The sequence below is a fragment of the Eschscholzia californica genome, unplaced genomic scaffold, assembly GCF_041429995.1.
Source record: "Eschscholzia californica isolate CP2 unplaced genomic scaffold, dmEscCali1.0.p SCAF_3, whole genome shotgun sequence".
In the NCBI taxonomy this organism is placed as follows: Eukaryota; Viridiplantae; Streptophyta; class Magnoliopsida; order Ranunculales; family Papaveraceae; genus Eschscholzia; species Eschscholzia californica.
In genome coordinates, this window is record NW_028238420.1 from 54,660,712 (window position 1) to 54,892,809 (window position 232,098).

General features: G+C 36.6%; 23 protein-coding genes, 3 long non-coding RNA genes and 1 pseudogene across 66 annotated transcripts; 11 read left to right on the plus strand and 16 right to left on the minus strand.

Annotated features, from left to right (window-relative positions):
• The first annotated feature begins 482 nt into the window (after positions 1-482).
• LOC147551968 (Transducin/WD40 repeat-like superfamily protein) lies at positions 483-17,472 on the plus strand. 2 transcript variants are annotated; one of them, XM_086667546.1, is made up of 21 exons: positions 483-1,127; positions 1,226-1,310; positions 2,285-2,324; positions 2,440-2,688; positions 3,221-3,320; positions 3,413-3,487; positions 6,453-6,551; positions 7,009-7,125; positions 7,233-7,348; positions 7,468-7,567; positions 8,265-8,623; positions 8,906-9,236; positions 9,361-9,578; positions 11,130-11,348; positions 12,287-12,473; positions 12,795-13,045; positions 14,499-14,591; positions 14,667-14,768; positions 14,983-15,340; positions 16,272-16,409; positions 16,535-17,472. In XM_086667546.1, the coding sequence occupies exons 1-21, from the start codon at positions 996-998 to the stop codon at positions 17,219-17,221; spliced, it is 4,056 nt and encodes a 1,351-aa protein (XP_086523672.1). In that variant the 5' UTR covers positions 483-995; the 3' UTR covers positions 17,222-17,472. The 2 variants fall into 2 exon arrangements, with proteins under 2 accessions (XP_086523672.1, XP_086523673.1); XM_086667547.1 differs by having other exon boundaries at positions 661-1,127; positions 3,413-3,987; positions 5,660-6,551.
• Positions 17,473-23,585: 6,113 nt separating this feature from the next.
• Positions 23,586-26,153, plus strand: APL (Homeodomain-like superfamily protein). The gene is made up of 6 exons (XM_086671665.1): positions 23,586-23,906; positions 24,035-24,111; positions 24,402-24,459; positions 24,625-24,694; positions 24,862-24,934; positions 25,273-26,153. Exons 1-6 carry the CDS (start codon positions 23,723-23,725, stop codon positions 26,002-26,004), a joined length of 1,194 nt encoding a protein of 397 aa, XP_086527791.1. The 5' UTR covers positions 23,586-23,722; the 3' UTR covers positions 26,005-26,153.
• Positions 26,154-38,225: 12,072 nt separating this feature from the next.
• On the minus strand, positions 38,226-40,185 carry LOC147551970 (uncharacterized). Its single transcript, XM_086667755.1, has 2 exons — positions 39,890-40,185; positions 38,226-38,538 (listed from the first exon to the last, which is right to left on the minus strand). Exons 1-2 carry the CDS (start codon positions 40,101-40,103, stop codon positions 38,381-38,383), a joined length of 372 nt encoding a protein of 123 aa, XP_086523881.1. The 5' UTR covers positions 40,104-40,185; the 3' UTR covers positions 38,226-38,380.
• A 1,091-nt stretch (positions 40,186-41,276) lies between these two features.
• LOC147551971 (mitogen-activated protein kinase homolog MMK1) lies at positions 41,277-49,752 on the minus strand. The gene is made up of 6 exons (XM_086667754.1): positions 49,118-49,752; positions 48,890-49,019; positions 45,691-45,828; positions 43,054-43,386; positions 41,902-42,082; positions 41,277-41,772 (listed from the first exon to the last, which is right to left on the minus strand). Exons 1-6 carry the CDS (start codon positions 49,369-49,371, stop codon positions 41,600-41,602), a joined length of 1,209 nt encoding a protein of 402 aa, XP_086523880.1. The 5' UTR covers positions 49,372-49,752; the 3' UTR covers positions 41,277-41,599.
• Positions 49,753-55,035: 5,283 nt separating this feature from the next.
• On the plus strand, positions 55,036-61,727 carry LOC147551972 (ribonucleoside-diphosphate reductase large subunit). Its single transcript, XM_086672035.1, has 17 exons — positions 55,036-55,907; positions 56,006-56,067; positions 56,146-56,233; positions 57,215-57,478; positions 57,585-57,825; positions 57,928-58,004; positions 58,189-58,359; positions 58,445-58,537; positions 58,622-58,771; positions 58,870-58,956; positions 59,096-59,260; positions 59,363-59,482; positions 60,366-60,568; positions 60,643-60,792; positions 60,874-61,021; positions 61,170-61,253; positions 61,366-61,727. The coding sequence occupies exons 1-17, from the start codon at positions 55,680-55,682 to the stop codon at positions 61,465-61,467; spliced, it is 2,433 nt and encodes an 810-aa protein (XP_086528161.1). The 5' UTR covers positions 55,036-55,679; the 3' UTR covers positions 61,468-61,727.
• Positions 61,728-63,217: 1,490 nt separating this feature from the next.
• Positions 63,218-69,439, plus strand: LOC147551973 (pentatricopeptide repeat-containing protein At5g66520-like). Of its 8 annotated transcripts, none has more exons than XM_086667690.1 (7): positions 63,218-63,489; positions 64,543-64,626; positions 66,019-68,219; positions 68,469-68,617; positions 68,724-68,774; positions 68,915-68,999; positions 69,112-69,439. In XM_086667690.1, exons 2-3 carry the CDS (start codon positions 64,558-64,560, stop codon positions 68,047-68,049), a joined length of 2,100 nt encoding a protein of 699 aa, XP_086523816.1. In that variant the 5' UTR covers positions 63,218-63,489; positions 64,543-64,557; the 3' UTR covers positions 68,050-68,219; positions 68,469-68,617; positions 68,724-68,774; positions 68,915-68,999; positions 69,112-69,439. The 8 variants fall into 8 exon arrangements, with proteins under 8 accessions (XP_086523816.1, XP_086523817.1, XP_086523813.1 ...); XM_086667691.1 differs by having other exon boundaries at positions 69,117-69,439; XM_086667687.1 differs by having other exon boundaries at positions 68,469-68,774.
• A 263-nt stretch (positions 69,440-69,702) lies between these two features.
• LOC147551974 (polypyrimidine tract-binding protein homolog 3-like) lies at positions 69,703-76,275 on the minus strand. Its single transcript, XM_086667692.1, has 15 exons — positions 76,075-76,275; positions 75,658-75,729; positions 75,498-75,569; positions 74,931-75,007; positions 74,683-74,770; positions 73,514-73,646; positions 73,059-73,123; positions 72,913-72,962; positions 72,787-72,828; positions 71,636-71,687; positions 71,377-71,434; positions 71,281-71,294; positions 70,647-70,754; positions 70,428-70,571; positions 69,703-70,255 (listed from the first exon to the last, which is right to left on the minus strand). Exons 2-15 carry the CDS (start codon positions 75,715-75,717, stop codon positions 69,866-69,868), a joined length of 1,353 nt encoding a protein of 450 aa, XP_086523818.1. The 5' UTR covers positions 75,718-75,729; positions 76,075-76,275; the 3' UTR covers positions 69,703-69,865.
• A 5,701-nt stretch (positions 76,276-81,976) lies between these two features.
• LOC147551975 (protein SOMBRERO-like) lies at positions 81,977-84,667 on the plus strand. Its single transcript, XM_086670416.1, has 3 exons — positions 81,977-82,422; positions 82,709-83,037; positions 83,824-84,667. Exons 1-3 carry the CDS (start codon positions 82,203-82,205, stop codon positions 84,442-84,444), a joined length of 1,170 nt encoding a protein of 389 aa, XP_086526542.1. The 5' UTR covers positions 81,977-82,202; the 3' UTR covers positions 84,445-84,667.
• A 2,764-nt stretch (positions 84,668-87,431) lies between these two features.
• On the minus strand, positions 87,432-89,078 carry LOC147551976 (pentatricopeptide repeat-containing protein At2g13600-like). Its single transcript, XM_086668600.1, has one exon. The coding sequence runs from the start codon at positions 89,076-89,078 to the stop codon at positions 87,432-87,434; it is 1,647 nt and encodes a 548-aa protein (XP_086524726.1).
• A 3,212-nt stretch (positions 89,079-92,290) lies between these two features.
• LOC147551977 (systemin receptor SR160-like) lies at positions 92,291-96,310 on the minus strand. The gene has a single exon (XM_086671037.1). It carries the CDS (start codon positions 96,122-96,124, stop codon positions 92,555-92,557), a length of 3,570 nt encoding a protein of 1,189 aa, XP_086527163.1. The 5' UTR covers positions 96,125-96,310; the 3' UTR covers positions 92,291-92,554.
• Positions 96,311-101,608: 5,298 nt separating this feature from the next.
• LOC147551978 (Tetratricopeptide repeat (TPR)-like superfamily protein) lies at positions 101,609-107,679 on the minus strand. Of its 18 annotated transcripts, none has more exons than XR_015236898.1 (7): positions 107,234-107,679; positions 106,965-107,054; positions 106,709-106,851; positions 105,663-105,851; positions 103,398-105,033; positions 103,191-103,280; positions 101,609-102,047 (listed from the first exon to the last, which is right to left on the minus strand). XR_015236898.1 is itself a non-coding variant. In XM_086665897.1 (5 exons), exons 2-5 carry the CDS (start codon positions 106,968-106,970, stop codon positions 103,482-103,484), a joined length of 1,890 nt encoding a protein of 629 aa, XP_086522023.1. In that variant the 5' UTR covers positions 106,971-107,054; positions 107,234-107,679; the 3' UTR covers positions 102,083-103,481. The 18 variants fall into 18 exon arrangements, 5 of the variants coding, with proteins under 5 accessions (XP_086522023.1, XP_086522025.1, XP_086522024.1 ...); XR_015236897.1 differs by lacking the exon at positions 101,609-102,047 and adding an exon at positions 102,083-103,001; XR_015236894.1 differs by having other exon boundaries at positions 103,191-105,033.
• Positions 107,680-109,322: 1,643 nt separating this feature from the next.
• LOC147551979 (uncharacterized) lies at positions 109,323-112,779 on the minus strand. Its single transcript, XM_086665903.1, has 3 exons — positions 112,529-112,779; positions 110,269-110,961; positions 109,323-109,687 (listed from the first exon to the last, which is right to left on the minus strand). The coding sequence occupies exons 2-3, from the start codon at positions 110,820-110,822 to the stop codon at positions 109,624-109,626; spliced, it is 618 nt and encodes a 205-aa protein (XP_086522029.1). The 5' UTR covers positions 110,823-110,961; positions 112,529-112,779; the 3' UTR covers positions 109,323-109,623.
• A 724-nt stretch (positions 112,780-113,503) lies between these two features.
• On the minus strand, positions 113,504-117,616 carry LOC147551980 (uncharacterized). Its single transcript, XM_086665905.1, has 3 exons — positions 117,213-117,616; positions 115,282-115,362; positions 113,504-114,299 (listed from the first exon to the last, which is right to left on the minus strand). Exons 1-3 carry the CDS (start codon positions 117,369-117,371, stop codon positions 113,889-113,891), a joined length of 651 nt encoding a protein of 216 aa, XP_086522031.1. The 5' UTR covers positions 117,372-117,616; the 3' UTR covers positions 113,504-113,888.
• A 1,327-nt stretch (positions 117,617-118,943) lies between these two features.
• On the minus strand, positions 118,944-123,022 carry LOC147551981 (uncharacterized). Its single transcript, XM_086665904.1, has 3 exons — positions 122,616-123,022; positions 120,764-120,844; positions 118,944-119,552 (listed from the first exon to the last, which is right to left on the minus strand). The coding sequence occupies exons 1-3, from the start codon at positions 122,772-122,774 to the stop codon at positions 119,160-119,162; spliced, it is 633 nt and encodes a 210-aa protein (XP_086522030.1). The 5' UTR covers positions 122,775-123,022; the 3' UTR covers positions 118,944-119,159.
• Positions 123,023-131,557: 8,535 nt separating this feature from the next.
• On the plus strand, positions 131,558-133,823 carry LOC147551982 (glucan endo-1,3-beta-glucosidase 8-like). Its single transcript, XM_086666087.1, has 2 exons — positions 131,558-132,183; positions 132,685-133,823. Exons 1-2 carry the CDS (start codon positions 131,813-131,815, stop codon positions 133,784-133,786), a joined length of 1,473 nt encoding a protein of 490 aa, XP_086522213.1. The 5' UTR covers positions 131,558-131,812; the 3' UTR covers positions 133,787-133,823.
• A 4,583-nt stretch (positions 133,824-138,406) lies between these two features.
• LOC147551983 (NAD(P)-binding Rossmann-fold superfamily protein) lies at positions 138,407-144,899 on the minus strand. The gene is made up of 11 exons (XM_086666090.1): positions 144,591-144,899; positions 144,452-144,513; positions 144,237-144,356; positions 143,387-143,486; positions 143,087-143,167; positions 142,076-142,125; positions 141,779-141,929; positions 141,600-141,656; positions 139,381-139,502; positions 139,080-139,301; positions 138,407-138,616 (listed from the first exon to the last, which is right to left on the minus strand). The coding sequence occupies exons 1-10, from the start codon at positions 144,603-144,605 to the stop codon at positions 139,094-139,096; spliced, it is 966 nt and encodes a 321-aa protein (XP_086522216.1). The 5' UTR covers positions 144,606-144,899; the 3' UTR covers positions 138,407-138,616; positions 139,080-139,093.
• A 2,506-nt stretch (positions 144,900-147,405) lies between these two features.
• Positions 147,406-148,190, minus strand: LOC147551984 (uncharacterized). Its single transcript, XR_015238050.1, has 2 exons — positions 147,983-148,190; positions 147,406-147,818 (listed from the first exon to the last, which is right to left on the minus strand). It is a non-coding gene; the product is annotated as an uncharacterized LOC147551984 (long non-coding RNA).
• Positions 148,191-148,407: 217 nt separating this feature from the next.
• Positions 148,408-154,614, plus strand: LOC147551985 (UDP-Glycosyltransferase superfamily protein). 2 transcript variants are annotated; one of them, XM_086666086.1, is made up of 16 exons: positions 148,436-148,556; positions 148,617-148,729; positions 148,903-148,974; positions 149,055-149,148; positions 149,759-149,901; positions 150,015-150,085; positions 150,177-150,258; positions 150,566-150,664; positions 150,796-150,851; positions 151,992-152,026; positions 152,315-152,531; positions 152,683-152,877; positions 153,339-153,398; positions 153,511-153,550; positions 153,706-153,927; positions 154,245-154,614. In XM_086666086.1, the coding sequence occupies exons 2-16, from the start codon at positions 148,655-148,657 to the stop codon at positions 154,320-154,322; spliced, it is 1,539 nt and encodes a 512-aa protein (XP_086522212.1). In that variant the 5' UTR covers positions 148,436-148,556; positions 148,617-148,654; the 3' UTR covers positions 154,323-154,614. The 2 variants fall into 2 exon arrangements, with proteins under 2 accessions (XP_086522211.1, XP_086522212.1); XM_086666085.1 differs by having other exon boundaries at positions 148,408-148,729.
• On the minus strand, positions 154,009-160,412 carry LOC147551986 (Tetratricopeptide repeat (TPR)-like superfamily protein). 2 transcript variants are annotated; one of them, XR_015236954.1, is made up of 5 exons: positions 159,654-160,403; positions 156,697-156,843; positions 156,434-156,514; positions 155,641-155,903; positions 154,009-154,463 (listed from the first exon to the last, which is right to left on the minus strand). XR_015236954.1 is itself a non-coding variant. In XM_086666089.1 (4 exons), the coding sequence occupies exons 1-4, from the start codon at positions 160,338-160,340 to the stop codon at positions 155,718-155,720; spliced, it is 1,101 nt and encodes a 366-aa protein (XP_086522215.1). In that variant the 5' UTR covers positions 160,341-160,412; the 3' UTR covers positions 155,559-155,717. The 2 variants fall into 2 exon arrangements, 1 of the variants encoding a protein (XP_086522215.1); XM_086666089.1 differs by lacking the exon at positions 154,009-154,463 and having other exon boundaries at positions 155,559-155,903; positions 159,654-160,412.
• Positions 160,413-162,110: 1,698 nt separating this feature from the next.
• Positions 162,111-170,188, minus strand: LOC147551987 (uncharacterized). 9 transcript variants are annotated; one of them, XR_015238449.1, is made up of 6 exons: positions 169,645-170,188; positions 165,452-166,581; positions 164,472-164,897; positions 163,725-163,813; positions 163,438-163,524; positions 162,111-162,992 (listed from the first exon to the last, which is right to left on the minus strand). It is a non-coding gene; the product is annotated as an uncharacterized LOC147551987 (long non-coding RNA). The 9 variants fall into 9 exon arrangements; XR_015238446.1 differs by having other exon boundaries at positions 165,452-170,145; XR_015238448.1 differs by having other exon boundaries at positions 162,111-163,813; positions 165,452-169,758; positions 170,013-170,145.
• A 1,961-nt stretch (positions 170,189-172,149) lies between these two features.
• Positions 172,150-178,280, plus strand: LOC147551988 (Ras-related small GTP-binding family protein). Of its 2 annotated transcripts, XM_086669160.1 has the most exons (8): positions 172,150-172,449; positions 172,700-172,814; positions 174,207-174,298; positions 174,395-174,536; positions 175,459-175,763; positions 176,788-176,841; positions 176,912-177,042; positions 177,835-178,280. In XM_086669160.1, exons 2-8 carry the CDS (start codon positions 172,724-172,726, stop codon positions 178,025-178,027), a joined length of 1,008 nt encoding a protein of 335 aa, XP_086525286.1. In that variant the 5' UTR covers positions 172,150-172,449; positions 172,700-172,723; the 3' UTR covers positions 178,028-178,280. The 2 variants fall into 2 exon arrangements, with proteins under 2 accessions (XP_086525286.1, XP_086525285.1); XM_086669159.1 differs by having other exon boundaries at positions 172,290-172,814.
• A 1,452-nt stretch (positions 178,281-179,732) lies between these two features.
• On the minus strand, positions 179,733-182,496 carry LOC147551989 (uncharacterized). 4 transcript variants are annotated; one of them, XM_086671833.1, is made up of 5 exons: positions 182,276-182,496; positions 180,765-181,323; positions 180,610-180,684; positions 180,330-180,485; positions 179,733-180,191 (listed from the first exon to the last, which is right to left on the minus strand). In XM_086671833.1, the coding sequence occupies exons 2-5, from the start codon at positions 181,287-181,289 to the stop codon at positions 179,889-179,891; spliced, it is 1,059 nt and encodes a 352-aa protein (XP_086527959.1). In that variant the 5' UTR covers positions 181,290-181,323; positions 182,276-182,496; the 3' UTR covers positions 179,733-179,888. The 4 variants fall into 4 exon arrangements, with proteins under 4 accessions (XP_086527959.1, XP_086527958.1, XP_086527961.1 ...); XM_086671832.1 differs by having other exon boundaries at positions 180,610-180,690; positions 182,276-182,447; XM_086671835.1 differs by having other exon boundaries at positions 180,330-180,479; positions 182,276-182,436.
• A 7,519-nt stretch (positions 182,497-190,015) lies between these two features.
• LOC147551990 (uncharacterized) lies at positions 190,016-203,577 on the plus strand. The gene is made up of 24 exons (XM_086668865.1): positions 190,016-190,282; positions 190,580-191,203; positions 191,293-191,417; positions 191,522-191,616; positions 191,730-191,975; positions 193,070-193,151; positions 194,030-194,081; positions 195,978-196,117; positions 196,747-196,817; positions 196,993-197,187; positions 198,107-198,145; positions 199,175-199,282; positions 199,419-199,508; positions 199,593-199,668; positions 199,993-200,089; positions 200,176-200,245; positions 200,322-200,498; positions 200,619-200,741; positions 201,298-201,381; positions 201,798-201,982; positions 202,157-202,295; positions 202,374-202,433; positions 202,960-203,031; positions 203,212-203,577. Exons 2-24 carry the CDS (start codon positions 190,671-190,673, stop codon positions 203,326-203,328), a joined length of 2,976 nt encoding a protein of 991 aa, XP_086524991.1. The 5' UTR covers positions 190,016-190,282; positions 190,580-190,670; the 3' UTR covers positions 203,329-203,577.
• Positions 203,578-205,761: 2,184 nt separating this feature from the next.
• LOC147551991 (protein MIZU-KUSSEI 1 pseudogene) lies at positions 205,762-207,018 on the minus strand (annotated as a pseudogene). The gene has a single exon (XR_015238934.1). The product of XR_015238934.1 is annotated as a protein MIZU-KUSSEI 1 pseudogene (transcript).
• A 9,768-nt stretch (positions 207,019-216,786) lies between these two features.
• Positions 216,787-222,240, plus strand: LOC147551992 (uncharacterized). Its single transcript, XM_086668601.1, has one exon. It carries the CDS (start codon positions 216,787-216,789, stop codon positions 222,238-222,240), a length of 5,454 nt encoding a protein of 1,817 aa, XP_086524727.1.
• A 97-nt stretch (positions 222,241-222,337) lies between these two features.
• LOC147551993 (uncharacterized) lies at positions 222,338-223,547 on the plus strand. The gene is made up of 2 exons (XR_015238743.1): positions 222,338-222,712; positions 223,138-223,547. It is a non-coding gene; the product is annotated as an uncharacterized LOC147551993 (long non-coding RNA).
• A 648-nt stretch (positions 223,548-224,195) lies between these two features.
• On the minus strand, positions 224,196-230,417 carry LOC147551994 (LRR receptor kinase BAK1). Its single transcript, XM_086672110.1, has 11 exons — positions 229,606-230,417; positions 229,190-229,322; positions 228,997-229,068; positions 228,389-228,532; positions 227,564-227,635; positions 227,420-227,491; positions 227,218-227,330; positions 226,883-227,017; positions 226,454-226,795; positions 225,538-225,932; positions 224,196-224,932 (listed from the first exon to the last, which is right to left on the minus strand). The coding sequence occupies exons 1-11, from the start codon at positions 229,697-229,699 to the stop codon at positions 224,618-224,620; spliced, it is 1,887 nt and encodes a 628-aa protein (XP_086528236.1). The 5' UTR covers positions 229,700-230,417; the 3' UTR covers positions 224,196-224,617.
• Between the last annotated feature and the right edge of the window lie 1,681 nt (positions 230,418-232,098).

Below are 232,098 nucleotides of genomic sequence, written 5' to 3' on the forward strand. Positions count from 1 at the left end.
CACTTCTAAAGAGAATGTTCTGGTTGATTACAAAAGGCATGTTAAAAATTTTGACTTTTTCTTGGTAGTCATATCTTGTTTTTGTCCTTAGTTGTCGAGGTGCCAGTCAACACTGGGATGGGGTGACGTTTTATTTGTTTCAAATCTGAGAATCATTTATCCGTTTCTTTTTCCAGTCAAGGAAGTTACTTGTGTCCAACTCTTTCTGAAAAATTGAACGAAGGTTAGAACCAATTTCCTATGGCCTTTAAAACTACATTAAAGAAAAATGAAGTTTAAAACTTGTTATCAACCCAAAATTGTTTTCAATGCTGTGATCCCGAAAACCAAGCCCATCATTGAATAGTTGGATTTAAGCGAGCAAATGATTTTCCACTTTTTAGTATGTAACTATTTTGAGTTTCGGCCAACAACCCTTGGCTCAAGTGGTAAGAGGCAAGTCTTCCAACTTAGAGGTCAAGGGTTTGAGGCACACGCTTACCGATTCAAAAAAAAAAAAACTATTTTGAGTTTCCTCACCAAAAGGACCGTTGGATGGTCTCGAGATTCCTCTTGGAATAGCAAAATATTGCATCTGATATCTAACGACCACATCAATTGTCGAAATGACAACCGAGCGACTTCCTCGATACATAAATTTATTTTGCCATGCCGAGAGTTGGTTGTCTATGGATTCAATCAATTGCAAGAAAACCGAAATTTTGAGTTTGCCTTACAGAGTGTAGTTGGTGCATAAACCAGTTCCAAACTTTCTCTTCCATTCTCGTCTCCCTTATTTCCTCTGTCTGCTAAAACTCCCTCAACGAGTTATTTTCAAAAGTCACAAACTATTCTATTCTCTCTCTCTCTCTAAAACACACGCATTTAGGTTTAGATGCCATTTTCTCACCCTCCAACTATAATTCTTCATATGTAAAAGAAGAAACAGAAAAATGAGATCAAACTGATCTGAAATTTTATAATCAAATTACATATTTATCCCAAATCGAAGAACAATGTTGAAATTGAGAGCTTTCCGTCCAACCAACGACAAGATCGTGAAGATTCAACTTCATCCAACGCATCCATGGCTTGTCACAGCTGATGCATCAGATCACGTCTCTGTTTGGAATTGGGAGCATCGCCAGGTTCATTCATTATTTTCTCTTTATCTCTCTCTCTCTCTCTAGATCTATGAACATCACAACACTTCTTTTTTAGGTTTAATCATCGATTTGTATTTTAGGTTATCTATGAGCTAAAAGCAGGTGGAGTTGATGAGAGGCGTTTGGTTGGAGCCAAATTGGAGAAGCTTGCAGAAGGAGAATCAGGTTTGATTTCCTCAAATTAATGTTTTCCTTCTTTTTGTTTATCTGAAACCCTAAATGGCTTGATTTGTTCGTATTAAAGTTTAGTTTCTTAAATTCTGTACAAATAGTGGTCGAATTTGTCGTTCTGATAGTGATTGAGCCATTGAGGAGGAAGCACAATTCTAGTAGATAAATTGATGAATGAAGGCAATAATGCCCTCAATGGAGATTATGACCTAGTTTACTTGTAGTATTAGATGGGGTTACGATTTCTTATTCTTGTTTTAATACAAACTCATTAAATCTTGCTCTGTGTAAGGCTGGTTTCTGGCCTCAAAAGAAGACCCTTTTCATCTGCAGGCGAGAGTCTTTAATGCTTCTGCCTCGGCTTCTCCTCCACACTTCCAGTTTAATGTGCATGCTTTCACATATTTCTCTTCATATATTACCAAACACTTAGAAATCATTCTTAATTGATTTAATAGTATGTATTGAAACAGGTAACCTCTAGTTTGCATGTCACTGTAGACCGCATTTTCCATAAGCATACTCCTATATATAAGGATGTCAAACGAACACTGCTTCTCCTTTATGGCACAGACCTGTTTATAGTTTTGGTGCTTTCTTCTCTTTGCTGTAGTAATATTATCAGAGATGTTTTGCTTTTCTTTTCCCTCGAGACTATAGTTTAGTTTCTACAAAAAAAAGTCAATAGTTTTAATCTAGACATTTAACTGTAACAACTAATGCAACATATCATGATAATATGGTGCTCCCGGCTGGGAACCCAGAATTAAATTTTTGACATATTTGGAGTATATATGTTCTAAGGGTTAGAACTTTCTGATATTCTCTAAGTACTGGGCTCTGATTAGCTTCACCTTCTCCCCGTGTTATATCACACGTTTTAGTAATATATATGTGCTGAACTTACGGAAAAGATGCTCTGAGGTTACATCTTTCTTATCTATTTTTATCCTTTTTGTGGTTGTTAGAGCCGAGAGGAAAGCCAACGGAGGCCATACGTGGAGGAAGGTAATTTCTCTAGCTAACTCAACTCCTATGTATATATTTTTTTTCTTGTGTAATTTGTAGTTGGTGGCAATGGCATCTGTTACTGATACCTGAATCTACTATTTATTACTTAAAGTGTTAAGCAGGTTACCTTTTATGATGACGATGTGCGATTTTGGCAACTTTGGCGTAACCGTTCTGCAGCTGCTGAGGCTCCATCTGCTGTCAATCAACAGTCATCTACTTTTAATTCCCCCGCATCGTCCACAAGAGGAAGACATTTTCTTGTTATTTGCTGTGAGAATAAAGCCATATTTTTGGATTTAGTGACGATGCGTGGCCGTGATGTACCAAAGCAGGATCTTGATAACAAGTCACTTCTATGGCAAGTTCTAGCCTCTTCTACTCTAGACATTTTACATTTCTCACATTTCTGTTTGCGATAAAATAGGCTAACCGCTCATAAAATGCTGAAAGTGTTAGAAGACAATTTCTCTGAATCTAGAAGACATTTTCTCTGAATCTAGAAGACAATTCCTTTGAATCAAATTATTCAGCAAATAAAATAAAAATAAGAAGGCAATTCCTTGAAATTGGGTATATAAAGTATTTTAATAAATTAACACGAAGGCTTGGCAGAGTGACTCCCGAGTCATTGGGCTGGCTCGGAAGTCCGTGGTCTGAGGCAGGTCCTAGTCTGAAGCCTAATCACACAGTCTTATGTTGTATCCATCACAGCAAATTTATTAGTAAGCAAACACAGAAAAATCTGATTCATTCTAGGTAGGTTCACTATTATCCATTGTACTCCTGTGGTAAATTCGCTTCAATTCTGATTGGTTACATATACAATTCCTAATTTATGTGAAATAGAAACAACTATTTTATTTGATTCAATTTCATTTTGGTTTTGGCAGCATGGAATTTCTTTCAAGATCTGCTACTGGTGATGGACCTCTTGTTGCCTTTGGTGGATCAGATGGTGTTATTAGAGTTCTTTCAATGATAACATGGAAGGTGTGAGGCCATTCCGTTATTGATTGGAGCTTCTGTTTTGATGTTGTAATTTTTTCTAAGTGCAGATTGTCATGAGATTTGTCTTGTTGCAGCTAGTAAGGAGGTACACTGGTGGTCACAAAGGTTCAATATCTTGCTTGATGACATTCATGACTCCATCTGGCGAGGTAAGTGTTTTTAATTTCATTAAGTTGCCCAAGATAAATGAAATAGTCATTATTGCTAGGTCATGATTTTACAAGTTGACTATTTTAGCGAGACATCCTTAAAAATAACCTTTGTCTCTGTCTCTCTGACCTTATATGCTTAGAAGGTTCACACGGCAAAGAATTGTGATATACAAGATGAGTACAATAAAATTCATGTTCTTTAGAAAGTAGAGAAGATATGTTTGTTACAACAAAGTTCATTTGGTAAAAAGTAATTAGAATTGATAAGTGTTGCTGATTACCAATTACCATAGACTACTATAAAAGGATTATCACCTTGACTTACACGCAGGTATAGATAAGTGGCTCATGGGAAATGTTGTTATCTGAATAGTTCAATGAATATACTGTATTCTGATTCCTGAAACTGATTCTGAGCCACATATTTACTGGTGGCAGCATTGCCAGAAGCCAGGTACCGTGGGTTGAACATTATAACCTTATGGAAGAGTATTAGAGCAAGTCCAACCCCAGCCTGTCTTAGGCCGAAAAAACCACTTTTTCACCTAAAATTATTGGCCTCAGCTCAGCCTCTAAAATTCAGCTCCAACCCCAGCCTCTCTTGAGGCCGAAAATTTGAATTTGGAATTTCCCAATTTACTAATAAAATTCAATTAAACAAACATCGATTACAACTAATAATTGATTAAAAATTTAAAACTACTTAAATACGACTAAACAACACTAGAAAAATTAATTAAAAATAACTAGAAGGGGTTTCTTGGGTCTCTTGGTGCACCGTTCAAAGCCTCTCGCGCCGCTAAAAGCATTTGTTGAGCATGTTCGTCGAGAGACCTAATATCAATCTTCATTAATTCCACCGCATATTGTCGGTTCGCCACCTCCGTTTGCACCCGTAGAAAATCTTGTTGCACCTTTAGGGTCTCTTGTTGAACCCGTACTGCTTCACTCAAAGTTAATGTTCTTTGTTGGGAATCTTCTTCTCTTTTTTCCCAATATCCCTCCATGGGAGTTTTTGAAGCGGTAGAATGTGTGGATGGTTCGCCAACTCTTGCATTTGCTTTGGCTTGTTTACGGCCAATTGGTCTTTCTTCCGATGGATTGGTATTAGAATCTCTTTTACCGGATGTTGACTCTCCTGGCATGTCTGCCATCCACTTGTTGTGTGTCATCAAAATTTTGTAAACATGTAGGAACCTAAACCCTTTACCTTGATGATTTTTTTTATACATTTCGATAGCTCTTTGTAACTAAAATAAACAAAATATATATATAAGTATATATTATGAATGAAGTGAAAAGATAGAAAAAAGAAATTAAAAAGTTAGAAACAATTACCCGGTCATAATCGTTTTCTCCGCTTTTTGGAACTTTATTTATTATCCTCAAAGTCGATATAAAACTTTGACATTCCGAGCTTATCTCACTGAAACGAGATTTACAACTTCTAAGTGTGCGTTGAAACTTTGCACTCGCATTATATTCATCCGATATTTTTTGCCAAAATACTTTATATTTTTGGCTATTTCCGACAACCGCATCAAATGTTATTTTCAAATAACAATTAGTAAGTAAAATATCTTCATCCGCCTTATACGGTTCCCGTTTAGCCTTTGTCGAAGACGTCCCTCCTTGCACACAAGAATCCTCACATACTTCATAATCATCAACTCCTAATTGAGCCGACGGGTAAGTAGAATTAGGGGACAACATTTCCATATAACTTTGGTTATCGAATTCGTTGATGTCTAATGGATCCATGGGTGAACAAATGAAAAGATAAAAAAAAAATTGAAAGAAAGAGAGATAGAAATGGAGAGGAAGTTGCAAGAGATGGAGAGAAAGAAAGAGAGATAGAAATGGAGAGGGTGAGAAATGAAATTGATCCAACCCCTATTTATAGGGGTTGGATCAATTTCTGGCCGTTGGATTTGCTCCAACGGCTAGATCTAGCCGTTGGAGCAAATCCAACGGCTAGGGGAGATGCCCCAAGTGACCGTTGGAAGCCCCAACGGTCACTTGGGGCTTCATTCAGTCGCCCCTTAATTAAGGGGCGACTGATGGTCCGGCCCCAGCCTCCGCTCCAAGGGGCTGGGCTTGGAGCGGGGGGCTGAGGCCAATAATTTGAATTATTGGCCTCAGCCCGGCTGGGGTTGGACTTGCTCTTAGCTTAGCTATTTATCAAACAAACCACTTGTAGTTTTGTTACATCTTATCATGTCAAAGTCCAACCTTTTCTCATCGGTCACTTGGCTTGTCTGTAAAATAAAAATATATCACAAAGCCCTAATCAACGCTAAACCCTTAATCACATCAAGGAGTATCTTATCATCGTTACAGGAGTGGTACTCGTCACACTGCACATTTACTTGGTCCAGTGGAATAATCTGGAACTGGGGATTGTATTTTTGGACTTCAGATCAGAAGTCTAAATAGACTCTAGTCTTCAAAATCCAGATGGAGTGCGACACCACAACTTTATTCTTCGGACAATAACTCAAAGCTCTGAATTTGAGAAAAGGCAAACAATCTGAAGTCCTAATTTGAAATTTCAGATTTCATTTCAGTGTTGAAGCCATAACCAATTATTTCTAGTATAAATCTAGTTTTGTTTATACTCAAGAACTCATTCCAGTTCTATTCTAGCATTCTGCAGTTGTAGATTTATATAGAGCAGAATGTACACTGTAAGTTTTATAAATCTTATGGAGAGTTAAGTAAATCATTTTTATGGAAAAGTTTAGGTGTTGATCTGATATTAAAATCTTGGTCAATGTTTTTTTGTCAATTAATTACTCGTCTTGCTGAAAAATACATCCTTCTATCAATGTGATTTATTCAAAGTTTTCAGAAAAAATAATGTGTCTAAGACTTTTAGTCAGTTTATTTGAGAAGTTGGAAGACCTTATTCGGTTATTTACATTAATGACCTTCTGCTGCTATTTTCATGTTGAGATTTCAGTCTCTCCTAGTTTCCGGCGCTAGTGATGGCTTACTTGTGCTATGGAGTGCTGACCATATACAAGACTCACGTGAACTTGTACCCAAACTTAGTTTGAAGGTAGCCTTCTCTTTCATCTCTTGCTTTTATTTACCATACATTCAGTATACATGGTATCATAGTTCCAAAATTCCCAATGATTCGATAATTTGGCTATATGGCTATCTATTTTTTTTCTGTGTACCCTGGGACCGAAGTGAAGTAGTTTTGATTGTGTCCTTACTATTCGTGTATCATTTGGGATTGGAAATGTTTGTTCTGAATTTCTTTGTTAGTTTTGTTAAATACCAAATCAGCCAAGTTACTATATCGAATTCTAGTTACATAATAATCCTCAAATATGGTTGGACAAAACTAGTTTGGGTTACTAATTGTATTATTTATTTTACAATTCAGTTGTTCCTAGTGAGTAGTAACATTTTTATTTTTCACTTCTTAAAGTTATTATATGAAAAAACTAAAGTTTTAAAATGAGACTGAAAAGAAAACCTACTAACCTTTCCTTTTGACACTTAAGGCGCATGATGGCGGGGTTGTGGCTGTTGAACTTTCTAGGGTGATGGGAGCTTCGCCACAACTGATCACAATTGGTGCAGATAAGACATTAGCAATCTGGGATACCATCTCTTTCAAGGTGCTTCATTAACCCTACAAATAATTAAGCATACAAGAGTCAAGACAAACTTATGAATCAAGATATGTATAAAAGATGCTTGACATATGTTCTGTTATCTTCTTAAGGAACTGAGGCGCATTAAACCTGTCCCAAAACTGGCTTGCCACAGTGTGGCATCTTGGTGCCACCCTCGAGCTCCAAACCTCGATATATTAACTTGTGTCAAGGATTCCCATATTTGGTAAGCATTTCTTTTTCACGAGGATGAACTACTTTACCATTTTAATGAAGTTAGATACCATTCATTTATTTTCCTAAATTGCATTACATTTGTTGTTGAAGAATATATTAATTACGCAGGGCTATTGAGCATCCTACTTATTCTGCTCTGACGAGGCCATTATGTGAGCTTTCTTCCCTCGTTCCACCTCAAGTACTTTCACCTAGCAAGAAACTTAGGGTATGCTGCTAATCATATTTGTGTTTTCTTTAAAACTTTGAATTAATATAGTATATATAATATGATATAATGTTATATATATATATATATATATATATAGGTGTTTATTAATACGTCAGATGGTTCCCAATACCAGATGCTACATCTATATCTGAACCACCGGACTGTAAGAAGACAGGGGCTACCGAGTTAATCGGCACCTAGCGACTAGCCCAACTCAGTCTAGTCGGTCTCCTAGTCGCCGATTAACTCAGCTAGAAACCGATTCAACATCTCTTCACTATGCGAATCGGTCAGGTAGCGCCTGATTAGCAACCAGTCTGGCTTAGGCGCTGATTTTTACATCATAGCTATTAGTAAAATTAAGATAACCCTTGTATTGGATTTGCGGATAAAACAAATAACAAGGATGAATAAGAAGATAAGGAAATAGAACAAAAGATGATTCAAGAAAGAAGGGATAGAGAACTGAAAAGGTGCACTCCATCCGAATTCCGAAACTTAAGATAGTAGACATTTGGAAGAAGAATAAAAGAAAACAAAAGTACAAAACTTGAGGATTTTTTTTAAGCTAAGCAGAAGGTGTTTGATGGAGGGCAATCAATCTCACCTTTTAAAAAATTGTCTCCATGCTATGATAATGTTTTTTTTTTGCAGTATAGGAACTACTTTGCATTTAACTCGTCTTTTATTATAGGTTTACTGCATGGCCACACATCCTTTGCAGCCACACCTAGTTGCCACTGGCACCAACATTGGTGTTATTCTGAGTGAGTTTGATGCAAGGTCTCTTCCAGCTGTGGCTCCTTTACCAACACCATTGGGCAGCAGAGAGCATTCAGCTGTATATGTAGTTGGAAGGGAATTAAAGTTACTGAACTTTCAGTTATCAAACACAGCAAATCCGTCTCTTGGAAGTACTAGTTCCTTGTCTGAATCAGGACGAACCAGAGGAGATTCATCAGAACAGTTACATGTGAAGCAGATAAAGAAGCATATTAGTACACCTGTTCCTCATGATTCATATTCAGTTCTTTCAGTTAGCAGTACAGGAAAGTAAGTTGCAAACTCTAAATTTGCTTTTTGGCTTTATTTGTTATGGGATTCAGCTTACGAAGACTTGAAATTGGTAACTGTCATATCCAAGTAGTGTCTTTCTGGTTTTCTTTTTCTCACTGGATGATGTTAGGATCACTGCACCCTCACTTTGTTGCAGGTATTTGAGGATGCGATATATTAAATAAGACCACTTGAGTACTTGACAAGGTTGCTAACATTGTTACCTGCACCTGGTCGTGGTCTTTTCCGTAGTTCCTGATAATGCTTACTTTGTTGCAGGTATCTTGCGATTGTGTGGCCTGATATCCCTTATTTTGCGGTTTACAAGGTTGATGATTGGTCTATTGTCGATTCTGGGACTGGAAGACTTTTTGCTTGGGATAAATGTACTGATAGATTTGCTTTGCTGGAGTCTGCATTGCCCTCAAGATTACCAGTTATTCCAAAGCCAGGTTCATCAAGAAAGGCAAAAGAAGCTGCTGCAGCTGCAGCACAAGCAGCAGCAGCCGCTGCTTCTGCAGCTTCTTCAGCCACTGTGCAAGTCCGAATATTACTTGATGATGGAACATCAAATGTTTTAACAAGGTCTATTGAGGGCCGTAGTGAACCGGTATATTCTACGTCTATGTTGTTTCAAAAGGACATGCTACTATAATGGATGATAACATGGCTGTTGGAAATAATTTTTCTTGTCATATCTCTTGTTGGTTTCCTAACATATTTTTTTTTCGTAGGTTATTGGTTTGCATGGTGGTGCATTACTTGGTGTTGCATACCGCACATCAAGGAGAATAAATGCTGCAACTGCAACAGCTATTTCAACAATACAATCAATGCCGTTGTCAGGATTCAGTAACAGTGGACATTCTTCCTTCACTGCATCTGATGATGCATTTTCTTCAAACAAGTCCTCCGTGTCTGAAGCAGCACCTCAGAACTTCCAGCTTTATAGGTATAATGATTAGTATGTGGTTTTTTTCTATTTGCTTTACATGATTAAGAGTGCAGAGTTCTTGAATACTCAGTGCCTGTTAATGAGCATGGTCACTACGTCTATGTGTAGGAAATAGCAGCCCTAAAGCTCATTTACTGAAGTAGTCAACTTTCAATGGTCGCTCTAACCAATGATACGAAATCTGCTATAATATACCATGTTTACGTAATATGCATACAGTTTTCCAGAATGTTCTTAAAGATGTCAACTGTTGTGAGTTAAACATTTAGAAAGTAACGGAGTGAGTATGAAGAGCAGCAAAAAACTTCTTTGTCTTTGATGTTGTCACGTGTACACTCCAGCTGACTCTTAGGAAGAGCCTTGGTAAAAATCCACAAGCTGATTAGTTGAACCAAATGGGGTGCATGTCTTTAGTTTGGAGTTTGGACCGGATAAAATAAAAATCAATTTCAATGTGCTTGGTATGCTCGTCAAAAACAGGATTGCTTGCAATGTGAAGCAGCTTGATTATCACAATAAAGTGGAATCGCATTTGGAGAGGGGTAACAAAGTCCTTTTAGGAAAAATTTAAGCCATATAAGCTCAAATGCGGTATGTGGCATGGTACTTCGCTTCGGCAGCAGACCAAGCAATGATTAATTGCTTTTTACTCTTCCAGGCAATTAGGTTACCCCCAACGTAAGTACAATACCCTGTAGTGGGGCGTTTATCAGATGAAGATCCTGCCCAATCTGCATCGGTGTACCCTTCAATGTTCAAATAACCATTGGGGCTATATAAACCACGACCAGGTGCCCCTTTAAGATATTTGAGGATGCGAATCGCCGCATCAAGATGAGGAGCAGCCATAAACGGGCTAACTACGCTAACAATATAGGAGATATCCAGACATGTAATATTTACATAGATAAGCTTGCCAAGACATCGCCCATATATTTCAGGGTCTTCTGAGTATCCCTTCAGCTTCAGGACAAAGATTAGAATTCGGATCCATAGGAGAGTTAATGGTTTCCAATCCAAGTAACCTGTTTCCTCCAAGAGGTCCAAAACATGTTTCCTTTGTGACAAGTTGATGGCAAGGTTCGAGCAAGTAACTTAGATAGGTTACCCAAGTCCTTGGAACAAAAGTTGAGTGCCAAGATGATGTTTTAGAGTCCGAATTTCTCCCTCATCACTCCCTGTGACCACAATATCGTCAACATACACGTCTAAGATTACAATACCTTGAAATGTCTTCTTATAAAGAGAGTGATCAACATGGCTTTTGGTCACTCCATGAGAAGTAACCCCACGCTTTTAGTCTCTTGTCTGAACTAAAGCCAGTCTAAATGGGTGCAATAACGGCCTAAACATGCTTTGCCAGGTTGAGTTGAAATGCTGTTCCGACTATCCTCCTTTTATGCAACTCTATAACTATTTTTAGCATGCAACGATTTATATCAGTAAAACTTTATATGCATGCTGTCCTATCCTTTATGGGATTAAGTAATTAACTATAGGGAAGTTTGTAATTCAGTTTTATATCTAATAAGGTTACAAACTTTGCAGCTGGGAAACTTTTCAACCTGTCAGTGGTCTTCTTTCCCAGCCAGAATGGAGTGCATGGGACCAAACTGTTGAATATTGTGCTTTTGCTTACCAGCATTACATTGTTATATCTTCCTTGCGGCCTCAATATCGATATCTTGGGGATGTTGCAATTCCCTGTGCCACTGGTGCAGTTTGGCATCGAAGACAGCTGTTTGTGGCTACACCAACTACAATTGAGTAAGATATGACGAGCTTTTTTTGCATAATTTATCTGGTTAAAATTATTTCTTTTTAGGTAATGTGACACTTCTTATTTTGATTAGTAATGATGCATGGGTAACTTCCTAAGGGCTCCCAGCTGTTAGTATTCTACTTGAAATTAAACTTTAAAGACTCCATACTGATCTTTAACTCCTAAGACCTGAAGATGATCAATGTGCTAACAATCTTGTAAGTTTGTTAAGCAGATTTAATCTCATATGTTACTGTCACTGGGATTATCCATTCCAATAAGATTAATATTTAATATTATCACAAAAGGAGCAAACAAAGGAAAGAAAAAGAAAAGGAGAGTTCGTCTTGGTAACAAAAAACTCACTTCGTAACTGAACTCTTTGAACTGATTGTGTGTCAATGTGCCCAATGATTTAGTTCAGAGGTACCACAGAAGACACTTAAAGTTACTAATAAACCCAAAATTAAGTTTAACACGTTACCAACGTTTTCACTACTATGTTGAAGAATGCATTATTTCATTTTTCTTCCTTTGATGCTTCTCAGTTTTCTTTTTCCTCTTTATTACCCAAGCCTTTTATATGCATTGGAGTTTTGACTTGTGTTAATAGAAAAACTGTAGAACTCGTAACTGCGCGACTGGTAGTCAAGCTGTCTGAAGCATGTATTGTAGATTTCTGCTTGTAATGCTTATTAGTGTGTTATTAGTTCTTTCGATTTAAATGTATAGTATCTGGTTCACAGATAAAGCTTTTTTTTTTTTTTTTTTTGTTGAAAGGGTTCACAGATAAAGCTTAGTTTTTAATATGATAAAAGTCAAACTACTGTTAGGAAGGTAAAGATTTAGGACTAAGTAGGTTGGTAGAGTATTTATCCATGACGTTCGTTTGCTGTGAAGGTGGTTACAATATTGCTAGCTCTTAATTCAACTGTTGTTTCAGGTGTGTTTTTGTAGATGCCGGAGTTGCACCTATCGATATAGAAACAAAAAGGAGAAAAGAAGAGATGAAAATGCGAGAAGCACAAGCGAGAGCTGTTTCTGTTCATGGAGAATTGGCGCTAATCACTGTTGATGGTCCAAAAGCTGTTACACATGAAAGAATCTCATTAAGACCTCCCATGTTGCAGGTATTAAGAAATTTAAGGACATACAATTTTTTTTCTTTAGAAGGAAATTGGAAAATGATTAAAAAACAAAAGTCAGTTTGGGCTGCCTGGTTTTTCTCAATTCTGGAGTACAATATTATGAATGAAGCTTGATATGATAGATTTAATATTTGAAGCTTCAGTGGTGTGGGACCCCAGATGCTCCTACATGAAGATGACATTTGGGAAATGCATTTAAAGCAATATGTTTTCTAATACGTCTAATTAATGGATCTTAGATGTTTTCCTTAGATATTACCATTGGATCATTTGTAAGGTTGAAGAAACAATTTTTAATTTCAGGTAGTGCGATTAGCATCCTTTCAGCACGCTCCTTCTGTACCACCATTTCTATCATTGCCAAAGCAGTCTAAAGTAGAAGGAGATGATTCAGGTGTGCCAAAAGAGATGGAAGAAAGGAAGGTGAACGAGATAGCTGTTGGTGGTGGAGGGGTCTCTGTAGCTGTGACTCGCTTTCCTGTAGAACAGAAACGTCCAGTGGGACCACTTGTCGTGGTTGGGGTTAGGGATGGAGTGCTCTGGCTAGTTGACAGGTAACTACTCCGTTTCTGAATTTACAGAATGAAATGGTTGATATCAATGCCTGTTTTCTGTTCTCGTCTAATCTAAACCTTTCGTGCATGCCTTTGACTGTTGACCATAGATTGTGAGAAAGTAAAGATAGTTTGTACTTGTGCAGGAATTTTTTACCTGTGAAAACCCAAGAATAGTCCTAACCCAGCTCTTGCTCAGCTCATTAGTTAAATGGGTATTGACTAGGGTTGGTTGACGGTTTCTTCTAACTTGCCTAAATTTGTTAGTTGTAACTGTCGCATTGGCTTGCTAACCTGCTTGCAATGTTGGTACATGTACACATAGGAGTTGATGCAAGGGTTATCGTTTATGTTTTATTTGGATTGCCAATCTAAAAACATTAACACATGTACAGGAAAGCAACTTGGCATTTTAAGTCAAATAACCATCCAAGTGATCATGACCACATGGTCTGTACCGTAACCTCTGAGTACCCTAACCTAAAGAACAAAAAGTAACACTGATATCAGCTCCTATGCCTCTTACTTTAAACCCTTGAAGTGATCTACACGATCTCCATCAGAATACTTTGCCTGAAAGTCTAGCTAACACACCCCTGAGCAAAAAGTAGGAGTCCAAGAAGTGCCTGGAAGTTATTGAATGGCGAGATGGAGGTATTAAATTTCATCGTAGAAATAACTACAATTACAAACATACAGAAATGATGAAAATGTTAAACAAATGATGAGTGTATGAGTTAATTCTTTGAGGTGAGATTAATAAACAATAGTGAAGCACAGAACATATGTTGCTTTACTCTAACCACGGCTCCACAACTGGTGAAGGGTTATAAGGAAAACTAGTAGCATTTTGTTACGATGTTGCGGTAAAATGGTAGAAGCTGATATAGTAAGTTTCGTTTATCATGTATATATATATATCTACACGTGTATTACTCAAGGTACTATATTTTCGGAAATTTCCCCCAAGATCACTAAATATTCCAACCTAACCGAAACGAAATCTTACAGTTTTTTTCTTGTTCTTTTGCATTATTCTACAGAAATAACAAAATCTTATATGTTAACATTTTCTTACTCATTTTCTCCTAATTTTGGGTGAAACATTTAGAATTATTTCAGTAATTTCGGTGGAAATAATGCAAAGAAAACATGTAAGTAAGACTGTAAGATTTCATTTTGGTTAGTTCGGAAATGGAAATATTTTGGTAATTTCCGATATTAACACCTTTGGCCTGTTCAGGGATTCACAACAGTCAGATATGATAAACACTGAGAAACACTAAATATCTATCAAAATTTGTTTGTTGACCAAATGCTACTTCATATCTATTAAGACTAGTATCCAGTAGAATGACTCGACACGTGAAACCACAATAAGACGAACATTTAATGTAATTCATTTTACATATGATTGTTGTCTGGTATTTTTACCTTGATTTGTCTGTTTCAGGTACATGCGTGCCCATGCCTTGACCCTGAGCCATCCTGGTATCCGTTGTCGATGCCTTGCTGCATATGGAGATGCTGTTAGTGCAGTGAAATGGTACACTTTTTATGTTTCCTCTGCATTTAATTATCGTTTACCTGTCTAGGTACTGAGAAGTACTTTATTATGCAGGGCAAGTAGGCTAGGTAGAGAACACCATGATGATCTGGCCCAGTTCATGCTTGGGATGGGTTATGCAACTGAAGCACTTCACTTGCCTGGAATTTCTAAGAGGTAAAATTGAACGATATTGAGTGATAAAAGTAGTTAGAAGTTTTATAAGTTGTGCAGCAGAAGCTGCACTCTTACTGGTGCAATATGTGCCAGATAGATATTAGCAATTCTGACTCTAATGAGCATTCTTGCAACTCTTTGTGAATGAGAATTTGAGATGGTAAATAACTTCGTTTTTTCTTTCTAAAATCTATATTATTTTGCTTCATCTCAGGTTGGAATTTCATCTGGCCATGCAGAGTAATGATTTGAAAAGGGCTCTTCAATGCCTTCTGACAATGAGCAATAGTAGGGAGATTGGACAAGAAAATATAGGCCTAGATGTAACTACTATTCTCAATTTTACAGTGAAGCAGGAAATTCTTATGGATGCCGTACAAGGAATAGTGAAATTTGCAAAGGAATTCTTGGATCTGATTGATGCAGCAGATGCGACCGCACAAGCTGATATTGCTCGTGATGCTCTGAAGAGGTTAGCTGCTGCAGGTTCCGTGAAGGGAGCTCTACATGGTCCTGAGTTAAGAGGCTTAGCTCTTCGACTTGCGAATCATGGGGAGCTGACACGACTAAGTGTATGTTTCCATTGTTCATTTTTGTTCCGAACTTCCTATGCTTGCATGGATTATCTATTTTCTTGTACATTAAGCAGCTCTCTGTCGGATGTATTTTTCCATTTTAAGTAATCTGGGTTATACTTCTGGTCTTATTCTCTAACGCAACATAGTAATACTGTATATAATCATAGTACATTGATAATGCAGCATTGTAATATAATAATCTGCATATCTTCTTGAATGGCGATAATAAGCTTTGGTGTTTGGTCATTCAAATAAGTGTATATTTATATATATATATATATATATATATATATATATAACTATGTATGTATAGTATATATAATTTGGTTGCACCGTCCCACCTTACTAACTTTTCCTCTTCCCTGCCTGACCCAGTTTTCGCCCCTAACAACCTGGCCAAAGACATCTATGATGGGATCTTTGAACCACTCTTTCGATTTCTAGATACTTATTGAGTTAGTGTCAGTAGTATGTCATGCTAGATCCGTGGCCTCAGTGAGCTCGATCGGTCTTTCATGGCGCGGTATATACGATCTGTTGGATATGTTATGTTTGAAACAAACCAAACACATAGTTGAGTGCCCAAATGTGCACATCCTGATGGTTTACTTTATCTCCTTGTTTCCTTTTTGGAACTTATCTATTCTCCCGTAACAGACTTTCAGTTTTCGGTCTCGTGTAATTGTGTCTGTTGGTTATAGATCATCGATCTGCAGGACTTGCAAATGTACTGTGAGAGTGTGATTGTTTTAAATGTTTATTTTTCACTGTTCATCTTACTCCATTGCCACACCAATAAACCATGCATGAGAAGTCAACCCATTTCGGATTTAATAAGATAGTTATAGAACCCATAAGTTACTCTGGTGCATTTGTTTACTCTTTTATTCTTTTTGAATTTTACAAATACTTGTTTGTATTACAGGGATTGGTGAATAATCTGATCACAACAGGTCAAGGTCGTGAAGCGGCATTTTCTGCTGCAGTCCTAGGTGACAATGCCCTTATGGAGAAAGCATGGCAGGACACGGGGATGCTTGCGGAGGCTGTTCTCCATGCCCATGTATGTACTGTTAATTTAAAAATAGGAGCTTCTGTTAATTGAATTTACTCTTTAATTACTTCAATCTCAATTTGGAAGAAGTAACATTATTGGATTCTACTCACGACTCCGAATAATCTGTACAGGCACATGGACGACCAACAATGAGGAACTTGGTTCAGGATTGGAACAAGATGTTACAGAAGGAAATGGAGCACACACCCTCGACAAAAACGGATGCGGCGGCTGCTTTTCTGGCTTCCTTGGAGGAACCAAAACTTACCAGTTTGGCTGAAGCAGGGAAGAAACCCCCAATTGAAATTCTTCCTCCAGGGATGGCTTCTCTGTCTGCTCCTCCAATTACTATTCCAAAAAAGCAGACCCCTAATACTCAGGGATCATCCCAGCAGCAGCAGCAGCCGACCAAGCAGCTTCTGTTAGAAGGTGCTCCTCCACCTCCTCCAGATGGTGCTGCTCCACCTTCTACTGATGGTGCTCCTCCACCTCCTACTGATGGTGCTCCTCTACCTCCTAACGATGGTGCTCCTCCACCTCCCACCGATGGTGCTCCTTCACCTCCTACCGATGGTGCTCCTTCATTGCTGCCTGCTAGTGATTCTTCAGGTGCATCAAATTCAACTGTTTCCGTAGCTAAGCCTGAGGATAGTGAGCATGACCTAACTGCTACTCCAGAAAATAGTAGTAATGCTGCTGGTGCAGAGCCAGCTGCAAGCATTACCAGTAGCACAAACGTAAATCATCCAGTGAGTACTGCCACTTATCCCCAGATCGTAGACGATGACATGTGGTCCGTTCTAGGTTCTTCAACATGAGGCCCCTACATAACCTCCCTTTTCTTGAAAAGAAAAAAAGAAACAACCAGTGTCAACACTGAATTATTGTTTTCGAGGTAAAACATAGTGTGTTTTGTCTCTGTATATTTTCATTCTTGGTTGTTTTCGGCTTTTTGTTGCGTTAGGCATTAATTGCGAGTTTAGCCATGTCAATTGTAACTCATTCATTTATGTCCCCCTTATAGATATCAGTGTGCCTTGCAAGTAAATTTCGAGTGTTTGGAGTTAAACCTCTTTGTTGTACATTTCATTTTTCAGCTAGTTGTGGGTACGTATTGAAAATTGAGACACTTAACTATATTTTGATATGCTACTGTGAAATTATATAGCAAACAATAATGGTTTGATATGCTACTGTGAAATTATCAAGCAACCAAAAATGGAAGCGATAGTAGAATAATCGACTTCCCTCACAAGTAATGGGTGGCATAGCCCATTAAGAGGTGCTATATTGATTGTGAAGAACTCGTATTTATAACGTTCAAATTAGGATTACAAAAGATAAATATAAATAGAAAGAAAGAACACAAAAATTGAAATTACTAAAACTAAATTAGTCGAGACCTTTTTCCCAGTTCTTTCTCGTGATTGCTCGACTCATATGGGCAGACACAATGAGTTTCAAACTACTGAAACCACAAGGCCCTATCCAAATAAACCATATAGTATTGGTTCCAAGATTTCGGATTGGGATGCACAAAGACAGAGAACGAAAGTGAGAAGAATAAAAACTAGAGAGATAGAAGGAAAAAAATAGGGAGAGAGAGAGAGTTGCTACGGTGAGTGCTGAAATCCACGTTTTTAATTTTTTTTGTTGTGATATTATACTAAAGACAATTTTAATATTAACCATTATAATATTTTATTAAGGATAATTTTGTTCATAAATATTAAAATAAATAATTCTGGATATTTCTCTCTTTGGAGAGAATCTTATTCTCGAAGAATAGGATTCCCTTGAATTACTGTGAGCCAAACAATGGCCTTAAGGAGGAATCTTATATTCTTATTCCTTCGAGATTTTTTTCTTTACATTTGATCTTTATCAAACTTCCAATAAAAAAAGGATGGACAAACTTATCCTCTCTCATAACTGACCGTGCTATTTTATTACATTACTCTAAAAAATGGCAATTCCGTTAACTCGAATCCTTTTCCGCGTTTGATTCTTGCTCTATGTTCAATTTTTTATTTAGTAAGGAGATACCGTATGGCCAAGGTAGAAGAGTAGGTGTGACTTCCGAACTGAAGAGGCGCACGAAGGTCCTTAGCCCCTGGTTTGGAGGTCAATCTTGTGGCTCCTTTATTTAGAGTAGAGGTCTGCTAAACCGAGAGTGGAACCATTAGCTAACCTTGTGAGTCGTGGTACCTATAGACATATTCCATTTGAGGTATTGGAAGCTTTATAAACCCAAGTCATTCTAATAATTCCATCAAGACATGTTATCTTTGGTATAGGCAAAAACTCCTTAGTAAACCGAGTACATTCTTATAGGGAGAGTTGTATTATTTATTTTTGTACGAATTAACATAATAATTTTAAGAAAAAAATTAAGAAAGAAATTCAGAACTCTAGTTGATAATTGGTCATATAATTTTTGTCAGTGTCAAAACTAGAGGTATATGTATAATTTTAGATAATACAATTGGTCGATGAAGTAGAGATCACTTTTTTGTATATTGTTTTCCTTGTACTAATTCAATATAGGGTAACAAGTGTAAACATTGACAACTTGGACTTCTACTATCTGTCAATGCTCTCCCTATACCAAAGACCAAATATTTGTGTTGGGAGGCGTATGAGCGCAAAGGCTTGTTCTTTTGAAAAATGTGGACAAAAGGAGAGCCCCATTAACCTTGTGTGGCCAACCTAGAAATGAAGATGGGACCCAACTCCATATCTAAAACTTGATCAATTTTACTTTTAAAGGGAAGAAGGAATATATCAATCGTTTTAGAATTTATTCGCAAAAGCAATAAAGAGATGCTTAAAATTTAAGCTAGCATTGCATTTTCTAACATCTATTCTTTAATTATATAATTAGTAATCTTGTGATTTGGTTTTGAAATCATAACTAATTTATGAGCAAAAGTTAAATACTAACTTTGCTAATTCAATTTCTTTATTCTAATTTATAGTGATGGATATCTACCACTGCACGTGTATTCCTATGAAAAAGAAATATCCACTACTATTAAACAATTGCAAATGTACAAACTTTTTCTTTTAGTCTGTGATTATATAATCTATACGTAATGTGTTTAATTTGTACAAAATCTATATTTAGTGTATTTTCATAAAAAATAAAAAAATAAAGAACAAATTTGTTTAGATCTAACTCATGCAATTATGGTGGGCTACTCCAAAATTAAACCACCATTTTCCAATTTAACCAAGTATAAAGGTGAATAAAAAAAACAGGAAATTGGGCTGGAGACCCAATTTTTTGTTTTTTTTTGTCAAAAAGACAAGTTATCTTTTTTTCCTTCTAGGCACCATGAAAAGTTTGGAAATAGGCTTGAAGGACAATTCTAAAAATCCCTTAATTTTGTATACCTGAATTGACCTTTGTATAAAGGAAAATTTTAGAAACACCCTCAGATTTTCCAAAAACCCTCACATTTTATATAATCTTACTTCTTAGTTACTTATTTTGTTAGGGTTTGATTTTGCGAAGCTTTGCAAACTAGTTTGCAAACTGATTTGCAAACTGGTTTGCACTACTTTGCAAATTGGTTTGCAATCTGGTTTGCCTTGTAGAGCTTTGCAAACTGATTTGCAAACTGATTTGCAAACTGGTTTGCAATCTGGCTTGCCTTGCAAAGCTTTGCAAACTGATTTGCAATCTGGTTTGCCTTGCAAACTGGTTTGCAATCTGGTTTGCCTTGCAAACTAGTTTGCACTGCTTTGCAAATTGGTTTGCAAACTGGTTTGCAAACTAGTTTGCAATAAGGTCAGTTTTGTCTTTTCCCTATATTAGATAATTTACAAAAATGCCACAGGGAGCTGAAGCCCATAAAAAATTGTCCAATCCTTTTTAACCAAAGGCCAAAGTTTTTAGGGAGTTTTGGCCAAATTTCCCTAAAAAAAAACACATGTACCAAACAAGAAGATGAATCCTCGTTTCATCTCTTAAGATTTTTATGAGGGGTGAGAAGCGGTCGGTTGTCGACTATTTAGAGTTGGACCTACAGAACCATTTCAGAAAGAGTGACGAGGGAGACTCCTTATAAGGTGGTGTAGGACATAGAGTTTGTGCTACCCGTGGAAATCGACGTGCCTAGCTATTGATCGCGAGATAAATGAGGAGATGATCAAAGAACACGTAGACCTAATAGAGGAACTCAGAGATCAAGAAGAGCTATAAAATTTCGCATACCAAGGCATCGTAACCAGACGACAAAAAACAACAAAAATGAACGAATGCTCGAAGTGGGAGTCATCGTATGGAGAAAGTCAAGGGTGTTACAAAGGCACTCCACAACCAAACAATCCCCCAAACAGGAAAGACCATACAAAAGAGTAGAGATTATGTTCCTCACAACTTAAACCTTAGAAGATGAAAGTGGACCCAGAGAGGCTCGAAGGTACACATGACTTTAAAATTGGACAATCGAATTTGGATAAAGAAATCTCGATTGCATGTCTTTTCGAATAAATTAAAGGCGCGTTTATGCATAAAATACTTGATGTCTTTTTAGTTATCAAGATTAAAACCCCTGTTCTGCTATGCATAAATTAAGCCCTACTTCAGTAGGCCAATGATTAAGTCCTGCTTCGATAGGCCACAGATAAAGTCCTCTTCCATCTGTCACAAATTAAGCCCTGCTCGATCAGGCATAGACTGAGTCCTGATGTGGCAAGCACCAAGAAAAGTTTTACTTTAGCATGGATTTGTTATCAATTATCCAAGAATGAGGCTCTAAAAGCCTCGCTAGTTTGACCACGGAACAATCAGACCACACCACTAGAAGCCCTGCTAGTCTGACGATGTAAGAGCAGACCATAACTACGTCACGAAAAGCCCTGCTAATTTGACGATGGAACAATTGGACCATAGTAGAGGTGATTACTGGTTTGGCCGAAGAGAAATGAGACATTCGGGTTTCCGAACAAAGCAGAATAAATATAGCTCGACCAAGATAACTTACCAAAAGAAGGCCAGTCGTAGCGTACAACTGTGAAGCAGATCTCATAAGATAAACCTGATCAACACGTAGTACTTTTGTAGAAGGCCGAGTAAGCGGACTACAAATGCTTTGTCTTATAGACGACTCTCATAGAATCAGAGATTGACCTATAGAGCAACGCTTCTTGCTCTGTCAAAAGTATGAATTACCTTCTCTAAAGAAACTAGTGTCTTGTTAATAGTATGAAATTTCTTATGACTAATCCTGCCATACTAAGAAGTATCGATTTCTTTTACTCCTTAACATCTATTCTTCATTTTGTTAAGGAGTGGGGGATTTCGTGTTGAGCTAAATATTGGTCAATTGACCGGTCAAAAAATCTAGAGATTGATCTGGACGACATTCTTAAGGGTATTTGGAAAGTCACTTTCGGACATCATCAAACCTGCTACGTTTAATTTACCAGAAAATATTTTAGATACGATTGTATTGCCCTTACTCCTTAGGGGTAGACATGCGGAATCCAAGTAGAAGATATCTAATTAGAATAATGTGTTCAATACTAGAAGATTGATATTAATTACTTGCTTAATTACTTGACTAATTAAATTGATTAATTATGAATAACATATTAGAAAAGAACTATTTTGAAGTTTTCAGTTGGGAGAAGAATCTTTTCTTGATTGTCCAAAAAGAAAAGCATCTATTCCCTTCATTAAGAATTGGGTTGGTATTAATTTTTTTCTTCTTTTCTTTCTTGATCTTTACAAAATTTGACATCCTAGCAAGGGAAGAGAAATTTTAGCTAGGGCCAGGAGAGAGAGAGAGAGAGAGAGAGAGAGAGAGAGAGAGAGAGAGAGAGAGAGAGAGAGAGAGAGAGAGAGAGCTTTACATTGTTCTTAGTAATCCTCAATCAACTTTTTTTTTTTTTCTTATGTTATTTTATGCATGGGGCCATTGGTGAAATATTGACTATATTTTTACAAATTTGTTGCATTAGATTTGGATAGTGAGGTTGCTTTGATGACATATGCATGGGAGAGACAATCTTCTATTCCACAAAAGTACTTCATCTAGGGTTTTTCTCTCTTACAAAACAACTTTAGAAGAAGAAAGGTACCCCCACCTGCAATCAAAGTAAATGCTCTTCCCCACATACAAACCTTTATTTCTTTGAATATTTATCATCAATCCCATCACTCACTCTCAAAATAACAACAACAAGGTTCTAAAGTTAGTATCTACTCATAATTAACCACGAAATGCAACACGTACCATCACCTTTTTTTTATTATTTGAGATATGATACACAAAATATTGACCAAAAATTCAAAAATTACAACTCTAACATCGAAGTAAGAAATAAAGGGGGAAACAAACCCAAAACTCGACCGGAAAAGTGAGGCTCTTGGATGGGATAGATCGTCATTTTGTATCCATGGATAATCATCATTTTGTTAAGTGCAACCCTAGAACCTGACCATTCTAAGCGAATGAAAAGTTGCTTACTATGGTGGAGGGGAAGTCCCATGCTTTTAAATAAGAGAAACACTATTTGGCCGGAAAATAAGGTATGACCACTGGGCGAATACTGATGCGGCCGACTCTCATTTGTCAAAGTATATCTCTCTCCACATGGCTCGATCAATGGGAGCCGGTTACATCAACTTCCGGCCTATAGCAGGACCCTCATTTTCGGCCAAATAACATTTCTGAGTAAATAACTAAGATGTTAGAGATATATACTTTATTACGGAGGAAACGAAAATTTATGCATTAGCTTCTCTTCTTTGTCAAAAAAATCCAAAATATTGAACATCATGAAAAATCATCCCTTTGATAATTTCATCTGAGCAATGTTGTAGATCCACCTTCTCAATAACACGCAAGCATGATTTTAATATCTCTAAAAACAAAATGTTCGCCTAACATAATATACTTACAAACCTAATCATCTAGACATGTACGTTTTTATAGATTGAAGATTGAGAAAAATTTCGTTGAGTGCTTTATAAAGATCGGTCAAATTACTCTCTTAACAACTGTGCGAAAAGAAGGTATTAATGTGTACTAATTGTCATCAAAAGAAAAAAAAAACTCACTAATTAAGCTCTCTCCTTATAGTGGGTGGGTATCTTTTTGGCAAAGATGGGCCTGCAATTGGAGACTAGCGGTCGGTGAGAAGACCCTCCTTATATATAATTAAAATTTTGTTAACAAGGTAGCTAGCTAGCTTGTGACCACCACTCTTTCTCTTTTCTTCAAAAACGCACCCTATTCTTCTTTATATGCTCAACCCCTTGAATCTCTTCCCAGAGAGAGAGAGAGAGAGAGAGAGATAATTAAAGAATGTTCCATTCCAAAAAACCTTCTAATATGAATTCATCATCACTACATGAGAGATCATCTTCTATGTGTGTTCAAGGTGATTCTGGTCTTGTTCTCACCACTGACCCTAAACCTCGTCTCCGTTGGACTATCGAACTTCATGAACGATTCGTCGATGCTGTTTCACAGTTGGGAGGACCAGATAGTATGACATGCTTCATCATTTTGATCCATATATATAATAATAACCCTAGCTAACTAGCTAGCTTATATTCATAATTAATTGATCTCTAAAGTATGTTCTCTAATTATATTTTGTTTCATTTTTGACAGAGGCAACTCCAAAAACAATTATGAGGGTTATGGGTGTTAAGGGATTAACTCTATACCATCTCAAGAGCCACCTCCAGGTAATTAATTAATTAGTGGTGCTAAAAAAACAAGAAAAACTAGGCAGATCGACTCTGAACAGAAATTCTATGTGGCTTGCTGTGTCGACGTTGTTTAGTATAATCGCATAGGATTCCTGTCTCGAGTCTGCCTGGTTTTTTTTTTTTGTTCCCTGACAATTTTCTTAATTTATACTTCATTTTGGTTCACTCAATAATACTGTTTCTTTTTTATCTTTGTCTAACTACGTAGTAAATCATTAAACCCTTAATTATGGTGTTCTTGTTATATTCTCTTTGTTGATGTACAGAAATTCAGGCTTGGGAAACAACCACATAAGGAATTCAATGATCATTCTACTAAGGATGGTAAGAAAGGTTTAATATTATTTGTTTATTCTTTATGATTGATTAATTGTTTAATTTATTAATTCTCACGTTAACTATGAACTAGTTCATAATTTAATTTAATCATTTTTTTTTTTCGATTTCATGATCTATATATAATATTGAAAAAAAATACTTTCGTGGCAGCTTCAGGAATAGATCATCTGCAAAGAAACGCTGGTTCATCATCGGGAATAATGTGCCGAGGCATGAACGAGTATGTCTGATTATACCTTGATACTTATTGCACCCATTAATTACTAGCTAGATTCATTCAGGTTAATAAAAGGTTTGTGGTTTTAAATACCATAATCCATGCATAGATAGTTTTTATATTATGACTTGGATATTTATAGAATTTCTTTCGAAATGGTTTCTTGGCAGTAATAATGTTCATCTCACTGAGGCCCTTAGGATGCAAATGGAGGTACAAAGAAGATTTCATGAACAACTAGAGGTAAAACCTGCAAAAGCTTTAATCTTAAGGAAAACCCTTTGTATTTTCCTCTTTTATATTTATATTTATTCTACACATTGTTGGATTGTCCTTTTCCGCATGTGGGACTATTCTCCCACGCCTCCTCATGTGTGGGGTTCTTTCAGATTAACAAGTGTTTTTTTTAGTGACATGGAACACGTGTGACTTTTAAGCCTATCACCATGTTAAGTTGTAGTCAACCAACTCAAACGTATTTAGCAATAAGTAAAGAAGACTTATATTATATTCTTAGTTGCTAGATTTTCATTCTCGCATGTGGGACTATTCTTATAAATTTGTAAATGATGAATTGGTAGGTTCAAAGGCATCTTCAAATGAGGATTGAAGCACAAGGAAAGTACATGCAGACTATACTAGAAAAAGCATGTCAAACACTTTCTGGTGAAAGCAGCAGCAACAGCTTGGCAGCTGCAGGTAACAGTTGTTACAAAGGTCTTCAAGGTGTTGTAGTTTCGAATATGCAGCAGGTTGGAAGTACCATGAAAGATTTTTCTGCTTCTCCTGTCAACTTCCCTTCTCTTCAAGATCTTCATTTGTATGGGACTGGAGGAGATCATCATCATCATCAACTTCCTGATATACAGCAACAGATTGAGAAATCGTCTATCGATACATTCTTCCCATCATCGTCAAATTTAAATGACAATATATCATGTCTTGGAAAAAAAAGACCTACTACTTCATCAATATCGAATTACGGTACTACTAGTCATTCCCCTAACAAGAATCATCAAATGGTTTGGACTGAAGATGATATCAGATTACAAGAACTAGGATCTGTAGTTACTTGTTTCGAGCCTCAACAACATCAAGATAGTGTAGGAGAGATGGATTGTCTTGGAGATGTTTATGAAGCTAAACCTGTTATTCTATCTGGTCATCATAATCTTCAAGATAGTGTAGGAGATAGGAAGTATGATTCTTCTACAACTTCCAAACTTGAAAGACCGTCTCCACGAAGGGCGCAACCTATTGATAGGATTAACCCAATGATCAAGACGCAAGAGAAAATTGTTCCTTATAGTTGATATTAATTATTCATGAACTTTACTCGAACAATTTTATTAATTGCTAGATTTTGTAACTGTCTAGTAAACTTGAAGTATATAACCTTCAAAACCAAGTATCTTTATGGGTATACAATAACAATAAATCAGGACTTTCCATTCCTCTATCATATATGGTTAAAACTTGTCAATAGATCCATGCATTGGTGGTGAAATGAACTTATTCATTACAGGGTTAATTCCTACAATAATGATAAAGAACCCGATTCTCCTGAGGGTCTGGCTGGATTGCCGACGTAGTAAGCCAAGTAATTGAGCTGGATCGTGGAGAATCAAGTTCTCTTACATTATCGAAGGAAGATATTTGATTTCTTATCGATGATGTCTGAAAATGGTGTTTAGGTTATACTCAGGATAGGAAGATTCAGCTAATCGAACAATGAATTAGTGATTCTGAATTTGCAAAAAACTCAGAAACCTCTCTGACATTCAAGTGAGTAGGTTACTTTTGCAGCTAAATAACTGGATTCAAAGTCTGAGTTTAGAAATTGAACCTTGCATGCATGGTTGATTAAGGCGAACTTGTTGTCTTATATAGGCTTGGTTGGCCGACTGCGACGAGCGACCCAGATGATGCGGTAGAAACCACCGACTTGGATGAGACCATGCCTTTGTATGAAGTTTAAGAGAACCAGAGAGATAAGAGAGAAAACCGAGATAGAGAAGAGGGAGATCGAGTGAGATAGAGGAGATAGAGATAGAATGAAATATTCTCTGTGTATTCAAATGAAGTATTGTTACATGTATATATAGGTATGTATGAGATAATAACAATAAAGATTACAAGGAAATCAAATCTAGTTAGTTGTTGACTAAGTCTATTATCATATGGGCATGGGATGCATGGATGTGGACCGGTGGTGGAGATGCACGATGGGTCTTGGGCTGGATCCATGAGTGATCCGTAATACTCCCCCTCAAGTTGGAGCGGATGGAGAGAGGACGCCCAACTTGCTAATAATGCTTCGGAATGCTTCAGCGCCTAATGGTTTGGTGAAGATGTCAGCTAGTTGTTCCGTTGTTGGTGTGAAGCGAATGGAAATGAGTTTGGATTTGATTTTCTCACGGACAAGATGACAGTCAATCTCTATATGTTTGGTGCGCTCATGGAATACCGGATTTTCAGCTATGTGTAAGGCAGCTCGATTATCACAATAGACAGACATAGGATCAGAATGATCAATGCCGAGATCGTGAAGAAGATACTTCAACCATTGAAGCTCACATGTAAGTGAAGCTAAAGCTCGATATTCAGCTTCAGCCGAAGAACGAGCGATGGTAGATTGTTTCTTTGATTTCCAAGAAAGTGGACTAGATCCTAGCATGGTAATGTAACCGGTGGTGGATCGACGTGAAGTGGGACAACCCGCCCAATCCGAGTCGCTAAAACCCGAAATGTGAAGTGGGCTAGAAGAGGAAAGGAAAATACCGTGGCCAAGAGAACCTTTGAGATATCGAAGTACTCTATGGGCGGCATCAAGATGAGTTGACCGTGGAGATTGCATAAATTGGCTTAAGTTATTGACGGCATAAGTAATGTCAGGTCTTGTAACGGTAAGGTAAATGAGTCGACCGATAAGACGTCTGAAAACGGATGGGTCGTCAAGAGGAGTACCGTCCTCATGATTGAGTCGGGACTTCTGTTCCATAGGAAAGGATGAAGGACGAGAAGCCGTGAGGCCGGAATCCTCGAGGATGTCTAAAGTATAACGACGTTGGCATAAAAAAATCCCTTTGGAAGAACGGGAGACCTCTATTCCGAGAAAATACTGTAATCGTCCAAGGTCTTTCAAGGAGAAAGTTTGATCAAGAAATTTCTTTAATTTAGAGATTGCAATGTCGTCTGAACCAGTGATAATAATATCGTCAACGTAGACGAGTACATAAAGAGAAGTTGAATCTTTAGTGTAAGTAAAAAGAGAGTAATCAGCGAAAGATTGAACGAAACCTCGAGAAAGCAAGACAGAGGAGAATTTCGAGAACCATTGACGTGAAGCTTGTTTGAGACCGTACAATGATTTGTGAAGTTTACAGACACGCGTCTCCCCCTTAGGGGAAAAACCAGGTGGAGGTTTCATGAAAACTTCCTCATCAAGATCACCTTGAAGGAAAGCATTATTGACATCGAGTTGATGTAAAGTCCACCCTTTAATTGCGGCAATATACAGAAGCATTCGAACTGTAACAAGTTTTGCAACAGGAGCGAAGGTGTCGGTGTAGTCCAAACCTTCAATTTGAGTGTAGCCCTTGGCCACGAGTCGAGCTTTATATCGCTCAATGGAGCCATCTGATCGATGTTTGATCTTATAAACCCATTTACAACCAATGGGCCGTTTACCTGGAGGTAGGTCTACAAGTGACCAGGTTTGATTGGATTCCAAGGCAGCAATTTCTTTAGCCATGGCGTCTTTCCAATAAGAAGAAGTCATAGCTTCCGTGAAATTGCGTGGTTCGGTGTTAGCTAAAACGGATGTAAGGAAGACTCGATGTGAAGGTGAAAAGGAGTCAAATGAAATGAAATTGGTGAGAGGAAAGGATATTTCGTTGTCGGAAGATGAAGAAGATTTTTGTAAAGCCGAACAAACGTAGTCACCCAAATGCGAGGGTAGTCGACGGGGTCGTTGAGAACGACGAGTAGGAGTAATAGGATCGTGGTCCTGTGATGACATGGATGTGTCACAAACATCAGCCAGGGAAGTATCGAGGTCTGTGTGGGGTGCCTGCAGAGATACAGGAGCAGGCCGAGAAAAATTCAAGGGAGTGTCGCCTGGAGTGCCCATATCAGTGGGTAGCGGGTGGACGTCCAGTTGATTGGGAGTGGAATTGATAGGGGGGTGCCTGTAGACGGCGGACCAGAACTTAGAGATGACGAACCGGAACCCGAAGACAGTAAGGTTGGTCGAGTCATGGTAAATGTACCATCGTCCGGGATTGAAACGAAAGGACGAGAATGAATAGGTGAAGGCAACGAATTATTTATGTGTTGCATTGGAAATGTTGTCTCATGAAATACAACATCTCGGGAAATGATAATTTTCTTAGTCGCAAGATAAAGAACTTTGTAGCCTTTTTGGCCATGAGGATATCCGAGAAAAACACCCGGAATAGCTCGAGGATCTAATTTTGTTTTAGGGTGAGGATTCCGAGCAAAACATAAGCACCCAAAAACGCGAAAGTGAGAAAAAGAAGGAGGGGAACCGAGTAGTTTCTCATGTGGAGACTTACCATTTAAAATAGGGGTTGGTAGTTTATTAATGATATATACGGCGGTTAAGACACATTCTCCCCAAAATGAAAGTGGGAGATTGGCTTGAAGGCGAAGAGATCTTGCTACTTCCAATATATGGCGATGTTTACGTTCGACAACCACGTTTTGTTGTGGGGTGTAAGGGCAAGAACGTTGGTGAATAATTCCATTATCATTGAACCATTTTTGAACATCTTGGTTCAAAAATTCAGAGCCGTTGTCTGAGCGGAAGGTTTGTATTTGAGGAAAAATAATGTTTCCCTTACCGGAACTTAAATTTGATAATTTAGTGTTAAATTGTGTGTTAACATAGTTGGAGAAGGTTGATAAGAAGGATTTAGTATCCGATTTACGACCTAGTAAAAACACCCAAGTACATCAAGAGAAATCATCGACAAGGGTAAGAAAGTAACGACAACCTGTAGATGAGGGTATTGAGAATGGACCCCATAGATCCGCATGTAGTAATTCGAAGGGGCGAGAGGTACAAGAAGTACTAATCGGAAATTGTAAACGTGTTTGTTTAGATAAAGGACAAACTTCGCACGGTGTTTTATTAATTGAATCAACGGAAATACATGAAAATTTTCTAGATAAATACTTTAAACGAGATAGACTAGGGTGACCTAAACGGAAATGCCATAAATTGGAAATAGAACTACAATTAGAAATTGCCGAAAAAATTCTAGGTTCCGTGCGAAGGAAATAAAGGCCCTCGTTGAGATCACCATGTCCAATCTTCTTTCCCGTCGTTGGGTCCTGAAAGACACACGAATGAGAATTAAAAGTAATTTCACAATTAAGCGATTTAGAACTTTGAGAAACGGAAATTAAATGGAATTTGAATGAAGGAATATGAAGGACTTCATGTAAAGTGAAAGAATTAGAAAATGTTACAGAACCAATATGCAAAACACGAACCCTTGTGTCGTCAGGTAGACGTACATAATAATTCGGGGGTGCTGGTAGATAGTTCGTGAAAAGAGAAAGTGAACAGCAAATGTTCTTGGAGGCGCCTGAATCAATAATCCAGGGGGTGTGTTTAGAAAACATACCTGTGAAGTTCACTGTTGGGTCGGAAGCAATGGGCTGTGGAGAAGCCACGGTGGTGCCTGTAGAAACCGAAGAAGGAGCTGGACGTTGCTGGGCTAAGTAATTGCATAAGTTAGCATACTGTTCAGCACTCATTGAAGTTGCTAGGGGCGCCACAGGACCATTCGGTTGGACAGAAGCAGCTACCGGTGCATTTTGTCGACGAGCAGGGTAACCATGGAGTTTGTAACAACTCGATTGGAGATGTCCATGGGTACGACAGTAGTCACAAAATGGCCGAGGTCGCTTGGGGCGCGGGTTGTCCGTTTTGTCAAACCTATCCAACCTATCCGACCGAGAGGAGTTATTGAAATTCGAACGAGACACGGCGAGGGCAGCAGCCTCTGGAACAATAGGTGAATCATTCATGAGGTGTTGTTGAACCTCTTCCTATTTTACCAAGCTATGGATACGTAGGATCGATGGGAATGGGTCCATAAGCAAGATTTGGCTACGTATGGCCGAAAACCTATCGTGTAAACCTTGGAGGAACTCCATTGCCCGATCTTGGTTACATCGCTCTAAAACAGATTTGCCGTGACCACAGATGCACGGTTCAATGGCAGTAAGCGATTGGAGTTCGTCTTAAATGGATTTGAGACGCGTAAAATAAGCCGACACATCCAATCCATCTTGTTTCAATGACGAGATAGCTCGTTTCAATTGGAAAACCTTTGGAGCGTTTGTTTGATGAAAACGCTCGTGAAGATTCTTCCAAATGTCGGCAGCACTCTCGTCATATAAAATAGACTGACGGATGTCTGGATCAACAGAGTTTAGTATCCAACTCGTGACAAGGTCATTACAACGATTCCAAGAATGTAACTCATTGGGATCAGTTGGTCGAGGAATCGAACCATCGACAAAAGCAAACTTGTCCTTTGCTCGAAGGGCCATTTTCATGGCACGAGACCAAGCAGGATAATTGTCACCCGATAAGAGGGGTGTTATCAAAATCGTGGTGGGAGAGTCGGAATGGTGCACATCAAATGATTGAGTTCCGAAAGAGGGATTGGTACCTGAGATTTCAGTTGAGGAAGCCATGATAATCAAGAAAAAAACTAGAATTGCTCTAATACCATATGAAGTTTAAGAGAACCAGAGAGATAAGAGAGAAAACCGAGATAGAGAAGAGGGAGATCGAGTGAGATAGAGGTGATAGAGATAGAATGAAATATTCTCTGTGTATTCAAATGAAGTATTGTTACATGTATATATAGGTATGTATGAGATAATAACAATAAAGATTACAAGGAAATCAAATCTAGTTAGTTGTTGACTAAGTCTATTATCATATGTGCATGGGATGCATGGATGTGGACCGGTGGTGGAGATGCACGATGGGTCTTGGGCTGGATCCATGAGTGATCCGTAATACTTTGCAGCCGTAAGAAGGATAAATTCCCTTATTTACATATACTTCGTATTTGATAGATCTTCTTGCCAAATTTTGTAAATTGTTTGTGGAAAGTTGTTATCCGGCGTATTCTTGCCTCGCACCTTAGAGGGAAGATTGATCGCGGTATTTCTTCATTCCTGTGATTAATGAGCCCTTCCTCACTTGGTTTGCTTGATTTTTCTCTATTAAAGGGGCGCCTATAATTACCATTATATTTCGGGGCCCTTGTTAAATGGGATCCAAAGTTACTCTTTTGGCTGCTTTGAGTCTGGGTCGCCCTTAGGGGGAAGGAGAACCTAAGACTGGGTTTGGGGAACTGGACTAAGGGTTGTGGTGAAGTGGAATAGGGGATCCCATACAATCTCTTAGGAATGTAAAACTTCAAAGGCATGAACCTAAACCATATCCCGAAAGCTATGTCAGGAATATAGGAAAAAAACTGCACAGTAGTAAAACCCGCTCTGCCCCAACGCCTCTTCTAATAATAGTTCAACAGGTTAACTGAAAAGTAAATCCTGAATTGGCCTCAAGGCAAAGCGAAGGGGCCAATTCGAAAAAGTCCTACCGATGAGCTCTACTTTAGTCTCGAAGTAATGGAGAGAGATATGCAGAGTCAACTCGACACTATAAGTCATGTTTCGCCAGACACCAAAAATAAGTTCTGATAAGTCAGGCAACATAATCCCTGCTTCGCTAGGCAACATCAAAAATCCCGAAGGAGTTGTGCAACTAAGCCTCGACTTGGTTTGACAATTAAAGTGGAGAGCTCAACAGAACTCTGTTTGACACCTTGAGTTTTATTTCGCCTAAGACAAGATCCATATTAGATAAATACTATTTATCAATATTGTATCAATGTATAGTTGTATACAACTAACAGCTACAGGTGGATGAAAGAAACAATAACCAGGCTTCACGTACATCCCTAGCTCAGGTATATTCTAAGCCTCAAAGGATTATTTACTTAAATTCAGTATGCATCATCTTAATTACATGTGAATTACTTGCACAATAATATCCACGAAAATCAAAGAAAAGACTTTTAAGTTCTTCTACTCTTTAGTTTCTGTTTTTTCAAAAAAGGAGTGACGGGACTCGTGATGATCCAAAATATGATCATCAGTCCACTATGGTCAATAAGTCAAGAAAGGAGCAAAAACTGACGGATTAACCTGTGTCAAGTCATCAAAGAGGTTTAATCCGGAGGATGTATGCGGCTCGAGCCCAGAACTAGGGGGATCAGTACGTTTGTAATAGGCGCCTAATCTGGCTCAAATACAACCAGGTGTGTCGTAGGATTTACAAGAATATAGAGGGGGCTGCGTAATTGGGGTCGATACCTCAACTACGAAATATGGGAGGTAGAAGCTTGTCTGATGTTTTACTCAAATTACTCCCGAATCATATCAAATATCCCAAACGGTGGGGATCTTTAGTATTTAATAAACTTGGGATACAAGCATCCCGAAAGAAGGAATTAAACTTCCCCCACATATTCTACATGATGGAAACGATATATATTAAATATTGAGTATCCTTCAATAAGAAAACTCGCCTATATCAAATTTACGGGATAATCCAAAAGAGGAATCCTAATATCTCACAACTACGAATAGTACTTTGATACAAAACAGTGGATCTTAGCCGCCTCATCAACCCCGCCTATCAACAACCGGTCAAACAAGCCTATAAAAGGTAATGAACTCGCCTCGAAAAAGGGGAGGGAGCGACTCAGATCTACGAGTAAGTTACAACTGCACAAACTCGGGTCCACTCAATGCTCAATTAAACGCAAGGGCAATCTGATTGTCTTGAGCGTCGGAGAGGTTTTCGTGTTTCTTACAAGTTTCGTCCCCTGTTCGAGAAGAGCATTGCGGGATTCAAGATAGCAGTCTCAACATTGTGAGTGGTAGCAGAAGGACAAATTTCCTTCTTTGTTTGGACATACAGTAAATGGAAAGATGATTTTTTGACGGAAAAATAGAAATCCTTTTTTATTGTAATGCCAAGAGCATTTCGGGATGAAAAAAAAAATAATGTTTTTATGTCCACTCGACTTGCGCCTAATATTTTGGCAGCAGGGACAAGTTATTATTAGGTTCCTATTTATTGGATTGGAATCTAATTTTCTATATAATGTATTGTAACTAGGTTTCTTAGGTTGGGTTAGTAAGGGCTAGTTCATGTATGAAAAGATAAAGAGAAGCTTCCTCGTTAAGATCGAGCATGGGAGTGCGTAGTATTTTCCTGTCCCCCAGTACTACTCTCTTCCCTTTGATCTCTCTTTAGCTCACTCTTTCTTTCTCTACCCCTCTCCTCTCTCTCACTCCTTTTTGCTGAGTAATTGAGAAGAGCTGTCTCCTCCCAACTTGCACCGTCTAAATTCCCCTCTCGAACCAATAAATCCATAAAGGCATACTTGTACAACATTCCCTTTTTCCACAGCAAAAAACACAGGAATGTCTAAAGGCACCTGTCAAAATTTCTATTCGCGTCGGGTGCTTGTTGGCGTCCGGTATGGCGTGGGTCAAGCGCCTGGCGCCCACTTTGACTGTTCCTTTCTTTGTCATTCTTTCGTGTCTTCTTTGGTGTCTTCTTCTATCATCACTATCATCATCACTTAAAAGGAACCACGAGGAGATCCTAAAGCATCAAACCACCATGAAACTCTAAGACATCAAACCAAATATGACACAATTAAATTTAGCCATATATCTTCTCCTTCTTATCATCACCGCCTTCTTATATTTCGTGAATATATGAAGTGGAGAGCCCCAAAACAAGTAATTTCAAACACCAAACCCTAAAACAAAAGTTATATTGAGATTTAACATTCAGCAATCAAATTAGATGTAATATTGAACAATCAAATCAGGTTAAAAGCAAAGTTTGGGTTGAATATGATAGCAACCCCAAAATAAGTAAGGGCTCGGACTGACCAGTCCGAACACCAAAGTAAGAGTTCGGACTGGACTAATCCGAGAGGCCTGAACCTTTACTTAAGTTCTCGGATGGATCGACCCGTGTACTTCATAACCAGGGCCAACAGATGTTTGTGGTCAAAAGAGATTGACCTTGGTCAATCTCCTCTAGTGCTAACAACAACTTTTACGGGTGCTTTTATCCGGACTTAGTCCTTGACTTGAGCGAGCATAGTTATCAAGTCCTTTCAGTTAACTTATTTCATCCTTATGGTTTACTTTGTTTTGGATCTTCTGGGCCATTGTAATGAATTATACTTTTGGATGATATCTATTTGAAAGCTTTATTCAAAAAAAAAAAATTTGATTGCTAACCAGGGGCCACTTCTACATCTCTCACTCCACACAAGAAACGAGATGCTTGTTTAGACAACTTTTTCTTTCAAAATGGCAAGATAAACTTGGGGACTTTCCGGTAGAGAAATGGATATGTGGGTGACTGACTATCTAACAAAATAGGCTTCACATAATATTTGATAGACTTCAACTCGGGGAGTTGGTTGTCCGAAACTTTTGTTACTCGTCCTTTTTTCAAATACACAATTCGACGATAATTACGTCCGACGGATTATATAAACGAATAAGTAAAACTATAAGTAATCATTTATGACTGAGTCGAGTATTGAATACTCTAATCCTTAAGACGTTATTTGTGCAGCTATGGTGCTAAACCGGGTTATATATACGAATCGTCTCCCAAGATAATACAATCTCACCTTCTTGAAACGCACTTCGATGTTCAAGAATCTTCGAACAAAACATACATAGAACTCTCTTAGACACTTAGAACTTCTAATACAAACTCTAAAATCAGAAACATAAGATCATCTAAATGAAAACTACATACGTATTTATAAGTAAATGGTGACTACTTGAAGAGACATATTTCTTAGATATGTGTCTCTTTACCAACCAAAGCAATAGTCTATTAATTTTAATTCACACAAGGCCTTATAATTAATAGCCGTCGCCAACATCGTTAACATTTATAAGTGCAACAATCAACTTCCTGTAGTGTTTTTTTAAATGTTCAGCGTGCCTCGAACCCTTGACCTCTAAGGTGGAAGCCTTCACCTCTAAGCTGGAAGACTATACCTCAACTTCCTTTAGTGTTGTAATGTACCATGTTATACATTAGAGTTTATGTTTTAGAACCTAGATGAGGGGGAGGGAGAATAACAACTTTTAGGAATTGTGGTCCTAAAATTGGAGTAGTGACCTTGTTATACAGTATCTAGTGAAGAAAGGGTACCTCAGAGTCTTTCCTTTAATGCATAAGGAATAATGCATGGTGTAGTGCAAAAAAAAGAAGCCAAAAAAGTATTATAAATAGATGCTTCCTGTCGGTTCTCTCTCTTTCAATAACTCTTCTGATTCATCTGGTTAGAGCATCTCAATAATAATGGATTGGAGAATGTTATTTGTTCAAGTGATAGACTTTGATCAGTAATATATAAACTATCTTACTATCTTTAATTATATCCTCCCTAAGAACCCTATAGGGTGCGTCTTTAGGCCCCTCCGTTTTTCTCATAAACTTTCCTCACTCATAGCGCCTCACAGATCGGGCCAGTCCTAAGACACTCGGACTCAATCCATTCCGAGTGTTTTAGGACAGCACCAATCTGTGGGTCTCGGACTGTTCAATCCGAGGACCACGTAGAGTGCCAAGACATGGGTGGGAAAGGACGTACGGAGCGCCTTGAGGCACCCAACCCTGAAATGTTGTCCTGCAAGAAAGGGTACTTGTATCCCTATTGCTTCTCCCTAATGTTTCTGTCTGTAATCATGGGATGAAACTAACTTTGGACCAACTAACCTAAAAGCATTCAAAGCTACCCTCTGATCCTAGAAAGGTATTATTGAGTAATCATCTTAACTAAGAATAATAAAGTTTGACACCTAAAAAGCATTCAAACCTACCCTCAAGTTTGACAGCTTCTCAAACTTGAGTGAAATATTGTATTACATCATCTGATTTGAGGGACCCTTTTGTTCATGTGAAAAATATTTGATGTTGATGTTTTTTCTATACAAAAAAAAGGCTTTTATTAGTAGGAAAAACAAATGTTAGTGTTTGGGGCGGACCTGTAAAAAAAACACTTCGGTACTTAAGTCAATTAGGTGTTGCAGGTGTAAAACAGTAACTCAGTGAGAGTATAAAGATATCGTCCTTCTTTAGGACAAACCTGATATATTTACATTGGTTGCGGCAAAACACCGGCTGGGAGGATACCTTCTTGATGAGATCCATGTGTATTGACCGTGAAAGGATAATATCTTATTGATTTCTATCTTCTGATACTGACAAATCCTTTGACAATAATGATTCATGTACAAAAGCAAACCTTACGTACTATTTGGCCTTTTGGGCAACTCCCATTCTCTTCGGATATAGCAAAGTTAAAGGTTCCAAGCGAACTTCTACAGACCCCCCCCCCCCCCCGCCCCCGGGGCCCTGTTTTGTCTCTCTTGTCATAGGAGGGTCAGGGCAGAGATGGCTAAGATCCACTTTTCCGCTTGCCTCGAGGCAGAGATTAAGGTGCCTAGCTACTCATGTGAATCTCTATTTCAGAGCTCAAGATCGAAACAATACAAATGGTGACGATTTTTCACCAAAACAGATCAAATAGAAACCAAAATGAAATCAAAATATACAAACCAAATCCATAGCAAAACCTTCCCAAAAATCATTTCAGCTTCAACGTCATACTTGGATCTAACAAAATTGACCAATCAATCACATACAATTTCACCCAATAGAACATATCAAGATTTTTTGACACCATACTTGAGACTACAAACTCAAACCGATCACAAAACGTTCATCAGGAAATGGTTGTTTCGTCAAAAATCATTTTATCCAAAAAACTTCAGTCAAAAAGTCAGCCCATAGCCGTTGACCACCCTACTTTTCGTCAGATATGAGAGAAAAGGGGAGAAGGAAAAGTCGGGGGAAATGAAGAGAAATGGAGTCGGTCGAGCGAGATATATCTACCACTGGTTAGATTGTGATACCACTTCCACGCTTCTTAACCCCCCTGAGGTCCTCGGATCAAGTCTCCCTGGAAGCAATTTATCATCTTAGACATCCACCAGGACCACCACGTTTTGATGTAGTCTCTTCGACCCCCATGAAGTCCTTGGATCACGTCTCGGAGGCAATTTATCATCAAGATATATGTAATGAGGACAATGAATATAATGAAAGTAATGGTCTCCCTATGATATTTAAGGTTCAAAATATGTGATGACTTTCGGATTCCTCGGACAAAATAAAACATATTTTGGACAGTAATAGCAATTACAACAGTTTTTTAGACTTAAGTGGCCATATTTTTTTTTTTTTTTTTTTTTGAATGAGAATCATTTTTTCCATCACGTAAGACAAAATATAACTTAGTACTAGTAAGACAAGAATTAGAACTTCCAACCAAAAAAATTATATAGCAGCCACCCAGACTTGTTTCTAAGAACTCAAATTATCGAAATTTAAATAGTTTTACATTGTGAACTAACTACCCAAAAGTGGATTCATCAGAAATTACTCTCAATATCTTAAACAAGAGATAACAAAATCCGACGGAGAAGGAACTGCACTCAACAACAAAACCTTGTTTAGATGTTGTGCTTCCTCCTGGCCTTACCCTTACCATGATGTTTGCCTCGACCACCTATTTTTAATTTCTTCTTCATCTTCTTTCCAATCCCTCCCACTGCCTTCAACGATCCCAAAATATTACCTTTTGCATTTCCACCATCACCCATCTCCACATCTGTTTACCAAAGGGAACCAGTTAACACAACTTCAAACACGAGATGGATCGAATCTTTGTAGCAAAAGATAATTGTTTGGATAATTCGATTCGTGCAATTACCGTGGTGGTCGGAATTTAACGAGTTCCATAAGACTAAACGAAAAGAATCAACATGAGAAAGAAAAATGAAAACTTACATAACAGAACTCGACTAACAAATTAACTCATGAACGCAATTCCGGCTTGACCAAAACATTGCAAGAAAGTATATTCCTACTCTTACTCAACTAAGACGTCAAAGGTAATCTTAAGGAGAAAACAGTAAAAGTTTTCGTAAACCACATGCAAGATGTAAAAATGCATAAAAACACAAAAGCGTTAAGTTCTACATTAGCTTTCAAATCCCATCCATAAATCAAGACCGAACTCCTCACTTCACAACTATCATTAACTACAATTTTCACAAAAAATAACAGTAGTAATATACTGTTATCTCCCAAGTCCTTTGACCTTTCTATTCTAATTTAAAAACAACTAATCCAGAAAAGCCAAAAATTGTATCTGTCAAATGATCTTCGACCCAAACAGAACAGAATAGATTACCATTGTTGCAGTTCGACATCCTATTCTTACTTATTTTCCACTACTTACATCAAACACAACCTTTCTCTACCATAAATAACTTGTGATGTTAGGGTTTCTATTTTCAAAATCTTTTCATCTTCCAGGGTTTCATTTCACACTTTTTTTTCTACGTTCTTTCTTTTTATCTCCCTCATTATTTCTACCTTTGAAAAGCATCACAAGTTATTCCAATCCAAAAATGTTCAGCTGAGCTCCTGCACATATATCATGCAGGTACTATTTTGTTTCCTTAGTCACCAAAACAGACAAATTACAACCTTTTCGGTCGAAAGCTTTCGACTTCCAATTCCATGTTCATACATACAATTGATTCACATACGAATTGTCTCGTGGGGAATTTTCATGGACCGTCCAGTGTCGTTCAAGCGTATGCTAAATTCCCATTGATTATCACTATGGTACTATCATTTGGACATATTATCACTTGACTTCTAATTGATCGTTCTCTACTTAATGACCGTTCCAAACCATAATCGAGGGACTCCGAAACTCCAAAAAGTGGGTAATTGTTCTTTGCTTTCGCTATTTCATATTAACAACATAGTCATGATTCAACTAGGTGAACAAACCCTAATGATTTAAATCAATACCAAAGATATAAACTAATAGAAGCAAAATAAGTAAATCCCCAAATTAGAACTCAAAAGAACATAACAGTCTACTACATGAACTGAAGAACAAAAATTGAAGAGAAAAGAGAAAGTGGGTTAGGTTAAGGAAGTACCCATGCTGGAGTTGGTGATGGAGTTTTCTGTTGTAACATCCATTGAAACATTGGTATATTTACTATAAGGACGTACGTGGAGTTTAGGAGCGGCAAGAGCGGCTTCTTGAGCAGCAAGTTTCGCTACTTCTTTCTTCTCATGGAAAGGCTGAGCAATTTCTCTCCTTAGGGTTCTTAATCTCTTCTCTCTCTTTGATCTCATTGATTTCGCCATTTTGGATACTGCCTCCACTCAGACCTGAGAATTAGGGTTCTTGAAGAGAGAAGAATGAAACGAAAAGGGTCTTTTTAGGGCTTCAAAAAACATATATATACTTGACAAAGAAGGGATTACCGACTAAAAACTAAGAGGGTAATTTTCGGCTTGGCCCCCTATAAACAATCACCTTTCGACATGGCTCTTCAATTTGCATAACTACCGAGATGGTCGTCAACACTTGTTTGCCTGAGTGGTTGAAAACATTGACATAAACTCCAAATACTAGATCAGTTCAACAAAAAAAAACTCCAAACACAAGAAGACCTAGGTTCAATTTCATTAATAGTTTAACTTGGGGGTTGTTGTGCTCATCACATCTTCATGATGTAACGTATAACGACTAACGTAGATCGTAGTTGATTTCTCAATTAAAAGTCAAATTAAAATAAAAAAAATTGATTTGTATTCTTTTGTTTTTTTTCCTAATTTGAGCTTTTGTCTTTTATATTTCTTATGTTTTAACATTTTATGTTCATCCTCTCTCTCTTTTTCTCAAAATTTGTTGAATCCAAACTAAAATAAATTCTAGATCTTTTCTATCTCAAAAACAAAAACTAAACAATACGTATCCACAAACCAATATTTTGGAAGAAAGGCCTCCAGAAAAATATATTCTAGATCTTCTCTCCTCAAAGCAAAGGCTATAATAAATTAGTGTTCCATTTATATGAAATTAATCAAATTAGCTTATTTTAATGATTCTTGGAGAATTTGCGTGCAAATTCGATTCTTACAATAAACAACACTTCATCACCAAGCATTCGCACTAATTGAAGAAAATATATGAAGAGAGCGAAGACAAAAATACTAAAAGAGAAAGAAGTTCATTTGATTTTCTCCTAACTACCCAAATTTCGAATAAGAAGGCGTAAATAAGAATGCCAGATAAAGTAGGTAGCTAAATGTTTCAACAAAAAAAAAAGTAGGTAACTAAATGGCCAAGTTGCTAAAGTTTAGGGGCTAAACGAGAATTAACACAATAAATATATGGAAGTCTTAGTTAATCCACTTCATTCAAAAAGAAACTTGCAATACAGGCAAATCATACATCAATGAGATCAAATGTTTCCTACTGCTGTTGTGGAGAAGGATGACCTAATAGCAGACCAAAATCACATAATAAAGAAAGAAGCCAAAACATAAATCATCTCAATTACTGTTTTAGTGTCATCAAATTCCTTGAGAATCACAAAACCCAATCCATCCACCCATAAATCATTTAAATCTCAGACATATCTCAAGCTCTGAATGCACATATTTACATCGAAAATGTAAAAGAAATAAATAAAGACCACCCGAAGAGACCACATTTCTTTCTCTTTTTCTCGTGATTGGCTTAGTAGGCTTCAAGAAGCATGAGTGGGAAAGAACAAACATGTCACAGTTGTGACCAATCGGAATGAGGCAACGGTGGTTGGGTCAGTAAGAAAGATGAAGGAAACTTGAGATAGCTAAGGTAGATAGTCGGGATTAAAAGCAAGCCCCTCCCGATATATGAGTTCTTTTATCTGATCTTCTGACAGTGCATGCTGCTCAAAATCAAAACTGAATGGCATCATGCAGACGGGCTCGTCACTTATATCATGCAGAGATGCTAGATAAGGGTGTGCCAGTGCGTCCTCAACTGCATTACCATCATCATCCAAGTGCAGAATATGCAATAAGTACTAAATTATTTCAAGAAACTCTTTAACATAAATGTAGTCGGCCACAAAATTGAAGGGGGCTAAAAATTTAAAGAAGGAAGACTTACCTGTAATCCTCTGCCTAGGATCAAAAGTTAACATCTTTTCAACAAGATCAATAGCGGTGGGGTGAACACGAGGGAATTTCGCGGTAAATGATTGTCGAGTGTGACGAGTAAGTTGCCGAATATATCTCTTTGCATTGTCATTTACAAACCCCAGATCCTCTTCGGACGGGGTGCCAATAAGCTGAGATTCACAACATTTATTACTCAAAGAAAGCATAGACAAGCTAAGCACGAATATTATTTCAGACTTATGGATAGATAGTATAGAAGGTATTGATAATATTCACCAAGGATGTATTTACGTCGAGAAAAGTATGTTTCGGTAAAATATAATTGATGGCTACACGTGTAGCCTTTCAATACTTGGCCAAGGCTTTCACTAAGCTGCAATTACTAGGTATGAGTTGAATTCTTATAAGTGCATAGGGAAAAAAAGGACTCCTATGGATTATTACAATTAATAAACAATCTACTCAAAACACCTGCAGCAACTATCCTGGTTCCCTTTCTTAGTTTGCATTTCCTGCTTCTTTATATATTGAATGACTGGACTTCAACTGGAGGTAACTTTTCTTAAAAGAAGGTAATCATCTATTGCAAACTAGACAAATTACATGTAAAGCTTAAAAGTTCTTTTAACTAAATATCTAATGCCGGTGACTTTACTACTTTTCAGTGATGGTATCTACCCTCCTCCCGGCAAAGATAAGTATAGTCTAAGTGACACTGCATATATTGACGGATGGTGGAGGTTTACACTTGCAAAAATGTAAAGATCTTCAAATAGAAGAGTAATGAAGTATCGTTCGAACTTATAGTTTAACAACTAAACTACTTGTTTTCGTAAACATGAAAAACAACTCAAAACAAAATCGACTCGAGGTTGCCTTGTACCAGTTGCTGGCTTATTAAATTAAAGGGGATGAGGCCCACTTCCTCCGATAAACTTCCTAATTCCAATCCTAATCTAAAAAATGAAACCTAACAGTAACAAATTAATATGAAGTCTAATGACTTATGCAACAAGAAATAAAGAAAAATATTAAAAGTAAAAATGAAAAGACATTGCTGCCGGGATGCTTCTTCAGTTTGCTTCTTATTTGCCTACGAATGCAACAAATTTTGAAGTGAAACAAAAAGTAACCATATTACCTCCAATAGTAGACGTAACTGGTGTACTTGATCTCTTCCAGGAAATAAAGGTTTGCGGTCCATCAATTCCATGAAAATGCAACCCACAGACCACACATCAATTGCAGCAGTATACTCTGACGAATTCAGCAACAGCTCAGGTGCCCGATACCATCTTGTTACAACATACTCTGTCATAAAATCAGTTTCTGAAGTGATACGTGCTAGTCCAAAATCACATATCTTAAGATCACAATTGGCATTCAGGAGGAGATTGCTAGGCTTCAAATCCCTATGTAGAACATTTGCGGAATGTATGTATTTCAATCCACGGAGAATTTGATACAGAAAGTACTGCACATTACATCAAAGAACAAAAACTTTTTAGTGAATTCAAGTCAAGAAGGGGGGGTAACAAATAATTATTATTGGAGAAACTGAACTAAAAGTTCCAAACATCAGAAAATGGGTACATAAGCACACGTATCCTGGAAAAGAAATTAAGGTACAAATTGTTTCGGAAGCTTCAACCTTGCTTTACTTTGTTACGAATAAATAAATTTTAGGGGTATGAGTTTAGGAGCTAATGTTCAAAATGGCAATGGATCTCCAGATGGTTCAGGGCCTAACGTTCAAGGTAATTTGTTGGATATAATGTGGGGGTTCATGAACAAGATGGACCAGGTTTAGCTGGACCTATGGGTGACAAAGGCAAGGGATGCTTTCCTAATTGGGCTAGTTTATTTGCAAAGAAGGAGGTCGAGGGTAGAGAAGCTCTCAGTTTATTCCGCCTTCTCGGATTGATTGTAAGATATGCGCTTCAATTTCTCCTTCTTCTTTAGAACTGCAAATTAAGTTCTGTAACAGATGTTGGTAGTCGTATATCTTTTCATGTGGCGAAGAGTACCTTGTTGAGACTGTGGCAGCCTAGAGGTGATCTGTAAATTACCTTACTTGGTGATTTTGTCTTCGTTGATTGTGTTAGTCTTGATGAGGATAAAATTGCTATTTAGGATCATTAACATATTTATCTAGCAAAACGATTGTTTCTTGGGAGGCCACAGCACCCTTTCATAGAGCAGGTTGCAAATCTTAAGCCTGTTCTAATTTGGGTTAATTACGTAATTCCCAATTCATATGTGAAATAGTTATGGTATAGCTTCTATGGCTAGTGTGTTAGGGTACACCTTTGTTTTTGGATGCACTCAAGGCTTCTTTGAGTCGTACGTCTTTTGCGAGGGTTTGTAGACAGATTGAGCTGGATGAGGAGCTTCCTTGAAACATTACGGTGGAAGTTGGTGGTGTTATCTGTTGTCATGTTGATGTGAAGTACTCTTGGCAGCTGCCTTTCTACTCAACTTGTTAGGTTGTGGGGGGCATACTCTATGTAAGTGTCCCTAGTGCTGAAAAAACCTAAGGTGGAACAAGTTTGGGTACCTAAAAAGGAGGAGGTGCTAGTGAGAAGGTAGCCTCTACGGATTCTGATGGAGTTATGGCTCCTCCTAATCGAAAGGAGGTTCCTAAGGTGAGCACTGAGCAATGTCGCTATTGACCTTATGCTCCCAAGGAGACTGTAGCACAAGTTAAGTTATCAGTCCCGATCTAGATGTGAGTAACTGAGTATTCATCCTAGAGTTGACGGTTGGCAAGATGTCAAGGGCAAGAGTGAGCTAAGAGGTACGGCAAGGGCTAATGGGTCTTCTTCACCGAGTGATAGACACAAGAAGACAAGTTCCTTAATTGATACCTCAAAGTCGTTCATTCTTGCTGATAAGTATGAATCTAGGGTGAAGGCTACTGAAAGTTATAAAGTTGAGCTTCAGATGGGGTGGTGGTTGAGACTCAATTAGATCATACGTCTGAGACACGGACTTTGGATGGTAGGATCTCCAGTTTGATTTTTTCGATGATGGTCCAAGCATTTTTGATAGATATCGTGGTAAGGCTCAATGTAACCTTGATTCTTGCGAGGTGCAAATCTTGGAAAATAAGTCATAGATTGTTTTACGAATACATTTTGTAAACTTTTATGTTTGTTTTGCTGTATTATTCCAATAAGCTCGAATGGACAAAAAAATTTATTTTCTGAATATATATGCATAGAAGGTATGTTAAGCCTGAAATTTATACAACAAAAACAGGATGGGTTTCCTTATAACTGTTTAGATTTATCTAAATCATAAAGATCAATTGGTTAATAAAGATAAGGCGTCATTTTATCATTTTTATATCTTTTTATCGTATACTAAGTAACTAAAATCTTTAAACATGGAAACTCCATAATAATAATTAGTAAAAGATTAAGTTCAGAGTAAATTTTGACTTTGTTAGTTCATACTTCATATTAGAGTAAAACTCCTATTTTCTCTCCAGAAAATTTCAAAATAACCTTCCAAAAAAGATTTTACTAACTTCAAAAAAATCTGATCCTTCTCAAAAAATAACTGATCTTAAATCAGCTTCCTCTCTCATTGTACGGTTAACACCCGAAACTAATTACACTTTTCAAGTTGGATTTCCATTGTGTCGTAGCCACATGCTATACCTATTACCTAGTAGTGCAACAAGAACCAACATATCTTTTTTTACCAAAATAAGAACAAGCAAAATAATTCACTTAGATACATATTGCTCTCTAAATAAAGTTCAAGATATTACCTGACAATGTTCCTCTGATAATGCTTGGTTTGAACGAATAATCTGGTGAAGATCTGTGTCCATCAACTCATATGCAATATAAACATCATTAAATACCCCTCGATCAGGTGGTGGTATGATGTCTCTGATTGCCACAACCTATATTATAAATACAGTTTAGAACAGTAATGGGTCAAGTTGTTTAGAGCAAAATGAATAAAGTATTTCGCTTAAATAACATGTGAGCATAACAATCTTGTAGAATAAGAAAACATTTCTATTAATTGATAATAGATTATTTACTTAGGCCAGAAGCTAAGCAGTACGACCTCGGACTCGGGTCGGCCAAGGTCCGAGTCAGGGCGAGTAAACCGAGTCACTCGGCCGAGTCAATATTTCAGCTTCCTTTTTATGAGTTTGCTGCCCATAGCTTCCCTGCTTTTTTTGTCTAGAGTTTACTACCCATAAGTAATTACTAATTTATGTATATAATATGATTAACATGATAATTCATAATATATAATCAAGTTCAAACTTCAAAAATCAACACTAAATTACCAGTAGTGTTAGGAACAACTAAATAACCACTCTAATAGTAATAACTATTAACTAGAACCAAGAACTCATAGACTAACTAGACTAATTTTCTATTGTAGTAACTAAAGTATAAAACTAAATAACTGGAGTATCAAAAATAGCATTCAAATTTGACAAATAAAGGGAAAAACAATCATAACCGAGTCAGACCCGAGTCATACCCGAGTTACTCGGGCTAACCCTAGACTCGGGAACTCGGTGTATGTCCGAGTCCAAGCCGAGCCTCGAGTCACTCGGCTGACTCGGCCGAGTCGTACTGCTTAGGCCAGTGGTTCTCAGTAGTGCTCCAAATATTGTTGTGAAGCATATAGTTAGATATTTGTAAAATTACATATTAAATCTCGAACAAGAAGTTTGAAGAGAAACGAGAACATTCGTATATCAACTCCAGCGCATGGGCCATTTTTTTTAACTTTGAATGAACATGTATCGAAAAAATGGACATTTACAAGGTCTTTTGACACACTTAGGGTGTTATATCTGGGATTAAGAACCACCCAACCCTCCAAAAAGGACTAAAAGGATACGTGTTAGTAGCCAGTCCCCCAATTAAAAGCAAAATCTATGAAAGTTTTCGTTTTTCCCAAGCTCAAGTTCTAAGTCAGAGATAAAGCATACTTTTTTTTAAAACTTTGAATGAATATATTAGAGAAAATTATATATTTACAAGGTAGAGGGAATGGCTATGGAAACTCTCACGATATCCAAGCCTCCCAATGAACAACTACATCTAGGAAGGTTACATTCTTATATTTATCTAGCTTCCTAATGCAAGAAAATAAAGTTCCTTTAATGTCTTCTATGTCAACATTGCTTGATAAGTTCTTTTCCTTAAAGATTTTAGAGTTTCTATCTTTCCAAATGTTCCAAAATATTGCCGCTGCCCTCTGGTACAAGCTGCCAGACCAGACAATTGCTGCTAGGGTTTCTTTAGGTTTTGCTTGCCTATCTTTTGCAAGTTGGCATGATAAGGGCTTCCCACTGTTCTAGGCATTCAGTCGTCTTTGTCATGTACCAGGTAATTCCACAACTTTTCGAGTAGAGATCTTTGACGTCCATCTGTAGTGAAGAAAGAGGTGGTTTATTGTTTCATTCTCATTTTTACATAGTTTGCCTCTGTCAATCCAAACGTGGCCCCTTCTCCTCAACTCACCTGATGTGAGAAATTTTTTAAGGCATGTGGCCCAAAGGGTTTAGCTAATTGCGGTCGGAATTGGCTTTCTCCAAATCATCTTGTAAATCAAAGGGGGTATCTGAGTTGTTTCGATTTAACATTTGGTAACATACTCGAACAGTTAATTCTCCCTCATTTGATCTCCAGATCCTTTTGTCCTCTTCATGCTCCAAAATCTCAATGATGGTAGTTACCTGAGGAATCTACAAGTCACTGAGTCTTCTTCGTAAGTTCAGATCCCAAGTTGTCCCTTTGTCCAAAACAATGATAAATTGAGAGGATGTTTCCTTTTCTACTAGATATTGCACATAACTCTGCGTAAAAAGACTTAAAAGTTTCAAACTTGTGTATGCGCACCAGACACCCTCCAAAAATATTATAATCCTGCCATTATTAAATGGAATTATTCTATAGGATTGCAGATTCTCCGCATTCCACGGTCTTATGGTTGTTTAGTTTGTATAGGATGTCATTCCCCTTTCTGCTCGACACGTTTTCAACTATAACTTTCACCCAACAAGCTTGTTTCTCTGTGCCAAAGTTTCTTATCCACTTGGAAAGTAAAGCATCACTCGCCGATTTCGGCCTATTAATGCTTGCCATCACTCACCGATTTCAGCCTATTAATGCTTGCTCCTCTCTTGGACTTTACTTGTAGGTCAACTCCCCAAGAGTCACAAGTTAAGTATATTCTCCTCTTCTTGTCATCGCACATGAAGTTACACATCTTGGCTTCAATAATCATATGGATTCTTATTGGAATAGGGAAAACGGATAAATACTTGGTAAGTTGTCAGACCCGCCTTGATAAGCGTTAATTCGCCTCCTTCCGATGGAGATCTTGCTTTCAAAAAGGGAAGCTTCCTGTTAACTCTTTCCACAATTGGATCCCATAGGGCTTTCGATCTGTATTCCTTGCCTAAAGGAAGACCAATATAGGTAGTAGGGATGGTCACATAGGGTTTTCAATCTGTATCCCTCGCCTCAATTAGGTCATATAGGCCTTTCGATCTAATCGCTCCAGTATAGGTAATACGGATAGTCCCTGTGTCGTAACGAAAAGTCTTGCCCAGACGATCGCAGACGACAACAGCGCCAACGACCAAGACACTACTTAAGACCAAAAGCAAGTTTATACCAAATTAGAGTTTTTTTTTTTGCATGACTTATTTACCCAATTTGTGTGGCTTTTAAGACCTTGGAGTCATCCCATTACAGTAAAAAGGAATGATATTTACACTGTTACCACATTGGAACGTCAATTATTGTAAGATATATTATCGGTCACGCAATGGCATTTCAATAGAGGAATTCTCCATCACTCAGGAAAGAGAGAGTAATTGTCAATTAATGTAGACTTGGTTCTGGATCACTAAGTACACTACATAAACTATATAGAACTTTAGAAACAAATGATAAAAATGGTAGTAAATTTCAAAACTCACTAACGTTTTCATGATCCATATGGCGAAGAAGTTTGATCTCACGGAGAGTCCTTTTGGCATCAATTTTGTTATCAAACGCATTAGCAATCTTCTTAATTGCAACTTGCTCGTTTGTCTCCGAATTCAAAGCCGAACTTTTTGAACAAAATGAAAAAGAAACATAAGAATCTCTTCCAACAAGAATGGGGTTGTAAAATGATGAACTATATGATAAAGAACAAGGTAAGATTACCAGACAATTCCATAAGCACCTTTGCCGATGGGCATGATCGGAGGTTTGTATTTGGATGTGACCTCGAATATATTCCCGAATATGTTATACTGTATGAACTTACCACCGTGACTGAGAATCGCCGGAATACTATCAATCCCAGGCTGAGGCATTCCACTACCGGCGGCAGATGAAGGAGCTCCATCAGCCCCAAGAAAACCAGATGCTTCCCCCATCACCGTATCGGAAGGGGGTTGTTGAGGTCCTCCGTCCATTTCTTCTTCTTCTTCCTTCAGATGTATAACCCTAGAAAACAGAATATACCACCAACCAACAATCTCTTCTTCTTCTTTTCTCTCTCTCTCTCAACAAGCGATTAGTAATCAATCAGAAGGAAAAATGAAAAGAACCGAGGGTTCTGCTTCTTCACTTTTTTAGCTTTCCTCAATGGTTTTTTATTTCTAATTAGTAGTACAGCAGAGATAATGAAGCAATGAAAGTCGGAAAGGAGAGAAGTGTTCTTTCTCTCTCACCTTTTTGCTTTTCTTTATGGGTTGTTTCCCACATGAACCCCTAGTTTATCACCTTTTTTCTATTTGGTCTCCTAGTTTATCCAAAATACCCAAATGACTCCATTTTCAGGTCTCATTTGTGATAAGGTTATATTACATAGGTGGGTGATTTGGAGAAATAAAGAAATTATCCGGGGTACAAAATTTTAGATGGAAACAAAACATTTTTGGAATTTGTTATTTCCTGCAAACACTTCAACCTTTCAGCTTCTTCTTCCTATACCAAAATTCCGGCGAGCTCCACCATATTCCAGCGACCTCCACCGATGACGTCGGCGATCTATACCACCAAATTCGTCTCATCTTCTTCTTTATTTCCCTCTTTCTCTTTTCTTCCCTCTTCTTTTTCTTTTTTTTTCTCTCTCTCTCTCCCTCTCTCATTCTTGATCTCCAAGTTCCGGCGAAGGGGTTATCCTTTTCGCCGAAAACTCATTTGATTTTTCAGACGAGATGTCGTCTGGATCTGGTTCTTTCGGATCCAGACGAAAGGTTCAGGTGAAGGGGCTATCCCTTTTGTCGAAACTTAAAGAGGGCAGGGAGATGGATGAAGGGAGAGAGAGAGATGAGAGATAAAGAAAGAGGAAAGAGAAAGTTGTCGTCGGACGTCGACTCTCTGCCAGCAACATGGGGGGGTTATGTTTGACAAAAAAAAATTTATCATTCACAATTTTGCACCCTGAATACTTTATTATTTCTCCAAATCACCCACCTATTATATATTGAAATTTTATCCTTGTATTAATTTGTAGTTATTTTAGATGTCATAGTTAGTTCGTATGGTTAAAACCTTTGTTTCTCTCTTTTCAATTTCATTTTCTTTTTCTTCATTTTTTTTCTTCCTTCTATCATCTTCATCCTTCATTTTCTTTACTTGTCTGAATTTTCCACCGGTTGTTCTTCAAGAAGTCAAGAACAATGGATCTGTGATATGCAAATACAAAACTATGGCTGAAGAATGTATCGAAATAACAAAATGGATAAGATGGGATGAAGATTAATTTTTGGTTTTTTCTTTTCTAGGGTTTCATACTCCATAACTTTGAAGCTAGTCTGAATTAGTCAATAAAGGAAATCAAATAGGAGCAAACCAATTATGAGAAAATAAATTTTTGTACTAAGAGTGAAATCAAACTTGACATTTTGGTCGAGTTGTTCAAAGAGCAAAAATTTCAATCTCTAAATGAAAAATAAAGGTGTTTAATCCTACTAATTAGTATGTGTTGTTTCTTTATGCTTGATGTTAGTGGATTGTGACGATTGTGGTGGTTGTAAATTGTAACAATTGTGATGTTGTGGCAGGGGTGGCCCTGGGCCAAAGCGAACAAAGCGTTGCTTCGGGCCACCGGCTTTTGGGGGCCACCAAAGTCATTAATTTCTTTAAGAAATATACAATAAGCCCAACTCTCTAAGAAAATTATAAGGGCCTCATTTAACAAAGGTTAAGTAAAAAGGGCCACCAAATTTGATGATCTTTAAATGATTGGTGGGCCCAACAGTTTGTTTGGCATGAAAAAAATGTGTTTTTGAAATTTGAATATCCAAATCATGAAATCCCAATATCCTTTTCTTTCATCAAGCCAAAGTGTCAACCCGGACCCGAGAACACCCTCTTCTTCTCCACTACGGGATGGGAGATCCATTGTCATCTACTCATCTCACTTAGTCACCTAGTCACCTTCCCTTCTTGAATTCTTCAAAGTCATTGAGTTATTGCCTTATTTAAGATAGAATAAATCTTATTTTCTACTATTTATTTACTTTTTCTCTCTCTCCTTCTTATTACATATAAATATATGACCTTTAGATGTTGTAGAGTTTATTAAATTCATCTAAATCTAAATTTCTATTTATTTACTCCCTCTCTTTCCTGTTATATATTATAACAAAATTGACAATATATAGATGGTGTAGGGTTTATTAAGTTAGCGAAAAACTATTCATGAAAACCTAATCTTTAATCCTAATTACTAGAAGCTTTAGAAGAATTGGTGGAGACAAGTGATGATTCAAAAACAGTTCATGATGCCGAAAATATATTAGAACAAGACATGTGAAAATTTTGAATTTCTTTTGAGCACGGTTATTTGGCATAATATATTGTTTGGGGTAAACTCTGTTAGCAAAACACTTCAAGCTGAAGAAATAACTATCGATGTTGCATTAGAGAAATTGAACGGACCCATTCGTTATCTTGAAGATATAGAGAAGTGGGGTTTGAAGACATGATTGAAGCTAAAGAGATTGCCATTAAGATGGTAGTTGAAGCAACATTTCGGAAAAAACGTATTATTCGAAGAAAGAAACAGTTTGATGAGAATGTGTGTGAAGATCCACCAATGTCGGCTGCACAAGCATTTAGAGTTAATTATTTCATATACATATTAGGTTATGCTCTTTGTTCATTTAAGAGCAGATTCGAGCACTTTCAGAAGTACAATAAATATTTGGTTTTCTGTTTGAGCTAAAAAAGTTAAACTCCCAAGATGATGGTGATTTGAGAGATTCATGTGTTCGCCTTGAAACCTTTTTCAAGCATAATGAGTCATATGACATAGACGGACTAGACTTATTTTCTGAACCGAAAGTGTTGAAGCGTCTTTTACCAAATGAGATCAAAAGACCATTTGAATTGATAGATTATTTGAAAGATAAGAAAGGTTGTTACCCGAACACATGGGTTTCTTATAAAATTATGTTGACTATACAAGTTACCGTTGCCTCTGCAGGAAGAAGTTTTTCTAAGTTGAAGTTGATTAAGTCTTATATTCGATCTACTATGTCGCAAGAAAGGTTAAACGGGTTAGATATATAATCTATTGAGAAGGATATGTCTAACAATCTTTGATTATTCGACGATTATTAGTGACTTTGCATCGAAAAATTTCAAAAGAACAAAATTTCAGTGATTGTAATCATCAAAAAAACTATTTTGTTTATAGATATGATGAAAATATTTTGCAGTACTTACGGTTTTCATGTAATACATTTTACAATTTGATAGAAAGGGCCACATTTCCAGACCTCGCTTCGGGCCACCGAAAAGTCAGGGCCGGCCAGTTGTGGGTAGATTGTGGAGATTGTGATGTTGTGGTGTGGATTGTGGCTATTGTTCTAAACTATGTTGTTAGAACTTTAAAAGATCCATTTTCAATCCAAGTCCTTTCAATCAATGGTTGAGATTCAAACAAAAGTTATAATAACATAATTTTTCTCTCCCTAAGATTGATTTTATTGAGAAGATAATACTCTTTCTCTCTCCCAAATTACCTCATTTTCTCTCATGTTCGATCTTCATTTCTTCCCTATTTATCTTCGAGAACCTTCATATCTTCGAGAAGAAATGCAAAAATATTACAGTATTTGCTGATGTCGAAATTTGGCCTTCCGTCAAACCAACAAGAAATCGGGACTTGATGCATGACATCATCCGTTATGATAAAACATTTCGTTTAAGATTCCTCCTGCTACTGACTCATTGTTCCTTAGCTCCTAAGTTCCTTGAAAACCTGGGGGGACCTGCAAAGAGTTCGGAAACCGGTCTGACGCTCAAGACAATCAGATTGCTCTTTGCAGTAAAAGAATGAATATTGATCAATCCTTTTGGAGGCGAGTATGAGTTACTCGGAAGGAAGTGTTGTGTGAGAGATTGTGTCTTATGGAAGACGATGGGGGGCCATTTTATAGGCTGAGTTAAGCCGACTATGATAAGTGGCGTAGGTGAGGCGTCGATCGTCAACCGTTAAAGGAGTTACCCGAACTTAGTATTTAAGGGTTCCCTTTAAAGTTTATCTTGTATCTAGGATAACTGGAAGTTCTTATGTTCAAGGATACTTCGTAGATATCCCGGCGAGGTGATAAATATTCGGGGAGATATATCCTATTTTGAGACTCTTGAAGTCCAAACTGACTTGGACACTTAAGATCTTTAACTGACTATGATCTGTTTGGAGATTCTGGAATTGAGTCGGTAAGCCTGCAACGTGTTCCTGCCTCCCCAGTTAGTGTGTGAGACAGTGGCTTCGCTTACGTGGACCTCCCTCATTCCTTTAGAGATTTCAGGGTCGATCTGATCATGTTATAGACGAAACATGGTTGATCCTCTTAGTTGTTCCTGGCCAACCTCCCAGTTTTGAGCGTAGGTAGCAGAGCGTTTGAGGTCCAAATGTCTTGTTGCCTTAAGGCAGGTTGACCTGTTGGACTTCTGGGCTCTTCTTGCTTTCTTGACGTTAGTCGACGTTTGGACATTTTGTGCATCATTAGTATCGAGAATAAACTGTTTTTGAAAAGACAGAGTAAAGTACCGCTTAATAAACCAACACACTTCATTTTAATTTTATACACCCATGAGAACCAATAGTTTGTTTACCATAGGGCAAAGGCACAAAGGTCCCACGTATTAGTCTTAGGCAAAGCGAAGAGTTCTTTAACCGATGTCTTTTGTCAAAGAGGATAAGTAGGAATGTCACAAACATTAGAAAAATTATCAATTTGGATTAGGTCAAAGAGAGTTACATCTTGAGCATTGTCAGGAATAAAAAATATGGTAATTGCTCAAAAAGTATAACATACCGAGAGACATGTAACTTATGAGTGATGATATCGAAAAGTGGGTTCTCAAAAATCGCCTTTGATGATGTCACGAAGTCGTATTTCGGGTACCTTATTTGTACATAGTTTTTACGGTCTCACTAATGAATGTTATTCCTGCTATGGTCGACCTCAAATATAAGAAAACACTGCAAAAAAGGACGAAACACTACGATGCCCAAATCAGTGAGGGTATTTTTACAGTTTGAGGAAATAAACTAATGAGTGGGTGGGGGGGGGGGGGGGGGGGGGAAGAGACCTTCTCTCATTTTTAGGGCAAACTCGGTATGCTTATATAAGTTTGGTGAGTTGTGGGGATGCACGACTACGATGATGCAGTGGTAAGGCATCAACTTTAGTGATGACCACGTGTTTGTGGTCGTTTAGGAGGTATATGTTGATTCCTTATCTTGTGACACTAACAAATTTGCTAACACATAACAGTGTGTGTAAGGAAAGTTTTCCGGGCGACGACCTGGAAAGATAAAAAAAGAATTTCACTCTCAGTTTTTTAGAGAGAGTGAATTTTTTTATTTTAATCTTTCGAGGTCGCCGGCCGGAAAATTTTCCGGTCGGAGAAGATAGAGAGAGTGGTGGGGAGAGAGAGAGAGGTAAGGTGGGGAGAGAGAGAGAGAGGTAAAAAATATTCTCCATAAAATAAATTTGTCAAACAAAATTGACCAATTTTTTACCAAGTCTTCACACTCCGGAAACTATTTTGCTTCCCAAAGCGGGTAAAAAAAATACCCCCACCATTTACATGTGATACCTAAGGTTTCTGTTTGGTACGTGTGGAAACATTTGGATGTGAAAACATTTTATTTCCTGTAAGAAAGAAAATAAATGGGAAGTTATGTAAACCCCCTTTACTGTATGAAGGAGACCAATCTCAGAGGATCCTTTCATAACTTTGTGAAATGCGACCTCCAATGGTGGGTGAAACCCTTGTTCAATCCAAACTAGAACTATAATTTAAAGGGTTATAGCCGTATAGGGAAACATGATGAGGGAGAGAAATAGAATCCTTTTTTTTTAGTATTTGATTTGATGTTCTCCATTTTCACATATTTTTTTGGTCTAACCAAACAACAGGACAATCCCCCGAGCCCACAAAACATGCCAGTGTAAAATCAATTTTCCATTTCTGTTACCGAAGTCAACCGATGAAACGTGTGACCTTAATCCGATACTTTGGCGGGAAACTAAAGGCGGGAAAATTGAGAAGCCAAATGGAGCGGGAAAATCACAAAATTTCAACCTTTCCAACTATACAAGCAAAGACCAAAAGGACATAACATTTATTACTATTTAAACACGAAAGTGGAAACCCTAGAAACCCAATCTTCTTCTGCACACTTCTCTCCATCTGTCCTGCTATAAAACTGCCCTCTAACTGTTCGATAAAATTCCTCACTGAGAAAAAGATGTACGTAGTTAAAAGAGACGGTCGGAAGGAACCAGTTCACTTTGACAAGATAACTGCTCGCCTGAAGAAACTTAGTTATGGTCTCAGTACTGATCACTGCGATCCTATACTTGTCTCTCAGAAAGTATGCGCTGGGGTTTACAAAGGTGTCACCACTAGCCAGCTTGATGAACTCGCCGCCGAGACTGCTGCCGGAATGACCGCTAATCATCCTGATTATGCTTCGGTAATTAATTAATGCTTCACTCTTTTCATTTTGTAATTTGTTTGTGGGGATCTCTTTTTGCCATATTTTTATGATGATGATGATGATGGGTTTTTTAGTTAGCTGCGAGGATTGTCATTTCAAATCTGCACAAGAACACGAGGAAATCCTTCTCAGAGACGTAAGAAATTAATTATAATTTCTTCTTCTGTTTTTAGCATCTAATCAGATTTTTAATGTAAGAAATGGATTGATGCAGGATCAAAGATATGTACAACCATGTCGATGAGAGTTCAGGGCTGAAGGCCTCTCTCGTTGCCGATGATGTGTATGAGATTGTTACGAAGGTAATTTTCTATCTATAACAAGATCATTCTTTTCAGCTGTTATATTGTGTTACTATGAGTTGGATCCATCCACTCGTAGGTTAGTCAGATAAACCTATTTTCATGTTCATTTCATTGAGTACTGAAAACAAAAGATCGTACGAATTTTGTAATTGGGATAATGGAAAGCGCAATGTCTTAGGTGGAATTATATGTAGTCAAACACAAAAGTTAGTGCTGCCCTTTTCAACTTTATAACCAAGCATAGTTTGATTTACAAAATTTTTATTCATCCCTCCATTTGGTCCAAGGTGGCCGATGTATTTAAAGAAAATTTGGTTCTTTTAAACTTTTAAAACATTAGTTACAATCTTGTATTGAACTTTGCTACATTGAATTTTGGAACCATATAAAGAAAGCAAGAAGCTGTTTTTTAACCATTCACTATCAAATAGTCAAACAATTTTAAGATGCACAACCCATATGGCCGTACAAGATTTTTAAACTTTTGAAGTATTTAGTTTTACACAAAAATTATAAAAAGTTCATTCATAGTGATAAAATTGGCAGTTTTGTCCTCAAGTTTTAATGGAAAATCTGATTATCTTTTGCATGAGCTTGAGGTTTATAGAATAAATCTCGAAGCTTACATTTGAATAATTGAAGACCCTTTTTCCCCTTAAATAAGTATAATAAATAATTGTGGTTTACTTATCCAAGTTCTTATGTTTATAATGGAAAAGAAGTATTTAATTCTAATGTAATATTTTCAGTCTTTTAACTTCGTGTTCTTGCTCTTAATTGGTTTACTTGACTTGTAACATTATGAGTTCCTTACAATTCAAAAAAAAACATTATGAGTTCCATAAATTATTAAGTTTTGAGGATACTTAAATGACCATGAAATTGTCATTTTTATGAAATACTTAATAAGATATGTACAGTGATGAAATTAGTAACCTGGTAATATGAAGTGATTTGTGGGGTGTTAATGTGTTTCAGAATGCTTCACTCCTGGACAGTGAGATCATTTATGACAGAGACTTTGATTATGATTATTTTGGTTTCAAGACCCTTGAGAGATCCTACCTCTTAAAAGTTAATGGAAAAGTTGTGGAAAGGCCACAACACATGTTGATGAGGGTTTCTGTTGGAATTCACAAGGATGACATCGCGTCTGCTCTAAAAACGTATCATTTGATGTCCCAGCGCTGGTTCACTCATGCTTCACCTACCCTCTTCAATGCAGGGACTCCGAGGCCCCAAGTATGTTTTTTTTGTTAGTTTCTTATCATAATGAAAGAACCTGCATAAGCTTGTGTATTTTCTTAATATATTTATAAACTTGATTTTGTTTGTCTTCATACGACAGTTGAGTAGCTGTTTTCTAGTATGTATGAAAGAAGACAGTATAGATGGGATATATGACACCTTGAAAGAGTGTGCAGTCATTAGTAAATCTGCTGGAGGGATTGGCGTTTCTATTCATAACATTCGTGCTTCTGGTAGTTATATCCGTGGTACAAATGGGGCTTCCAATGGCATTGTTCCAATGTTACGAGTTTTCAATGACACTGCTCGTTATGTTGACCAAGGGGGAGGCAAGAGGAAAGGTAGATATTTTAAACTGTGTATTTTGCTTTTATATGATTAACATGCAGATTATTACTTTAGCCATTTCGTATAAATTAATGATACATTTCTGTTGCATATAGGTGCATTTGCTGTGTATTTGGAGCCGTGGCATGCTGATATATTTGACTTTCTGGATCTCAGGAAAAATCACGGAAAGGTATTATTGGACTGATTATGCTTTTGAATTTCTATTGCAGCTGTAGTCCTCAATGCATATATGACATTTACAATTTTGTTGTTGGTTATGTAATTTCTTTCTAAAGCTTTATGTGGTGGAATCCTTCTATGTTATCAATGCAAGTAAAGTGCTAAATTCTGCTTAACATCTTGTACTGATGCAGGAAGAAAACCGAGCTCGTGATCTATTTTATGCTCTTTGGGTTCCTGATCTATTCATGAAAAGAGTTCAAGAAAATGGTCAGTGGACATTGTTTTGCCCTAATGAGGCCCCAGGCTTGGCCGACTGTTGGGGGGAGGAGTTTGAGAGACTATACATCAGATATGAGAGAGAGGTAAGAACTCTGTTACTTACCTTGTTCTGTTTTTTTTTTCTCTTTTGAGAGTCGGCATTTTTACTGCTCTGTATATTTTGCTCAGGGTAAGGCAAAGAAGATTGTCCCAGCACAGAATCTATGGTTTGAGATTCTCAAATCCCAGATGGAAACTGGAACCCCTTATATGCTTTTCAAGGTATAAGTCACTGAGCACGTTGAGTTTTCTGCGTAAAAAAGTTCCTCAGCTTGTGTTCTTTATCTGAGTGCCTTCTGCTTCCAGGATTCTTGCAACAGAAAAAGCAACCAACAAAATTTGGGAACCATTAAATCCTCAAACTTGTGTACAGAGATTATTGAGTACACGAGCCCAACTGAAACTGCGGTTTGTAATTTGGCATCCATTGCTCTACCGCGATATGTCAAGGAGAAGGTTTGTAACGTGGATATCGTATATTTCTCAAGTGTCTCAAATTTTTCTTTTACAAGTTACAATGATAGTTAATAATTAATGTGCTTTGTTGGTTATAGGATGCCCCAGTTGAATCTCACCCATCGAAGCTGGTTGGAAGTAGAGGTTCTGGAAATCGATATTTTGATTTCGACAAGCTAGCAGAGGTTTGGTTTCAGATCTTTCTCTTTAGGCTACGTATTGCCCAGGCCATGCATGTGGACTTAATGCTTATTCTATTGATTGTTGTACAATCAACTTTTGAATAGACATGCTCCTGTTTCTTACTTTCTCTGTCTCTTTTAGGTTACTGCAGTTGTTACAAGAAATCTCAACAAAATAATTGATGTTAACTACTACCCAGTTGAAACTGCAAAGAGGTCAAATTTGAGACACAGACCCATTGGAATAGGAGTCCAGGGTCTTGCTGATACTTTCATCTTGCTTGGGATGCCATTTGATTCACCAGAGGTATATACCAATTTGCCACGATTGTTTTATGACATTTGATGAAAGATTTTCAACTTGGTGATGTTGATTAAGTAAATCTGTGATGTTTGTTCCTTCTTGTAGGCTCGACAACTTAATAAAGATATTTTTGAGACCATCTACTACCATGCCCTAAAAGCTTCTTCTGAGGTAGCTGCAGAAGAAGGCCCTTATGAGACATATATTGGAAGTCCTGTAAGCCAGGTCTGTGATTTGATAGATCTTGTTATTCAGTGTTAATGGCTTCATTGTTGTTCTATAAAATTCGTTGTTCAGGGTGCATTCTTTGTAAACCTTGTCTTGTTGTCTTGGGAAGGCAGCACAAAGTTATTAAGTCTATGTTCTACCCGTCTCAACATTTGATGGGATTTGAGCACTTTACGTGTGCACTTGTACATTTGATGTGGAACAAAAGTTTCACGTACAAGGCACTCAGACCCACATTGCTCTGGAAAACCTTCCAGACATGGGCCATGACATAATACCTTTTCTTACATATTTGCTAGACCTTTTGGGTGGATTTTAGCAACTAGATTGTCAGGGGGAGAAGCCTGGGGTGGTCTAAGGTCGGCCCATCTCAGAGGGAGAAGCCTGGGGTGGTCTAAGGTCGGCCAATCTCAGAGGGAGACACCTGGGGTGGTCTAAGGTCGGCCCATCTCAGAGGGAGAAGCCTGGGGTGGTCTAAGGTCGACCAGTCTCAGAGGGAGACACCTGGATGGTCTAAGGTAGGCCCATCCATCTCAAGGAAATACCTCTTACCATGTCGAACTAGGCTAGCGTGCTAGGTGTCTCTAAATCAAGGACAATATGGCTAGCAAGGAGTTCACATCACCATCTCCTAGTTTGAGAAAGTATTTTAAGGTGCAAATAGCTCAAATGTTTCATCGAGTAACTTAGGAAAGCTCTAAGGGGCTGTCAACATGTTAACTGTTGATGTTTCCATTCATACTCCTATCAACTTCATCTGAGAAGTTCCATTTTTTGTTGTTGACATACTGCTGTGAAATGTGTTCTTTTTGGAAGGCACGTGATTACTGGTTCATGAGTTGTGAATACGAGCTAAAGACCTGATGTTGTGAATCTGCAGGGAGTTCTTCAACCAGACATGTGGGGTGTAAAACCAACAGAACGGTGGGACTGGCCTTCTCTTAGAGAAATGATCTCTAAAAATGGAGTAAGGAATTCACTTCTTGTAGCGCCCATGCCTACTGCTTCAACTAGCCAGATTCTTGGCAACAATGAGTGTTTTGAACCATATACCTCAAATATCTATAGCCGTAGAGTTCTAAGGTTAGCCCACCCTACCTGTTCTCTGTGAACAAATATTTGCTTCATGCCATTTATTTTCTGCCTTGTGTTTGCAGTGGCGAGTTTGTTGTGGTCAACAAACACCTCCTTCATGACTTAACAGAGATGGGTCTGTGGTCTCCTGCTCTTAAGAACAAGATTATATATGAGGATGGTTCGGTTGTCAATGTCCCAGAGATCACTGATGATCTAAAAGCTATTTACAGGTAGAACTCTGGTGTTTCTATAATTTTTAAGCTTCTCTAAAGAGTATCGTTTTACCAGCTAATAATACCCTTGTGCAATAGAACTGTCTGGGAGATAAAGCAAAGAACATTGGTTGACATGGCTGTCGATCGTGGGTGCTATATAGATCAGAGTCAGAGCTTGAATATCCACATGGATCAACCTAATTTTGGGAAACTAACATCCTTGCATTTCTATGCATGGTCCAAGGTAAATTTTATAACTCTATCGTTTCGGCTCAACTCTGTATCTAGATAAGAAAAACCATTTTGACATCTATGACTAGACCAAATTTCTGTTCATACGTGATTAGATGCTTGAACATTTCTTAACATCTAAAATAACTTTTATATGGTAGGGCCTAAAAACTGGAATGTATTATCTTCGATCACGTGCTGCAGCTGATGCTATTAAGTTCACTGTTGATACAACCATACTCAAGGTAGTGCCTCAAGATTCCTCTAGTGCGCTTGATATTAATATACTCGACAAATATAACCATGTCATAACTTCTTTTTCAAATTGATAAAAATTGTCGACTTATGATAATGCAGGAAAAGCCGAAGGAGGAAGAAAATGATGATGCTGAGGCTAAGATGGCTCAAATGGTATGTTCTTTACAGAACCGTGATGAGTGCTTAGCTTGTGGAAGTTGAAAATTGAAATCCATGGATGTTGATTTATGATGGAGATTATAGATTAACCTAGGTATATTGAATGGTGAAAGGATTATTGAAAAGGATCGAAGAGTGATCGGTCATATATTGGATTGTTTTCGAATTTGAAATTCGATTATGCTTTTATGTATTTCTTGTTAGAGTGTTGTAAATAAGTCACGTTTATGTATGTGGAATAATGTTGTAAATGACGAAGATGGTGCACGTTTTATGATTTTTTATATTCTTATTGGTTCTAACTTTGTTATCTTTTTCTTTTCATATTTTTCTTATCAAACAATTGAATCTCTATAAATGGTTGAAAAGCTATAAAATGGTGTAGTAATAATATCCTACGGCTGTAATTGCTATCTTTTTTGGTTAAAAAAACTTTGTAGAAAAATGAACAAAAAATGACAATTGAAATATTTTCAAAATATTAGAAATAGGAAATAACTTGTACGAAATTATTGAAAAGTTACTCAAAATAACAAAATTGTTAAGAAAAAAATATAACGGAGCAGAAATAAAGATTTATTTAGCAATTAACATCTCAATTTAAAAAAAGGGAATAAAACAATTGAATGTGGTACAATGAGAGTGTTTGGAAGCTTACGGCACTAACCAGTAAAGCTAACTAAACTTTCACATTGTTTGTTATGTTGTTACTTATATGTCACTTAAAACCCATGGAGAAAATGGGTCTCTTGGTGGTGGGGGCCAGGGCGCATGCCTGCCCACCCCCCTCAGTCACGGCTCTGTCAGCTGCTAAATTTATTTTCTCTTTCAAAGACCTTCTCAGTGTTCTAAGAGTCTCCATGATGCTATTTGGGCGACGCCACTGGATTTCTAATAAGTGAAATAACTCACAACTCTGAAGTAACCTTGCAGTTCAGGAAAATATGGTCTACGTTTTCTTCCTCGCACTTGCATAGGGATACAATATTAGGAGTGGGAATCAGACGGACGGGAAACATACACTAATTCACCCGGTTCGGCCAGAAGTCCATTAGTGTCCACTTGGACACCCGGACAAAACGGGCGGACATTTAAGCTTTTTCTCCAATAAAGTGCCCGTTACCGTTTTGATAGTCGGACTAACCGAGAATCGGTCGGTCGGGCACCGGTCACTAATGAACAAATAAAGAAAATTTTATTCGAAATTGAAACTGTTTAGTAGCTAAATATAACTTTCTGAACTCCAACTTTACAATTCCAAAAAGTAAATGAATAGAAAATTAAAAGATAATCATTGAGATTTGTCATAGATTACGATCGGTTCTGTTCTTCTTCTCATGGATTACGATCGGTGTATTGCGGATTCTAGGATTACTGATGAGATATTGAGATTTTGGAGGAGAGAAAGACTAGAGAAGTAGAGAGGCGAATACAAGATTAAGAAAAGTGATCTAAAGTTATATATTTTTACTCTTGAAATCAAACGGTTGTAGCTAACCTTACGGATCTAAAGACTTAAAATCAATCATATAGGCGGGTGGGTATCACGGGTAGGATAGACGGACGAATTCGGTCGGCGGCCTCTATAAGCGAGCGGACTCGGTCGGATCACCGGGTAAGGACCTATGCCCGCGTCCGTCCGCTTAAGATCTTTCAGTAGGACGGATACGGATCGATTCGGGAATCTGACGGTCACGGACCCTTCGGACTCGGACGGTCGTGCGCGGGTTCCTGGTATCCGGGCCAAAATCCCACCCTACATCTATTTGGGCATCGTGAAACCCCTTTTTTTGCAACGCATCTACTATTGGTGACCTTCTTAGGATCGTAGCCCAAAGGAGGAAACCCACTCAGTATTTGTTTCGCTGCGCCCCTTCTCCTTTCATCTTCTTCTTCTTCTTCTCTTTCTTCTTCCCTCTAATCATTTGGACCTAACCTAATCTTCTTCTTCAATCTCACGACGTCTCCTCCACCATCTTCTCTCCTTGAGCCGCAACCATTAAAAGGCTCAACTGGACTTCTTTCGAGCAATCAGGTGATGGCTCTTCCAAATTGTAAAGAGAGGTAAATCTAAATTACTGTGTAGGTTTAGATGTGTAAAAAACCCTAAACTAGAAATGAACTAAATCAATTAATCGAAAAACCTTAGGCTTAAAACCATATATATATATATATATATATATATATATATATATATATATTCTGGGTAAACCCCTAACCCGAAATTGTTTGATTCTTGATTTTTAAAGGTTTTAAAAGCGTATATCCTCGTATCTTTGTGCTTGTCTGAGTTCGATTCAACTAGGAAATCACATTCCTGCTAGCATGATAATGTAGAATGATTTTATTCAATGCCAACAAAAGATACCCTTCTTTGGACTAGCATGATAATGAAGAATGTTCAATTGATATTTTAGTTCGTTTATATAGGATAAACAATCATAGGTTAGTCAGATCAACGTATTTTCATGTTTGATTAGTACTGATTACACGAAACTAGATATTGTGTTCCTATAAGTTGGGTCCATCCACATATAGGTTAGTCAGATCAACGTATTTTCATGTCATTGCACTGAGTACACAAAGCTATCAAACGCTCAAGTCTGGTTTAGCATGAATGAAATAGTGATATTTGATGGATCTAACTTGCTAGCTTAAGTTTAATGTAGCAAGTCGCAGAGTTCCCTAAAATCTTACATTTAAGAGGTGAAAACAAAATATTGTAATCGGGATTATGGAAACGCAATATATTAGGTGGAATTAAATGTAGTCAAAACGCGAACGTGAGTGCTGCCCGTTTAGTCCTTTTGCCAGTCTTGAATATCCGCATGGATCGACCCAATTTTGGGAAACTAACATCCTTGCGTTTTTATGCATGGTCCTAGGTAAGCTTATAACTTCTATTGTCTAAATTATAGTGCCATTTCGGCTCAACTCTGTATTTTTAAATGTTCATATATTTTAACAGTTAAGTTGAACACCTTGGGTTATATCTAGATAAGTCAAACCATATGGAAATCTATGACTAGAACAAATTTCTGTTTACATGTGATAAGATGCTTAGCTATTTCTGAACTTATCAGTGTTCTCAACATCTAAATAACTTTTATATGCTAGGGCCTGAGAACTGGAATGTATTATCTACAATCACGGGCTGCAGTTGATGCTATTAAGTTCACTGTTGATACAACCATTCCTAAGGTAGTGCCATCATGATTCCTTTAGTGTACTTGATTAATGTACTCGACAAAAAAGAAACTCAATATTTGAAATTCCTATTGAAGACCTCAATTGTCCACATCAATATTTTCTATATTAAAAACAAAACTACCCATACAGGATACACCGCCTAATTAATTTTGAAGTTTTTTTTTTGAGAATTCGACTGCGATCAACGTTAGTCGTTACAAGGCATTGATACATCATGAAGATAGAATAAACACGATAACTGTCTAACTTAAACCAAGAATGAAAGAGGTCTAAAACTCAACAACAAAGAGGCCTAAAACCCGACAAATTATTACATTGTTTATAACCTAAATTACATGGGATAAATCTTGATGGCAAACTGCTTCCACCGACATTCGATCCCACGACCTCATGGACTTAAGAGGGGTGTCCAACCACTGCACCAAAGGCTTGAATCTCGATTGAGACTTGATAGTTGACACATCAAAATTAGAGCTGTCTTTTTGAGTTTTGCGTTGGAGATGCTCTTATCTCCAATGGAACACTCAAGAAAAACTCTAAAAATCTAGTTGTCAAGTGTCCGGTAAGGTTCTTTTTCCTAAGTGGCAAAATAGAGACACTTTAAATTTTTTGTGGCCCCAATGGAGACCTCTAAATAACTTTATTTGATACAGATGCCACTCCTCAATTTAATAGGAAAAAAAGGTAGTTAAAGAAGAAGATTGTCTATCTTTCTAAGTTTTAAAATTTGATGATGTGGTACTTAGAGAAACTCAATAAGACACTGTTTTAGTGTCCCCCACATTATCATAGAGTGTCTAATAGAATGCCTTACCGGAGAAAGTTTTTTAACAAAAACTCTAGAAAACCTATGTGGCAGTCTAAGTTTGAGTGTCCAATTTAAGATGCTCTTAGAGCATCTCCAATGCCAAACTCAAATAAATCTCTATTAGTCTGATGTATCAAGTTGTAATTGAGATTTTTATTCATAGGTAACGAATATAGAGATCCTCAATTCTATTGTGTCTCCAATGCAAAACTCTGAACTTGTTTTATTTACTTATGTGGTACGATTAGTATTGTATAGAAATAATTAGTTACTTTGAAAGTCTGAAAACCTAATTTCTGTTGATTCAAATTAAAATATTGATGAGTTGGACAATTAGAGATATCTCAAGAGGACACTCTAGAAATAAAGTGTCCTCATGAGATATCTCTATTTAACTACTTTTACATCATCTTAGAGATTGAAAGTTACTTTTACATTGGAAATAGTTTTTAAGTAAAATTCCAAACATCCTATGTGCCACTCAAAGTTTCTAAGATTGAGTGTTGCATTGGAGATGCTCTTAACTAAAAAACGATAATTTTCATTCTTCAACTCAACAATTTTTTTAACGATAGGTGATGCAACCTCGTCTATGCTTTGGAATTTCTTCTGTTCCACTTCCATTAACAAGAGAAGCTCGAAAAACCTCTTTCCTTTCTTCTCATCTCCCTCTGCAACAACAAAATCTCAGATTTACTACTCAACCCAACTCCAAAATTTCAAACCTGCAAACTCTCTTAGTTCGCCTCCAACAAAACTCACCTCACATCCTAGCGTACGCACCCATATTCCAGCTCCTGACCGGCAGCACCTATTCCCTCAAACTTGGTCAGCAAGTCCATGCTCACATGACCCTCCATGGATTCCAATCACCCAACCATTTTGTTGCTTCAAAGATGGTTGCTATGTACGCCAGTTATGGTGATATCTACTCTGCTGTTCTTGTCTTCAGTCGTGTCGTAAACCCATTATCTCTTCTTTATAACTCGATTATTCGTGGTTATACAAGTTTTGGGTACTACGAAAACAGTCTCGCACTTTATTTCCAAATGCATTTCCGAGGCATTCGTCCCGACAATTTCACTTTCCCCTTTGTTCTAAAGTGTTGTGCGGAGTTGTCTTTTGTTAGGACAGGCAAATGTGTACATGGGATGAGTTTGAAGATGGGATTAGAATTTGATTTATACGTTGGGACTTCTTTGATTGTTATGTATGTCAAATGCGGGAAAATAAATGATGCCCATATGTTGTTTGATAAGATGTCCATGAGAGATGTTTCATCTTGGAATGCGTTGATTGATGGTTATATGAAGAATGGACTCTTCAAAGTTGCAGAAGATTTGTTCGAAAAAATGCCGAACAGAAATATTGTTTCTTGGACTGCCATGATTTCTGGTTACACTCAAAATGGGCTTGCTGACCAAGCACTGCATTTGTTTGAGGAAATGCAGAAAGAGGGTTGTAAGGTTAAACCAAATTGGGTAACAATCATGAGTGTGCTACCAGCATGTACTCACTCGGCTGCTCTCGAACAGGGAAGAAGGATTCATAATTATGCAAGTGAGATTGGTTTGGGTTCAAATAGTAGTGTACAGACAGCACTTATTGCCATGTATGCAAAATGTGGAAGTCTTGTTGATGCACAACTTTGTTTTGATAGAATAAGAAAAAATGAAATAGGTTTGATCACATGGAACACTATGATCAGTGCTTATGCCTCCCATGGACGCGGAGTTGACGCTGTCTCAACATTTGAGGACATGATCAAAGCTGGTACTCGACCAGATGTCATTACTTTTACTGGTTTGTTATCTGGTTGTAGCCATTCAGGACTTCTTGATTTAGGCTTACATTACTTTAATTCTATGACTGAAGTTTACTTTGTAGAACCTAGAGTAGAGCATTATGCTTGTGTTGTCGATTTACTTAGCAGAGCTGGACTTCTAGTTGAAGCAAAGAGTCTAATTGATAGGATGCCAATGGAAGCAGGGGCAAGCATTTGGGGTGCGCTATTATCAGCTTGCAAGACACATGGTAATTTGGAAATTGGAGAACTGGCAGCAGAAAAGCTATTGGTTTTGGAACCAGAAAACAGTGGGAATTACGTTTTACTATCAAATATGTATGCCGATGCTGGTAAATGGGAAAAAGTGAATGATTTGAGAGCTCTACTTAAGGATCAAGGAATGAAGAAAAGCCCTGGATGCAGCTGGATTGAGGTCAATGGAAGGGCTCATTTGTTTCTTGGAGGGGATACATCTCATCCACAATCCAAAGAAATTTACATGTTATTGGGAGCTTTGCCACAGAAAATTAAGGCAGCGGGTTATGTACCTGATACCAGCTTTGTGTTGCATGATGTTAGTGAAGAAGAGAAGGAGAGTAATTTAAGTTCTCACAGTGAGAAGTTGGCTATTGCTTTTGGGCTCCTTAATACGAGCCCTGGAACTGTTCTTCGAGTTACTAAGAACCTTAGAATGTGCGGTGATTGTCATTCAGCGACTAAATTCATATCCAGAATCTATGATCGGGAAATCATTGTTAGGGATGTTAACCGTTTCCATCATTTTAAAGTTGGGTCATGTTCGTGTGGAGATTATTGGTGACTGAATGACCGAGCTCGTGATCTATTTTATGCTCTTCGAGACCTGATCTATTCATGAAAAGAGTTCAAGAATATGGTCAATGGTCACTGCTTTTCCCTAATGAGGCCCCAGGCTTGGCCGGCTATTGGTGGCAGGAGTTTGAGAGAATGTACATCAGATATGAGAGAGAGGTAGTTACTGACCTTGATCTGTTCTTTTTCTTTCGAGAGTCAGCATTTTTACTGCTCTGGATATTTGGCTCAGGGCAAGGCAAAGAAGATTGTCCCGGCATATTATGTATGGTTTGAGATTCTCAAATCCCAGATAGAAACTGGAACCCCTTGTATGCTTTTCAAGTTATATGTCACTGAGCACGTTGAGTTTTCTGCATAAAAAGTTTTATTGTTTGTGTTCCTTATTTGATTGCCTTTTGCTTCCAGGCACTTGCAACAGAAAAAGCAACCAACAAAATTTGGGAACCATTAAATCCTCAAACTTGTGTGCAGAGATTATTGAGTACACGGGCCCAACTGAAACTGCCGTTTGTAATCTGGCATCCATTGCCCTACCACAATATGTCAGGGAGAAGGTTCGTAATGTGGATATCTGTGATGTTTGTTCCTTCTTGTAGGCTCGACAACTTCATAAAGATATTTGTGACCATCTACTGCCATGCACTAAAAGCTTCTTCTCAGGTAGCTGCAGATGGACCTTATGAGACATATATTGGAAGTCTTGTGAGCCAGGTCTGTGATTTGATAGATCTTGTTATTCAGGGTTAATGGCTTCATTGTTGTTCTATATAAATTCGTACTTCAGGGTGCATTCTTTATAAACTTTGTGATCGGAAGGCAGCAGAAAGTTATCAAGGCTTGTTATATTATAGGGCCTGAAAACTGGAATGTATTATCTACAATCACGTGCTGCAGCTGATGCTATTAAAGTTCACTGTCGATACAATCATTCTGAAGGTAGTGCCATCATGGCTCCTTTAGTTTACTTGATTAATATACTCGACTAATATAACCTTCCTATTACTTATTTTTGTTTTCAAATTGATAAAAAATCATTGACTTGTGACAGTGCAGGAAAAGCTGAAGGAGGAAGAAGATGATGATGCTGAGGTTAAGATGGCTCAAATGGTATGTTCCCTACAGAACGAGATGAGTGCTTGGCTTGTGGAAGTTGAGAACTGAAATCTATGGATGTTGATGGAGATTATAGATTAACCTGAATGGTGAAGGGATTACTGAAAAGGATCGGTCACTGTCATATATTGGATTTTTTTTTAATTTTGAATCTCAATTAAGTCACTTGGTAAGCAAGCAAGAATTCCAGTATTCTTGTATTTTTTGAGTTTGTACTCATAAAATGTTCAACCTATCTATCTTTGAGTACTTAGTTCTTTCAAGCTCTTGTTGCCTGTTTGATCTATGCCTAAGTTGTCAAAGTTACTCTAGACTTGTGTGAAGGCTAAGACTTGTACTAGTAAATGGACAAACTTAATTACAAGTGCCAGATGGGGGTGAACATTTTAAGGGTTACACTTTACTATTATGAGACCAACTGCACCAGTAAGATACTGCTGGAGATGAAGATACAGATGGGAACTTACTTGCACTGATAAGTGATACCTACCAAAGTAAGAGATCGAGAATACAAAAGATAAAATAGTGAAGAGAAAAACCGAAGCATCTCCCATTTCGAAAAGATAAATAAAAGTAGAAGTATCTAACAAAGTAATAAATTATGCAGAAATTACACATGAGGATGAAACATTTATAACATAGAAAGTCACCTGCAACAACCAACCTACCTTCTTAAAATAGTTTGCTTCTTAGATGGTCTGCAGCTGGGAGAAAGAAATTCTGATGATGGACCCGTCGATGGAGCTTGCGTGCTTGCAAACTAGGGCTTCCGTTGCCTGTTCCTCTGTCTCAAACAAGACAAGAGCTTGCTTCTTACCGTTCGCCTCAAAGACCTTTGTGTTGACTATGGTATCATACTCTTCAAAGTGAGACACAATGTCTTCCTCGGTGATATCTTGTGGGAGGGTAGAGAGATGGATCATCTTGGTCGGGGAGCAGCAGTAGCGATAGTTTTTCGAGGCATTTCGGTTGTAACGATTCAGATTTGAGTTTGAGTACTCGTGTGTGTCCGCAGCTGTTGTTATGGTAGGATGCTTTGAATAGTTGACCTCCAACCTCTTGCCAAAAAGCAAGGCACCCTGGAGACCACCAAAGAAAAGAGAGCAAAAATTAGTAAACAATGGAACAGTATAACACACAATAGACATACATCAAAAAGAAAAAAAAGTCACGATAAGTGAAGTCATAAATCAAAACAAATGGTATCGACATTTGGACTTTCAAATGTGAGAAACGTAAACAAAACCGGACCTTCAAAAAGTGCACAGCCAATTCAGCCTGGAAGCCATCTCCCATCTGAACAAGAGCATGATCTGGTTTGTTGCGGAGAAGTTTGATTCTAACAATATTTCCATAGATGGAGAAAAGATTGAAGAGCTTATCCTCATCAATTTTCTGCGAAGTTGGATAAAAAGGAAAAAGTAGTTAACAATAAGAAGAACCGAAATTAGAGGATAAAATATGACTTACATCGGAATTGAGGTTGGAGACCAGAACAGTACACCTCTCATTAGTACCACTAATACCAGGAGGCAACCCTCCTCCAAATGCAGCTGCAATGGCCGCAGCATTTCCCATCTAATTAATGAAACAACAAAGTGTGTAAGACATGTCATTTGAGAAAAAACGAATTAAAAAGACAACCCAAGAATGGAAGGAAGATAACACACAATGTTTATCCACTCATGCGACGAGCTAAATCTCCAAAAGACTTTTTGGTGGATCAGTTACCTGCTCATAATCCTAATATCTAATCATCTAACTATTTGACGAAGGATTCAAAAGTTATTTTACTTTCTTGTGCTCTCAGCCCAGAGAATGAAGTAATTTAGATCGAATGAATCCTGTAGCAACCCAAGGTTTCTGTATTGGATTTATCTTCGTATGAGCTATGTGACAAGTAAAGCCAGGTAAATTCCTCTGAAGTGCATCGTTTGTCATAAGGAGCTAAGCCAGGGATGCTCTAAGCGCTTCAAATTTCTAGGTGGGATGTCAAAATATCGAAGTTAAATGTATTTGAGGAAATATCTCAACAATACCAAGCTAAGCCTAACTATCAGCAACTGAAACCAGTATAGCATGTACAAGGTAAGGCAAAACCCACCTGAGGAAAAGAACCTGAAACACACAACACGAGATTCACGTCAAATAACGACCATATAACCCACATAAAGCAACTATTAGTAGTAAAGAAAAGCACCTGCCCTGGCTCCAGGGGATTGAAGTGCGTATACGCCCCCAGAGTCACCAAAACCAGACTGTCACATGAAAACAACACAACCAGACTGTCACATGAAAACGGAAGATGACATCTTAAAAAAGAAAGACTACAAACAAATCTCAGACTCCACTGGTGAATTACAAGTATAGAAGGCCATAGGTAAATACAACAATGAGGCTGCAAAGAACTGGAAAAAGGGTGTCCTTGATATGTAGAAAAAAGATAATGATAACCATACTTGTGAAGATTTGCCCTTGTGTTCCGATGGCAAAGAAGAGTTGGTGAAATCTCTGCATTCGGAAAGAGAAACTTTCAGCAGCATTATTGTTATCTAAAAAAGAATTGGTACATCTTAATGGTTCCTATGACATGCTGCTAAACTTCTTTAATATAAGATCAGACCCCCTTCAGCAAGGTGGAGAATGCTTATCTACTAACTGAAAATCAAGAAGATTAGGGAGGAGAAGAAAGAAGTTGATCTCTTATTTCCCCAAAACTTGTTCCTCGCACCTCTATTCCTAACAAAAAAACAGATTTATGTTTTCCTATTTCACCCCACAATTGAGTGAAATGACAACCCAACTAGGGAATCAGTAATAATCAGCACGAGAGGGACTTGTCTTAGGCTGACTTGTGTGGTCGAGGAAGAAAGAACTTCATCTCTTATTCCACCAAACTTGTTCCTCGCCCCTCCTTTTCCGAAACTATATAAATAACAGATTTATGTTTTTCTTTTTCACCCCACAACCGAGTGACATGCCAACCCAACTAGGGAATCAGTAATAATCAGCACTAACATGCGAAGGGACTAGAATTAGGCTGACTCGTCTGGTCAGATGAAGATAGACCAAGCAATGAAATTTCCCGAAATTTAACCGAATTTTGCAAAACGTGTCCTAACTCCTAAATTTAGATTAGGTGAACGAAATCACACTTACAACTCTTCTTGCATAGTTTCCACTGACATGAGGGAAATTTCGACCGAAATTGTTGGAAAATTTGAAATTTCTACCGACATGATGGAAACCTAACAAAAAATCCGGAGAAACTCAAACTAAAGACATACCTATTCCTTCATCTGAAATTTCTTATTCATTTCTCATAGATATCTCTTGATTTTTTTATGTTATATCCTTAATGTTTTTTAAATCTATTTAAATAATCCGCCCTCGACTTAACTGCATAAATTGATTTTATCTAAGTACCACCCCTGATATGATTGTGTAATTGACGATACCTTCTCAAACTAATAGAGTTTGTTAACTATTAACTATTATCAGTAAAAATGTTACCTTCTCTGCTTCTCAAACCATGAAAATATCAAAAAAGAGATATGATAAGTGGCAGGTCAAATTGTCTAAGCAACATGAAACGAGAAGTCATTCGTACCTTGAGCGCTCATTATTGAAGTTCACTTGTAACTCACTCAAGCTGAAAACAGAAAGCACAATACATAAGAATCCCATGGCATATAATTCCGAAGAGTAAGATTTCTAAGAGTTACAAAAAACATACTTCGAGAATTGAATATCCAGCTGACAGCAACCATCATAGATATTCCGGCCCTAAAAAGATTGAGTGTGTGAGCTTAAAATTCAAATCCAGTGAGCTCAAACAACTACCAATTTCATTGGGATATTGGATGGGATAAAACTACATACTTGAAGAGCATCTCTTGCGGAAACAGCATTCTGGCGCAGTTGGAACTGGATCAGGGCCTGAAAACCTACAAATTGCATACTGTCTCTAAGAAAGGGAAATAGGGAATAAAGAAGAGTTTCCAATAGGGATCTGACAAAATCTTTTTAAGTTTATACAGGTCTAGCACAAATATAATTGAGATATACATGTTCAAAACTCAAAAAGTAAATTGAACTATTTGATAATCCTAAAAGTACTTCATAAAGAAACCATATCCACAGAGAAGGAATTTGTTTCGAATAACTTTTTAATTTCTTTAATCTTCATTTACTTCTTTCTATTTTTACTACTTTTCTCTTTATTGGTAAAAGACTTTGTTGAATTAATTAGTGCACCAATCTATCCAGCAAATTCAGAAAGCGTGAAAGAGAGGTAATAGTAGAGAAGGGTGAAAAGAAGACTTGAAGAAGCTGACCAGCTGACTTCTGAAATGTGACGATCTTCTCCACAAACCCATGGGGAGAAAAGACTTGATGAAGCACTTCCACTGTAATAGGATAGAGCAGGTGATGAATTGTAATTAAGAGGATTCGATTGGGCTCTGTATCCTGAGCATTCCCAACACCAGACCAGCATGGAGACAGAAAAGAGAGAGAAGAAAGAAAGAATGAACTGAGAAGAGTAGAAAAAGAAGAGACTTTAAAGAAACAAGAAATTACCTAGAAGCATAATTTATCATATAAAACAAGCAATTAAGCATTTTATCTTGAAAGAAAATAAAGGAGAGGTAAAGAGAGAGAAGTTAACAATTTTTTTTGAAAACTAGAAGGTAACAAATTCTACACTTCTGTTAGTATATATTGTATTTATTTTAGGCCAAAAGGACAGTAATCACATAATCTTCAGACTATTTTCAACGTTCAATAGGGAAAATAAGCTTCTTCCAAATTCACTTGAATAGAGCATAAATCGTTGAATCAACCTTAGTACATAAAATGACAATGTTACTACATCATGAACTCAATTTCAAAGATAACATGCAAACCCAAATACACTAAAGTCAACAGAATGGATAACTTTAACGCATAAAGCATCATTAGTTCTACAGGTGTACCACATGTATATGTGTATATGTGCTCCAGAGATGTAATTAAATCCTTAAAAAGTCGAACCCAATGGCTTTTACAACACAAGACAGCAACTAAAAATATTCAATAAACCCCTTTGTATCGCCAAAAGCCCACATTGGCAGCAGGTCAAATAATTACAATCATTCCAAGTTTGAAGTGTGAGAAAATTCTCTTTAGAATATTTGATAACTTCCCCTTTCAAGAAAATACAATCTTGTGTTGAAAAAAGTAATAAATTCTATCAACTCACATAGGATGCCCTAAATCTAGTTGCCACCAATCACTCAATGAAGTTTGATCATTTTCCCATAAAAACTCAATAATCATCAACGTTATTCAATATTACTCCTTCTACAATATATTGTGTTACCATAAATACCAACCGAAGATAATAAATATATACATTAGTCCATTAACTTATGGGCAGCATCCTGCATGCACTATAACCCATAATTAAACTGCATTAATAGAACGAGGTCTGCATGGTACTCATCAACACACTATAACTACCAACCTGGTCTCCATTCTTGCGTCCTTGCGCATTTTGATCCATCGTCGTTAACTCTTGATGTGAAGAGAACTGAATGTAAACATTCCTACCCCTGATAATCCATCATGAAATCAAGTTCTAAGCCACCTTGTCAAATAATGATACAGACGACAGTTGGAAATAGAGGAAAAGCTGAATTCATAAGCACCATTAAACATAGGCTCGCCGAAACAAACAGAAGTAAGCATTTCATATATCTACATATCAATTACCTGACGCTTGGTTGAACATTTGAAAAGTATTGCAATGCACTAATAGCAGATGGCAGATCATGCATTTGGAGAAGAGCCTGTACAATAGAATAGAGCAAAAACATGGATATATAGTCTTGAGTTTGCTAATAAGACACAAAACAACTTCCTCAGCAATAAGAGCCTGTATGTATCTTTGCAAGAATTGATGTACATACAAATTCGGTATCAAAAAACCCGAAGGTCTGCCCTTTAAACAGTACTCTGTGGGCCTTAGAACCCAAACTTACGCATATTATATTTTTGAGACAATGACTCTAAATCTTTTCTCCACAGGCAAAAGTGGAAATACCTTTAGATGGAAACTATAATTTACATTTAATACATCCATCAGATTCTTCAAGACTTCAAATTTTTTCCTTTTATGCATGTAACTAAAGACAACATACAATATCACTTGGCATAACTCCTCTTCTTTTTGTTATTTAATCCTTCAGTATCCTAAAATCTAATTGGGCTAGACCCATAACTTGAAATATAGAATACTAATTATTGCCGAAAACGAACAAAAGTAAACAGAAAAAGAACCTGATTTTTTGCACGTAACATGACGAGCTTTGTGACAGTACCGAAAGGATGGATTAGCTGAAGAAGATCATTCTGAGGGCAAAATACTACATAAATCAATAATCTATACATATATGTACAACACAAACACACACATACAGAGAGAAGTGAACTACGATACCTCCGATATTTCATGTCCGACGTTACGAACATGAATGACCTTGGAAGGAGCTTCTGCCATCTTACAACAAACCTAAAACAAAAACTCAAACATCAGACATTTTAATTTCCAGATGAACTTCAATGAATAACCCTTCCACTTTCCTTCTTTTGTGGAAGGTGAGTGTTCAGTTAATTGGTATAGGATACTGTGGAGATGGAAAACATGCAGATAATTTACAGTATCCAAGAAATCTATGAACATAAAATAAAGCAGTGAATCCCTTGAAAAGATGGCAAAAGCCCTAATCTTGAAAAATCATGTCGTTTTGCAAACCCTAGATATAGTATAAAGTTACAAAATTTGAGAGTTGAGAGCCGTCGACTTTCAGAGAAACCATTTAAGCAGTAGGTGAGTTCAAAAATTGAGATCCAATACCAGTTTTAGGGGAATCGGCTACAACAGACCTTGCTCACCGGTGTGGATATATATATATAGAGAGAGAGAGAGAGAGAGAGAGAGAGAGAGAGACGGGGAGAGAGAACGAGAAATGCCGCCCCAAAAAGAAGAGCACGAAAATTAGTTAGGTTAATTCCCTTCAGACCCCAATTGGTGACCGATTAACACTTTAGCCTCCATAAATGGCCAACCATGTGTTTTTTTTCCTTCATATGGATTCCGATCTAAGTTAGTCATTACATGATCATCGAGATGTCATAATCACGATAACTACCTAAGTTAAACTACTAATGAAATGGGTTTACAACCCAACAACATATTAAAGAACCTAAAACTCAACAAATTTATTAATTATACGTTAATAATCTAAATTCAATAACCATGAATTCTACCTTCTCTAATAATTGAATCAGGGACTTCCACGATTTGGAAATTTATGTCAACATTATCAACCACTTGGGCAACCAAGTGTTGACTAACAATTCGTTTTGAGTGCACGAGTGTTCATTCATTTTGGTCCACAAGTATTGCTTGGGTTAATTCCATTTTGCCCCCTAAATATGACCAACTTACTAAAATAACAACCTTAGAGATGACCAACTACCCTTATGTCCACCTTTTTCATTGTTCTATCTTTTTTTCTGTCTGACGTTTGTGAGCTGGTTTTTCTTATCAAAAATTTCCTACCCGTATCTTCCATGTCAGACACAAATATTTGGTGGTCCTAAGACTCATTATAACTCGTCAAATTAAATCAATTAATTTTTTTTTCAATTTTTTCAATTTACTTTTTCCTCCTATCTCCTTTCACATAAACTTTTTATCCTCTCTCCCTTAACCAAAAATTCCCTGCCCGTATCTTCCATGTCAGACACAAATATTTGGGGGTCCTAAGACTCATTATAACTCGTCAAATTAAATCAATTAATTTTTTTTCCAATTTTTTCAATTTTCTTTTTCCTCCTATCTCACTTCACATAAACTTTTTATCCTCTCCCCCTTCACATGCGTTCCGAAGGAATAATGCTAATCTCCTACATTGTACGAGTCCTTGGAACTGAAGTAGAGGTTTGTCTTCTTAGTGTGGAAGTTGTAATAAGGAAAACTTGCTTCACATCTTCTAAATTAAGAAACATGATTTGTTTATTGCGTTTTATCCCGAGCATTGCCTCATGTAGATTAATCTTACTCTTTTTGACAGGGTTATTTGCACACTTCAGAGCATGACTTGCTTCAACCACTTTAATGACTTTTTGTTTCATAGTTACCGAAGACTCGTCCTATCCATCGGTAGTTGTATATCCTATAATATTGCCATCTAAACTTCTGCTACCAGTACGTGGTCGTTTAGAGGACTCTGGCTCTAATTCTAAAAAAAGCATGGATATTATTATCATCTTTGGCAAAAAATTGCTACTTCATTTTTGATCCCTTGTGCCTTATCAAAACGAGAAAGATTTGTTCCACTAGTAATTCCTTGATTATGTATACTTTCACCGGTGCTAGTCCCATCATTTGTTGTGCTCATTGTATTACTTCCAAATGCATCAGCCAAAACTTTTGTATGAGACCATTCACCTTCTTCTCTTTCAACAACTTCGACATCTGTCGTTGTATTATCTTGAACTATTGTCCATTTTTCTTTAGAGTCCTTTGCCTGCCATCATTGATGTGATGGTGACAAGACTTATTATAACTTGTCAATTCAATTAAGTTTTTTCAATTTTCAAAATATATTATTTTCCCTCTTCCTTCACATCAACTCTTTATGGAGATAGGAGGAAAAAGTAATTTTTTTTTTAAAAAAAATTAATTAATTTGACGAGTTATAGTGAGTCTTGGGACCCCAAGTATTTGGCTGACATGAAAGACACGTGCAAGGGCAGTTATGGTAAGAAAAGTTGTCTTAGTAACGTCTGTAGAAAAAAGAGATAGAAAAATGGGGCAAAATTAGAAGCTAATCATCTTTAGGGGTCCATTTCGGTGAGTTAGTCATCTTTGGGGGGGCAAAAATGGAATTAACCCTTTTGTTTCACTTTCCCATTTTTCTCTAGGATTTTTGTATCGATTGAGATATTATGCCCAGTCGGGACACATGACCGGTTCAGATTTAGTGAGAGAAGGTTAACACACTTTCTCTCACTAAATATGGCTCGACTACGTACCCCGATCGAAATACGACCGGAGTTTTGTTGAGGTACAGTCACATTTTTCTATTTCTATTCAATTTACAACTGATACCACCTTTATTGACACCATCATCACTGACAACTTTTTTTTACTATGTCTTTTTTGGGCAACCCGAAGCCCTCTCTAGAGGGTAAATCGAGTCGATCCAATTGCCCTCAGACATGTTTGCCCTTAGGCCTAACAGACCAGACACCTCAACTCTCTGCTATTAAGTTGTTGGGCAGACTCAAGAAGACTCTTTACATCCTTCTATTGCTTAAAGCACTGTAAGTAAAGTATCATTCAAATTTATGTCAATCCACGTTCTTACGAAAGTTACGAAAAGAGAAATATAAGACTGATTTTAGGAAAAATAGTAAAAAAAGGGGAACATATATATACAGGGATGCTGAGAAATTCAGTGGGAATTTGGTGTGAAACCCCATCCAAATGAATTTACAATAATAAGGAGAAAAATAGTTATACAAAAACTAACAGGAATCGACATCGAATTTACTATGTGTCAATTCAAATCGAAAGATATTAAACACTTAAGTACATGTTCCACTTCTGCTCGGTATTTAGAAGTCTTTGTAATCCTTTCGTGGGGGATTGTTGGATAAATGGCTTCCAAAGCCTTTAAGTCCGATAGTCCCACTTGAAGAGAATAGTCGGTCTGACCAACACGGGTCGGGTCGGGTTTGAGAGTTCTGGAGTTTGGGGAATTCAGATGAAAATAAATACTTTTTTGGTATTTATTCTTTCTAAAACTCTAGTATTTGTTTTCTTGTAAAACAATTAAAGGATTCCCTCAAATCCACAACTTCCTTATTCTCCTCCACCTGGAAAACCTTAATAGGGTTTACTTGGTCTATCAATAAGACCTAAACACAACAAGAAGAGGAATTCATCTTCTACTAAGAGCCGATTTTCTATTTTTCCAATATCATCTTCGTCAGTGCAGTTGAAGATGATAACTGTGGTAAATCCTTGGGGAATGTTCGGAGTTATACAATTTGCACCGAGGTTGTACTGAAATCACTTTTAAAGCAGTGGCTTACATACCTCAACACGACAAACATGTTTCTTGATTTTTCGAGTGATCATAACTTCATGGATCTGACCCTACATTTCGTACAACAGATAAAATTCAAATTTAAAATCTAAGGTAGAAAAAACAAAAAAACTACTAAAATTAACCACAAAAGAAACATTATATTTTTTTAAAGTAAAAGAAACATTATATTTGAATCCATCAAAATTAGTGAAGAGAGCATTACCTCATAAACAAAATAAACTATGTCTGGCCAAGTAGAAACTACCAAAACAAAAATGAAACTCAGTGAAATTTGCTCATGTGACAAAGAGTGTAAAAATGTACGAATTTCTTGGAGAAAATGATTTTTGAGAAAAAATTTCATATTACTGTTGTTTGGTTCGATTGGAAAAATTGTTTGTTTTTATCAAAATTTTCATTTTCAGGTTTCATTGTTAAAATCATTTTCTTAATAATTTTATATCATAAGTGAAATATTTCTAAGTATGTTTGTCTTTTTTGTAAGTTTTTGCAAATAAAACTTCAATTTTTTAGACAACTATTTTCTTGCCATCTCTCAAGTCCAAAATCACCTCTACGAAACTAAAGAAATTTTTTAATATAATAAAATCAAAACATAAAAAATAAAATATCTAATATTCAACTTTTTATATAAAAACCTAACTAAATTTTCTATTAGAAACGGTGCGCAGATATATACACAAGAAGAGGAGAAGATAAACAAGCCTAATTGAATAGTTAAAATGACCATATAATAGAGAACGACAAAAAACGATCCGAACAATTTGATTAAAGTAAAAATTCCCAAATGAAAAAATTTAGAAAAAATTTATTTCTCTTTTTTTTTTGTCAAGGATAATATTTATTTCTCTTAGAATAACAACCAAACGCACACAAATTTAATTTTTAGATGAAATTTTTCTTTAGAAAAATGACAACCAAACAAAACCTAAATTATAGATCTAGCCACAAGAAGAATATTTGGTATAAATAACTCATTTCTTGGTCTTCGACCCCTCAGTCACTACGAACGCCCCCGATCAGTGCAATGAAATGTGTCTATTTATCTATCTCTTGACTCGAAACGATAGCATGTTTGAAAAAGGATTGTAGAGTGTCTAATGTTTGGGCCAAAGACTAAATACTATTAATGAAAACCGAATGAAACTTTGCTTACAATATGTTAATCCTTAAATGAAATCGTCTATTTATCTTCAACCAGCTAGATTCCTAAAATCAACAGCGAATTAAAATATAGATGGCTTGTTCGTAAAGATAAGGGGATTTAGAGTCAAATCAAACTTAATGATCAAGGCTTTGGTTAATTCTGAGCTGTATAAAGTTGCATCCCCTTAGTTATATTATTGAAAATATTTTAAAGGATCAATTAGGTTAACCATCTCCGTGGTTGACCATTAGGGCATCAAGAGAAAGGAAGATTCATTAGATTGCGTGCTGATCCCTTCGAACCCTCATAATGAAGTGTGCTAGGGCTACGGATCTGATTGATGATATATTCAAACAAGATGCATTGGGAGGCGCTTTTTAATGTGGGGATGGAAGGAGAATACCGGAGTATATGTATATTATTGTTACTGACTTTCATGTATAGGGCTTCGAGTTTTAAATCTATATAACAAATCACATTCTTTAATTAATTAATTAATCAGCTAGTTCCTTGCTTTCAGCGTTGGTTTAACTAGTGATTTGAGAACTTACTGTCCGCATTCAGCGTTGGTTTAACTAGTGATTTGAAAACTTACCGTCCACGTGGGTCACCCGTCACCCAATGAATATTTCGTAATGTGAAATAATTACTTTAGTTTGTTTTGCATTTTAGGTGTTTCGTGGTGCACGATAAGTCATACTATGTATTACTTCTGGTTTTAATAAGTTAAAGTTTTGCAAAAGATATTGAGCCGAAGGTCCAATGTTTCACCGCCCCCATGTAATCCTATGCAAACCTAATGCAACCCAATACTATCCTACTTCAATCAATCAATCCTAATGAAACTCCACTCCAACCCTTTCAAACCGCACAAAGAACTAACAAAAATGATTAGGAGACTTTCCTGCTCACTTCTTGCACATACTTCGTTACTGAGGTGGCTAATAAGAGAAGATGTATTTTAGTCTTTTCACAGTCTGAAAATATTATGAGAAGATTAAAATACCCTTGATGGCCTATTTATCAGGAGAACAACATGGAGTGTACCGGAGAGTCTCCCTATCTGCACTGAAGAACTAAAGCGAAAAAATAATTAATACATCATTTTCTATTAAAATAAAATAGGGGTCAGGGTATTTAGACAAAATTACTCTTAATTTTTATTAAACTTATAGGTGGGGTACATACTGAGGAAGAATACAAGAATGAATGAATAATGGTGAAATTCCTATATTCTTTTTCTGACACCATGTGTTCAATTAAATCATATATATATATATAGATAAGGGTTGTGGGAATGCAGCTGCTAATTTGGCAAGATCTTATCATAATATGATGCATATAATCTGCATGGGAGGTCTCCTATTCAACCAACATTTTCCCTAATCTCATATCTCATCAACTTGGACCAAAAATCCTAATTCCTAGCTAGCTCTTATTATTATAAATTTATAAATATATACACACTGTGCATAGCTGCTAATAATATCCAAAAAAAGATTTTATATTAATTTTCCTATATTTCTGTTCCAATGCCTTTTAATTCCTTCTCTCTTGGGATGTAACTCTACCAACTAGTATAGAAACCACAACCTCCTCTCTCTATTCTCACTCACCCAACTCTCCTCTCTCCCATCTCTCTCTTTTTAGATCTCTCTGTTATAGTAGTCGATCTCCTGCGGCAGGCCTTCATTAATCCCTAGTCCGACGAGGATGATGTGTTCATCGGTACCGGGTGGGGTAGGGGGTTCGTCCGGTGGTGCATCAGAGCAACAACAACAGTTGACAATAGTCCCTCCAGGATTTAGATTCCATCCAACTGATGAAGAACTTCTCTATTATTATCTAAAGAAGAAGGTTTCTTATGAAGTTATCGACCTCGACGTTATTAGAGACGTCGATCTCAACAAAATTGAACCCTGGGACCTCAAAGGTAAATTTGCAAATTCCCCATATATCAACTTTTTTAGACTCGACTTCTCTATGTAAAGTTTGCACGAGACACCCTAACATAAAAAGATATTAACCATGACCTTTTAGCCAACCGATACGAAACTAGGTTGTCAACTACCCCTCCAAGTCGGGGCCTCTAGGCACAGTGGGTTTCAGAATCCCCTAAAGGCCTGCTAAAGTTGGGAAAAATATTACTACGAAATAAGGTTTCCTGTTTGTGCATGTATGACGACGATTATGAGTTTGATTTGATTTTATTGATGCAGAAAAATGTAGCATTGGGTCTGGACCGCAGAACGAGTGGTATTTCTTTAGCCACAAAGACAAGAAATATCCAACCGGAACAAGGACTAATAGGGCGACTAACGCTGGGTTTTGGAAAGCGACCGGAAGAGATAAAGCTATTCATGACCACCAGACCAACTCATCATCATCCTCCTCTAGTAACAACAGAATAGGTATGAGGAAAACTTTAGTTTTCTACACAGGAAGAGCCCCTCATGGGCAAAAGACTGACTGGATCATGCATGAGTATCGTCTCATTGAAAACGATCACCAAAACTTCGTTCATTCTTCCGATCAACTCCACTATCAGGTATATATCTATACAATCGGAAATGCTAGGTAACCCAACATTTTTGAACCACTTGGTAAACAAGTATATATTGCTCGAGTTCACGCGGAAAAGAGAGGGTTTAGGAATCTCTTTCCTCTGTATGTCTTTGAATCTTTAAATATGGAGCCCCTAGTTTGATGATTTCTCCAACACCAACTTTTCAAATTAAAGTCTATGAAAAGAAAATCACAGATTTTCAAAAACCATTTCATCATGACTTTTCAAAGATATTTGACTTTTTGCACTTATTAAGTGATTTTCAGTCATTAAGTGCGGATCGACAAATTTTGGTCATTTATTTTTATCTTTTACTTAATAAGTGAAAATGACTTCTAAATAGTAACACAATAAGTCCAAAAAAAAAATGAACTACGAACTTGATCTTACTTTTTGCACTTGTTTTGTAAATGCTAAAGACGATGTTTTTATTTATTTTTATTTTTTTTTACTTACAATGACCTATATAATCATAACTAAAAACAATACCTAAAATAATTGATAACTACAAAACATATTTGTGACTTTAGCGAAGACTATATTCATCTCTGCTCCACACTAATCACGAAACTACCAAAACTCCATGATACCTAAATTGTTAACGATTTATGTTTTGAAACAAAATATTATATATCATAGGAGTAATTTTTTAAGTAAAATCACGAGTGTGAAGAATTAGTATGAAATGCTAGCATTTAAATACTTTAAGGTCAAGATATACACAAATCTCATAATCTTATGCATGTTGTTTGTTGGTGTTCACTGCAGTTGCAGGAAGATGGGTGGGTAGTTTGCAGAGTATTCAAGAAAAGAACCCATCAAAGAGGTTTTCAACATGAAGTGGATACTGATCATCAACAACATCCACTTTATCATCATCAAGTGAAATTTGATCATATGAATATTCATGTCGATTGTCCTAGTAACGTCGTTGCCCAATCACTTCATCATCATCAACAACAACTAGGGCAGGATGGTGCAAGAGATAACAATAGTAATTTCCATCAACATCATCAATATCATGATTTCAGCAATCTTATTGATAGTAATATGCATCTTCCTCATTTGCTAAGCGAAGAACAACAACGATCGTCAACCGTTCTTCCACCTGTTTCTTTGCTACAACAAGTTATTTCCATGAACAATATCGATATCGAGTCTTCTCATAATCTACTCAAACTAGCTTCTTCTTCCAACATCAACAACAACAACAATGTTAACATTTGTGGGGGTAGTAGTACTGTTAATGGTATCAATGATCATAAAAAAGATGACAACAACAACAACAGCTGTAGGTTTAATGGTGATTGGTCTTTCTTGGACAAACTTCTTGCATCCCATCGTCAACATCATCAAAGCTTTGGATCATCTGATCACCACCAAAACTAAATGACCTATCAGGAATGCAAAATTTCTTGATTTTTTTTTGTTTCTTTGGAGAACTTCCATTATCAATATCTTTAGAGAGTGGCATTATGAAAACTAAGTAAGATTAATGTTGTATGTAAAAGATGAAGATAATTCGCTTTAAACACTTTTTGTTTTTGGTTGTTAAGGTGAATGATATATGATCATCAACTACCATTCCTTAATGAAACAAATTCTAGGACAACAATGGTTTCGTTTTCAGTCATTTTTCTATCCGTTTAAGAGCATCTTCAATGCAAGACTCAATTTTTAAAAGCTGCTACGTAAGATTTTGAAAGTCTTTTCTAAAAAAAAACTTTTCTGACACAAAGTTTAATTTTGATCTCTAAGATGATGCGGTGGCGGTTAAACAGAGATACCCCTCAAGAGGACACTCTAGAAATAGAGTGACCTCTCGAGATATCTCTAACTAGGTATAATCCGTGCCTTCGACACAGATGTATGCGTTATGAACTATAGTTTGAACTGGTTAAATAAGAAGGGTATTTCAAAGTCATCTTATTATTCATAAATTGAATACAACAGAGTGGCTCAAAACAACCATTTTTGTCGTACTTATTTTTCAATATAAATTGATTTTTTTTTGAAGGAATATGAATTGAACTTGTAAGTTACAAGTCTACATTATCCATAATATAAAATAAAACTTACAACGTGAATCAGTCATAGAAGTTGAATTGAACGTCTACAAATTGGCACAAATATCAAAGTTGAATTTAACGTCTAAAGATTGGCACAAATATCGAACAAAAGAAAAAACTAATAAGGTTAGACAAATTTAGACACAACAAATAATTAGAAAGCACGAAACAGAAGGAACCCAACATGAGTTTTAGAGAGAAATTAGCATTTAGGAAGAAAAACTAATGAACTCCGATTTGGGGAGTCTACTTTCGAAGTATTCATATAAGAGTATTCTTTTTTTGTTAAGAATTCATATAAGAGTATTCACAAGTCGTATGCTAAAACCAAAGGTGCAAACATCATCTAAGAGTCTCATACATAGTTTAGTCGATTGAATGTCTAGAAATTCGATTACTTGCTAGGTTTAAAACCCTCAAATTAGAAATTTACATAGCAAATAAGTAAATATTCATTTTAATAGATTTAAAACAACAAAACTGAAAGAGGAATTTCATGTGATAGAACAAAAACCCCAACTAAAGAAGATTATAAAAGATGAGAATTATGTTGAAAGCTAAGACAAAGAGGCCGGACCCAAACCAAAACAGCAATTAAAAAAGCAGAAAAGTTGCAAATAATGGAAGAAAATCACATATGGTATCAATGACATTAATAACTTTGTTCCACCATCATATGCAGAAAGAATCCTTGACCTCCTGGTTGTAATGGGTATAGACGTGAATACATGTGCGCAACATGTCGGACTCAAGTATGGATCCTTATATATGCGGAGCACAAGATGATGCGGTTGTGGCTAAAGAGAGATACCTCAAGAGGACACTCTATTTCTAGAGTGTCCTCTTGAGGTATCTCTAACTAAGTATAACCCGTGCCTTTGGAACAGAAGTTTACTGTTTAGTCGATCAGATGTCTAGAAATTTGATTACCTGCGGTCCCAAGCACACTCAAATTAGAAATTTACATTGCAAATAAGTAAATATTTAATATAATAGATTAAAAACAACAAAACAGGAGGAATTTCATGCCATCGAACAAAAATCCCAACTAAAGAAGATTATACAAGATGAGGATTATAGAAAGCTAAGAGGCAGCACCCAAACCAAAACAACAATTAAGAAAAAGCAGAAAAGTAGCAAACAGTGGAAGAAAATTACATATAGTATCAATGCCATTAATGACTTCCTGATTAGCTTTGCGTTCTTTCCACCATCACATTTAGGAAGAATCCCTGCACCCCTGATTGTAATGGGTATAAACCTGAATTACAAAGCATCTGAATGCCCAATTGGAGATGCAAGCTCAGGCTCATTTGACAACTAATTTTGAGTTGTGTAATAACATCAACTAATTTTGAGTAAAACCGAGGTGGAGCAGCGCATGAGTGACAGATGAGACATTTGGCCACACATCTAACTCAAATAAATCGTCAATTCATGTGGATGCATCACTCTCTACTATTTCTGGCCTTGCTTCTACAAACATCGCTTTTCCAAAGCGAGAAGAGGAATGCGTGAAAACATACAAAAGTCAGAAGGTAAATACTACCAATGTCTATTAGCGACGAAGCGAAACAAACCAATAGTCTTCACATATCTTTAAAATAATTAAATATTTCTTTACAAAAATTATCATGTCACATAAGTAAGCAAAACAGTTTTAAATCCTTGCCGTGATTCGTTGTTTAGTGGATCAGAATCATTGAAAGCACGAACCACGACAGCCCAATAGGATTTCTGCCTAGAGTCTGCCTGGTTTTCTTGTTCCCAGGCATTCAATATCATATAGAAAGCAGGCAGAGGGATCCTCAGTCAATCCAAATTGTAGGAACCTTCTGATACCGTTCCCCCGAGATCATTACCAGAAAACAGATGTATATGGTTGTCTTGCACTTACGCCCAAGTGACTAGCCGTAAAAGGTCCATCGAGCCCATACGGAATGCTCAAGAGTTGGTACTTGGTTGACTGGGCTAGAGAACTACGTCGCAATGGAAAGGTGGAAATCATTGATCCAGAACTGGACTTGTATGACCAAATATCGTAGAGTTGTCCAAGTTACATTGCCTAGTATGAAAAGAATCACACAAATTCTCTCTGGAGGTACTAATCTTCCTTTTCTACCCACCAATATCTGTGGTGATATTCTAGGTATAATCTTCTCTGATGCTTATCAGGATGAATCTAACCTTTTCTCAAGTAGATTTCGAGGAGCATCTCCAGTTTGACAAACTTTAGAAAGAAAAGTTCATCTAACCATGGAACATATTCACTTATGATGCCTTTGGTTGCTTATCTTCATCTGACGTTTAGCGTTCTTGAAGAATCCAACTACACCCTTTCCCCTTCTTCAAATCAATCTCCCTCATCAATTGCAAGATCTGCCTAGATTTCTCAAATTTACCTTTTTTACGATATAAGTTCGCCAACATAACATAACCTGCAGAATTACTTGGCTCCAAGATCCGGAGCTCGCGAGCTGCTGTTTCCCCTACCTCCTCATTCCCGTGAACTAGGCATGCACTAAGAATAGTTGACCATGTTACGGCATTTGGTGTGAGGGGCATCTCAAGTAAGAAATTGTATGCTTCGATTACTTTACCTGCTCTTCCAAGCAAATCGATGACACAAATATAATGATCCAAACACGGGTTGATCCCATATTTTATATTCATACTGCGGAAACACTTAATTCCTTCATCAACTAATCCTCCATGGCCACATGCCGTTAGTAATGCAACAAATGTGGTGTTGTCATATATACCCAAATTTAGTGCCTTCTCTCCATTCTCTAATGCTTTTTTCGAATAACCATTTTGGCCAAGGCCTAAAACGAGCGAATTCCATGAAACGACGTCTCTTATACGCATTTCATAAAACATTCTCTCAGATTCTTCGATTGAACCGCATTTCATGTACATGTTCATCAGCGAATTACCCGTGTAGATATTATTCTCAAGGATCCCACTCTTAAGGACACACGAATGGATTTGCATCCCAACTTTAAGCATAGTAAATGTAGCACAAACAGTTAGAACTATTGTGTAGGTTGATGGGTTCGGACCAATATGCTGTCTTCGTAGCCTGCATAACTGGAGAAAAAAGTGAAGAGCTTCAACGCTGCGTCCACCTTCGGCAAACCCAGATATTATAATGTTCCAAGAAAGGGTATCCTTGTCTCCCATCAAATAAAATATTTGAAGAGCTTTATCGATCAAAAGATAACGTGCGTAAGAACCCATCATTACATTCCACGTACTCAAATCTTTCCACGTTAATCCGTGAAAAACTTTCTCTGCATCAACTAGATTTCCTAATTTACCATGTAAATCAATCAAAGAGTTTGAAACAAAAATGTTATCCTTTTCATGTTCATCTAAAAGCTTAACTATCAAACCATGAAACTGCATTCCCATTACAAGTGACTCTAAAGCTAAACAAGCTTTAACGAGAATCGTAAAAGTAAACGTATTCGGTATTATCGAAGGAAAAAATCTTCCATAAGAGGTTATGAAAAGTTTCAAAGCATTCATAGGCTGGTTATTATGGGTATACGACGAAATCATAGATGTCCATGATATAACATTCTGATGGGATTTAGGAATTAAATCAAATACCTTGTGTGCTTCAGAGACAAACCCTAACTTCGATAACCCGACTATCATTGTACTATAAGATATTGAATTTCTTTGAGGCATTCTAAAGAACAATCTGCGTGCTTCATCTAACTTGTTGAAATCAAGATAAATAGACAACATAGCATTCCAAGAAACTTGATTTCTTTGAGGCATTTCATCGAAAACCTTGATGGATTTTTCTAATTGGCCCGATCTTGCCAAATCTGTTAGCTTTTTAGTACAAGAGATGATTATTTCTTCTGATATCTTTTCCTCGGAAGTTTGTGAAACGGTTAGGGTTCGCGCCAGAATACATCTTTGAGTATGAGAGAGGCGCATTACGTATACTTGTTGGGATGTTTACTGGCTGCCCGTTCAGGAATTTGGTCTTTCAAAGTCCAGCGGTCAAGCCTTATATCGAATCTTGGACCTCTGCATTGCAAAGTATATTCATTGACCAACTGGACTACCGGTGGTTGGCATAAATATGTGGAAGATTAAGAGGATTCTTTTGTCAATTATTTTGGGTAGTTTGTTTACATACGATATATTCTAACGCGTCTTACGTGAAATCTCCACAAATTACTTGGTGTAATTTCACGAGAGACTTGTTGGAAATCAATTTGCTTAAAAATCTTCAAGTAATCTCGATCGAAGAGAATAAATCTGTTATATTAAAACAGATCAGTCGGTTATCCAGGAGATAAGTCTGGCCGTCCATTTTATTTTAGAGATTTAGTTGGGAACACATCCAACGATTAATATAAAATCTTTTTATGTAAATACACTAGAAAAAAGAAGGGTATCTATGTAAATCAGTCGAAATTAGTTAGAATAACTACCCACATATTTCTCTCCCTATTTTTTTTTTCTCACGGATTACATCTTAGGTTGTGTTTGATATCAGGGAAATAATTCCATGGAAATAAGAGAGTTCCATGGAAAGTCTTCCAAGGAATTTATTCCGTGAAAATAAGATTTCTTCCGTTTGATGGTCATTTATTATTCCGTGAAATTACGAACTCTGTTATTTGGTGGACAACTAACTTCTACGAATATAATACTCAATTAAGAGTTTCTAGTTACTCCTTATGTAGTCAAAATGACATTTTTTCTTTTATATTACCAAAATTACATTTTCGTCCTTATGCTGTCTAAATTACATTTTTACCCTTATCTTTTCAAAATTATATTTTTGCACCTATGTTGTAAAATTATTTAACTTTGTGTCATTTCAATGTAAAAGTGCAGACATGCTATTTTTACAAGATAAAGATAAGAATATCATTCGGACCACATAAGGGTAAAAATGTCACTTTAATGTATACGAGGGTAAAATTGACATTTTAACATAAGGGTAATATGTCAATTTGATATTATAAAAAGGTAAAAATGTAATTTTGGCTATATAAAGCCAAAATGTCATTTCAACAACTTCGTAAACATGTCATTTGATAAAAAGGGCAAAAATGTCATTTGACCAATATATAAATAAAAGTTTAGAACATATATGGAGATAAATATTAGGTTTCAAGTATCTGAATATATTAAAATATTTTTATTTTGATTTTTGACTTTCCACGGAAACTAATTCCTAGGGCGGAGCAAGGAATTAAAAGTAGGCTATTTCATGGGAATAGATTCCCTAGGGAATTAAAGTCATGGAATTAAATTTTATTTATTAATTGGGCCTTTACCCAATATATAAATGTTAGGCATTTAAAGGGTGCCTTTAGAATTTAAGGGAGGGGGAGTGTCTATAGACAAATGTTTATTAATTAGGTTTTATTTATTAATGGAGCCTTTAACCAATATATAAATGTTAGGCACTTAAGGGGTGCCTTTAGAATTTAAGGGGGTGCCTTTAAAATTTAAGCTTATTTATTAATTCAATTTATTTATTAATTGGACAGAAGTGAACAAAGAGAGTTACGATAGGAAAGAAATAGAGAGAGAAAGTTACGGGAGGAGGGAGAGATAGAGAAATTAACTTTCGCATCTAAAAGGTGGGAAAAAAAATTAGACCATTTGTACGTTTGTTTTTCTTAGAAAATCGATTTTCTTACCCAAAGTGGCCAACCAAACAGCGAAAAACTAATTTTCCTGAGAAAACGACTTTACTCACATTTCACACGTATCAAACGGACTCTAAAGATAAATTTTAGTTTCAAAATTGGACACAAAACTCATTTTTAGTTTTTTTTTGACCAAAAGCTCATGGGTCGTGGCCTTAACCATAACCATATAATATTAGAGAAGTTTTATAGGCAATGACCAAACATGTTGAAGGCAATGTATTTTTTCTTCAAAATTTCTTCAAAATAGGTTGACCAAATATGGTTAGAGGCAATGCATGAATTTGAGAGTTTATCACCCATTTCCTCTTTTCTCTCATTCCGGTCAAAAGCCACCGGCGGTCACCGACAACTACCTTAATTTGTTTTCTCTTCTTCTTCTTCTTCTTCTTCTTCCTCCTCTTTCTTCGCCATCCTTCTATCTTCTCTCTCTTAAATCCCCTACACCGACAGGAACTCTGGCAGAAGGGGCACAACAAGAGTTTTTCGAATATGCATTGTTTTTAACTAAACTAAGAATTGCCTTTATCAAGATTGCCTTGAACAACTTTGGGCATTGTCTATACAATCTCCCGTAATATTATAACGTGAACATTCAAATTACTAATATAAAATAAAAGGCATATATAAGCTAATCTGAAGTGTCACATGTCTTATAATATAATAAATCCCACTACCAGACAATCATCTCAGTAGTTGTGATATTTTTTATTTTCTCAACTAGTTTTCCTTTTTTTTTTCTTTCTTATTCAATTTCCAATACTTGATTATTTTAATGTACATCATTTTTATATTTGTCTCCTCTGCTCAATGACAGTGTTACTTTATTAAAACAAAAAAAAATAAAGATAATCAGAGTCCCAATTACTCAAATTTGGATTCCAAAACATTGATGAATGTGTTCAACAAATTATTAAATTGAAAGCTCAGAAAATGAGACAAAACCTAAAGTAGAAAAAGTAAAAATAATCTATAAAAATCAAAAGCATTTAAATGGAGGATCACAAACTTAGGTAAAAATAAATATAGTACATAATAGTACAACAACAGACCCGAGCAAACATCAACACATTGGACATGGTGGAACCAATCGATTGTTCATTTCTTGTAGCATTCCGATGCTCTGTTATATCTGCTTCAACTAACTACACGATTAATGCACTGGCAAAATTTGCTCGTACTAAATTATAATCATGTACTACTTTTAAAATTTTTTTTGTTAAAATGTTGTTATCATAATGACTATAATGCAACATCGTGCAATATTTATCGTCCTTAATTTGTAGTAGTAGTTAAGTTAAAATAAATTCTTCGTATAAAGAAAAGAAAATATTCTATATAAAAAGTCAAAGATCTACCCTCCCATTTTCTTTTCTTTTTTTGAATCTAAATTAAGGAGTTTATTAAGATTTAATACTTTTCGGTGACGAGGAAGACAACCTAACTATGTCTATGAAATAATGAAGATATAACAAGTTAAAATGAAAAGGGTTTCATGTATAAGTATTCAATAACTAAAAAATTTGTAAAGAACAAGGATATATTACATGGAAATTTGAAATACTGAAACAATCATTTTATACCATTTGATAAAACAAAAAAAAAGTTGGTAGCCTGTAATTCAATGTCTCACCTTCTTCTCAAAGAATTTTGTTTCTCTTCTTTTCTGTATTGTGCTGGTGGTGCAGGTGCAGGTGCTGGTGGTGCAGATGCTGGCAATGGACCGAGGAACTCATTGATCTAGTGTTGGTTTACTTCGGGGCATTCCTTTATAGGAGCCATATCAACCAATTCACCTGCACCAAAACTTTCAGTTGTTTCGTCTAGTTTTGTTTGGATTTCCTTAAACTTTGCCATAACTTGTATCATTGTCGGTCTCAGCCACGGTCGGTCATCCAAACAAGCTAATGCAACTAGTAAGTGTTGACGTAACTCGAACTCCAAGCTTGGGTCCTCTATCATGAGTTCATGATCTAAAACATCGGTTATTTTCGCTTTCTCATGTTGTTTAACCCACCCAACTAAATTGTTTTCTCCAAACTCAATTGAACCTGTAGGCTTTTTACCAGTAAGTAACTCTAGTAGAACTACTCCATAACTATAGACATCTCCTTTGGTTGAACATCTAAAGCTCTGATAATACTCGGGTGGGACATATCCCGGGGTGCCGGCAAGAGTACTAACAGTAAGATGAGTATCCATTGAAATCATTAACCTTGCCATTCCAAAATCGGAAACCCTAGCTTCCAAGTTTTCGTCAAGTAGTACATTACTTGATTTCATATCTCTGTGAATTATATGAGGAGTGCAAGTATGGTGAAGAAAAGCTAAGCCTCTTGCAGCACCAATGGCTATTTTTCTTCTTAGCTTCCAATTCAACTTGATTCCTGATTTTTTTCTATCTTGTAAAACATCTTCTAAGCTTCCAAATTTCATGAATTCATAGACTAGTAATCGTTCTTCGCCGACCTTGCAGTAACCCAAAAGAGGAACAAGATTTCGATGTTTTATTCTTCCGATGGTTTCCATTTCAGCCATGAACTCTCGATCACCTTGTCCACTTATCTGGATTAACTTCTTGACAGCTACAACCATACCATCCTTGAGTTGAGCTTTGTACACATCCCCAAATCCTCCGGACCCAATGAGACTGTCATCGTGAAACCCGTTGGTGGCTTGTAGTAAATCAGCAAATGTGAGCTTTTGAAGAGGCTTATCAAAGGTAGAAAGGTTGATACTCATCGCTTCTGTCGCACTAGTTAATTTCCAATTAGTGTTTGTGAAACCCAAATTTGATATGTTATTATCAAAATCGAAATCGGACTCTGTATTCATATCCTTCTTTCTTCTCCTTTTGTTACGCTCGATAACAAAAACAACTAAACCAATAATGCAGAAAATGGAAAACAATAATCCCATTGCCACACTTTCAAGCAAGTAAGCCTTCCTTGGGCTAGAACTTTTATTGCGAATCCTCGACGCATTTGGGTCTAAAGACTCATCCCCACATGGAGGAAGAGGGTACCCACATAAGCCAGTATTATTCTTGTAGTTGCTAGACTGAAAAGTTGCTAACTGACCAGATAGAGGGATTGGACCAGAGAGATTGTTATACGAAAGATCCATCTCGGTGAGAAGAGAAAGGCCCGAAAAGGAACTCGGGATTTGACCTTCAAGTTTATTGTACGAGAGATCGAGAATTCCAACATTCTTCAAGCTTCCAAGGTTGGTTGGAATCGAACCAGAAAGCATGTTATGACCTAGATTCAAAATTGTCAAATAAAACATGTCCCCGATTTCCTTCGGAATACTTCCGTCCAACTTATTGTAAGAAAGATCGAGAAAAATCATAGACCCATTGTTTATGAATGTGTATTGAGTACTTCCCATATAAATTCTAGTGAAATTGCAAGAATTCCTCGTCGGTATTCTATTCAATCCTTCTGGTCTGATTCCTTCAAATTCGAGAAGATTTCCAGCTCCATGACAATTAATACTTCCGTCGTTCTTCAGATACACATACTTCTTCCCTGTAACAAATAACCCAACAGCAATTTTTCCAGCTTGTTTCGAGAGAGTCGAAGGAATAGACCCACTCAGATTATTGCTATGAAGATCTAACCATATCAAGCTTTTACAATCTCCTATCTCCTTTGGTATACTGCCAGAAATCGAATTATTCCCAAGTTTCAAAATTGCTAAACTGTTAAGTTCACCAATCCAAGTTGGGATTTCACCACTCAATCGATTACTCGATAATGAAATCCAATTTAAATTAGTACAATTTCTCAAACCAGACGGAATCGTTCCACTTAACTCGTTGTTATCCAAGATCAAGTTCTCAAGTGTTTGAATATACATGAGTTCTTTAGGAATCTCACCACTTAGTTGATTCAACCACATAATCATATCACGAAGTCGTGATAACGATCCTAAACTCGAAGGAATTGTACCCGATAGATAATTGAAACTGAAATCAAGTGAAACTAAATTAGAACAATTACTCAAACTTGCTGGAATTGTATCAGTGAACAAATTGTTCTGAAGATATAACTCCTTTAAGCTGTTTTTAGGATCTTGACAAAGATTTGACGGAATTGATCCTGAAAAATTATTAGAACTCAATTCCAATAACTCTAAGTTTGTAAGTTTCGATAAGGAATAAGGCAAAACCCCGACGAATTGATTATAAGATAGAATCAAGTTCTTCAAATTACTCATTTCAACTAAAGTTTCAGTTGGAAACTCACCAGATAAACTATTGTTAGATAGATTAATGGTTTCTAACAAAGAACATGAACTTAAAGTATCAGGAATTGAACCATAAAAGTAATTCGACGAAAAATCAAGCTCAATTAGATTAGAACAAGAATCTCCAAGTTGTCTAGGAATTTCACCTGAAACTTTGTTATCTGAAAGATTCAAGAACTTGAGTGACCCACATCTTGAAAGTTCATCACCCATATAGTCAGATAACCTATTCCCTGAAAGATCCAGATATTCGAGCGAATCACAATTACCCATTGCAGGAATCCCACCGGAAAACTTGTTTGATGATAAATCAATATGCTCCAACTTAGAACAACTAGATGGTACTTGAATATTTCCAGAAACTTGATTTCCCGCCAAATTCAAATACTTTAGATCAGAACAACCAGTTGAGAGAATCCATTGAACAATGTTTTGACCAGATATGAGATTGAATGAAAGATCAAGATACTGAAAATCAATCAGAAGACTGTTTAAACCCTCATTTTTAATGCGAAAATCGAATGAGTTTTTCGACAAGTTTAGATTTTTCAAGCTTTTACATGAAGATAAACTCATAATATCGGAAACAGAACCGGATAAATCATTTCCGGCGAGATCAAGATCAGTTAACACATCACTACAATGAAATTTAGAAGGTAATGATGATAATTTACCAGTTAGATTAGTAAATTTGAGTGACAATTTTTCTAAATGATCTAAACTCATAAGATAAGAAACAGAGGAAAAATCAGAGTTTAGAGGTATAGAAATCAAATCAAGTGATGAAACTCTAACATTATTATTATTGTTATTATTATTACATGAAACTCCAGTAAAAGAGCATGGGTTTTGATTAGATTTCCAATTTGGAAGAACACCAGGATTTGGAAGTGAATCTTTGAATGAGAGTAAAAGATGAGAGTCACCATTGATATCTTGGGATGATACTTGAATGATGTCATGAAAAGTACAAGTGAAGGAGAAGAAGATGATAGTAATGATGATGAAACAGAGGTTTTGTAACTTTACAGACAGAGATATGGAGAAAATGTCTTCCATTTTTAGGTTTTGATATGGACTTTGGGGGTTTAAGATTTTAGTTTAGCCATGAGAGGAAAGGAGAGGTCTTTGAGAGAGAGAGAGAGAGAGAGAGAGAGAGAGAGAGAGAGAGAGAGTAGGGAGGGAGAAGAGATCACATATTGAGTAGACAAAAAAAATCAATACAGCTGTTGAATAATTTCACATGTTAACAAGAATAATTATAAGATTATTAGTACACTTGCCTCTCTCAGAGTCAGAGGTCTTTCTCTTTGGTAATTAGTATAGGGAGATACACTTTGGTTATTGATAGATATCACAAGTAATAATTTTACCCAAAATTGGCTTCCAATCCAAAAAATAGTTCTAATGAGAACTAGCCCCCCTTGCTGCCAAAATATTAGGCACAGGTCCAGTGGACAGATTTTCTCTTTATGTTTGGTTTTTCATCCCGAAATGCCCTTGAAAATAAAAAAAAGAAAAAGAAAAGAAATTTTCATATTTTTGACAAAAGTCGTCTTTTCATTTACTGCATGTCTCATCCAAGAAATAAATTTTCTTTAATAAATTTGCTTCCATAAAATTACCTTATATATATATATTTTTTCTTTATATTTTAAGTCAGTTTAGTGTTGAAGGTTGAAAGACAATAATAGAAGGGTAAAAATCGGATTATGTTGTAGAGCAAACATGTGCTCTTTATATAATCTTGCATGGCGGTGACGAATCACGACTTAAAGGAGGTAACATGTCTGGGCTATTATGCTTACTATAGTGGATATGATCGTATCTCACAATATAGAAAATGGATAATCGACATTTCTCTCATGCAGTGTAGAGCTCAGCTTGCCTAGCATATTTCTGTAGACCTTCTATTTCATGACTGAGGTAGTAGAGCTAACTCGGATCCACTCGTCTGTTGGTGGTAGATTTTTTTCAAGTCCACCTCTATGTTGGCTTAGTCGAGGCTCCCTCGTGCATATTCAGCGATCCTGCACATACTACCCAAGTCATTCAATTAACTCATTTGGCAGGTCAAGGCTGACCAATATTTGGCTCAACAAGAGTCCCCCACATGCCTTAGCAAAATGCAGAGACGCTAAAGAGTAAAAGAGTTCAATACTTTTCCATCTGTCATGAATAGTCATATGCAAAATTCATATTATTGATAATTCTAATTCGTACTTTTCCACTCTACAAATCTGTTCTTTTTCTTCTTGGTGGCAAAGCATCCACTTAGTCGTCACGCTTCCTGTCCTTGCACACGTCACCTCAATCCCTTTGGGAATTCAAAGCCTGATATTCTTTTAAAGATCTACTCGGTAACCCAAATGTTCCTTTGATGTCACCGTTACAAGTTGCATTCTCACCACGCGGTCATAACTCAGACCTTTCGCGTGACAATGGCGATTCATTGTCATAATTCTAACGGATCCCTGATTTTCCATAAGTAATCTCCATTCTCGCTCTTCAACGTTCTCTTACGCCTTCGAGCTTCTCTTGCGCCTTCAAGCTAATCTTCGTATTTTTTTTCTCCTTTAAATCTTTCAACTGTACTTTAAATCTTTCAACCTCTGAACTTTGTTCTTAACCATAGCCTCTTAAGCCTAGCTTCTTGCAAGTAACCCAGGGGTTCATCTAATTTCTTTGTCGTCTTCTAAAGCTCATGCACCGTCATTCTCAGTATACCTCTATGTCTAGTAGAAGATTTCATTAGCAGGCTATTCGCAGGCTCCAACATCCTGACTAGGATTTCAATAGTGGTTATCCTAATATTAACACTTCCACTTTATATAGTCGTTGGAGAATTCCTTCCTTTATGTCTCTATCTTCCTATAAAAGTCCTTATTTTTCTCTTTTGACCCATCCTCATTCTTTCGTCATGGAAAATTCTTCTAGCTCTCCTATATCTAATGTTGCCATCGCCTCATAGTCCATCGGTCATCTTGATTCCATAGTTGTTTTACAGAACTGGATCTCCCTGCTCTTCGTGTTAAGCTTTGCATACCAGAGCAATTTGATTTGATCATCTCTGATCGAGACAACAGAGTTTTCAAGACAGATGGTCAAACCTTAGGATTTTACGAGATTTTTTTACGTGGCACTCTGTATAGCTTTGCACCATTTTTTACTATCTCATTTTTCCCTTGCAGTTAAATCAGAATGTTGTGGTGATCATTAACACCTTTATCGTCAGGTGGAGGTGATGTCGGTGCTTAACCTGAGGATTTTCACGTACCTCTTCTAGATCAAAGGAGAAAAGGATGGTTTATGGTACTACTTTTCTTCCGGAGACTTCTGTCTTATTGTCACTAAATCTGGATGGACAAATTATAGGGAAAAAATCTCATTCATCTAACCACAAACCCATGATAAGGTGTGGGGCCTGCTAATAGTCACTCTATCATTTCCCAGGGAGATGCTAGAGTGCCCAGTTTTTTGGGCATTTTAATGCCCAGCTAATGTGGAATCACTAAAAGACAAGATTTTTTCAAAGTTTGACTATGGTGGGGACCGCTTTTGTTTCTAAATGAGGAAATATGTCATCCTCTAAATACCGATTTCTAAGTCACTCTATCATTTCCCTTTTACTTTCTCGCTATAGTTTCTCTATCTTTTTTTCTCGAATTCTCAGTCATGGAAAGTACATAACTCAAGCTCAAGGAAAAAGAAGAAGATACCTCAGAATCTGCTAGAGCTGAAGATGAAGTTACTAGAGCACAGGTTGCTCCAAATGTTAAGCTTGAAGAAGTCGTTGTCAGTACTTAAGAGGAAGACGAAGACATTATTCTAGATATGTAAGAAACTTAAATCAAATTCTTTTCTTCCTATGACCTTTTTATTTCCTTTTCATTCTGGATTCATTTGGTCTTATTTATGTATTTTCTGTTTTGTGTAGAAAAGCAAAGCTTTATCGATTTGATAAAGAAGGAAATCAATGGAAGCAAAAAGGTGAAGGTACTGTAAAACCTCTTAAGCACCAAAAAACTGAGAAAGTTCGTCTTGTTATGGGCAAGTCGAGGACTCTCAAGATCTGTGCAAATGCAGGGTTGTCCCTCTCAAGATTGGGAGAATCGACAGAGGGCTAAAGTGAAAAAGAAGAAGAACCATAGACTTTATGAAGAATAAAAGAACTAAAACATTCTGGATTTTTTGAGAGAAAAATTGAATTATAACGGGTAAAGATATTTCAGGAACGAAAAAAAATATAAATTGCTAATAAGTGATATTTTTTTTATCACATGAACGATAAATACACGTAATAATCTTGACACTTTTACTGATTTTAAAAAATAACTTTTCTCTTTGTTATTATGTAAAATATCTCAACTCAAAATCTCATTTTATATTAGCATTTCTCAATTTTTTATCGGCATGGAATGCAATTTAGAGCATCTCCAATGCAAAACTCAAAAAAATGTCTATTTATCCTATGTGTCAAATTCTAATGGTGATTCTCAAATCTCACTCCTAGGCCGGTGTCGAAAATAGAGATCCTCAATTTTTTTTGCGTCTCCAATGCAAAACTTTAAACTTATCTTATTTAATTATATGTCACAATTATTTTTGTAAATAAATAATTAGTTATTTAGAAAATATAGAAGACTTGTTTTCTATTTGTTGAAAATCCAATATTGATGAGTTGGGCAATTATAGATATCTCAAGAGGACACTCTAGAGTGTCCTCTTGAGATATCTCTATTTCACCCTCGACACGTCATCTTAGAGATGCAAATAAAGTATTGTATTGAAAAGAGTTCTTAAGAAAAAAATTCTAAAAATCATATGTGACACTCAAAATTTCGTGTTCCATTGGAGATGCTCTTAGGAGCTATTGAGCTAATATGGCTTTCTTTGCAAACTGGAAGGTACTAGGGAGTATAGACAAAGAGAGACAGAGAAGGTACCTCCACTCTTCCTCCAGGAGTCCAGGGTGTTGTAATTCCCACATGATGCTTAAATAAGATGTGAGGAGGGCAACAAAGCTAGGCAACTGCCCCCACCACCAGCACCACCTATCATAAATCAGTAGTACTATCTCAACTTTGACCAAAGAAAGCGATAAACCAGGGAAGAAGAAGAAGAAGGACAATCAATGAAGAGTGTGTCATTAATTATTAGATAATAATAAATAGTTTAGAAGACGTGTGATTAGGGGGTGATAGATGATGACTTCATGCAGTCAGTGGGGAACCTTTTATTAGGAAGATAGGAAACATCACACGTGCATCCGCACGAGGTCAGGTCGATCCCCCCCCTCTGGCCCCCTCCTCCATTTAATACTACTACTACTACTCTATATCACCACTGTATTAGAGAGAGAGAGAGAGAGAATAGATACAAACAAATCAAATTAGAGAGAGAAACAAAAGGGAGAGTCCTCATCAAAGTACACCAATCAACCATCTAATTTGGATTTTGTTTAATACTATCTATATATATATTATCAAGGGGTAAACGAAGGAATAGCTGGAGGTGTTTAGGATAGCAGGTTGTTGGTAGTGCATAAGGAAGACAAATTATTAAAGAGTGGTAGGACCTTCTTAGACCCTGCCTGGATTGACCCATCCACAGCTTGCACTACATATCGTTGTTTATCTCGTTCGTAGATTATTATTATTACCCATTGTTTACTTTCGTGGGAGACTGTTTCGATTTAAACATCTTGACAATTCCGCTTTGATACTCCAAGTGGATAGAGACTATTCACGTGTGTAATATCGATCAAGAAACTTCTCCCACAATTTAATGACATATCTTGACAAAATGGACAAGAAAATATAATAGTAAGGTTACTTCAAGGACGACGGTAGCCCACGCCCTTGTTATTAGACATAAGTACAGAAATAAATCTTTTACTTGGTTAACACATAACTACTTTTCTAACAAACTTTCTTAACTAATATTTAAGCTAGTGGACCTGGGTTGTCTGGAACTAATAACCACACCCTCTTTCTGACGGCACCTACTTCACTTCTCACTTTATAAGGTTAACACTCCCCTTACACCTAGGTTAACACTTCTCATACATCATCTTCTTCATTCATGCTGAGCTCTTATTCTAACATGCACCCTCAAGTTGATGGGGTGGGGTGAGAAACTGCATCATCTTGTCCGAAGGATAGAGAAATTTAGTTGAGGAGAGTCATTTAGTGAGTTAAGTCGGCAGGTGTGCACTTTGTGATTGATTCGAGGTCACTAAGTCTCTGACAGAATGACAGTCTATCTCGATATGCTTTGTTCTTGAATGAAAAATAGGGTTAGATGCAATACTTTGAGCACCTAAATTCCACAATAGAGAGTAAAGCTGTCAGATAATGAAATACCCCAATTCATGAAGTATGAGAACCCCCGTAATTCAGATGCAACAACTGATACAGCTTTGTACTCAATTTCTGGTTGGCATTTTATTCTTCATTTCGAGAACATAATAAACATCGAAAATGTAGTTATGGTTGTCATTTTAGTTGAATGAAGATATTACATTTCCCTTTTACAGGAATCTTTGAGGAGTCACTAATTTTATATTTTTATTTACTTCAACAAACAATTCTTTTTTTGCCACAAATATGATTACCCGCACCTGTATCAAGATACCAAATATTTGTTTGTGATTCATCGTGCCAATCACAAAAAAATAACAATGTAAGATCAACATTAGTTTTTACATCACTTTCAACAAGATTTGATTCTTCCTCAACTTCATTTTTTTAATTTGGTAGAACAGAATTTGCATATAAGAAATATATACGAGTTGGTGAGGAGTCGGCTTGGATATGTAACTAGTAGGGATAAGCTTCTCGACTATCCGCCTCCACCCTCGACCGCTTGTTTCAAAACTCAAATGGTCTCATTCATTGCCATCACGACCCAGAAACACAGTAGGTCAGTTTGTGAATCCGCAGCCCTAATTCCAAGCACCAGACTTACTGCATACTAAAACCTGCACAATAAGGTATAATCTCTCTATTCCAGGGATTCCAAAAAAACATTTTTATTCCAACACTGTAAAATCGAAAAACAGGAAGAAAATATCACAAATCTGAATTACTCAAAAGTGAGAATTAACTGATTCAAAGGACTGAAAGCCTCAGAGGTATAGGCTAGATATCCATGATCCTCCCCCACTTATTTTCACTCAGAGATCACTCGAACAGACAAAACTACAACTGATAAAAGTGTGACGACTTCTTTATATACAGTAGCAAGCATGTGGTGTGCCTCATTGCGTCTAGAGATATTCCTGTAAGATCCCAATTAAGCTACATAAAAGCACAAGTGCACCCGTGACGATTGTTACCTTCATTGTCCGATAAACTCTCATCACTGTCATCAGATCTATTCCGGATACGAGCACACTAATTTTAAAGCTCAGATCAGAATTAATGTTGTTAGTTTGTAACACTGTGGAGGGAGGATGACATTCCATCCGCCAATGCAAAGAGACCCAATGGTACAATTGAGTGCAGATCTGTCCGCTGTCACAATCAATGAGCCCGGAGCAAACCCACGGCTGGGAATCTTCATGTGTCATATCTTCTAAGCGAACAGGTCTTCAAACTGTTGGCTTCGCAACTGTAAAAGGCTTGGACCATAGAAAGTGGGTTGCGAATATTTTAGCAAATTACTGATCTCAGCGTCTCAAATTGTTAGTGTTAATGCAAAGTCAAATACCCCGTAGATTAAGAAGCTTTGAGAAGAAATGCTTAGGTGATAGAGTAGCTTCCTTAACCGGCTTATGGTTTTGACGAGTGAAATTCTTCTAACAGTCCTGGTGGAAATAAGCAGGCTGTCATAGGGATCTCACGATGGCAAACAATCGATCCCCAATGCTAGATGAATAGTGACGAAAGTACTATTTCTAGTCCAAATCTCTGTCTGAGTCAGCTTCAACCCACTACATCAAAATGAATTTTAATAAAATCTGTACAAGTTATACTTGAATGCAAAGAAAAGAAAGAGTGGCTGTCATTTCGTACTCTGGTTGTACGACCATATCTCTACTCTAAGCTCAACGAATAACTCTAATTTCGTGAAACACTACCAATTAAGGACTTACGAAGTGTATAGAGGGTTAGAAGCTTACCTGCTACAATGCCAACCTATCTTCAACTTGTGAAGCCTGGACAACAGCTTGTCCCTGTCTTTCAGGAGCTTACATATGGAGATTTTAAATCTGCCACCAACTCAAAGGGATTAACTTTTAGGTCGGTCAAAGATTTGAAGTACCAACCACAAAGTGATGGCATCCTGCAGATTAGTACTTAAAACCGAAGTGTATCTGCTTTCTAACCATGATAAATTCTGAAGATAACATTTCGATCTTTTCGTACAGATACAGCTGAAGCCAAAAAATCCAGAAATAAAATCCCAAAGATTAGTACCAGATGAAGCCCAATTTATATATGTGAGCACATACTTGGCATGCTTCTTCTTTTAACCCTTTCTTGTTTAGCTCAGAAATTAGGGCATGATACGTTGAATAGCTGCTCTTAAGCCCCTTCCTGGCCATTTCTTGATAAACGCGAATTGCTTTTTCTGCATCTCTCCTTTTACAGTAAGCCTTGATGAGTATTTGAAACGGTACATGGTCAATAGGTAAACAAGACCGACTTATCTTGTTGAAGAGTTGTGTTGCTTTCTTTATGTTTCCCTTCGCACAATGACCTCGAATTAACTCAGTGTAGGTTATAAGGTCTGGCTTGTACCCACTTTGTAACATCTCATCATACAATTGGAGTGCGAATTTAACATGGCCAATGTTACAGACTGCACCTATTAACATGTTGTAGGTGACAATATCAGGAAAAAGCCCATCGGAGACGATTTTATCTTTTAGGGTTTGAGCATCCACTATGTTTCCTCCCTTCACTTGCGCATGAACTAGTGCATTATAAGTGTATATATTAGGCACAACTCCTGATTCTACCATTTGATCTCTAATCATGAAAGCACTTTTAAGATCCCCGCAATTCCCATATCCATCAATCACTAAATTCCAGATAAGAGGCTCTGGTACCATTGAGTTCTCTAACATACTCCGGAGAAAGTTGTTAGCCTTGATAACATCCCCATAGATACAGAGGCCTTGAATAATCATCTTGTAAGAGATGTTATCTGGTCGAACACCCTGTCTTGACATGATACTGTATACCTCACAAGCCTCATCTAGTTTTCCATCTTTACATAAACCATTTATAAGTGTGTTATAGGTAAATATATCTGGAAGGAAGCCTTTTTTAAGCATTTCACTGAAATACGTGTATGCAAGTTTCATATCCTTCTTCAAGCAGAACCCATGAATCAGCACATTATATGCAATCCCATCAACAGGAATTTCCATCTGTGACATCTTAGTCCATAGATCCATTGCTTGAACCATATCTCCCTTCCTCGAACAACCATCCATAAGTATAGTTGAGGTGATCAATTCAGAGTGTGTCTGATCACCCTCATCTAATATCTCTCTGAGAAGCTTTTGAGCGTCCTCCAGAAAACCCTTTCTGCAAAGAGCATGGACAAGTATATTACAAGTAATTCTATTGGGCTTAATCCCACACTTATCCATTCCAGTGAAAAGATCTATAGCTTTATCTATGTTACCATGGTGGCAGTACCCCCCAATCAAAGTGTTGTAGGTAATCCGGTTTGGGGTGGGACCCATTTCAAACATATCTTTGATAAGCAAACTGGCTTTTTCCAAGTCCTCTATATTTCCCATCTTGCAAAGCCCGTTGACTATATAATTGTGCGTAAAGGTGTCGAGAATCACACATTTTTGTACCATCCTGTTCCGGAGCCTTAGTGCTGCTTCCACCTTTCCATCACTACACAAATCCCTTATAAGTGCAGCTGCTGCCGTATGCCTAGTTAAATCAACACTAGAACTACATTCCAGACTGACACTTCCAGCTATAGAAATACTTTCCCTGATACAATTCAAAATTTTCATATTTGCCAAAACAAATCCCCAGAAATATGAATTACAAAAAGAATGTTCTATCAGATGCTTTCGAACTCGTATAAGACACTCAGATACTCTTGGTAAGCATAATGTGAGATTTTCTTATGTACATCTCGTTTGAACTAGCACACAATCATGTGAGGAGTTAGGACCATAAAACAATACTCTACCGTGTCTGATGGAACAATGGTTGGTAGTTTGGTACAGACAAAACTAGTCAGCGAAAATGAAATGCCTAATAACTACAAGGCTATATATGCTGTATTCCCAAAAAATGTTGGTTCTCACTAATCGTATCAAACATTTCTAGTGATGTCGAGTACTAACATTCTTCATGGTTTCCTTACTCCATATAACATAACGCATAAGTTTCATAGTAATAGTTGTTGTTCAATTTGAGCAAAAGAGCCGTTGTTTGTTTAGTGTGGGTGGATTTACTTATCAAGCAATAATCCATGTATTATGTGTGGGCTTAGGCCTTAGGATGATATTAATTGAAGAACAGATTAATTTGAAAAGGCAAAGTTTTTTTTTTGAATTGGAAAAAACTTCAGTTTCAAATTCAATAAACATGGATAAAAAGTATAATCTAACCTTATTGTCTTCAAACGCTCCAAACTTTCCTTTAGCATTATTTCCAATGCGTTGAAAACAGCCTGAGTATCACCGTTATCATTGTGGTTGCTTTTCCTTTTAAAAGACCAATCTTGGGCTTTGTTGTGGTAAGGATTATCAACAGTCACCATCTGATCATTAACCGTGACGGGCGACAAATCGACATGCCTACATTGTCAAATTATCAAATTGATAATAGAAACCCACGTCAGATTCTTAAAAGCAGACATGGAAAAGTCCCAGGGCTACCTCTAACCTCCCTGAACATAAAAAGATATAGAAAATGATCAACCACTGAAATATTGAATCAGAGGTTTTCCAGCTTTGTCAAGCAATAAAAGGGACAAAAAATCCAATGTTATCCCAGTGTGTGTATTAGGTTACATTCCTGACTCTTCGATGAATTAATTTCGTGGACTCATGGTAACTTAGTCAGTTGTTACTGGGCCAAATCCCAAATGTATTAGCTCAAACAAAATCCTACTAACAATCAGCTAACAGTCTCCGAAGTCTGGACAGATGAGTAATGAGTTACTTAGTTCCTATAGATGTCCATTTTCATAAAACTACTGCTACTTGTGTGAACAAAAATACTGCCACAAGGCCACTAATCTCCGTCATTATATCCATTCATGTCACAAGGAATAATTGATGTTGCTTTCCTTCAATAGTTGAGTGATATAAACTCTCCAGTAATGCTCTTACATCCGGCAACTATCTAAACAATTGTACGGTAAGTCGGTAACATGTTTATATTATGCTTTACCGCTTAACAGTTAACATATATTAGAGACCTTAACTACATATATCTTTTCGGATAAAGAATAGTTTTGCTCAAATGATGATTGATTAGATATATATATTTCTTCAAATCACATTATTAATGCAGTATGACGAGCAACTAGCATTAAGGAATCGTAGCGACGGGTCATGTAAACTATGTTACTCCCGCCTTAAGTCGTCGAGAATCATGGTACGAAAGAAAATACAATTGAAAAATATAAAAAGAGTTCGTAAACACATACCTTTGACAGAAACTATTAATGGGCTTCAAGTAGAGAATGCTAGAAAAAATATGAGTGATTCCCTTGAGGAAAGCTAGGGTTCTAACGTTCGTGATGTTAACTGCCCGAAGAAAAATCTGGAAGTCATCACTTACACCTATAGTCTGAATTTCTCAAACTCAATTTTAAAAAGAAAGAACTGGCATCAGTTTACCATCAAATACAGAATAAAAAAAAAAAAATCTAACAAAACAGAGAGTAAGGAGTTTTCACATACCACCATTTGATGTCAATTGAATTTGTGTATAATGATTTCTGCCCTTGTTTCAAAACTGAGCTATTTAGTAGTTCCAAACCCACAACCTACCTAAAAAGAGGAATACCACTAATTTGTAGTATCAATTAATAGTGATGATTAAATCATAAACAAAGGGCATGACATTTTTTTTCCTACTGAAAAGGATTATGAACATTATTATCTTACTACATTCTTCAAAATCTGCTAGGTTTCAAATATCAAAGTTTTTCTAGAGAGAGAAAGTATACCTTCACCGGATCTGAAGAAGACGACCGACCGGCGCAACTTCTCTCTCTCTCTATCTCTGCAAAATGGAGGTTAAAGCCTTAGAATCTTAGATGAGGGGGATGAAGGCTTCGGTATGGACTATGGAGTAATTCTCACTGGTCTGCTGGTCGAATGGAGAAGGAGGGGAAGTTTGGGTCGTGGTTATAAGCGCCCCATCGTTTATCTCCAAGGCGCCCCAACTATTTGGTCAATGAAATGTGAGGGGGTGGGGGGGGGGGGGTTAACTATTGGGCATTTCGATCGCTTCACTAACGGCACAACTCTATTTAATGTGACGGAAATTACTCAAAAGGTGGGAGTTTCAGTAATTATTAATGAAAGGTGGGGATTTTAATAAAGTGTATTATGAAAAAGTGGGGATTTCAGTAATTCTCCCATCGTAAAGAGAGGGAGAGGTCAAATGAGTGAGAGAGAAGTGAACCCAGAGTAATGGTTGTTTATTTGAGTGAGAGAGAAACCATAAACAGACACAAAATCAAACAACTTACTGTGGTGTGTGGTGGTTATTCGAGTATCATGAGATGTCGAGTGGTCATGGACTCATAGTAGTTCCGGCCATTCGCCAGAAGTAAGTTAGGGTTTAAGGTCTTAACGTTAAGGAATAAGGACACTTACAAGTAATCGATGAAGGATTCAAAGGAGAGAGAGACTAGAGAAGTCAGAGAACAACAAAGAGAAGATGATGAAACTAAAGTTTCTCTTTTCTCATTTCTCATTTCTTGTCCCTAGAAATCTAACGGTTATAGATGACCCTAAATATCTAAAGGTTTAAAATGATTCAAATTATCGGGCGGGTATACGGTTATAACAAACGGACGGGTATGGACGGGGATCGGTCGGGCGGACAATATGACCGGTCGGACTCGGGCGGATCACCGGGTAAGGTATGTTGCCCGCGTCCATCCACTTAGATATTTCGGTCAGGCGGGTACGGACCGAATCGAGTATCGGGCGGTCACGGACCCTTCGGACTAGGTTGGTCGTGGACGGGTACCGAGTTTCCGGGCCAAAATCTCACCCCTAAGCAAACACAATGGTTGTGTGTCAGGCTCCTAAATTTTTGAGAGCCCTGGTTAGGGTGTTACAGGATGAAAGCTCTGCGGGCACTCTGAAATTTCTTACTTCATTGGGCTCTTTCCTTGAGGCTCCCAGGCCCTGGCCACTTCCAACTAGTTGTTGTGAAGAGATAACAATCTTTAAACAGAAGGAATTGTATTCTATTCTTTGTTTTTTTTTTGAACTTTTTTTGTTAGAAGTTTCTTTTTTTAAGTTCACGTTGAAATCCTTTTTAAGCTTATCTTTTTCATTTTTGAAAATTTTTAAATACTCTCTCGAAAATTAGATCAAATTTTAATTTGGAATTAATATTTTATAGTTGAAAATGAGATTAAAATTCCAAACAACAAATGTACAAACAATAAAATTTGAATTAGGAAGCCCTAGCTAGAGAGCTTCTCTTGGAATTTAAAATCAAAGAGACTCAAAAATTTAGAGACTCCGAAAGTAAGAGAAAAGCCTCCCATTTGGTAACTTTTAGGGTCCGGCTAAATGCACCTTGCCAGAAGGTTGTTAGCATTCGGAGGAAGAGAATGCCTGAGGTCAATCTCCTTTGACCCCAAACACCTACTGACATCCGGGTATCGAGGACACAGATCGATCCGTCTGAAATCCAAAACAAGAACTCGGACTCAAGACCACTTAGAGAAGTCTCAAATTGGCCCAGTATGAGCCTTTGCTTTGGATCTCGAACTAGCCAGTCTGATACCATTTCATGGGTATTTTTAATGGTGGTTTTGTTAGATTCAGAACAGGATCCATTCTTAACAGTTAGATAATAATCTTTATCCTCTGAAAAATTATTGTCTCCCTTCTATAGAGGTCTAGTTGCTCAAATCCGTTTTTTATTCACAGTTGGAAGTACTTTAGTAAAATCGATTCTTAACAGTTAGATAATAATCTTTATCCTCTGAAAAATTATTGTCTCCCTTCTATAGATGTCTAGTTGCTCAAAACCTGCACATTAAGGTATAATCTCTCTCTTCCAGAGAATTCGAAAAAAAAACATTTATACTCCAACACTGTAAAATCGAGAAAGCAGGAAGAAAGTAGGGTATCACAAATCTGAATTACTCAAAAGTGAAAGAATTAACTGATTCAAAAGACTGAAAGCCTCAGAGTTACATACTGGAGATCCATGATCCTCCCCACACTTATTTTCACTCAGAGATCACTCGAACAGACAAAACTACAGCTGATAAAAGTGTGACGACTTCTTTATATACAGTAGCAAGCAATTGCATGAGGTCTGCCTCGTTGCATCTACAGATATTGCCGTAAGATCCCAATTAAGCTACATAATAGCACAAGTACACCCGTGACGATTGTTACCTTCATTGTCTGATAAACTCTCATCACTGTCATCAGACCAAACCACTGTGTCAGTAACATTAAGTTACATTTTCTAAAACAAATTCATAAAAAATACCTACTATTGTAATGAACTAAAATACGACACCGAAAGCACAAGAGAATCCTGGAGAGAGCTTTCTAATATTCTATTATTACTCAACAATAACCAAAAATCATGCACAAAAGCATAAGATATAAGTACTCCATGGGGTAAGTTTGACTAACGATTGAGACTACATTTAGTATTCTACATATCTGCAGCTTTACTTCGCTTGAAAAAACCATTAAGGAGGTTTAAGATTAGACTGGGAATTCCTCCCTATGCTAAGATGTCAAATTTGAAGCTTTGAAATTTCGATGATATGTAGCGAAGGCACAAAAATAAAATTATGGATGGCAGAGAATCAAGACAGCTCAAAATGATTTCAAATCACAATATAATGAAGTAGGTGAACAAATTCAGTCCATTTTGATGATGATGATGATGATGATGATAATTGTATTACTATATAGGAATGCAGTTCAAATCACAAAAGTAAATCAATTGACTTTCTAAATAATCTTAATCAAGTTCAAGCTCCAATACCTGACTTCAAACTCCCTGATCTCGGTTAGGTCTTGTCCACAATCATCTGTCCAATGTACTTTCTTCACTTCAGTGCATCCAGAAACGTTATGTCCATTTTTGCCCATTTCGCCACAAAGATCATCAACCCTTATAGGTACTGGAATACAAACAGATGGCTTTCTCAAGCTACTCTTCAGATATGGTTTCCTTCCATTCTCAATGTCTCCATGATCAGTAGTGTAATTCTCACCCTTGTAAGGAATAGAAGGATGCTCTGAATGAACATCTTGCTGCTGATTGTGACCCAAATTTGGAGGGGAATGTGGTCCTAATCCTGCAGAATTGCGGTTAAAGCAAACAAAGGATGTGCATCTACGAGATACACGATTTTTCCTGGAAGCCAGCTGGAGTTCAAGGTACGCTTCCTGCTCTATCAACTTGTACCGACTCCAATGAGAATTTCTCAAGAATCTCTCTTCAGTTTGCTGGCCTAGGAAAAGAAGAGCAAGGCCCTTACTATACCCAGAAGCCGAAGAGGAGAAGAAGCCTCCTCCTTCCACAGCCAGTAACATCAGAACGGTTCATCTGGACATTATCAATAGGTTCTACATACATTGTTCGCCTCTCTTCCCAACCTGAGTCCGCTGATTCTTCATCCACTCAATAGTTCGCCTTCACGTAGGCTCTCGTATGTGAATGTTTAAACGAACACTACAGCAAATAACATGGAATGTCGAAATGCTTAGCACTTCTAGCAACCAGTTCTAAACACAAAAACATACTTTTGTTTGTGCAGCTTCTTTTTTATTTATTTTTTTTACAAACTTTTTTTTTGAAATGGTATGTTTACAAACTTAAACGACATACATAAATCTTTTGAACAGTTTCCTTTTATTTCATAATATATTAATTCAAAATCTCAAACAAATTTTTTTTTCAATGTACTTACAAAACCAAGACGACAAACAACATTACAATCCACATTAGAAAAAAATAGGTGAAAATCTAATAGAAACGTATGCAGCATGTCTGTTTTAGTATTTGTGTTATTTGATACTCGAACACTTAAAATGCTTGTGTTAGTGGCAGCAAGGAAATTTCTGTCACGTGCACGAAATCACACTTACAACCATTTCCTACATAGTTTCCATCGACATGAGGGAAATTTCGACCGAAATTGTTGGAAATTTCAAAATTTGCACCGACATGATGGAAATTTCAACTGACATACTTGAAATCTAGCAAAAAATTCGGAATAACTAATACTAGAAACATCTCTTCCCTTCATCTTCATTTCTCATAGATATCTCTTTATTTTTATTTTATGATTTCAATGTTTTCTAAATCTATTTGAACGATTTACACCCTGACTTAACTGCCTAAATTGATTTTATCTTAGTAACACCCCTGATATAACTGTGTAAATTGACGATACCTTTTGAAACTAATATAGTTTGGTAACTATTAATCTCTTATCAGTAAGAATGTTATCTTTTGGGTGTTATAGCCAAAAGTTATTCAATTTCCCCCAGATGTAACTGTGTAACTATTAATACTCCCTTAAACTAATAAATTATGTTAATCTGTTAGAAATATTAAGATATGAGACGGATCGAGATGAAGAGATCTGACGACCAAGATGAGTCCAAGATATTGGAAGATATCGAAGATATATTTTCCTATGTTTAGGATATCTCTGTAACTATTTAACAGTAATATTAGATAGAGATTATATTTGTTTCCTAGTTTAGTTAGGAGAAACATCATTTTTATGCTTCATTATGGTTCAATAATCTTGTTACACATAATTGCATCATATTTTTATCATTTTTGTAGATCTATAAGATTTCCACACTGACCGAAACGTTTCTACGAAACTTTTCCACTTTTAGATGCTCACTCCTAGATGTTGGAGTAAAAGAAACAAGCACAATTTTAACATCAACTGAATTATATCATAAAAATTAGCCAAATGAAGGTCCGTCCGACCGTCCGACCGACCTCAATCTCATAAATTAAAATCAAGAAGACCTAAATGAACCCTAAATACTGTTCTTCACAATTGTTACAAAATTGAATTAAAAGAACTCAAGAAAAGAAAAAAAAACACTAGTTCCTTTTTTGAAAAATTCAAGTCAAATACACCCTAAGAACACTCAACTTTACAGTAGAAAAAGACATACAGTTATATAGGGTATCTAGTATTAGCATATTGAAAGCAAAGTAACCCTAATTTGAGCTAAAAAAAATGGATAAAAAAAATCTCAGAACTTAATACCTGATGAATAGATAGGGATTCCCAGGCAACTAATTCAGTATTCAATCGAGATCAGAAAGGTTGGATACAATTCCTGACAGTCCTCCAAATAATAACAGTTGAGATGGGAGTCTGGTGATTTTCTTTATGTATCTCTGTTGTTGTTGTTGTTTCGGAGAAGTTTTCTTTTAAAAAGGGAGAAGAGAAGAAGACTTGAGAGGAATAATTACAGGACGGCGCATGATAGTTGTGGTCCCTTTTTAGCTTTGTTTGAACTTATCACGTCAATTCTTTATCTTTATTAGTTTCTTTTTTTCTGTATTTTCTCCTTAATTATTTTTCTAACTCATTTTTCCTGTTAGGGACCAAGTCAATCTCCTTTTACCCCAAACACCTATTAGCACCAAGTATACAGATCGATTCGTTTGAAACCCAAAACAAATGACTTGGACTCAGATAAGTTCGAGAATTCTCGATTTTGTAAAGATATCATGTAACTGTCAAGGATCGATCTCGTACATCAAACAAAACCACCATTAAAAATACTCCCAGACTAGTCTCGGACTGGGTCCTCTGAAAATGTATTGCCTCCGAAAAATTGAAAAACTCAGAAATTTTTTTTATTAAAGCTCGGCCTTCTCAATATGGTCCCCAAGGCAATTCTAAGATTGCATCTTTGGGAAATATCAGATTATTTATGAAGGTCCACCTAGCTAAGGATACTTTATGGAAAGGCTTTTTGTAGAGTAAAGAAAAAGATTGGTGCTATTTAGCATGTAAAGCCCCAATCTCTTTTTAGGGTAAGCACACATGATGTATTCATACAATAAGGGTACCAATCTCATCCAAAAAAAAAATACAATAAGGGTACCACAAAAGTACTGGAGTAAGGTCGGTATCCCTAAGAAAGTGAAATCATATTACATTTTTCTCTCATATAATTAGCCTTTTTTAAGCACATATATATATATATATATATATAGAGGCAAAAACAAAGACAATGTTAACTAGTTTCCTTCTCTTTTATTATGTAAAACAAAAACCATAAAGAATCCAATTAAAAGAAGTTTCTTAATATATAAAAAGACTCGAAACAAAACAACAACGAAACATGAAAGAACTTTTTTGACAAATGAATTATGGTTAGGCTCGGAAAATACCCACTTCTAGTACTCCATCGAAGAACACAACACACCACCTGTTCTTGTTGTCTGTTTCATTTCATGATCTTCTATAACCGAGCCTGGTTGCTGCTTTATCCACTACCACCTATCCTATTCTTCCTCGGGAGGATTTGCACTGGACACCAACCAGAGAAGTAATTACATCACAAACACCTTTCCATACTTTTAGCAGATGAAGCCTCAGACTGAACTATGTATCAGAAGGCATGATCAGGACTATCTGCATGCATGTCCATTAATGAATCGTTGGAGCTTGGGGAGGTGGAACGCCTGTTCTGTTGATTGGGAAAATTGTTTTCGTTGTTGTTCCTAGTGACATTTCCATTGGGTGGAACAGTGTTTGAATTGAAAGATCCTTGGGACAAGTGATAATGCTGAAGGCTTCGACGAACGGGACTAGATAGGGCATTTGAGAAGACTGAGTTCTTAGCTTGATTATCAGAATGCCCAGATCTAGGCCCCTGTCCAGCTGTGGCTAGTCCAAATGAGCCAGATGAAACATGCCCACCGAAGTTCACAGTGTTGCTAACTGATGGTTGGGAGTGTTGATGTTGGACTTGAGGTCTCGGAGACATTGATGGCTCTTCTCCACCATAGTCAAGTTCATTCTGCATGAAATGACAAATTCTTGTTAGTCTAGATTTAGCATATATTATTACCACTGATGATGAGCCTAAAAAAAGTAAGCTGAACATGGTAGCAGGGACTGAAGGAACTCAGCACCAGTTGATTTTATATTTTCGGACACGAGCACTCATGAAATAGTTCGAGTCGAGGAAAATTCTTCTCAGATAACCGCTGAATAATGAAAACAGTATCAGATGGTCCACCCTTATAGGAAATGTCAAGCTCCATATGGTTGATACATGTAACAGGACAAGGGACATTGCTTAAGATTTACAGGTGATGAACTCTAGCCAAAGGCCCTTGTCAAATTGTTAGTTTCCTATCCTAATATTCCCAACATTGACAATAGTTCACAGTTGACATCTCGAGCCTCTTACCAGTGCATAGATATTTAATAGCCACATACATAGAATGAGGTAATTGTAACATATCAATGAACTCCAAATTCATGATCTCAAAACCCATAAACTTGGATGTGAATTCATCAGCCATTTAATTTTCAACGAAATGTGTTAAAATAGAACTGTCATATAATGTTTTGATGATGACTACATACGACACTTCAAAGGCGGTCAAGGCAGGCCTTGAAGCCTACAGCAGAAGGTAAACTGCACTTAAACACAAGGGTATGTCTCTTCGAAAAAGAAAAGGTGCACGCCTCTTCTTAGAGGGGCTTACGCTTCATAATGTGCGCCTTGTGACAGTTGACTTTTTTTTTTTATGAGATTGTGACAGTTGACTTGCATAATCTGTTTAGGAAAAGATCAAATAAATTGATCCATTTTCCGAAGTATCCTAATAAAGCTGACCCTCTAAGTTGATATCAAAACTATCAAGTGACATCAGTAGCATGAAATTCACAAAAGCAATGAGTGGAGAAAATAGCGATTATTGAATATGAAGACGACATGCAGATGCGCATCAAGAAAGAAATCTCTAGAAGAGTAGAAAGAATTAAGGCACCTGTAGATGAGTGAGTATGTCTGACGTTTTCACTCTTAATCCTTCTTGTTGTTGTCGCAGGATCCATTGATAAAGTTTCTCCTAACAAAACCAAGAAAATCAGACTGGGACAAGTAAACTAAAAACAATACAAAAGCGGGAAATTATAAAAATTTCAATGAAATGAACACAGGACTATAGGTCCAGAAAAATGCCAAATAGCTATGTTTTATTAAGAGGGCTGTTGGATTGCTCCACGCTTCATCCTTCAAGGTTTTCAACCAATCAGATTGCATTGTGAAATGTAAACACTACCACATCATGTCAACAGAAAGCGCATCTTACCTGCATTGAAATATTAGTAATTGCAAGTTGAGAGCTTAAATGATGCAGTTTTATAAGAAGGAAATTTCAGAACTCTTCGAAGATATGATGACTTTAGCCCACCCTACTAGGATGCTGGAGCATATGATACAGCCTAAAGCCGTACCATTGAGAATGAGTGTTCGAAGATTGTAGTCCATCATATTGTAGTTCCAGAATGGGCCTGTTTTTCAAGTCATGCTAAAACCGTAAAACTAAGATGAATTATTGGTCCACCCTAAAGCATACCATTGAGAATGAGTGTTCGAAGATTGTAGTCCACCTTAATTCTTATGTTGTAGACTACTTATATTGTGACATATAATTTAATATCACTGCCTCTCTCAAACCGTTTGACCTTTTAGAGCAAGGCTTGTGAATTGAAGCAAATACCCTAGACAGTCGCAAGTAAGTATTGTGCATGACATAAAATCAACTTACTCTCTTGTCAACCGCCTAAACTTCAGAAAACAATTTTACTACGCTATTACTTTACCCACCCGAAATAGATTTTCCAATTAAGATAATGATACGAGAAGATGTTTATGCCAAAGAATGTGATTTTGGACAATCATCTGAAAAAATTGAAAATTGAATGAATATATTAACAAGAAACCTTACAAGCTGACTGCCGGATTAACTTTAAAGGAAGCCAGGGCAAAAGTCATGAAGGCCCGCACAAACAGAGCGTGAAGCACAACATAATAGAGAAACTATCATTGCTTCCCACGATAGGGCATAATCTATGAAGTCTTGTATTTTGCCCATTTTTTGCCCTGCCCCAGATACATATAATTGTTTGCCCTACCTTAACCATGATACCCAGGATCACCTTCCACCAAAGGACCCCACATTTCGACAATGGCAAACGCTCACCCGAGTTCTCACCACATAAACATAACTCAAATTTTGGGCAAACGCTTACCCGAGTTCTCACCACATAAACATAACTCAAATTTTACTTGTTTTAAACTCAACAGTTTAACCACCATTTAAGTTATTTAAAAGGGCACTCTGCAACAACATTAACGGACAGCGAAAAAATGAAACAAAAGAAAACCCGAAGGTTGGACAATATTAAAACCAATTTTTGTTACTTAAATCAAGCTGAAACAAATACCCTCTTTCGAAAATTCAACAAAACAAAGAAATTAACCTAAGACTCTATCATAGAGTTGAACAAACTCATAATTCAAACTCTTTGTCACCATCATTAGAACATCAATTCAAGAGTATGAAGACAATAACTATCTTATATCTAGTTGAAAACAAACTCCTTTCTCAAAGTCAACAAAGAAATTCAAACACTACCATCAAGAAAATCATCTAAAAATGCTACCTTCAATATGAAAAAAGAAAAACCCACCTTACCTTGTTCACTATACTTACCCCCAATAACTAATCCCATAAGCAATACATACATAATGAAAACTGATCAAACAAATTAAACATGTCGGTGGGTAATAACAAAATAATCAGATAATTTAACAAAACCCATAAATTAATCAAAGAAGAACAAAAATCAAAGAAACCCCCATGACCCATAAGGTTAAGAAAAAGGGGGGGAGATGAAAGTGGGAGTTTATTACCTGGGCATGGCGTTCACCAGCTTGAAAAGAGAGTTTTTGATGATTTATGGCTTGTGAGTAGAGCTGAGAAAGGGAACTAGCACCGCTACAAAAGGTTGTATACATCGTCCGATCCACCTCATCTAGCCGAGTCGCATCAGATTTCCTCTTCTTCCCCATGCTTTCTTCTCTCTCTCTCTCTCTCTCTCTATATATCTTAAGAAAAAGAGTAGTACCACCACATCCAGGAAATGAAGGAAATAAAAGAGGGGCGTTTCCTTTTGGTTTGATGGAGTAATTTAGCAAGTGGCGGATGAAGCTAACAATCCCACCCACGCAAAGTCCCCCTTCCAATGCCAGAGAAGAGAGAGAGAGAGAAGAAGAAGAGTCCAGGACCCATCCAGTCCCATTGGATCGACAAAAGATGAAACAAATACTCCTACTCAATAGGTTTTCTACTTTGGGAAGTGTTGGGGCACAGGGAATTTTACCAAGGGCATACAACATATTTGACCCGTCAAGAAGTCTAGAGATTGACCTAAACGACAATTGTCAGACGTGACACACGAGCAAACTTTTCATAGAAACAACAAAGAGGTTGAACAACTCTGACCGGAGATATTGTTGGGAAGTCGATATGAGTCCTCGACACATGGAACTATGTAATAACATGAATCCAAGCAAATAGGTGGACCAGAGTAAACCCTGCCACCTGAGCCTTAGAGTTGGGACCTTTGTAAACTTAAACTTTGTACCTTTGAGTTTTGCTCTGTTTGGGAGAAATAGCGGGTACGTGGAAGGCGAGATAGCGTTGAATATCCGTTTTCCTTATTAGAAGATATGATCATGAGTATCCGTTTTCCTTATTAGAAGATATGATCAGAAGATCATGATCAAAGACATTCTATTAACAGTCATGTTACGTGGATATTATCAAGCCGGTGTCTTACCACTGTAAAATCACAGTCGGTGATTGACCACTGGCATGCGAACTTATATAGACATCATAGATTTGTCCTAAAAAGATATTTAATCCTGACGTTTTGAGATTAGTTAAATTTCTAAGTTGCACATTGAACTTCATAGGGATATCTTGAAACCACTTTCCAATATCAACACTTTGGTGTTCGAGGAAGGGATTGTCACTTCAGCAACCTCCAGACATTCGTTACCACGAATACAACAATTTTCAGAATGTTCACCACTCGAATCCATTTTAATCATGTATGGAGATGAAGATGGATATTTAATAGATAAGTAGCTAGTTGAGAAAAAAAGAAATGAGATGCGGATGCCTTGGCTATGATGCAAATAACCCTTGTGAAGGTACAAGAGCTCAACCAAAGGAGAAAGCAAAAAGAGGTTGAGACAAGGAGAAAACCCCTCAAGCCTCTCGTAAGAAACCTGATTTTTATGCCGGTTCCTCCGGCCACCTTCTTCATCACTAATGATGGAGATAAAGAAGTTATTGAAGCTCTGGTAGAAAGCGGGGAAACAACGAACCACGCACATATTTACAAGTAGAACATATGCCAAATTTTGTAGCGGGTTTCCGGGTTGCTCTTCTAGGAGTGATTTGATATGCCTACAAGACACTTGGGAGCTTGTTCACCCAATTCTTGCCTTTTTCTTTGCATTTAGTTTTTACAAACTGATTGAGGGTTCATACGATCATTTACTTCTATTTTTTTTCACCTTATGTCTGAGAAAATGAAACTCAGTATTAGCAAAATGAGCAAGAACAAAGTCCAATGAAGAATGAAATTTTATCCATTATGTAATTTTATCTTTTTACAAACAATTTATGTTTATATGTGCTTTTAACCAATTCATAATAGATTTTAAGTTTCAACCAAGAAATACACGCAACACTATAAAAAAAACGCTACAATAGTAACAGATGAACCTACTAGTAATGAGTTTCACTGATAGATACCAACAAAATGAGTGACCACATCGACTCTTTTTTCAGTAAGCGTTGTCATGATCAGGACTATCGGCATGCATGTCCATGGAGCAATCATTTAAGCTCGGGGAATCCCTGCTTTGATGGTAAAGATGGTTGTTCTCATTGTTCGGAGAAACACTGTTTGCATAAAAAACCCCTTGAGAGGATTGGTAATGCTGAAGATTTCGGCGAACAGGGCTAGAAAGAGCATTTGAGAAAACCAGGTTCTTTATTTGATGATCCGAGTTCCCAAACCGCACACCTTGTCCAATGGTTGTGGGTCCAAATGAACCGGAGAAAACTTGGGTCCCTGAGTTTATGGTTGTCGTAGCTTGGGGAAGATGTTCTTGCTGATGTCGGATTTGAGGTCTTGGAGACATTGCGGGCTCATCTCCACCATAATCAAGCTCATTCTGCACAGAGACGACATCTATAAATCAAACTACCATAATAGGAATGAAGTGAGCAGAAACCAAAGAGAACCCTGCACAGAAAATTCATATCAATCCAATACTTAAATGCACAATGTGAAGACTTTGGTTGGGTGGCAATATAGTACCAGGGTTTGGACCTTACAAAAATAAAAACACGCAACTGCAAAAGCAGATACAAGTTTCAAGGGCCATTTTCAACATGCAGGTCCATGTGAGTAGGTGACAAATGACAAGATACCCCAAGCATAGAGAATAGAGTCTACTCAGAGGTAGTCTTAACAGTAGTTCATATTTTGAAGTCCTCAACTAGAACTCGAGGAAACAATGAAAATGATTAAAATACCTCAAATCAAACTGAAGTAGCGCTAAATTTTAACTAGATTCAAGTAGAACTCTTAAATAAACATAAACGAACTTGAACGAAACCCTTGCATAAAGTTACAGTATTGCTGAAAACAAATAAAGACAATGAATAAACTCAGATATCACTCATCTTAACTCTGCTAACCATTTGAGAGAATAGGTTCTTTGTTACAGGTTCAAAATCCTAATTCTAGTTGAATAAGCCAAGTTGATAAACAGGAAACATGTCTAACGAAATCCCGAAGAAGACGGAAGTAACTCTAATCCTACATAGAAACCCAATTAATTATGATTCCCAATATGCTATATTAAAAGAACTTCAACAGCTCCAAAAGTATCTTGCTTGGGTCTTTCACTCAACTAGATAAACGTTACATCAAACCCACCGGCCTCAAAAGGAATTACAAATCTTGAAGTCATTTGATCCAACGGACGCTTTATGTGAAAATTAGATCTGCTTAAGATATGCAAATAATCTCTCTTAACTCATGGATTCTCACAATGTCGTATACAGAAAATAGTTTTATATACAATATGTTTTCAGCAGCTATGCAGCTTAGACAAGGAGTCATTCTCCACTCTCAATGAATGACAGATAACGTCCCTCCGGTTGATTCACAAACAAAAATTGAAATGATGACAATAGCAGATTGACAAGAGCAGCGAAATATTAAAAGAGCAGAAACAAAGATAACGAGAATGATGGTTTTAGTGAAATATTATCAAATATAGCTAAATCGTGCCAGCAGTTACGGGAGAGAAGTGTCGAAGGTAAACCAAGATAGAAAAAAAAATCTCAAACTAAAAGACTGGAGACATGAACAAACCTGCAGCCGGGTGAGAATATCTGATGTTGTAATTCTTGACCCTTCCTCCTGTTGTCGTAAGATCCATCTGTAAATTTTCTCCTAATGGAAACACAAAGTTCAGATGAAATTAAAAATCGAGAACCCATAACGCTAACTTCAATAAAAGTATCTATAAAACAGAACATGTACTCTAAAGAGAAGGCCCTGTTTCCTAACCAATGGCCGTAAAATATACAACAAGGCATTTCACGGTTACTAAAGAGAAGGCACTGTTTAAAAGTTGTTTATCTTTCATGTGTATTATGTAGCATGTACTCTACTACAAGTTTTCACAACCAAAAGCTTTTAAACATGAAAACTCTACAGTAAAGTTCCTTACAAGATCATTTGAGAATGTATGTTGACCTTTTTAATTGCTATCAAAATGGAATTCTCTCTATAATTTTGAAATAACTACCGCAAAGACCACGTCCTAACTCCTAAAAAAGTTCCAAAATTTTCAACCAAAATTTATTTGTCAAGAATAGTTTATCTTGAAACGATGAAATCTTCAACCTACGGTTCTCATATACATGAATCTCTCTCTGGGAGTCACCCGCATAAAATCCTCGCTACTTCCTCTCATTATATTGATATTATTTAAAATTAACCACACTAAATTTGTTCCACATTTGAAATCTATTGTTCACCGCTTTCTCCAAGGTTCTTTCCCTAAGACCAAACGAATACTTCCAAACCCTACAAAATCAATTAATTTCATACCCATCCATGGGTTGTTATTCTTCTTTCAGTTTCAGTCAGAGAAAGAATCGGTTTTAGGTTTTAGTTGTGCTCCTTCTATATCTCATGGTTTTCATATAACACCTCAATCCTTATTTTATTTTTTTAGTTTTTGTGAGTGACTAGTTAGTAAATTATAATTTTATTTTTTCCTAAGAAGGAAATGGAGTGCATGTTAATCTAATTGAGCCCAGTTTTTGATCGTCCACATAACACTAAATTCCATCGCCCTCTCCTTAGGGTGGGGGTCATGCCTGGTACACATGTACGAAAGTAATCCATGTTTCTTCACTGAAATAGTTCTAACATGATCTCATCAACCACCAACTATAATGATTTTGGAATTTTTTTATAGTGCGAGAAAATGAGGGTTCTATTAAACTACTCGATGTGACAATGATGAAATTCCTTTCATTGCTTAATTCACAATAAGCCAAGTTGAATTAAATCAGTTTTAACCTTGGACAAGAGATACATGTCAAACTACTTGATTATGAGTTTTACCGAGAGGCGCAGCTACTAGTTGCCGAGATGGAAAGACGCCCCTCTCCTCAACCCCTAGTCGCAGGATCAATCCCCTCCTTCCTCACTTTACTTTTTCTCATTCTTCAACATTGCATCTCTTTCTTTAACCTCTTTGTAATCCCACTCTCCTGCTCCCATTAATTTCACTCTCTTTCTGTATAGTTTTTCTTGTTGAATATGATTCCAGTCCGTTCCAATATCAGTTCCTTGGTGTGCCCCTGGTTTTACTCCTCAATTTTGTGCTCAATTTGGTTTTATTCATTGGGATACCATAAATCCCTCTTTGGAGTATTAAAAAAGGTTAGAACTTTCTATACTCAGGATCTAAATTCATCTATCTATTTGCTAATGAACATCAAATTAATGAAAGAGTAATTAGGGTTTCTACTAATACAAAGCGGACACCACTGATTACTTTTTTTTAAAAAAAAATCCTACTTTTTTTCAATTCATAGTTTCATACCAAGTGATGAAGCTAAAAACACGATCAATTAATCAAAGAAGAACAAATTGAAAAGAACCCTAAAAAAACTTGATAAATTAAAAAAGTATAAGAGTGAAAAACCTGTGCGTGGCGTTCACCAGCTTGAAAAGAGACTTTCTGATGGTTCATGGCCTGAGTGTATAACTGAGAAAGTGAGTTAGCGGCGGTACAGAATGTTGAATACATCGTCCGATCAACCTCGTCTAGGCGTGTCGCTTCAGATTTCCTCTTCTTCGCCATCCTCCGGAGTTTACTTTTCAATCTCTAGATAGCTGGGATCAGTTTCTCTCTCTAAAACAATGGCTATTATTAGGTAGAGATGGGAGGGAGGCTTTTACTTTTTAATAGCGATCGGAATATGAATTAGGCAATTAGCCGAACGCAGAGGTTGCCGCCTGACTTTACGAGTTCTAGCCCACCTCGTTATAATAGCACTAGTAGGATTTTAACCCACCATCCGACAAGCCCATTCGTTTTTTTGAGGACAAGTACAACATTAGCCAGTCAATCGGGGTAATTAGCCTCTCATATTACCCCCGAGGCTACTAACTTGTCTACTTGCCTTGTTATTTCAATCGTTTCTCCACTGGGAAGTTTCTCTTATTTTGTTTGACCGCCTTATGATCCTCCTTTAGATTCAGTTTATGCGAGATAATCGATTGGTTGATCCCTGGTACATCTTCTATACCGAAGGCGAAGATATGGCGATGATTTCTCAAGAAATGAGTTAGCTCTTCCTTTTTTTCGCACACAGTGTGTTGACGATGTATGTGACCACGAAAGGGGAATCCCTGATTTGCACTGGACAGGGTCGGGCCTGGCCCAAAGCCACCAAAGCGGTGGCTTTGGAGTTTGGGCCTCCAAAATTTAAAGGCCCCCCGATTGAGTTTTTATGTTTGGCCGACTTTTGATAGGCGATGTTTATGAGGCTGCTAAGATCCACCGTGTCGTATTGTAACTACTATTTCGTAGTTGTGAGATATTAAGATTTCTCTTTGTGATTAGCTCGTATGTTTGATTTAGGCAAGTTCCCTTATTTAAGGATACTTGGTCGATCGTGTTTTTGATCTTGTAGATTCAGCAGGATAAGTTTTCTCCTTGCGGAACTTTTGTAACCCAAGTTTAGTAAATATATTAGATATTTGCCGACTGGGATCTTGATGCAGGAAAATTTTCAGAAGATCTTCTGAAAATCTTAGATATCATAAAATCAAGTTATTTTAGTAGTTTCCTATTTTATTTAGGAATTTTTGGGTTTATAGTCCAAAAAACGGGCCCTAATAAGACATTTAGTCCTCTCTAATCCCATAAAGGGTTTCAAAACCAAAATGTTAATGTAAATGGATATCTAGTCCATTTGTATCCATCTCGAGAGAAAACACAAATCCCTAGAATACATAATAAATCTTAATACCTAAACTAACCTTCCTTATATATAAAAACATATTTGCCTTCAAAATCCCTAAATATCTTTTTCCATTTTTATCTCCCACCTTTCTCTCTCCAATCACGTTTCTAAACAAAGTAACCGTGATCTTCATTATCTTCAGTAACCGAAACCTGCTTATTTTCTCTCGCTCTAAATCAGAATCGTTTGATAATCATCCATTAATCTCAGAAATCTTGTTTTTTCTTCATTAGAGCAGCTAAAATCATCTTCTTCATCGTTAATCAGGTAAAACACATTACAAAAGTCATTTTTCGTTCATTGAAACAGATTTTGAATCAAATTTAATATTGCTTTTCAGGTAATGTTAAAGGTTTTTTTTCTGTTTAATGTTTTTCATCTTCATCTGTAACTTTGTTCATGAATTTCATTATAATCAAATTTCTCTCTGTATCATCTAATCAAATCTTCATCATTATTCAGTATGTTCTCTCTCTAAGATTCATAACCGATTATATGATGTTAATGTTAAATCCGTCTTTACAATTCATTTTATTCGATTAAGAAGTGTTTGTCTCAATGTATTTTGTTACTTTTTAGTATTTTTAGGTTACAAATTTTGATTTTAGATCATTTTTTCAAATCTTCATCAAGGTTTCCGTATAATTTTTTATGCAGAGAAGATCTCGTACGATTTGTTATAACTGAATGCAAACGATATATAATTTAAAATAAATTACGGATCGTTTACGATAAATTACATATCAGAGAATATCTAGTACGATTTGGTTGTAACAGAATGTAAACGATATATAATTTACACGACATTACATGATGTTTACTAAACATAACACATACATAACGCAAACATCTTCTGTACGATGTTCTTATAACAGAATGTAAAATATATGTATTTTGTTACAAATTATACGTACTTTATAAATAATATCAAAAACATCTTATAAATCTGCATAAATTATATATAATTTATTCAACATTACACGTACTTTTTTCCCAAACCAGTTGTCGTTTATAGTACAATAAATGTTCCAAAAATTATATGTAATTTATTGCACATTATACATATTTTTTCACATAACAGTGACCTTGTGATTCAAACTAAAGTTATGTTTGTCTCCTAACACATTATGAAGTTTAACAAACAGTATGCATAATTTATTCCATTATACATGTCGTTTCTAATAAATTATATGTTTTGTTGACAAATGTATATGTTTTTTTTTTGTAGTTTTGCTGTTACTTATGGAATTTCCTACTGAAGTTGGTCATTTGTTTCCTGGTGGTGCAAAAATATTTGGATATGCTTTTCGACAATATAGTGTAAATGTTGTTTGTCCTGCTCAAGACTACATATGCTCTTCGACAATATAGTGTAAATGTTGTTTGTCCTGCTCAAGACTACATATGTTCTTCGACAATATAGTGTAAACGATTTTTTTTGTAACAGAATGTAAACGATGTGTAATGTAAAAGAAATTATGTGTAATTTATTGAACATGACACACATACAGTGGATAAATTACGTTGTATACATGACAAATGTTGGTTTCCTCGTCATAAATAACACATAATTTACGTATTTGTTTCATAATTTGTATTCGATGTGTATTTATGTATGAGTAAAAACGAAAACAAATGTTGTTGTAATGTTCCCAGAAAAATATACTATTTCAAAATCTGAAAATTAAGTAAGAGAAAGTGATATATATGTTTTGTATATTAACCCCCAAATCACGCTAAATTGATTTTAGAAAATATACTCTTTCCAAATCTGAAAGTTTAGAGAGAGAAGATAAATTTAATTTCTAAATCTGTTTAGAGGTGAGAGAAAATACGATTTGTTTCCATCCGTTTTTTGCTAATAAATCTCCCAAATCACGCCCAAATTTGATTTCCTTCTTTTCAGCGTTTGATTAGTTTCTGCGTTTGATTAGTTTCTGGTAATGGTATTTCGAAGATTTAGGTTAGGGTTTTCGGAAACGTTTCGATTTGGGAAAGTTTAGATTTTGTTTCCTATAATTTATCCAAAATTCACGGTTAATTAAGCTGTTGGAATTTTCGGTCCGACCCCACAATTTAAAATCCCGCGAAAATGGTTTGGGACACGGATGGAATTGTTGTATAGATAGTATGAGTTTTTAGACCCAAGAGCAAAAGGACTAAAAATCCATTTTTTTGACAAGATGGGACCCTAAACCCTTTTTGAACATTATTTTGGTCTATATACCCACAGACCCTTTATTTAGTCTGAAAATCTTAAATAAAATAGGAAACTACTAAAATAACTTGATTTTATGATATCTAAGATTTTCAGAAGATCTTTTGAAAATCTCTCTGCATCATATCTTTAATAGGACTCATGATTAAGTCAATAAAATATCAAGCATGCTTGGTATAAAGGCTATTGAAATGTGTATAAAATATCTTTTGAAAAATGTATAAAGGCTATTGAAATGTGTTTGGTCATAATTGTGACTAAGTACATAAAAAAGGAATATTCCCACGTCAAATACCCATAATAATATCATGAATTTTTTTTCATGAAAAATAGAGTCTAACTTTGTTTGACAAATTCAGTATGGAATACAAGTGATATAAACTATGTTTATCAAGAGACTATTTTATATTGCCTCATCTCTCAAGTAGGTATTAGTGTGAAGTTTTAAGTACTTAACCAAATACATTATTAGGTAAAATACCTGGGCAGAAGTAATTTCTCAAGGAAATTTTAGTACCACATCTCATAAATAAAATGAGGTAACAAGGGTTGGGTTTATGTAAACCTAACCAATTTTTTGGGGTGTGGCGGTTTATAATGACTAGCACGTGCATGGGTTGCTCCTGTGCCTGACCTGTGTCGTTCCACAAATATGCGTCATGTACATACCGTGTCGGGGTGTATCACTATTCACTGGGGTTGGGGTCGGGCCTGATGGGTCTGGGACCCGTGAATCCCAGGCTCACCACGCTTCGACAGGCCCGTGACGACAGGTAGCGTCTCTGAAATGGACCGACACGGTGGTCGGACCCCACTAGTGACAAAGCCCTTCAATAGTCCAAGTTGATTCCGTCTAGACAAGCATTTAACCCAACCATAATTTGATGCCGAATATCATGACTGAAAAAGATCACTTTTTAATTTTCTTTAAATTGGTGGGACCCTAAAATGGAATACAAAGAAGAAGTAAACTTACTGGAATTTTTTTTTTGTTAAAGAACTTACAGGATGATCAACTTCCCACAAATTAATTCTGAATATGATGCATATCATGTATTCATATTTCACATATGCAAACCCTAAATATACTATGACAAGATCTCTCTCTTTCTCTCTGTCACTGACATATTAACATCTAGAAAAACTCAGTCATATGTTTTAGATCACCAGAGAAAAAGATCCTCAAACAAACACAAGACCAACACACAACAACAAGAAGTAATTAACTACAATTTTGGTGACAGAAGAAAAGAAATATAATGTGATATTGTAAATTTAGGAAGAACCCATGAACTTGGTCTTGATCCATTTAAAACTGTTCCTTGCTGTTGATTTTATCTTACCTTCCATCGTGTACGTATTATACGATGCTACTCGCTTTTTTCTCTTCAGCTCTGGATCGTTTGACGCAGTGAAACGATCGCCTTTCAGACTCGGACCGTTGAAGTTGTAAGTATTTGGCTGATCTTCAAAATCTCCACTGGAATTTGATGTTGAGTAGTATTCAGTAAATGATCTACTCTTCTCCATGATCACTACTCTCATAAAGAAAAGCAAGTACTGAGAATTCTTCCCTAAAGAACATGACAATTTGTTTTTTGCGAGTCACATATAAATATATATAGGATTATTTTCCGTTTAGCCCCCTAATTTAAGACTAGTTTTCCGTGTAGTCTACTAGTTTATGGGGAGTACCATAATGCCTCTTTTTTTTTCCTTCTGAAGCATTAACTGAAAAATGACGATAACTACAATTCTTTTATTTTGTTGGATCTCTTTTTTATTTTTTGAATTGTTCAGCGTGTGCCTCGAACTCTTGACCTCAAAAGTGGAAGGTTATACTTCTTACTGCTCCAACTAAGGGTTGTTGACAACGATTACATGTGAAAAAATAACATTGTTTTAAGGCAAAATCTTTCAAGATATTTGAAATGTCCAAACCAAAAGTTCATGGACACTTCATTCTGAATGAAATTATACATGAACTGGATCTCCTTAATTGTCTTTCCGGGTTGAATCTGTTTTGGCTCACAATTTGTGACTAACTCGCTTTTTTAGCCTCATAAATCTCAAAATGGAATAATTCAAAAAAATAAAAAATCTTCATAGCACTTAAATCCACCTCATCTCTCTTCCATTTTACTTTGGTAAACCTCAAGATGATTGGTGTAGATGAGAGAAAAGTTTGATATTCATCTCTAAATTAAGACGCAACACAGAGAGACAACGAGAACGAAAGAACAAAGCATTGTTCAATGCCGACACCCATGATTGGTTGTTGAAGATGAAAAAATGAGCAAAGATGAAGATCTAGGTAGGAGAAATAAAGACTGTAGCAGTTAAATCAAAAGAATGTGAAGACGATTTCATGTGAAAAAAGAACATTGTTTTAAGGCAAAATGTTTTAAGATATTTGAAATGTCCAAATGAAAAGTTCATGAACTTTCTATTATGAAAGAAATGGCCACCGTTTTGGGGGAAAGCGGAAAAGTTTCCGGGGAAGATGGGGAAAAACTTAAAAGCTATCTCCCAAACACAACCTTGAATTCGCCGGAAGAAAGTCACCGGTCGGAGTTAAGCTAACGGGCAACGACACTTTTTGCCTGTTCTCTCTCCTCTTTCTCTCTCCCTCCTTTTCTCTCTCCCTCCTTCTCTCTCTTTCTCCCTCTCTTCTTTCTTCCTCTCTTCTTTCTCTTTCTCTCTTAAATCCGGCGAAGGGGAGAGCCCTTCGCCGGAATCTCGTCTTGTTTGAAGGAAGGAGGAAGAAAGAGGAAAAAGAAAAAAGAGAAGGAAAGAAAGAGAGAAAAAGAGGAGATGGTCGGTTTGAAGGTGGAGTTAGTCGGTATTAATGGTGGAGATCGCCAGAGTATTGTAGAAGTCGCCTGAGTTGATGTTGGTTGAAAGGAAGAAGACAATAAAAACTTGGGTAGTGTTTGTAAGAACCAAAAAAAATTTATTTTCACCCAAAAATTATACATGAACACAGAATCTATGAACGTCCACCAAAGTCTTGACTACACCCCTTAGCACACAAACTAGAGATGCGTCTTTTTATCAAAGAGAACTAACTAGTTGTAAATAAACGGTGGAGAATGGGTGATGTAACATAATTGGGTAACTTGGGGGGACAAAGACTGAATTGACAAACCCATGTGGTGGGATGTTGAGAGAAGATAGGTGGTGCTTTTCCAACGTGGAATAATCATGCGTGGTGATGGTTGTGTGACCCACTTCCGGAAAAAGTTTGTTGAAATAGATGAATCATATCATGGTGGGGGGTTGTTCAAGAGGACTATGAGTGGAAGCCAATAAGATTTTTTTTTTTGGAAAAGGAAGCCAATAAGTTTTTTTGACGAGAAGGAAGCCAATAAGTTTATGCTATCTTTTGTGTATATTTGTTGCAAAAGTTATGCTACCTAAAAAGACTTGGGCTATTTTTAAAATAACACTTATATAATGCACAGCCGCAAGTCCGGCCCAATTCCAGTCCGAGTATGTGGCGGGCTGAGATTTGAAGAGAGAAAGGGATTGTGACCTGACATTCTCTCATTTTTTTTTCTTTTTTTAATAGAGTTTAGCTACTTGAGAGTCAAAATAATATCAAAATTAGTAAAATTATTATTATTATTATTATTAGAAACACAGGTATTTAACTATTCTTTTTGTGTAGTTAATTTTTAATTTTTTTTTTATACTTTCAGTGCATATTGTATAATTTTTCGTTATCTGTCTCGATTCGGTAAAGCATACAAACTTAAAAAGGTTTTTCGTTATCGTTTTAACAAGATCCAATTTAATATTTCAAAAAACAATGTTTTTTTATGATTTTTCTGCAAACAACGTTTATAATCCTTGTAAACGGACTTTTGTCACTCCTATAAATTCGGATTGATGAATGTAAATTAGAAATTTGATTTGCAGAATGCGATCGCAATTGTAGATTTTGTAAACTCGATTTGAAGAATGCCATCTAGGTTTGCAGACTACAACTCGATTTGTAAAATACTATGTGATTTGTAGAATCAAGCAAACTCAGTTTGCTAAATTTCTTCTCTACTTAATTTTGTCAAATACTCTTGATCGATTTCTTCATCAATCTGTCCTTGGAATAGGAAAAAAAAAATATCTGAACCAAAACGAATCAGATATCTAGACATTCAACAAGCAGAAATCAAACCTCAACTTCATCTTCCAAAGTATTAGAGCATCTCCATTGCAAGACTCAAGAAAAACTCTAGAAATCCAAGATGTCAAGTATGAAAAAAGGATCTTTAAAGGAACTCTTTCCTACATGTCCATTTAGAGATACTCTGTTAGAAAACCTTCTCCATTGCAACACTCAAGAGAAACTCTAAAGCTTATATTTTGACCGTAAAATTAATTGATTTGCTTATATTAATCTTAAAGATCCTTAAAAGGACACTCTGAATTAAATCTCGACACATCATTTTAGAGATCGAAGTCGAATTTTGTATTGAAAATGATTTTTGAAGAGAAACTCTAAAAGCTCCTATGTGACACTCTAAGATTTAAAGTTTGAGTGTTGCATTGGAGATGATCTTAGGGTTCCACAACTTTATATATGGTTTCAGGCTTGTTTCATAGTTTCGATACGATTTTCAATCTCATGTTGTATTATGTGGATTAATAATGTCCTCCTTATCAAGCCCTCCATGGTGGCCTGCAACTTCTTTAATTATAGAGAGGTTAGTGAAAAAGGGTTTTATCCACCAATATTTAGTTTAGGTGAGATATCTTGGTGAAGGCATAAGAAAATACCTACTGAAAGTCTACTAATACAAAGGATTATTTTTGGAGAGAAACACAAATCAAGATGAGAAACTCAAACTTGAACTTGCAGGGGGAAGTGTTAGATAGAGAGAGATGGGGTCAGTTGTGCTTCACCCATTACAGATACACAGGGTTATGTTTTGAGCAAAAGATATATACAAAACAACCTAAAAACAAAATCAGAATAAAAAAAAGATTTCAAGCACAAGTTTTTTTTTTTTTGATGAAGAATTTCAAGCACAAGTTAAAATTACACATTAATGAATGAAATGAAGTTCTTTTCTTAAAAAAAAAAATTTAATTAATGAATCAAATGAAATTTCCTTTCCGAAAAAAAGAAAAAAATATATAATTTAAAAATTCAAAATTTAATAGGAAACTAGGCCGAAATCTCAATAATATTTGAAAAAAAAAATCATTTTGTGAAACTACAATAACTAAATGAAGAATTTATTTCTTCATCAAAAAAAAATGAAGAATTTATTAAAAAAAAATAATAACTAAATGAAGAATATCAAAATTTATTGTGTGAAAAATTATTGGTGTAAAAAATGAAGAATTTATTAAAAAAAAATAATAACTAAATGAAGAATATCAAAATTTATTGTGTGAAAAATTATTGGTGATCCAAAAAAGAAGGAAGAAAAATTAAAATGTCAAAAGATTGCTAATAAATGAAATGGATCTCCATTACAATAGCCTTCTTTTCAGCAAATAACAACAGAATTACTCTTACCCATATGTTTTTTCATCTTCAATTTTCATGGGCATCTACTAATTTCCAAGATCATTCTCTCTCTATCTCTAGATTTCAATCTCTGTTTTTTCTTGTCTAAAACAAGGGGGCTCGAGCCAGCCATCATGGGACGAGCCGAGACCCCAACTCCTCAATCCTATTGCATATTCATCTTATGGGTTTTGTCAGCCATTACAATCAGAGGAATAGATGGATCAGGAATTGTGAGTTTGGGTGTGAATTGGGGAGGAATGGCAACTCATCAAATGTTGCCATCAACAGTGGTTGATATGATAAAGGAGAATGGAATTAAAAAGGTGAAATTGTTTGAATCGGATTCTTGGACTGTCTCTGCATTTGCTGGGACTGATCTTGAAGTCATGGTTGCTATTCCTAATGATAAGTTGAGCCATTTTAGTGGTAATTATGATCATGCTAAAGATTGGGTCAAGCAAAATATTTCTATTCATATGTATGATGGAGGTGTCAAGATCAAGTAAGCACATTTTGTTAGTTCAAATTTATAACAAAGAAAACGATAAATGGCCCAACTTTCGAGGTCGACCACGGTCTGGAAGGTGACGTTTTGGCCCTGGTTGGTCCGGTCGTGAGAAACAAACGGACCAATTAGGGCGGGCAATGTGACCTTTCAAGTCATAGTTGGCCTCGAATGTTGTTTACGGGTTAGAACTGTCTAAATAGATAAAAACGAAACAAAAATGGAAAGTATAGTATAATATCCAATGTCTGCCATCAACTCAATCCCCTTTTAAAACTTATGGGGCTTTGCCCATGCTGAAGTTGGTGTGATGTGGAAGAATCACATTACATAACTACCAATCAAACATGGCCTATGTGTGTCTAGGGTTACTCGTTCGGGTTCCACATTCTCATCACCGGACCTGCTAGAGACTAGAACTTTATTGTATTTTATAAGCGGTTTCAGTTATAATGAATATTTGATTAATGAACGCGTTATCGTGAATGAACATTGAAGGTATGTAGCTGTTGGAAATGAGCCATTCCTAAAGAGTTACAATGGTAGTTTCATGAAGACATTATTCCCAGCATTACAAAACATTCAGAAAGCCCTTGATGAAGCTGGTTATGGAGACAAGATTAAAGCTACTACCCCACTAAACGCCGACGTATACGAAGGTGATAAACCCTCACAAGGAAGATTTCGACCCGACATTAATGATCTAATGACGAAAATTGTTAAATTCCTCCACAGCAATAAAGCACCTTTTGTTGTTAACATCTACCCATTTCTTAGTCTCTACCAAAACGCAAACTTTCCTTTCGATTTCACCTTCTTTGATGGCGGAGGCAAAACTATCGATGATAATAATTATCATTACGATAATGTTTTCGATGCGAATTATGATACACTTGTTTATGCTTTGAAGAAAGCTGGTGTTCCTGACCTAAAGATTGTTGTAGGAGAAGTTGGTTGGCCTACAGATGGAGATAAGAATGCTAATATTAACCTAGCTAAAAAATTCTATAATGGGCTCTTAAAAAAGTTGGCAAATAAGAAAGGAACTCCACTTAGACCTGGTCATTTGGATATTTATCTTTTCAGTTTACTTGATGAAGATATTAAGAGTATTGCTCCGGGACCGTTCGAACGACATTGGGGGCTTTTCCGTTACGACGGAAAGCCTAAATTTCCTATGGACTTAACAGGCCAAGGTCAAGAAAAGTACTTGAAACCAGCCAAAGGAGTTGAGTACTTACCTAAACAATGGTGTGTTTTTGACAAAGAGAAATCAAATGATATGAGTACTATACCAGAGGACATGAACTATGCTTGTTCATTGGGAGATTGTACTGCATTAGGAGATGGATGTTCATGCAGTAATTTAGATTCATTTGAGAGGATATCATATGCTTTTAATATGTATTTCCAAATGCAAGATCAAGATGTTCAAGCTTGTGATTTCCATGGTTCTGCCAAGTTAACTACTAAAAATGCTTCTACTAATGGTTGCTTATTTCCTATACAGATCGTAAATGCTGGAAACAGAGTCGTCGACTTAATGACTATAACAAGTACTTTGTTGGTATCATTGATTGTTTTGACAATATTATTGTAGAGAGAATTGGTAAATGGATCAACATTTTTATTATGCATGTGTTAATTTGTTATAAATCAATTACCCATATATGTATTTTGGCTTAAGAAGACAGAGAAGCGCGTCTCTTCCTCGATGATTTTTTGAGTAAAATCTAAACTGCGTCAGCCTATTTAGTTTGAAATATTACATGTAATTATATTTTAGGTCATTTTGTATCTTTGAAAATACCTTTTAGCCAATAAATCATGTTCTTTGTCAACTTTCGAGTTCAATCTTTCCCCTTTACTTTCTTAAATTTTATCTCGTGTTTGTGTAGAAGAGCTAAACTGGTTCTTATAAAATATCGACAACTACGTGTAAAAGGCTGGGAGACTTTGTAGTCAACCTTCTAATCTGATTTTGGTGGAATGAGAAAAAGAAACCTCACTATAGTAATTTTTGTTGCTAAGCTATTGTTTGTTAATTGTTGTTAGTGTTAGCAATTTGGTGGTTCTTCACTAGATCAGAGTAGTTGTATGTGGGATACGGTGAGTGTATTCTCTCTCTCTCTCTCTCTCTCCTCCGTAACCGTTTTCAGAAAACACTTCCAGATCTTAGTCGCTTCTCCGGCGAAGGGTCCTCCCTTCGTCGGATTTCTTTCCTTTTTTACATTTTAATAAATAGTTATAGTAACTTTTGACAGAAGTAGAATCTGATTCACGTCAACTTAATAGCCCTCTCCTCTTTCTAAATATTTTTAGGGTTAGGGTTTCCTTTCTTCATCATCATCAACAACGATGGCTTCATCATCATCAACAAGAAAAGATCTAGATCGGAAGATGAATCATTACAAAGATTAGTTCAAAAACATGGTGGATGAGAAATTCATTTCCTTATCATTTGAAGTAGGAAAAAAAATGGAGAGGCACGCCGGAAGAAACAGAGATGATAACGCCGATCGATTGAAAGAATATTTGATAGTAAAGAAGTTCCATCATGGAGAGATCAAGGTTATTCTTCGTTATAACTTGGAGGGTGTTCCGACGATGAAAGAAGTTCTCTAGCGACGGTTTTCCGGCGACAATAGCGGTTTTCCGGCGACATCGGTGGATTTCCGGCGAAAGCGACGAGATGTAAATTTAGTTTTTTCTTTTGTTTGTTGTGATATTATTAGTATAATAATTTAGTTTTTTTGTCAGACCTTTAGGGTCTCCTTTCACGATCTATAGGATCTTCTTGTCGACCTTTAGGATCATTGTGTCTGTGTCTTGTCCAATTTCTTTCCCTTCATGAGGCACTTTGCATTTAAAGGTATGTAACTCTCATGAAGTTTTCAGAGGAGAGAAATAAGAATTATCATCTATGTATCATTGTGACTTTGTCACTTATTAATGGAATATGTTTTCCCTTGGCTCAAAAAAAAAAAAAAGAGTAGTTGTATGTGAAAAAGAGAAGGAGCTAATAAAGATATTGTTAGTTGTGTATTTCACGTACTTTGTGATTATAGTGTCTTTAGTCATCATATTGAATTGGAAACCTTAAAGCTTCACAAATTGAAAACTGCAATACAAGAGTATTTCACATACTTTGTCATATCTGTTCTAACATTGATGTGGCTGAAAATACATTTATGTTGTGTTTGGTTGCAGGATTTCTAAGTAGGATTCCTATCAAAAGTGAGATTTGGTAGGATTCAAGAATCCTTGGTCTATTAGGCTACCAAGAATCCTAGGACTCTTGAATCCTAAGGATTCTTAATTCCAAAATTTGTATTGGACTAAAATCCCACCCTACCCCCTACTATTTTAATGAATCTAGATTTCAAACTTAAAATCAACAAAAAATTATTTCCTTCTACAAAATTATTATTTTTTTCAAAAATCGTTTTTTTCTCAAAAATCATTTTTCCCTTCAAAAAAAGTTTTTTTTTTTCCGAAAAGCGTTTTTTTTTTCAAAACCCGATCTTTTTGAAAACTATTTTTCCCCTGAAATCCGATTTTTTCCCGAAAACATATTTTTCTTTGAATTTTTTTCCTCCAAACCTTTTTTTTACGGAAAAATCAGTCATTTTCTCGAAATTGTTTTTTTTCTCGAGAAAAAAACGACTTTTGGGGAAAACTATTTTTGGATTAAAATAATTACTTATGAAAAAAAATTTAAAAACGGTTCTCGAAATTTTTTTTTAAAAAAAACAGAAGGTTCTCGAATGAAACGATATTTGAAAAATAGAATTTCGAGAACAAGGTTTCTTCAATATTTTTTTTTTTAAAGAAACGTTTAAAAATACTCAAATAATAATAAATCATAAGATTCTTATTAGTCGTCAAACACACCGAAAAATATTACTTAGATTCATGAAGGACTCATGAATTCGCGGATTCATGATTCCGTCATCCAAATACACCATTGGATCACTCAATCTAGAGTTATTATGTCGATTATCAATAACTCCATGTGGATTTTCATAAGGCCACGGCTTTGGGGAATAAAGAAAATTTTCCGGGGAATAAAGACTACGGGAGCTTATTTACTTTTAACCCAAAAATTTACGAAGTTGTATCTTGCCCCCTAATCTTCATCTTCCATTAAGTTTATCTTCTTCTTCTTCTCTCTAAAAACCCTAATCCAAGAAACTCAATAATAGTACTACAAATCAAAATTCCTAATAAATCAAGAGAAGAAGATTGAGGAATTAGGGTTACAAATTGAGTTTTAGAAGTAATACTCATACACCTTCAAAAATCCAATTAGTTTGAAACCTACAAAGTGATGTTATATCAAAATTGGGTGAGTTGATTGACAATGATTTAGTATCCATTCCAACACGAATTTGATGGAAGAAGAACCCCGCTGGTCTTTAAATTCCTCAATCTTCTTCTCTTGATTTATTCGGGATTCTGATTTGTAGTACTACTATTAGGTTTCTTGGATCAGGGTTTTTTTAGAGAGAAGAAGAAGATAAACTTAGTGGAAGATGAAGATTAGGGGGGCAAGATACAACTTTGTAAATTTTCGGTCTAAAATGTAAATATGCTCTTTTAGTCTTTATTCCTCGGAGAATTTTCTTTATTCTCCAAAGCCGCGACCTTTCGTAATGTGACACACATGAAGTTAGACACTGAGTTTCAAAATAAAGTAGATCAAATCATTACATTTTTCTCTCACGTGATCATTTTTTTTTGTTGAAATCTCTCACGTGAGAATGAAGGGTGAAAACCTAAAGTAGAAAAGATCAATAACAAGACCGTGGAATTAGTTCATAAAAAATAAGAAAGACCGTGGAATCAAACGAGAAGCAGTTATCTTCTTCATGATCGATACTTAAGGTCAGATGATGAAATTCTCTTGATTAATTTGATACAGCAGTTTGAAATGAATAAAGAAACCATGCCGACGCTCAAGTTACTTAGGTGTTTTCTGCAGTTTTAAGAAAATGAATTCGAAGTTTAAGTTTAGAAAATGGACCTACGATCCCTTTCTGGAGCAAACCTGATATGCTTATATAGGTTTAGTTCATCTGCATTGATGTTCGGTTGAGATGACACGGTGGTAAGGCATCGGTCTTGATGAGACCACATATCAGTTTGTCATTTAGAGGATAATATTTGATGAGCGCGTATCTTCCGACACTGCCATATCTTTTGATATATAACGATTCATGTATGAAAAACAGATCGTTGGCTCTTTCAAACCTTCACGTCATTTTGTTTTGTTTAAGCTATTTAGAGCTCAAAGGGTCTGAGCTTTTCTTAACTGACCTCTATACTTTGAGTCTTTGACCAGATTAGAGCCCAAGTCAGGTAAACCTCGCCCAGGATCCACCTTCTCGTGCCTCGGGACAGTACGAAACTCAAGGTGGCAACCTAATTTTCGCAGACATCCCCCTTACTGTTTGTTCCTTGGCACAGGGCAAAGATCTCACTAGAGATGTCTCAGTTTGTTCTCTTGGTTTGTCTCTAAACCAGAGCAGGGTTTAAAACCCCTCTAGGATACTCAAGTCGACCTCCCATGCCATCTCTCTTGAAGTGAATGTTTCCTAATCTCGATATGAAACTTCCTTTCATGAATGAAATTTGATTTCAGTTTGAACCTAGAGGTGAATTCAAATTTGGTCGGAACCATATAGGTGAAACCTCTTTTGGGCGGACAACATAGAGATGAACACAATTTTCTTGGGAGAGGCCAGGAGTTCACCTGAATCTCAGACTTGCCAACATATCCCGGACTCTAAGTCCAAGACGTCTCAGACGGGGGAGTCCAAGAAGTCTCAGACAGGGAGTCCAAGCCATCTCAAGCTCTAAAGTCTGGAAAGCTCAGACTCTTAAGTCGGAGACGCTTGGACTCCGTCTGAGAGTCCTTCTCGCATAGGAGTCCGAGTTGTCTCGGATTTCAAGTACGAGAAAGAAGGCTAGAATGCCAACAAATTTCTATTATCGAGTTAACTCGACCCAATAGTACCCATTTTTTGGAACACTAAAGTCCTTGAATGGGTAAGTCAGCCAATCCCTAAGAGAGTAATGGAATATGTAATGTGCTTTATCTGCTGGGATAGGGACGGGCATTTTAGCAGTGGTTCGGGTCAGACCATTAAACCTCAACACATCATATAACGCCTTCGTATCATCTTCTTTACTTCTCTTAACCACCGAAACAGTGCAATTTGTCTTTCCAAAATCACTACTTACTCATGGCACACATGTACATCAATACTATTATCTCATTATTATTCAGGTTTACATATAACGTTGTCATTCAAACAAACAGCAAAATCATAAAAGAATTTACCGTGCTCTAGATGAGTAACCAGTAGCAGCAACCATCCCATCGGCATGCACAGCAAGTTTACTTATTCATTAACCAGTAGCTCATCTGAAATAATAAGTGAACAAGAACTCGTATCAACTATATATGGTGGTGTTTATATTTATTTTGTCAATGTCAGATATAATATGTGTCGAGATTTGAGCTCGCTCAATTTTCAAATGTTTAGAACGGTGCTTTGAACATATTTTAGTCAAATATAAAGTAAGTTTTGATTAAGACCCAATTGCCTGAAACTGTCAAAAATGACTATTATGTCACTAGTCATCACAAATTGGACTAAGATTTGTGAGATTCAGAAAAATTCTGACTCAGGCCAGTAACATTCAGACAATCAGGAAAAAAGCAACACCACCTAAATAAACACTGTTATTATATCACCTGATCCCTTCACTAGAGTGGGATTCTTTAGGAAACTAACCTTTCTTTGCCTATAAAGGATTCAAAAAAATACAAAACAGAAACTTCAAATATCGAAACATTTAAAATTGTGGGTTAATATTTTTCTTACCTAATTCAAAAATGCTATGGGAAACCACACAAGGAATGAAGACTCTCAACAATGGAGTCGATAACAGCATGAGAGCTGCTTGTCCCTGCAAACGGCAAGTGTTTAGGTGCTTCGGCTCTGTCAAAATAAAAAGCACCAGACACTAGTTTCTCCTTCGGTTGCAAAGCTAACCAAACAATAGTATCTGCACCCTCTTCACTTGTTCTAAGCTTTCCTGCCAATCTGGAAACACCAGATAATTAGCAAATGAAAGATGGAACATTTTATATCCAAAAGTAGTGTTAAATAAGACTTTTCTCGCCTTTCAGAAAATTCTGGCAAGCTTTTGGCGACACCTGGTGTCTCAGCCCAACCAGGATGCATGGAGTAGAATCCAATTCCTCGGGTACCGTACAGCTCTGTCCATTTTTCAGTTAAGGCCACCTAGCGAAAAAACGAGAAAAACATGATCTGATTTAGGTTGTAGTGTTCACATAATCTTTTAGGTATACTTCGTAACTGGGTTCAAAGGTTAGTGGCATACTGGTGTCCCCAAGTATTTTGTAGGTCATATGACAAACATATTGGTAAGCTTAGACCAGTCAAGAAGTCAACAGTTTCACTTAAGCCAAACGTGCCAGTGATCGCATACTCAACAAACAAACCCTCGAGAGAGCCATCAGGAGGGGATCAAAGAGAGCCCTACCACCTGAGCCCAACTCTAACCAAGGAGATTGTTGGAAGGTCGCTATGAGTCTCCTAGGCACCTTGAACCTCTTGTTGGCCCGGAGGTAAGCGAAGAGGTGGATCCAAGTCAATTCGGCCCCGAGCCCTGTTTAAGCCATGGAATAGAGTAAGGATGTTCACAAAAAACAGCTTGGCACCTTGAGCTCTCCTCTGCCTCTAGGCAAACGAGGGGTGGATCCAAGTCAATTCGGCCCTGAGCCCTGCTTGAGCCTTAGAACAGAGTAAAGAGGTCTGAAGAACTCAGCTCGGCACCTAGAGCTCTGCTCTGCCTCGAGGCAAACGGAGGGGTGGATCCGAGGAAGCTCTGCACCTGAACCCTGCTTTGACATGAGAAGCAAAGTAGGGAGGTTTGTAGAAGCCAACTCGGCACCTCAGGCTCTGGCCAGCTCGAAAAGAACGACAGTGTGGAAGGTCAAACAGCGAGAATGATCCACTTTTTATACAAGAACCGTTATGTCAGAGGATCTGTCAATGTCAGAAGGTTCGCAATCAATCAGAATATCCTCTAACGACCATAACACGTGCCTTCTATCACATCAGAATCCTCACACCGCATCATCTCAATTTTGCCTTGTCACCGCTTTTCAAACCTATGCCCTAAAGGGGGGATTCTTACATATTCTCACAAAAATTACTTCTTAAACCTACAAAACTTGACTGACTTAAGTGCCTGAGTGTCTTTTTTGCAGGTCTCCCCATCTCAAATTATTACCCATTAAGGACTTCCAAGTAAGTTCACATGATCAATTTTCTACGAGATGCCCGGAAAACCGCTTTCCGACCAGGGCCGGCCCTGACTTTTGTGAGGCCCGAAGCGGATTATCTAAGTGTGGCCCTATACTTTATATATACTGCAAAATTACTTTGGCCAAAATTTTTTTTCATTAAAGATTGATTAGTCATTTAGCATGAATTTTGTATATAAGTTTGGATGAATTTGCAGAAGTCATGTTTATGCAAGATTTACACGCACATTTGCACACGTTAACACATAGTTGTATAGCTTGACAAATAGTTGAAGTTTGAAAAGTGTTCACAAGATTTTTAACCAGTACCAATAGAAAAATCCACTCAATTTAATGTATGTATATATATATATACAAAAAATTATTGATCAAACATGCATTATAAATCCTATTGAAAAAATCTTAAGAGCCTCGCCAAGGAATTAATCCATAAATTTTCGAGAATGAAAGAAAAAGTGGGAGGAGAGAGACATAAAGTGGAGATGGATAAGTCATAAGAGAGAAAAAAGAAAGAAAAAGAGAGGTGAGAGCAATGTGTGTTCGTGAGACACACCTACAAATGACCGACTTACATTTCTCTACAACACGAGTCATGTTTTAAACATTAATATAGTTTTGAACATAGAAATATTAATGAGGAAAATACTTTGAAAAGAAAGAGTAAAAAACGAAAAGAAAAAGACCTAATCAGTGAAATTATAATTTTGGGGTAAATTTGAGTATTAGATTACATATGGGGGAAATTCTATAGTTGGCTACATTTTTGGCCCAAAGTGTAAGTAACATTCCTAAAAGGAATGGAACACGCCCCGTGAAACTCAAATGCGGAAGAAAAGTGGGCCTGTGTGGGATTTAAGAATGGGTTTTAGTTGGTTAATTCGTTTTACAGGCACCCCTCATTTCTTAAGGTTGAAAATAAAAATGTGGCCCCCAAAATTTTGTGGCCCAAAGCGAGGCTTTGCTCGCTTTGGGCCAGGGCCGGCCATGTTTCCGACATAATCAAAATCATAATAGTACGGTATTTCCTAAGATAGTCAAGCATGATAACCTGAACTCGTTTGTTTCGGGCGTACTGCATTGTCCCATCAAACTTGCTCTCACTGAACTGCAGTAACACAAAAAAATACAGATTATCACGTAGACAGGAGAAAGAAGCAGTTTCGACTAATGACCTACAAATGTTAACTTTAAAATGTTCATGAAGTGCACACAAGAAACAAAGCTTACTTGTAAATCTGTGGTTAATGGAGATGTGTACATTCCACCAGAGGAGACTGTAATAACTCGGGCATCAGGTGCTGCTTTCTCCAATAATGGCACCATAAGCTCTGTTATAGCATAAGTTCCTGCTACGTTTACGGCAAAGTTCAACTCCAATCTGGAAAGTACGATTGAAGCATGAAAAAAGGGAACACGTTAGTTCTTCAAAAGAAACTACACTAACAAGTATTTTCTATGCTTTTGATTTGAATATTATATGGATGTACGAATAAATTGAAGCAATGGTTAAGGTGGAAGATTCACCCTTCTGAAGTGGTAACTCGTTTGGGCTCGATTAAACCAGCGTTGTTAATCTACAAGCAAGGGAACTTTTTAGCCACAAATTTGTATATGGTAAGAATTTAATAGTTCAACAGTCTTAGAATTAGATTACTAGATGAACAAGAATGTAGCATATGATCATTGTTGCCAAAATGCAACATCGAAAAAATCGATAAAAGCTTGCAAGTACATAGCCAAATTTGAGTCATCTTAATCAACAATTAACAAAAATAGGGGCATCCCATTCGCAATATCATGGGAAAGAAAACCCAATTACTCATTTGGAATACGATTGCCACCAAAGGAATGTAATATTTTGCTCTGTTTATGTTGATTCTTTACACTCTATTCAATCCCTTAAAATCATATAAACAAGAAAATAAAATCTGACAGGAGATCGAAATCTATGAAAACCATGCCACGGTCAAGGTCGAATTTTAGTATCTATAGCATAAATCCATGTGTAATTTTGTAATAATAAAGACTTGGATTCAATCATTGAAGAAATGTTTATAATAATATGAGTATTGGAAGCCTGTAAATCGTAATACAACATTATAATTAATTTAAATGAACTTTTCAATTCTACATTGAATGGTTAACAATGTTCAATGATTACACCAAGGGTAATGAGATACATAAGTAATTAAAGTGATGGACCGAGAGACACGATCCAACGATCAAGAAGAGTCTAAGATATTTGAAGATTCAAAAGATATATTTTCATTTGTTTAGAATATCTCTTGTAATTATCTAATACTATTATTAGATAGATATTATCTACTCTATAAATTTGATTTTCAGAAAGTTTTATCCATTTTACGTTTGACCAATGTAACTAATCAAACCGACAATTGTCGTGATTAATACAATAGTCGTCCATAACTCTATGTGGATGTACATCAGGATTATCCGACCGATCCACGTCAAATTATCGTGTCAATATTTTAATTTATCTTTCCGATTATCGTGAAATTTAACACAGGGGCTTACCAAAATATGAACAGGTCGCTCATTTGAAGAAAATTTAGATGCGCACGACCTGATATCGTTGAGAGATGAAAGATCACAAACCTGCAAATAGAACTCCACATGGTATAGAATTAGATCACAAGATCCACAACCCAAAGGAATACTATAAAATATAATACTGGGGCAAATACTAACTCCTTTATGCAATTATACTTATGACGATAAACTAATGTCAGATACAAAAAAACTAAAATCTTGAAATGAAATAAGCTTTTTAGGAAATGTACTAAATATGGGAAAATGGAAAGAGAATCATTTTACCTCCAAATACACATTTTGGTTTCCTGTAACCGACTGAACTTTGTAAACAGCAGCTTCTCCTCTATCCTTATTTCGACAAACCATATATACGTTTCCCCCACTGAATCATGAAACAAACATTATTGCTCGCTTTGTTTTCAAATGTGAATCAAAATTTGAACTTCTTACGTAAATGAAAACATTGATGGAAATGTAAAGAGTGCGGAGTTCTGTAGCGCACACTAGCCCCCCGCTACACATGAGTCCATTCTTATATTGGTATGGTCAATATTTTTTGTTGGGGATGCTTTTAAGGTTTTGTGTGCAATCCTCTCATCCGATGATTTAGGATTACGCAACAACACCTTTCTCTCATCAAACTCTTGAGTTTAGAGCTAAAGATTGTTAAAACCCGATTCTAAATGAATGAAGTATTGAGGTTCAAAGTAGCAAACACTAAATGGTTGTTATGCTACGTTCTGAAGTTACACATGACAACATCAGTAAGCAACCCTCTACTCTGAATACATTTGAGTAAGTAATGACAATCCACCTCCCCGCATGCATGCCATCTCGCAAAGCATGACACGAGTGCTAGACGTTTGCAGGTCCTAAATTTTCATGGCACTCCTCTAAACTAGTTTAACACCAATGGGTCCACATCAAATTCGTTTAAGGGTTTCATACGATCACATTGAGGGCTTCAATAAATATACGTCACTCCAAAAATTCTAAGTCACATATCCAGCTACATGTACAACTAAATTTTGTTAGTAGATTAAATTCAAAGACTTAGGGAGGATGGATTGGCATTTTAAAACGATCTCGCAATTAGGGCATAGTTAAATTTGAGAAAAAAGTACCAACAGACCGAGAAGCAAGAGCCTCAGCAGCAGCATAACCAATTCCAGAATTAGCACCAGTTACTACACAATTCTTCCCATCAATTCGTATTTTCATATCTTCTTCATTGAATTTCTTCGAGTGCTCCCTAATAAATTCAAAAGCAAAAGAAAAAAAAAACAATTACCCTATTGTTGTTACTCTTGGGAAAGAGAAAAGAAAGTAAAAAAGAAAAAAACATACAAGAATCCCGATCTCATGAAATTGAGATATCCATAGACACCAAAAGCAGCTGTTCTCCATGCCTGCGGTTGAAATCAATATCAATAATCTTAAGAATTTGAAATAGAAGTTTGATAAGATGAGTGATTTATGTATGTACCTTTTGAACAAACATTGATGCTAGTAAACCAATTAAGACAGAGAAACTAATTTGGAGGGGGAGAGATACTTTCTTCGCCAGTTCTAGACAGAGAGAGAGAGAGAGAGAGAGAGAGACGAGCGATTTCAACTTTCAAGATCGTTTTCAGTTGAAATTATGGTGCAAGGGGACACAGTGTAAAAAGAGGAGAGGTTGCACTTGTTGTTGTTGTTGGGGTTTTCAGTTGGAGTTATGGTGCAAATGATGCCACGACGAATGCCTGCCTGGGTTTTTCAGTTGGACTTACGGTACAAATGATGCCACAGGCACAGTATTTAAGGTTGCACTTGTGAAGGGGCACATTTGATGGTGTCAATCAGATTGTCATGCCGTTAAGCTTTTCAACCTAGGCCCAACCGCCCAACAAGGGGTGGGAATTGGGTGGGCCTGGTCGGGCTCGAACAATTTCTTCATAGACTCGGGTCGGACGGGCTCAAAGTTCTAATGTCCATTAGAGTTCAGTGAGCATATCGAGTCGGACAGATCTCACAATTGGAGTGCTTGCAGCCCGTTACAACCCGCGAGCCCGATCGGGCGTTGGCGGACGCGAGCGGGTCGGACTGCGGGCAACCCGAGCACAAAAGCTTCATACAAAAAATAAATTGAATTTCCTCCATTAATATTAATATTAACTTAAGACAAAAAATACAAAAATAAAATACAACAAAAACATGGATTGCATAAAATATTATACATAAGAAAAGGCAAAAGGAGAATTATATAAAAAAAAGAATTAAAAGATATTTTTTTTTGCATAAAAAAGAATCAAAAGATTGATCTTGGGTTGCCGAAAACTGACTCTGGAAATCCATCCTTTAAGGGGTCCAATTGCATCATATTAACACTAAATTGGTGTTTCCACCCATTTTTAAGACAACCACGACACTCACTCTAACATTTTCGGAGTAAGACTACGCATATAATCGCCTGAAATTCTTTTACCCAAAGAGAATGCAGACTAGGAAGCAACAATCGAGATCGGGATAGCAAGAACATCACGGGCTATGCGAGATGAAACATGATATCTTTTCTCGTTTTCACTCCACTAACCTAAAAAGTCAAAATTTCTCAAGATCATCGACAAAAGGATCGAACTTGGAATTATATCAAGATATCTCTTCAAAGCAGTAGCTAAAGGGTCCCTTCGGGACCTCTTAATACTTCCCAAAAATGTACCTCGGTTTGATGATACAGATGGCTCAGGTGGGGACCAACAATGGAGAAAAAGATTTGCGTTTTTACGTTATTAGAGAAAGGACCTCCAACTTTTTTCGCAACGGGCTCCCGAATTTTTCGCAATGGGCTCCCGAATTTTTCGCCACACCGCTAGTGTCCGGACAGAAGTTCGGGGAAAGTCTCGTGTCCTTTTCTCATTCTTTCTTTATTAACAATATTGGACAAAGGCTAGAAATCTAACTGTACCTGAAAATCAATAATTTGTATTACAATATAGATGTCATAAGAAAAATCTTACAAAAATATGATCTAGGGAGCTCTTTTGGAGACTGGTCTATCTTAGGGGGCCATTTCAGGGAATTGTTATCTTTAGGACAAAATGAATTTTTTTCTTTTAGAGAAATCCATTACAATATACGTTAGTCATTACGAGGCATCGGTACGTCCTCAAGATGTGATAAACACGATAACCGCCTAAGTTAACCAAATAATTAAAGAGGCCTAAACCCCAAAACACCAACAACATAGAGTCTAAAGCCCGACAAAATTATTTTTATTTAGAGGTAATAACTAGAAAGGTCAAAATAATATTGAAAATGAGTAGATAAGCACAAAACATTTGAAAATTATTATTCAGGTAAAAAAGTATACAAATACTAAAATACCTTTTTTTGTCATTTTGTGTAACTAATTTCTTGTATTTTTCTATAAACTTTAAATCGATATAACTTTTGTTTGAAATGTCGAATTTCTATAAAAATTATATATTTAGAAATGATTTTTCATTAGCTTTCTAACAAGATCCACTTTCAATACTTTTTGTTCAAAAAAAAAAACTAGAAAAAAACGGTGTTTTTTCCTTTACGTTTTTCTGCAAACGTGTTTGCAACAATCTGTTATGCAAACGTGTTTGCAACAATCTGTAATGCAAACGTGTTTGCAACAATCTGTTATGCAAACGTGTTTGCAACAATCTGTTATGCAAACGTGTTTGCAACAATCTGTTATGCAAACGTGTTTGCAACAATCTGTAATGCAAACGTGTTTGCAACAATCTGTTATGCAAACGTGTTTGCAACAATCTGTTTTGCAAACGTGTTTGCAACATTCTGTTTTGCAAACGTGTTTGCAACAATCTGTTTTGCAAACGTGTTTGCATAATGTAAACTGCAAACATGTGTTAGCGGATTCGAGTATTAATGTTATCCGGGGGTCTGAACATGAATAGCCGGATGAAGGTCTCCAAGATACACCTTATCAGTCAGATTCGAGGTTAATAGCCCTAAATCCACCCCCATCAGTCTCATTTTTCAACTCTCAGCTCTGTGGGGCTCTCTCCTCCACCTCTTACTATCATTTTCCATTTGTTTTTGTTTTCTTAGGGTATACTTGATACATAGTATTCATCGTGAAAATGGTGGTTGTTTAGTTGAGTTGAAATATAAGAGAAATGCTCTTCTCACGGTGGTATCCGCTTCCTATTTCGCGGAAAGTTTTTAACGCCCTACACCCGAAGGGTTCCTAAACTAAATAGGTCAATCTTTCGACAAAAAAAACTAAATAGGTCAAACTAAAGAGGCAAGAAGTACAAAAGGAGAAGTTGAACAAGAAAAGATGAACATACTCATATAATTCAAGCACAACAGAATTATTGCTAAAGTAACTAAAGACTAGAAGAGATTGGAATGACTCTGAATTTATGCTATCAACTTTCATTCAGCCTCCCTCCCTCTTCCATCTTTTTATACTGAAGTAAACACACTGAATCTCCTACTTTTCTTACCAAACATCTTCTTATCAATTTAAAATCCCACATTAATATAAACAAATAACATAAAATATCAAGCAAACCAGTAGGTCCAGTCCTCCTCTTCACTAACACCACCATCACCAGCAACAACATCATCAGTAGCACTTCAGACAAACAACTGTTGATGTTAAGATCGTCAGGATGATAGTAATGGTCGTCTTCTTCATCGAAATGATAGTTTTTATTGGCACAGAATGAGTCAACTGTGAAGGTAGTGGAGCATTGTTCAAATTTAGTTTCAGCATTTAGAATATAGGATAATTAAGTAGAAAAGGAAATAGAATGAAACCCTAGAAATCGGAGGTAGATGAAACCCTAAATATTGCTCAAATTTAAAGCCAGAAATTGAATCATGAAGATATCTCACCGACCAGGGCAGAATTCCTTCTACCAGTAGCATTGTTCTAATTGGGTAAAGAGAGAGATAGAGGGAGATCTGTTCCTGAATTTCTTATGTAATCAAAACGTGCCTGGAAGAAATCGTGGCTTTGATTTCTGCTCTTGACGAAGCCATTGGTGAAGAATAAGAAAGAGAGGAGGCGGCAAAGAGCACAGAGAGAAGAAAAAGATTGCTGGGAAAAAGATGAAAAAGCCCTAAATTGATTTAACATATGGAGGGGTATATTTGGAATGAAAAAAGTCTAAAACGACCTTAATGACAATTAGTGATATTATTTTAAACCTAAATAACAGTTAACAATAATAGAGTTGACAAGTTTGGATATTTAAAAATGTTGTTGGCTTTTTTAGCTATTATGTATTTTATATTGACCTAAATAGCTATTTTCTCTTATACCTTTAATAACCCAAATTTAATAACCATGGTTTTCACACCGGGAATCGAATCTGATACCATTAGCGGTTTTGGAATTGATGTCTAACACTGTCAACCTGTAGGCTCTACCTCTTGGGCAACCACAAGTGTTGGTTGAAAGGGCAAAGTGGAAGTAACACTAGTGCTTCCCATCTCTAATTTTGAACGTCCCTGCCGCAGACCGAAGGGAAGACAAACTGCACTGAAATCTGGCGCGCTAATGAGATGGAGATTGACGAGAAGAGACCAATAGCTGCCTTCATGGCATTCGGGACGAAAGGGGACGTTCTCCCAATCGCTGTATATTCATTCAATTCATCCCCTTTTTCAATCACAAGTTTTTCTCTCTTTCTAAAACTCTCTCTCTCTCTCTCTCTCTCTCTCTCTCTCTCTCTCTATATATATATATATATATATATATATATATATATATATATATATATTGATGGTTTGGTTCTTCTTCGTCTTAACAGGCGATTGCAACAGCTTTTGCAAGTGACCAACCCCAATATTATGTCGTTTTAATCACTCATTTAGATCACCAGGTTCTTTCCTTAACCCTCGTTTTTGCTACCATTTCCTCTTCTTAATAAAAGGATTTAATAATTTAATGGTTATTTTGCAGAATTTAACTTCTCATTTGGCCGAAGATAAAGTTTCATTCTACCCAATTTCGACACCGTCTGTACTTTCTGCTCACCATGGTCATAATCCCTCAGGTTAAAAATTTACCTGTTTTGAAGTATTTATGGACAATATGATTATTTAGTAGAAAACATTTTGATACTTTTAGATTCTTAATTTTGTCGAACAATATGGAATAATTCTTTTGTTACTCAAATCATATGATGTCCCCATATTATTTACAACAAGTCTTACATGACCCGCCTCCTTGGACTCCCACTTGAACTGCCTGTGAGAGAAACAAGGATTTCTCTCTCTGCGTGACTGAACATGTGAGAGGAGAGAGAAACCCTTGTTTCTCTCACAGACGGTTCAAGTGGGAGTCCCACGAGGCGGGTTGAGTATACTTTTTGTATAATTTATGTTCTTCGTTCACCATCGCGTGAAGCCTTAAAAATTGTGGGACATTACATGAGAAAAGGAAATAAATAAGTCGACTCGGGTCTAGTCGGCTACCTACGCAGCGATTTAGTCGGTCCCCAAAAACGACTAGAGGCTCGGCCGCTAGTCGATCGGCTTGATTCCGCCTAGTGAGTAATTGACGCCTAGGCCTAGGCGCTGGTTTTTAAAGCTTTGAGTTGATGTGCTCATTTTGAGTTCGATTTTCATGTTATAGCGGGTACAGTTTAATCTTGTTTACATCAGGACTCGGAGAATGCTCATTTTCTTCTCGTAAAAAGGCTATTACAAGAGAACATAGAAAACAATGCTTGAGTGCAATGGAAAGGATATTCAACAATCACCCAAGTTCGAAGAGCGATTTTATTGTCATAAATTTCTTTGCTTTGGTAATTGTGGCTTGGATAAATTATATACTTCCCAAATTTTATTTCTTTATTTCTTTGGTTTAGTCGCGTTTTAACAGTTACAAAAACAAATTAAATATTTAAATGTAATACAGGAAGGATGGAACCTTGCAGAAATGTTTCATGTCCGTTGTGTTGTTGCGGCTCCTTACGTTGTTCCTTACAGGTACTTAAGACTCTTTTGCTCATATGGATGAGGTTTTCAATCCCGATAATTGGTGACATTGACGATATCATATGTATAAATTCCTTTGTAGTGCACCTTCATCATTTGAACGTCAATTCGTGGAGGAACTCCCCCTTCTATACAAATATCTTCAAGAAGCTCGTACCACTGGGGTTAGCAATGTTTCTTTATAGTTTTTTAGACTTTTCTTGATGTCGCCAATGCATATGGCTCCCGAACTATCTAATTTCATGTTCCTTTAATTCCTTGATTTGCATGAGGTTCTAAGTTTCTTTGAAGGCACAAGTCATGACTCACGACAATAGTTAAAACAATATAGAGAAATCAAACACATATTTAAAATATTTTGCTTTTGACCACTTTGTGTTATCTCTAACATTTTAAAGCGTATCATATACTGTCTTACTTGACATCATATGTAGCTAATTGAGTTCATGTCTCACACTAGTACACAAATAGGTATCCTGGGAAGATGTGATTCATTGGATGTGGCCACTTTTTACAGAAGACTGGGGATCATGGAGAATTTCGTTGAACTTGAGTAATTGCCCACTAATGGTTTGTATTTTAACCTAAATGTATCCATACATCTCAATGTTTAATAGATATATCAATTTTCTCTTTCGTAATTTAAAGATCATATGAAGTTCTTGTGTTTTAACACCTCACTTAAATTGTATCTAATGCAGGATCCAGTAACAGGTCTCCCGACGTTGCACAATTGGCCTCAGTCGCCCTTGCTGCTGTAAGATTCAAATATCCTCCTGGGTTTTGATTTGTGTGTATAATTGACACTGCTGGAGGATCCAGAAAGTCGAGTAATTTTCTTGCATATCTCCAATGTTTAAAAGCGGTTTTGTGCCCAATGGATGTTTCCTCTTAATATATGCTTCAGACGGGAAGAGATGCACATTACTTCGAAAAGAAAAACAACACAACAATCATACAAATATTGGGTGCTGGATAGTTCTAACTAGGTTCTTATTTTTAATCCTTTTCAAGTTTCTTCTTTTGACTTAACCCCCTGCAATTTTGAACCAGACCCCTGTAAAATATTGAAGTACAAGATGTAGCCCAAATAAATTGTTGGTCAAACTAAACCGATCTTTATGGGCATCACTTCCTCATAAATGTTAGCTTCTCACATATTTGGGTATTTCTTGCAAAATCCAATCAACTCAATTAGTTTCGTCGAAAGTAACGACTAAGGAATGTGAATTAGAGATAAATAGTTTAAGTTCTAATGAACTCATCAAATGTGTACGCCTCGTTTGCTACCTCAGATGCATATGCATCTATCGATTATTAAAACTATGTATATATCTAGACTCTAGTTACTTTTGACATGCCAACGAACTATTACAACATTTGTAGTTTGTATATCTGTACCATAGGCTTTAACCATCACATATGTCCAGGATAGTTTAACTTCTGGTTTAAGTTGAACTGAGTCTGACATGGATTTTGCTAGTTGGATTAGAATTATAAAGTTAATTGTAAATGTCATGTAATTTAAATGGGCTAAGAACTTTAGATGATAAGAGGGACATGAAAACCGATTCCTATGTTGTAATAGTCTTTTTAAATGGGTTAACTATGTATTATATATATATATATATATATATATATATATATCATGTGCCTATAAACAACAATTACATATCATATGTGCTACGCATCGAACTTCTTGAAAAAGGTTGACTTTCTTGCGTGTAAGCAAAGATGCGAAAAGAAAAAATATTAAAACTTGACCAAGTGTCCGAATCTGTAATTCTACATGAGGTTTAAGTCTGAAGGTCAAATCAGATTGAAACTTTAAGCAATTTATTCCAACGCATGCTCGATGATAATGGTAATTCATTTATGTCCTATTTTTATCTAACAGGTATGGATTTAGCAGGGAAGTTGTGGAATGCCCTGGTATGCTCTGTCAGTTTAGAACTTCAAATCTCAGTATATGATTAAGTGACATTGTGACAATAGGACGGAACTTATGGAAAAAAAACTAGTAACACATGTTTCATAGGATTTTGTACATTAGGCCATTTTACTTCTTGTGAAACACTCACAGTATTAGTTAGAAATCTAAAGTCATAAAATGTGTCCGCCTTCTGTATTGAATATTTTTCTTTATCATAAATTTGACTATTTATTTGGTCATACTTTAGTGCTCCAGTTCCATTCTCAGTTCAAATAAATAATAACCAGGTTATTGGTCATCAAATGTTCGAGTGTGTGGATTTTGGTTCCCGCCCCTCAAATGGCAATTTTCATGTAAAGAATGCAGAAATATTTCAGCTTTGGTTTCTCCACAATATCTGAATGGAAATGATAAAATTTGTTCACTTCATGCTGATTTGCAACATTTTCTAGAGATGTCTGCCTCAAATTTTCCTATCTTCGTTGGGTTAAGTTCGATAGGAAGGCAAGTTGGCAGATTTTCTATACTAGCTTTCATTTTCTTTTACATTTGTAATTTCATTTCAACTCGTGCACTTCGTTACAAAATTATGAGGTATGTCTGGTATTTTCTATCCATAATTCTGTTCAGCTAAAAACTCAGTTTTCTTTTGCAGCATGGGCTTTTTGAAAAATCCTCGAGCATTCCTTAAAATCCTTGAGGCTGTTGTCAAGGTCACAAATTACAAATTTGTCCTTTTCTCAGCTGGATACGAACAACTAGATTCTGCGATACGGGAACTTTCTGGGGGCTTATCTCTATCTAATAGTGGAGTTCTTCTTTTTGGTGGCCGAATCTTTTGCTTTTCTGGGTAACAATTTTTCCTTCGTGTCAGTAGAATAACTCTAGTTAGATTGAAGCGAAAAAAAAATAGTGTGTCCTAAGTCTTCCTACGATAGTCAATACCGGAAACAATAAGGTGTCTTGTCTGTCATACATGATGAGTAAGAAAATATCAAAATAGGGATACGATTGTGAACGTCTTAGACACTTTCTTTTTGTCTTATATTTGGTTACACTTTCTTACTTTTGTATCAACTCAAGCGAGATTTTACGCACAAACTCTTGCATTATGTCCATTGAAGTAACTTTGTCGAATTGACAAGAGCATCTGAATATCCAACACACCAGAAATTTCCAGTTCAGGTCTGGCTTAGAGTTGGTCAGTCTCAAATATATCACCTGGAAACAAGCTCTCTTCGTTTCTAATAGAAACTTCGCTCATTTTTATGTATTTTGAATAATTCTTTATTTTCTTCCTTCAAACTGTAGTACCGCCCCATACACATGGCTGTTTCAGAGATGCTCGGCAGTTATACACCATGGTGGAAGGTTGATTTCATTCCTTATATGATCTTCTAGTATCTTTTTTGTCTAAATATATCAAAGTACGAATAAAACTAATAACGTATCCTTTCACCGCTTAACTTTTATGTGTAATCAGTGGATCCACTGCAGCTGCATTACAAGTTGGAGTTCCCCAGGTTGGTGATAGACAAATTGTTAGGCCCGGGACCTGTGTCTGAGAAACTATCTGCCTTACAACACTAGTTCATTTTCTACATGTTTTTGAATATTTTGAGGGATGCTAAAAGGACATGCTAGGTACAACTTGGACTGAAATAGAATCGGTTTGCAGGTGATATGCCCATTTATACTAGATCAATTCTATTGGGCAGAGAGGATGTTTTGGCTTGGAGTTTCGCCAGAACCATTGCAGAGGAATCACTTAATCCCCGATAAAGATGATGATGAAAGCATTTCAAGAGGTGCAAATGCGCTATCAAATGCCATCAGTTCAGCTTTATCTCCCAAAATAAAAGCACATGCATCTAAAATAGCTGATAAACTCAAGTTAGAGGTATGTATGAGTATTAATGCCTTAATGCAGTTACATCGTCGTGATTAACATCATGCAAATGCAGTATCAACCACTTATCTATGTAAAACACCAACAAATAGATACCACTATAATATATATGTTGGTTCAAACATAAAACGATGTAAGGATTATCTAATGGTGGGAATTAAAAATATTTGCGAATCGAATATTGTTTTGAACGTACTCTGTACATGGTGGGAAAAAAAACTCAAGAAGGCTATTTTGTAAATATTGATGTTGTTGGGAGATTTTGTCTACAGTATCCTGTATCCATAATAGTTATTGCTTTTTGACAGGATGGAGTTGGAGAAGCTGTGAAGATCCTCAGGGAAGAGAGCTGCAAATTTGACACTGGTCAATGCAGTGAACTTTAGGAGCTAAATGATAGCTTCAACTCAACTTTGGATTGGAGGGTGGTTTTGAGGAGGTTGCTCCCGTTGATTTCTAAGTCGGTACAAGGAGTTTCGGCCAACTTTAATGGTACACTCCAACCTTGGCCGCCCTTTTCTTATTCTCTGCAAATGAGAGATCCAAATTCATATACAGTAATCAGGTCGGGTTTTAATATTTAATCTGAAAACTTAAATTATCATCAAAACACATGTTAGTTTGAACCCATTCGATTTTTTTTGTAAACTTTTTTGTTTGAGTTAAAGCTGTTATCTAGACTGAGAATGTACCGATGAACAAAATTGAGCCAGCTGTGAAACCAGGTTGGTCTGAACTAAATAATGGGTCTTAGGCATGCTCCAAATTGGAGGTCCTGGCGCGATCTGGTTGACGCTGCAAATGATTTTCTCTTGAGATGGAGTTTGATTTTTTGTTGAACTCTATTCATGTGTGACCAAGTCGGAAAGGATTGATGTTTCTGTTAGACCATGTCTGACACACAGACATAAAATGCCATTGCTCTTCATTAACTCTTAACTCTCTGTCCCTAGAATATGTCACAGTAAATTAAACGTCAAAATCACAATGTCACATGAACGATTTGTAATGTAAGACCGTGGAGAACTAAGAACAAGATACATGACAAATGATTTCTGAATCAGTAGTCTCCATCAATATTCTTGGTCGAGTTTCTTCAGCAGTTCTAGTGAAATTATTAATCTCTCGCCTCTCATCGGTAGAATACGTATCAGTTTTGACATTTTTTAGATCCATTTGGTCCAAAAAGACTAAACAAATAGAAGAGAGACACAAACTACTATTTTTGTACTTAAAATTATGTCTTGAGCAAACAAACAAGTGATCGAAAATAAACTACTATTTTTGGTTTGCATTAGAAACTAGTATGTTTTTTAAAATGTGCAGTAGTTTGTATTGCACAAAGCCACAAACAAACAGACGATCGAAAAACCTGATTTCTCACTGAGCCTGGTTAAATATCTTCATTATAAGCATACAAGGTTATAACCCGTGCCCGGTGGAGGAACAGTTCTATAATGTCAACTCTTAGAGATAAGTTTGGGAGGGGTAATCTTAACAATTGAAAGTAAGTTTAAGACGTATAATTTCAACCCTTAGAGATAAGTTTGAGAGATGTAATCTCAATCCATTTATATAAATTTGAGAGATGGTTGATAAGGTTAATATCTTCCACCAAAGGATCACAAAAAGCTATAAAAATTTCTCTATTGAGTCATGTATCTTTAAGCATCAACCGGTCGAATAAAAAATTTAGTTACTTACCCTAACAACTATTTGTCATCAACAATTCTTTCTGCTTCTTGTTCTTTTCTTCTCATTGATTCTTGTGTAGGTCAGCTTCACTTTCTGTGAGAAAATTGAGCCTCAAATTCTTTTTTATTTTGATGACGCGATTCAGTTTTTGCCGCCAGTACAACATCATCCATGAATCCTCTCTGAGGAAATTCATTAGGCACAAGGCTCCGATATGTCTCAAACTGTTCCTCTGCTTCCTTCTTTTTGTCTAGTAGGCTGTAAATAATACCCTGTAACAAATAATCAAGTTCCATGACGCGACTAACAAACCGATATAATAAAATAAACAATTTTGTACACAGTAGTAACAAAGCTCAAAAAAGGTAATCAAAATAGTGTAGGAAAATTTGACTCATTTTCGATCAGATTCTACAACATGGAAATTAGTACGAGTGTTGGTAATCGACGTGGTTGACATACAGATTTTACCCACTGAAGTAATTGCTAGTAGCGGGTCCAGTACGAGTAACCTGTCAAACTATGTGCAAACCTGTCATACTATGTGCAAACCTTGCATATGATGTGTGAACAGAAAACAATACTCTCTGCAAATTTAAGTAAGGAGCCGAATGCTACAAAAATTTGATGCATCGTTTTCAAAAAAAGAAAGTTTGGTTTGAGGAGTTTTGGTCATTTTATGCACGACGTAAACCAAGTAAAACCACGACTATAAATAGTTCTAAGTATTCACAGTTCACCAAGCAGGGCGAGAATGAAGTAGAAACTCAACTAGCCAAATTTGTTCCTTAACCAGATTTACCTGACAAAGATACGGCCGAAAATCCCGAGGGTTCTCGTCAACCAGATCCTGTAGTTTCTTTAAGCCCTCCTCTAAGTGACCCTGTATTATTAGTGGTTTAATATCTTGTTGTATGAGATAACTAATAAAATGAAGCTCGCATGTGCGTTATATAAAATGTAAAAAAAAGAATCCCATCTCTCAGCTATTGACCATCCAACTGCCATGAGTCCATGACCATGAGGGATTTTTATTGAATTCATCAGAAAGATCAAGGTTAGTACTTTCACAACATGCATTTGTGCAATTAAAATTCTTATATTGCGCTCCTCGGTGACTCTTTTTTCAAGACGAGCAACTTCTAAAGCGTTGTTCAGCATCTCAAACACAGCGGAGTCTTCGCGGTTTTTGTGCATCACCATCGCCAAACCCTGTAAATATATTCTTCTATGAGTTTATTGTTTCACTGACTGGTAAAGAGACAAAAGAACAGAGGTGTAAAGAGACATAAGAATCTCATATAAGAATAGAGATTCTTATATGAGATATAACTTAGAATTCAGCTGAGGTGTAACTTGGGACTTCCAAATTTTATAAACATGTCAGTTCTAAGTTCCTAACATAACTTTGAACATTGAAACGTCAAGAACATGTACCCTAATGAATGATATAGGGCAGCATTGGTTCGTCAAGAATGATACAGTTACGAGGGGCAGTAAACCCTGTTGCAATCAGACCCTTAGCTGGGTTTCTTTTCCTCTGTTTTGACGGCCTAAAGACGTCGAAATTAGAGGCTCTCTGGTCTGTTGGATTCATCTCGTCGAGCTCTTGAGTTTAAACCTAATGTTCGCTTCATTCCGATTCCAATAGAACGAGTTATTGAAGTTCAAAAATGGGTATGAATGTAGTACAAAGTAGTACTAGCTCAAGCTAAAGCTGTGAACTTTAGTTTAGTATTACATCTATTAAAAAGAAGAAAAAGTGTTCCCTTACATTAAACCGCTCACCTATTGTAGGGTAGTGACTAAGGGAATGACATGGTGTTTTGCGTGGTTTGCACCATGCAAGCGCGGCGTGGTCGCTTTAGTTGCACACTTCGTTTGTGCCCACCGTGGAAGGGGTGAGGTTCACTGATCCAACAGGTTGGTTGACTCGGACAAAGGAGGTCGGAATCACACCACGTGGCCACGCGGTGAAAATCAGATGGAACTCAATAAACCCACCCATTTAAAACCTATAAATACGACCGACTTCAGGATTTTAAACATTCAATTCATTCTCTTCTTCTCTTCTCTTTTGAAGTCAGAAAACATTCCAAATGTGTCTGGAATACTAGTCCGAATTCAGGAGCGCATTCTAGTGTTATCTGGAATCTGAAGTAAAGAAGATTCCAGTAGTGTTTATTATTCCATGTCAAGAGCATACTAGTTAAGTAAGAAGTCAATTCAGAAGCAGTGACAAGCAGTCACTTCCAGACAGAAGTTCATAATACATCCGAATATTCGAATGCTTTCAGCACTGTGAAGTACCATCCCTGGAAGGAAGTCGTTGAATCCTGGAAAACATACACCTTACAGTTGGTACTGCTACAGGGGTGTAAAATGTCTGAAGGAAAGATATTCAATCCCGCCTCAACTTAATCTCTTTCTATCTAACTTGGTTATATCCGAAGGAACATTATCCATTATCTCTCAAGGCAACTTTGTTTCTAATTCAAACAAAAAACTATGTTTTAATAGGATAAAATAGAGAGAGTGACGAACTCAATAAATCCAGAAAACAACACACTTCTTCAAAGCCTCTGCTTTACCTACTTTTCTTTCCATGCCAACACAAGTTTAAGAGGGAACAATTCTTAGAGAACGAACTTTAACTTTTTTATGAGGAAGAAGCAGTTTTACTATATCCAGGACCTTCAGAGTGCAGATGCACTCAGCCTTAAGATAAGACATTTTTCCAAACACTAACAAAGTAAATTGTGGAATGGAAGAAACCAATCTACTGTTATCTCCCTGACGTTTTCTCTCACTTAAGTGAATCTATTTTCATGTGCAACGATCATATAACATCTAAAACTTGAAAGAAATTAATGTAACAAGTCAAGTAATAGGCCTTGACTCTTAGCTGATCATTCATATTTGGCTTCATACCAGTCGAGCTGCGAGCACCGACTCAATTATTGGTGTCGCATAATTCTTGTTTAACCAGGGGCGGAGCCAGGATCCGAACCTAGGCCTGGCTAGCCCAAAAACCACAGGTTATATCAGATATACCAAAATGACCTATTTAGTTATTCGGAACTCCGTTACAAACATCGATACGTCTCAAAAAAATTGATATGTGATAGTAGATCTTAAAAAATTTCAACACATTAAAAAACTTCATCAATTCTAAATTCAAGTAGATGTCGAAGTAGTCGTTATTCGATATAGCCACAATGCATTGCTTCACAACCTCAGTTCATAATCTAGAATATAGAGAAAGAGGTCAAGATCTCTATTTGGTAAACCACATTTTTCACACATCACAATTATTAAAAAGATAGACCATTTGATTATTAGGCCTAGAATCTAAGAAGTGAAGTTGTAGAGAGATGATTCAAGAGGTGAGGTTGTAGAGAGAGATGATGAAATTGTACAGAGAGGGAGATACTGAAAGAGGTGAAGTGACAGAGATCAATTTGTAGAGATGATAGAGAAAATGAGAAATAGATGGAAGGATTCAAGCAGAAAATGTATTGAAAAAAGCAGGAAAAGAACACCACTCACAGACTCGAACTAGTAACCACAAGGGTGGACTAACAAGGGTTGAACCAACTGAGCTACTTAACCTCTTTTATAACCTCCTCCTATAAAAACAAATATCCTAACCCTGACTACAGCCAGGTTTAGCCCCCACATAGCTCCGCCCTTGTGTTTAACTGAACACTGCAATAATTAACTTCCAAATACATGACAATGAATCAAATTGAAACCATTCAACATGTAGATAAAATTTATTCTTTCTGTGTTGAAGTTCTCTACTCACATATACAAACAAATGACAAAGCACAAGTTTTCTAGTTCCATAGAAATTATTATATCTAACTCAAGATCGAAAATTGTTTCCCGTTTACACTAGATATCTTAATTAACTATATATTAGATTATTTAGAGGATTAATGGCAAATATGTAGTCATGAACATAGATAAGAATGGGAGGGTAGTAAAAAAAAACACTAAATTAAGTTGAGAAATCATACATGAAGAGCTCTAACTAAAAGAGGCCTCTCCTCCAAGATATCTTTGAAAAGTCTCTTAGCTTTGCTCAAATTCCCCATCATCTCATAAGAAAGAGCTTGAAGAAGTCTCCATTCAACTTCATCTGGTTCAATCTCAATCAGCTTCTCAACATACTCAACCCCCTCATTAGTTTCCCCTCCCTTCATTTTCTTATATAAAATCACTTTCAGAGCTTCAACATCTCTTGGGTTTTTCTCCAATATTTTCATATACATCTCCTCATCATCACTTTTCTCACTCTGGGTATCTTTCTTTTCCTCCATTGATGATGCATTTGAACTACTACTTGTTTCTGTAGTTGATAATGCAAGAGCTGGTTTACAGCTAAACCTTCCCACTAATAGAAAAGAACCCAAAATCAAAATAGCTAGCTTTTCAGTAATTGATTTGGAAAAATGGGTCTTTGGGTTTTCGAAAAATTGAAACTTGAAGAAATTTGTGATGGGTTTTTGAGTAAGAGATTTAGTGGAGTTAGAGAGAGATTGAATATGGGTTTTAGGATGATGGGAGACTAATTTTAAGGAGAGTGTTGAGTTGATTGATAAACTTCTTTGGAACAACCTAGGGTTTGAGTTGAAAAATCTAAGATTGTGAGAATGTGTTTGAGAGCAGAGAGAGAAGGGACTAATTGAGGAGGGGCATTCCATTTTCGTTGAAGTACAAAAATGTTGATGCTTGGAAATGAAATATTATGTATTTATTCTGCAATCCAAAGTATTAAGGGTACGTTTGATACGTGTGAAAATATATGATGTGAAAGTCGTTTTCTTTCTCACCAAAAAAAAAAACAATTTTATCATGTTAAATGCAAATTTAAGTGTTTAGTACAACTTTAATTTTCTCGAGAAATTCAAATCCAGTGTCAAGTAAGATTGAGAAGTTTGAAGTAGTGAAAAATTAGATTCTCACGATCTTAGATTTTCCCGAAAAAACATTTCATTTGTAAGTATTCACTACTCACTAGGTCTCGAATATGTTGCCTTTGAATACTCACACTCACCGCCTTACAAGTGGGTGAAAAGTAAACTCAAAGATCTTCAAATAATTAATTCATAATTCAATTAAAAGAGAAAAATCAAGGTGGCTTTTGCTTATATGCCACTCTCTTCTAATCACAGATATTAAAGTTATTAATCACTTCAAAATTTCCTCCAATCTCTCTTTCTTTATTTTTATTTTCCAAAATTCTAGGTCTATAAAACTTCCAATCCAACATCTCTCAAATGAACTTAGAATCTTATTGTTATGAAAAAAGAATATGAAATGCAACAACCAGAGGGACTTCAGATGATTTCTCCATGGAAACCAGCAAGAGCTTCATTTATGCTTTAAATGTTAGTTTCTCCGTCTCTCTACAAATTTTTCTTTCTCGCGTTGCCTTTATGTTTACTTTTTGATCTTTAAGGCAGAATCATTTTTTGTTTGAAGTTTAATTTGAATTTGGGATGAAAGTATGATTGATTTGACGCCTTGTTTGTTTTTTTAAGATTGAAATCAAATTTTTATGCAATATATTTTTACTATTTCAGCGAACTCAAAATGAGTCTTGTTATTTGTAATAGCTGTATTGAATATAAAACTTGTTTGGTGAAGCAAAATCACTTATCAATTTATTAGTATTTTCATTTTACAAGCGAAAAGGTTATTTAACCCTATTCTAACATAGTCATGGGAAATTCCTTTGTCATGTTCCCAGTACTTCATTTTCAACCACAAATATTATTTGATTTAAGTGTAACTTATTTTACCGATTGTCTTCCAACTTTTTAGGATTTAAAGAGCTTAAGGCATCATCTTTATTCAGCGACAAATCTTATGACAAATAGTGAGTAGAAAAAGATGTAAGAGAACACTTCTTAATAACTACACAATTTGCTCATAATTTTATTCAGATATCCGGCACCAACCAATCAGGTTTTTTTTTGTGTCAGGGATATGAAGAATGTGAAAGACTATGCAATAGGAACCCTTGTCAATACTATTGTCTATTGATCACCTTGGAATGGTTACTTATGAACTAACCGATCCCATTGAACAACAAACACTAGATGTCTCGTCAATAGAACTAAAATTTACATGCTCCAATCGGGTATCTATTTTTCACACTCTAGTTTTAATTTGCGATCGCGATATTTCTTAATTAAGGTGTGACAACCCCATAAGATTGATTCTTCATACTATTGCCCTTGATTTAGGTACCACCTAGGTTTTCCTTAGCATGAGACCAACCTAGATCTCAATTTCTCCATCTGACCTGTCTAGGGGGCAGGGGCCAACCCCATTCTAAAAGGCCTAGCCAATGTATAAGACAAGGTGCTCATGTCTGAATGATCTTGCTAAGAAACATGACTCTAAGGTGATGTCAATTTAAAATTTAGCTTTAACTCATCTTGCTCAAGTTGGTTTCAGAATATTTGTTGTGTCTGAATGTTGGTCGAGCTGTTTTTCTGTGCATTTCAGTCAAACATAAGATAAATTTGGATTAAGAGTTCTTAAATATCCTAATACTGTACCCCTAACCACAACACGAAGATTTAGACAAGGCAGACTCGGGCGAGCCAGATTCAGATGAGTCAGGTTCGCGTCGAAAAGAAAAGAACAAATACCATCCAAGTGCCTTGATATGTGGCTTCCTTTTCACATCCGAAAGTGTGCGTTTATGTGAATTTCAGGAACTTCAAACTTGCCAAACTTACATGAACAGAAGAGGTCTAAAGAAGCATCATTTGTTAGCAGTCATTCCAAGACATCACAAGCATTATATATTACAAATATAGCACAAGTCATTTATCCTGCAGGTAAACTCTTATAGTGGCCAACTTCATTCAGTACCTTCTAATTTCTTTTTGTTCTTCTTCTATTTCGGTAAATAATAACTTCGAATATCTATCATGGCATATAGTATCAAAAACTAAATCTTCCTTCTATCATGGTACCCAAATTCAGTCAATAAGGTAATTTAGTCTCACTCGCATTTAACTTCCAAAGTTATAGTTTCTAAAGTGTCCCCGGGGGCTAAAGTTTTCGACATTATCGTGTAGAACCACAATGCCGAAAGCTCCAAGAGCAATAGTTGATACCTTTCAGCTGCTAGGTATTTTCCTTTACGCAGTGGTAGTGTTGTGAAATACCTAGTTCTCACGTTTCCAACTCCTGGAATTCTTTTGATCTACATCTCAATTCTAATTTTGTTCATGAAACATATAGTATTTCTTTATGTTATTCTTGTAACTCTAGATATGAGGAGACTATTTCATCAGATTCGTTATCTCGCCAATACCATTCATCTATTAGAGGACCTGCTTCAAATACAACTCTACAATCAGTTGCTGTCACGGGGAGGGTAATGCTAAATTTAACATAAGTAACAACAAAAGAAAACCTTAAGATGCTTGCAGGTTTACATTTTTGGGGCTGAAAACTAATGATCAAATTTTTCGTACTTGCAGGAAGATTTTAGGGTCTCGAGATCATTCAATAAGGCATCTGGGAGGAATATACCAGAGGCTATTGAGCTAAGTAATCTTGATTTTTTTCTTTGTTCAAATTTAGTTTCCGTGGTTTATATATAGTACCTAACATGTCCTTGGGTATGCACGAACTAAGTGGTTTGACATTATCGTATAGCTTCCAAGACTCAACAGCCGCGGGAGCAACTGTTAGAGTCTTTCAGCCGCTAGGTATTTACTATCCAGAATCCTATGCCCGACTATGACACAAATATTTAACTTTTCTTTCCCTTACTATTTGAAGCTGTTACTTGTGAAGATTCTGATTCAACAAATTCTGCATCTAGTCAAAATATTCGAAACCACTCCGCTCCTGCTAAACCTGCTCCAAATGTAGGTCTTCATGTCACTAAAACGGTAAGCTCGTCGATAACTTAACCATCTTTAGTACAATATTGAGGAACCAACTAACTTAGTGTCGTATTTTTTTTTCTCATTTGCAGGATAATTTGGGAGAAGACTTGAAACCAAGAACAACACACAAATCATTCGACAAAGCATATCGGAAGATTAAACAAGTACCTGGTAATAGCAAAATAGCGCTGTCAGAATTGCTTGCTGAACAAAAAACCAGACAACTGAATGCCAATAGTATTCCAGGATTTTCCTTTCTAAATAGAAAAAAATGAAATAGAAATTAGTTTGATGACTAAGGCCAAACAAACAGAGGCATTAACCATAAGCGTAAACTGATCAAGAGGTAATCATTTATAAGATATAATACTTAATTATCCACTAATATTTTACAATTAACTGCATCGATAATATATAGTAGCATTTAATTCAATCCAATTCGGGCCCCACGGGCTTGTCAGAAAAATGTCCAAACCGGACCTAAAGATCTATCAATAAAAAAATAGACCTATCAATAAGAAAATGACCGACCATTCTACACTGGAATTTTCTGATCCGATTTTCTTTGATTCGATCTAGTTCAGTTTTCACCTGTCTTTCAATATATACGTCGTTAAGGGGATATTTAGGGTGCCCTCGCACCCAAGTCCATTAGGATTTTGTAGCATAGGATAAGCAAACTATTAACATTATAAATATTTATGTGGACCTAGATTTGGCTTAGCCTAGACTGGTCTGACCCCCTATGTGAGGAGGCATCCTTTCTGTCAGAGTTATGGACTATTTTGTCAATTTTTTTAGAGAGAGAGTTGTCTCGTGCCCTTAGATATTCTCTAGCTACCCCGTCTATATCGATTGATTAAAATAGGCTCTTGTAGTTTTGAAAACGAAAATATAGCTCAACTATTGAAGTACCTGCTTGGCTGCTTCATATATAGCTCTGCAGTCAACTTGTGTCCTGCTTTCATATTTGTCGAGGATATTTGATGACTGATAAGTGCACTATCATTTGTTTTACACCACTTGTAATGCAACCTGACTTGTTGTTTTTACAGTTTTTTATTTAAAAAGCAAAATTATATTAATCGATCGGATGAACAAGTCCATGGGACGCAAGAGGGCAAGAGCCAAGTAGTTTTAATAATATCTTGTACTTCCAAGTATGGTGTGCCAGAATCATGTGCCCTAGTCAGGCACAATCAGTGTGTGGTTGGAAATCAGACGAATAAGATATATATCGATACTTGTGTTTATGAGAAATTAGGAGCCACCTGAAACACCCTTCGTAAGGTATGTGTTAATTGTTATTTACTTCTTTCCTTTATCCGACCACATGTTTACCTACAAAAGACAAACAAACAGTTAGGCCACTAGATATTCTCTATCCAGCAACTTTGGTGTCTGAACCGTAAGCCCAACTGAGGCCCCTGAATGTTATGTCGGTAGCAGTCATGTTGTACATCTTTTTGTGCATATTTTGAGAATAAGATTCAGCAGCAATATACTTTCCTCTCCTTGTTATTTAAACAGTTATAATCTAACCGAAATTATAATTTCTATCATAGAACAAGAAATTATTTCTCATTTTCCACTGTAAAGAGTTTTGTTTCAACAACTTCCTCGTCTCATCAAAATATTTGAAACCAGTCAGCTGCTACAGAACCTGCTTCAAACATAGCTCCCAGTATTTGGTATTACTAGAACGATAGTACGATACTGCCAAAGGTTCCTTTATATGCACATCAATAACTTGCCATCTCAAACATGCTACTAACGTTTAGACGAGGTTGTGATTGTGTTTCTTTTTTCTTATTTGCAGGATAATTTGAGAGACTTGAAACCATGAACAACATAAAGATCTTTCAATAAAGCATATACGAAGATTAAACAAGTACCTGGTAATAGAGGAACAGTGTTGTCTGAATTCCTTGCCTAACAAAAAAACCAGAAAATTGAAGCCATTGGTATTCCTTCCTCAGTGGAAAGAAAATGAGTCTCTTAGCTTGGTTTAAATCCTCAAAGCTTGATTAGACACCGGTGGCTCCCAACCTTTGTTATTAACCCACACTGGCTTGTTAAAATACAAAATGACATCACCACATTTCGTAAGCTCCAACACGAAAATATTAAGAATCAAATCAGCATCTCCGTAAACCATAGAATACAACCACAAAAGTAAGTAAACGCACACTAGCTTGTATTACGATTCCTAGTATGTTCGAACTCCATCTCAAACGAACCCCCATCTTTTGGTGTCATATCTTGAGGTATAGACTAAAATAAGCATCTTTGAACATCACAAATATAACCAAAAATGTAAACCACTTGCCAACAATTGTTGGCAAAAAACCAATGCCAACCATTTAAACCCACAATTGTTAGTAAAAAATGCGCCGCCAGAAAAAACTTACTAAAATCAAACAAGTAAGAAAAGAAAAAGAAACAAGAAAAGTTCAACGAATAGGTAAGTCTCTGCATAGTCGCATACAACACAAGCACCAAGTGTCAGAACTAATTAAAGTCTTTCGAGATCCCACTGCCATAATCCTTCCCACGTTACTTGGTATCCCACCGTCATATTAATCCCACATTACTTGGCACCCCACTGTTGTAGGTAAGTCTCCACATAGTCGCATACAACACAAGCAGTCAGTGTCAGAAGTCAGAACTAATTAAAGTCTTTCGAGATCTCACTGCCATAATGTTCCCACATTAATTGGTATCCCACATTCCCACTGTCATATTAATCCCACATTACTTGGTACCCCACTGCCATATCAATCCCACATTACTTGGGATCCCATTGTCACATCAATCCCACATTACTTGGGATCCAACAGTTATATCATTGACCACCTATCATGGTTGTATACACTGTACAGTGAAATATGAAAAGACAATAAAAACTTTCCGAATGTTGTTCGAAGCAAATAAGCATTTCCATACATCGCAGGTGCAAGTGTATAACCAAACAAAGGTATTACCAACTACCCGCCATTATTTGTAATTTAATCGACACTTTTACCTTTGTGTCAAATAAAAAGCCACATATTTTGGTCTCTGACCACGATGTATGAAGATGCTTACAAGAATTAGGAACTAGTATATGCTTATATGATTGTTAGTAAATAAAATAAGCAGATACTGAAAATAGTCTCTGCATACGGCCCAAGTGAGCATCAACCAAACTGAGCAAGTATGAAGCACCAAGATGAATTGTTGTGTGTCACAATCTGAATGTGTAATCTGGTTGTAAAATGCTTATCACGTTCTCGAACAAAGCCACATATATTTAGTGGTTAACTGGGCGTGTACGAAGAGACAAATTGTCAACCACTTTTTCTAAACAAACAAATCCCGTCCTTAACCATTTACAAGAAAATGCAGATTTTTTTTGTGGGCAAAATGCAATGTCAAAGGACACTAAAATCACAAAATTTTAACCATTTACCAAGAAAAGAAAGATAACTTTGACATGCAAGTCCCTCTGCACCATAAACAATGCACGGGACTTACACTAAACATTTAAAACAAAATAAAGATCTCCATACACCATAGCTGAGTTGTATAACCACAAAAGTAAACCAACTGTCAGCAATTACTTATATTCTAATGTGTAGTCTGATCCATCTCCATCTCGAATGAACTCACATTATTTGATATCATACCTTGACGTATGGAGATACTTACAAAAATTACAAAACTACTATAAAATATAACTCGACAATAAAAATAAAACATCTTCGAAGTTCGAAGATCACAAATATAACAAAAAACGCAAGCCAACTGCCAACCTTGATCTCGTGTAAAAACCCACAATTGTTAGTTTTCAAAACTTGTGATGTCAAAAGAAACTTACTAAAATCACAAAAGTAAGAAAATGAAAAACAATAAGTTTAACAAATAGGTAAATCTCCGCATATGCCACAAAAAATCAGTGTAATATTCCTCACTACCATCAACAACCAGCCGATACCAACATTACAAATCATATTCCCGAAAAATCGCATGTGTTTTGTTTACACTGTACAACGGCATATGCAGAGACTTACACTAAATGTTAAAAGTATCATTAACATTGAAAGAGAAGACCAAAAATAAAATAAGCATCTCCATACACCATAGGTGTAAAAGTAAACCAACTGCCGACCATCACTAGTACTTTTAATTGCTAGTATGTTCCAACTCCATCTCGAATGAACCCACATTATTTGATATCATACCTTGACGTATAGAGATACGTACAAAAATTACAAACAGTTATAAAATATAACTTGATAATCAAAACAAAAGCATCTTCGAACATCACAAATATAACAAAAAACGTAAAGCCAACTGCCAACCTTGATCTCGTGTAAAAACCCACAATTGTTAGTTTTCAAAACTTGTGATGGCAAAAGAAACTTACTAAAATCACAAAAGTAAGAAAATGAAAAACAATAAGTTTAACAAATAGGTAAATCTCCACATATGCCACAAAAAATCAGTGTAATATTCCTCGCTACCATCAACAACCAGCCGACACCAACATTACAAATCATATTCCCGAAAAATCACATGTATCATGGTTTTGTGTACACTGCATAACGACATATGCAGAGACTTGCACTAAATGTTAAAAATATCATTAACATTGAAAAAGAAGAGGAAAAATAAAATAAGTGTCTCCATACACCATAGGTGTAAAAGTAAACCAACTGCCCACCATCACTAGTACTTTTAATCGCTAGTATGTTCCAACTCCATCTCAAATGAACCCACATTATTTGGTATTACACCTTGACGTATGGAGATACTTACAAAAATTACGAACTGTTATAAAATATAACTTGATAATAAAAACAAAGCATCTTCGAACATCACAAATATAACAAAAAACGTAATGCCAACTGCCAACCTTGTTTTCGTGTAAAACCGACAATCATTTGTAGAAAGATGTGATGTCAAAAGAAACTTATAAAATCACATAAGTAAGAAAAGGAAAAAAAATTAACAAATAGGTAAGTCTCCGCAGACGCCACAAAAAAAATCAGTTTTATATTCCTCAATACCATCAACGACCAGCCAAACGCCAACATTACAAATCGTATTCTCGAAAAAAATGCCTATCTCGTGGTTTTGTGTACATTGTACAACGACAAATGCAGAGACTTACACTAAATGTTAAAAACATCATTAACATTGGAAAAGAAGAGCAAAAATAAAATAAGCATCTCCATACGCCATACATTTAAAAGTAAACCAACTACCGTCCATCACTTGTACTTTAATTTCAAGTATGTTCCCACTCCATCTCGAATGAACCCACATTATTTGCCATCATACCTTGACGTATGGAGATACTTACAAAAATTACAAAACTCTTATAAAGTATAACTTGATAATAAAAACAAAGCGTCTTCGAACATCACAAATATAACAAAAAACGCAAGCCAACTGCCAACCTTGATCTCCTGTAAAACCCACATTTGTTAATTTTTTGAAACTTGTGATGTCAAAAGAAACTGACTAAAATCACAAAAGTAAGAAAAAAAAAGTAAAAAAATGGTAAGTCTCCGCATACACCACAAAATATCAGTGTCATATTCCTCACTACCATCAACAACCAACCGACCACCAACATTACAAATCGTATTCCCGATATATGCACTGTAATTGCGGCATATGCAGAGTTACACTAAAAACCTTTGAAATAAGAGAAGAACATCCACACATAACAGGTATTTAACCTTATTTATATTCGAAATATAAATGAGTACAACGATGTATGAAAATATTATAAAAACTTCCAAACTAGTAAATATTGTAATAGTGAAAAAATAAAATAGTATAAAGAGACAACCATTTGTGTTCTTGAATATAAAGTATCATTCAACTTTTGTTTCAAATATAGCCTACTGCCAACCTTGATTTTTTCTAAAACAGATTCAGGGGGTTTAGGTTTACTGCTAACTTTGATCAAATTCTAAACCCCCGTTATATATTGTTCACGAAAAATTTGAATAGGAAATCCATAAACCATGCACACTTTAAAAGAAGCAACACCTAGTTAACAGGATCTAAATTTGAATGGATAAAGAAAAATTACCAGCAATATCCGAAGTCAAAGATCCAACTATAATCCATCTGACTGTCAAGTTCAATACTGGATCGATCGATTTCCTCTTACTGATGTACAAGATTAAGGATCGCCATAACGAATCTGAACAAAAAGGAAATCAGAGTTTCCCTAACGCCGACGAGTCGTCCAAACTTAAAGATCGCGACTCTTTTGTTTGAACCATAGAATTTAGGGTTTCGGTCTCAGGAAATATTGCGAACAAAAGCATTGATTAAGATGTTAGGGTTTTCCGTTGTTTAGATTTAGAGATCACGCAATACCGAGAGAGAGAGAGGGGTTTGAAATGGAAACCCTAGATCGAGGGAAGCAGAGAGAAATCCGTACAGTAGGCTCACCATTGTCTTTCTGATGAAGAATCACGTTTTTCATCGTTATTTTCTGATCTTCCGTTCCCCTCTTGCTTCGCACACGTCTCTATTGTTCCCGGACGGAGTCCCTCTGTTTCTTGATTCGGAGGAATGAACGGATTGTTAAACCTATTACGGCTAAACCTATTCTTGATATTTCCTATATTTTTTTTTTTTTTTTTGTTGAAGGATTGATATTTCCTATATAGATGACCCAATTCTTGATATTTCTATTGGGTGGTACTAAAGGCGCCCTTTATATAAGTGTTATAGGCACCGTACTCAAAACAAATTTGAGACGGAGTTTGTAAAAGGAGGCGCATATATCACTTATGGGAGGACCCTTTAAACCTTCCCCTCTTTATTTCCTATAAAATAAATGTGACTTAATTCGGTCCACCACCCTGTAACGGTCAGACACCCTTCTTAAGCCCGTGAAGTCGTGGGATCGAGTTCTTCGTGGAAGCAGTTGCCATTAGGATTTATCCTATGTAATTTAGGCTATAAATAATGTAATAATTTATCGGACTTTAGACCTCTTTATTGTCGGGCTTTAGGCCTCTTTCATTCTCGGTTTAAATTAGGCGGTTATTGTGCTTATTACATCTTCATGATGCATCAATGCCTTGTAACGATTAACGTAGATCGTACTCAAATTCTAAAAAATAAAATAAGATAATCTGACTTAACTCTTGATACTTATTTTATTTCTTAGACGGGTGAACCAACTCTTGATATCTTTATTACGGCTGAACCAATTCTTATATATTCGTTTCTTATACGACTAAAACAAATCTTCATTTTGGTCTTCAACAAAAAAAATGTATTGGAAAAACAAAAATAATTTCAACGAATACAAAAAACTATTTGGGTGGAAAAATCATGTGTGTCCACCAAAATGTTTATTTTCTCTAATCTTCTACTTCTTCCTCTTTTTACTTCTCCCACTACCACCACAACACCACTATCGAACTGAAACTAATGGTGGTCGACCACCACTCCCTTCTCTCTCTCTTGGCATTTCTCTATCTCCTAAACTTTTTCTTTTTAGTTCTCCTTCGACGACAAGAATCTCCGGCGCAAGGAAACCTACGACTAAACAGAAAGGTTTCATCTGGAACCCCTTCATTTTTCACGAAGCCATTCCAGCTCGGAACTCTTTTGCAAAAACAAAAGATCCCTTCGTCTGGTTCTTGTCGAAGAAGGGGATTTAGAGATAAAGGAAGAGAAAGAAAGGGGAAGAGAGAACCAGATGTGGTCATGGTTACCAACACTGGTGGTGGTGCGCGGTTAATTGCACTGGTGGTGGTGGTAGGAGACAATTGGGAAAAATAATGTAAGTTAGTTAGTAATTGAAGTTTGTGAGAGATCTTTTCCAAGTTTGGATTTTCAAAACTTTATGTAAAAATCAAGGGAGATTTTGATATTGACTCCTAATTTTATATCGATATTATGACTGCACTCTCGTTTTAAAAAAAAACATATCACACCACTTGGACGGAAAATGTTGGTTTCTAGTTAAACGTCAGTTGTGCGAATCACACATGTGAACTAGTACAAAAATATCTTTATTCATGATTATGACATTGCCCCCCCCCCCCCCCCCTTCCCCCCACTTTCATATCGAGATTAACTACACTTACGTTTTTTTACTTTTGATTTACAACTTCACGTGGACGGAAAACGTTAGCTTCTAATTAAATGTCGGTGTTGCGAATCGCACATGTAAATAAGGAGGAAAATGTCATTATTTACATTTTGATTTCCATCTCAGTACCTTATCCTTTCTTCCTTTCTTCCATTAATCAACTTGGTCAACCACAAACAAGTCTTCATCTTTTTCCACTTACATAGCTACAACCAACAATTTCCATCTTAACAAATTAATCTTGCAAGACAATAATTAGAATATCTCGAGAACAATACGGAAAAACTCATGTGAGACATATTACAACAATACCTAAAGTTTTTTTTTTTTTTTTTGATGAGATTACCTAAAGTTGTTATATATGGAATTGGGTGGGAGATTTTATAAGCAATATCCAAAGTGATATAGATAAATTTGAGTAGGAGATTTTACAGGCAATGCTCAAAGTTGACAAAAGTGCTAAAGGCAATCCCACAGAAAAAAAAGAAAACCTAATCACATGAAAGGAAGGGTTGGTTTGGAATCTGAAAAGGGGTCAAACGAGCTACTGGTTGTATACTCAGGGATCAAACAGGAATTAACCCACAAATATAGATCCATTATCGAAGCTACTCATTATTTTTTGTCGAAGCATTTAAACCATTTCTCTTTAAAATACCACCAGAAAGAACTCGATCCAATTTTTTAGTTTTTGAGTGAACTTCAAATTTCTCGTTCCATCCTCTCTCAGATCTTGGTTAGCGTTTGATTTCTCATTTATATATCTCGGATTCCTCAGTAAGTATAAAATACCCTTGGGGATTTTTGGTGTGTAACCTAATTGATATGATATGCGTTTTATTCAATTATTGGTTTTGAGCTCAGATCTTGGTCAAGTATTTGAATTTCTAGAGTGAATTCGAAATGCCCATCTCGAATTACCAAAAGTTATGTTCTGGGTAGTTGGATTTGTGTAAGAATTTGCAAAGGATTTGGATCTTTGGTTTCCGGATTGTTGGGAGGTAATCTTTTTTTTCTCTTAAACTAGGGTTTCTTGAGAAAGTGGTTTAATATGTTTTGGAGAGAACGTGAAAGGGAGAGTACTGAGTCAAATGGAGGTCCTCCTTGCGGACAGATTCGAGTACTTTTTGTTGGGGATTCAGGTATTTTTCTTTTTCGTTCTCTGTGTAATTAGTTCATTTTCATTATAATTTAATTTTTTTAAATATAGAGTCACATTTGGCGTGGATTGTGTGAGAATAGTCCCACATGGGTGAAAGGTGAAAGGTGATCTAGCAACCAATAATATAATCTTTAGGTTCTCGGGGCCAATTGGTTTTGAGTTGGATGACCACAACGTTGACAGATAGGACTATAACAATTAACTCTTACATGGAAGTAGAATATTCTCAAGCATAAACTTAGTTCCTTTTTTAGGTTTTTAGGAACTCAAATTTTGAGTTAAATTTGGTGTAGATTTGGACTATAAGTTGGTTTGTGTTGTCAACGATCCTGGCGCAGCTCCATTGATCTAAAAGCCTCTGTTTAGAATTTCGGCTCCCCGCTTTTCTAAATTTAGTGCCTTTATAATAACTTAGGTATCTGGTCTTCGAGTCTCTCCGAGAATTTTTTTTCTGATATACAATTGTATTGTTTCTTTGTTGATTTAGTCGATTGACTCATGGTGTATGATGTATACTGAATGACTAGATTCTATAATAAATATAAAATATATGTAATAAAGCAAGCTCTTACAAGTAGAAGTTAGATAACGACTGTACCTTGAATTGAGCATTAAATAAAGAAGAGAAGAAAACAGAAATTGCCAACCTGACGGGCAGCTGGGCTTTAAGGAGTTAGATTTTATCACTCCCAGCAGCTCTATTCTTCTAAAAGCCTGTATTCAAATTTTGGGCCGCCCAGTTTCCTAATTTAGTTTCTCCATGATGTTCATAGTTGGTATTTAAAGAAATAATGTACCGCTATGTTGTTCGTTGTTGATTTAAGATTTAATATTCTAATTTATGGTGTATGATGTATGTTAGATAACTACTCTAATATATATATATATATATATATAAAATAACGGTAACACTCGACTCGCCCCACCTCACCTCACTTCGCCACACTACTTTTAGACTGCCGCTACTCGCTTTTACGCCCCTGAGTAACCTTAGTTAGTGCTAAGTCTTGCATGAACTCATTCAGACTAGCACTTTCCACAATTTCGGGTGGGGGTCGAAACATTCAATTTGATTTTTGAGTCACCTTTCCACAACAGCAATTGTGTTGGACTGTACAAGGAGTCTCTTGAATCCAACTTCAGCCTAGGAATCCCACTGGATGTGATATTGCACATTTGCACATCGGAAAGTCACCTCATACTTCTGTTAGAACACATGTTTCCAACTGTAAAATATAAGATAGATCATAGAATCATCTGGTCCTGCTATCCTTTAGCCCTTCATTCTTAGGAAATTATGAGTACTATTCTCATAGGTTTATCACTTATCTGAGGCATGATACTTAGTTATTTAACTTCATTTTGTTGGTAGGTGTGGGAAAAACATCACTTGTTCACCTTATTCTTAATGGGTCAGCAATCAGTTGTCCATCTCAAACTGTCGGGTGTTCAGTCAGCGTGAAGGTAAGATTAATTTTCTGTTGTTTCATTACAGCAATTTGAAGCTCATTCGGCAACTTGTAACCCTACTATAACTTCTGTCCTGTGTTTCTTATCCAGCATACTACTTATGCGAGTTCTGGTAGCTCATCGGATAGCATTAAAGGTCACGCGGAGAGGGATTTCTTTGTTGAACTTTGGGATATCTCGGGTCACGAGCGGTACAAAGATTGCCGGTCTCTTTTTTATTCACAGATTAATGGTGAGGAAAAGATTTGAATTTTTCTCTCAGATTATTTTAGATCTAATCTTGTTAACATCACGATAATAAATTGCCAGCATCTTGAATTTTGAGAAATCTTCTATGATCTTAAATCCTCTGGTGCACAGCAAATGCAAACAGAATGACCTTTCTTTTGGCCTCCTTTTGTTTTATTTAATCGTTCTGGGTGCAAGGAAGGGAATGGACCAACTGTGAATCATGTCTAGTAGATCTCCGGGGGTTCAGAAATACCTATCAGGTTCCTTTTGCATTCCTTATGTTCTAATAATATGAAAGAACTGAAGAAAGCTGGTTGGGTATAGATGGAAATGGTCGGAGTTTGTAACTATGGGTATCATAGCCTCCCAAAATAAAATTAGTGAGGAAGGGGGTATAGATGGGTGTCGTAGCCTCCCAAGAATATAACAAACTGAAAAAACGAAGCTACCTTTTAAAATATGGTAGACTCCGATTCCCTTAAGTTGAAGGTCTTTCTTTGTTAGCTTTTATGTAAGGACTTCTCGTTAATTTGGAAGGCTATGAACAGCAACGTTGTAATGTTATTAATAGAGCTTTGTAGTTAATCTGCTTTTGTTTTTTTATTTGGGGGCTGAAGCATCTTAGGCTATAGTAGTCTTACTTGTACATTTCCCACCCTTTAATATGTTATTCTCCAACTTTTGAAGGAAAATAAAGCTGGGTATGTGCATAAAATGAGGTGATATCGATTAATACGTTTGCTTTCTGGAGCCGGCACTGAGCTTTAAAACCAATGCTTTGTGGCTCGGACTGTTGGACATGATAGATAGTAGCTCAAGATTTTCTTTTGTCATGGATTTTAAATGTTTCTTTTCTACCCCGATATCATAATCTGGTGAATGTCCGATAACTTTGATATCAATTATTTTGGGTTCATATGCAGGTGTTATATTCGTTTACGATCTGTCTCAAAGAAGAACAAAGACAAGTTTGCAAAAATGGGCAGCAGAGGTTGCAGCATCTGGATCATTCTCAGCCCCTCTAGGATCTGCTGGTCCTGGTGGCCTCCCTGTACCATACCTTGTTATTGGCAACAAAACAGATATTACAGCGAAGGAAGGTCCAAGGGGAAGCAGTGGCAATCTTGTTGACGCTGCTCGCCAGTGGGTCGAAAAACAAGGTTTGCTTCCATCTACCGAGGAACTTCCACTGTCCGAGAGCTTTCCAGGCAATGGAGCTCTTCTTGCGGTAAGGAATCAATTTCTTAAGTTGAAGTTGTATACTTGTATTACAATTAGGAAAATATGCCTTGTTTAGAAGAACTGAAGGGTGGACAAATATAATAGTAGTAAGACCTTAAGAGGCCATGCCATAAAGCATAAGTTGCCACCATTTCTATTCCTGTTGTACTTGCATTTTTTTCCTTTGTCAACATAAGGGCGTTTGGACTGAGACTAGGATAACATACTCACTCTTAATATAACATACAAATGATTATGTAGTATAGTATATAGACCAAACTCCAAAGGTTATGAAAATGTACTTCTGGTAATAGTAGCACAATACACAATTCTTTTATGGTTGGCGGCTTGGCGCATTGGGGCATCTATTTTTGGTCAAGGGACATGAACACTTGGGTCAATTCAATTTGATCCAAATTGACTTGGTTAGGTTGGAGGGCAACACTATTTTAATACTCAAAAACAAAAATTTTCCCCCTCATCTCCATCTACACTACATTTTCCCCTTCATCTTCCCAATCACCTTTGTTTCTCCTTCTTTCCTCCTCTCTGGCCGGCCTGAAAACCATACGAAAGGGCTCCCCTTCATTTGAGAATTCAGACAAAGGGGAGGAGAAGATGGAGGAGAGAGCTTGACAGTGGCGGTGGTCGGAGGTGCTAATGGATAGAGGTGATGGTGGTCGGAGGTGAAGGCGGTGAAGATGATTTTAAGATGAAGGTTAGGGAATAAGAGACGAACAAGTTAATTTGTAGGCCTTAAACTCAGGTTGTCCTCTAACTCAATGAAGTCAATTGGGTCAAATTGGATTTACAATAAGTCTTCATTCCCGCAACCAAAATTGGATCCCGTACAACATCGCCTTCAATTATAAGCAAAAAAAACAAAAAGAGTATGAATTCTAGATCAATGTCAGCCGAGCTAGAATTCCACATCTCTGTAAGTGAAAGGTTATTGGTAGAGATTGATACAGTCTTTAGGATATTTTTTGGTTAAAGCCCACCTTATTTTGGTGTTTGTTCAATGTCTACAGGCTGCCAAAGAAGCTAGAATTGACAAAGAATCTGTGACAAAGTTCTTCCGAATGGTCTGTATGTTTGGTTTATTTATTTCTAGACAGATAATTTGGGACTGACATAAATGAAATCCATTTTCAGCTGATCAGGAGAAGATATTTTATAGATGAATTACCTACACGAAATCCTTGGTCTGTTAATCCATCTCAAATACAACAGCACCACTCCAACGATAATTTGAGTGATGATGATCACTTCAACAAGACTTCAAGGTTTATTCCTTTATTTCTTAACAGCAAAGTCTTAAAAGGCTTTGTCCTTTTCTTGCTTCGTTCTTTTTAGATAGAAAATTTAAAGAAAGGATTTTTCTCATATTTTAGGAATTGATTTTGCAAACTAGGGATGAACTAGAACCATCTTGAATGCCTATTAGTTTGTGGCTTCGACTACCCTAACTTCTTAACACTTGTATTATCTCTCTGTATTCCTTGTATAGTTTATGTTGTATCCTGGCTTTAGTCGAGTTTGTCACTTTCTCTGTTTTAGTCTATTAAACAAAATCTTCGTTTGTATTAGAAACAAAGTGGCCCTTTTTGTCTTTATGGAGAGATAAATGGATAATGTTACTTCGGATATACGAGTAAGACAAAAAAGATTAAGTCGAGGCGACATTGAATGTCTTTACTTAAAGACATTTTACACCCCTGTAACACTACCAATTGTAAGCTGTATGTCTCCCAGGATTTAACGTCTTCCTTTCAGAGTTGTGATGTCACTTCCCAGTTCTGAAAGTGTTCGAACCTTCGGATGTATTATGCACGTTTGACTGGAATTGACTGCTTCCGACTTGACTGCTTAGATTACTAGTGTGCTCTTTACTTGTAATGATACACTCTCGAATCTTCCTACTTCACATTCTAGACTACTAGAATGCACTTCTGAAGTCTTCAGCAGATTTCTCTTCTGAGAATAGTTTCATCATGAATTCTGGAACTTTATTTAATCAGGAGAGGAACAGTTCTGCAACCATTCAAACTATTTTTTTTTTGTTTTGCTGAATGCAGGTTAAGCGGTGATTCGTACAAGTACAACATGCTCCCTCCTCTTCCAGCTCAACGGAATCTCACCCCTCCTCCCACGCTTTATCCTCAACAGCCTGTGTCTGTTTCTGATAACTATAACCTTCCAAGATTCACCATGTCTGGGTCCCAAGAAGTGAGCAACACCAGATCAAAGCGTATGGATATTAATGTATGACTTCTTGATCTTTGAGTGTTCTCTGTAAAGAACATGGATACCCGAAAATGTTTCGATAAAGTCAGAGGTATAAAGAGAGAAGAACTTCTATATTTCTTTGTGTTTGTTTATTGTAGCCTATACCTGCTAGTTTGGTCGGTACCTGGAAGTGTTACGAATTGAATTTTGTTATCCTCTCAGCTTTATGATTCTTTTGAATGTAAAAAAGAATGATGTGTTCAATGTTGGAAACTAAAAGTTCTTTACTTTGTTACTTCCTTTGATCATTATACATCCTGAAAGGCACCGTCGAACCTTACAGAGTCAATTAAAAGTGGAAAGTTTCTAATGCTTGTACGTTCTTACGCTATTTTCAAATTGGTTTCCCATAAACTGGAAATTGGACTGGATGCTCAATTTCTAGAATTCTTTTGTTTCTTTGTTGTTGAAGATTCTAGAATTCTTTTGTTGAAAAGACAAGATTGTCTTCTCATCTTTATGCTAATATCTAATTACTAATCTTTCATTTTCTAGGTCATAATTTTTGGGAGAGAAAGAGTGATACGCTCTGAGATATTCAATTGAAGATTTAGACATACTTATTGATAGTTATTCGAGAAACTAGTGGAGATCCATTGAAGTGAAAATCGAGTTACGGGTTTTTTTTGGTTGAATATTTTGGAAAACAATTTTGGAGAGAAAATCTCCATTGAAGCTCTCTTGCTTTCTGATTTTATATAATTTGCTTTTAGTTTTGTAGTGATTATAGACTGTAATCAATAATGGAAGGAGAATTTTGATTCTTTTATATGTTAAGAATAATTTCTTGTTATTTTCCTGCAAATTGTTCGCGAAACAATTGAAAATACTACTTAAATCACTGTAAACAATTTGCAAACTGTTCACAAACTGTTCGCGAACCAAAATAATTAGTTCCTCACCCAAATTTGAAAGCAAATTCAAAAGTAAAATTTAGGGTTCAATCCCTCGTCTTTTTGTTGTTTGAAGATCAAAAGTGTTCTGCGGTCATTGTTAAAGTTTGAAATCTTTCTTCTTTTTCATGTAGAAGAAATTGAGTTTTATGGATTCTTAGAGAGAAAAAGTATATATGGTTTGTTTAAAGAAGAAGAAGAGTCAAACGTCTGTGACCACTTCACAAATGTCCAAAAAGATAAGGGACTATGTGAGAATTGATTTTTAGATGAAAAGTCACATGTTTAAGTTGACTGGCAGTTTTGAAAAAACGAGGCATTTTTGAGTTAACAAAAAAGAAGTTAGTGACAAGTTAGAGATCCAAAAAGAAAATAGCCCATCGACCGTCGTTAAACTTTCACGCTCTAGGAAGAATTCCTAAAGTTTGATTGATTTTCTTTAGAACACCAGTTAAATATAATGAAAGCCTGAAATGAAGACATAAGTGAGATATTCTAAAGAAATCTTTGATTAGAAACTGTATGGAGACTGTTGAATAACTACCATAACAGAGAGGAAGAGGATAGTTTGCTTCCTCTCCTCTAGAGAGAAAGGAGGAGGGTTATGACATCTCCTAAAAACAATTTTCTTTCCCACAAATATCTTCCCGTGATCTTCAGCTCAAGATGCTGCTGGTTTACCTTAAGAGCTGAAGCTCCAGTTCTTCTTAGTTCCTATCAACGATTAAAGAAATGAAAGTGATCATTTTCCTTCCATTCGACACCTTAAAGGTGAAAGGAGTAAAAACCTAAAATTACCAACAGTCGGTATTTTATATCAGTTGAAACTTGATAGTACGAAAGATTCGAAAAACAAAAAGTTAAAGGTACTGTATATGTCTACGACTGAACTTGTTTTAACTAATTCCCTTACTAGCACTACTCCTACCACCTTATGGAGTTAGTTCTTTTTACTGATGATGTGAATAAAATTCGGTAAAAGCTGGGAGCCTGTGTTTTCGGGAAGGATCTCCATAGAGTATGTCATTGATGAAAGCATCTACAGTCTCTCGACCAGCAGCAGCAGCAGTCTCGTTATCATCGCCGTCGCCATCACTCTTCTCTTCTTCTTCGCCATTTGAACTTTTAGTAGTCAAAGACAACAACTTCATTTGTTTCTTGAGATCGGTCAACGACTTCCTACTTACTGAAATGTTGTCATCTTCAGGTGACCACTCCACCAAAGTTGTCATCAGATCTTTTGAACCCTGGTTCTGTATTGGCAATTTATCCACAGAGAAACATAACCCAAAGTCAAAAAAGGTTTTTTTTTGTTTCTACTTTTGTATCTGGTTTGCTCGTATGCCAAGTAAAGTAAACATTTAAATGATGTGATATGAAGAGAGTAGTACCCCAAAGCTTTTGTTTCCAACTGATGCGGAGACTCGTTGCACTGTGTATTTCTCTGTTCCATTGTTGGTGTTGGCCATTGCCCCTTGGTGATGGAAATGACCTCTTGCCCCATACGAACTTAATCCGGGTGTAACAGAAGTTCTGGATACCTGTTCCTAAAGATAGATAGAGATAGACAGGGCCGAATCCGGCATTAACATGAAAGCAAGCAAGCGATGTTGGGAAATTTACAACTTTACCAACCATATCGAGTTTGGAGTATCTGTTTGATGACTATACCTCAGACAACCTGTCCTTCATGATGGATGAGTATCTAGTAGGAGAAGGTTGCACGTCTTCCTTTCCTTGAGCAAACTGCGACTAGTTTAAGTCAATACAAACAGAACAGGAACAATTAAATAATTTACATGTTTTGTAATTGCACTTGGAATCACCTGAGATCTTAAATGCAAGTTGTTTTTGTAGTACTCCCATGATCCACTGATCTCCGAGTTATACCCTAATGCTAAAGAGGATGGTGAACCCAAAGCTGACAGCCTTGATCTTCCTCCACCAGGTGATGAGGAATGATTGCTGACCAGAAACTCATCCATCACTAGCACGTCTTCTTCAACCTTCATTCCTGAATTAAATGCCGGTGGAGTTCTTGATGAAGGCATCTTTAGGTTCTCAATTGAAGTCAGAGGAGAAGATGAAGAACTACGAGATGATCCAGACAAATTGGTGTGCAGATGATGCTGTTGTTGTTGCTGCTGCTGCTGCTGCTGCAACAGAAACTGCTGAAACTTACCCAACCCTGCTGCAGTAGTGGGTGAGTACCGGATCAATTGAGAATCCCGACCAATTGAATCACTTGTTGCAAAATTATATCCAGGAGCAGTCAGTGGATATAGAGGAGATGGTCTTTTCTGGTGATAATCTCTTTGTGAATCAACAGGAGGAGTTCTATTCCCCTTCATCTTCAAACTAAATCCCTTCGATTATTGAATTCCTCTTTTCATCACAATAAAACATTTCAAGTCAATAAACAGCATCTTCGTCAAGAAGATTCAGAAGCTTTCAAGAATGTGTACTATTTGTTCATAGTGAAAATAAAATTCTAGGACTTTCATTTTCATCATTTCAAAATTAAAACCATCAGACATATTTAAAGCAGATCATTACACTATGCTCTTTTATCCTTGCGAAAATTCTAAACAACCTTAAAACCCTAATTCCCATCAAACGAGGCTATTTTAGGAACAAGAGATGAAAATAAGCTGGTTTCTTGCGTGGTAAGTTAAAGATACATTTTAAACAGTAAAGACTAAATCAAAGAGAAGTTCTAAAACCCTAATATTAAGTGAGCATGGATTTATAATTACCAGATTATCTGAACAAAATTGTGATAGAAGAGAAATGAAGCTCATCTCATTCTTTTCTAGTCACAGTGAAGAACAATATAAACAGAGACTTTTAAGTTCAGTGAGTTCAATCGATAAAATCAGTCTACATGAAGACAAAGAAAGATGACTGATAACAAAATTTAGAAAATCAAGAGTTATGAGAAGGAAGATGCGATATATCAGTGTAATAGATAACATAATTGTACTAGAAGATGAAAGATATAGATGATCGATTAGGAAAATAGGGAAAACAGAGATTGAGGAAGATGAAAGAGAAATCGAACAATTCATGAAAAGAAGGTATCTCGATCTTTCAGTAACCAAGTTATCAGACTAATTTCATAATCAGGTTGATCAGATTCAACTGATTTAGAATACTCGCTGGACTAAAACCCTAAAAATCACCAGATCTAATTTATCAGACTAATTTCATAATCAGGTTAATCAGATTCAATTGATTAAGCATTTCATTAAAAATCAAACGAAGAATTAAAATAAATTAATTCAAGAATTTGATTCAAACTGACGAAGAACTCGTGGTAAAGAAGAAGAAGATTAACCTCAATCCAAGGATTGTTGAGCTCCGATTATCTGATTTTTCTTCAAATTTGAACGGAACCTCAACGGAAAGTGATGATCTGGTTTTTCTTCAAATTTAGGGTTTTCGAAGTCAGTCCTTGCTCCTCAAAATTTTCTCAGCTTCTCTCCACGAAAAAGAAATGAAGAGAGAAGAAGAACTAGATATTAGCTTCATTTCGCTTTTATAGGCACAAGGAACAATGGTTGAATTGAGGAGGTTTGTGGGTCCCACTATATTTGCCTACGTGGCACCTTTTTATTGGTCATATCGTGAAAAGGAAGACCAAACCGTTGAACGTAAAAGTGTCTGTTAGTTTTCGCGGCAAAGCGTGAAACTGTGACGGTAAGAGGGGTACGAGTATATGACGAAATTGAGCTCTCTAAGTCCCTTTTTAACTATTTTCAAAGACAAAAGTCTTGGGTGGAGGAATCACACGGGTAACAGAACGGTCCAGATTAAATCAAACGTTGAAAAATTTTTATCTTCTAACGAAAATGAGTAATTAAGTCAAGGATTTGGTCAAAGATTTTGTCATTGCGGCTCTCCCGTTTAACTAACGGACGTTAAGTGTTTGCAACAAAGAAGAAAAACGACGATGTACGTGAGTTGTATCACTATTTAGTACTCGATACACGATCCATATTTTGAGAAAGAATTTGAAAGAGGATCAAATCTTTGACGGATTAGATTTTGTTCTAGATCGTAGTTCTATACACGAGAACCGTTAAACTGATTTCAGAATTTTAATTATTTACCAAAACAAGGAAATTTTGTGGGAGGGAAATATAAATATCGTTGTTTACTTATTTGAAGTTCTATACTTTTATGATAAAAGAAATAACAGCAAAACTTGCAAATGACTTTTTTTTTTTTGATGAAGAAACTTGCAAATGACTTAAATTCGCAATAAGGGTGTTTGGATGGCGGAATCATGAATCCGCAGATTCATGAGTCCTTGAGATTCATGATTCTACGGATTCATGAATCCAAGTAATATTTTTGGTTTATTTGACAACTAAGAATCCTATGATTTATTATTATTTGAGTATTTTTAAACGTCTTTAGAAAAAATATGATTTTTGAAAAAAATAATGATTTTGAAAAAAAGTAATGATTTTATAGAAGGAAATATTTTTTTGTTGATTTTAAGTTTGAAATTTAGGTTCATTAATCCAAAATCCTTGCAAATTCTAGGGGGTAGGGTGGGATTTTGGTCCAATACAGATTTTGGAATTAGGAATCCTTAGGATTAAAGAGTCCTAGGATTCTTGGTAGTTAAACAGACCAAGAATTCATGATTCCTATCAAATTCCACTTTTATTATTAGGAATCCTACTTAGGAATCCTGCAACCAAACACACCATAAACCTTTTGTTACTTATAAAGTAAGGAGGGTAAAACCATGTCCGTCGTGCACAATCAGTTTTATCAAATGCGTAATCTTAATCGTAGAGATGGGTTTGGGAGGTGTAATCTTAGCGATTGAAGAAGGTTTGAAGATAAGTTTTGGAGGTATAATATCTACTTTTTAAGATAAGTTTTGGAGGTATAATCTTAGCCATTGAGAAAGTCTGGATCGAAGGTATAATCTCAACCTTGTAAGATAAGTTTTGGAGGTGTAATCTTAACCATCGAAGAGGGCTTGAAGACACATTTGAGAAATATTTAGAGATAAGTTTGAGAGGTGTAATTTTGGTTATTGAAGACGGTGATGTATTCTTATAGAGTACTCTCCCTTATTATATAGAATATAGATACCATAGTTGTTTTATGCAGTTTTTTCATAGTTGTTTTATGCAGTTTTCTCAAAGCATGATATCCACAAGTCCACCCGTTTCTCTGAGAGCATTGGCTTGTACCAACCTGGATGCACTACCCCACATACCAAAAGGTTGCTTGAGGGTTGTTAGGTTTGTCATCATACGCCTTTTGGGTTTGTTTCCATATTCTTTAGGAACGGATAATGTTTTTGGGCGGTTTTTAAGTTGGAAGATGCTAGGTTCACAAACAAATTTGACGAAAATTTTGTCGAAATAACGTGGCAAGATTCTTTTCAAACTTTGACTTAATTTAGACCGTTCTCTTTATAACCGAATTATGTTTTAACAATCAGGATTCAGTCAAACTTTGAAAAGAGACTTGTTGCATCATTTTGGCAAAAAAATTGTCAAAATTTTTTGTGAACTTAGCATTCCCCGTTTAAGTTTAATTCCCTTAGGCTGAATTGAGAAATAAGAGATGAAGATTAGGAACTAAAAATAATCATGTGAATTTTGGGGCTAAAAAGAATACGTCTTCTGAGTCAATCTTGATTGACTATTCTTTATGCCCCAAAACGCGACCTAAAAAATTATATAAGAAGCAGTAAATAGGATATTCCGTTTTATTTTTATTCATAACTTACAAATACTCTGAATGGTCGTTGTTTGAATTACATTGACCCCCACTTTTATATGGATATTAGGACTACACTCCTGTTTTTTAAAAATTTTTGATTTACACCCCACGTGGTCGGAAAACGTTAACTTCTAGTAAAATGTCAGTCATAAGAATCACACATGCTAATCAAGACAAAAGTGCTCTTATATATAATTTTGACATTGACCCTACTTCTATATCGATATTAGGACTACCCCTCTTTTTCTTAAAACTTTTGATTTGTACCCCCACGTGGACGGAAAACGTTAGTTTTTAGGTAAATGTCAGTCGTAGGAATCACACATGTTAAGCAAGATAAAAATGCCCTTATTTACATTTTAATTTCCAACTCAATGTTTTTTTTTCTTCCATTAATCAACTACATCAACCACAAACAACTATACCCGTCATCGAGTGACACCACCCCTACACATGCACCAACACAATCTTTATCTGCACAAGCTATCATCACAACCATCATCAACCAGATGGGTTTTAGTGATCAAAGTTGTATGTCTTATTTTGTTTATTAGAGCTAATTGAGTTAGAGGTCAGCTCATAGAAGAAACCAAATTTGATTGATTAAGAAGAATGGTGGTGGCAATAGCTGATGATCGTCATGTTTTCAAGAAAAGCTCATTCTGGTCCCTGTTTTTGAAAAGAAATGACTCCATTTTGGGATGTATAAGTTGTTGATACTTTGGTCCATGTTTTTGAAATGAGATTACTTGATTTTAGGATGTATAAGTGGTCGATACCTCTTTTCACAAAATTTCGTAAAATCGCTGTCTGGGTAGTGCTGATAATGATGGACTTGGAGATAATGAACATTATAAGATTCATTATCAAGAAAATTAGTTCAAGCAGTTTGTAAAGATTAAGATTGTGGCGATGGCCGTCCTGATTCACATGATTGATTCCCACGACTAACATTTACCTAAAAGTTAAAGTTTTTTGTCCACGTGGGATACAAAATAAAAAATTTTAGACACAGGTGTGTAGTCCTAATATCGATATAAAAGTGGGGGGGGGGGGGGGTCAATGTCAAAATCATACATAAAGGTATTTTTGTCCTGATTCACATGTGTGATTTACACGATGACATTTAACTAGAACTTAATGGTTTTTGTCTACGTGGGAATCAAAAGTTAAAAAAAATGAGGATGTAGTCCTAATATCGATATAAAAGTGGGGATCAAAATCTCCCATTTTGAAATGTTATCTGAAACGTCCCCACACAACGTTAATATAAATGAGTATCCAAGCCCTGTCCATTCCCATCACTACTCCGACGACTTTTAGAAGGTCCTTCGATAAGGGGAGAGTAATTAACTCTCAAAGTGCCACTAAACGCATATGACTTTTTTTTTGGAGAGTACGCAAGTGGCTTTTGTCAAAATCATACATAAAGGTATTTTTGTCCTGATTCACATGTGTGATTCACACGATGACATTTAACTAGAACTTAATTGTTTCTGTCTACGTGGGGGTGTAAATCAAAAATTAAAAAAAAATAAGGATGTAGTCCTAATATCGATATAAAAGTGGGGGTCAAAATCTCCCTTTTTGAAATGTTATCTGAAACGTCCCCACACAACGTTAATATAAATGAGTATCCAAGCCCTGTCCATTCCCATCACTACTCCGACGACTTTTAGAAGGTCCTTCGATAAGGGGAGAGTAATTAACTCTCAAAGTGCCACTAAACGCACATGACTTTTTTTTTTTGAGAGTACGCAAATGGCTTTTGTGTTATAAGTAGATGACTTATTAGTTTGACTATAGTTAGTGAATATTGACAAATACACTTTATAACCACCCACATTTTAAGTGTTTATTTTTTACATCCTTTTCTTCCCAAAAGATAGAAGATAATCAATAAGACTTTTGTCCAACCGATTTTCAGCTAAGGAAATATTCTAAATGATGTATATAAACATTCTTAATCCACTGTTTGATGTTTGAATGCGTCATTTATAAAGATAAACGAGTGTTTGCTAGAAAAAACGAGTGGTTATAGATTTTCGAAAAAATGGTTCGGGTGTTAATAGACTAATCCGCTTATAACACAAAAGCCAAAGGGGGATTGGGCAAACACCCCACAATAGGCCCATTAATGGGAGCCCAATCCGAGTCAGAAAAAAATCGTTGCAGGTCCACACACAGGTTTCCTGTCAGTTAAAAAATGGAGGTTACAAAACTGGATGTACTTTACATGATATTTACAGATTTGTCATGAAACAAAATCTCGTGTTTTTCTTACTTTGTGGTAAATTTACAAATATGTCATCCACTAGGATATTCACACGTCATTTTTTCTTTCTTTCTCTAAATTGAAATAATGTCTCTCTCAAATTATTTTAATGAAAATTTATAAGACATGATGTTATGTGTCGTACGTAATAAAATGTCCAGTACATAATAAAATTTTCTATACATTCCTTCTAAAATGTAAGTTTTTTTACTGAAAATTTATAGGTCATTTTGTCATGTACAATACATAATAAAATTTCCTATACATTCCTTCCAAAAAGTAAACTATTTAACTGAAAATTTATAGAAAATTTTGTTATGTACTAGGCATTTTTTATGTAGGATCTTGTTTAAAGATACCAAATATGTTATTATTTAATTTAATATTTAAGAAACTCTAGATCTTTAGGATTTTAAGATCGATGAATCAAAAAAAAAATCAAAGATTTCATTTTGAAAAATCAAAGATTTCACTGAATCTAACTTTTCCAAATTTCTTCACAATTACATTTCTTTAGAATATTTTTTCACCATTAAATTTGCATCAAATCTGTTCATGTAATTTGTTCAAGAAATACTTCAAGTAATTTTGATGATGAATCCTTCAGATTTCTTCTTAAAACCCTATTGATATTTCTTCATTGATTTGTAGATCAAAATTTAGAGAGAAAAGAAATAAAATTCCTAAGAATTTTAAAGAGTGAAATGATAAAGAAACTATATAGAGAAATAAGAAAAAAAAAGAAGGTTCGATTGTCAATGTACGGTACAACCGTACAAAGGCAAAAGAGGAAGAAAAAGAATAAGTAAATGTACAACTGGAAAGGAAAGATGTGAGAGAAAATAACACAAACTGGCGCTTTGGACCTGGCCTAATTTTCTGTACACGTTAGAAATCTCATAAACCTACGACTTTTTGGAGCTCCAACCAATTTTTCCAACATATTTTAAACTTTTTTTTAGTTAAAAATACAAATTGAAAAAAAAATGGTTAGAAACCTAAATTTTGTAGTTTTTTTTTTTTTTGTTACAGATCATAATATATGTAATTTGTTTGGTCAAAAACCCATTATTTTTTACAAAAGTGTTGCAAGGTATTGTAAAGAGTTGCAAGACATTGCAAGGCGCTCCAAAGCTATTATAAGACAGCTGTAAAATTGCCGTAAGGCGTCGCAAAGTTATCGCAAGACACTGCAAAGTTATCAAAAGGTGTTGTAAATTAAAAAAAATACTTAAGGAGCTGAAGGCTAAAACAATTGACCCGTCATTTTTAACCGAAGTCCAAATCTTGTGGCCAAATTTCTATTTTTCCAAGGTAGCCAATACGTGGACAACTGTTTTTTTTTTATATGGACAATTATTTTCGGGCCCGTGCGAGTCAATTATGCTTAACTTAGTTGACTTTGATTTAATAAGGGGACAACTCCATAACTTAAATACTAACAGTTACTAACTTGTGGACCATTAACAAAATAGTAGTTCAAAATTGAAAACCTAAGTTGTCTTCTTCATCATCATCTTCATCATCATCATCATCATCATCATCATCATCTTCTTCTTCATCATCATCATCATCATCTTATTCTTCTTCCTTCTTCTTAGTCTTATTCTTTTACTACTACTAAAAGTAAACTATAGTTTCTACCATTTCCTTTTGTTTTTTCTATCAAACCCTAGATGAATGAAGAAGATAAAACTCATCAATCTCCACTTCCCTTGTTTTTTAGTAAACTATAGTTTCTACCACTTCTCTTTGTTTTTTGGTGAACTATAGTTTCTACTAGGGGTGTACACGAGCCGAGCTCTTAACGAGCTGCTCGAGCTCGGCTCGACTATTGCTCGTGCTCGACTCGAATATTAACGAGCCCGAGGTTAACACGAGCTTAAAATCAAGCTCGTTTACATAAACGAGCCGAGCTTGAACATTCTTTAGTGTATCACGAGCTACTCGTGAACAGCTCGTTTAACATACTCTTATAATAGTATAGTACATAATTACGTATTAGTATTGAAACTTGTACATGAAATATCAACCATTAAAAAATTATCGGAATATGAATCATTAATCATTATTGTGACAAATGATTATTGAAGTATTTTGATGATTTAGAAAGTTTTAATTTGAAGTATTTTGATAAACGAGCTTAAAACAATGCGAGCTCGAGTTCGAGCTCTTTCAAACTAATACGAACCGAGCTTGAACAAGTGGACAATTACTCGAACGAGCTCGAGTTCGAGCTCGAGCTCGAGTTCGAGCTCGAGCTCGACAGTCATTAACACGAATCAAGCTTGAACATCTTACTACTCGGCTCGGCTCGGCTCGGCTCGACTCGAGTACACCCCTAGTTTCTACTACTTCCCTTTGTTTTTTTTATCAAACCTTAGATGGGTCCTAATCAAACCCTACATTGATGAGGTAAAACTATAACTTTTTTAATTTTATTTTGTATTTTCGTTTTGGTAGTTTGAAAGAATACAAAACAATTTCAAGGCAAAAGTTCAAATTGAAGAAGAAATTCCCAGAATTTCGTGGGAATCCACAAAAATATGCTAGATTTTCGTGGCAAGTTTCCTTCTGTGTTGCCAATTTTTCGTAAGTAATCTACGAAATTGGCTAAGTCAGAATTTTTTTTTTTACAAAAAGTCAGAAGTTAAGATCTCTCGCGTTTTGTCGATTTTCCATGAAGCACGAGCAACTCTACTTGTTTGTAAAAAAAAATCTAGGGTTTTGAAAATTTTGATTTCTAGGTCTTAAAAGTTTAATGGGTTTTAGGGTTTTTAGATCTGATCTTTCTGGTTAGGAATATCCTTCAACAATTCCCTTCCCTTTGTTTGATGTCATTATCTTCTCCAAAAATATTCTCTCTCTAGAATTTTGGGTTGATGATGAAGATGAAGTAGTAGAAGAAGACCAAACTTACTTAGGCTTTATGGAGAACAGAGAGAGGTGTTAAAATAACACATCTAATTCTAAAAAGACCTAAGTGAAAATAATAGAGAGTTGTCCTCTTAGAAAGTGGTGTCGATATTAAAAAAATTAATTATTTTAGTTGTCTACGTAAGATAGTTGTCCATATAAGAAAAACGGTTGCCACATATTGGCCACCTTTTCCAAAGGGAGAGTGGTACTATGACAATATGACTTGAGCCGTTAAGCGTACTTCTTCTGTAACCCTCACATGCCCACACACTCTACTAGACATTGTGTCTGCATCTCTTCAACTCAAGATAGAGAGCAAACTGTTTTGCTTTGTGGTACGCTAGGAGTCCGAACTTTTCCATTTTGCTAGAAGTTTCGATCGATATAGGAAAACAGGTGAAATTCTCTTACTCCAACTTACCTCTCTCTCTCTCTACTTTTCTCTTACAGTTTTCTTTGGTTAGTTTTAGGGTTTCCACTAGTCTGCACTGTTATCGTTCTTCAGTACTTCTTATCTGAATTTCTCATTTTAGTGGTATAAGCTGTAGTTGAGGTGAATTACATACATCTTCACCAGTTTTAGGGTTTTCCAGTTACCAACTTAAGGTTTCGAGAAAAGAGAAGCTACAAATTGGTGGGTTGTTTCTTAATTTTAAGTTATCTGTTCTCTTTCACTATGTTTTCATTTTTCAGGCATTGAAGTTTCAGTGGAGCAGTTAATGGATAGACACAACCCATTACCCTAGAATTCTAGTTTTCAAGAAGAAAGGTTGCACAATTTGCGATGTATGCCAGAAGATTTAAGTTAGGAAGTGAGAAGGGAAAGATCCTTTTGCAACTAAACAAGTATTTGATTAGGTCTGACCGTGCAAGAACTTTATCCAGATATCAGCATTCACAAGCTACGCCGGTTAGGGAATTTCTGTTTAATCTACAGTTGTTGCAGGGTAATGCTATCCGTGTTAGTAAAACGGGGATTTACGGGAGGTATGATATTGGCACATGTTGGTCGAGAAGCGGAATAAGGTTTCTTAGCTCTGAGGGTGGCGGTAAAGATGCAAAAGACACAGCTAACGTTGATAAGGGAAAGACAGGAAAGAAGGTTAGGACTGATGAGAAGCATTGTGATGCACATGCTCGGCTTGGCGAACAAGATCAGAAAGAATGGATGGATAATGAGAAGTTAACTATTGAGATAAAAAACAAGGAGTCGCCTTTTCTATCCAAACGAGAGAGATTCAAAAATGAGTATTTGAGAAGGGTGGTTCCGTGGGAGAAAAGTACAGTTTCGTGGGAAAATTTTCCTTACTACATTAAGTAACATACTTCACCTTCTAGCTTCTCATGTTATTGTCTATAATTTGTCTAATGGTAGATCATTTCAATTGTATTTTCTTATGTTGTAGTGAACACACAAAAAGCCTATTGGTGGAATGTACTGCTTCCCATTTGAAACATAAGAGGTTTACTTCATCTTATGGTGCTCGCTTAACCTCGTCAAGTGGCAGAATACGGCTTCAAAGCGTCCCAGGTTGTTTATTGACGGCGGAACTCTTCAGACGTTCTGTTAGTATTCGTATCGGTTGCATTTGGTCATTAATAATTTATATCCTAATTACTGTTGAGTGTTGACAGGAACCGAGCTTTACCGAGAAAGATTAGTTAGAGCACTTGCGCGAGAATTACAAGTTCCCTTACTGGTGCTTGATAGTAGTGTTCTTGCTCCTTGCGTAAGTTTATGGGTGGCTTGTCTTATTTTCCTTTTATGATGGCAAATAGTTTTTATTGGCTTGTCTTCTTTGTTAGTAGAATAAACTAATTTACCATATTGTACTCCGTGTAGGATTTTAGTGAAGAATGTCCATCGGAAAGTGAGGGTGATGAAAACGAAGATCCTGGGGAAGAGTGCACTTCAGATTCCGACGCTGAGGAGAATGATGTCACTAATGAAGAAGAAGATTCTGCAAGCAGCAGTGAGGTGAAATCTGAAGAGAGTGATGATGATGAAGTTGATGGGCAGACATCTGTTGCTGATGCCTTGAAGAAGTTTGCGAAGTTTTCTCCTTACACTCTTGAAGACTACGAGAAGGTAAATTAAAATTATGAAGTTATTTCTATATGTCTTATAGTGTGCTAGGCTCTCATATCCACAAAAAATGAGCACTTGTACTAATGATCTTTACACAGCCTAATTATATGTGTATATTGGAGTGTCTAAAAGCAAGTAGATGGAATAATATATATATATTTGAAACTTTGAACTAATATATTGAAAGGAAACAATATTTGCAACAAATTAGGGTTAATGGTCAGGGTATATGTTACGATATCCAAGCCTCCCAGTTAACCACTACATCTGTAAAAGATACAAATTTAAAGACTTCTAAGCTCTTTGCCCAAAGGAAAATAGTTCCTTTCACATCTTCTATATCTAAGTTGGCTGATAGGTTCATATCCTTGAAGATTTTATTGTTACTGTTCTTCCAAAGGTTCAATAGTATAGCTGCAGGTACCAGCTTCCACACTTCTCTTCTGTTATGCTTCTTTTTTAATCCCTCCCACTGCTCCAACATCATCCCTATGCTCCTAGATCTACACCATTGCACTTTCAAAAATGAACCGAAGTAATCCCATAAGTTTTCAGCAATTGGGCAATGTAAGAATAGATGGTCTATTGTTTCTTCCTCCACTCTGCATATGATGCATCTGTTCACCAAGTTAAAGCCTCTGCGTTTGAGTAAATCCACTGTTGGTATCTTGTGTATCAACATAGCCCATAGAAGGATCCTACTCTTGGAGGGACGGTCTTCTTCCAAATAATCTTGATTAGAGTGGGGCTAAGAATTAGATGGAATAATATGTACAATTGGGAAATACACCTGAGACAATGCGAATTTGAGGCATTACTTGAAAAGAAGAAAGCAATGGTGTCTGTAATAGAAGAGAATTTTGCATGCTGTAATGATCAGAGAATAATAGCAAGATAAACTTTCAGTATTGGAATTGTGAGCTTCTGAGTAATATATTAACATGTTGTGTGGGGTTCTGGTATAGTGGTATAGTCTCCTATCAATGTTCAATTTTTTTTTTTTTGTTTCACATACTAAGTTTTTCTATTAAAATCAATAATGTGCTACTTATATGCTAGGTAGTTGTGTTAAACTAATAACTAATATGTCTCAGAGAGTCTCGGGAGAATCTCTAAGTCTATCAGAGACTGCGTCTGAAATTTCACCAGAACATGCTAAACGACGGCTTAGAAAAGGTAATCTCATCTGTTTGTTAAACTTCCTTCTTTTCAAAATTTAAATATGTTGAGTTCAAAGCTTGGTAAGGTAGTTTCTTGCTTTGCAAAATCAAACAAGAAAGGATATGGTTTAGCTTTAGGCGAAGATGTTTAATATAATCTAATAAGGGAATTTGCACACTAGTCATTATTAGTGTACGACTTAAAAACCACTTTTCTTTTCTTTTATTTAACCGAGACTAAAGTCACTGGACACTCCCCCTTGCATATTGTTTTTGGGGGGATTCACGGTCCGATGACGAAGTTTGGCTTACCGAAACTTTATTTAGCGAAATTTCTTTGTAAAATCTATAAGTTCAACTAGTTGAGTAGTTAACTACATGATTCTTTAGTTAACTAGTTATGAATTTAAGTTTTATGAGATAGAATGCTAATAGTTGGTGTATCTATTATATGTGCATCATAAACGTATATATAGTCTAGAAGAATAGTCCAAAATGTATAGCAACTGAAAATAGCCCACTGAAGATGTATCACTATTGTGCACCGGTGTGCATACCATGTACAGCAATGATCTGCATTCGAGGTAAATTTGATTGAGACTTACCTGTAAGTAGGGAACATCTGGTAAGACACTGGAAAGATGTTGTTGCATTATGATCTAAAGTCCGTACCAGTTTTATAGTTATATTATGAGTCCAAAATTTAGCCGACTTTGTTATATTTGTTGACTCCAGTGATGTTAAAATCGCACTATTCACAATGTGATATTGTTAGATCTAACCCTGTACCTGTTATTTAGATTATGTCGTTCTTGTATACCTTAAGGCCCTAAATTTTTTTTTGTAGCTTCTTTTTGTCCCCGTGGAAATTGTTTATTCTTTTGTTATCTGTAGGTGACAGGGTGAAATACGTTGGACCGTCCATATGTATTGAAGCTGATAACAGGTCGCTCTACTCTTTGTCTTCATCGAATCTAGATATGCACTTCCAATTAAATTTTTCAAGAAAAAATAGTTCAAAGATGGAACTCTGGTGATGCTTGCATATCTAATTTTTCCTCGTATGTAGAAACTAGAAACACAAACATGTTACTTTAGAAAAAAATGTTCCGCACTTTCGCTCCATAACCAACTTGTATATTAGGTGAGCAACTGAGCATGTTATCTTCTTCTTTCTGATGGGTGGTGTGGGTATATTCATTTGCTCCTTTCTTTTGAAACTGTGAATTAATAATAGTATCGGGGAAAAGGATGTACAAAGAGTCAATATACAACTACAAATACCCCATCTTAGCTCTAATCTAAATGATACATCATCAGAGCCTCCCAATTAGAAAAAAGTCGTAAAGGTTTTATCCTTTGCCCAAACACTTTTCCTACTCCATTGGAACAACAAGGCCAGGATATCCTCCACTGCAAGAGTACTGTTTGAGTTAGATTCTTTAAAAAAATTATCGTTTATGTCCTTCCCTATCGCCCACATAATTGCTAGAGGAATCATGGTCCGTAGCTCTTTTCTGGGCTTACTTAATCTGAGGAATTGCCGTTGTGTTTTTATTGCTTGATCAATCGACCTAGGGATGCACCACTGGTTTCCTGATTTGGATGTAAAAGAACCGCAAAGGGAACAGGCTTTCTCACAATCCTCAATCATCTTCCATGTTTGATCTTCAAGCTTCATAATTTTCATCTTCTCTGGCCAATCTGGGATGAGTTTAAAAGCAGATCATCAATCTTTGTGATTCATTTTGATTTGATGAATTTGTTTTTACCGTGACGAACGATTTCAGATTCGTTTTGGAGTTTGTTCTCTATCTAGAGATCCCGTATTTACCAGAACACATTATGAACTATAACAATGCATTATGAACTATCATATTTTAAAACCTTCTCTTGTGAGTACTCATAATGTGTTATGAACTTTTGTAATACAATATGACAAAACCCTATTTTGTTCTATAATTTCGAATATAAAACCATTTTTCCTCCTAAACCAATTTTTTTTTCAAAAATGAAATTGTTTCTCATTCATAGTACGTTATGAATCAGCATAGTACAACATAGCTGTTGATAATACGTTATGAACTTAAAATAAATTCGTATATATGTATCAAATGAAAAACCAGTGTGAGGAAGACTTGGAAACAAGTATCATTTGCTCTAGAAGAAGGAGAAGGCAGCAGTTGTAAGAAAGAAGACGAACGAATGGGTTTGGCGAGAGAAAGAGGTAGAGTGTTAGGGTTTTAGAGAAAAATTTCATAGAAAGCAAGGGGACTCACGCGTCAACAATAAAAGTCGGAAGGGCAGAAACGTCATTTTCCCATTTGGGACCTCCGGCTTATTTTATTCCGCGGGAGGTCCGGTGGATCATACGCCCATTCTCAGGCTCGAGATGGATTTTAGCCCAATCCTCCGAAAACTAAAACATAAATTTTAATGGGTTGACAAACAATATCCTCTAAAATTTCGCTTCGATTTATGAGAAATTTGGTCTAATCTCCATGGTTTAAGTATTGTATGGCATTAACAACATCCTGGGCTTCAAAAATAACAACTGAACTACCAGACGATCAGTTCATTTATATGCTAGTCATGTTTGCCTTAGTTTAGATGCGTTTTTGGATGTCAGTTAGATTTTATTGTTAGTGTCTACTGTGAACCATATCGTTGTTAATATTTCGCTTTTATTTGGTTATTTGTATAGTATTTGATGTCTTGTCGTCTAATGGTTGGTATCGGGTACGTTTGTATGCCTTTTAGGTCATTGTATATTTGTATACTTGGTCGTTAGATTCTCAGAACATGTTATTCATTTTTAATAGGATACTTTTGACGTCTTCAGGAACTTGCCAACGGGTCAGCGTGGAGAGGTGTACCAGGTGAATGGAAATCGAGTAGCTGTCGTTCTGGATGATGAAAAAGTAGAAACAGACGAGAAAGTAGCAGAAAAGGCTGCAAAACATTCAATTTATTGGATTGACAGTATGTATCTGAATTTCTAGTCGATTTTGGTAGAGATAATGATTTCTGATGCTAATCAATATGTTTCACTATGTAACTAAATGTCAAAATGTTGTCTGATCATTGTTTTTGATTGCTTGTAGAAATTTAAATGTCGAAGTAACTTCCCTATGTTCTTAATTCTATACATTATAAGATGTTTCAACTTCTATACTTAATTTTCGACGGTTGAAATTTTAGAGTATCACACCTTATCACCATTTCCCGTTTCCAGGTTCATACCCATGGTTGTGGGTTATAGCTAAGCCATGTGTTATGTCAATGATTTTTCTCCCTTTCTCATGACCTCCAAGGAACCCTCTGTACTTCACATCTTTGTAGAACCTTCATCCTAGACATTCATTCTCGGTGGTGCTGTTTCCTTCCAAATTGCCGTGTAACTTGCTTTGCAAGTTTTATATTCTATTATGATGGTTTGGTTCTATAGCATCCGTTTGTCAATTTTTTTCAACTCAAATGGGCCATGGCGTTTCTTACGCCATTACTTGTTAGAAAGACCCATTGATCTCTACTAGAACTAAGTTCGTTTTCCTTTCTAAACATGATATTGCAAATTTTTATCGAGCTGATGATCTTATGTTTATTTCCAGCCCAGGAAATTGAACATGATCCTGATACTCAGGCAGAAGATTGGTACATCGCTGTGGAGGCGTTGTTTGAGGTGAGATGCCTAGCTGAAATTATTAGTTTAACTATATGAGCCAGCCTACTCATAACTCACTACCAAAATGATATAGGTTATTAATGTTAGGTCAGACCCAATATATTATCTTCTGAGGTTTTCAGCAGATTCCTTATTAGCAAATGACTTTGTTTATCTTCTCTTCTGTATGCAGGTTTCACAGTCCCTGGAACCACTTATTATCTACTTTCCAGACTCTTCTCAGTGGTTGGCTAGGGCAGTTCCCAAGTCAAATCGCAAAGATTTCGTTAATAAGGTCGAGGAAATGTTTGAGCGGCTGTCAGGACCTGTCGTTTTGATTTGTGGGCAAAATAAAGTTGAGACAGGGTCAAAGGAGAAGGAGAAATTTGTAAGCTCTAATCCTTTTCACTGAATAATGCGTAGTCATATCCCCTTGCTGACTATAGGCAAAGGACTAACAATATGTTCTGTGCATCTATGTTGCATTAAGCGCGAGGCGGGGCAAGGCGCGCCTAGGTGAGCGCCTCAAAAAGAGGCAGCATCAGCCTTTTCTTTCACTTCCTCGAACTGTAATAGTATTGGTTAACTCAACTATCCTAATTTCACCAGTACTAGTAAGTAGAAGAGGAAAAAAAGTGAAGAAGAAAAAACAGACTTGATGGAAGAAGAGTAAGAAAAGCGGACTTGATAAAAAAAAGTGAAGAAGAAGAAAAAAACGGACTTGATGGAACAAGAGTAAGAAAAAACCGACTTGATGGGAAAACCAAACTGAAAACTGATTGAAGAAGATGCAAAAACACGAGAGAAAGAGAGTAAGAAAAGTGGAGAGAAGAAGATTTGCATTGAAGTTTGATGATGTAAGAAGAAGATGAAACATTAATTTGGAGAAGTGTTCTTCTGTTCATCTTCTCTCTCTCTCTCTCTCTCTCTCTCTCTCTCTCTCTCTCTCTCTCTCTCTCTCTCTCTCTCTCTGTCTCTTTCTCTACTGTTTTGATTGGTTTGGAAAGTTGGACCCAAAATTGTTTCAGTTTTCTTATACCCTCATCGCTTTAGTGTCGCCTCTCGCTTCTCCTAGACATCAAAAGGCATTCGCCTAGGCGCTCCCAGTCACCAATAGTGGAAAGAAGGGGATTTTGCCTCCAAAGGAGGAGACACCCTTGAGAACACTTTGAGCGCCTAGGCGCGCCTTTGACAACATAGCGGTGCATGAAATTTTGTATTTGATGCACATCATAATTGTTTGCAATTTGTTTTACTTCTTCACCATGGCCAATAACAGTTTTTTTTTTTTTTGTGATGTGGGGCAGACAATGATACTTCCTAATTTTGGTCGTCTTGGTAAGCTGGTAATGATCCTTATTAATTACATCTTGTTTGTATTTGTCATTTACTTTTTATTTGATCAAAAAGCTGTTATTATTGAAAGTTGAGACTTGTTCTCTGTCCAGCTCTCATTTATGTTGACGGTGATTGATTTATCCGCATTAGTTGGGGCTGGAACAGTCTGCCTGATCCCCGATCCGCACGATCTTGGCCGAATTCTTACTAAATCCTATATACACGGATACACTCACACGCACACACTACATAATGTGCTTAGACGATGCTATTTACACATATGCCACAAGCCCTACTATTCAGATTAAACTCTATCAATTCAAACTTTCTCAATGTGCAGCTGTAATTAATGTGAGTGGGTAATTGATTTATCACAAGTAGTTGGGGCGGGATCAGCTCGCGATTGAATGAAGGCTGATCCCTGTGATCTCAGCCGAGTTCTCACTAGATCCTAAACATACACATGACCATGTGTATCGACACAAATGCTCGCTCGCTCTGCGCGCGCGCACGCACACACACACACACACACACACACACACACTACATAATGTTCTTATGTGATCCTTTTTACACATATGCCACTTGCCACAAACTCAACTAGTCAGACTAAACTTAATCAATTCAAACATTCATATATAACAACTGACCCGGGGTTCGGCACGGGATCTGCGCGGGGTACCCATGGTTCAGATCCGATCAGCGAGGTACTCAAGTAGATCGGCATGATCCCAAGTTTGGATGCCTTCAGTTTGGGTATTGAATATGATATACAGGAGCATTTCTAGTCTCCTAGAGCTTAATGTCTCCAGCAGATCTTTTACTGGTTTTGTGTGGGCATGTGTGTATTTTGTGAAGCTTATGCTAATGTGTCATGGGGAAGAAGGATGAATTTTTCGTATTGGGCAAGGGTAGCTCATGTACCCGTACTCATTAGCAATATTTAGATTCATTGTATTTGATTCTTTTTTATATCGTCTACTCATCTTGTTCGTTATTGGTATGCTCATTTGATAAGCTCATACTGGATTTTACAGCCTTTATCTTTGAAGCGACTGACTGAGGGACTGAAGTCAACAAAGAAATCACAAGATGATGATTTATATAAGCTGTTCACAAATGTTTTCTGCATTCACCCTCCAAAGGTGAAGTCTGGGTTCCAGATTACATCATGCATTTATGGAAAAAAAACTATTATTGGCTCTGGATTATTGTGATTTTGAGGCATTTCTCTCGTAATTATCATTTATTACTTTATATGATATTCGCTGTTGCTTGCAGGAAGACGAGCTGCTTAGGACATTCAATAAACAGGTTGATGAAGACAGAAAAATTGTAATATCTAGGAGTAACTTAAATGAATTATACAAGGTACGAAGTTTAGCCTCTGTTTTGAACGTTAACAATTTCATTTCACAGCTCTAAGATGTATTTTTTAATACTGTGAAAGTGCAGGTGCTGGACGAGCATGAGTTGTCGTGTATGGAGCTTTTGCATGTAAAATCTGATGGCGTGATCCTGACGAAGCAGAGTAAGCAATCCAAGTGATTGTAATTCCAATGCTTTTTCTTTTTTGAGAACTTGAATGAGTTGTCGTGTATGGAGCTTTTGCATGTAAAATCTCCTCATCCCTGTGCCTGTGCAACTAAACCTGAATTCTACATACGTCTTTAGTTTGGCCCATTTTGACGGTGATACCCTTACTCCAGATATAATACATTATTCGAAACTGCCTCCACTGTAGTGTCCACTGTTGTCCTTGAATGTTTTCTTTGAAACTGCAAATTAATACATTATTCGAAAAAATGAGAAACATCATAAAATATATGTGTTTTACCTTTGGTCTTGCTTACAGAAGCTGAGAAAGTCGTTGGTTGGGCCAAAAACCATTATTTGTCAACCTGCCTCCTTCCTTGTATCACCTGTGAAAGGCTAAATGTGCCTCGTGAAAGGTAAAAGCTTCGTTCACTTTCTTACATTGGTCATCCTTCTGTTGTCGGGGTAGCTGAATTTGACCTTTGTCATTTTCCACATGAAGCATGGAAATTGCAATTTTGAGGTTAAAGGAACAGGAGATGGTAAACAAGAAACCCTCACAAAACCTAAAGGTATAGTTCTTTCTCTTGGCCTGCTCTCAAAATGCCTTGGTCCATTTCCATCTCTAAGATGTGTCATTCAATGTAGAGTTTGGCTAAGGATGAGTATGAGAATAACTTTGTATCATCTGTGGTTACACCTGATGAAATTGGAGTTCACTTTGATGATATCGGTGCACTTGAAGAGGTGAAAAAGACATTAAATGAACTTGTCACTCTCCCAATGAGGAGGCCGGAGCTGTTCTCTCATGGAAATCTGTTGAGGGTTAAGTTTCTTCTTTACTTCTCTATTTAGCTTCCTGATAGTTAGTTGCAACTTTATTTCTTTACCAGTCCTATCTGTTAACTAGTATTATCTAAATTGCTATTTTCCAAACTGAATCAGCCTTGCAAAGGAATACTACTTTTTGGCCCTCCTGGAACTGGAAAAACTCTTCTTGCTAAAGCCCTTGCAACAGAAGCAGGAGCAAATTTTATCAGCATTACGGGTTCAACCCTTACATCGAAGGTATAACAGACTTTAGGTGTTGTCTTGTACTGATTCTAATTTGCAAAGTCCAAAACCTCCAACGTTATGGACTATAGTGTTTCCTGTATTAAGATATTGGAAATAAATACTTGTGAAGAGTCCAACACCGAAAATTTCTGATAGGAAAGGAAGGCGCGGTGGAAGCTAGTAATCTCTACACCTATAGTTTCTGTTAGGTACTGACTAAATTGATACACTTCATTCTTATCTTGAAATGAACCATCCAAGTAACTTGAGACTTGGGCGTCATCTAGAGCTGTAACCTTCATTGATAGACGTGGGGACCAATCATTCTCTCATTACTCATTAGGTTTCTTAATTCTAATCTCACTGATGTTGAGGACTATTTGAACTAGGTCATCTTCTAACAATTATCCCTTAAATTAAGCAACAAAGTAGTTAGAAGTAAACAAAACAAATAAAGCAAGCTGCTATTGGACTGCTTCTGCCACTCAAAATGTGCTTGGGCATCTCTCTTTTGTATTAGGGTTTTCAATTTCTAAATGCACTGACTCTTATTCATATGGTGAAACAGTGGTTTGGAGATGCTGAGAAGCTTACGAAGGCTCTTTTCTCTTTTGCAAGCAAGCTAGCGCCTGTTATTATATTTGTTGACGAGGTCTGTATATGCTAATGCATTTATGCATCCGATTCTTGAATGATCTGGTGAAAAATATCAATCTTCCCGAAGTTCTAAATCCGAATGTTGTTTTCATGTTTGTGATTTGTATAATGCCATAATTTGAATCCAGGAATTAGATAGAGGATCGATTTTAAAGTGGATCAACTATAAAATTTAGGAAGTCTGATGGTTCAATATTTATACTTCAGTAGTTCAGTTAGATAAAAAACAGTCTTTGCTGTGAAAAATAATTGATTTTATCGAACTCAGTGATTGTTTGTGCAAATATATCTAGTACTTTGTAAGCATTAGGATACTTTTTGCGCATTAAAAATGTCGATTATTTGCAGCAATGATATGTTTCCGTTACTTTGCTAAGTATAATTATAGTTCTCTTAATTTCGTCCTTTCAGGTTGATAGTTTGCTTGGTGCTCGTGGTGGTGCCTTTGAGCACGAAGCCACCAGAAGAATGCGCAATGAATTTATGGCAGCTTGGGATGGACTGAGGTCAAAAGACAGCCAAAGAATCCTCATCCTTGGAGCCACGAATAGGCCATTTGACCTCGATGATGCTGTCATCCGCCGTTTGCCGAGAAGGTAGGCTGATGAAATATTTAAATATACATATGCACACACACACACACACACAAATATATATATATATATATAGATAGATACATATACACACATACATATACACACACATACAGACACTAATGCTTATAAATTCTTACTATATCCAAAAGCTAAATAAATAAATTGGTTATGTAGAATATATGTCGATCTCCCTGATGCGGAAAACCGAATGAAGATTCTACGAATATTTCTTGCTCAAGAAAAACTAGAATCTTGCTTCAAATATGATGAACTTGCCAATGCTACTGAAGGATATTCTGGAAGTGATTTGAAGGTAATATACCAACATTAGTGTGATAGTGTCTAATAGTCTATGCCTGTGCTACCTAATCTCATACTCTATTCTGTACAGAACCTCTGCATCGCTGCTGCATATATGCCTGTCCAAGAGCTTCTGGAGGAAGAAAAGAAGGTATAGCTGTTGTACTTAGGAACTTTTTATTTATGTTTTTTACTACAGTTTGAAGTGTCGAGTTGAACTTTTCCTAGATACGAGTTATATCAAGTGAACCATGGGCAGGTACCAGAAAATATCTGTGGAGTGTGATTTATGTATTTTCAGCGAGCTTACCTATAAAAGAAGCAATATAATGTGATTGTTAATTAGTTTAAAAGTTGTTGGGCACAAACTAACAACAATTAATTATGCCAACAACTGATAACTCCGTTGTTAGTGCACGTAAAAAGGCAAGCATATTAGAAGCTGATCATCTTTAGGGGCCCTCTTGGTGAGTTAGTCATCTTTAAGTGGCCAAATTGAAATTGACCCATCTTTTATATCTTTATTTTGTACATCTAGGGCCCCTACAATCTGGCTCTTGACACGATTTCGGGGTTCAGGCTCTGAGCTAAGGGTCGAAAGCCTTCCAAGGGTTCATGTGTATGTATATAATCTTCACTAGAGGAGTAAGTAATACCAGCTCTTCTCTCTTCTCCAGGTTGGGACAAATAGTGCTGTTCCTATATTAAGGCCATTGAAGCTGGAAGACTTCATGCAGGCAAAAGCTAAGGTATAGAGATAGATTTAAGCTCCATTATGTAATAGACCTCTCTTCTTTTGTTCATGACTGTTCCACAGCAGAGTATGCATGCATTCTAGAATGAGTATAAAATTTGTCACTGGGTCCTGCTCGAGAGTGTTCCAACAAAAAAAGTAGTAACTCCTCCAAATTGTTCTTATATTTGTTAAGGTGGGAGCTTCAGTTGCGTACGACGCTACGAGCATGAATGAGCTGAGAAAATGGAATGAACAATATGGCGAAGGTGGAAGCAGGAGAAAATCACCTTTTGGAATTGACTTGGACTGATCCGATAAATTATTCACTCATCAATGATAATGAAAGAAACGAGTGAAATAGATTATGAGGTGATGTTCCATTTATTCATTTCAAGTTCCATTACTTGGAAGTTGTAGGAAATAGAAGCAACTGTAGTATTTAGGTGTCTGTTTGTTTGTAGTAGTTCTTTTGCTTCAAAAAATAAAAAATAATGATATGTTTGGCAAAAGTGTTAATTATAAGTCAAAAAGTTAGTTTAGTAATATAATTTTCTTTTTTTATTTTCTTTTTCTCATAAAGATACTTGATTTCAATTATTTGTTTATGATTTTCATGATTACTCTTTTGGAAGAGTTGGTGGTGATAGAAGCGGCGGTTGAATGATGGTTGTGGTGGATGTGTATGATGGTTGTGGTGGAAGATGCGGATATGGTGGTGATGGAGGTACGAGATGGTGGTGGTGGAGGTACGGCGGTGTTGGAGGTGTGGTGGTGGTGGCTGAGATACAATGGTGGTGGTTTAAATACAGTGGTGTGGGGTGGAGGTACGGCTGTGGTGGAGGGTTGAGGTGTGGTGGTGTATAGTGGTGGTTGGTGGTACAACGATGTCGTGGAAATTTAGGTGTGGTGGTGGAGTGGAAATAAACGAAGAAAAAAATTTGGTAAATAAAATTTGTGCATATATTGATGAAAAGTTACTTAATTTTAAAGTCGGGAATTTTCACTTTACTCAATTAATTTTTTTGACTTTTCTACTTAAATAAGCACTTCTTTCAACGTTGCCAATGACACCTTAGTCTATCTGATCTTATATGAAAAAGGATAGAAGGATATAATAGTGCCTCTTTAACCAATGAAATACTTATTAACAAGTTGCATTGTGTATTGATGACAAATGTTTTACATTGTTTATACATTTTTAATAACCTAAGTTCAATAAACTATGGTAATCTCTATCCTCTGGGAATCGAACCTAGAACGGGTTTTGGAGTTTATGTCAACACTTTCAACAACTTGGACAAATAAGTGTTGTTGTGAATGAAATAGTTAATAATAAATAATTCCGGTCGTGTTCCAACATCCAGTTTCCTTTAAGAAAAAGGAACCACGCCCCTTAACTATCAGACTTTCAAGATATACAACCTAAATGTTTTCGGAAACGTAAATATCTCTAGAAAAAAATTCATTCAAGCCCTTGGGCTTTTGGCGGCCAAAGTAGGGGTGGCAATTTGGTCCGAACCGGTGGGTTTTTTCCCGAACCCGCCCCTAATGGAATGGGTTTTACCGCCCCGTTTATTAAATTGGACGGTAATGGTATGATACTTACCGAGTTCGGGGCGGGTTTGGGATTAGGTAGTGAAACCCGCCCCGCCCCGATTAAATATGTTATGTTATTATATATACAATAGGTTTCTAAAACTTTTTATCTTATATCATCAATTTAACTATTTTATATTTTATATTATGTAATAAGTTGTAGTGTTTATAGTTGATAAAACCAAAATGTTAAAAGTTTTGTTTATAATATTTATATTATTTTGATTAATCTAACTTATTTGAAATAAAAATATGAAATTTATGTTTAAATCTGACCCGCCCCACACTGTTTCATGTTAAACGGGGCGGGGCGGGTCGGTAATGGTTAAGTAATTTCCTAGTCGGAACGGGTATGGTAATTAAATACCCACCCCGATTAACTATTGGGGCGGGAATGGTAAAACCCGTTTATTAACGGGGCGGACTTGGGAAAGAGGTAACCCGTCCCAAACCCGCCCCGTTGACATCCCTAAGCCAAACAAATCAGTTGGTAAAAGTTAAATGTAGTCATCAATACTGGGTGACATGCAAAATTAGCTTCAAAAGGTGTCGAAAAACTAAACTATGGTTTAGACCGATTGGAGAGGTTTCAGATTGATCTTGTTTGAGTATATTTTGTATTTAGATAGTCCTTGTTGTCGATTTTGTAGATTGAGTATAGAACGTTACCTTTCGGTGGACGGCTTGTTCGTCAAGTTATTTATATTCTGAAGATTTCTTTACTTCGGACTCGAGTGACTTTGTACAGGTCACCGTGCTAGTTTCATGATCTTTTTTGTTGAGGGTTCATGATCTTTTCTTGACTTATTGACCTGCTCAACTAATAACCATTATTTAGACCATCGATATCCAGTGTGTTGGATTGCTTTCCAAGTAAGTGTTGAATGATTGCTTAATTATCACTTTCTATGATGACTCGTGTATATTAAACTCGAATGTCCACTTTTTTTTTTTTTTTGATGAAGAACTCGAATGTCCACTTAACACCTTCTATAATGGCTTTTGCTTCGCCTTCCTTCACTCTTTCCGGATCTAGCTTATACTTGAATTAAAGCTGCATCTACTGAAAGCTAGTTCAATGTGGCAAAATGCCCCATGATGCTTGGGCATTTTATAACAATAACACAACATGTGACCACAAGAGGAATTAGTCAATAAATAATTCACTTAACCATATAACTTTAACACATTAAAATTTAAATCAAATTTGGAGGAATCAGTTCCCATATAATACACCAAAAGCTCTCCAGTAATAAAATGAATTTTTAGTGTATATGTGTCTTAGTGTCTACTTCTAACTTCATTTCAAAATACTTATATGAACGAAAAAAATCTAGCGTGCGAGAAATAAAAAGTTTATACGCCCGAAAAAAATCATCTTCAATGTACCCAAAATCCTTCTTTCTCTTCGATCACCATTATCTATTATATCTAAGTATATACGACCCATTTTTCTAATAAAGGCCCATTTGGGACCGTCTTTGAGCGCAGGCATGCAGCAAATCATCGTGTAGGCCCATCAAACACAATACGCAGAATTCAGGCCTGTTACTGCCTTAAGATAGGGTTCCACTGGCTCCCTACTACGGGCCAGGGCCAAATTCATTGACTGATCCTAATGCAATCATGAGTCAGACAGTCCCATCAAATCCTCACGAAAAATATACTGAGCTCGGGCCCATTATTCCCATCTGGACTCAACATATATAAAGTCTCCGAGTCTTTTGCCCCCACCACACGTTCGAAATGGGCCCGCATAAACGCTAACTCTCCCTCGGTCCCTTCGGTCTCTAAAGTCCCTGGCAGCACGCCCGCGCCCATCGAGACTGCCTTTAGAAGCTCCATAATATGGAGATCCTCTTCAGTTGCATCCCTCTTGACACCATATCCATTCTTCTTTCCATTACAATACATAGTCCATAAAGGTTCATCAAGGAGCTTCATTTTATCTTTGTCACCTCTTTTCTCACATTCCAGAGCTATTCTAACCATTCCGGCGCTCATTTCCTTTTGTAAAACAAAAGTTTGTATTGCTAATTCTACAACCAATGTCGGTAAACATTTTGGAGCTTCTTGTATCGACAAACTAATCCGTCCTTTACGATACCCAAATAATGTACCTGTGACACGTGAACCAGTGACTGTTCGATGATGACCATCCGGCACTGTACTGTGAATCATTGGAAGTTTACAAACTGGTGTCATTATGGGGAAGGACCGTATAACGGATCGAAAAACTCGAAATATTCTTCTATGTTTTTTCTTATTACTAGGTTCGATTAAAGAGACATGTTGGCGAGGTGGTGGTGGTGGAGGTGGTGGTGGGGAAGAAACAACTTCAGATTCTAATTGGGAGGAACCGCTAGTTTTGTTCGGCTCCTCCATGAAATGTACCTTAGAGGCTTAGAAGCAAGGAAGGAGAAGCCATGAGAGAAGGAGAGGTTTGGTAGTATTTGGTGTTTGGGCTGGATTTCCGGGAAGCCCAGTAATCTTAGCTCATACTATTATGAGACAGATGACCTACAAATTAGGTTGACAGATTCAAAACCACTACCTCTCATATATATATATATATATATATTTATGATAATTTTGGAAAAGAATACCAACCAAATCACTAAGAGATTCAAAACCCTTTTTCAACAAAAAAAAAAGAAAGAGATTCAAAACCCTGACCCCTACTAGGTTTATGAAAGGCCAGTGGTTTGTGGGGAAATAAAGAAATGTTCTAGGGTACAAAGATTAGTGTGTAAATAAAGAAAGTTTAGAAATTTTTGTTTCCTCCTCTCCCACTACATCATCAACTCCGGCTACCTCTACTACAAAATTTAGGCGACCTCCACTACAAAATCCCCGCGGCACTTTCACCATCTCCGGCGACACTTCTCTCTCTCTTATCTTCCCTCTTTTTCTCTCTTATCTCTCTCTTATCTCTATTTCCGCTGAAGGGGAGGAACCCCTTCGCCGAAGCACTGGCTTCGTCTGGAAACCAGACGAGACCGGATCTCTCGTGATCTCAATCCATACGAGATCCGATGTGACGCCCCAAGCCAAGCAGTTGCCGACATTGTCCTCCCTTTCGCCACCACCCTCGCACGGATGGTAGGAGGTTTTGTTCTTGGCGAGAGCACCACGGACTCCTCCAAGCCTCGGTACTTACCAAGCTTGAGCATACACCTATAGCCCAGGCTCCGGACACTCTCATGAACGATGTGGGACTATCACAATCCCCCACCCTCAGCGAAGAGCCGTTCTCGGCTCTGATACCACTTGTGACGCCCCAAGCCCAGCAGTTGCCTATATTGTCCTCCCTTTCGCCAGCACCCTCGCACGGATGGTATGAGGTTTTGTTCTTGGCGAGAGCACCACGGACTCCTCCAAAAGACCTCGGTACTTACCAAGCTTGAGCATACACCTATAGCGCAGGCTTAAAGAGAGGGTGTGTTTGGGAGAACATTTTTAGTTTTTCTCCCTTTGATATTTTATTCTCCGAAAAAAGATTTATTTCCCCAAACCACCCTTATCAAATAGTTAGTTGAACAACCAACTCCTTTGTATGACCTGCATATTTTGACCAGTTGACGGTCCAGTATCCCAACTAACAATTTTGTTGAGAAATTATTAACTTCAAATGTCCATTTTAATAGGTCTTTGTTCACAGAGGTATCCAAAATAGTAAATGAGTGTTTGAGTTCATGATGTAGATTGTTGCGGAAGCGGAATAACATTAGAATCCATTACTAGAATTAAGAAGAGAGAGAAGAAATAACTAAAGATAAACTAAATAACTGTAAAGAAAGAAGATGCAATCAAGGGATTTGTTTATAACTCAATTCAATGATTAACAAGACAGACCAGACTTCTCTTATATAGAGATTGTACTTTCCTAGATAGACTCAAATAAAGAAAGAAGAAAACTAGTAAGGATACTTTCCTTGATTGCTAGGACTCTAAACATGGAAACCCTAAATACTAGACTGGTAACCTATATTAATATAGTATCTTGGCCATTGGGCCTGTTATTGGTTTGGCCGTGAGGCCCATTGGTGGGATGGCCGCCATCATACTCCCCCGCTGTGGAACAACTTGTCCCCAAGTTGGTGTCTTCGTAAATTGGCTCTGCCAGACAAAACGGGTAGAAATCGGCGACAGTGAAGGCAATCCTTAGTTCCCACTTTGCTCGTGATTTGCCGAAAAGTTGAAGAAGACAAATATTGATCATAAGACCAACTATAATCTGACTCATATACTGACAAGATACTTGCAAAAGCAGTAGGAGTGCATAAAAGTCCAATAAATTGCGACATCTTCCATCATCTTTTAATTTGACGAAGAAGACCACAAATACCGCATAATTCTCTACGGAAAAATCAATCGTGAATTTCTGCATCCAGTTCGTCACTTTTACAAAAATAGCTATAAATATCTTCCCTCGTTCATCGTGGAGTTTATTAACCAAAGATCGACCAATAACTGGTAATCTGGTTACTTCCCAAGCCAATATTTCAAAATAACTGAACTTGGTGGATGCACTAATCCGGTTGTCAAAAGATAACGTAGCAAAACTCATCGTATCATTGACCTCTTTTAGAGGTGGAGATAAAACGCTTGGTTGCATTAGTCTACTAGTTATATTTTCTATTCCTATGAGCATACTCTTTTCGGTAACGTCGTTATGAAGTATACCATCTCTTCCCCCATTGCTTATTGTAACCCTGTCTGGTCGTAAATCAGATTGGATCACTAGATTCGAAGAGTATGAATAAACAGAAATAGAGTCATCTTCAGGGTCGAATTTGTAGAGGCTTTCTTGGTCTTGTATATGAGTGAAGTAGACACAACCCTTTGTTAGACCTAACTTTGTTGCCGAGAGAGTAGTAGTAGTGTCTTCCCCTATATAGAAGACATGATCACCCATACTTTTCACTTCTTCCCAAGAATAGTTAGCCATTGAAGCTGCATACTTAAGTTTGGAAACTTTTATATAGACTGTTTGCATGTAACAACAAAGACGGTAAACTACTCTCACAACCTTGAAGACTTCATCACCGCATTGCACATATCGTATTCGATTATGGAAACGTCTGAAATCTTTTTCCCATGGATGACTATTGTTGTTAGTAATAGTGATTGTGTTTACAGATAGCTCAGGCTCAAGTTTTTCAATCCGATGAATCTCATTAGCGTAAGAATTAGCAATATATAACTTGTTACTTGCTTTGAACCAAATAAGCTTATCAGCATCTAGCGAAAGCGGTTGTGTTCTCCATCTTTTTTCTCCAGGACTGCAAAACAGAAGGAGATTAGGACTTGATTCCAAATTACTTTGAAAGAGGAAGAAAACCATAGAATTGAGATTGTTTGGAGGAGATGATAAAACACAACAGTCCCAATAAAGTTGGTATTCTTCAAGCCAAGGTAAAAGAGAAGGCAACATAATTGTCTGAGACGTCGAACGATTCCAGAGAAAGCAATCACCCTCTTTCCACTTTCTTGAGTTTGAATTAAATTCATCTTCATCATCATCATCTCTGATGTTTGAAATCGGTTTTAAACGATCAAGATTAAACAAAGCAGATTCAAAATTTCCATCTGAAATTGTTGTAGCTGCGTCCATTAGGGTTTGTTTTGATGAAGATAAACATAAGTGAGATGTTGAAGATGATGAAGAAGAGGAAGAAGTTGAAGAAGTTTGAGATGGTGAAAGAAGAGGTTTTTTTTTATTATTAGGACTTGCAGTTAACAAATTTTGAATAGTTTCAGTCCATTCATTACTAGTAATAACAGAAGCAGCATCTCCTTCATGTTGATCTCCCTCATCATCATCTTCTGCTAAAAGTTGTTTCTCTAGTTCTTGAAGCTGATCCCTCATCTTTTCTTCTGAATCAGAACTCCTTGATTCGTCAAGAAGAGAACCAACAGATTGTTGTTGTTTTGGCTGTTGTGGTGTTACGGTGGTGGTGGGTTTCGGTTGTTGTTGGTGGTGTTGATCGGTGATAGTTGGTCCGTGGTGAAGCTGGTTCGGGGTGATGGTGTAGTCTCGGTGTGGTGTAGTTGATGGGAGTTGTGGTGTTACGGTGGTGGTGGGTTTCGGTTGTTGTTGTTGGTGGTGATCGGTGATAGGTTTGTTGGCTTGCCGTGATGGTTCCGTGGTGGAAGTGTGAACCGAGAGATCGGTTTTCTCCGTTAACGGTAATAGTTTAAGGGTACGGTTAGACCAAGAAAACTCGAATATATTTGCCCGACAATAATATGTGGCGTCGACGTTAAAAATCCATGGTCTTCCGAGAATAAGATGACAATTATCCATATCGACGACGTCACAACAAATTGAATCACGATAATAAGAGCCAATGGAGAACGGGAATGTGCATTGGGTTGTTACCGATAATTCCTTTTGATTAGAAATCCAACCAACTTTGTAAGGATTTGGGTGTTCAGTTGTAGGTAGTTGAAGAGCATTAACAAGTCGTTGAGAAATCATGTTCTCTTCACTACCATTATCGATGACGAAATCGCAGACTTTCTTGTTTATTGTAAGTCTTGATTTGAACACCTTATTCCTTTCTGGATGATTTGTTGGAAAAAAAATTTCAGAATTTTGAAGGCTCATGATACCAGCTGATGTAGATTGTTGCGGAAGCGGAATAACATTAGAATCCATTACTAGAATTAAGAAGAGAGAGAAGAAATAACTAAAGATAAACTAAATAACTGTAAAGAAAGAAGATGCAATCAAGGGATTTGTTTATAACTCAATTCAATGATTAACAAGACAGACCAGACTTCTCTTATATAGAGATTGTACTTTCCTAGATAGACTCAAATAAAGAAAGAAGAAAACTAGTAAGGATACTTTCCTTGATTGCTAGGACTCTAAACATGGAAACCCTAAATACTAGACTGGTAACCTATATTAATATAGTATCTTGGCCATTGGGCCTGTTATTGGTTTGGCCGTGAGGCCCATTGGTGGGATGGCCGCCATCAGTTCAATTCTTTTACATAATAAACTGAAAATCAAATTAATTTTTGAAACCACTAAGAGTAACAAGATTATAATAGTAAGTATTCATAATTTATGTGTTAAATAAAATCACTAGTTAGCAATCAATACATTTTCTATTTGTTTTCATTCTCAAAATATGTTTACCCATTAAATTCTCTCTCTCTCTCTCTCTCTCTCTCTCTCTCGATCTCTCGATCTCTCGATTTCTCGATCTCTCTCTCTCTCTCTCTCTCTCTCTCTCTCTCTCTCTCTCTCTCGATCTCTCTCTCGAGAAACTCAGAAATTTTCTATTTGTTTTCATTCTCAAAATATGTTTACCCATTAAATTCTCTCGAGAGAGAGAGAGAGAGAGAGAGAGAAACTCAGAAATTTCTTCTTCTTCTTCTTCGCAAGTGAAAACCGAGTTTGTGAAATCTGCAGATAGAGTTTGCAAGATCTGCAAACTGGATTTGCATTCTGCAATTATGCTTCCTCTCAGTCTTTTGTTAAGGGTAGTTAAAAATGATAGATCTAAAACTTTTCCCACACCTTTCTCATTTAATCTTGTTATTTTATAAAGACTTTAAAAGTCAGATTACAATGTTATTGGGATTCCATAACAGTACAATTGTTAAAACTTCTCTCTTGTAAAACTCTTTATAAAGATCTTATGTAGTTGCAATCAATATCAAGTCAATTCAATACAATCCTCTTTTCTTTCATGGTTTAAGAGCCTAGGTTTTCTTTCTTGGGGGTTAGTCAATTACAGTCTTCCGCTTAGCGAATGGTAGTACCATTAATGATTACCGTCCGACTGACTTTCACCAGAATTTAGCTTATGTTTTTAGTTTAGTTTTTTTTCAATAAGCGTAATTCTCTTATATTATTCAAATCTCGTCATTATTCAATACTTCTCTCAATAGTATTTGATAATGATGAAGACTAACAAGAACAAGAAAGATCAAAAGAAGAGTGTTTTGTTAAATTTGTGGTCATCGAACTGAAAACCAATTGGGAATGAATAGAGAGGACCTATACATTTAATTCTTGGTTGCTAGTTACCACTTATCCTTGTGGGACTATTCTCACACGCCCTCTATCGTGTGACGTGGTTAGCCTAACACGTGTTTTTTTCGGGTGACGTGGAGTAATGGTGGTTTTTAAGACTATCATGTGTGGAACTAACTCTGATACCATGTTAAGTTTGTGGTCATCGAACTCAAAACCGATTGGCAATGAGTAGAGAGGACATATACATTTTATTCTTGGTTGCTAGTTACCCCTTCTCTCATGTGTGACTATTCTCACAATAAAAATAGTGGTTGATGGGGTTGAAATGCAAGACTTAACGAGATTGCGCTTTGCACATGTAGGTGGAGAAATTTAATTATTTGAATCTAGACAAGATAAAAGGCCATTCAATACCGCCCAAGGCCTTCGACATGTCTATCTTGAAGCCTAAAAACTCTTTTTTGCCCATATGGATTTTAAAGGAATTGATTACTTCACGAGCAATAATGATATAATTTGAGAATTGTTTTTAATTGAAATGAGGAAATAATACTATCGGCTAGAGTTTAGTTATGATCCTATATCAAGTAGTATTGAGTTCTTGCGCTTCCTCTGGTCCAATTTTGTTATGGTGTCTATCCAAACAGGGGACCTCCGGTATCACGTCAATACACTAGAAAAAATTTGCGAACTTTTACCTCTGAGATGCGTGCTCCCTCGTAGAACTGGGCTGCCCTATCTAGTTTTTTTTTTGATGAAGGGCCCTATCTAGTTAGAGGTGGTAAGTGGGGCGGTACCACTAATATTCACAATAGACTAAAGTAAAAAAAAAAAGGTTTCCACTTTCTTACATTCACCAGCATACAGTGGAAGAAGACCTAGCTTTTGTGAATGAAAGCACAATCAAGGATAAGTGGGAGATAAGAACCCAAAATATTCCTCAACGGTTTGAACGTGATTTACAGTATCATGTGCCTCCTCTTCCAAAGTTTCTGGTCTGGGCATCAAATTTGAAAGGTACCTCAGAGTGTGTCATTTCCCACTACAATGAACAAAAAGATATACGTGCACTATGTAAGAACAAGAAAAAAAGTTATATGCTCTCTTTATATGCTCCCAGAGAAAATGAAATTAGACGAGAGCGCCGACGAGGTCGTGTCAATCAATACAAGGTTATTCTGTATGTTAAGTGTGTGGTCATCCAAATCAAAACCGACATTATATTCTTAGTTGTTATATCGTCTTTCTTCCACGTGTGTTGTTCTTTCAGCCTAACATGTGTTTTTTTCCTTTTTCCACTGACGTGAGAGACATGTGATTTTTAAGTCTATCACGTGTAGATCGATTTGTGATACCATGTAAAATTTGTGGTCATCCAATTCAAAATCAATCAACAATGAATATAGAAGACTTAAACATTAGATTATTAGTTGTTGGATTGCTCTTCTCTTATGTGGAACTATTCTCACTGTACTCTAATAATCATCTAGTATAAGTTTTGATTTTTTGAGAATTATTATTCCAAGTATTTATCCCGTAAAGGTATTAAATGAAGTATAAGTAATTTTAGTTCAGTAGTCTCTAAAGTTCTCTATCATGGCTGGCTTGGTGTTTATTATTGGCCTCTAGGGCAAATATCAACATTTCATGATTTTTTATTTATTATATGAATATCTCAATTTTATGATGTATCAAATACATATGAATAGCCTTTCAACAAAAAAAAAAATACATATGAATAGTAATCGTGTTATTAATGTTTCATAAAAAAATTTATTTCGCTACTATAAGTGAGAGTTTTACTAAGATTATTACTTGATGTATTGGTAGCACAGTTTATGTTCGTCATTTTAACCGATTTCACAAGAAACATCTCAAGAAAATAATGTCATATCATATATGGGCCTTACATTATTTGTAAGGATTAGGCTATTTATAGATTACAATCCTTGTCAAGTCATATAAATCATCATCTACAAAGTAGTCTGTTGTAGAAAAAAGAATCAAACGGTCGTATATATATATTTGTGATAAGTTTTGCTTCTTTTTTGGTTGTGGCTAAATCTTATTCCAAGTACACATTCTTTAGAGTACAGTCTATTTAATTGAAAATCATGTTATGCTACAGCATTGACGAAGATCTAGTAGAATATTTTGCTATTCGGACTCTTCAATTAAGTTTGAAATAATTGAGATTGATTGATTAGATTTGGTGTGTCCGTTTTGAAAATAAATAGTGTATAAACGTTTCACATTTCTTAAGAAACATAATTGTTCATATTATTTATAGAACGAGAATTCTGGTGCTGCTCACCAGTTTTAGCGACTGTGTCTGTAATACACTGTTCATTTCGCTTGAATTGCCTCTTTTTCTTCGTACTCCTCGCAAAGAATTCTTGTACTCCAATGCAAACTCTATTTTAAGTGTTTTTTCACTTGGGTGGCATGATTATTTTTGTAAAGAAATAATTAGTTATTTTGAAAATATATAATGACTTGATTTTTATTGGTTGAAATTTAAATATTCGATGAGTTGGACAATTAAAGATATCTCAAGAGGATGTTTTTGAAATAGAGTGTCGTTTTGAGATATCTTTATCCCACCCACAACACATCATTTTTGAAATTTTAGTTGAGTTTTGCAATTGGAGATGATTTTTATCTCTAAGAATCATACATGACATTATGAATTTCTAAAATTAAGTGTTGCATTGGAGATGTTGCCAGACTACTGCTATATATAGGTCTCTCATGTATAAATGGGGTGGCAAAGGAAAATAATACTCTTTAGAGCTTCCATTTCCTCGACGAAAATCTAAGTAAAGGAAGGGGTCTCTTCGATTAGATTTTAATTGGACTACAAAATGTAACTATCAAAGATCTTCTTTTCAAGAAAGCCAAAGTACGGATGAAGATAGAAAATAAGCATATTACACGGAGAATGAGTTGTAACTAAAATTAGACGAAAGAAGAACCAAGATATATTTGCTCAAGGAAGCCGACCGGATTGAATATAGAAGCCGATTCAGTACTATTTCTTACCATTAAAGTAACCGTACAACATTTACTTTCTCAAGATCAATACTTGGGCTATCTATGAACACCATTGATCAACCTAGTTCTGGACAAGTAGCTGGATCTTGATCACTAGTTCTGGGATTAGTGATCGGAGATAAGGGATTCCTGGCCCAATAGCAGGATCATCTATAGTCTTTTTTCGATTTCGAGTTTTCTTATCCTGGTTATAGGATTGTCTTGCCGGAAATTCTAATCTAAAAACCCTTTCCTTTTTTTGCACTCTCAATTTGACTCCTCCCTTTCATCTGTTTAAGTTTAAGGTCTCTTCCATCTTCCTAACTTTCTCTTTTCTCTGTTTCATCGCAGGTGGGGTGCCGGCCTACCGGCAGTGGGTTGATGATGATGAGTCACACATACAAATGGCAATTGTTCTCGCTTCATCAAACAGGACAAGTGTCATATTTGCTGACATCAGAAAGTTCAAACGTTTGGGGGATAGGATTACATCACAACCTGGTTCCATATCCCAAGGATCTCGAAACCACGCAACAGAAGGGTGGAATACCGGCGTTTTCCAAAGCCTGGTTTCTCGAAACCAGAACCATTATACCCTTATTCCATTCTCGCTGCAGCCCAATTCCCTATAACAAACACGTATTGCTGCTTGTATGGATTGCATGCAATCCTGATTTAACACCCCAACCACACTTAATTAAAACACACGCAAATTATATCATCTTCCCTAACCTTTCGTCTTCTTCCTGCAACGACACCAGCTCTCTAATGGAAAATCAAAACCAAACCCAAAGCTCTACAGAGATCACTCAACTTGCAAATAATATGGAAAAACAGTTAAACCTCCCTGCATCCACGGAAACAACCGTTGTTTTGGCAAAGAAACTTTCACATAACAAACCCATCACAAGCCTAGACAGGAAACTCATAGGAAGGTTATGTAGTCATCATTTCATTCCCCTCTACAAAATCCAAAATCAGCTTAAACGAAAATGGGAAGTCTCCTTTCCGTACACAGTTGAAGTGGTCCCAAACCGACAAAACTGCTTCATCTTCACTTTCAAAGTAACAAAAGATAGAGATAGAGTCTTAATCAATAAACCATATGTCATTTTAGATTATCTGTTAATCTTGCATGTGATGGAAGCAGACACAGACCCTGAAACAATCCCTCTAAAGCATGAAATATTTTCAGTCCAACTGTCTCCTCTTCCTCAATGTGTTCAGTATGAGTCAGATCTTAGGGTTATTACTAGCCCTCTTGGACATGTACTTCGATTCTTCCCGGCGCAATGGGGATCACTTCCAGGAGATAAAATCAAAGCTGATTTGGTTTGGGATGTAACCAAACCTTGCCCGACAGGTACTTTTGTTCAGTTAGATGATGACAAGATCAGAATTGAGTACCGTTTTTTCCCTTTCCCCAAGTCGACCTGTCTGTATTGTAGAATCATAGACCATTCCCCCTTCCCTTGCCAAGAAATCGATGAACAAAACCAGCAACCTATAGCTAGGAAGACTTCTCGTTTACCCACAACCTTGGAATCTCTCTTATATGCGAATCCTTCGCTCATCACCAGTATCAACCCTACAGCTAGTTCTGAAAAGGGTGCCTCCATTAACCCAATAGAGATTACAGAACCTGAACCACAATTGTCTGCAGGCACCACCAACACTTCTCCTATTATTCACACTACGAGAAGCCAGGAGAATACAAGAAATGTGATCTCTCCGAATTGGACGAAAGCCTTTCTTAAAGAGCCATCATCTAGATTAGGTATCACCATCAGAGAGCCCTCAGATCAATCGACCAGATCAAATGTGAGTAAACAAAACTATATAGGAAAAGGAAAAGAGCCAATTCATCAGGTAGACTTCAGTAAATTGGATAGTAGAGAAAAAAGAAAATTGCTAAGTGATGAGAGTCTAGTTAAGGGCACCATCTATGAGGATACAGACTCTTTTCTTGTAGGATTGGAACAATTATGGAAGAAGCACAAGGACAACTCCTCTTTCGATCATTTGAATTCTCCATGGACTTCAGAGTTTAGTACTGGCACCTTCACCTCAATTGGGATTGACAAACCTTTCACTTGTGCTCCTTTTTCTTCTACTGACATCCCATACATCCCCACCACCTTCCCGGATATTAACTTCGATAGCCTGTTTGGAGCAAATGCTCAAACACCAGCCAAGCAACAACCTCAAATCAAAACCAGGAAGAATCGAGCCTCAAAGCCAAAGATGATGATACATTTGAACTGCACCACTGCTCAGCCACAGCAAACAGTAACTATTCAAGCCCAGAATCAACAGAACAATTGCAATATCAGAGAGCAAGATCAGAGCAATACTGTGACTCAAATTCAGCAACCCACAAATGGTAATAGCAGCACCCCACCTTCCACAACAACTCAGGTACTTTTGAATTCAAATACTAATTACTTAGATACTTTTCTTTTTTATAACTCCTATGATATACTGTTTGATATCCTTAATATTCAAATTCCTGTTATGAGTACTTCATACCCCCTCTCCATCCTTAGTTGGAATTGTCAGGGTTTGGGAGGAAAGGTCACTAGACATCAACTACAAAAATTAGTCAGAATTCATGATCCTGACTTTCTTTTCCTCTCAGAAACAAAGAAGAATGACTCTTTTGTTATTAGGATTCTATCCTCATATAATTTGGATAACTTCATTATTCAGCCTCCTGATGGCCTTAGTGGAGGATTAGCTATTGGCTTTAAGAACCATTTCAACACTCAAATCCTGCACCAAAGTAAAAATTGGATTCACATTACTACAAACACAATTCAAGACAACAGGAAAATTTCTCTTGTTTTTGTATATGGTGAACCAAATAGTTCAAACAAGATGGATTTCTGGAATAGTATGGGGGATTACTTCAACAAGACAGAGACAATGAACTTGCCTCAACTTATGATAGGGGACCTCAACATTATCTTCCATCCTCATGAAAAAAGAGGAGGAAGCACACCCTCTGCTCAACAACTAATTAGACAACTTACATCCACTGTCCTAGAGAAGGGATTTCTAGAAATTCCGTACATTGGTTCATCCTTCACTTGGACAAATAATCAGGGAAATGACACATTAGTGGAGCAATTACTAGACAGAGCTCTAGCAAATCAAAATTGGCTCAGCCTCTTCCCTCATACCACAGTTTCTCATTTGCACAGGATAGGTTCAGACCATCACCCCATTCTACTCCACACCACAACTGAACCAACTAGAAGAAGCAAGCCTTTCAGATACAACCCTATTTGGTTCAATGATCCTGAATTGGAATCCCTCATAAGCTCCCATTGGTCCCAAGAGGACATATCCCATCCAGAGGTAAAAGTCCACAACAAACTGCTTGGACTTCAACCAATTCTCCAAGATTGGAATAAACATCACTATAATACTCTGCTAAATCAAATCAATGATATTTCTTCCCAAATACAATCCTGCAGAGACAAAAGTAGATATACTACTCTGCTAAAAAGTTTGAACTCTTTACTGGATGAACAGGAAAGGTTCTGGAAGCTTAAATCCAGAGATAAAATCATCACCTTGGGAGATAGAAATACAAAGTTTTTCCATGCTTTAGCCTCATCTAGAGCTAGGAACAACAGAATCAGAGGGCTTAAGAATGAGACAGGGAATTGGGTAGTAAAAAATCAAGATATAGAATCAATTCTCAAAACACATTTTAATTCCATCTTATCTTCAAACCTCACCACACCCCTCATGAACCTGGAAAATCTCTTTCATCATAGCATCACTGAGGAGAATAACAGCATGTTAACTAACATTCCTTCCTCTGAGGAAATTGAGCAGATAGTCCACAATCTCAAGGCTGATAAATCCCCTGGACCAGATGGTTTCTCTGCCTCCTTCTATCATCAAAATTGGGATACTATTGCTTTTGATGTTATTAGCATGGTGCAGACTTTCTTCATATCTGGAATTATTGCAGAAGACATCAATCAAACCCATATAGCCCTCATCCCAAAGACTGCAAATCCATCCCAACCATCTGACTTCAGACCAATAAGCCTTTGCAACACAACTTATAAAATCATTTCAAAGATCTTAGCAAACAGGCTTAAACCCCTGCTGGACTCCATCATAAGTCCAAATCAATCAGCTTTTGTCCCTGGTAGGCATGGGACAGATAACATAATCCTAGCAACTGAGATTGCTCAGTCTATGAGGTATCAAAAAGGCAAACAAAGGTACCTGGGTTTGAAACTTGATATGAGTAAGGCTTTTGATAGAGTGGAGTGGAACTTTCTTCTTGACATTCTCAGCAAGTTGGGGTTTTCACCCAAGTTCTGTAACCTGATCCATCAATGCATCAGTACCAGCACATCATCTGTTCTTCTAAATGGTATTCCAGGACCTCTGTTTAAACCTTCTAGGGGACTGAGACAAGGGGACCCCCTTTCTCCATATCTTTTCATAATCTGCATGGAAGCCTTTAGTAGAATGCTACACAATGCTCAATCCTTGGGACTAATACAAGGGTTCAAACACTCATCTACATCTCCTGTTGTTTCTCACCTGCTATTTGCTGATGATTGTCTTTTGTTTCTAAAAATGGACATCCCTTCTGTCCATAACCTTCTAGATCTTCTTCAAACTTTTGGAAGCTCCTCAGGCCAAATGATAAACTTCAACAAAAGTGGCCTGTTTTTCAGTTCAAATGCACATAAGAAGCATTGTAGAATTGTGGCCAGAATTCTAAAAGTTAAGCATATCAACCAGCAAGATCCTTATCTTGGAACAAATATTTTTATCTCTAGATCAAAAACCACACCCTTTCTCCCAATCCTAGAAAAACTTCAAAAGAAGCTTAGTATTTGGAAAAAGAACCTTCTTTCTCAGGCAGGAAGAGGAGAGATGATTAAGTCCTCCTTATCTGCTGCCCCTAGATACCAGATGGCTTTGTTCAATCTCCCAAAGAAGATTACAAAAGCTATTTCATCTCTGCAGAGAGATTTCTGGTGGGGAACTAAGAGTAACAACAAACCTCTCTACCTCAAGAACTGGAGTTCTATATGCAAACCAAAAGTGCTAGGGGGTCTGGGATTTAGAGATACAAAAATTGATAATGAAGCATTAAGGAGCAGACTGAACTGGGACATTAGAGCTAATCCAAACTCCCTTTGGGTAAAATTCTTGGCTGACAAATACAAGTTTGACACCCAAGCTGCTCTACCTGTCCCCTCAACAGCATCTTGGTTATGGAGGAATATAGCAATTAACCAACATAAGATTGACCAACACATCTTCTGGGAAGTTGGAAATGGACAAAGTATCAATATATGGGACAGTTATTGGATTCCAGGAATACCTCCCTTGGGCCACACAGACTCTAACAGGAACTATACTTGGGTCTCTCAACTAATCACCTCTTCTTCAACTTGGAATCTTACACTCCTTCAATCACTGTTCCAAGCTCATATAATTGACAGAATCCTTTCCATTCCTATATCTTCAAACCAAGACACCATTAGATGGAACATCACTCAAGATGGCAAATACTCTGTTTCATCTATGTATAAGCATCTGACTTTCAATAGTCCATATCAAACTTCTGTGATTGACCCTATTTGGAAGCAAATATGGTCCCTTAGAGTACATCCGAGAATACTTCTCTTCTTATGGAAAATGAAAAATGGTATCCTTCCTGTCAACCTTCTCCTCAACAGATACATGGAAAACATCCTCACTATATGCCCTCTTTGCAAAGAAAATGATGAATCTATCATGCACCTTCTCCAAAATTGCAAAGTCACACAGGAAGTGATTAATCATTGTTTACCTTCTCATCATCACCAGCCTGAGGTAACAACATTTGAGGAATGGTTCAAAGTACACTATGATAAGGGTTTAAACATCAGCTACAATAACTCCCTAACCCCCTTAGAAACCATAGCAACCATTGTTTGGCAACTGTGGAAACATAGATGTGATATAGTCTTTAGGAGTGGAAATCTGGATCTTCAAACACTATACCTCTCAGTAGATAGTTTCATCACAATCCAAACTATGAACCTGAGAACATACAAATCAAACCAAGCACCTACTATCACTAACTGGTCACCACCTCCTCAGGGCCTATACAAAATTAATTATGATGCAGCCTGGGACAGAACATCACTAACCACTTATATTGCTATTTCTGTTACGGACTGTACAGGTACCCAACTTGCCAAAGGATCAACAAAACTCCTAAGCAGATCGGTGGATGAAGGGGAGAGCAAGGCTTGTTATTTTGGCTTGGTATGGGCAAGAAGACACAACATAAATCGTCTTATTTTGGAGGGAGACTCAACAAATGTTTCCAACTTTTTGAATGGTCGACGGAATACCGTTCATTGGACTGCAAAGAAGGTCTTGAAACAAGTGAAGAACATAGCTACTTCTCTTGATCAAGTAGATTTTGTGTCTGTAAATAGGCAGTTCAATTTCTTAGCTCATAACATAGCAACTAGTTCTAGGAAGACAAACACTTGTTTCTTTAATTGTCTTCAAACTTGCACTATATCTCATTGTAATATCCTAACTTCTTATCAATAGATATTACTTTGTCTCAAAAAAGATCTTCTTTTCGATATTGTTTTGTCAGAGATGCCGTTATTTTATAATGTATACCAAACGTGAGGAAATTTAATATAAAACGTGTTAATTAACCAATATAAGGAGCTAGCTAGTTTTATTGGGACAAACAAACACCAAGAAGAGAAAAATAGATCATATAGAATCTAGTGAGAGAAAGATATCTATAGAGAGAGAGAGAGAGAGAGAGAGAGAGATGGAAGGAGGAAAAGCTAATTATTATTATAACTACAACGCAATTAATTTTGTGAAGGATGTTATCTTCAAGTATTTGGGGTTTTACTCTTTTTCACCTACTACAAAATTTATCACTTTACCATCAGATTCTGATCAAGATAGAGAGAAGTTCACAATAATCACTACTATTACTCATGAAGAAGATGATTACTATAGAAACGATGGAAACAACAGTACCCATATCCATATTACCTCTGTAAGTAGTACTACTTTCTCTCTCTCTCTCTCTTTACCACTACATTTCTCACTCTTTCTTGTGAGAACATTCTCGCGTGCCAGAAAAGCTATTTACCAATCAAGAATATAGTATTTAAGTCTTGTCCGTTCATTGCAAATTGGTTTTGAAGTGGATGACTACAAATGTAACTTGGTAACAGAACTCGGTCCACACATGATAGGCTTAAAAATCAAACGTGGTTTACATCACCCAAAAAAAACATTTGTTAGAGCGCCACACTTAAGAGAATATGTTATAGATAGTATCGCATGCGAGAAGGACAAACTACCAACAAAGAGTATGGTATCTAGGTCTTCTCCACTCATTGTCAAATTGTTTTGAGTCGGATAACTACAAATTTAATATTTTTCTCACTAAACTACTAGTATATTGTTAAAATACAGGAAGAAGTCACGACCACGATGGTGCATTCAGGTGGTAAACAACCAAATATGCCACAACTTGATCCTGGACATGGTGGTCAGAACAACGACGAGAAATCCGATTATGCAGCTTAATTTTTTTTTTTTTGTTCAATTAATGCCATCAACTGGAGCTCGATCCAGCAGCCGCCTAAGAACTAGTTGTTTTTGCTAGTATTATAAGTTCTTATGTGTAGGTCAAAAAGAAACTCTTATGTGAGATGTGCATGTTGTGGTAGTGTTTAATATGTCATATATACTCTGACCTAATAAGTGCAGGTGACATAGCACATAGGTAGTTAATTCATTGTGCACCTCTCACCTCTTGTAATAAATTTGTTACTAAGTAATCCAAGTTAATAAAATTGACATGATAATGTTATATGATCTCACATAAGGTTTTAGTATTGCAACAACTTATTAATGAAGTATTAGTGAACATAAATTCTGATTAATTGTTCTTATGATCTCAACTATCTTTGACATGAAGGTCAAAAATTGTGTTTTGTCAATTCTTGTATCATATGTACAAAAAGTTCAATACATTTATATAAGAGAAGAGAAACCTAGTCTTTCATTGCCTTTGTCGATGTTTATATCTCATTTGTAAGTTGGATATCATAGATCTCGTGAATAAAGATGATAAGAGAAAGTAATTTACTTAAAATAGTAAAGGTAAAAAAAATATCCGTTCACTGAATCTGTCATAGTAAACCTGAGCAGATTCATTGGTGTTCATGCAATATGTCTGCAAAAATCAAGTTTTAGGGTTTGAGATAGGAATTGTGATAGACTAAGTAGTGCTCTTCCGAATAAACAAGGTTCAGGAGTTCGCGAGGACCATTGGCCTGGGACTGTTCTCACGGAAGCGGGCACTAACAAGTCTAATAAGACCATTGGCGTCCTAGTCCGATAATCATGAATATTTTCAGTATCCTCGTGTAGTTCATGTCACCCTCGATGGGGTTGGTCGTATCCATCCATCACCTGCATGTAAAAATGTCATATATATAGCACAAGAGATTGCAACAACACATTACTTTTTCGAAATGGTTAGGTTATTTCACTGTAAAAAGAGGGCAGACAGAGGTGTTAGTAAAACTTACAAATCTCTCTCTTGTACAATCAGATAGTTTTCTATTTGAAATTACAACTCAGTTTCTTCACTTACAAACTGGTGCTGCTCCTTCCTGCGCATCAGCTTCGGTTTGCTTTGTCCGAGAGTTTTCTCTCTTGACAAGAGAAAGAACCAACCCATCTTTTCTAAACATTGGGGGATTACACCACCGGCAGATAAGACACGGACAAAGCTATCACCGACTATTACAAATGATTCAATTTGATTTATATGCACAAATGGGGATAAATGCACTCTGGAAGAGCTTACCACAACAACAAAAAAAAAATCAAAAAGATGTAAATAATTTCCTTGTTTACTGCTACATCAGGGGCAAATTTTAACTTATCTTGGGCCGGATAATTCAACTGCGTGAAGGTTATCAGTGGAGTCAACAATCCATTCGGAGTTCCGATGAGGAGCAAGTTCGACCTCTTGACGAACCACTTCGACCTTCTGCCACTCCTCCCATCTCTCTGCCAACCCATCACCTTCCAGCATTCTCACCACCTCTGACATCTTGGGCCTATCCATTGGTGAACCTTGCGTGCATAGCAGAGCTACCTGGATTAGCTGTTCAACTTCTGCATCTATGTAATCATTCTGAAGATCTGGATCTACAAGCATTTCCAATTTCTTCTCTTTCAGAAGCCCTTTTACCTGACACAACAAATGACAAGGATTAGCAGATTTCCTTTCCTGTGAATCTCGTTATGGTTTGACTTTTAAACTCGTTTATACTGATTTATGAATACCGAACAGACTCGACAAATTTAGTTGAATTTGTTCCAAGTCATGACCTCTTTTCAGGAACTCGGGGTTTATGTCCCCAAAAGTTCCAGGAACACATCCCCCACTACAAGAACATTTGGAAGATGATTCAGAAGACACCTCATTCACAAGATTAAAAATGAACTTTGAGAAACTAGTAGAGACGAGCGTCTGAAACTACACCCCCTTAAATAGACTAATAAAAATTACAAAAACACAATCGAGGAAGAAAGTAGATACATCACTAAATGGTCTGATCTATATATTAGTTTGGAAAAAATTATATCTATATACAGCCACAAGCAAAACCTAGTCACTGATTTTATCTGAATGTCTTAAAAGGCAGCCAAAAGCATATATAGACATATATATAGAGACACAAAAAACTACCAAGTCCCTGAATCTAGAAAGCCACAAATGTTAATCATAAAAGCTACCACATTTTCAGCGATGGGGAATTAGAAAGCAGTAGAATGTAGTAAGTGAACTCATACCCAATCAAGCAACATAACATCATCGTCATTTGCAAGCCGGGCAAGGTCAAATGCTCTCTGCCCTGTGATAAGCTCTAAAAGCATGATTCCGTACCCAAATACATCAGTTTTTTCTGACGACTTTCCTGTGGAAAGGTATTCAGGAGCAATATGCCCAATTGTTCCACGCACAGCAGTTGTCACGTGGGTATCCTTGTAATCCATAAGTTTTGCCAAACCAAAATCCCCAACAACAGCCTCGAACTCCTCATCCAACAAAATGTTTGCAGCTTTCACATCACGGTGTATAATCTTTGGGTCACAATGATCGTGCAAATAGGAAAGCCCTCTAGCAGATCCTAGTGCGATCCTTTGACGGGTTGGCCAATTAAGTGGAGGATCCGACGGTTGTCTTTCTACAAGGATGCAACGGAGTTCATAATCAGGGGGAAACCACAAACATGAAGAAATACAGTTAGATATGAAAATTAATATCATTCATGCATAAAAAGTAGGCCACCAAGACAGTAGCATAAGAAGGGTTTGGAGAAACATCCACGCATTTTCTCAAATTTTGTTGGAGTGAGGGGGTGCATGCTTCCCCTTTTCTTTTAATTTAATAGTGTAAAGACTTGGTATTCATCGAAGATAGAAGATATAAGGGTTAATATGAAAATGTCAAGAGAAAAAGGCTGACTAAATCTTTTAAAATAGTTTATAAGAAAACACTCAATCAGTTTAACAGGTGCGTCATTGGTTCAAAACAAATCAAACCAATGGTTCTTAATGGCAAACCAGTTTTACTTTGACATGAGCCAGACAAAAATTATCAACATTTGAGCTACACCAGCTTGTGGTCCTACCTTTTGTTCTATCTGGTTTTCAAAAACATTTGTTGAGAAGTCAATCGAGAAAATATGAAAGGTTAGAGCAGCACCTCTTAAGCATGATGCCACACTGCCATTAGCCATGTAAGGGTACACGAGTAACCGTTCTGTTGGGGTCATGCAAAAACCACGTAAACGCAGAAGATTACGGTGAACAGCCATGCTGATCATCTCCACCTCTGTTTGAAATTGCAGTTCTCCTCCAGGTGTGCGCTCTTCTTTAAGCCTTTTTACTGCAACTAGTGTACCATCTGCCAGCCTTCCTTTATAAACCTTACCAAACCCACCTCTTCCCAGAATATTTTTATTGCTAAAGCTATCAGTTGCAACTTGTAGCTCTCGCAAAGAAAACCTTTTGAGCTGGCCAAGGTGAACTTCAGGATCCTCTTCCGCTGCAAAGAGAAACAAGATGAGTGTGACGATGAATAGTGAATATACAGTAAAATTTCAATTACAGGACTGTAGATTAAAACACTAACCAGGTACATCGAAGAAATGTTCCTGCGGTTTCCTCCTACGCCACCACGCGAACCCAATTGCCGGAGCAGCAAACAACAATGCGGCACCTGCAGCCACTCCTCCAGCAATTGCTCCAGTGCTCGAGGCACTACTTCCTGCCATCAGATTATAATATATGGTATAAAGTACGAACAGGAAAGAACCTTGTAGGACACTCAATTTCTTATTTGTGATAAAATGCATATGGATTACAAAATCAGACTAAAGGAATCTGGGAGGGGATCAAAATAAAAGCTAGAACAAGAGTACGAAGTCCAACTAAAAGTACATAATCGGAAAATAAGCATAAATGTACCTGGAGGAGAAATTGGTGGTGGTGGGACAAATGGAGGAGGAGGTGAAAATGGAGGAGATCCTGGGCATGGTTTTGTAGTAACAGGGCCACAAAGATTTAAGTTATTAGCAAAACTGCAAAACAGGAGACAACAGTTGTATAATGTTATCAATGGCTTTCAGAAACCAAAACAGTGATCATGGCATAAATTTCAGGGGCATACCTGATGGGAGTGAAAAGTGAGAACGAACCATTGTCAGGAACTGGTCCTGATAGACGATTGTTAGACAGATCCCTGCATGTAAAAGTTACATATTTAAGCTCGTGAAAAGAATATAGGTAAGAAGGAAATCAAATTGATACTTACAGAACTTGAAGTGTCGTAACATTTGTCAGGGACATAGGAATGTTACCGGACAAGCTGTTGTTGTTAAGCCGACTATCCTTCCAAATACATCCCAAAACATAGTTAAGTCCCATCTCATACCCCCACATAATGCATTATACATAAGAGATGTTACTAGATGAACATATGTAAGATTCAGTTCCTCCCAAAATTTTGTTTAAGCTACTTCATAATTACGTATGATATAAAGAAAAGGAAAAAAGAAAATAGAAAAAGGAACAGAAGGAAACACAAATAACAACCGCAATAATTTGAGGCAAGCTTAACAAACTTGGAACTTGCATAATTGTACTTTCAGAATAAGAATATTTCCCCAGATAACAACTTGATGGCCTCGGAAGCTATATAAGATCATATAAAAAGCATAGCACAAATGATTTTGTAGAATGTGTGACTGACACCACAATGTAACCAAAGATAAAGGGTCCATTATCTGGATACTTAATCTATTTGCTTGTCTAAAGAACCTTTCATGGCCTTCCAACCTCAGTTGTTCTGGATTCATTTAGGAGTTTTCGTCTTTGTTACTTTACATTATTTATCAAGACAGTCTACATGCAAATAACTAATATGGCTACTCTAGTAAATATAAATAATGAGTCCCGCCCAAGAACATTCATTTTAATATTAGTAATCACATGAATAAACACCAAATGTTCCTTATCAACTTACCTAGGGGAAAACACTACTATACTCAACTGGATACAATTGATAAAAGAAGGCACTTGCACAACCAAAAGAAGAACTTAAGCCTAGGAACTGAGTTAGAAGAAAATGTAATCGTACAGGAAGCGCAGCTTTGCCAGTTTTCCCAGTGTGTCTGGAATTCCGCCGTTAAAATTGTTTAAGTAAAGATCCAAGCTCACTAAGCTTGTCAAGTTCCCAAGGTCACTAGGAATTGGTCCACTTATATTATTGCTGTAGAGCTCCCTGTCATAATAGGAAACAAGTTCAGTTAGTTATGAGTCTACAAGGCAAAAATTACCTTCAAAAAAAGCTATGCAACTTTTACATTAGAAGTGAGATAGTTATAAACTAATAACAATTGAAAGTTCATAAACTATAGAATAAACATATCATCTCATTTACTGGTCAGAACAAAAAGACTTCGTTGTACACATTTTGGGGGCCATATTGAAATTATTATTTGAACTTCTTTTCACATAGGGGAAAAAAATTAGCAACAAGGTAACAAACACAGAATCTCAAAATATGTTTTGGGCTACTAAAATTGACGTAGAAGAGTGCATGAATAGTTAGTACTTGAACAACAGTACAAGTGTACAACCGCGAGAATATTGAAGAAATTAGAAAGCAAAAACCGTTGAAAAGTGATTCCCCACAGATAAGAACAAGACGAGAAATCTTTTTTGACTCGTGAAAGTCGAACTTACAGGTACTGTAAGTTTTTAAGCTGCCCAAGTTGAGGAACCAATTGACCAGATAATGCTGCATTTCCGAGATCACTGAAACAACAGACAAGAGATAATTACCAACATATAAACTAATGTCCCCATAGCAACGCCATGGCAACTTGAAGCACAACATAAATATCGAAAAGCTAAACATGAAGGCGTAGTCACTTACACTCTGATAACACTATTATCGTTGTTGCAGGTTACATGAAACCATGTGCATGGATTGACAAGGGTAGGATCCCAACTTTGGAGAACATTGTTAGGATCATTTAAATTTGTCCTAAGATTGTGCAAAGCATCACCTGTAAACGAAAGAACACGACAAGCATCAGGTGGTTCGGTTCAGAAAAATCAACCATATTACCTCAATGCTCTGAAAATTACATTTAGGAAGACCTAAATCTCATTTCAAGAAGTCAACCCAAAAGATGACCTAGACATTATAATTCTCAATGTGGGACTATTCTAACAATCATAAAGAAGTTGCGGATACATTTTATTTTTATCCAACTCCAACAAAAATGCACAAACAAGGATAGAAGAACTGAGAATGTTCAAAAAATGGAGAGAAATTGAGTTACTAACCTTCCATATTAGCATAGATTGTTCTAATTGGATGAAAAAACAAGATCAACCAAAGTATAACAGAAGATGTGATATCTCGATCCATGACCTTCATGATTTCTTCGGTCAAACAAACAAAAAAAAAAAGTCTACAAAGACATGAATCAATCTCTCAGATCCACAAGAGTTTCACTAAAAGAAGAGCTTTAAGAAAGTCCTAAACCCTAACTTTTGAGCCGTTTAGTTTTGTGGAGAAAATGTTTGATTGAATTTAGAATCGAAAGCTGATCTCTGATGATCAAAGAAGAATACGGGCTTATTACACAAAAACAGTTGATATATTCACAGTAGATTCTCTTCAACCCCCTCAACAACTATGCTAATAACTTTACTTTCTCTCTCTAAAACTCCACTTTATTTTCTCTCTCTATCTTTTTAGCCTTTTACTCTGATGATGGAGAAAATTTGGGGGTTTTGAGTATCTTTTGTTGGTGTCTTTGTGAGTTGATCTCAAGTAGTATGTATGATATTTCATCAAAAAAAAAAAAAGTAGTATGTATGATGATAGGTAGCAAGGGAGAGGCTGGCTGGCGTGCTAGTGTTTAGACCTGCCCGAAGTATTGTTTGCCCGTTGCCCCAACCCTAGTCAAACAAACCCCCTTCCTTCTCTCTCCTCTTTAATCTCTTCTCTCTCTCTCTCTCTCTCTCTCTGGTGGAAATTGGAAAAGGACCTAACCCCAGACGACCCCGTTCGTTTAGTCAAAGAAACTTTTCTACGTCCACCCGTTGCCACGCCGGATATGATTAAAATTCAAAAGCCACTGCTGTATAATATGCCAACGGAATTAAAAGCCCTTCAACTATCCCTATTTAGTTAAGGGTAATTTTGTCAAATTCCTTATAGATTTTTTATATGCGCAAAAAATAATCCATCAATTCTTTTGGGCGGGCTTTGAAGAATAAAGAAAAATCTCTGGGGATTAAAGACTTAGAGACATATTTCTTTTTAGATCAAAAATTGACATAATTATTATTAACCCCCTAATCTTCATTCTTCATTATCCATCCTTTCTTCCCCTCTCTCCCACTGAATCTCACAAATTCTCTCTCTATCTATAACAAACTCTCTCTCCCTTCCCCTCTCTCTGTCGTTCTCTCTTTTCCCCTCTATTCCCCCTCTCTCTGTCGTTCTCTCTCCCCCCAATCTCTCTGTCGTTCTCTTTCTCTCTATCTCTCTCTCTAATCTAGGGTTTCTCTCTCTCTCTCTGTCGTTCTCTATCTCTCCCGTTCTCTCTCTGTTGTTCTTTTTCCCCCTCTCTCTGTCGTTCTCTCTCTCCCCCTCTCTCTGGCGTTCTCTCTCCCCCTTTCCCTCTTTGTCGTCCTCTTTCTCTCTCTATCTCTCTCCCAAATCTAGGGTTTCTAAATTATCTATCTCTATGTCCCTGATGTAGGGTTTCTTACAGAAACAAGTTTCTATAACTTAGGGTTTCTTATGATTGTTGTGCTTGTTGTTCATTCCTACCTATTGAAGGTAAAATTTGATAATTGTAGAATGAGATTTAGTCACAGGAAAAAAAAATTGTGATGTTTGTTCTATTGAAGAAAACATGGAGGTGGTGACTAACTCTGATGAGGAATTTTAGATTTTAGAGGAGCAGGTGGATAGGCTGAAGCTTTTAAAAGAGATTTGTGAAAAAAAATTCTTTCTTCAATGGTGTCAATATATTATTTATCTTTTGTTGGTCAGAATCTGAGCATTTGGTGAGTTGATTTACTTTGTTGTTCTTGGGACTTGATATGAAGATGTGAGGAGATAAAGATTAGGGGGTTAATAACGATCGTATCAATTTTTGGTCTAAAAAATAATATGTCTCTTAAGTCTTTATTCTCCAGAGAGTTTTCTTTATTCCCCAAAGTCGCGGATTTCTGTAGTCTTCTAGGAATTTTTGTGAGCTTGCGGTTTTAGGGTATAAAGAAAAGTTTCTAAAGCATAAAGATTAAATTAGAGAGCATATCTTTTTATACTAAAAAATTTACTTGATTAATCTTCATTTAATCTTCATCTTCTCTCTTTTCCCTTTTATTTCTCTATCTCTTATTTTTTTTGTTTTTTTGAATTGTTCAGCGTGTCTCGAACCCTTGACCTCTAAGATAGAAGACTATAACTCTTACCTCTCCAACCAGGGGTTGTTGACATTTCTCTCTCTCTCTTGTTGCTCTCTATATCCCACTATCTATCACCATCTCTCTCGCAAGTTCTCTTACTTTTAGCTCAAAACTATTTACAAAGCTACTTTGGCTCTTCATAGGGCCCAAAAGTTGGAATCTTGTCACTTTCTCTGTAAATAAGGTTTTGCTATTTACAAAGCACATACGGACTAAATCAAATTTTGATAATGATCAAACTGAAAAAAAAATATACATTAATTATAGGGTAGAATATATTTTATCTCCTTCATTCCTAAACCCCACTACCAACACCTTCCACCACCCCAACAATCACCACCATAACTA

Bases quoted from the DNA above. Each gene is read 5' to 3' on its own strand.
- LOC147551978 (XM_086665897.1), bottom strand. The intron at 105,852-106,708 runs GTATGTGTTTAC...TTGACAATGTAG, and splicing joins ATTAATAGTTTCTGTCAAAG to GCATGTCGATTTGTCGCCCG. The intron at 105,034-105,662 runs GTTAGATTATAC...GAATTGTATCAG, and splicing joins GAGCGTTTGAAGACAATAAG to GGAAAGTATTTCTATAGCTG.
- LOC147551970 (XM_086667755.1), bottom strand. From the start codon at position 40,103: ATGGCGAAATCAATGAGATCAAAGAGAGAGAAGAGATTAAGAACCCTA. The intron at 38,539-39,889 runs GTACTTCCTTAA...TTTGGTAAACAG, and splicing joins CATCACCAACTCCAGCATGG to ATGTGGAGATGGGTGATGGT.
- LOC147551973 (XM_086667684.1), top strand. From the start codon at position 64,558: ATGTATTATCTACAATCACGGGCTGCAGTTGATGCTATTAAGTTCACT. The intron at 64,627-66,018 runs GTAGTGCCATCA...TTTTAACGATAG, and splicing joins TTGATACAACCATTCCTAAG to GTGATGCAACCTCGTCTATG.
- LOC147551989 (XM_086671832.1), bottom strand. From the start codon at position 181,289: ATGAAGGGGAATAGAACTCCTCCTGTTGATTCACAAAGAGATTATCAC. The intron at 180,691-180,764 runs GTGATTCCAAGT...GACTTAAACTAG, and splicing joins ACTTGCATTTAAGATCTCAG to TCGCAGTTTGCTCAAGGAAA. The intron at 180,192-180,329 runs GTACTACTCTCT...TTGCCAATACAG, and splicing joins TTGGAAACAAAAGCTTTGGG to AACCAGGGTTCAAAAGATCT.
- LOC147551981 (XM_086665904.1), bottom strand. From the start codon at position 122,774: ATGGCGAAGAAGAGGAAATCTGAAGCGACACGCCTAGACGAGGTTGAT. The intron at 120,845-122,615 runs GTTTTTCACTCT...TGTTTCCATTAG, and splicing joins CTGGTGAACGCCACGCACAG to GAGAAAATTTACAGATGGAT. The intron at 119,553-120,763 runs GTTTGTTCATGT...GTCTCTGTGCAG, and splicing joins ATATTCTCACCCGGCTGCAG to AATGAGCTTGATTATGGTGG.
- LOC147551972 (XM_086672035.1), top strand. From the start codon at position 55,680: ATGTACGTAGTTAAAAGAGACGGTCGGAAGGAACCAGTTCACTTTGAC. The intron at 56,234-57,214 runs GTAATTTTCTAT...AATGTGTTTCAG, and splicing joins TGTATGAGATTGTTACGAAG to AATGCTTCACTCCTGGACAG. The intron at 58,005-58,188 runs GTATTATTGGAC...GTACTGATGCAG, and splicing joins TCAGGAAAAATCACGGAAAG to GAAGAAAACCGAGCTCGTGA.
- LOC147551976 (XM_086668600.1), bottom strand. From the start codon at position 89,078: ATGCGCCTCTCTCATACTCAAAGATGTATTCTGGCGCGAACCCTAACC.
- LOC147551975 (XM_086670416.1), top strand. From the start codon at position 82,203: ATGATGTGTTCATCGGTACCGGGTGGGGTAGGGGGTTCGTCCGGTGGT. The intron at 82,423-82,708 runs GTAAATTTGCAA...TTATTGATGCAG, and splicing joins TGAACCCTGGGACCTCAAAG to AAAAATGTAGCATTGGGTCT. The intron at 83,038-83,823 runs GTATATATCTAT...TGTTCACTGCAG, and splicing joins CCGATCAACTCCACTATCAG to TTGCAGGAAGATGGGTGGGT.
- LOC147551979 (XM_086665903.1), bottom strand. From the start codon at position 110,822: ATGTTACTGGCTGTGGAAGGAGGAGGCTTCTTCTCCTCTTCGGCTTCT. The intron at 109,688-110,268 runs GTATTGGAGCTT...GTCTGATGACAG, and splicing joins ATCAGGGAGTTTGAAGTCAG to TGATGAGAGTTTATCAGACA.
- LOC147551968 (XM_086667546.1), top strand. From the start codon at position 996: ATGTTGAAATTGAGAGCTTTCCGTCCAACCAACGACAAGATCGTGAAG. The intron at 1,128-1,225 runs GTTCATTCATTA...TTTGTATTTTAG, and splicing joins GGAATTGGGAGCATCGCCAG to GTTATCTATGAGCTAAAAGC. The intron at 9,237-9,360 runs GTATATTCTACG...TTTTTTTCGTAG, and splicing joins TTGAGGGCCGTAGTGAACCG to GTTATTGGTTTGCATGGTGG.
- LOC147551990 (XM_086668865.1), top strand. From the start codon at position 190,671: ATGTATGCCAGAAGATTTAAGTTAGGAAGTGAGAAGGGAAAGATCCTT. The intron at 194,082-195,977 runs GTCGCTCTACTC...TGACGTCTTCAG, and splicing joins TGTATTGAAGCTGATAACAG to GAACTTGCCAACGGGTCAGC. The intron at 201,983-202,156 runs GTAGGCTGATGA...TTGGTTATGTAG, and splicing joins ATCCGCCGTTTGCCGAGAAG to AATATATGTCGATCTCCCTG.
- LOC147551982 (XM_086666087.1), top strand. From the start codon at position 131,813: ATGGGACGAGCCGAGACCCCAACTCCTCAATCCTATTGCATATTCATC. The intron at 132,184-132,684 runs GTAAGCACATTT...TGAACATTGAAG, and splicing joins GATGGAGGTGTCAAGATCAA to GTATGTAGCTGTTGGAAATG.
- LOC147551994 (XM_086672110.1), bottom strand. From the start codon at position 229,699: ATGAAGGTCATGGATCGAGATATCACATCTTCTGTTATACTTTGGTTG. The intron at 229,069-229,189 runs GTAAGTGACTAC...CTGTTGTTTCAG, and splicing joins GATAATAGTGTTATCAGAGT to TGATCTCGGAAATGCAGCAT. The intron at 225,933-226,453 runs GTGCTGCTCTAA...GCATCCTTGTAG, and splicing joins TGTGGCATCATGCTTAAGAG to AAAGACAACCGTCGGATCCT.
- LOC147551988 (XM_086669160.1), top strand. From the start codon at position 172,724: ATGTTTTGGAGAGAACGTGAAAGGGAGAGTACTGAGTCAAATGGAGGT. The intron at 176,842-176,911 runs GTCTGTATGTTT...ATCCATTTTCAG, and splicing joins TGACAAAGTTCTTCCGAATG to CTGATCAGGAGAAGATATTT. The intron at 177,043-177,834 runs GTTTATTCCTTT...TGCTGAATGCAG, and splicing joins CACTTCAACAAGACTTCAAG to GTTAAGCGGTGATTCGTACA.
- LOC147551974 (XM_086667692.1), bottom strand. From the start codon at position 75,717: ATGGCAGAAGCTCCTTCCAAGGTCATTCATGTTCGTAACGTCGGACAT. The intron at 75,570-75,657 runs GTATCGTAGTTC...TTTTGCCCTCAG, and splicing joins TCGGACATGAAATATCGGAG to AATGATCTTCTTCAGCTAAT. The intron at 72,829-72,912 runs GTATGTTTTTTG...TTCTGTTTTCAG, and splicing joins CTGGATATTCAATTCTCGAA to CTTGAGTGAGTTACAAGTGA.
- LOC147551980 (XM_086665905.1), bottom strand. From the start codon at position 117,371: ATGGGGAAGAAGAGGAAATCTGATGCGACTCGGCTAGATGAGGTGGAT. The intron at 115,363-117,212 runs GTAATAAACTCC...TGGTTTTGTTAG, and splicing joins CTGGTGAACGCCATGCCCAG to GAGAAACTTTATCAATGGAT. The intron at 114,300-115,281 runs GTGCCTTAATTC...CATTTCATGCAG, and splicing joins ACATACTCACTCATCTACAG to AATGAACTTGACTATGGTGG.
- LOC147551983 (XM_086666090.1), bottom strand. The intron at 143,487-144,236 runs GTCTGTTGGTAC...TTCATGATTCAG, and splicing joins GCTGAGGCTCTTGCTTCTCG to TGGGGGAAACGTATATATGG. The intron at 142,126-143,086 runs GTAAGCCCCTGT...CCTTGCTTGTAG, and splicing joins AGCGACCTGTTCATATTTTG to ATTAACAACGCTGGTTTAAT.
- LOC147551986 (XM_086666089.1), bottom strand. From the start codon at position 160,340: ATGGAATGCCCCTCCTCAATTAGTCCCTTCTCTCTCTGCTCTCAAACA. The intron at 156,515-156,696 runs GTACTAACCTTG...CTAATAATACAG, and splicing joins CACAAATGCATGTTGTGAAA to GGTCACTTAGAGGAGGGCTT. The intron at 155,904-156,433 runs GTAAATCTGGTT...TATTTGTTACAG, and splicing joins TTCGGCCGTATCTTTGTCAG to GGTATTATTTACAGCCTACT.
- LOC147551992 (XM_086668601.1), top strand. From the start codon at position 216,787: ATGGAAGCAGACACAGACCCTGAAACAATCCCTCTAAAGCATGAAATA.
- APL (XM_086671665.1), top strand. From the start codon at position 23,723: ATGTTCCATTCCAAAAAACCTTCTAATATGAATTCATCATCACTACAT. The intron at 23,907-24,034 runs GTATGACATGCT...CATTTTTGACAG, and splicing joins ACAGTTGGGAGGACCAGATA to AGGCAACTCCAAAAACAATT. The intron at 24,460-24,624 runs GTAAGAAAGGTT...CTTTCGTGGCAG, and splicing joins TGATCATTCTACTAAGGATG to CTTCAGGAATAGATCATCTG.
- LOC147551971 (XM_086667754.1), bottom strand. From the start codon at position 49,371: ATGGACGGAGGACCTCAACAACCCCCTTCCGATACGGTGATGGGGGAA. The intron at 49,020-49,117 runs GTAATCTTACCT...TTGTTCAAAAAG, and splicing joins GGTGCTTATGGAATTGTCTG to TTCGGCTTTGAATTCGGAGA. The intron at 45,829-48,889 runs GTTAGTGAGTTT...TTTATAATATAG, and splicing joins GCCATATGGATCATGAAAAC to GTTGTGGCAATCAGAGACAT.
- LOC147551985 (XM_086666085.1), top strand. From the start codon at position 148,655: ATGGAGATTGACGAGAAGAGACCAATAGCTGCCTTCATGGCATTCGGG. The intron at 149,149-149,758 runs GTTAAAAATTTA...TGTTTACATCAG, and splicing joins CCATGGTCATAATCCCTCAG to GACTCGGAGAATGCTCATTT. The intron at 150,086-150,176 runs GTACTTAAGACT...ATTCCTTTGTAG, and splicing joins CCTTACGTTGTTCCTTACAG to TGCACCTTCATCATTTGAAC.
- LOC147551977 (XM_086671037.1), bottom strand. From the start codon at position 96,124: ATGGAAGACATTTTCTCCATATCTCTGTCTGTAAAGTTACAAAACCTC.